We start from the raw sequence: 234283 nt of genomic DNA, 5'->3' as shown, positions 1-234283 counted from the left end.
AAAAAGATAACTATCCACAGCTGGACTTTAGTGGTGCTTGTCTTTAATCCCAGTACTCGGGAGGCAGAGGCAAGTGGATCTCTGTGAGTTCAAGCCAGGTGTACACAGAGAAGCCCTGTCTCCTGGTGGAAGTTGGGGATGGTACAAGGCCCACATTCGGAAGGACAGCTACCAGTCTTAGTACTGATAAAGACAAGAAAGACTAGCTAGTTCAGGCTGCCTTTCATTTGAGACTGAAATACACAGAGAAATTATCAGTTTTGAATTAACTTTCCCTGATGGAGGTTTACAAAGGCGACCCTGATATGGAAGAGCATTTGGATACTGTGGGGCTGGAAATAAGCTTCCCACTGGTGGTGTGGGTGTCACTGGGACATCTTCCCTCTGCCTCACAGGTGATGGGTAACTATATACCTGGTCTTTTCTCTGTCTCACGAGTGATGGGTAACTATATTCCTGTCTCAAAAAATGCCAACCAACCTTGGGGGTGGGTTACTGGCAAGAAAAAGGAATGTTAGGATGCTTCCTCACCCCTGCCTCTTCCCCAGTCCTCTGGTTAGATCCCATTGCTCTCTCTGTTGCCCTGGTAACCAGCTCAGCAAGAAGAAACTCAAGCTCAGCAAAGCCCTCAGGTTCTCCCTGCTTCTCTGTGGGCAGAAATAATGGGAATTTAAGGGGCAGATACATTACTGCCTTGGGCAGCCCTGTCCAATGCCTTTTTTAGAAGCTCATGGGTTGGTCAGGCTCAGTTAAGCTTGTCGGCCTCCATTTCCTCAGTTAAGTAATGGTATAGTACCCTACCTTCCTTTTTGGTTTCTCTCATGGTAATACGGATGCCCTATCTCTACCCCCACCCCGGGGGGGGGGTCAGTTCGTGGGCCTACCTTGTAGGTGACTCAAAACAGCAAGGGTTTGGCAATTGCCAGTTCATCTGACGCAGCCTACTAGGGCTGATCTAGAACAGTGATTTTTCAACGCTGGCTAGTTGAATCAACTGGGGAGTTTTCTAAGCTAACAGACACCTTGGGCCTGCCTGAAAGGATCTCATAATTGATCTATGGTGTGACCCAGGCATCAGCAATTTGAAAAGTTCCTCTGTGGTTCCAGTGTGTAGCCAGGGAGGAAACCACTGATGTTCTGGGAGGACCACAGCTTAATGCCTCCATTTTTTTTTCTGATTGAAGGGTCTGGAAACCAAGCCTTTAGTTTCTAGAAGTCGGTTAGTCCCCTTTATTTCCAGCCCCCACACGCTTTACTCTCCCCAATTTTTTACCCTTCCTAACCGACAATCCCAAATCCTGCCCAGAGAGGAGGTTACCAAGGCAACTGCTTAATCTGGTAACTGTGGCATGTGCAGAAGAGAAGCCCTCCCCTCTTCTTGCCTGGTTCCTAAAAGGTTAACTGGGAGCTTCAAGCCCTTCTAGCCAGCTTCTACTTTCAACCTTAGCTACTGAGTGTCCGGTGACGGGAGCCCAGAAAGCCAGCACTCGGACCAAGCTTCTTATTCAAAATCAGAGCTGTCTTTTTCTTTTTGTTCCCTCTCCAAATCCACAGATGGGTGTGCAGAGCTTTATTTCTGTGAACACATGCTCTAGCACACATGGAACTGGGGGTGCACAGACAGCAACGCAAGCGTAGTGCACACCCTGTCAGATGTACCACTCCCAGCTATAAGCATTCCTGTCCATCCATGCCTGACTGGTGCACAGTAAACAGGGTTGGGGCATTATCCGAGGAGCCCCACCCCACCAGGAACCTGGTGCCACTCCCTCACTGTACCTAGCCTGCATATGTTCACATCGTCTCTCTGTAGCCTCGTCTTCCAAGTGCAGTGTACCCTTGGAAACAGAATGCTCTGGCATGGCCATGAGGAGTAAGGGCAACATTTCTCCCGTTCCATGGCTAATACACTGAACTTTATGTGCTTGGTGACAATAGTGAGCAGTTTAGGGACCTACCACCCATCCCTTCGGTCTTGCTTCCTTTTGCTTTCACCGGGACTAAGGTGCCCTCGTGCTCTCTCGGTCTCCTCTTGCTGCCTACTATCTTCTTTTCACCCCAATTAGACCTGCCACAACCTGCTGGTCTCTGCCTGGCTCTTTCCTACCTGCCGGTACCTGCCTCCCAGGGCCGCCCTGCACCACTTACTATACCCTATCAGAGAAGGATGTGGGTACCGCCCCCAGTGCCAAAGCCAGTTCACCCAAGACGCGGGCCCAGCCCTTCTCACAGGTGGGAGATAAAGACCACATAATTGTGGGAAAGATGCAATGAGTTCAGCCTCACCTGTGTATAGGTGAGTGCATCAAGGTGTAGGTCAAAGATCTGCCCTGGTTATTTGAAATGATCGTTAAGAGACCAGGTAATGAAGAACTAGGGGTCTCTTCATTGATAAATCTCTCCTTTGCCTTTGCCCTTAGTTTCTGCGACTGTCAGACACCAAGTCCTCGCGGTCAGCACCAGCGCCTAAGTTCAAGCCTCGCGCGGCCGGATGGGGGCGGGCCTTGGCAGGGTAGGGGCGGGGACTGGATGAGGGGGCGCGGTCTCAATTCTGCCACCTTCCCCGGGGCCAGGAGCGCAGCCGCCGCCGCGTCCTCAGCCTTGCGCTCCGCCCGCTGCCTCTGCCTCTGCCTCCTCAGCCCGGCCCGGAGCGCTGAGCCGGGGACACCGGCCCCTCCGCCTGCCCGCCCTTCGGCCGCAGCCAGCATGGGGGGCCGCTGAGAGCGAGCTCCTCTTCCCTCTGGCACCTCCCCCGGCCACTGGTCACTGGACTCTGGCCAGCGAGCCTCGGCCACCTCTGGCTCGCAGTCCGGCGCCTGGCACGGCCCTCGGCTCTGCTCCTCCGGATCTGAGCATCGTGTCCCCGCCCCCCCCCGCCCGCGCCTGGGACACCTGGGTCCCCCGGCGGCCCCTAGGAGAGGGGCGGGGGGGGGGCATGAAGCCACTGGAGAAATTTTTGAAGAAGCAGACGTCGCAGCTGGCGGGGCGAGCGGTGGCAGGAGGTCCCGGCGGGGGTCCGGGTTGCTGCGGAGGGCCTGGAGGGGGTGGGGGCCCTGGCGGGAGCGGCGGTCCGGCGGGGGGACCGCGGCCGCTGCAGCGGCGTCAGAGCGTGTCGCGCCTGCTGCTCCCAGCTTTCCTCCGAGAGCCCTCAGCCGAGTCCGGGCTGGAGCCGCCCGCTGAGGAAGAAGGGGGTGAGCCATTAGGGGTCTCGGAGGAACCTGGCAGCGGGGGTCCCTGTTGGCTGCAGCTAGAGGAGGTGCCGGGGCCCGGACCGCTGGGGTGCGGGGTGCCCCTGCGCTCCCCTTCCTCGTACTCCTCAGATGAGCTATCCCCGGGGGAGCCCCTGGCTTCACCTCCCTGGGCCCCCCTGGGCGCCCCCGAGCGGCCAGAGCATCTTCTGAACCGGGTTCTGGAGCGCCTGGCTGGAGGGACTACCAGGGACAGCGGCGCTTCAGGTAAGCCTGCTCATCCCTCCCTGAGAAAGGGGGTGCCCTGGTTTCTTTTCTTGTCCTTAGCAACAGTGTAGGGACTGAGGAGAACCCTGCGGTAGTATAAGGGAAAGGGCATGTTAGTGCCCACCCTCCTTTCTCCTAACATTAGCCTCACCCTCGGGGAGGAAGCCAACCATCCTCTCCTCTCCTTCAGCCCCCTCCCTCTCCCTTGAACATTTAAGCCAATCTCTGGTGGCCCTTGAAATACTGCCTACCTCCTCCCATGCCTCCAAATTAGGGGCTGACACCCTAAGATGGACGCTTTCCAGCTGAGGTTATGCCACCCTTCAGACCGTATCCAAAGCTTGAAAGCCATGACAAGAGTCTCTGGCTGTAAAGAAGCCCCCAGAGGACAAGCTGGCTCACTTGGTGGGGGCAGTGTGGATAGGCAGAGGGTCTGGCTGCCTTTAGGGAAAGTGTCCTCCTTGAGGGTGAATTTGAACATTTCTAAGGGAAGACACCAGGAGACTGCAGCATCCAGAAGGATCTGGGCCTCAGCGGCTCCCACCCTCCCTATGTCATGCCTCAGTGTAAGGCTTTAAAAAATAATAACCACACCCTGAGAGGTTTATTCCCTAAACGATGATGCCATTTCCCCCCTCCCCACCAGCACCCTATTAAAGGGCTTATGAGACCCGCACATTACTGCTTAGAACTGAGGTAGAAGACATCAGGGATTTTAAATCTAAGTAGGCACTCCACGGAGCCCAGAAAGGGCTAGGTTTGGGAGCCCAAAGTTGAGCCCTGAAAGATGAGGGTGGTGCATGGTACTCCTCACCCTGTGCAGAGTGCTCTGGCTTTAACAGTAGGTGTCACTCCCCTCTGCTCCATTATTCTTTTTCTTTTCCTGAAGGTCTGGGTCCTCTCTTTTGGCTTGGGCTGCAGTTGCCCTGGGGAGCTGACACTTTTTGGATTTAATTAGAAAAATATCAGACACACAGCTCTCTTAACCATAACTTCCCACCTACACCACACACCCTGTGTCTCTATGACACATTCCCCAGGGAGGCTGTGCATTGGACCAGAGCCTGCTTTGGAAGGAACAGATGCCAAACTGTAGCCCCCGTTTCAGCATCTCCCCCACGCTGCCCATGTTCCTTTTCCTTTACTCTGGTTTTCAGCATTCACACTCCAGGGAGCTAAAGATGCTCAGAAGGACATCAGGCCTCCTTATGCCTCGTCCACATCCCTGGACTAGGTGTGAGGGCCAGGGGAGCATCTCGCTTACTTTCAGAACATAGCAGGGCAGCTGGGCAGAGGGAAAGAGAGGCTGGCTTTCCTCTTCTGCAGGGGCATGGTGCCACAGATTGTTTAGTGTCCCCTGGGCTGAGACTCCCGAAGTGTCACCCATATTATCTGGCTTGGCAGGCTGAATCCCCAGAGAAACTGGTTTGGGAAACCTACCAGCTTAACCTGCCTCTCCAATATCTCTAATATAAGCCACTTTCTCAAGCCATTTGGTTTCCTCCCAGGCTGTGTGGGAGGAGAAAACTGCTTATTGAGGGCTCTCCATACCTAGCCAGAGCCCTCAGAAGTCTAGGCAGCCCCTTGTAGCCCCTAGAGTCTACCCTGACACTCTGCTCACCTCTGATGTTGAGGAAAGAACAGAGACTCCGCCATCCAGGTTCTTTTTCTGACTTGGGGCAAGTGCCTCCTAGCTCTGGGCCTCTGTGTTCTCATCTGTGAAACAAAAAGGACTCAAGTAGGCAATCGTATGTTGCCTCCCCACCTCTGCCTTCATGACTGGCACTGGCAGCAGGGCACGACAATCAAGGGTTGTCAGGAGCCCTGGAGTAGTGCCTGGGGACCTGGCCCTAACCTGTCCTGGTGAGGACACCTGGCTCCCACCCTGTGCCCTGCCTGTCTGTGTGTGCCAAGCAGCCCTGCCCCACCCCAAGGCTGGCTGCAAGTCAGGGCGACCTTGTACCTGGTTGACTGGCTGAGCCAGGCCCAGATGGGTGTGGAGGGAGAAGGGTGGAGAGAGGAGCCCCTCCCCTCTCCTCTTCATCATTAACCCTTCTACCTCTGGGCACCCAGAGGACACAGGGGCTCTATTTAAGGAACTGAGAACAAGAGGTGGCAGTCTGTCTCCTCTCCTAATTTTAATGGGGCCGTCCCCACCTGCCCTGTCAAAACTCTGAGGTAATGAGTGGTTAGGGGAGGATGGACACATACCCCTACACACCTCCATCCATCCCTCTGACTGTAACCTCTGTGTCTGCTAGTTCTCTGTTTAGGGTCACTTCTGTGGACTCCTTTTTTTTTTTTTCTAGCAGATCTCAGGCATGGTGTATTATCTGACCAACTTCCCACACACTGAAGAGAAGTGTGCGTGGCCTTCAAAGGCACCCCCCCTTCCCCTCCAGCTGCCTTGGCAGCTGCCAGCCCCACCCCCGCAGCGGCTGCCCAGAACCCTCACACATGTGTGTGCGCGTGTGCAGAGCATGACAGGGCAGGTGGCCGGGGCTCCAGCCTTGCTAGAGCGGCAAGAAATGAGGGTGCAGAGTTTCCAGACAGTTCTAGAAGCTCCCACCTGACATCTGTGATGCTTGTTGATCTCCACAGATATTCTGCTTGATGACATTGTCCTCACCCATTCGCTCTTCCTGCCAACAGAAAAGTTTCTGCAAGAGTTGCACCAGTAATATCCTTTTATGGAGCTTATAAAAGGGCAGACCAGGAGGGAGTCATTCCTACCCACAAACTACAACCCAACCCAAGCTCTCCCGTAGAAGACATAACCAGCTTTTCATCTCACGAGCCTTGGGCAGCTCGCTCCACATCCAGGCGATTGGGTTTGCTTCAGTCAGTAGGATGGAGGGAGATACACAGCAGGAGATGCCCTGCTCTAGGATGCTGTGAGGATCAGCCTTGTCGCAGGTCTGGGAGTGCTCAGGAGACACCTGTACAAGTGTAAGGGCCAAGCAGGACGGTGGTGGCATGCACCTTTAATCTCAGTATTCGGGAGGCAGAGGCAGGTGGATCTCTGTGAGTTCAAGGCTAGCTTGGTCTACAGAGTGAGTTCTAGGAGAGCCAGGGCCACACAGAGAAACCTTGTCTTTTTATTTATTTATTTATTTATTTATTTATTTATTTATTTATTTATTATGTATGCAATATTCTGTCTGTGTGTATGCCTGCACGCCAGAAGAGGGCACCAGACCCCATTAGAGATGGTTGTGAGCCACCATGTAGTTGCTGGGAATCGAACTCAGAACCTTTGGAAGAGCAGGCAATGCTCTTAACCTCTGAGCCATCTCTCCAGCCCCGAGAAACCTTGTCTTGAAAAACAAAAGAAAACGAAAAAGATCTTGATCTAAACATAGGGTCTGATATCAGCATTAAGTCATGGTTGTGCTTCGGTAGGGTCAGCTAGAGATGAGCTACTGGCTCAGTCTGGAACCTTCTAATGTAGACCAGGTTATCATTAACCTGTGGTAGTCCTCCTGCCTCTGCCTCCTAGATGCTGGGATCACAGGAATGTACCACCATGCCTGGCTTCTTTGAATTACTTTAGAACCTAATTGTACATGTCAAGTCCTTGAGTCAAATGTCGTTAGGCTCCCTTAGAATAATCAGGCCTCACCATGAGGTAAAGTCAGCTTTGTGAGCTGGCTGGCGACTAGATGGGTCCTGGCAATAACCTTAAGTAACCTCTTTAACAGACAAGAACTGAATGTGGTCAGGTTGAAGTCCTCACTCTTTGTACTCTAAGCAAAACCATGGCTGGTATGAGAAAAGTCTTGGTTCCAGGGCCCTGGAAACCGTCTCTCCTCTGGTACCCAAGTGCAGAATATTTAGAGTCAATTTGCCTTCCCCGGTTTCCTTGGCTATTCAGAACTTTTACTTAACTTAGGGGTCAGCTTTGTTCAATCAAGGAATGTGGAGGGTCCAGAGGGGCTGGGCCGAAAGCAAGCCTGTCTGGCTCTACTCCTTCATTTCTTGGATACCTACCAAGGACTGCTGCAAGAGGAAGAAGGGGCTGGCCACATTATCAAGGTGGGCCCTGGAAGGAAAAGGCATGTGAGCTAGCTCTCAGCTCTGCTCTGGAAGGGGGCTCTTTGAAGGAGTCGCACTCCTCAAGTTGGGTATCTGGAAGCAAGAGATGCCGGTGGGCTTTGGTCTGTGTGATTCCTGAGTGTTTGAGCCCTTGCCGTGAGTGGTCCTTGGGATGAGACATGTACCTTCATCTCATCTGTCACCCTCTCCCTAGGAACTGTATTTACTAATTATGAAGGATGAGTCCCTTTACCAAGACCTCCGAGAGGACACGCTGAGGCTGCACCAGCTGGTGGAGACAGTGGAGCTAAAGTGAGGGGGAAGGGGTTCCCTGAGTTCCTCTATTACAAGGGCTGCCTCTGGTCTGGTGGCTTCACCGTCTCAGTCACTTGTTTGCTTGCTTGCTTTTTAAGACGCTTATTTATTGATTTATTCTTATTGCTTTGCCTGCATATACATCTGTGTATCACTGCATGCTTGGGTGTGCTGCAGTCAGAAGAGGGCTTTGGATACCCATGAACTTGAGTCACAGACAGCTGTGAGCCACCATGTGCCTGCTAGAACCAGAGATGGAGGGGTCCTCTGGGGCAGCAGCCAGTGCTCTAAGCCACTGAGCCATCTCTCCAGCCCCTTTACCCCTTCAGTATGGTTTCTTTCAGCTCCTTTTCCTTACTGGAGAGAAACATAGAACCGCAGAACACTGTTTTCAAACCCAATCACTTGTTCTTTGGGTGGGTGAGTGGGGGCTAAGCAACATGTCTTCCAGTATAGCTCAAGCGAACCCCCAACTTACTGCATGGCCCAAGATGGCTTCTACTGGTAATCCTCCTGTCTCAGGTTCCCAAGTGGGCCTGTGCCATCGACCTAGCTCCAGTCTTTTTTGGTTTTTGGTCCATTTTTTCCCATCAGTTTGTCTATTAATCTGGTAGTGTTCTGGCAGGTATTTGAGAAACATCCCTGGTTGGTAGCTCTGATTCTCAGTGTAAATTCTCTTACCATGGTTGATGTCAAGCGATCACCAGGCTGGCGGACACTGACTGTGGGGCTGGGAAGAGATCTGCGCTGCTGGTAACATAGTAAATCCGTCACATTGCCACCTACGCATACACAAGCTGGAGCATAGCAATACAAAACAGCAAAGAGAACTTAGAAAACCACCTTCCCTTTCTTTTCTCTTCTTATTTATTTTTGAGACAGAGTCCTTGAAACTTGCAGCAATCTTTCTGTGTTTGCCTCCATGGTAGGATTATGGGTTTGTGCCATGATGCCTAGCTTGAAACTGTCTCTTTTGAGAACAATTTATTTGGCCTCAGGCTTGCAAAATGTGTGTGTATGAATGAGCACACACATATTTCGTAGCTGTCCTTAAAAAAATCAGCATACTATGTATGGGGCAGTGGTGACTCATGTTTTTAATCTCAGCACCTGAGAGGCAGAGGCAGGTGGATCTCTGTGAGTTCAAGGCCAGCCTGGTCTACAGAGTTAGTTCCAGGACAGCCAGGGCTACATAGTGAGACCCTGTCTTGAAAAAAAAATCAGTTAGCAGGGACTGAAGAGGTAGCCTAATAGTTAAGAGCACCTGTTGTTCTTCCTAAGGACCCATGTTGGAGTCCCAGAACATACATGGCTGCTAGAAACCATCTGTAGCTCCAGTTCCAGAGGATCTGATGCCCTCTTCTGCACTCCAAATGTAGTGCTTGCTTGTGACGCATAAGATACATGCAGGCAAAACACACATACACATTAAAAACAAAAATAAATCTTTACAAATATTTATCAGTTATGCATGGTGGCACATCCCTGTAATCCTAGATATTCAGGAGGCTAAAGCAGAAAAATCATCAATTCAAGGCAAACTTAGACAACTTAGTGAGATCTGTCTCAAAATAATAATAATAATAATAATAATAATAATAATATAATGACTTGGGATATAGCTGGTAGGTACTTGTCTAACACATGTAAAGTCCTGGTTTAATCCTCACTATTATCTAAACAAACAGTTGGCAAAATTCCCCAAAATTGACCTCACTAGTTCAGGACAGGAGTACATCTTGGTTGTCCCCTCTCCGTTCCTGCTACCACAAGGTTCATTAACTGTCACCTAGACTGGTGTCACACAGGACCTCAGCTTCTGGCCGCGCGTCTTTCTCCCTCCTCTCTTCTCACACCAGAGACGATGCCTTCGCCCTCCTCTTCCCAAAGCATCTGTGTTCCCTAACATCTCCAAGTGAGATGGCCTAGTGCAGCTTCCGTACCCCTCCCTTCCTGCCGTCTGCTGAGCTTTCCCCATCTCCTCTTGTTCATCCCTCTTCACCTATTAATCTGGCAACCCTTGTGCGCTCCTACTTTTTCTTCCCATGATCCTTCAAGGCCCAGGTCAAATGCCATCGCTTCCATGGAAATAGCTCAGATTTCCGCCTCCAGGGAGAGTTTCCTTCCTCCCCCACAGCACTCTCCTGTACCTTTGTCATCTCACCAACACTTCTGGCTGGTGTTAGAAGTAGCTGCCTGCACGTCTGTCTCCTTCCCAGACTGTGAAGTCCTTGTCGGCAAAATTCAGACATCCGATGGCCTACTACCCCCACGTGCCAAGAAGTGTGCTAGGACCTAAAGGGTGAAAAACAGTAAAAACTGATCCCATTCCTCAAAAGCTGTCAGTCTTGTAGAAAAGATGGCATGAACATGAACAATATTGTTCCATTGTTTTGTAGCGTTTCCTCGTGGGTGGGTGGACCAGCAAAGAACCTCTGAAAGAGGTGGCATCTGATTTGGGTCACTTAGACAATTGTCCTATCCCTGCTTTATGGTCCTGCCTGCTGCTTCGTGTGCCTGGCAGGACTTGCTGATGCATGACTGTGTTCATGCCAGGATTCCAGAGGAGAGCCAGCCGCCCAGCAAGCAGGTCAAGCCACTCTTCCGCCACTTCCGCCGGATAGATTCCTGTCTGCAGACCCGAGTTGCTTTCCGGGGGTCAGATGAGAGTGAGTATGGCCCTTAGGAAGAGCAAAGTTTCTGGAGTGGCTCACGGAGTTGGGCGGGGCCTTCTTCACCTTCAATGGAGTTTCCTTTCCTGTCTTTATGCAGTCTTCTGTAGAGTCTACATGCCTGACCACTCTTACGTGACCATACGCAGCCGTCTCTCAGCATCAGTGCAGGACATTCTGGGCTCTGTGACAGAGAAGCTGCAGTACTCAGAAGAGCCTGCCGAGCGAGAGGATGCCCTCATCCTGGTAGCTGTTGCCTCCTCTGGAGGTGAGGATCAGCCCACTAGGCAGGGGCGAATGCTAAATTCTAGATCCTTGATACTCAAAGTGTCATCGTGGGTCCAGACTTGGTGAATGCATCACCTAGGAGACCCTACCCCAAACCTACAGGATTAGAACCAAATCCCTCTCCCACTCAGGGGATCCTATACACATTTAAATTTGGGGCACACCGGTTTAGAATCATTGGGTTCTGTCCTGGGTGTTACCTAGTACCCACCTGGACACTGTGTTCCAGTCCTTCCCACACACACCTCCCCCCATCTTATATGCTCCATTTCTTTTTTCCAGGCTGAGGACATAGGGTAGGCTCTAATCCTGTGGGGAGGAGGCAGAGAGCCAGCAACGTAGCATAGCTCCTGTGTGTGTGTGTGTGTGTGTGTAAAACCCCAGACTGGTCTAGAATTTGCAGTCTTTCCTGCTTTGGCCTCTCAAGTGGCAGGACAGGACTTCAGGCATGACTTATTTTCCATAAAGTAAAAGTATTCACCCTGTCCATAGAGATGAATGAGGGAATGAGAGGGACCTACATGTGGGGTAGAGTCTACAAATGCAAAAGAAAGCATTTGACCAATTATTTCTGATACCTGTAGTATAAGCTGGTGACGATAAGCGTCCCTCTAGTCCAGGGTATGTCAGCATAGGGTGATGGTGGCTCAGGTATATGAGGGATGTGGGTGGCCAAAGCTGAACAGCCTGTTCCTCTGCAGAGAAGGTCCTCCTGCAGCCGACAGAGGACTGTGTTTTCACTACGCTGGGCATCAACAGCCACCTATTTGCCTGTACCCGGGACAGCTATGAGGCCCTAGTAAGAATTCCTTCACCTGTCTTGGCTGGTAACAAGAGCTGACGGAGGGGTGGGGTAGGAGGGCTGAGAGCAAGTCTCTCACCACAGGCAGCCAAGTTCCTCTAACCCCACCTGCTGCCAGGTACCCCTTCCTGAGGAGATCCAGGTCTCCCCTGGAGACACAGAGATCCACCGGGTGGAGCCTGAAGATGTTGCCAACCATCTTACTGCCTTCCACTGGGAGCTGTTCCGCTGTGTGCACGAGGTGGGACTGAGGCTGGTGCTGGGCAGGGGTGCGGCTCGAAATCAGCCCCTGGGAGCACACACGGGGCCAGTGCACAGGGATAACCTTTGTTAGCCTTTGACCCCCTCATCTGGGGAACGGTAGAGAGCCTCTATAGTAGGGAGTTTCCTGTGCTGCTCGCATAGGCGCTGAACTGAAATTCTTATCTGGATTCATAAAAATGTTTACTATCAAGCAGAGGGTATAACTCAATTGGTAGAGTATCTGACCTGCCTGGCATGCATAACACTGGGCTGGATCCTCACCACTGAATAAATCAGCTGTGGTGGTGGATGCCTGTCATCTCAGCACTTGGGAAGTGGAGGGAGAGGGATCCAGATTATCCTGGGATACACGATGAGTTGGAGGCCAGCCTGAGATCAGAAAACTCCATATCAAAACAGAAAACAAGGGGACTGGAGAGATGGCTCAACAGTTAAGAGCACTGACTGTCTTCCAGAAGATCAGGGTTCAAATCTCAGCACTCACATGGCAGCTAACAACTGTCTGTAACTCCAAGATCTGACACCCTCACACAGACTTACTTGCAGGCAAAACACCAATGCACATGAAATAAATTAAAACAAACAAACAAAAAACAAAAAAATACATGAATTGGCTTAGAGGTTTAAAGTGTTTACTGCTCTTCCAGATGGCCAGAATTGATTCCCAGCTCCATAACCCACAGCTCACAACCACCTGCACCTCTAGCTCAGGAGCACTGATGCCCTCTTCTAGCCTTTGTGTGTGCATGCACACACACACACACACACACACACACACACACACACACAAATAAAAAGTTTCAATTTTTTAATTTTGTTTTTTGAAACAGTCTCAGTATGTAGCCCTGGCTGATCTGGAACTCACTATGTAGACCAAGCTGGCCTCAAATTCATAGAGATCTGCCTACCTCTGCCTCTTGAGTGCTGGGATTAAAGGCATGCACCATGACACCCAGCACTTTTAAGATTTATTTTATTTTTAACTGTGTCTGAGTGTGCAGTGTGCATGTGTGTACATGCATACATGCACACATGTGAGTGCAGGTGACCACGGGCCAGAAACATCAGGTCCCCCTGGAGCTAGAATTACAGACAGTTGTGAGCCATCTTTTATGGGTGCTGGGGGCCGAATTTAGGTTTCCTGGAAGATTAGTACACATTTTTATCGACTCAGCAATATCTCCAGCCCCCCCAATAAAATGTTTTCAAGAATAGTTCTATTATTATTTATTATTATATTATTTATTATACTTGTATATTTCTGTGTTCAAGGTCATAAAGGTGTCAGATTCCCTGGAGTAACTGCTGTCTGACATGGGTGCTGAGAATTGAACTCTGGTCCTCTGCAAGACCAATATGTGATCTTAACCACTGAGCCATCTCTCCAGACTCTAAGATAAATCTTTTTTCTTTCTTTTTTTTCCATTTATTAAGTAATAATAAATGGCCAGAAGAGGGTATCAGATCTCATTACAAGTGGTTGAGAACCACCATGTGGTTGCTGGAATTGAACTCAGGACCTTTGGAAGAGCAGGCAGTGCTCTTAACCTCTGAGCCATCTCTCCAGCCCTAAAATAAAATCTTAAAAAGAGAGATAGAAAGATAAAAGGCAGGGATGAGTATCTCCTAGAGGGAGAACCACACAGATCTTAGCAGGTGTCTGGTACCTCCGGCTCACTAGGTGAGAGATCAGCTGTCTCTGTGGCATCCTGTCCTGTCCCTGGTTTTCCGTTTCCATGCCAACTCACTCCTGCCTTTCCTTCTCTATGTGCTCTGTGCTGCCATTTTCCCCGCTCGCACCCTGGCCTCCCCTCTGCCGCCGTGGTTGCAGCTGGAGTTCGTGGACTATGTGTTCCACGGGGAGCGTGGTCGCCGGGAGACAGCCAACTTGGAGTTGCTGCTGCAGCGCTGCAGCGAGGTCACTCACTGGGTGGCCACTGAGGTGTTGCTCTGTGAGGCCCCGGGCAAGCGGGTGCAGCTGCTCAAGAAGTTCATCAAGATCGCCGCCATGTGAGTGCTTCTGGTGGAGCCGGGGAAGGTCACAGTTCCCCGAAGCCCCCTAACCTCGCCTCCCTCCCACACAGCTGCAAGCAGAACCAGGACCTCCTGTCCTTCTATGCTGTGGTCATGGGGTTGGACAATGCTGCCGTCAGCCGCCTGCGGCTCACCTGGGAGGTGAGGCGACCTCTCCCTTCTCTACCCACAGTGCCAGACCCGGTACCCCACCTCAGGATCTGCGTGCATCTCAGGCTTTCCCTAGTGCATCCTCCTGGTACTGCTGCTGCTGCTGCTCTGTGGGGCATCTTTGTGCTAATGGAAAGCAGGTGCCCTCTTCTGGCCTCTGCTACTCAGGACACAGAGCTTTGCTCATGTCTTTGCAAATTAGTAAAAAGCCAGAATCCTAGCTGAGGTGTCCTTGCTATGAGCATCCGCTGGGTTTTAGCGGCTCTCGCGGGAGCACTTTTGTGCGTGGCATCTGCCTAGGCAAAGGTCTCAGTTTGTCCAGAATAAATTCTTCCCCAGGCAGTTTCAAACTCCCTGATTTACCCTTAGGACTGATTCTGTGTCCTCACCTGCTAGCTGCTTCTCCCACCACAAGATGTGTAAATCCATAACCCTCTAAGGAAGACTAGTCACAGGCTCCCGTGAAACTCAAGAAGCTCCGCCCACCCTGACATTTCTTTTTTTCTTCCTTCGAACTTTCTGCAGAAGCTGCCAGGGAAATTCAAGAACCTGTTCCGCAAATTTGAGAACTTGACGGTGAGTGGGGTTGGCTTTCCTCGGCCCCGAGGGAAGGGGAGACATCTCTAGGGGTACACTGGGCCTATCTGTTTCTGCTCCTTCTGTGGAATGCTAGGACCCCTGCCGGAACCATAAAAGCTACAGAGAAATCATCTCCAAAATGAAGCCCCCTGTGATTCCCTTCGTGCCCCTGATCCTCAAAGGTCAGTCCCTCCCGCGCTGTGCTGCTCCCACCCACAGTCCCTTCTCCCACACCCCAGGCCTGCCTCTGAGCCCCCTCTCAATTCATTTGTGAGTACCTACTTTCAGAGAGCCCCCCGCCCCCAGACTGCACGTGTCTTGGAAGGTGGTATGGGTTCCTTCTGCCTATTTTATCCTCATGTTAGCTGTCTTCCTGTTCCCTAGATCTGACCTTCCTGCATGAGGGGAGCAAGACCCTCGTGGATGGTTTGGTGAACATTGAGAAGCTAGTGAGTGCTACTGCCAGCCCCTGCCCTAGGAGTGAGGGGTCGCATGCGTCCATCCTTCCCCTCTCTCCTGTCACTTCCCCCAAAATAGCAGCCTTCCTGTCTGGTGCCCAGCTTGCCTGACAGACTCCAGACTGTCTCCCTGGTGGCATCACTGTGGCAACCCACCCACAAGAGGCAAAGCCGACAGGCAGCTGGGGGCAATTCTTCCTCCCTCTCTTGGCACCTTGCTATTACCGGGCCTTTGGCCCTTCAGAGGCCCCATCACTGGAGAGTGGAGAACTCACTCAGTTGAGAATGAAGGGGGAAGGAAGCAGCTGCCTGTGCCCTTTTCGGGGCTAATTCCTTGTCATCTCCCAGCATTCCGTGGCTGAGAAAGTGAGGACAATCCGAAAATACCGGAGCCGGCCCCTCTGTGAGTACCCAAGACTCAGTGAGCTTCCCAGGAGAACTGTGGAAGAGGAGAGGGACTGGGAGAGCTCCATACTCCAGTGTCTGTTTCGTGACACTGGTCAGTTCTTCATCTTCCCATGGGCTTCCTGCCAATACCTGTTCCGGCTCACACCCCCTCACCCTGGCCCGCCTGGCTTGCTCGTAGGGGATAAAGGGAAGCTGAGAGCTGACACCTCTCCCTTTCTACCCCCCAGGCCTGGACATGGAGGCCTCCCCTCATCACCTGCAGACCAAGGCCTACGTGCGCCAGTTCCAGGTCATCGACAACCAGAATCTCCTCTTCGAGCTCTCCTACAAGCTGGAGGCTAATAGCCAGTGAGAGTGGAGGGCCCAGCTGCCCCACCTGGGTCCTTGGCACCTGGCACCCAAGCACTTTGCCTGATGCCCTCAGTAGCCCACATCCAGACATCTTTTCCCTGGAGCCGCTTCCTCTCCTACATAGAGGAGTTGTGTTGACCTACCAGAATGTGTAAGCCTGTCTGTCCATCCTGCTGAGGTCCTCTTACCTTGCTCCTTCACACTCCTGGTTTCTGACCTCTCTGGGCAAGAGACGAGTACCCCTGTGCCCTCCCAGTGCTGTCTGTTCCAGAGATGGAGTTTCTAGACTCTGCTTCCCAAGCAGGAAGGAAGCACCCCTCCCCCAGATCGCAGCTGTGGTACCGGGGCACTGGAAACACCCCCTCCCAGATCGCAGCTGTGGTGTGGGGGTACTGGAAATCTTCCTCCCTGACACCTGTTTCACTTCCCCTAATCAGGGCTGAGATCCCTGGATATACACCCCCAAGATTGTGTGTGTGTGTGTGATTTATGTATTCCCCTTAGGAAGCAAGAGTACATCTGATAGTGTAGGGGGAGTATCAGAGTGGGTTTTGTTTTGTTTGTTTGGTTGGTTTTTTTGAAAATCCCTTCTGTTTGGTGCTACCCTTGTTGACTATGTCTCCCTCACTCCCTGTCCAGCTCCACCTGCTGTCCTGCATGTGAAAACTGTGGGTCAATTTCCTGCAGGCAGGGCATATCAGAAGGCAGGAGAGTTACCCATCAGCCCTTGCAAATCCCCCTCCCTCCCAAGCTTCCCAGCGAGAGGCTAAAAGATGCTCAGGGAAACACAGGCTTAAGCTGCCTACAGGACCCTGCCTCTGCCTTACTGTGGGTGGAATGCAGTGGTTATCAGGAGTTAGGGGCGCCTGTTCTCCATTCTTGTCTGCTTTGGGGGGTGTCTCACTGCTAAAGAGGGAGTTGTCATCCTTCTGGCTCCGTGTCTGTCACCAACCACACGGTCTGTCCATCTGTCTTTACCACCCCCACACACACCTTGTCTCTAGAATCAGGGGTGGATCCCAGTACCTAGGGCAGCTAGCGCCTCCCTACGTGGGGAGGAGAGACTGCAGCAGCTGTAGAGGCGAAGCTGGGCTTTGGCAAGGCCTTCATTACCTCTCCAGCACCCTTCCCTCTCCCGTCATGGGCTCCAGGGCTGAGGGGTTGCAAGGGCTCCTGGCAGCTACTGGGCTGGGTTTCCTGGCACAGCCTCCCCCCTCCTTCCTGGCCCTTCTGAAGAGGCAGCGGTGACTGCGGCCGCGGTGAAATCAGCTGCAGCTTCTGCTCTGGGAGTGTATATAGATTTTTACCCAAAGCTCTGGAATTGTACATTTATTTTTTAAAACCCAAAGAGGGGAAGAACCTTGTATCATATGTAAATATTGTATTATAGGTTATATTGTATAGTCCCTTTTATACAGCAGCTCCTGTTGAAATATCCACAGACATGCCATACCACTCCCCCCAGCTCCTAGTGGTGATGGTGATCATGCCACCGCGCCCAGCCCATAATGGCGATGGTGACCATACCGCCCCATACTCTGCTTCTTCTGCACAGCTGCTGGCTGCTCCCCATGCATCCCAGGCTTCAGTAACCCCTCATCAGCCTTCTCTGGTTCCCTAGCCTCCAAGAACGCTGCCTCCCTCACCCCTTGGCTGCTGCTTGCCTCTGGTTGTGATGCTTGCCCCACTGTTTCTCAGGGGCCCTCATCCCCAAACCCTGTAGCTTTAACAGAGTGAACCTGAACCGTGTGCATTGTACAGGCCCTGTTGTCATGGAAGAAACCGCTGGATAGAGAAAATACACTAAAATCTATGAATCAACCTCCCGGTGTTTTCCATTGCTTCTCTGAAACTGGGGGGAAGGGCTGAGCTTGGGAGAGGGATCAGGGGACACCTTCCCAGCACTCAAGGCTCCTCAGCAGGGCTGTCTAGAGTGACCTGAAAAATGTGAGTGGGAGGAGAAGGTGCCAACCTCCCAAGATCTGTGTCTGGTGTCTGGAACTCAGGAGATGTTTCTGTTCTCACCTGTTCCGGGTCACGTTGCTATGTGATCGCACTTCTAACCCTGCGAGGAATGAGGTGGAGGCTGAGTAGGCCCAGCATGAAGTCCAAGTTATGGGGCTAGGTGAGGCAGGCCTACTATGCTAGCCCTGGTCTGTCTGCTGCAGGCAGTCCAAACTTTTCATGCAGCCGGTAGCTACCAGTCTTGCCAAGTCAGAGGCACACTGAGCCTGGGTTAACAACCCTCGTAGTAGCACAGTGTCTTCTGTTCAGGCTACCACGAGAGTTAACTCAGGCTCAGACCAGGGCACCTTCTCCCATTCACATAGCCTCGTGTGAGTTCTTAGCTTGTCTAACTCTCCCTGCATCTTGATATCAGAAAGCAGTCCTCTCTTCTCCCAGCTTTGCTTTGCTTTTGCTTGTGTTCCTATCCTAGAATTTAGGGGCCTGTGAATCAGCTGACAGAGCAAAGAGCTTGCCCTGTAAGCCTGCTGATGGCCTGTTTCCATACCTGCTGTATCAGGGGAAGGAGAGAAAGAACATCACAGATTGCCCCCTGACCTATGTGCACCTTCTGCGTGTATACACCCACGCAAGCACACTGATAAAGTCTAGTATTTACCTGGGTGTGGCAGTGCATGCCTGTAATCCCAGCACTTGGATGATGGTGGCAGGACAGAGAGGTCTAAGAGCTGCATAGCCGGACCCCATCTGATATAAATATCTAGACCTTACCCCACCTATCTCTCTTCACTTTTCCTCGCCCATCTTTTTGCTTGCTTGTTTTCGAGACAGGGTCTCACTGTACAGCCCTGGATGGCCTGGAACTCACTGTGTAGTCTCTCTCACCATGGTCCCCCTGCCTCTGTCTCCCAAGTGCCAAGATGAAAAGGGTGCACTGCGATGCTTAGCCTCCCTCTTCTTATTAGCCAGTACCAGCGTTCTTGGATGGCAAGGCTCACCTCCTGCCAGTCCGGTAGCAGCTTGTCTCCAGCTTATCCTTACTTGCCGCGAGTCAGGTCTCTACCCTGAGCCCACACAGTCTTTCTAAAACCATAGTGCCATTGCATACAGCTGAGATGAAAAAGACTGGCAGCACCTGTCCCAGTGAGAATGGGGAGCTTTTTCTTTCCTGAGACAAGGTCTCACTGTGTAGCTCAGGCTAGCCTATTCTCATCAGTCCTCTTCCTTCAGCCTCCCAAGTGCTGGGATTACGGGCGTGCGCCACTATGCCAGGGTACAACTGGAACTTCTATATGCTGCTGGTGGGCGTGTAAACAGGTACTACCACCTTGGAAAACTGGCAATATCTGCTAAAAGTAGGTTATGTAACTAATGCATACACATGACCGAGCATTTCCACTCAAGTGCACACACCCAAGAGAAACTAGTCCAGGACACATATAATCGTAATCATGGAAGGATTGCTTTTATTTTGTTTTATGGTTGTTTTTTCTTCTTTAGTGAGACAATCTCACTATCTGGTCTAGCCTTGAACCTTCAGTCGTCTACCCTCCCCTCCCAAATTCTGACATCACAGCCGTGGACCACCGCACTGAGGTGATGGCAGCAACTTTATGGTGACAAATTCAACAGCACTTGGGAGGCTGAGACAGGAAGATTGTGCAAAGTGAGGCTAGCTTCAGCTACACATTACATTCCAGAAGGGTTGGGGGTATAGCTTGATGGCAGAACACTTGTTCAGTTCCTCAGTGTTGGGGGTGGGGTAGAAAAGGAAAACAAAGAGAAGACAGGGTTAGAGAGATGGTCCAGCAGTTAAGAACACTGGTTGCTCTTCCAGAGGACCCTGGTTTAATTCTCAGAAGCCATGTGGCAGCTCACAACCATCTGTAACTCAGTCCTAGGGAATCCGATGCCCTCTTCCTTCTAGCCTCTACAGGTACCAGGCAAGTACATGGTGCACAGATGTACATGCAGACAAAACATCGATATTCATAAAGATAATAAAATAACTTGTTTTTTTAAAACCAACACATACTGCCCTCACAGAGGACTCCAGTTCAGTTCCCAGCACCCACATTAAGTGTCTTATTCCAGAGGACCTGAGGGTGAGCACGCACAATCAGAAATCTATCTCTTAGATGGCTCAGAGGTTAAGAACACTGATGAGGTCCTGAGTTCAATTCCCAGCAACCACAAGGTGGCTCACAGCCATCTGTAATGAGATCTGGCGCCCTCTTCTGGCCTGCAGACATACATGGAGGCAGAACACTTGTACATAATAAATAAATAAATCATTAAAAAAAGAGAAATCTCTCTTTTTTTTCCTTTGGTTTTTCTTTTCTTTTTGGTTTTTCGAGACAGGGTTTCCCTGTAGTTTCTAGAGCCTGTCCTGGAACTAGCTCTTGTAGACCAGGCTGGCCTCGAACTCAGAGATCCGCCTGCCTCTGCCTCCCGAGTGCTGGGATTAAAGGCATGCACCACCACTGCCTGGCTTTCTTTGGTTTTTCAAGACAAGGTTTCTCAGTGTAGCCCTAGCTGTCCTGGAATTAGCTCTTGTAGACCAGTCTGGCCTTAAACTTGCAGAAATCCACCTACCACTGCCTCCTGAGTGCTGGGACTAAAGGCATGTGCCACCACCGCCTGGCACAATTAGAAATCTTAAGGAAAAGGACAGCCAGGCTTGGTGACTCATACCTGTTATCAGGGTTCTTAGGAGATTGAGACAGGAGGATTTGTACAGGGGTGAGGCCAGCCTGAGCCCCAGAGTGAGTGCTCTTCTAGTCTAGGCCAAAGAGTGAACCCTATCTCAAAACAAAGACAAAAAGATAAGCGAGCAAGCAAGCTGTGTGTAGGGCTCAGGAAATGGCTCAGTGGGTTTGACCACTTGCTATGCAAGCATGAAGATCTGAATTTGATCCCCAACATCCACACAAAAGCTGCACATGGTGCCAGTGTTGGGGAGCAGAGACAGGCAGTTCTCAGGAGCTTTGTTGGCCAGTCAGCCTATCTGAAATGGTGAACTTCGGGCTCTGTGAGAGACCCTGTCTCAAGGAATAAGGTGGAGAGCAATCGAGGACACTTGACAGTCTCTTCTGTTCTCTGTATTCATGTGTATACAAATGCACCTGAACACACAGATGCACATCCACCACAGGAAAAGCTGGCCACGATGACACACCTGTAGAATTCCAGCACTCTAGGGAGTTGAGGCAAGAATGGTCATAAGTTAAGGTGAGCCTGAACTATGAAGAACTCATCCCAGAATGAAAATACACATACACACACACACACGTAACACACATACGTAACACAACACAGGGAAATACAAACCCACACAAAAATGTTTTTGGTGGTGGTGGCACATGCCTTTAATTCCAGAGGCAGGTAGAACTCTGAGTTTGGGACCAGCCTGGAGAGAAGTAAAAGAAGGTGCTGTTCAGTGAGGGGAACTGAGGATTCCTGTGGTCATGCTGGGGCCTGCTGGAGTAATAGAAACGTCCCAAATTGTGAACCTTCAACCACAAACGTGGGTTGTTTGTGTAAAAATGTGTATGTTTGGTATATCTTTAATCCCAGCGCTCTGGAGGTAGAGGAAGACTGATCTCTGCCAAAGCTTAAGGCCAGCCTGTTCTACACAGAAAATTCCAGGCTAGCCAAGGCTGCATAATGAGATCCTATCTCTACGCATATATCCCCTTCTCTTCCTCCTTGGTCACATCTCTTGTTCCTTTATTTGTCCTTCACTCTACTCTGGCCATCCTGGCCATTTTCTTGTCCTTGTAGCAATCATTGTTAGCAAAGAGAGCTCGCCTTTTCCATTCCCTACGCCAAACTGGATCACCCAGACAAAACCCGCCCTATACTCTGCTCTCCCAGTTGGCTCAAGGCACGCCTCGCTAATGACATCACATATGTTTCTTTGTCTATTTGCTTAGTGGTTACCTCCCACACCAGCGTGGATCATCCCTGGGAGTGGATCTTGCTCACTGGCCGTAACTGCAATAGTAGCTGGCATGGAGCAGACACTCGATACATATTTGTTGAATGAATAAATTAAATTGGTTGTAATAGGAACCAGAGGAGCAGGACACAATGCAAGATGATAAGTGCTCTAGGACCTAGGCCAAGGAGAATTACTGTTGGTCTGGGAATAAGGAGCAGAGAAAATAAAAAATTCCTTTAAAGAAATGAGCCTGCTAGGTGGTGGTGGCGCACGCCTTTAATCCCAGCACTCAGGAGGCAGAGGCAGGCGATCTCTGTGAGTTCAAGGCCAGCCTGGTCTACAGAGTGAGTTCCAGGACAGCTGTGGCTGTTACACAGAAAAACCCTGTCGAGAGAGAGAGAGAGAGAGAGAGAGAGAGAGAGAGAGAGAGAGAGAGAGAGAAGCCTAAAGCAAAACTAGGGTTGTTTTCTTCTTTGGTTTTTGGAAACAGGGTCTCTTAATGTAGCAAGGCTGGTCTCAAACTCTCCATCTTCCTGCCTCAGCCTCTGCGTGCTGGATTACATGCATCTACCACCATCGACAGCCAGAGAAGAGCCACTGGGAGTCACTCAGGAACTGGGCTTCGTTCAGTGTGGAGGGCTGGCCCTGTCCTATAGGACCAGGTAGGACTCAAGGAGAACGAGAGTATGGCTGGGGAGCAGTCTCTGCCCTTGCATGGAGGACGTTGGGTTTGTTGTGCTCCCTCCCACCTAGGGCGGGTAGTGACCTAGTTCGCCTCCTGCCCGTATCCTCATTTCAGCTGCTCTCAGAACCATCGGTCATTACTTACGAGGTGACATTCCAGGGCATGTCATTTGCCATTTCCTGTGCTCAGCTCTTTTTTTTTTTTTTCCTAGCCTGGCATCTAACTCTAAATCCTCCTGCCTCAGCCCTCCGAGTACTGACGTTGTAGGGTTTGCTCATGGTTTCTCATTTAATCTTTCCAGCAAACCCCACAGAGCTGGCTCTGTCAACTCTACTTTCTAGATGGAAATTTGAGAACTTGGGAGACTTTTGTTTTTACCTGGAATTCTCCATGAAGCTGAGGATGACCTTGAACTTCTGATCCAACTGCTTCCACTTCCCAAGTGTTGAAATTATAGGCATAAACCATCATTCTCTGGTAGAGGCAACTTTTCTTTTTTAAAATGGAGGCAATGAGAGGTCAAGTTGTCATCCTGGGTCTCAGATCCACCCTTTGGAACAGAAGCATCGGGTCTCCTGGGATGGTAAGATGACAAACAGAATCTGGAGTGGTCAAAGGACCAGCCTAACCAGAACCCTGTTTGGGAGCCTAAGAATGGAAGAGAAAGGAATTTAGGCAATGACATTTTCAACCACTAGGTGTCACCACAGAGAACACTTTTCAAAGTACCTAGGCGTGTGAATAATCTGACATTGAGTTTTTCTCCCACTTGAGACAGGGGCTCACTGTGTAGCTCTGGCTGGCCTGAAATGTACAGAGATCTGCCTGTTTCTGCCTCTGTAGGACCGGGGTTAAAGGTATGGGTCACCGCGCCCATCCTCAATCTTATATTTTGAGACGGAGCTCTTATTGAACTTGAAACTCACGGATTTGGGTAGACTAGCTGGCTACCCTGGGATCCACTTGTTTTTGTGTCCCCAGCTTTGGGGTTACAAGTGCAATCACACAGCTTTTACACAGGTGCTGCAGATCGAAACGTGGGTCCTCCTGCTTGGGCAACGAGTGCTTTACCCACTGAGCCATCTCCGTAACTCTATTATTATTGGTACTATTTATTATTTAAAAAATAGGGTCTCATAAGCTTGGGTGTGATGGTGCATGCCTTTAATTCTGGCACCGGGGAGGCAGAGGAAGGTAGATCTGTGTGAATTTGAGGCCAGCCTGGTCTACATAGTGAGTTCCCGGTCAGTCAGAGCTACACAGTGAGGCACTGTCTTCAAATAAATAAGCAAATAAGTAAATACATAAACAATTAATAAAAACTGCAATCATGAGGCTGGAGAGATGGCTCAGCAGCTTACTGCCCTTATAGAGGACACACGTTTGAGTCCCAGCACCCACATGGTGGCTTACAGATGCCTGCAACTCTAGTTCTAGGGGATCCAATGCCTTCTTCTGACCTCCAGCGGTACTGGAACCACAAGAGGTTCACATACATATATGTGCAGGCAAAACATTCATGCAGATAAAAACAACTCATTTACCAACAAAAGGAGAGCACAGAGTCACTGGTGTGAGCATTGAGAGGACAAAGTTTGAAGATGTGTCTACTACTTTGTAGGTAGGTGGCTTGAACATAGATGATGTTATGCTTTGTGAGGCTCATCCCCTCACCTGGAAAGTGGGAGTATGATCACTTCTTGAGAAAACTGGGGAGTAAATGGATTATGACGGCATGTGAGGTTATGACAACGACTGGTACATGGTGAATTACAGTACATGTCAAACCTTATGGTTTCTTTTTTTTTAAAAAATATTTATTTATTTATTTATTATACAACATTCCTTCCATATATGTTAGCATGCCAGAAGAGGACACCAGATCTCATTGTAGATGGCTGTGAGCCACCATGTGGTTGCTGGGAATTGAACTCAGGACCTCTGGAAGAGCAGTCAGTGCTCTTAACCTCTGAGCCATCTCTCCAGCCCCCTTACGGTTTCTTTTTGAAAATGTTTTGTTTTGTTTTACAATTTCATACATCTATGTAACACATTGACCAGAACCACCGCTTTCCCCTCTTTTGTTCCTGTCCACTCCCTCTGGAACCCTTCTGTCCAACATGCCCCCTCCTCCTTTCATGTCTTCAGACAGGGGTCTCATTGTTTATCCCTGGCTGGCCTGGAACTCACAATGTGCCCCAGGACTTGAAACTGACAGAGTCAGGCCTGCCTCTGCATCCCAAATGCTAGGCCACTTGTCCTGGCCCTCAGTTACTTTTTAAAACCTACTTTCTCCTTTAAGTTCTAGTTCTCTTCATCAAAATATTTGCTATGGAAAGGGGAGCCAGTGGGAGGACTCAGTGTAAAGGCTCAGGCTCACTTGCCACCAAGCCTGCCAACTTGAGTTTGATCCCAAGAATCCACATGATGGGAGAGGAACCAGTTCCTGAAAATTGTCCTTTGACCTCCACATGTGTTCTATGGTGTGCCCCCCCCCCCCATATACAATAAATAAAAAATTGGCTGGGTAGCACACAGCTTTAATCCTGGTAGAACACATGCCAGTAGGACCGGTGGGTGACTGGACGCACGCATGGGGCAGTGGATCTAGACTGCTTACCAGCCCTTCCTATCTCTTTGCCCACTGTTTCACCTGCCTCATCCTTAGCGGCTCGACAATCACGTGTATCTACTTTCAATTCCTGAAACACGCAATGAAGTTCCCACCTCGAGGCCTTGGAACAGATCGTCCTCATCCCATTGTCACTGTTCAAGGCTTTGCCTCAATGCTCCTCCAGAGAGAATTCTCTGTCCAGTACAGCTAAGTAAGCCCCTGCTCACCTATTACACCACTCTATGGCAAGGGGCAGCCACTAGGGTGAATACAGGGATATCTCATTTGGGGACATATCAATAATAAGCTTTATGAAGAAAGAAACCAAGAGGCTGTCTCTCATTTTCTACCTGAAGTCCTTAGAAATGGGCCAGGGTAGGAAGGAAAAGAAAGGCGTTCCAGGAAAAAGTTATTTGAAGCAAAGAAAACATGATTTCTTTTTCTGAGACAGGGTTTCTCTGTGTAACAGTCCAGGCTGGCCTCAAACTCAAGAGCTCCCCCTACCTCTGCTTCCTGAGTGCCACCACACCTGGCAAAACTAACTCGTCGTTCAAGGACTAGTTCAAACCATTAAAAAAAAAAAAATCTTGTCTCATTCTTCAGCAGGACTTAGTCACTCCTGTGACATCCCAGCCCATAGGTCACCACCACAACTCATCACGTGCTGACTGAGATCTCGGCTAGCTGTTTACATGCCACGCCGCGCACCAGCGTGGTGAGTTCGCAAAGGGCGGAAGCGCTGTCTTAGTCACCTCTAGAACCAGCTCCCCCTACCTAGCTTAGTGAATGGTCACAGCAGGTACTCAATGCGACCTTTAGTTGACTAGTGGGTGGTGCCCAACACTCAAGGCCGAACAGAGGGAAAACAAAAATAATAACAGCTTAGGCTTGTCACGTGCTTGCCAATTCATTACCCGAGGAGCCTTCAAGGGCTCTATTAAAAAGGACAAACACTGGGGGAGCTGAGGCCCAAGAGCACACAGTAAGTGGGGATTAAGCCCCAATACTGTTCTTTTACATGAGTTTCAGTCCTGGTCATTGGGTTGACCTAAGGAGCAGTGAGACATGGAAGCAGTGGGGTTGCCTGGAGTGGTGACAAGCTTTTGTGTACGAAGGAGAAGACCCTTAGTCATTTGCAAGAGTTAGCAAAGAAGTCAGCAGAGGACAAAGATTCCTCGCTCTCATCCAAGTATCTAGAGGAGCTCACAACCCCATCCCTCAGTCCAGTGAGTTGGGGGTCCCTCTCCTGAGGAGGATGTTCAGGTTCAGCGGTTAGAATGACCTAACCGATGATATGTAAGCAGAAGCGTGCCTCTCTGTTGCTATGACAACCGGAGCTCGGCTACCGGGCCCCTGCAAGGGTAGCGGAGTCCTGGTCTTCCTTAACTCCGACCATATAAGGGCTTATGGTGCGTGCGTGCGTGTGTACGTGTGTGTGTGCGCGCGCGCGCTCGCGCCTAGAGGAATAAACACGGAAAAAAACATATTTAAGAAACAGCGGTTAGCTCAGTGTTTCTCTCCGTCGGCCAGAAGTTAAAATCATCTGCGCAATTTTAAACGTCAGACTGAATTTGACCAATTAGATCTGGCACGGCTAGTCATTGAGAGCCTCGCAGGCGGTCCCAACTGCAGCCCAAGATGCAAACCCGGCTTTTCACTGCGGATCTCGTCCTGCGACCTTCTCAAGATGGTGGCGCTCCGCCCCCACGTGCGCCGGTAGAGGGCAGGCTTTCCCAGGCGCATGCGCCCCGCGTCTCCGGGCGCCCGGCTGCCTCCTCCTTTTTCCCCCGCCTCCATTTTGTTCGCGGACGCTGGGGACGGTGGGAGCAGATCCATTTCCGGGTTGGCAAAAGGGGCGGCGGCGAGAAAGAGAGCTTGCCGCGGGGCGAACGGGCAGGACTGAACCAGGACACAGGTGACGGAGGACTCGCTCCCGGAGCAGCCCCGGCCAGGTGGGGAGGACGCCGGGGCGGCCGAGCCCGCCGCTGAGGTGACCTGCGGACCTGAGTGGGAGGGAGGGAGAGAGAGCCGGGGAGGGGGCCTGGGGGGAGGGGACGCCGGGGGAGGGGCCTGAGGCGGAGTGGGGGCCTGGGGGCGGGGCCTGGAGACCCTGGCGAGGGGGCGTGGGCCGTCCGAGTGGAGGGCGGCGGTGAGCGGCCGGTGCGGACCGGGCAAATGGGCAGGAGAGACAGGAAATTAGAGATCCTGAAGGGTTGGGTGAGGTGAGTAAGACGGCCACTCTGGGTGAGGAAGGAGGGGAGCCGTGCGCAGAGGGGGAGATGGGGAAGGGAGGGAGGACCTGTTGGGAAAGGTAATTATTAGCAGGATGCTCCGAGTTGAGGAGAGCGGTGTGACATTTCGTGTTGATTTAGGTGAACAGGAATGGCTGGAGGAGATGTGGAGAGTGGTGGGTGAGAGGGAGTCGGGGAGATGTCTGAGATGCGGTTGCGAGCTCCTGGAGTTGGAGGTTCCTGTTGGAGGGGTGTGAAATGAGGGGCTGTGGAAATCTGAAGGCGCCGAACGTAGGCTGTGTGTGCGGTTGAGTTATTGATGAGGAGTGATTAGGAAGACATATTCTGGAAGGATAGTATTAGAACGAGAAGCTGGAGGAAGCTGCTGTGTGCTGGAATCTGCACCCATCCCTGCTGGGGATTGAATCCTGGTCCACTCGTGTGCTGGGCAAGGGCTCTTTCTACCTCTAAGCTGCACCCGAGCCCTGGAATGCTTTTTTTTTTTTTTCCTTTTGGTTTTTCGAGACAGGGTTTCTCTGTGTAGCCCTGGCTGTCTTGGAACTCACTCTGTAAACCAAGCTGGCCTCGAACTCCCGAATGCATGTGCCTATTGCCCAGCCGGAACTCATATTTTTAAAGCAACTTGAATAGTACTAGATTAATCTCTCCCCGGGCCCGTTCCATTTTTTCATGCTATTACTTTTGCTTTAGAGTTCTGTCTTCTGACTTGCTACATGATTTTGGCTACTCTTTTCTTTCTTTATGGACCAGAAGAGAACTTTAGTACTCTACCTCAAATATAGATTTACATGTAATTTTGAGACAGATCATTAGACTCTCATTCTCTTCCCCCTTTGTAATATAGCTCTGTCCCATCTGTTTCCCTAAAAGATTGTGTTAACCAATTAGATCTTTGAAGTCGCTGTAAAGAAAAACAGAAATGAGATATGCTATTAATTTTTTTTTTTTTTGTTTTTGAGACAGGGTTTCTTGTGTTGCCTTGTCTGTACTGGAATTTACTCTTTAAACCAGGCTGGCCTTGAATTCACAGAGGCTCCTGCCTCTGCCTCCCAAGTGCTGGGATTACAGAGGTGTGTCACCACTGCCCAGCATCTCTATGCATTTTAATATATAATTTTTTGTCTTTTAATATCCTTATATCTCTAAGGAAAAAAAATATTTTTAATAGTCAACATTTTATGTTACTGTGTTGGTGACCATCAGGAGGAAGATCTGGATGTTAGAGTCGGAAATGAACGAGTTCACTTGTTAGTGACGTTGAGAATGCAGGGTTTGATTTTCTGAGCCCCCGAGTATTTTGGAGAGGTGAGCCGTGTGCCTTGGTTCACTCAGTACCTGTGGCCTCGGCAGAGGAAAGACCGTCGACGGGATTAGATGCTTTACTGTCAATCTTTGGAAATTCTGCTCTAGCCTTTTCTTAAGCTCTAGTGCTTTGAACACTTCGCTGGTAAGGGAACTTGTTCCTCCTGGACATGCGTCTGAGAGTCGTGGCTTTTCTGAGGTCTGATGTGGATTTGCCAAAGACTGGGCAGTTTTACTTCTGCCTCACTCTTGATATCAGAAATGGTGTTTACATTAGTGGGTGCCGATTAGTGCTGTGGCCGCAAAGGTGAGATGCAGGGGAGGGAAGGGCATTGGAAGAGTGTAGTTTTTGAGTTTTATTATGGATTTTAGGAAAAGTAACCCTGTTCTCTGGAAGGGAATACCATCACATAGTCTTGCTCGACTTTAGCCCTGTGAACTGCTCCCCTGCATACTTGAGTGTGTTTTTCCTGTTGCCCTCAAGTAATTCTGAAGTTCATGGGCTGTTAGTTCAGGCTGTTCTAGCAAACCCTCGTCTTCATACCAGCTTCAGGAGGAGCTGCCGGCATGAAGTGTGCCCGCATATTTGGAGATAAAAACCTGTGTAATAGTGTGCTGCTGGGTTTTCGTTTTGTTTGTTTGTTTTCTTGAGATGCAATTTCCCTGTATAACTCTGGCTGCCCTGGAACTTGCTCTGTAGACCAGGCTGGCCTTGAATTCAGAGATCTCCCTGCCTCTGTCTCCTGAGGTGGGGTTAAAGGCACAAGCTAGGGGGCTGGGGAGATAGCTTACCGGTTAAGAGCACTGGCTGTTCTTCCAGAGAACCCGGGTTCAATTCCCAGCAACCACATGGCAGCTCACAACTGTTGGTAACTCCAATTCCAGGAGATCTGACATCTTCACACCAAAGCTGTTAATAAATAAATAAATTATGTTTTAAAAAAATAAAGGCATGCGCTACCACTGGCCGGCTTTTTCCTTTGTTCTTCAGAGGGTTTTGCTCTGACTTATAGAAGCTCAGAGCTGTTGCAGTGACCTGTTTCTTTAACACAACGATGTTCAGTTTTTCCTGTCCTGTCATATTTCCCATTGCTCTGCTTCAGCCAGGCCTAAGTCACCCTCCCCCTTCTAGTGGGCATCCTGTCCATGTCACAGCTTGATGCCACCAGGATGAAAGGATCCTTGACTGCTTCAGATGCGGAGGGTGACAGAAGCTGAGCTGGGTTTCTTAGCCAGAGAATGGCCTCTGTCAAAGCAGAGAATAGTTGGAGATACAAACTGGGACCTTGAAGCTGTGACTAACATTTTGGCGACATGAGTCCGTTTGCCAAATGACTTCTTAAGAGTGAGACTGTCGATCTCTTTCTCACAGTAAGCTCTTGTTAGCTGTTCTCCACACAGCTCCCAAGCAGAAGCTGGCAGAGTTCTGGTTGACTGGCTGTCTCTTGCAGGATATAGGCCTTGGATTAGAGTGCATGGGGCCTTCCACATCAAAGTGAAGTCCACTGGTAGATCTCAGGAACTGCTCTGCTAGGAAATAGAGGCAGAATTCTTCGCTGAATGTTTTGGCAATTCTTCATATATCTGGTGCATTTGTTTAACTTTGCAAGGCCAGGGCACTGAGGAAGCAGCATTTCAAGCTTTCTGTGTTCTCGCTCTCATATCTCTGAGCCGATGAACCTTACAGGCTGAAGTTAGGAATTTATCAACCTTTCCTTTGCCTTTTTTTTTTTTTTTTTTTAATCCATCAGTGTTTGGGATTGAATGTAGGACTTCATGCGTGCTAGGCAGGTGCTCTACCACTGAACTACACCACCAGTCCCAGTAAGTGTTTACTGGCCTTATATCTATGGCAAGGTAGTGAAAAATGTCGCTGGCCAGTGATGTTGCACGCCTTTCAATTCCAGGACTTGGGAGTCAGAGACAGGTGAATCTCTGAGTTCAACGCCAGCATGGTCTATGGAGTCCTGCTCCGGGACTGTTACACAGAGGAACCCCGTCTCGAAAAACCAATAAATAAATAATAATTTAAAAAAAGATATTGAAGCCCGGTGGTCGTGGCGCACGCCTTTAATCCCAGCACTCGGGAGGCAGAGGCAGGCAGATCTCTGTGAGTTCGAGATCAGCCTGGTCTACAAGAGCTAGTTCCAGGACAGGCTCCAAAGCTACAGAGAAACCCTGTCTCGGAAAAAACAAACAAACAAACAAACAAAGAAACAAAAAAGGATATTGAAAAAATCTTAAATATAAGGCAAATGTGGTAGTTCGGAACTTGGGAGACTGAGGATGACTGCAAATTCAAGGCCAGCCTGGGCTACAGAGCAAAAGCAAATTCCAGGACTGGTGCCAAAGCTACTGGAAAACCCTGTCTTGAAAAAATAACAACAACAACAAAAAAGATTTGAGATGAGGCCTCACTCTGTAGTACTTCAGAGTTCCAAGTTCCTAATACTTTGAGATGTGGCTCACAACTGACTAACTCCAGATCCAGGGGATCCAGCTGCACCTTTTGATACTATGGGTATTCACATGTGTAGCGTGCACTCACCTTTGGGTGACACACAATTTTTTGTTTTGTTTTGTTTTGAAACAGGGTTTCTCTGTGTAATAGCTCTGATTGCTGTAGAACTCACTCTGTAGACCAGGCTGTTTTCTTTCTTTTTTTTTTTTTTTAAAGATTTATTTATTATGTATACAACATTCTGCCTTGATGTATGCCCGCACACCAGAGGAGGGCGCCAGATCTCAGTACAGATGGTTGTGAGCCACCATGTGGTTGCTGGGAATTGAACTCAGGACCTCTGGAAGAGCAGCCAGTGCTCTTAACCTCTGAGCCATCTCTCCAGCCTCTTACCAGGCTGTTTTCAAACTCAGAGATCCACCTGCCTCTGCCTCCCAAATGCTGGGATTAAAGGCATGCACAACTTTTAAAAGAGAAATAAAGGTGAAAATGGTGTTTGCAAATTTTATATCTTAAATTGTGTTGAGGCTTGTTTATAATCCCAGTATTGAGGAGGTGGAAACAGATGAATCAGGAGTTCAAGTCCAAGGCCTTTGTTCAAAAAACAAATAAAATTTATATTTTAATTAAGTAATACAGGACTGGAGAGATGGCTCAGAGGTTAAGAGCACTGACCGCTCTTCCAGAGGACCTGGGTTCAATTCCCAACACCCACATGGCAGTTCACAACTGTATGTGACTCCAGTTCCAGGGGACCCGATACCCATGGCAAAATACAAATGCACATAAAATAAAATTAAATAAATAATGCAAATTCAAATGGCAACAAATAAATTAAGTGGCATGTTGGCTCATGCCTGCAATGTCAGCACTCCAGAGGCAAAGGCAGAAGGGTTGCATTTGAGGCTAGCATGGGTTGAAGGTTAGCTTGAACTGTACAGCAGGACCCACAGACTGTATGTAGCTCAGTTCTAGGACAGTTGCCTAACAAGTGCGAGGAGGAGACCCTGAGTCCCGTTCCCACCATTGGGTGGGGGTATATAATATGCTCTACCTTTGGCTTCCCTTCAGCTCAGGTCACTTGTTCCATCTTTACAGGGGTTGTGAACTGCCTGATGTAGGTGCTGGGAATCCAATTCAGGTCTTCTTGCAAGAACAGTGTGTGCTCTCAATGGCTAAGCCATCTCTGTAGCCCGAGGCCACAGTTTTTAAAGCCAGTGTAGCACACACTGTTAATACTACCTACATCTTTTGTTTGTCGTTTTTGTTCTTGTTTTTTAACACATGGACTACTTCACAAATTTGCATGTCATTTTTGTGCAGGGGCCATGCTAATCTTCTCTGTATTGCTCCAATTTTAGCATATGTGCTGCCAAATCAAGCATGCATCTTTTGTTTTTTAATCTGTTTTGGTCATTATTCCCCATTAGTGATAAATACATTTGCCCTGTCCTGATACAGATTCAGACTTTCTGTCTTTTATAAACTAAGGTCCCAAATATTACCACAACTTAAGAGGTTTTCTACCAACTGAACTATAGCGCAACCCTTAGCTCATTAAGAATAAATTGCATGTGTGTGCATGATTGCTCACACATGCCTGTGGAGGACTGAAGAGCTTGTCAGATTCCATCCAGCTGGAGCTACAGGTGGTTGTGAGCCGGCCAGTGGGGAAGCTGGAATTCAATTGGGTCGTGTAAAGACAGCAAGTACTCTTAACAGTGGAACCCTCTCTCTAGCCCCTTGTTTTGTTTTCTCAAGGCAGGGTCTTGTAGCTCAGGCTGACCTTCTGGTTTGGTCTTTTTGGTTTTTCAAGACAGGGTTTCACTGTTTAGTTCTGGCTGTCTTGGAACTCGCTTTGTAGGCCTCGAATTCACAGAAATCCTCCTGCCTCTGCCTCTGCCAGGATTAAAGGCATGTGCCACCACCGCCCGGCCAGGCTGGCCTTTAAGTGTGTGCTGCTATGCTCAGCTTTTTTTTTTTTAAACATGTTTTCCTTTGAAGTAATTTTGAAGCTCATGGAAAATAAGGAGTTTCCTTTAATGTGTGCCAGCGCTGTGCTGCATGGTAGAGATAGAGCCGAGAACAAACTGGCTGAGTCTCTCTGCCTTGCCACAGTTGTGGTCTAGTGGAAAGGACCTCCACTAAAGAACCGGTTAACGTTGCCGGTGGTCCTGTGCAGGCAGCTGTTGGGGAGCCCAGGCAGTTAGGGGGACCATGGAGGAAGTGAGGGAGGAAGAAAAGGCTGACTGAGGGGGCGGTCCTAAGGAAGGAGTGTGTTTTGAGGAAAGAAGGTCCTCAGAGCTGATGCCCATTGAGAAGTGGAGAGGCCAGAGGCAAGAGGATGTGGGCTTTCCTGGAAGATCAGGTAGGTACTCCAGTAAGCTCACTAGTTCATGTTCGTGATCCCGAAGACCACACTCAGGGCCTCAAGCAGGCTAGCCCAGTCTCTGCCTCTGAGCTGTACCTCAACTGCCGCTTCCCAGAATTTTGAATCAACGTCAGAATACTTCCAGGTAACCTTCTATGTGCTAGTTTGCTGCTGTGGATGCTGAAGTTGTCTGTATCATAATGTTTGGATCTCATTTTCCATCAAAATTTCCCTTAAGCCTGTCTCCCCTCCCCCACCTCCATCCCCCATCTTATAAATTAAGCCTGGTTGGCAGGGTTAGGTTAAGATTACTGGGGCAAGCCGGGCGGTGGTGGCGCACGCCTTTAATCCCAGCACTCGGGAGGCAGAGGCAGGAGGATCTCTGAGTTCGAGGCCAGCCTGGTCTACAAGAGCTAGTTCCAGGACAGGCTCTAGAAACTACAGGGAAACCCTGTCTCGAAAAACCAAAAAGAAAAGAAAAAAAAAAAAGATTACTGGGGCAAGCGAGCCGGGCGGTGGCTCATCGTGTAAGGCGCACGCGCGTGAGTGCGTGTGTTCTCGAGTTCGAATCCCGTGTGCTTTTTGATAGAGTATCGTGTCTATCCGTGTGCTGCTTGTGCGAACTGAGTCCCACACCTTATTGTGGGAAAAAAAAAGATTACTGGGGCACAGTCTTTAGGTTATGGGGGGATGATGGGATTGTTAGTTTGCTATTGAGGAGACAAAAGATCTGTACTTGTAGGGCATTATGACAGCTTTGGGAGTCTTCCTGGGGCCAAGGAGAGAATACAGATGTTCTTATGAACTGGTGTAAATAGTTTTCTGTCATTTGATCATTTGGGTCATATGTCTGCACAGGACACATAAGTTTTGCTGGGCCTGCAAGCGAATGAGTACCCTGAGGGGAGGCTGTCATGCCTAAACGTATGAAAGGATTTTTACCTGGGACATTGTGTCTGCTAGTGTGCTGACTTTTGCTCAGAAGTCCCAGCATTCAAAGCCCAGATGGTCCTGTTTGATTGAGCACTTTTCTTATGTAATTGGATCAGCTTGCCCTGCTTTCATAACTTCAAGTAGACTCTTGATTTAGCAGCCTATTGCTGGTGATCAAGGAATGACAATGTGCGAGTTTTTCTAGCATTTCAACGCAAAGCGTCTGCATTTCTGGTGGCTCAAGGGTATTAGAATGTGAGAGAAAAGACTTCAACAAGGAATGTCACAGTGCTGTTATTAGATTATTTGTGATGAGTTGAGACTATTCTGTTTGAAATGAGGCATGACACCTCTCTGTGAGTGGAGTCTGATCAGTGTTTCATGGAGCATCTGCTTAAGTTTCTTTCAGGCCTTTTTTTTTTTAATATTTATTTATTTATTATGTATACAATATTCTGTCTGTGTGTATGCCTGCAGGTCAGAAGAGGACACCAGACCCCATTACAGATGGTTGTCAGCCACCATGTGGTTGCTGGGAATTGAACTCAGGACCTTTGGAAGAGCAGGCAATGCTCTTAACCACTGAGCCATCTCTCCAGCCCTTTTCTTAGTGGAGTCTGTCATCGGGTTGTCTTCCTTTCTCTGTATGTGCTTTTCTGCTTTGTGTTTAGGATATGCACATGAAGGAAGCTCTGATGGAGATGGGCAGCTAGTTATGATATGGCTAGCTTACAGTGCCAGTACTGTTTTGCCGTCAGTGACTAGGTGTCTAACTTTCTTGTTTGTAATAGATTTTCCCCCCAAGTTTTGGCTGGCCTTGATCTCTGAATCTTGTTTTCAGTGTAATGTTACTGTTTAAAAAAAAAATTAAAAAAAAAAGCACCAGGCTGTGATGGCGCACGCCTTTAATCCCAGCACTTGGGAGGCAGAGGCAGGTGGATCTCTGTGAATTCGAGGCCAGCCTGCTCTTTAGAATGAGTCCTAGGATAGCCAGGGCTATACAATGAAACCCTGTCTTGAAAAACAAAAACAAACAAAAATTTATTTAAAAAAATAAGTCCTAATGTTATCTATGCTGGCTTCAAATTTCTAGGCCTAAGCCATTTCCTGTTTGAGCCTTCTGAATACTTGGGACTATGGTTGTGTGTCACTACACCCAGTTTGGTCATATTTCCTTTAGTGTGCTGGAGGTTGCTCACATATTTGGCCTCTGATAGAGTGAGTGCCGAGGTCACTGATTACCCTGTGGTTACACCCAGACTGTGGCACAGATCCAGGTCACCATTGGTAGCCTGACTCCATTAGAGAGTCACAGGAGACACAGGTGCTAACGTCCATTTAATTTTTCTTTCCTGTTGGTGAGCACTGCAGGTGATGAGCTGTGGCGCGTGTGTAGAGAGGGGTTGGAGGCCATCTTCACGGAGTGGTTTCTTCCACCATTCTTGGGCTCCAGGAATCAGAGTAGGTTGTTGGGGTTGAGGGGCAAGCACCTTTACCTGCGGAGGAGCCACTTTGCTGGCTTTCACAGGTTTGGACGGGAAGTTAACTTTTTTACTCTATTTATTTGGTTTGGTAACAGATCCAACATTGGCTTTCTCTGTGTAGCCCCGGCTGTCCCAGGACTTGCTCTGAAGATCAGGCTGACCTCAAACTCAGAGATCTGCCTGACTCTGCCTCACAAGTGCTGGGATTTTTGGCCATTATTCTTTTTCTTTTTTTAAAACTGAACTTCTTTATTGACTCTTTGGGAGTCAATAAATCATCATGCACCCTGATTCTGCTTACCTCAGGGTCCCCCCATATCCTCCCCTCACCCCTGCCATGTCCCATCATAAAACAAAACAAAGCAAGCAAGCAGACAAAAGCAAAAACAACTCCCCCAAACAAAACAAAACAGAAGTAACAACAACAAAAATCTCTTTGCTTCTCCTTCTTTCCCACCTCTCTGTCTCTTCATTGGTCCTGGTAGCATTGAGGCTTCGGTGTATCATGCAGTATACCTCTTTGTCCCATTAGCTTTACTTAATATTCAATGCAGTGAGCCACTGATCTGGTTCAAGGCCTCTGGTTTCTGGTACACCACCATCACTAGCTCCTCACCAGAACTCATCTGGGACATCTTGTGGCCGCCCCAAGTCTTGGAGATCCTGTGGGTATCGTTCCACAGGACCAGTCCCTTCACAAACTCCTGCAGGTCCTAGGTGAAGTAGATGCTAGGGTGGGCCTGGTTGGTAGCCGAGCTGATCAGTCCAGGCCCCAGGGACAGAGTCAGCTCCCCTACATGCATGCCCTCGTGGTTGGTTCAGCCTCCCCTGTGGTGAGGGGTGGGAGTGCAAGGGCCAGCTCTCTTGCTTAGTGTCCAGCGAGAGACAAGGCCAGCTTTCCCAGGGCCATCAAAGGGCCTGCTCAGCCTGGCCCACTGATTTCATTTCACATGGTTACTAAGGCCTCCTGAGGTGACACAGACCACAGAATCAACGCAGACCCGAGCTGCAGCTGGACCATGGACCCAGACATGGCCCTCAGCAGCATCTTGGGCCTGGATGGCATCCTGGCTCTGGGTGGAAGGAATGGCCACTCAGGTGGGAATGGTTCAGACTGTGGTTGGGCCTCTATGTGACCTTTGGTAGCAATACAGGACGTGGACTTCAGCACAGACCTCGGCTGCAGTAACATGGTCCTTGGTAACAGATGGCTCTGGATGTCACCCCACCCCAGCAGCAGTATGCTTTTAGCCATTATTCTTATGAAGTGGTTGTTTATACCCTTTCTTTTTAAAACAGGGTCACAAATACACACATAATTAAAAATAAAAAACAAAAACTAAACTAAAAATGCTGGGAGCAGTGACTGGTGAGCTGGTTCGGTGGGCAAAGGTACTTGCTGCCAAACCTGGCAGTCTGAGCTCAGTGCCCAGAGCCTGCACGGGGGAGAGCCCTGACTCCCCAAGTTATCCTCTGACCTCAGAGTGCAACTATGGCAAATACACATGTACCCCATTAAAAAAACAATTAGAACCTGGTGTGATGACTCCTAGGACACTTGCCACTCAAGCCTGGTGACCTGGGTTCAGTCCTGGAAACCACATAAAAGTGAACTAAACGAACCAACTCCACAAAGTTCTTGGACCCCTATACCTACACTGTGGAACACATATACAATGAATAAATGGGGTAACAGTTGCTATGTAACCCAGGCTGGGCTCAGTTTTTCTTTGTAGCTGAGGAAGACCTTGAACTTCTGCTCCGCCTGCCTTCACCTCCCAGGCAGCCATGCCCAGGTTGTTGTTGTCTGTCTTTGGTTTTTCTTTTTCTTTCTTTTTTTAAAAAAATATTTATTTATTTATTATGTATACAATATTCTGTTTGTGTGTATGCCTACTGGCCAGAAGAGAGCACCAGACCTCATTACAGATGGTTGTGAGCCACCATGCGGTTGTTGGGAATTGAACTCAGGACCTTTGGAAGAGCAGGCAATGCTCTTAACCTCTGAGCCATCTCTCCAGCCCTCTTTTTTTTTAAAGATTTATTTATTATGTATACAACATTCCTTCCCTGTACGCTTGCATGCCAGAAGAGGGCACCAGATCTCATTATAGATGGTTGTGAGCCACCATGTTGTTGCTGGGAATTGAACTCAGGACCTCTGGAAGAGCAGTCAGTGCTCTTAACCTCTGAGCCATCTCTCCAGCCCCCTGTCTTTGGTTTTTTGAGACAGGGTTTCTCTGTAGCTTTGGAGCCTGTCCTGGAACTAGTTCTTGTAGACCAGGCTGGCCTCGAACTCACAGAGATCCACCTGCCTCTGTTTCCTGAGTGCTGGAATTAAAGGCGTGCTCCACCATGCCCAGTTTGAGTTTCTTTATTAAACAGATATCCTAAATGTGATGTAGTACAGGTGAGCTCAGAAACCCCCGCTCCAGAAGAGCTCTCTGTAAACATTGGCACCCCTTACATCTCCAGGGAAAACTAGGGCTTTCCCTGGTATTTCCTTTATATTCAGACAGTTTTCAATCTGCCTAGTTTTGTACTTTTGTTCTTTTGGGCAGGATTTCTAAATTAGAATATGTGTCTTTTAGCTGACAAACTCCTTTCTTCCCAAGAGTGCTCCCCCCCCACTTGAGGAATTTATTCAGGTAATTCTTTAGTAAAGGAGCAAAGTCAGTCTCCTAAATCTAGACCCTCCCTAGTAGTAAAGCTGGCTGATGGTAATAAATTTTAGCTGTGTGACTCCATTTTTCTTGCCAATATATCTAAGCACCCTGGTTGCTGGGAGATGTGGGTGGGGAGGAAATATTAATTATGAACATTGAGCTACTCCATCATTTAACTGTCAAAATTCAGGACTGTGCTAATGTCTCTGGTGAAATGGAAAATGGATGCAGGCTTTGAGAACACATGTAAATCATCTGCCTTGGGTTTCCACATCTTTTTGGAGATGACAATGCACTGAGATTTTGAAGTTGGATTTTTTGTTTTTTAGAGACAGGGTCTCAAGTTCCCAGTCCTTCTGCCTCTACCTCCCAAGTGCTAGGATTGTAGACTTGTGCCACCAAGCCTGGCTTTGAGGTTTGTTTTTAACCATGACCATATGAAGGTCACATTTGCGTCTCCCATCTATATAATAGATTCATAGACTGAGAAAAGAACTGCTCTGTCCTTTACTGCTAGTCAGCAAATCAGCTGGAAATAGGTTTGCAGCTGGCTACTCCTTGGATGCTGTCAATTCCTGGAGGTCAGGAGCTGTGTAGTACTTGTAGTTAATGTTGTGGAGGCCGAGTGTACCACCATAGTGACCAGTTCTTGGACATCCCTGTGTCTGTTAGTTAGCCACGTTGACTCTGGCATTGGGTGCGTTTACATTTTCTGATGGGTAGCTTTATAGAAACAGCTCTGTGTTTTATGTATTTTATGTATTTTATTTGCTGCTGAGGAATAAACCCAAGGCTGTGTGCATACTCTGAACCACGCCCCTAGGCTCCATCTTTTCTAAAACTTTAATATTATGATTTGTGTGTGAGTGTGTGTGCAGTGTGTGCAAGTGCTGGCATACGTGTGGAGCCCAGAGGGCAACTTTTGGGAGTCAATTCCCTTTTCCCACCGTGGGTTCCAGGGTTTGAACTCAAGATTGTCAGGCTTTTGTGGCAAGTACTTTTACCTGCTGAGACATCTCCTGGGCCCATTCCATCCTAGACCCTTTCCAAAATGCTTTTACAAGTTATGTTTGGGGGGCTGGAGAGATGGCTCAGAGGTTAAGCGAACTGGCTGTTCTTCCAGAGGTCCTGAGTTCAATTCCCAGCAACTACATGGTGGCTCACAACCATCTATGATGAAATCTGATGTGCATGCATACATGCAGGCAGAATGCTGTGTACGTAATAAATAAATAAATCTTTTTTTAAAAAAGGTGTGTTTGGGGGCTGGAGAGATGGCTCAGTGGTTAAGAGCATTGCCTGCTCTTCCAAAGGTCCTGAGTTCAATTCCCAGCAACCACATGGTGGCTCACAACCATCTGTAATGAGGTCTGGTGCCCTCTTCTGGCCTGCAGACATACACACAGACAGAGTATTGTATACATAATAAATAAATAAATATTTTTAAAAAAAAAAGGTGTGTTTGAACAGTTTGGATAAACAAAGTTGAAAAACTACTATTGAACAAAAAGTGTGACTGTCTTGTGCTTCTCCACTGGCTGTCTTAACTACCACCGATTTACTGCAGTTAATATTGTATTTTGTGTTTATTGCAGAACTGGATTGTCTCTTTGCTTTGAGGAGCGGAGTGTGGTAGGTCTGGAGGGGTTTATTGAGGTCACTCCTGATGTGTTTGGGGTGCTGTTAAGACATTTAATTTACAGTTTCTCTTGCATTAGTTGTCTCTAGTCTTATCATGAAGCCATTCTTTGCACTGTGGTTGTTTAATTGAACGTGAGTATGCATGTCTCCTTGTTTATCATCCTTTTAGATAAGTCTTATCTTCTGGACTTTACTGTATCTAGAAATAACCTAATATTTAAACATAGAAAATAAGCAGACATCTGCATTTACATTTTGGAGCTCAAAAAATAATCCAGGGCAAGAAGAGAAAGCTCCTTATGGAAAAAAAAAAACTGGTTGATTGAGCCGGGCAGTGGTGGTGCACACCTTTAATCCCAGCACTTGGGAGGCAGAGGCAGGCGGATCTTTGTGAGTTCGAGGCCAACCTGGTCTACAAGAGCTACTTTCAGGAGAGGCTCCAAAGCTACAGAGAAACCCTGTCTTGAAAAACAAAGAAACAAACAAAAAAAACCCCAAAAACCAAAACTGGTTGATTGAGCTGTATCAGTTTTGTTTTGGTTTTAGGTAAGGTTTGCTATCATTCCCCCCAGCCATCTCCCTCTGTCTCCTACGTGCTGGGGTTACAGGTGTGCTGCATGCCCAGCTTTCGTTCTTCTTAGAACTCTGGAGAGCCACTGTCCTGGAGTAAAGGAGCCAGTTGTGATATGTACCTGTAATCTCAGCACTCGGGAGGCAAAGACAGGAGAAGTAAGGACTCAGGGTCATCATTGTCTACATAGAGTTCAGAGTCAGCCCCATATATTTGAGACTGCTTATCCATCATCCATCCATCCATCATCCATCCATCATCCATCCATCCATCCATCATCCATCCATCCATCATTCATCTATCCATCCATCATCCATCCATCCATCCATCCATCCATCCATCCATCCATCCATTGTTTTTTTGAGGCAGAGTCTTCACTGGATAGCACTGACTGGCCTAGAAGTTGTTGTCTACCTGCCTCTGTCTCTAAGCGCTGAGATCAAAGGCAGACACCAACACTCCTGGCTAGAACTTTGCTTTAAAAAATAAAACTGCCCATACATGTCTGTGTTAGATGACCTAAGGCTTTTAGTTTAAATATTTATGATAACTATTTGATTTTTAACTTCTTTCTGGGTCAATCAGGCTTGCTATACAGTTAAATTTTTATGATAAAAAATTGCCTATATTTGCGGGGGGAATTCCTTTCATGAAATCACCTTGGGATTTTTTTATTTTTTTTATTTTTCCTTTTGAGATGGGGTTTCTCTGTGTACCCTGGCTGTCCTGGAACTAGCTCTGTAGACCAGGCTGGCCTTGAATTTAGAGATCTCCTGTCTCTGCCTCCCGAGTGCTGGGATTAAAGGCGTGCACCACCACTGCCCGGCATTACCAGACATTTGACTGATCTGAGCTTCAGAAAAGAACTGGCACGCGCTCCGTTGAGAGAGGAGCGCTCTGCACTATATGACCATTTAGTGGAGTAGCGGTGGGAGGTGAGTGGCATGAAAGGCGCTCTGCCTGATTCGCTGTATTTAGAGACAGACAGTAGAGCTGCGTTAGTGGGTGCCGTCTCCAGTCTGACCTAGAACACAGGATGTGTGTGGTTGATTCTATGTGGACATCAGTTCTCAAGTAAGTCCGGGAACCAGTTTGGTTCCTGTTGTTGGGTAGTCTTCTGGAGGGGTAGGTGTGTCCATATGCTTGGGCCGCTCCTACTCTTCCTGTATTGAGGTTCTTCATCCTGGGGACTGGATGCCATTACACCACTGTGCTAAGGACTCCTGATTTCCCAACTTTATTGTTGTTGTGTTGTTGTTTTTTTGGGCTATTTTGTTGTTGTTTTTTGTGTGTGGCTTGTTTGTTTTTGAGATTTGGTTTCACTATACAGCCTTGGCTGGCTTAAATTTCCTGTGCAGGGCAGGCTGGCCTCAAACTTAGAAATCTATCTGACTCTACCGTGAGAGCTAAGCTTAAAGGCATGCACCACCATATCAGACCTTAATTGCTTTTTAGGAGCAATCTTAAAGGGCAGGTAGGCAGGCAGGCACATTCCATGTGGTGACTTTTAACCCTTAAAGTTATGTAAGTAGTGCCTGGTTATCCATTGTCCGTAAGGTAAGAAGTTGTGTTGTGTCTGTGGAATTGGTGAGCTGATTGTAATTCTGTTTGGCCTTGACGGGGGGGGGCGGGGGGGGGGGAAGCTGTTGCTTCCTTCAGCCTTCTTCAGCAGTATTGACATTGGCCAGAGAGGGACACTTCTGGATTTGGAGAATGACCCCTTCAATTTATTTTAAATTTATGCTTGTCCCTGGTAATAGGGTTTTGACTTGTGAAAATTTACTATTTTTGATTAATATTTTAGTGAAGCTGAGCATTTGTTCAGGGGCATTGAATGAGACAGGGTCCTCCTGTTTTGCCCAGGTTGGTCTTGACCTCCTGGGTTTAGGCAATTTTCCTCCCTCAACTTTTCAGGTGGCTGGGGCATCGCTCCTCTGAGCACATTTTGATAAAAATATGACTAAAGGGTTAGATCTCGAGTAAAGGAAGATTGTCGCTCTCAACTTTGAGACCAGAAATGAAATGGTATTTTCTTTGGAGAGGGGCTAAAACTCTGTGTGCGTGTGCACGTGTGTGTGTGTGTGTGTGTGTACATATGTGTATTTGTACTTGTGGAAGGACAATTTGAATGTCCTTTTTTAAAAAAAAATTATTTATTATGTATACAATATTCTGTCTACGTACATGCCTGAAGAGGGCACCAGACCTCATTACAGATGGTTGTGAGCCACCATGTGGTTGCTGGGAATTGAACTCAGGACCTTTGGAAGAGCAGGCTCTTAACCGCTGAGCCATCTCTCTAGCTCTGAATGTCCTTTCTTAAGAATGCTGTCCACCTTATGTAGAAACAGAGTCTCACTGGCCTAGAACTTGTCAATGCCTAGGCTGGCTCCTCTTGTCTTGTCTCCTTAGCACCAGACTTATAAGTGTGCCACCACACCAGCTCTGTCTGTCTGTCTGTCTGTCTGTCTTTCTATCATCTATCTATCTTCTATCATCTATCAATCTATCTTTCTATCTATCATCTATCTATCTATCTAATCTATCAATCATCTATCATCTATCTATCTAATCTATCTATCATCTATCTGTCATCTATCTATCATCTATTATCTATCATCTATCTACCTATCATCTATCTATCATTTATCTATCTATCTATCATCTATCTTTCATCTGTCTGTCTGTCTGTCTGTCTATCTATCTATCTATCTATCTATCTATCTATCTATCTATCTATCTATCTATCTATCTATTTTTTCGAGACAGGGTTTCTCTATGTTGCCCTGGCTGTCCTGGAACTTGTTCTGTAGACCAGGCTGGCCTCGAACTCAGAGAGCTGACTGCCTCTGCCTCCCAAGTGCTGAGATCAAAGGTGTGCACCACTACTGCCTGGATAATACCCAGCTTTTTAAATATTGGTTCTGGGCATTGAACTTGTCACATATTACCAGCTATCTCCAAAGCCCCTCCTGGGATGTGTGTGAGTCAGAAGACAAGTTGTTGGAACCTTTTTTTTTTTTTTTTTCCTAAGCTGTGTTGGCCCTAAGGATTGAACTCAGGTTGTCAGACTTGGAGGCAACCCCACCACTTGGTTTTGAAGTGAGTGTAGATGTCATCCTCCATGAGAACTAGTCCAGGCCTCTTTGTGAAGCAGATAGCTCTGTTGGACATCACACAGGCAGGAGTTGGGGTTGAAGATTTCCAGTCAACTTTCTGATCAGTTCTACTCTCCTGCAGCTGTTCCTGGTCTTTGGATATCTCCTCTTACCTTCCTTCACTCCAGGACATTGAAAGACTATTAAAATGACATCTCATTAACAGTGAATTATGAATATCCCTGTAAGGAGTTCAGAGCTAAGCCGTCCTGTGACTGGCTTGATACACATGGCCTCGCATCTGTACTGTGGGCTACTGAGAATCTCCTTGTGCCCTAATCACATTAGTTACTCTGTTTAGAGGCAGTTCCTCTGTGGACTGACAAATGGACTTTATTTTAATTTTTTTAAAGATTTAATTTTACTTTTGTTTCTGTATGTCTTTGTGCCACATGTGTGTGGTACCGGTGAGGTCAGAAGGAGGCATTAAATTTCCTGGAACTGGAGTTCCAGGCTGTTGTGAACAACCTGGGGTGGGAGCTGCAAGAGTCACAAGTGCCTCCAACTGCTGAGCCATCTCTCCAGCCTTTTATATTATATCTTTCCTATCTGGGAGTTTGCATTCATGGTGCCACTGCTATTTTGGCTTTCATTTTTAGAGATCAAGAAAGGAGATTTTTTTCGGGACCAAGCCTTGGAGGACTTGGTGTCCTTAAGCTCTGGTTGTATCTTCAGCCAGTTCAGTGTCCTCCGTCAGTCAGTTCCTTGCTTCAGTTCTGTGTCAAGTGAAGCAGACTGCAGTGGGCAGACAGCCGTAGGTTTCAAATGCTAGGTATTGTGTGACCAAGTCAGCAGGCAGTTTCTCATGTGGTATTTATTCTCTAATCAAGTCCCGTGGGTGTGACTATTGCCAGGTACAGGTGAACTGTGGCCTGTGAGTCAAGTCTAGTCTACAGTTTGTTTTTGAATGCCTCACAAACTGAGAATGATTTTATATTCTTAAAAGGCTGGAGGGGGGAGGGAGGGGAGGGAGAGAGAGAGGAGAGAGAGGGGAGGGGAGAGAGAGAGAGAGAGAGAGAGAGAGAGAGAGAGAGAGAGAGAGAGAGAGAGAGAGAGAGAGAGAGAGAGATTGAGAAGGCAGGCCAAAAACTGGAAGAAAATATTTCACTAGAGACAGAGTTCTTGAACCCAACAGTAAAATGAAAAGTCTAATTGGAAAAAAAAAGTAAGGCTAGGGTTATGAATGGCTTATTGGTAGAATGTGGACTTATCATACCTTAGCCCTGGGGAGCACCATCACCCCCAAAGTCAAAAGGACCTAAACAGACATCGAGTGGCCGAACTCCCAACTGACAGTACCAAGTGTGGTAGAGATGTGGAGCAACAGAAGTTCTTTGTTGCTGGTGCAAATCCTAAGTGGGTAGAGCAACTTTTGAAGAAGTTTGGCAGCTTCTTAAAGAGTCAGACATATTCTTAGTGCCTGATCCACCAATCACACTGTGGGGTAGTTGCATGCCTGACCTGTTAATCACACTTCAGCACAGTGAGATGCATGCATGGAAACTTGTAGTACTTCTTGCTCAGTTTTGCTGTGAACCTAGAACTTTTAAGATATAAAGTGTTTTTTGTTGTTTGTTTTTAGTTGGTGTGGGAGTAGAAATCAGTGATGAAGCCCATGCTTAGCACCTTTGAGGACCTGGGTTTGATTCCCACTTCCACCAAGAATAATGTATAAAGGAGACTGTAAACTGGTGTTTCACAGAGAGTATTTATGTAGGGATGAAGTGCTCAGGGTCTCTGTACCTGTCTAATTCTCTAGACCTCCTGGGCACGCAAAGCCTCTAGTTATAAAGCTGTTCTTTTGAATTTTGATTTTGTTTACAGGTATATGAATGACCTAAAGCTACAAATAAAGACGGAGAGAGAACGGTGCCAACTGGGAGCAGGGCAAGGATGCCAATTCCTCCTCCTCCCCCGCCCCCACCTGGTCCTCCCCCACCTCCCACTTTTAATCAGGTATGTAGTCTCTCCACTAGGTTGTCTTCAAACCTTTAAGTAAATTGGTAGACTTCTCATACTGTTTTGTTCTTTTTCTTTTCAGTCCTTTTTGTTTAAAACTTGTAAATTTTCTTACCTAACCACTCTTTCACTCTGACCTTGCTCTGTAGCTCTGTCTTTTTTAAAAAATTTCTTTTATATTTACTTTACATATATATATATATTTACATGTATTGCCTGCATGTATGTGCACCACATGCATGCCTCATGCCACAGGAGGCAGGATAGGGCTTTGGGATCCTCTGGAACTAGAGTTACAAGCAGCTGTATGGCCAGAACCATGCTGGGGACTGAGCCTGCATCCTCTGAAAGAGCAGTAAATGCTCTTGAGGATGGAGCCACCTTTCCAGCACCTACCCCCTTGTGGTTTGCTTGGTTTTGTTTGTAACAGGGTCTTGCTATGTAGTCCAGGCTGACCTTGCTGGCCTTAAACTTTAGGTCTTCTTGTCTCATTCCCCCAAGTTAACCATGTCCACTAATCATTTTTAATACCATCTATAACTTTAGTATATATTTGACCTTTAAAGACTTTTCCCTAGTATTTTGAGACAGGATCTTGCTGTGTGGCTGGCCAGTAGCTTGCTGTGTAGGTCAGACTGGCCTCTACCTTGCAGTGTGATCCTTTTTTCTTTGCCTTCTGCATGCCTTCCGGAGTGTAGGCCTGAGCAACTGCTCAGCTGCATCCTGGATTTTTTTTTTTTTTTCGAGACAGGGTTTCTTCTGTAGCTTTTTGGAGACTGTCCCGGAACTAGCTCTTGTAGCCCAGGTTGGCCTCGAACTCACAGAGATCCGCCTGCCTCTGCCTCCCCGAGTGCTGAGTGCTGGGATTAAAGGCGTGTGCCACCACCGCCCAGCTTGCATCCTGGATTCTTTTTTTTTTTAATTAATTTATTTATTTATAATGTATATAATATTCTGTCTGTGTATGCCTGCAGGCCAGAAGAGGGCACCAGACCTCATTACAGATGGTTGTGAGCCACCATGCGGTTGCTGGGAATTGAACTCAGGACCTTTGGAAGAGCAAGCAGTGCTCTTAACCTCTGAGCCATCTCTCCAGCCCGCATCCTGGATTCTTGAAGCTACTTAAGAGACACACTTAATAGCAGGCAGTGTAAGGAGATAGAGAACACACAAGCCTGTGTCTCAAGTAGGTTGGACTTCTGAGAGGTTCCCTGTCCTGCTTCATTCCAAATGGAGATTTGGACTCATGGAGTTGGAGCTAGTGTTTCTTCTTAAGCTACCTGTCTTACAAGTAGGTTAGTCTCATTTCTCTGACATCCTTGAGAAGGGTTGAGGATTTGAGTGGTAGTTTCCTGCTACCATTTCTTCTCCTCTCCTACTCCCAGGCTGTTAAGACTAATTAGGGTCGTGCTTCATCTGGTGTCCAATGTGGGGCGTGACCCTATTTAGTCTTAATAATAAAAACCTGGAGTCAGATATTGGGGTAACAGCTGAAAGAAGTAAAGGGCCAGCCACAGTTACCTCTTACCTCTCTGATTCCTCAGACAAAAAAGGGCCAAGCTACTGTCTGTGCCCCCACCTTATCACTTCCTCTGTCTGCCCAGCCATATCACTTCCTGATGCCTGTCTGTGCAGACCTCCAGACCTAACTGGTGGCTAGCTCTACCCTCTGATCTTCAGGCAAGCTTTATTTGTCAGAACACAAATAAAATATCACAACATTTCCCCTTTTTTGTCTAAAATAAAAAGAGACAGTTATAGTTAACATAGGAAAACTATATATAGTAAGTACAATAACTATATACAATATATACAGTCAAGAATTACATTAACAAGCCGGGCGGTGGTGGCGCATGCCTTTAATCCCAGCACTCGGGAGGCAGAGGCAGGTGGATCTCTGTGAGTTCGAGACAAGCCTGGTCTATAAGAGCTAGTTCCAGGACAGGCTCCAAAGCCACAGAGAAACCCTGTCTCCAGAGAAACCCTGTCTCGAAAAAAAAAAAAAAAAAAAATTACATTAACAGTGTCCAGTCCATTAGCATTTGACAAATTTAGAGAAAATACGTTAAAATTTTTATTGTTTTATATGTATGGGTGTTTTGCCTGCATGTATCTGTGTACCATGTGAGTGACTGGTGTCCTCAAAGGCCAGAAGAGGCCACCAGATCCCCTGAAACTGGAATTACCAACGATGATGAACTGCCATGTATAAGCTAAGAATTGAACCCAGGTCCTCTGTAATAGCAGCAAGTGTTCTTTTTCCAGCTCCAGGCCATTTTAATTAATTTTATTTTATGATCATTGGTGTTTTGCCATGGATGTCAGGTCCCTTAGAACTGGAGTTACAGATAGTTGTGAGCTGTCTTGTGGGTTCTGGGAATTGAACCCAGGTCTTTTGGAAGCGCAGTCAGTGCTCTTAACTGTTGAGCCATCTCTAACCCCTCCAGTCCATTTTAAATCCAAGTCTGTCGTGTCTTATTCTCTACCAAGAAAGGAAGAAAATTAGGCATACCACTTGGGAGGCAGAGACAGGCAGAACTCTTAATTTCCAGGCCAGCCTGGCTACACAGTGAGACCTCATCCAAAACAAAACAACAACAACAACAAAAAAAAAATTCAAGTTTTGGGTCTCAAAAGTTAAGAGCAACACTTTACTGCTCTTGCAGAGGACCTAGGTTCAGTTTCTAGCACCCATGTGGTGACTCATACCTACTTATAACCCTAGTTTCTGGGGATCTGATACTCTTTTTTTTACCTCCTTGAATACCAGACACACAAGTAATGTAATACGTATGTAAATATATACATACATACAGGCAAAACACTCATATACATAAAAATAAATGTTTTAAGAAAGGGTTTTATTTTTATTTTTAATTATGTGTTTATGTGTGGGTCTGTGCACATGAGTACAACTGCCTGTAAAGCCTGAGGCATTGAATCTCCTTGGAACTAGAATTATAGACAGTTGTAAGCTGCACGTGGGTGCTGGGGATCCCTCTGTAAGAGCAGTGCCGCTATTAACCACTGAGCCATTTTTCCAGCTCCAAATATAACTTTAATCTCAGCACTTGAGAGGCAGAGGCGGAGGCAGATCTCTGAGTTAGAGGCCAGCTTGGTCTACAGAGTGAGTTTTAGAACACACAGGGCTACACAGACTCTCGCTGTGCAAGCCTGACCACCTGAACTCAGTCTCCGGACCCCAAAGTGGAAGGAGAGAACCAGCTCAGGAAAGTTGTCCTCTGACCTCTGCACTTTGAGCATGGACACACACAGTAATGACAAATAACATTTTGAAGTTTAAAATATTGGTTCTGGTGTCTGCTAATCATGTGTCCTAAACTTTCTAGAACTGTTATTTCCTCAGTTTTAGAGTAGGACTATCAAGGTCTACTGTATAACATCATGTAGAAGACAAAGTAGCAAGAAGGTAGCAAGTTATGTTGGGATAATATTTTGCAGAGTCAGCATTGGGGTGTGAATTCTTGTTTGACCAATTACTAACTGCATAACCATCGGAAACTATTCAGCTTCTGATCCACACTTTTCAAATGTGGATATTGATAATCATATCTTTCTGTATGCGTATTTCAGGCTTTAAATGAGGTAATCTAAGTAATACTTACCACAATGCCTGAGGCATAGTGGCTGCCCAGAAAAAGCTGTGCTGGCGATGGTGCCACATTATTATGTCCAAGACAGAAATTCATGGCTAGCCTTGCCCTCCTCTCAGAAACTGTGAATTGGAGGGTGGTTTGTGTCTTTCACAGGAGAATGATGGCATAAGGTGATATTGCTACTTGGTGCATATATCTGAATGTGTTGTGGCATCTTACGGAATCCCTTGGCTTAAGTCATTTATGCCAAGCTTGTGATAAAAGGAGCTCTTGGGGTAAAGTTACACATTTCCTTCTTCCTCCAGGCAAACACAGAGCAGCCCAAACTCAGTAGAGATGAGCAGCGGAATCGAGGAGCCCTCTTACAAGACATTTGCAAAGGGACCAAACTGAAGAAGGTGACCAACATTAATGATCGGAGTGCTCCTGTCATCGAGAGTGAGTCGGGGTCCCAGGATTAGAAGACTTCTGGGCATCACACTTATTGTCGTCTCTCCAGTGGGAAAATGGTGTCCTGGATATCTTGACTTTCCTTCAGCTGTGGAGTTGAACATTATGAAAGTTCTCAGCTCTTCTCAGGGTTAAAGTCCTCCCCTGCTGATGATAGTTTTTGTTAGGGCCCATCTGTGGCTGTTCTCAGGAGACCACCACATTCCTAGAGGCTTCCTGGCTGAAACCAAGGATGGTGTTACAGTCGCTGTACAAGTCCATTCTTGTAGGCCTCAGGAACGCTTGTTCTCACTTCCTTGTCTCACCCGCCCCCAACATGGGGAAGAGGGCCCAGAGAACTCTGTCGAGCCTGTCTGTTTTAATCGAGTTGTTCTCCTTCCCCCTAAATAAAAATGGCTCCTCCTTCCCTTTGTCCTTTTAGTTTGCTTGTTTTTTGTAATAATCCTTGCATGAAGGTGTGCAGCTACAAGGCCTAGGTGCCCTTGGGTTTGTGTGTTTTAGTGGTAGTGCTGCTACTCTTGCTGCCGCTTCTTGATAGAGAGGCAAAAGTAAGATTGGTACGTTTGTAAATTAGAGCCTAGATAGAGGAATCGTTTCTTCTCAGGCTTGACTTGATCAGCAGCTCAGAGCATATGAAATGAAACCTCACCTCTGCCTTCCAGAGCCCAAAGGGAGTGGTGGTGGCTATGGCCCTGGAGCTGCTACTTTGCAACCCAAGGGAGGTCTCTTTCAAGGAGGAGTACCCAAGCTGCGACCTGTGGGAGCCAAGGATGCTTCAGGTATCTGAGAAGTTATCTCTTGGGCTATCTCCCAACATTGTTTGTTTTTTTGACTTGCTTCAAGTGTGCTATCTTAGGTTGAAAACGGGTTGAAGGTGGGAGGAAAAAGAGACAAGCATAGTTGCCCAGTAAAGCAAAGCTGAGAGTTAAATAAAAATGTGTTTAACTTAGGTAAAGAAAATGCGAGCTGCTGTTGTAGCATGTGACTGCAGTCCTACCTGCAGGGTTGAGGCAGGAAAATCACAAGTTTGAGTTCAGACTGAACCGCAAGAGTTGAGAGCCTGCCTTAAAGAAACAAAAAAGGTTTTAAGTACTGGGTTGTAGCTCAATGAGTTGAAGACTTGGCTAGTGTGTATGAAGACCTGAGTTTAGTTCCTAGCACTGCATAAACCAAGCTAGGTGGTATACGTGTAATCCCAGAACTTGGGAGGTAGAGGTAGGAGAACCTCAGACATTCAAGTTCATCCTTGACTACTTTCTGAGTCTGAGGCCAATCTAGTTTACATGAGACCTAATCTCTAAATACATAAATAACTACATTCAGAATATTCACACACACACACACACACACACATACACAGAATAGATTACTATTCGGCCCTGCAAAAGAAATTGTTATTTGTGACAACACGGACAGACCTAGAGGACATTGTGTTGAGTGAAATAAGCCAGAAACAGAACGACAAGCCAACATGGTGGTGCACACTCAGGAGGCAGAGACAGGTGAGTCTCTGTGAGTTTGAGGCTAGCCTGGTCTACAGAGCAAGTTCCAGGACAGCCAGGGGTACATAGATATGCCCCCTCTAAAAAAAGGGGGGGGGGGTAAAATAAATGAATGTAATTCAATTCAAATGTGTTCATTTTGTGTCAAGAGACTCTGAATCTGAAACCTGATTAAAACTCAGAGGCTAGGGGCTGGAGAGATGGCTCAGTGGTTAAGAGCATTGCCTGCTCTTCCAAAGGTCCTGAGTTCAATTCCCAGCAACCACATGGTGGCTCACAACCATCTCTAATAAGGTCTGGTGCCCTCTTCTGACCTGCAGACATACACACAGACAGAATATTGTATACATAATTAAATATTTAAAAAAAACCAAACTCAGAGCTAGGGTTAGTGATGTGGCTCAGCAGTAAGGCAAGTTCTTTGCATGCTTGAGGCTCTGAGCTTGAGCCTGGGCCACAGGAAAGCAAACAGACTCAAGAACTTTGCTGGTACTTTCTCAGCTGTTGTGCAAGGTGTACTGAGGAGGCTGGGTCAACCAGAGGCCTGACCGATGCACATGTAACTGTTAACACAGTGTTCTGTTGTTTGTAGATACTGTAGCTGCTAAGCCAGCCCTACAAGTCCCCAGTTCTCGAGCTGCTGCTCCGAGGCCTCCAGTGTCTACAGCCAGTGGGCGTCCTCAAGATGATACTGACAGCAGCCGAGCCTCCCTCCCAGAACTGCCCCGGACGCAGAGACCCTCTTTACCGGACCTCTCTCGTCCCAATACCACTAGCGGTACAGGCATGAAACACAGCTCATCTGCTCCTCCCCCACCACCTCCAGGGCGCCGTGCCAATGCGCCCCCTACTCCTCTGCCTGTGCACAACAGCAAAGCTCAGGCCTACAACAGGGAGAAACCCTTGCCTCCAACACCTGGACAAAGGCTGCACCCGAGTCGAGAAGGACATCCTACTCCACCCCCTGTAAAACCACCTCCTTCCCCTGTGAATATCAGAACCGGACCAAGTGGCCAGTCTCTGGCTCCTCCCCCACCGCCTTACCGCCAGCCTCCTGGGGTCCCCAATGGACCCTCAAGTCCCACTAATGAGTCAGCCCCTGAGCTGCCACAAAGACACAATTCTTTGCATAGGAAGACACCAGGGCCAGTCAGAGGCCTTGCACCTCCTCCACCCAACTCTGCCTCCCCCTTCTTGTTGAGTAACAGGCCACCTCCCCCAGCCCGAGACCCTCCTAGTAGGGGAGCAGGTAAGTGTTCAGAAGCCTTTTCTCTTTTCTCTTTGCTTTTTCTAAGAGCATCTCTTCAATCATTAGAGTAAGAGTTCATGTATTCACCTGGTTTATTGGGTGCCCTTTATGTGTTGGTAATTGTTAGGGAAGAGATTAAAAAACTTGTTGTGCACAACCTAGTGTGTATATATATATATATGTATATGTATATATGTATATATATATGAGTCAGGAGCCAGCAAGAAGGAAAGTGGGAAAGCTAGGTCTTCCGGGATAATGTGTAGGAGACTCTGGGAAGATTTGGAGCTGACCTTGTCCCATTCCAAGTGAGACCTTGTTTTCGAGACAAGGTCTCCGTGTGTACCTTTGATTGGCCTGGAACTTGGTATGTAGAACACTCTAGCCTTAAACTCTTAGCCATCTGCTTCTGCCTGCAGAATGCTGGGATCAAAGGTGTGCACTAGCACACTTGGCTCTAAATAAATCTTATATAAAATTAAAAAACAAAACAACAGCAACAAAACCACATGCTAGCTGGGCATAGTGTGGCACACCTTTAATCCTGCACTTGGGAGGCAGGTGGATCTCTGAGTTCAAAGTCAGCCTAGTCTACAAAGTGAGTCCACAACAACTAGGACTGTGTTACACAGAGAAACCCTGTTATGAAAAACAAAACAACAACAACAAAACCACATGCCTGGTGGCTGGAGAGATGGCTAATGGCTAAGAGCACTAACTGCTCTTTCAGAGCACCTGGGTTGGTTTCCTAGCACCCACACATTGGCTCACAACGGTCTGTAGTGTCAATTTCAAGAGATCTGATACTCTCTTATGGTCTCTGAGGGCATCAGGCACACATGGTGCACATATATGCATATAAGCAAAACACCCATACATATAAAATAATAAAAACTAAACACAAAAAACAAAACAGGAAAAATGAACTTGGTAGAGTGATGGAGAAGGAGCAGGATAAAGGAAGTGGTCCTCTGTGTGCAGTGCTGCAGAAAGGCCAGCTGGACACTGAGAACTGGCTGTGGACTGAACATCAAGGGACCCTCTGTGCAGCGTTGGTGGAGAAGTAGTAGGTGAAAAAGGAAGCAAATTGGGGTATGTTCACGAATTAGGAATGGATGCCAGCTGTGTTGGAGGCTGAAGCAGAGGCTGGTTTGAGCCACCGGAGTTTGAGGTCAGCCTGGGCAATGTAGGGAGACTGTGTGTGACCAAAACCAGAAAAGAACGTTTAAGAAAGCAATATATAGGAACCTTGGTAAAGGCCTGGTTGAGTGTGTCCGTATACAAATAGGACAGTTGCCAAAGCACTGCTGCTTTTCCTGTGGACCTGGACTTGGCTCCCAGCCAATATCACAGCAGCTCACAGCCTCCTGTAACTCCAGCTCCAGGGGATCTGATGTCCTCCTCTAGCCTCCATGGGCTCTTGTGCACACATGGCATACCTACAGACATGCAGGCGCACACATGCATAAATAAAAATAAATACAAATCATGTTGCCTGTAAACTTGTGCTCCCAGTAGCACTTTTTTGATTTTTTAAGACAGGGTTTGTAGGTGTAACAGCCCTGGCTGTCCTGAAACTCATTTTGTAAACCAAGCTGGCCCCAAACTCACAGAGATCCGCCTGCCTCTGCCTCTCAAGTGATGGGATTAAAGAGATACACCACCACAGCCGGCTTCAGTAAAAGTCTTTTAGAGGGCACCCCAGACAACAACCTGATAATATTGATGACATGGTATTTCCCTGCCTATAACCAGCCATAAGATAGCCCAGGATTCTGTAAAGTTCAGGTTTAAAGGGAAAAAAACGCACACATCAGGTGGGGGACAGCCGGAGAGACAATGGCTGCTCTGCCAGAGGACCCAGGTCACTTCCCTGCACCCAGTTCCAGGAGCACTCTGGAATACTCTTTTGCTGACCTCTGCTGGCATGAGGCATGCATATGGTTCATACACACATGCAGGCAAACACGGATGCACATAAATAAATCTAAAAAATTAAAAGTTTTTAACTTAAAGATTTTAAAAGACTTTTTTTTAAAGCCACATCTTTTTTAAATTTCTATTTCATGTGCATTGCTGTTTTGCCTGCATGTATATCTGTGTGAGGGTATCAGATCCCCCGGAACTAGAGTTATAGACAGTTGTGAGCTGCCATGTGGGTGCTGGGAATTGAACCCAGGTCCTCTGGAAGAACAGCCAGTGCTCTTTACCACTGAGCCATCTCTCTAGCCCCCTTAAAAGACTCTTAATGTGAACAATCCTCCGTCTTTCTAATCCCATTCTGTAATAAAAGCAGAGAAAATAAAACTGAGGAAAGTAGTGTCGAGTCTGCAGATTTCTTGCTTTTCATATACTGTGAGTTGTATTGTGTCTGGTAGCCATGAGCATGGGCCAAGGGGAGGCCTCAGCCTGCTGCCCGCTCAGTATCCAGAGCAGGAGTTCTGAGTAGCCCAGTCTTGAGGAGTGGCTGTATTTGTTGTATAACATGGGGCAGATTTCTCTGATTCTCTTGAGTTTGTTTGTTGTCTGTAAGCTAGAAGTGTGTGTAAAAGTGTAGTGTGCTGTTGAACTTGTTTTATGTAAATGGCATCTAAGTAATTCATGGACTTCTATTAAATCACATTATAACAATATTATATGTTAATACATGTTTGTTTCTGTGGAGGCTGAGCAGAAAGCAGCAAGTTCCAGACCAGCCTTGTCCACAGAGTAAGTTCTAGGACAGCTGAGGCTGCACACACAAGCCTTGTTTTGTTACAAAAACCAAAAACACCCAACAGACCAAAACTAAACAATGACAGGGAGGGAACAGAGTGGAGGAGCAGCAGCAGCCACCCCAAGGCTCCTTGTAGAGTCTGAATCTCTCTTCTATTTTCTATGATTTGTTTGCTTTATTTTGTTTTTCGAGACAGTGTTTCTCCGTCTAGTCCTGGCTCTCCTGGAAACTCTGTAGACCAGACTGGCCTCAAACTCAGAGTTCACCTGCCTCTGCCTCCTGAGTACGGTAAAGGTGTGCCACCATTACCTGGCATTCTATGGCTTTTATTTTATAGTTGGTGTATAAAACAATGAATTTCGTTATAGCATTTCTATACTTCTGTATCATTGTACATTTCTCACATTTGCTCCCTCACTAGTGGCTCCCTCCACTCTGCCACCCTCCCCAGCTGCTTTCTTAGCTTGTGTTTCTCAAGCTAAGTTCCAACACAAGCCAACTGCTTTGGATTTTAATTGCAGCTCCTCCACCCCCTCTACCCATGGTCCGAAATGGTGCCAGGGATGCTCCTCCTCCCCCACCACCTTATCGAATGCATGGGTCAGAGCCTCCGAGCAGAGGAAAGCCCCCACCTCCACCCTCAAGGACGCCAGCTGGGCCACCCCCTCCTCCACCACCACCCCTGAGGAATGGCCATAGAGACTCCATCACCACTGTCCGTTCCTTTTTGGGTAAGTTGTCAGTGATTTGTTTGTTTGTTGTGTCAAGATAGGGTTTCACTGTGTAGGCCTGGCTGTCCTGGAACTCACTTTGTAGACCAGGCAGGCCTCAAACTCACAGAGATCCGCCTGCCTCTACCTCCTAAATGCTGGGTGGTGTTCGCCACCACCGCCTAGCTAATAGTGACTTTGTCTCAGTTCTGGTGGTGACTTCACCGACTCATTGGTGCCTTAGCTGCCAGATGGCTCCCGTAGATGGAGAATAGGCCAGAGCAGCAGTCCTGTTCGCAGCAGGTCCCTCCTGACTTTTCATCTGACTTGTGCTTCTGATCCATTGACATTCCTTTCCTTACATGAACAGATTGAAATCAAGTCGTCAGGGTTTATACTGATTCTAAAGCTACTCTCAAGTCCCCACAAGAATCACTGATGGAGCTTCCCATTAGCGACTGTCCTTTTTATTTACATACATCCTAGAATTATGTGTTCAAAGAGGGGAGTTCCTTCCTGGTTACTTAAAAACTCAAGAGGCTTAGGGTGAAGCTCAGTGGTACAGCATTAGCCTAATGTGTACAAGGTCCTGCACTTAATCATTCCCACAGTACAGAAACAGCACGAAAAGCCAAACAAGCTTAGCTGACAGAGGCCCTTAGTTTGAACCCCAGCACTACAGAAACAAAACATACAGAGGCCACTGACAAACCAGCTGTATTTTTTTGAGGACGTCATTTTACTTATTTGGACCCCACTGTTACTATGTAGAGAAGCGGGAAGTTGACTAGAACAGGCGCATATTGGATCATGTTTTCCAGGCTTATAAATGTCGAAATCTCTACTTAAGAGAATTCACCTCATGGTCTAGAATAGAGCCATAAGTTGTACTCTTTTGAAGATGCATGGTGTAGATCATGATATCTCTTGAAAGCATTAACATGCTAAGTTCTTCAGGGTTGTTCCTCCATCACTATCTCTGACACAGTCCAGCCTGTTCTTAACAATTGCACGAGAGTTTTGCTTTGAGCATACATCTTTATTGCAGAAACCTCTGAATGTAGTGGGGCACGGTGGCATGTGTCTGTAGTCCCAGCACACAGGATTTAGCTGGTGCAGGAGAATCTTAAATTCAAAACCTGTCTGTAATACATAGTAAGACCCTATCTAAACAAAAAAAGCTTTGAATAGAAAAAGGACCTCTTGAGGTGTGATCATGCCATGTCCATAAGATGTAAGATGTTAGAATCTTATGAAGAGGTCATAGAGAGTAGGAGTGGAGCTAGACATGGCTGACTGAACTGTGTTGCAGAGCAATATAGGATAACCAAGGCTGAAAGAAAGTTTTCCATTAAAACTCTCGCTTGCTAGAGAGACATTTGAGGTTAATGACTACCACCCCTTAAATTTAATTCAGTTTGTTTCCCATAGCAATAGTCTTGTAAGCCCACCTTGTTTCTGGAGCTTCGTGTTTCTGCTCACACACACACACTTGTGCTCCTTTCCCAAAGTGTCCGAATTTTGGGGAAAGATGTAGAGTCGGCATTTGACTCCTTTACATTCAGAATTTTAGAAGGGTAGGTACTGGTTCTGGTCGTGTGGCATTCACCTTGATCCTAGCACTTCGAAGGCAGAGTCAAGCAGATCTCTGTGTGTTTGAGACCATGCTGGTCTCATAGTTCCAGGTTAGCCAAGGCTACATAGTGAGACCCTGTCTCAAAACAAACAAAAATAATAAAAGCTTGACAATGGTGGCGCACGCCTTTAATCCCAGCACTTGGGAGGCAGAGACGGGTGGATTTTTGTGAGTTTGAAGCCAGCCTGATTTACAGAGTTAGTTCCACGATAGCTAGGGCTATACAGAAAAACCATGTCTAATATAATAATAATAATAATAATAATAATAATAATAATAATAATAATTTGTTTTAGTTTGGGTTTCTATTGCTGTGATGAAACACCATGACCAGAAAGCAGATTGGGGAGGAAAGGGTTTATTTGGCTTATACTTTCATATTGCAACTCACCACTGGAGGAAGTCAGGACAGGAACAGGGCAGATACCTGGAGGCAGGAGCTGATGCAAAGGCCATGGAGAGGTACTCCCCATGACTTGCTCAGCCTGCTTTCTTATAGAACCCAGGACCACAGTCCAGGGATGGCACCACCCACAATGGGCCGAGCCATTCCCCATCAATCACCAATTAAGAAAATTCCCTATAGCCAGATTTTATGGAGACATTTTTTCAATTGAGGATCCCTCCTTTCAGATAACTCTACCTTGTGTTAAGTTGAATAAAACTATCAAGCACATAAATAAAGGGGCTGGAGAGATAGCTCAGTAGTTAAGAATATTGGGTACATTTTCAGAGGACCCGTGTTCAATTCCCAACACCAGTATGGAGCCTCCATAACAGTCTGTAACTCCTGTTTCCATTAGCATCTGTGGGTGCTGTGTGCACATGGTGCCCAAACATACATGTAGACAAAACACAGTTTAAAAGGATTAATTTTTTTCTCTGTATGTATATGTTCACATGTGTACCTTTATGTGTTTATATGTATGTGTACAGGTGGTTATGGAGGCCAGAGGTCAACATTAGGTGTCTTCCTTGATAATTCTCCACCATATTTGTCTTAGATAAGGTCTCTCACTAAATCTGGAGCTCTGCAGTTGGTCTGACTGGCTGGCCAGCAAGCCCCAGTGATACTCTGATTTCTGCCTCCACAGCCCTTGGTTACAGGCTCCTGCCACCATACCCAGCCCCAGATAAAGGGTCTTTGGGTATCCACTGTTCATCAGAGGTACCCAGGGTGATGCTTTTGTTGTCTCAGGAACTTTGGTTTGGTGTGTAGAGCAGGTTCTCCATACAGCAGAACCCAGAGGAGATTGGTAAATAGGAAAGGTCCTAAGAAGTCCCAAGTCTGTGGGAGGCATGACAGAATATTCTTCTCTTTTCACAGATGATTTTGAGTCCAAGTACTCCTTCCATCCAGTCGAGGACTTTCCTGCTCCAGAAGAGTATAAACATCTTCAGAGAGTATACCCCAGCAAAACAAACCGAGGTGCGAGGGGAGTGAGGAGAGCTTCCCTGTTTGCATGCAACATAGAGTTTGTGTGTTTTCTGAAATTAGAATGTGCTTTTGCACGTGTAGAGGTCAGGAGGAGTTGGTTTTTCTCCTTCCACCAAGTCCCCTGGATCCTGGGGACTAACTCGGGTCACCAGCCTTGGCATCAAGTGCTCACCTTCCAAGCCATCTCTTCAGCAATAGTCCCTGTTGTTAAAAATTGACTTAGAGAGCCCATCTCATTTCAGAAATGTTATTTAGGATCTGTAAGTGAGCTCAGTGTCTATGATTCTTGTTTCTCCAGCTGCCCGCGGAGCCCCACCTCTGCCACCCATTCTCAGGTGAAGCCTGGCTTGGTCCTGCTCCTCAGGAAAAGGATGGACCTCCTCTTCTCAGATGGTCCCCCAACCCGTAAAACCTGCATGAGAGCTCCTACAGTGTTTCTCCAGTGCAACCAACCCTAAGCATCCTCCTGGCCCAGTTCCATCTATGCATCTCATCTCTGGACTTGGTGATTGGATTCTTTCTGTTGGCAGTAGGCTCTTAAGCCCTGCTAAGCCAGAAGAGGAGAAAGCCTCCGTTTCTCCTGCTTTCTTCCAGGGAAAGGTGCCTTGTTATGGTGAATGGACGCACACTGGGCAGGGTGGAGAATGGTACCCCTGCCTGCTGTTATTCACCAAGGGGAAGTGTGCGTGTGCATTGTATTCCATAGTTGAGGAGGGTGGTGTGGCCAGGACAGTTGAGGAAAAGGTACTTTTTGTGAAGCAGTCAGGGGGTTTGCAGAAGTGACCTGTTTTAAAGGTCAGGTTACAGAAAGGACAAAGAAATGGGTCTTCTCCATTTTTAAGAGTGTTTTGTTCTCATCCCTCCTCTCCCCGTTCCAAGGGGTAAGTTGTACATACACTAAATACTAATCAGTGAACTAGACAATAAAAGAAGGGGACGAAGTAAACTGAGGATCATTCCAGAGCTAGTTGGCTCCTCTGCAGCTGAGGGCCAGGGCCATCTGGACCCCCTGCCTTTCCCCGGAGTGCTTCCTGTCCCTCAAGAGAAGAGTCGCTTTTTGTTGGGTGCATTATTCATATTCCCAATTCACAAACCCCAGAAACTTCCTGTAAGAGATGAAAAGAGGGGGTGAGGACCTTAACCTGAACCTCAAGTCGATCTCAGTTTTTTCTGATTAACCCTGAAATGGTCAGCAGCCCTTGGGGAATGCTCCAGGGAGACTAAGGGAAGGAGGAAGCACTTCACAGGAGGGTCTGGCTCTGGGGCTGCAAAGGTCTTGACAGCCTCCTCATACCCATCTCACACATCTGACAGCAAGGTCTTCCTGTTATCTCTGCCATGCTGCTTTCCCAAGACTGTGGGTGCTAAGCCCACAGAGTAGAAAAGGGCAAGGAAATACGTGGGGCCTTTGGGGACATATTCCGAGTCTTCTAAACCAAGAAGCACAAAGACTGAGGGAGATATGCTGCACTCCAGTCGGTGGGTCTTCCTTGGCAGCCAGCAATACATTGTGTCTGTCTTCCAGGTTGTAGGTGAACAGCACAGGAAAAGTGGATGTTCCAACTGGGGTTGGTCTGTTAGACAGTGAGCGTCTCTTCTCCAACAGCAGTGGGGCCCAGACTCCACACACTGGGTAGGTTGGTTTCCAACAGTCATAGCCATGGACAAAGGCTGCTCCAACCCTGCGTGACCATGGGGAAACCAGGTTGTCCAGGGGAAGCTAGTTAAAAACTTTCAGATCCGTCACAGGGTTAAATTGTCACAGGGACCTTTCTTTTACTTGTTATTATTATTTTTCAAGACAGGGTTTCTCCGTGAAAGCCCTGGCTGTCCTGGAACTCATTCTGTAGACCAGGCTGGCCTTGAACTCACAGAGATCCACCTGCCTCTGTCTCCCGGGTGCTGTGATTAATGTCATACACTATCACACCCGGCTCATAGGGACCTTTCTAATCTAATGGAACATAGGCTAAGGATCTGTGTTTAATACCAGGTGAAACCCAAATCTTCCATGTTGGTGAAGCTGGGCTTAACTTGGTTTATTTATTTATTGAGTGTTACCCTTTGCCATCTCCTGGACCACTTCGACTCTTGGGACAAGCAGTGGTTAGGTCTCCCAGACTTCTAGTTTGTTCACTACTTACTGTTCTTCTCACATACATTAGCAGTCCTCTCCCAGGGTCTTCCCAGCATCCTCAAGTGAACAGAGCTAGGAGAAGAGCTGGTACCACAGGAGTTCAGGGTAGACGCTAGTTACTGAACTTTGACTGTGAAGTCTTCCCATTTGTTTTTGAAATGGGAGTTGATGCCTTTTGTACAATGCTATCAAAGTGTATAGAGATGTCCCCTTACTGAAACGTAAATTATCAGAATATATGATATAGCAAATAAAGCCAAACCCCAGCTTTTCACTGGGCTGATCCTTCCTCCACATGACCTGCACTGTTCATATTCCCCAGATTTGGATGGTGTCATGTGGGTATTATTACATTTCCATTGTTTTTGCTCGATGGGACAACTACCAAAAAAAGGCCTGGGTTTAGATCTGAATAAATGGGTATTCTCCTCTAGAGAATGTTGATGACACAGCACCTAATTTAAATGTCTTTGCCTTATACATCATTTGGTCCTGCTGTTAGTAACAGATTTGTTATCAGTGTATGTTTGCTATTGAAGGTGGGAATGTGATCCTTAAAATTGTTGGTCTATTTTGTATGTTGTACAAAGCTTGTAATACAGGTTAAAGGTAGTGGGCTGCAAGAGCACTGAAAATCTCCCTTCTGAACTGTTTTTTTTTTTTTTAATCTGCTCATGGGATGTCGTCTCTTCAGTGGGAGATTGGGTGGTCTCACGTTGAGGCTGTTGCCTGATCCTTTTAGTTCCTTTGTTCCCTCCCAAAGGGAAGAGATATTGCCCAGCTAAGTAGCAAGAAGCTTTGCCAACAGCTCTCCTGTGGGTTTTGTAGTGGTTTTCCCTAATAGGAAACAGTAGCTGTTTCTTACTGCCCTATCTGAAGCTGGGCAGTGGCCTCTGATTTTCAAATGAGCTAGATGCCCTCTTTCCTAGTCTCAAGTCACCAAACCTGGACCAAAGTACTAGGACATTCCAGGTGTGGCTGTCTCTCTCTCCTGGGGGTTTGCTGCAGCTGTGGAGCCCTCCTGTTTTCACAGCCTCGGCCAATTGTGTGAGCAGCTAGGGCTGTCCTAGCTGGTGGATGTGAGGCTGTCGTCACCAGAAATTTGTCCCTGTCCCCTTTCCTGGCAAAGGCAAGGAAACTAGTCACTGGCATTGCACTGGGGGAATTAATCCCCTTACCCAGTGGCTTCCCAGCTTGAAACCCAGATTTACCTCCAGGGAGAGGCGAGGAGGAAAAAATAACTGTAAATAGATTTGCTCCAGAGCAACTCAGGGTTGGGGTGTGTTGTAATTCTCCTGATCACTTGAAATAATCTGTAGGCCGAGTGCTTAAGGGAGTGTGGGAGAAACGTGACTCCAGGGTCCTTCGTTCCGTGAAGCTCTGGAGGTGGAGTGTCGGGCATCAGAGGCCCTTCGATAGCACTGTGCTGCGCTGTCTGTCCTTCTGCAAACCCAGACCAGAGTCTTCACATTCCAGATGTAATTTTTCTTTCCCTGTGACTGACTCAGTCCCTAAGTTATGTGGTCAAGGCGACTCTGAAGCCACCCAGATTTAGGGAATGAGAGGGAAGAGAGGAGGCCATTATAATTCTGCCTTTAAGACTCATTTCTTGAAAATAAAATGAAGTAAAATGATAACCACCTTCAAAATCACATGCAGAAACAAAAACAAAAAACCCAACAGCCATTTAACTGAAGGAAGGGTTCTGTTTCACTCGACTCCACCACGTTCATTGTGCCTTCACTTGTGTTAGATTCCTGTGCTTTCTCCCCTCTATGAAGTAATTAAAATCTTCCTTGATAACTGCTGGTTCCTTTCTGCTCTTGATTCTTACAGCTTCCTGGGTTCCTTCTCCGATTGTCATGTCTTGCTCCCCCCGGTGGCAGAGGGACTTAGCACACCCTCTTTTTTCATGTCTGACTTTGGTCCTTTTCCCACAGTTTCCAGTCTGGAAGTTACGGTCAACACTAAATAAAAGACCAGAGTACGTGTGTGTGTGTGTGTGTGTGTGTGTGCCCATCATCTGCATGTGGATCAGTTTCTTTAAGAAATATTTATTGTGTGATTTATTTTGGAGTTTTTATTAAGGTTTCAGTGCTTCTCCACAATAGCGCTGATCTTTGCACCCCTTGTCCCCCGACAGAAAATGTATAGTCTGGTTTCAGGTTGAATTCCTTGGTACATTTCTTTCTTCTGGATGCTGTGCAGTTTAATTAATTAAATATTTTTTAAAAAAATGAAAAAAACTATTTTTGTCATGAGTAATACTCAAGGAAGTGTAACTCAAGAGTAATACTGATGGCAAGGAGAGGGGAGGAAATCCTCTTCTGGGTATTTCAGGTTCCCCCAAGGAAGGACGTGTGCTGGTGTGCATGGCAGAAGCACCTGCAGCTCTCAGAGGACTTTTCTGCCTGGGTGTCTTAAAAACTCACCATTTGTGGCCTCACTGACCAGTGATTCTGTCTTGTGTTTGCTGCTTACCTCCTGTTGCCTTGATCTCAAGGCGCCCCCCGAGGCTCACTGTCTTTGTGTTCCTTCCTTGTGACCCCTCAGATTCTGTTACCTATGCCTGATTCTGGTGGTGGGGGGTGGGCAGGGCCTTTGGGATCTTGAGAATCCATTTGTTCTCGAGTGTGTGGGTGCTGCTGTCTATTTCTCTTCACTGCTTGATTACTTAGGTTTGGTTTGGTTGATTGACTTTTTTCGAGACAGGGTTTCTCTTGTGTGTAGCCCTGGCTGTCCTGGAACTCACTCTACAGACCAGGCTGGCCTCGAACTGAGAGAGTGAGACTAGACTGTCTCTGCCTCCCGATTGCTGGGATTAAAGACGTGTGCCACCACCACCCAGCAGACATTTTCAGGTCTAGAAATAGTCATTACTGAGTGTGTCTTTTTTTGTTGTTGTTGTTGTTTCAAGACAAGGTTTCTCTGTGTAGCTCCTACTGTCCTGGAGCTCAATTTGTAGACCAGGCTTACTTTGAACTCACAGAGATCCGCCTGCCTCTGCCCCCAGGAGGGCTGGCTTCAAAGTTGCATAAGGTCCCATCTTCACTGCTTTTTAAGCTGAAATCTTAGTTGGTATTTTTGAACTTTGATGTTAGGTGTTAAAACTCAGCCAGGCTTCTTTGTTACTGACAGGAAGAATGAGTCCTCCGAGCTTGACTTGTACTCTCCCTGATTGCAGAGCTCCCTCCCCACTGACTGGTGGGTGTGCATGGGTGTGCGGATCAAGCTCACAGAATCCAGATAGCATAGCCTGTGGGGGCCCCAGAGTGCCTGAATTCCTGATTATTTGACCCATTCTTGTTATTAATATGATTAATAAACTATTTATTGATTTTATTGTTCTTCCTAACTTAATAGTCTCTTATGGACCTTGCTTAAACGACCCACAGCTTCCTTACTCTGTAAGTTCTCTCCCTGGGACAGGATTGCTGGTCTGTGTGTGTACCCTTACACACACTTAGAAAGCTGCCAGACAGGTCTTTCCAGTCTGCTGTGATTCCTGCTCTCTGACACTGAGTTAGGTGATAAGAACATTAGCTTGCTCACTGGTGATGACTGAGGCCCAGCTCTGCCTGCTTCAGGCCGTGCCTTTAAGTGTTTCCCGGCCCAGAAGTGGACTGCAACTTAGAGGAAGAAAGCTTCCCAGTACTCTGTCGATGGTAAGAGGATGAGCATATCAACCTCAGGATCCTAACCTTTGACACCACTGGCGCCCAGTTTGAACTGTTTTTACGCGTAATTAAATTTATTTTGCTACATTTATGGCCGTGAGATTTAAAGGACTATATATGTTACCCAACCATAAAAATCGTTCAGCTTGACAGAATGTCCTGTCCGTCCCTTCATCTGGCAAGCGTTTATCATGTACTTTATAGCAGAAATCTACACAGGAAGATAACTCAGACATGGTCTTTGCCTTCAAAGCCCGTGGTCTAGCAGATCCTAGTCATCAGGAGGAACCTATGCAGGCAGGGTACTGGAAGACTTTCATAGGAGCTGACCAGGAAGGAGAGAAACGCATTCTAGGACGGTACAAAGGTACAGAAATGAGCTGATGTATGTGAGAGGTTACTGGAGGAAAAGCCGGCAGCGGACAAACCTTTTACAGTTCATTCCTCACATTCTGCTTGCAGTGGTCATTTACTCTTGAGCTAGTGCTTTTATTTTTAACCTGGTGAGGCCGAATCATCTGAAAGCTTCCGTCCATGCTATTTCCCCATTGATGGCAGCTTGTTTTCTCTTGGAGTTCTTAGCTGCTAGAACAAAATGTATCTAAGAAAATGTCCCCTTCACCATCTTGCCCTGCTTAGAAACCTCGCCTCAGAGCTTGGTCTTCTGTCATTAGAAGGCAGATACCAGCTCCTCCAGTTACAGGACCTCGAGCAGGTTTCCATCAGCTTCCTAGGTGTTTGTAAAGACTAACATGACAAAGTCAAATGCTGAACCCAGTCCCTGCACACAAAGGACTCACGTCAGCTGTGCTAAGAGGTGGTAGCCATTTGAAAAAATTCACTATTTGAGCTAACCAGTGATTATGATATCGCTTTCCTATTCCTAGCTTTATGTCCATTTTTATTAGCTATGGAAGGATAAAAGTATATTTTACAATCAGGTATGGTAGCACACTGCTTTGATCCCAGCATTTGGGAGGCAGACGCAGGCATCTCTCTCCCTGTTCAAGCCCAGCCTGGTCTACAGAACTAGTTTCAGGACAGCCAGGGCTACACAGAGAAACCCTGCCTCTAATAAACAAGCATAAAATTTGCCATTACCTAGAGTTGGGCTCTGGCCTTTAAAGGACACTGAAGTAGGTTATTTACTTTGGAACCTGGTCTGCAAATGACAGTTCCGATTTACATTTTCATTAGATGCTCAGCTTGCTTCTTCTATTAAATGTCTTCCCTAGCCCCGAAACCCTAGTGTTTGGCCATAAAAAATGTTCAAATTAAAGGAACATAATTCTAATCCTTACGATGTGTAGATTAATGTTAAGAAGGCAGACGGAATATATTAACCTTGAACAAAACAGAATTGCGTATTTAGTGTCGGTTCTGTTTCTCATTTTTGAAGTACAAGTCAACAAATACTGAGATGATGTCAATCAAATATGCCCTGGTTCGTCAGCCCTTCCGCCACCGAGAATGCTGTGACCCTGTGCATTCATTTGCTTCATGCTATGCAGGACTGCCCCCCAAATAGCAAACCTATTGTAGTATCCCTCATAATGGAAATAGGTACACCGGGCGGTGGTGGCTCATAGCGTTAATCCCAGCACTTGGGAGAAGAGGCAGGCCAGCCTGGACGGTTATACAGAGAAAACCTGTCTCAGAAAACCAAGGTGGGGGAAAAAATACCCCAGTAGAAAAAAAAATGCGGAAGTAGGAAGAGTCTTGCTTGGGTTCAAAAACTACATTTCCCGCCAGGCTTGCGGCGTGGCGTGCTTACCTAATGAGTCGCAAGCGCGCCTTTCCCGCGGAGTGGGTGTGGCCTCAGGCTGGTCTCGGAGACCTGGGGCTGTCTTATTGGCTGTAGGCCGTCGCCGGCGAAGGCGTGAAGCTTAGAGACAACTAATCAGAAGCGTGGCTGGACTTTGGCGCGAGACGGGAACGCTGAGGCTGTGCGGATTTGGCGCGAGCTGACTCTGCTGCAGCTGTGCATCTCGTGGCGGGAGATCCTTGTGGTTGTGACCGACACGCCGGAACGTGCGCTGAAGCGACACAGCCCTGAAGAGTGTGAAGGGGCAGATTGCTCCGTGAGCCTGAGAGCTGGTCCGGGACCCAGGGAGTTGGAGCTGGTTCGAGCGTGGCCGGTGGAGAGCGGAGATCGCCTGAGGTCTGAGGCTGGGTCAGGGAGGGGGTTGTGCGCCTGCAAGGCGTTCGAGCCCGGAATGGTGGAAAGGAACTGAGAGCTGCTGGGAGGAAACGGTGTAGGGTGGGATTGAACTGTATGGCGTGCAGGCTAGTCCTGGGCAGAAAGAGGACGGAGCTGCCCTGCCTGCTTTGGGGAGAGCTTAAATGTTACGGTCTGGAATTAAGCTAGTTAGTGCTATGGATGTCTCGCGTGTCTGGAGTGAAGGAGCTAGAAGTATTACAGAAGTCGCCGGAGATAAACTTGGGCATCGCTCAAGAGGAAGAACTTAGGTTCTGGTTTCAGGATGCCTGGGGTAATAGCCGTGTTTTCTATGGCTGTCTCTTTAAGAGAGGGATAATAGTGGTAAGACTGAAGTGTATAATATGTGTAATCGCGGAGTGTTACACATATAAGGCAGACAGATGTCACCTGTTATTACATAGGCTTGAATAGGGAGCAGACCTATGTGTTGAAAATGCTATTAATGTAATTATGAAGTGAGTGTTAGGTCACCAATATAAATAAGTGACCTGTGTTTTCCTTTTTGCTTTTAAATTACAGGTTTCCTGGTTCTCTTTTGTGTCCAGTTGTTTGGTCGTCATGCCTCAAACACGATCCCAGACACAAGCCACCATCCGTTTTCCGAAAAAGAAGCTGGTTAAGACTCCGAGCAAAGCGAGTTCCAAGGACAGTAAAGTACAACTTAAAAAAGTCCAGGCTGTACCGGCTACTCCATGTGCGGACACAAAACTTCTGCCTCTCAGTCCCAGAAAACGTTTGGGTAAGCGGTCCACTCAGCATGCGCAACTCTGTGACTAACAGCCCTCAGGCCTTTCTTTTTATTTTTTGGTTTATCGAGATATGGTTTCTCTGTGACTTTGGAGCCTGCCCTGAAACTTGCTCTGTAGACCAGGCTGGCGTCGAACTCACAGAGATCCTTCTATCTCTGCCTCCTGGGTGCTGGGATTAAAGGCATATACCTCTGCCGCCCAGCAGCCTTTCTTCTCTTGATGATGAGATGCCTGGCAGTTAGAACTATACCAGTATCTATTTTTATAATGGCTGCTAAGTGCATGCTGAACGTCACAGTTAAGCCATTCACTAATAGAGATCATTTTCTGAGGGACTTGATAGCTTTGATCTTCACTTCCTTAGTTCTGTCCTTTAAAATTACCTTAACGTTACATATGGTATTATGAAATTTGCCTACATACTCGTGAAAATAAGAGAAACAAATAGATGGCATTCTTAATATTTTTGATTTTTGTTTCAAACTGGTACTTAACATTTCCATTGTTGATTTTTGCTTTTTTAGAGGAAAAATTCTCTAACTCAGGTTGGCCTGGAACTCACTTTGTGGCCCAGGATTGCCTCAAACTCAAGGTTTTTCTCCTGCTACCATACTTGGCTTTTTGTTTGTTTGTTTGTTCAAGACAGGGTTTCTCTGTGTAGCCCTGGCTGTCCCAGAACTCACTCTTTAGACCAGGCTGGCCTCGAACACTCAGGACCAGTGTGCGTCACCACCGCCAGACCATACTTGGTTTGTGTGTGTTGGTGGTGCTACTGGGTATTGGGGATTGAATGCAAGTCCTCGTTTGTGCCAGGAAGTGCCGTGCCGCTTAGGTAGACACGCCCAGTCTAAGAGCCTTGTGTTATTATTGGTAGATGCTCATTGTGTATGGTGGTGGGAGAGCACGTGTGGTCTTGACGTGCCTGAAGATTGGAGTCTGTTAGTTGGGGGGGGGGGGGTGGACTTCGAGCCGTGAGTGAAAGCCACAGTGCCACTGGAATGCGACAGTGCGCACAGCAACTTCCTCAGGGAAGTTATTCATCTCAAGATGTCCGTGGTGGCAAGGTTGACAAGTTTTGGTTTGTTTGTTTCTGAGACAACGGCTTTCCTGACTGCTGGGGTTAAAGGTGGTGGTGCACCACCACCAGCTGGCGATGGGTCCTATTTTAAAGCCACCCTTACAATTTCACGGAACTAGGACTTATCATTTGGTTTCTACCAAATGATCAAATGGTAAGATTCAGTGGTGCCATCTGGTGGCCGTGTTCGCTCTTCAGTGAGAAGTTTCTTTTGTGGTTCTAAGGCAGAAATTCACCTCTTGCCTTTTAATCCCAGAATTTGGGAGGCAGAGGCAGGCAGATCTCTGAGTTCAAGGCCTGATCTACAGAGTGAGTTCCAGGACAGCCAGGGCTACACAGAGAAATGCAGTGTTGAAGAACTGGAAAGAGAAAGAGAGATTCTCCTCTTTCTGGGTGTGGGGAAGTCTGCACGTCGACTGCCCTCCGCTGTGAAGGACTGCGTTCTGCGGGTTGTGTTTGGGGTGACTGAGAGCATTACTATGAGTGACCGTGTCCTGTTTTAACGTTTCAGGTGATGACAATCTGTGCAACACTCCTCATTTATCTCCCTGTTCCCCACCAAAGCTGGGCAAGAAAGAAAACGGCCCCCCTCGCTCACACACGTGGAAGGGCTGCAGATTAGTGTTCGATGATGAGCTAACAGTTAAGTCTTCGAGCCAAAAAGAACAAGACCAGGTTCACCAAAACCAAATACTTTCCTCAGCTCAAAAAGGTCAGGAGAGCGAATCAAATTCTGAGCAGAAATGTCCACCAGAGAAGGAATCGGGGCGTGTGAGGTTGTTCAAGCAAGAAGGTGGGTTCTTACATGGCAGCTGTCGGTGCCATCAGGACGGTGGTTCTGAGTGAAACCCAGAGAGTCTTTTCAGGCGTCTTCTGTTGGGTCTTAACTGCCCTTTTATGTCTGGCGCAGGCACTTGCTATCAGCAAGCAAAGCTTGTCCTAAACACAGCTGTCCCGGATCGGCTGCCTGCCAGGGAAAAGGAGATGGATGTCATCAGGGCCTTCCTGAAGAAACACATCTGTGGGAAAAAAGCTGGAAGTCTCTACCTCTCTGGTGCTCCTGGGACGGGAAAAACTGCCTGCTTGAGCCGGATTCTGCAAGACCTCAAGGTACCCTGAGAGTCTGAGCGACGGAGGTGCTTGCCAAAGTGATCTGATTGATTCTTAAGGGTTAAGAAAGAATGGACCGTTATGTGATTGAGTGCTTCCCAGAAGTAAGAATTCTTGTTTCAGGGTATAAATCTTTCCAGAAGAAAGTAGGGCCTCACCCTTGGATTCTCTTAGCTCTCAGAGACCAGATTAGGTTTCAGTAAATCTGTCTGAAGCCACTGAAGCCAACATAACTCCATGTTTGCATCTTTTTTTTTTTTTTTAAACACCTAGAAGGAAGTGGAAGGCTTTGAAACCATCATGCTGAATTGCATGTCTTTGAGGAGTGCCCAGGCTGTGTTCCCAGCTATTGCTCAGGAGATTGGTCAGGAGAAAATATGCAGACCAGCTGGGAAGGACTTGATGAGAAAATTGGAAAAGCAGCTGACTGCTGAGAAGGGCCCCATGATGTAAGTATTTTTTCTGCCGCATATTGCTCTGTAAAAATGCTACCCACAAAAAGAACTCGCCCTGAAAAGACCTTTGCTCTAGAAATATGTACGTACACTTGAAGAGAGGAAAGATAATGTACTTTCTAATTTTGAAAATATTGTACTAACTTATTTACTGATGATGCTGGGACTCAAAGCCAGGGCCTATGTGTGTTAGATAAGTACTTTATCACCGAGCCACACTCACAGCCCTTACACTTTCTGGGTTTTTTTAGTTTAGATTTTAACTATTTTTAAGCTAGTTCTCTGAAAACAATCGGATACTTGTTAGTGATGGGGGATGCCAGGGTTGACATCCTATGACATCCCAGACGGGCTACGGTCTGCGAGCTGGTCTCAGCTCCATGACTTTAACCTAAGGTTAGCTCAGATCACGCATGGGAAGACTGAAAGTGTGACCGGTACTAATTGTGTCTCTTTGCATGTAGCGTGTTGGTGTTGGACGAGATGGATCAGCTGGACAGCAAAGGGCAGGATGTCTTATACACGCTGTTTGAATGGCCGTGGCTAAGCAATTCCCGATTGGTGCTCATTGGTTAGTGTTGGGATGCTACTGTCATGTGGTGAATTTGAAAGTGTGTTAATCGTTTAAAGTGTGTTCAGTGTCTGTGTTCAGTGTGGGTGCACGAGTGTGTGCAGAGGCCAGGGGTTGACGTCAGATACGGTGCTCTCCTGCTCGCTCTCCCACTGTCAAGTTTTGTTTTTCTGTTTTATATGGTGCTCTATCTGCATGTACTTCTCCGTGCCAGAAGAGGGCATCAAATCCCACTAGAGATTTGAACTGAGGACCTCTGGAAGAGCAGCCAATGCTGTGGGTTTTTTATTTGCTGAGGCAGTCTCTTGCTGAACCCTGAAGCTGGCTGATTCAGTTTGTCTAACTAGCCAGCTTGCTCCTGGGATCTCTTCTCTGCCTCCCGAGTGCTGGGCTTGCAGATGGGCCACCCTGCCTTCCTGGCTTTGACACAGCTTCTGAAGAGCTAAAGCCGGCTCCTCACACTTGTGTGACAAATGTCCACTCCCCAGTCGCTATGCAAGTTATTTACCTACTTTTTTATTTTATGTGTGTGGGTGATTCGCCTGCATGCTCTACTACATGCCCAATACCCATGGAGGCCCAGAAGAGGGCATCTGGTTCCCTAAACTGGAGTCACAAATGTAGCTGACATGTGGGTTCTGGGAGTTGAACCTGGGTCCTCGATAGGAGAATCCAGTGCTCTTAATAGCTGAGCCATTCCTTCAGCCCCACCCATTATACTTAAGACAGCTTTCTGTCTTATTAAAATAAGAAAATTACTGTAGGGGGCTGGAGAGATGGCTCAGCGGTTGAGAGCATTGCCTGTTCTTCCAAAGGTCCTGAGTTCAATTCCCAGCAACCACATGGTGGCTTACAACCATCTGTAATGAGGTCTGGTGCCCTCTTCTGGCCTTCAAGCATACAGACAGAATATTGTATACATAATAAATAAATAAATGTTAAAAAAATTAAAAAAAAAAAGAAAATTACTGTGGTAGTAATTTTTTTAATATAATGCAGATTGATTTTGTGAGGTCTAAATAAAAATGACAGAGAAGCCAGACATGACATTGCATTCCTGTGGTCCCAGCTTTTGGGAGGATAAGTGCCACAATGCCTGACTCAATATATTTGGTGGTGGTGGTGGTGGTGACAACTCTGTTTTTGTTTGGCAGGGACGGGGTTCAAGACAGGGTTTCTCTGTAGCTTTAGAGCCTGTCCTGGAACTCGCTCTGTAGACCAGGCTGGCCTCGAACTCACAGAGATCTGCCTGCTTCTGCCTCCCACTTGCTGGGATGAAAGGCGGGAGCCGCTACTGCCTGGCACTTGTTTTTGTTTAAGATGTATTATGTATACAATGTTTTGCCTATATGTATGTCTGCAGGCCAGAAGAGGGCACCAGATTTCATTACGGATGGTTGTGAGCCACCATGTGGTTGCTGGGAGTTGAACTCAGGACCTCTGGAAGAGCAACCAGTGCTCTTAACCTCTGAGCCATCTCTCCAGCCCAGATTTGTTTTTGAGACACGGTCTCCCTGGAGCCCTGGCTGGTCTGAAATTCAACAGAAATCTACCTGCCTGTCCTCTTTTCACCCCCTTCTTCCTGGAGACAAGGTCTGTAGCTCAGGGTGGCCTAAACCCATGATCATCCTGTCTCACCCTTCCACGTGTTAAGACTAGAAACATGCAGCTGGAGGTGCTGGCGCAGGACATTAATCTCAGTGCTTGGGCGGCAGAGGCAGGCAGATCTCTGAGTTCGAGGCCAGCCTGGTCTACAGAGCAAGTTCCAGGACAGCCAGGGCTGTTACACAGAGAAACCCTGTCTTGAGGGGAAAGAAAAAGACTATAAACATGCTTCACTATACCTGCCTAACCACTGTATCTTACTAAGTAAGTCCATCTTACCTTTTAGTATGAGGTGAAGAGCAAGTGGACACAATAGTTGAAACACTGGCTTGTGATTGGGAGTTTTATCTTTGAGAGGGTTTAATTTCCTATCAAGATGATTTGCCTGCTGATGGTGATTGCTGCTTGTCTTCTCAGGTATTGCTAATACCCTAGACCTCACAGACAGAATTCTGCCGAGACTCGAAGCTCGAGAAAACTGTAAGCCACAGCTACTGAACTTCCCACCTTATACCAGAAACCAGATAGCTGCGATCTTGCAGGAAAGACTCAGTCAGGTGAGTGCCAGCCCTTGCGCCAAATTCTGTTGCAGGGATAACCTCTGTGATGGAAAGATAACAATAGCTTTAAAATATTTCGATTTGATTGCTTTATTAATGGTGTGGCAGCCTCCCGTAGACCGTAATGAGTGAGAGTATTTTCATGTGGATATTGACACGTGGTTTCATTTATTGGCTGCTTCACTGTTGAAATAAAAGTAGGAATTAAAGAACTCATGCTTCCTTAATGGCCTTTAAAAAGTAGAGCCTGAATCAGTGAGGTAGCTCAGCAGGTAAAGGCACTGGTTGCTGGTTCTAAGGACCTGAGTTCCATCTCTGAGCCCCACGCAGTGAGAGGAGAGACCTGGGTCCTGGAAGGTGTCCGCTGACCTCCACAAGTGTGCCACACATGCTTTGCCCCCCTCAACCCAAACAAAAATAAATGGGATACATTTTTAAAAGTAGGGCCTATGAGCCTGGCATGGTGGTGCACACCTTTAATCCCAGGACTTGGAAAGCAGAGAGAGGCAGTTCTCTGTGTTCAAAGCCAGCCAGGGCTACCCAGAGAGGCCTTATATACAGAATGTTAAGCTCAGAGTCCTGAGCATGCACCTCCAATCCCAGAGTTAGATTTAATTTGTGGAAATATTTATGTTTAGAACCTAAATTGCTAAGAGAAACTCTCAGAGTTCAAATTGTCTTTTTATTTTTGTTTATTTATTGGTTGATGGTACTGGAATTCACAAGGCCTCTACGCTGAGCGGTATCTATTTTATATTTATTATATATTTATCTGAGACAGCCTCGCTTGAGTGTAGATCCTCCTGCCTTAGTCTCCCAGGTAGCTAGGATTGCGGACGGCCTGTATTACTAAGGCTGACTGAGGTGTCTTCTGCGTCTTGTCTCGTGTGAAGGTGTCAAGAGACCAGGTTCTGGACAATGCCGCGATTCAGTTCTGTGCCCGCAAAGTGTCGGCCGTCTCAGGAGACATCCGGAAAGCGCTGGATGTTTGCAGGTGAATTATGGCCCTGGTGACTGCTTTTATTAAAACCAGGAAGAAATGCTGGCAGTTGTCTCATGTAACTCAAATGAATGTTGCTTAAGAGGCTTCATTCTGCTACTTTTTATGCTCAGAAAAGAGGACTTGCTTCTCAGTGGGGAGCTCTGGGTTTCCACCGTGTTAATGTCTGAAACATTATCAGTCCATTACCTACGGAGGGGGAAATAAATGAGATGTTGCTGGCGCCCCCTGTGGTGATTATAGATTGGTTAATTACATTTGTATTAAAAAGACTCCAGTTTGCTTTTCCATTCGCTGGGCTCAAGCAGGTTTATTTATGGACCTGAACCATCTTTGCCTTTAGACTTTCTTCTTCCTTTCCTTTTGTGGGCACCCCTTCCTCCCTCCAGTTGGTGGTCCCCCAAGTCCTACCCTAGACCTCTTTCTCTCTTCCATCCCCCGCCCCTCCTGCTGGGGAAAGCCTCGGTCCTGACTGATGAAAGTTCTTCCCTCCCAGTAGGGGCCCTGGGTCCATTAAAATGATCCTTGCTGTGCTGACCCGCTGGTCCAGCTTCCTCCTCTTGCCGCGCAGAAGATCCAGGTCTGCCTTATGGCTTCCCGTGGGCAAAACACTTTAGAGAGAGCAGTGGGAGAGGAAGCCCTTCCTGTTGCTAGATTGCACGATCTGGAATGTGAAAGTCCCCCAGTCAGCAAAGTACTTGAGTCAAGACTACAGCTATGAGTGATAGCCATGTAGGTCAGCAAGATTAGCCTACGTGTGTCCTGTGTCTCTCTGGGGACTCCCCTTCTGGGTCTGCTGTGTAGGAGGCTCTGAGTTCCCCTTAGGCTACCCCCACACTGCCTATCGTTCTCCCCAGGACTTTGTTCCTCATCTAAAATGTTGCTGGCTTCGTGCGCGACGACCTCCTTGACATCTGTTGGGGGGAGATGAGTGGTATTGCTTCTCAAATCCCCGGTCTTTTCATTTTAAAGGCAGTCAAGTCTTCCTAAAGCTGCAACATAACACAGTTTGTTTAGGGGCCTTCATTTGTCTTTCTCAGGCAGGGTCTCCCTTGGGGAACTGGCTCGCCTGGACCTCACTCACTGTGTAGACCAGACTGGCCTCTAAGATTGATTCACATTTTATCTTCATGTATGTGTGCCGGGTGTGATGCATGGTGCTCGTGGAGGCCGGAAGAGGGCGTCACATCCCTAGAGCTGGAGTTACAGGCGGTTGAGAGCTGCCTGGTACGGGTGCTGGGCGCCAAACTTGGAAAGGACCTTCATTTTTTAAAATCGTGTTTTTAGTTAATGTGCCTGCTTTGGGGCACGGTGACTTGGTGTGGTGTTTGGTTTGGCTGAGACTAGAAAGTTGTTTGTTTTGTTTTTTTTTTTTAACAGGCGAGCTATTGAAATTGTGGAGTCGGATGTCAAAAGCCAGACAGTCCTCAAACCGCTGTCTGGAGGTGAGTAGCTTACCTGCTTCCTGTCTCCCTTTGTAGATGGAGAGTTCAGTTTCCTGAGAAAGGGGAAAGATAAACAGACACAGTTAAATCCACCTACAAACACAAGGGAAATCGGCGGACACACAGACACGCGGGAGCACAGGGTAGTTTCGTCTGGCTTTTTTTAGTCTCGCCTGCCAGTATCAGTATGTGTGTTACTGGAAATGAATTCCCCAGGGTGTTCATAAATGATGAGCTCAGGTAGTGAGGTTTCTCCCGAGGCTCTCGGAATGAAAACGAGGTAACAAAGTTGAGTCACCTTCTTTCTGAGTACTTACGTTGAATGCCCTTTAGGTTCCTATGTAGGAGAAAGTAACGCCTGGTAGGTAAAGAGAAGAAAGTAAAATGGCAAAATGAACAAACAGATTGAGCTCATCTTGGGTTGTCATGAGGCCGTCTACAAGGGCCCAAGACAGATCTGTGGCTACAGGAAACCAAAGGCTGTCACAGATGAGGTTGAATTCCCCTTTTTTCTTCACTGGCGGATTTTCATCAGAGTTTACTTTATTTTTATTTATTTACTTAACTTTGGTTTTTCAAGACAGTTTTGTCTGTGTAACAATCTAGCCGTCCTAGGACTGGTCAATATTTTTTTTTAATATTTATTTATTATGTATACAGTATTCTGTCTGTGTGTATACCTGCAGGCCAGAAGAGGGCACCAGACCCCATTACAGATGGTTGTGAGCCACCATGTGGTTGCTGGGAATTGAACTCAGGACCTTTGGAAGAGCAGGCAATGCTCTTAACCGCTGAGCCATCTCCCCAGCCCCGGCTGGTCAATATTTATTAAAAGAAACAAATTAAGAAGTTTCAGAAGTAACCCAAATTAATATGTAGACTTAGATAGTTTCTCTGTCTTGGCTCTTTAGATTAGTCCTTCCTTGTCGGTGGACAAGAGAGCATCACTAGTACTCACTGCTAAAAGAGCTTCTCGCTCCTGGTGTAAATTATGGCACTAACCCAACCCCTGTCGTGACTTCTGATATCTGTGGGTCTAGTTTCAACGGCCTAGCTATATAGGAAACTATGGAGAACGTGACTTCAGCTAAATATAAGAAACTTTTTGTTGTGTTGTTTTTCAAGCAAGGTTTCTCTGTGTAAAGGAACTTTCTGATGCATAGAAATAACTAGGTTCCCCAGCACTGAAGATAGGCAAACCAAAATTAGCTAGATGCCAGGCATGCGGGGGCCATACCTGCGCTTCCAGCGCGCTCCGGAGGCCGAAGCACAGAATCACTACAAGTTCAAGGCCAACATAGGCTACTTAGAAAGGCGCTCTTAAATCAGGGAACAAGGACAACAAATGGGTCGCTGTCCTGTCGGCATTGTTTGAGGAGGGGCTGTGAACCGTCTGTCACCTGGTCTGTGAGCGCTGCTTTCTCTGTTAGCCCTTTGCAGCTTCCTGCTTGTGGCAAAGGAGCAGAAGCGGGTTGTCGCGGGTCTCCACGCAGCAAAACCGCAGTCCCAAGCAGATTCCCCGCAGTTCTCAGACTCCAGCTCTGGGAAGGGTGCTCGGCCGTCCAGTGACACTTCTTCAAGTGTTGCTGTCTTGCAGATCAGTTTGGACAAGTGACCAGACTTCAGAGTTCATTTGGAGAAGCCATGGGGGCGCGGGGACTGAAGTGGGATTGACTTTACTGTCTATACTTCCCCATTCCTTTGACTCACGTATTGAACACATTTTCCAGCTATTTCTTGTCCTTAGCTGTCCGGTAGTCATCCTGCTGCAGGGTTTGTGCTGAGGACCAAACCAGGTGTCTGCACAGACGAGTGCTATGTCCCAGCTTTGTCCCCAGCCAGCCTGCGGCAGTTAGCTGTGTTTAGTGGCTTCTGCTGGGCTCTTGCTCAATCAGGAGGTGGATTGTCTTCTCAACAGCAAGCTGTACCCTAAAGGACAAAATAGATCATGGTTCTTCTGAGAGAAAAGCAGCTTTCCAAGTCTCCTTCCGCCCTTGGTTTCCTGTCGCTAACACCAGTCTTACGTGGCTCTGCACACACAGTCTTAGAGACGGAATAAAGCTTGGCTTGCTTGCGTTTCAGGTCAGTCACCCTCCAAGGTGCCGGTTCCCAAGCGCGTCAGCCTTACTCACGTATCCCAGGTCATTTCGGAAATTGATGGGAACCGGGTGACTCTGAGCCAAGACAAGGCACAAGATTCCCTCCCTCTCCAGCAGAAGATCTTGGTTTGCTCTCTGCTGCTCCTGACCCGGCGGCTGAAACTCAAAGAGGTCACTCTGGGGAAGGTAAGCTGGGGTCTCAGCAGGCGGAGCTGAGGTTCAAATGCAGGTGTTTTCCAGAAGGCCTGGTTTTTGCAGGCAGCAGGGATTAAAAATGGGTTTTTATCTGTAGGAATACGGGTTATAGTGTCACTGCACTTGGGAGGCAGAAGCTTGTGGATCTTTGCAGGTTTGAACCAGCCTGGTCTGCATAGTTGTAGGCTGACCTCAAAAATACAGTAAGGCCAGGCAGTGGTAGAGCACCCTTTAATCCCGAAACTCTGGGAGCAGACACAGGTGAGTCTTTGTGAGCGCCAGGCCTGTCTAATCTACCGAGTTTCAGGACAGCCGGGGATATGTAAGAAGACCCCGTCTCACCACCACCCTCGCCTCCCCCCCCCCAAAAAAAAAATTAAGAAATTTAATTAACCATTAACCAGATAGAGTGGTTCAATAGATGTAATCCAAGTACTTGGGAGGCAGAGGAAGGAGGGTCCCCCTCCTGGCAGGGCTATAAGCAACCCTTTGTTTCTGTCTCCCTCTGAACTCACATAGAGCCTTGCTCCTACATTTTACATTAAAGAGGACTCAGCAGTCAAGAGCAGTTGCTTCTCACTTGCAGAGGACCCAGGTTTTGTCCCCAGCACCCATGTGGTTGGTGGCTTACAACCATGACTTTAGTTCCCAGGGTTCTGACACTCTTCCGCTCTGTGTAGCAGGCGTGAGCACAGTGCCCATACATAAATACATCGCAGTAAGACACGCGAAAGAACAGTAAATCTTTAAAAAAAAAAAAAAAAAAAAAAAAAAAAAAAAACCATAACGTATAGGAAGGTGGTGCGGAAGGCCTTTTGCCTGTTCGAGGCTTTGTTGAACAGGGGGACAATAGAGTATACAGGTAACTTAATCTGTGAGGTTATGGGATGTGGCTTTTAAGTGGCACTTGTTCTCCCTCATTTCCTCCCAGTTATACGAAGCCTACAGTAGCGTTTGTCGCAAACAGCAGGTGGCAGCTGTGGACCAGTCTGAGTGTTTGTCCCTTTCTGGACTCCTGGAGTCCAGAGGCATCTTAGGCCTGAAGAAGAACAAGGAAAGCCGCCTGACCAAGGTACAAGGCACGGCCTGGTGTGGCCCTCCCTGCTTTTAATTGTCCTGTTCTGGAGAGCGTGTCCTTTGCCAAAGGAAAGATTAGAGATGACTAGTGAACAGTTCGTTTCTCTGCTGGCTAGGGTTTCGGGGGTGTGTGTGTGGGAAGGGGGAGGTGTGATGTGATCTAGGCCGTTGAAAACAGCGGGGTTTGACTTGCCGGCCCGAGGAAAGCGGAACATGATAGGGAGTGTAACGGTGTGTGCAGGCGTGCGTTGTGTGTGTGAGTCTCATGTTCTTCCTCACAGAAAACCCCTTCCTCTTGCCAGGTGTCTCTGAAGATAGAAGAAAAAGAACTAGAGCATGTCCTGAAAGGCCAAACTTTCGTTGGTAACATCCTCGCCACGGGACTGCCCTGAGTCTGTCTTACCCCACCTGCGGCCGGCGGCCCTTGGCAGACCAGGGAGTCTCCGTGTTGGTAGGGCCATTTGGAAACAGTCGTGACCTTTCTTACTCGGCACCGGTACATTTTAGTGTGTTAATTCATGAGTGTTAGCACTAATACCTTTGGCTCTTACTGTTTTTACCCATGAAAATGACCGAGTAGCTGGGTGTGATGGCCTGTACCTGTGACCCCAGCACGCGGGAGACAGAGGCACAAGGATCAGGAGTTCAAGGCCATCCTTTGCTATGTGGTGAGATTGAAGCTGGCCTGGACTACGTAAGGCACCTTAAAAATGAAACCAATGACCCCTTTAAAAGTAATATTCAGTACCTTTCCCATACCTGCAAGTATACGCAGACCTGTGTTGAAGAGTTTGTATATTCACTTCTAAATACAAACAATGTATTTTGTAAAGAACTTTGAGGTTTAAAAGTGGAATGGAATGATCCAGAAAACTACATGAGCCTCCGTGGAAATCTGAAGGACATTTTGGCAAAATGACTCTTTGGTGTTTACTACATTCGCGGGACAGGTGCTGCTGCATTGGACTTCTTAAGGACTCAGGGGGGCGTTTCTCCGGTGTGCCCACGCAATATGGGGGAGGAGAATGTTACTACAGATTGTGAATATATTTATTTTATTTTCGTGTTTTATTTGTCAGGCTGTATGTGTTTTCTTTTTTTTAATACCCATCCTGTGCGGGCAAAGGGGTCCTTGCTCGCTTTCCACCGGGTGATTCCCAGGGACTAAGCTCAGTCCCTCAGGCCACCAAGCATGGCAGTGAGCGCCTTTACCTCTTGAGCCATGTCCTGGGCCTGTGTTTGTTGCCTCTTTAAGCAGTCACAGTCCACGAGAGCTTCAGCTTTCAGAGGTTAATATGAAAATACCTTCTTGACGGGTGGTGGTGGCACACTCCTTTAAACCCAACACTCGGAAGTCAGAGGCAGGTAGATCTCTGAGTTCGAGGCCAGCCTGGACAACAGAGTTCCGGGACAGCCACAGCTGTCTCAAACAAACAAACAGGACCATGCCTTCCCATCCTGTGCCAGTCTTCCCGCAGATGCAGCCATTGTTTCTGCATGCCTCAGGTCAGGCGTGGGTTTTCAGCAGAACACATTCCCAGCCTCCTTAGCTAAGTTTATCCACATGGACACTGAGACTTCTGGGTTTGGTTTCCAGTGGCTCTAAGTGGCAATTTGTGACAGGGACACCAGAGGGCACCATTATACCACTGCTTTGAAAGTGTGGGGTGGGGTGTGGGTAGTTTGGAGGGATGGGGCAGGAGTTTGACTCGTTTGGGGAAATTGCTATTCCTATATTACCTGAGCGAGTGGTTGGCTACAGACCGCGTGATATGAATAGTCTCTGAGCTGAGTTGAGGCTGCTGCTGCCTCCTTGTCTGATCTGGCCCTGAGTGTGGGAATTTGATCTGCCTACAGAGGATCTGTTGGCCACAGTTTCGTTCGTTCTGCCCACCGTATCCTTGTAAAGTGATCTGCCCCACAGCAGGTGGGATGGGATGGAGAGAAGGGCAGCGAGCTCTCTGAAATGCATACTGCCTGCTGGTGTGTGCAGCGGCAGAGTCTGGAAGTGGGAGTTTGAATGTCTCGCACACTGCTTCACCGGAGTCTTCCTCCCCTCCGGGGCAGTGTGCAAAGTGGAGTGGATGCTTCTCTACCCAGAAGTTTGGAGGCTGTCTGGGACTCTAAGGGTTAACGGGCGTAATTGTAAAGATTGTCCGGAGACTGATGGAAAGCAGAGCCTGAATGGGATTGAGAACAGATGTGAGGCTTGATTTAAATTACATTTTATTGGATGCTGCAGCCTTAAGAGACGTGACTGCTTTACAGTTTGTTTCCACTGTGGGCAGCTGCTGTCTGTTCTGTGTCCACAGTAGGATCCTGCCCAAAGAGGAGCGGCCTCCCCACCTCGTTGTATTTGAGGCTTGGCGCCTTCCTCTAACTGTAGGGGCTTGAGTCAGGAACATGGCTGGACTCTCAGCGGGGCTGTGCTGTCTCCTCCCTGGCTTCTAGCCAAGCTCGCATTTGCAGACTCAAAGGGGCCAAGTTCCTTCCCCTCTACCTTCTTTCTCTCGTGCCCCCCTCCTCTTTGGAAATAGGCCTTTCTGGGTACTGTTGTTAGCTTCCTTCAGCGCCCTCCCCCCCCACTGTCAATTTCTAGGTCATTGCCACTCTTAAGACCTCAGCAATTGGAACAGGGTTGCTTCTGCCAATGATGCGTGAAGCAGGCTGGAGTCCCTGCTTGGCTTCCGCTGCCCTTGTGGGAGCAGAGGCCGATGTATGTTTGTCAGTGAAGTCTTAAGTGTAATTCAGATGGCCGGGCAGAGAGGAAGAGAGTCCTTTCCTTGCTGGGTTTTCTCACTGAGGCTGAGAACTATGGGAAGGTGGTGGGAGTTTTAAGTAGGATGGGACGGGCCTGTGGTTACGAGGTTTTGCCAGGATCTTAGGCCACTCCACACGGAGTAGTGGCAAAGATGCTGACCTACATTTTTCCTTTTGAAGATGGTGGGGTGTATGTCTCTATCCCGGCCCGTCTTTTTTTTTTTTTTTTTTTTTAAGAACCAGATTAAGCTTCCATAGTGTTGGGTATTGTCATGGAAAGAACATCGACCCAATAAAGTTGGTATGAATTTCAACCCCAAACTGCCGCTGACATTTCTGGCTCAATGAAGACCTGCCTGTGGCTAGCTAACTGCAAGAGTGTGTGAGGTCCAGGCTAGTTACCCAGAAACCAGAAACCTTGGCCGCGCCTTTTCCTCCCCTCCCTTCCCATCGCTCCTTGCCCCCACCCCCAGTCTAGAAACTTTACCACTGAACTACTTCCCAGTTCTCCCTGCTAGACCTGGTGGTATAGGCCTGCAATCCCGGTTAAGCAGGAGGATCACACGTTCAAGGCTTGCCTGGACTATAGAGTGAGTTCAAGGCCGACCTGGAGAAGTCAATAAAACTATCTGAGAATAAAGTAAAAGAGGGCTAGCTCAGAGAGCACTGGCATGAACAACGCCCTGGGTTCAGTCCTCAGTGCAGGGGTGAAGGGGCGGTAGAAAAGAAAGACAATAAGGACTAATGAACCATTTTTGTAAAAAATGACTAGAGCCAGGGAGGTAGCTCGGTGAGCAGCGTGCTTACTGTGCAAGTGTGAGGCCCCAAGATCAGTCTCCAGGACACCCCAACACACATCCATACACTGGTATTCCAGCCCTGCAGAGACAGAGACCAGCTGGGGCTGACTGGCGAGATAAGAGCCACCACTGTAGTAAAAAAACAAATCTGGCAGCTCCGAGGAAAGACACCTACAACTGACCTTTGGCCTACACACGCACAAAAATATCTTGACTATAGGAGAGGTTGGTGGGGGAGCCAAAGTGACTTTTTGTTGTTTGTGGTGTAGGAGATTGAACCCAGAGCAAGATTTTATTTACATTTGTATCAATCTCCAGCCTTAACTCTGGTAGCTATTCATTAACTCCTATTCAGTGAACAATACAAGAAGATACTGCCTTTTCGACCAGTCTTGAACATTTCTCAGCTGGAGGTGAAGCTGGTGCAGGGGTCCAGCCGCACCTGAGGCCTTGGGTGCAAAAGGCCTCATTGCTGGGCCTAGGGAGTGGTTGATCAGACCTCAGCCCTTCAGGTAGATGTCCTAGTAATTGGCCGCAGGCAATCTCTGTCGCTTCAGGGAGGCTACGGGTTGGAGACTTGCCTATAGGCTAGAAAGAGGTGGTTCAGTACAGAAGTTACCTAGGGTCCCCAGAGGTCGCCCAGGAAACTGTCTCTAGTTGGTAAGGGACTGGGGAAGAACCCACCTTTGGTGTCCTACTTCTAGCTTTGTGGGGGAAGTTATCTCTGCTTCCTCCTGATGGCATCCCCTTCACAAGGAAGGAGCACAGGGCAGGAGTGTGCCCTCACTCCCTTATTCCGACTTCACCAGTCCAGATACTGCCGGTAGAAGCTAATTGGGTGCAAGGAGCCTGGTAAAGGCTGAAGACTGGCAGAAGGAGAGCCGGCTCCTGTGTTGGTTCCTTTTTTTTTTTTTTAATTTCTAATTGAGTTCTGAATCAGCCTCCTTCGCTTTGATCCCTCCTCTGTTTCCCACACTGCCAGAAAGAGCTACATCAGCACTTTGTAACAAGGGTGCGCCTGCTCCCCACACCCCCCTCCCCGACGCGCGCTCGCTCTCTCTCTCTCTCTCTCTCTCTCTCTCTCTCTGCCGCCATCCACTGCCTGTCTCCTTCAGTTAAGATAATGAAGATGCTGAGAGATAAAATGTGTATTTAATAAGGGTGGGGGCAGGGAGGCGGAAAGGGGCAGCCAGGGCCTTCCCTAGTTTGGGGCCTTGCCAAGACTCTAGCTGAGAAGCAAAGCTAGAGTAAGACTTGGCTTCAGGGTGTGGGGGTTTCTGGGCCCCAATCCAGCTGACTTCACGGCTTGCTGTTTGCCCTAAATTCCCCCACCTCCACCCTCTCACCCCCACACTCCTTTCCTCTCTGCTTGCTCCCAGTGGGAAGAAAAAGGAGTCTCTCTCGACTTTCTTTTCAGCTGGTTAGCTTGGCCTTTGCTGTGGTGCCCCCCACCCCAGTGTCAGCTGCAAGGTCAGGCTAGGGCAGCCCCCTGTAGCCTAGGCCTGTAGAAGCTGTGGGTTCACAGTGGGGGGCGAAAAAGCTGGAGTTAATGAAGGCCAGCTGCCCGGCTGGGTTCTGCCTACAGCTAGCTGGAGGCCAGGCTTCGGTGGTGGTTAGGTGGAGGGGGAGGGTGACCTCCATTCCTGGGTACAAGGATATCCTGTGGCAGCTGGGCCTGGGCTTCTCCGGGAGCCTAGTTTCATCCTCAGCTAGTTGGAGTCGTCTGCTCCCCTCTTGCCCTGTTCCTCCCCTCCCCAAATAACACTCTGCTCTTACGAGGGTTCTAACTGTAGTGGTGGCCCAGCTGAGATCTGAGGATCTCCAAGCCCTTTGGTAAACACTCATTAACTGCCTGGGAAGAATCCGGAGTCCTGTTTAACAGCTGGGAGAGCACTGAGGCACATTAGGGTGAGCGGCTTGACCTGAGCTCACCCCATAGACTCCACCCTGGGGCTTCCATCCTTGCTGTCTGGCTCCTTCCAGTTCTTCCTGCAAGACTGAGGTTGGAGGCGCTGCTATTGCCCTCTGCCCTTCTAGGAAGAGGCCAGTGCTCTCTCCCTTCCCTCAAGATGCCTGGTCTTCTCCTGGCCCTTCACCCCATGACATTTCACACACACACACACACACACACACACACACACACACACACCCACCGCCTCTGCTGTTGGAAACAGTACCCAGGCAACACTCCTTGCAAAATGTTCTCAGTCCAGCACCCTACAGACGCCTGCCTCAGCCACCTCTCCCTGGCCCACCTGACCCACCATGCCCGGGTTTTTCTTTCAGGGTGACCAGAGAAGGGGCAACTTTTGAGAAAGCTGGTTGTCCTGTACTACAGAGGCAATGACCTTGAAGTTGATCTAAGGTCTTAGGAGAGGCTCTTGCCCTAGAGTATAAAAGGGAAAACCCTTGAAGGTGTTCATTATAGTAATACTCAAGGTCCTGTGGAGGGTTGAGGGAGGACGCTGGATGACTTCTAGGTTCTGTCTTATGCGTCCCCCTGATTGCCATCTCTGGTACTGGATGTATCAAAAGACGTCCCCTCCTGTCCTGTCCCACCTGCTCAGACTCTCCATGGGCGAGCACCACAGCCTCCCTAGTACACCGTAGTCCAACAGGAACCCAAAGCCTCCTCTCCAGCTACCATTGAGACATCGGCCCTCTTGCAGAAGACCAAGGTTTTCTGCTGGGAGGGTCTCTGATGTACTTAGGGATAAGAAGGCAGTATGACTTCACCAACACAGCCCGAAAAAGAGAACAGAAGCGGGTGTCTGTCTGTCTAAAAGGACAGACACCTCCCACATTCCCATAGCTGATAGCTAAATAGCCCAATGGGAGTATAAGGTCCTCAACCCCATCCCCAGGGCCCAAGGGCAAGTCCACAGGCCCAGGAGAGGCAGAAAGAAATGTCTGTCGTGTGGTGTGTGTTGAGATCCGATACTGTCCTGGCCCCACCCATGGTTCAGACCCCCCATCTTTCTTCCAGTGGGTTAGTTTTCCTCCATCAGTCCTTAGTGCTGCACCCTTTCACCAAGTGGGGGGCGGGTAGTAAGAGGGCAGGGAGAGCCTACAAGCTGGAGAGTGGGCTTTAGGACCCAACGGGAACCGTGCCTCTTGCAGCAGCCTAACCCAGAAGCAGGGGGGAATCCTGAATCGAGCTGAGAGGGCTTCCCCGGTTCTCCTGGGAACCCCATCGCCCCCCTGCCGGCACACACCTGAGCAGGTAGGATCATGCACACACCCCCTCCCAATTCTCCCTCGGACCTCCTCTGGGGGAGTCTCCCTGCTCCCGATCGGGCCGCTTCCCTCTTCGCCAGTTCAGGCTTTCCCCACGCCTCCTCCCCCATTGCTCACAGTAGTCCAGGGAGGTGGGAGCCTGGGAACCCTGGGGCGTTGGAAAGCTCTGAGTCCCAGACCCCCGGAGCTCATCTCTGGCAATTCGCCCCCACCCCAGGCATTCTCCATTCTCTAGCTAAGAATGGAAAGTGGGGGAAGGTCTGCCCAGGCCCCACGCCCTTTCACCCTCCTTTGCAGTATTGCTTCAACCCCCCCCCCCCCCCCCCCCACCTCACCTAGACCGGAGAATGGGAAGTGATGGCTTGGCAGAAAAAGTGGAGAGGGGCGTGAAAGGGACCCTACTCTCCCTGAGGGATTGCGCCCTTGCTTTGCTTCTTCGTGGCTTCCCAGCCTGGAGCTCAAGACTTTACCTCCACTCCCACTCACGATGTGGGGAGCACAGGTCTCCTTCCAGGTGCAGGACACACTTGGTGCCCAAGGGCTTTGTAGAAGGATGGTGAGCTTTCCTGACCTTGTTCTCTAGGGGAAGTCCTTCCAGCCTAGAACTCTCCTTCCTGCCAACACCTCAGCACCTAGTGCAGAAGCCCCCTCCCTCGAGTGCCTGTGTGGAGACCATGTGGTTGGAAGACCTATAAATTTTGGATAAAGGTTCCCCGTATGCATCCAAGGAGAGAGATCCCAGCCAGGCCCAAGCCAGATCGGGCTCAGTCCAGATGGCTGGGGAAGGGGGTGTGGACCAGATCTGGAAGGCCTATCAGCCATGCCAGCTCCCTGCACGCCTTGGCTTACAGAGCCCCAGGCTCCTGGTGTTACTCTGGGTCTGGGAGGTCCCCAAGCTTCTGCCCTCCTGCAGGCTCTCTGGGAGGAAGCTAGATGGTACCTGCCTTTTACACTGACTGGTTTAACCCTCCTGCTTGCTGGAGGTCGGGGGCATCTCATTATGGTTGGTGGGCTTATATGAAGGGCAGCTGTCTGACTATCTAGTAGCCATGTGTGTATCTTGCCTGGTGGGCGGTAGCTGAATGGGGGTGGGGAGTGATAGAAAAGGCCCATCATAGAGTGGCTTTCAGAATGTTGTGAGGGTAGGTGACATGCACCTTTCTGGAAACTAGCTGTGTGCTCTATATTTCTCCCTCACCTTCCGGGGTCCCCTTGAGGGTTGGCTTTGGAGGAGAGGGTCTGTAATGGAATGGATTCCAAACTTAGTTCTGCTCCTGATACAAAAAGGGAAAGTGGGGATCCCCTGGGTGTGAACAACAGACTGGGAGTCAAAGGCTTGAATTGGAGACTCTTAACCATTTGCATGTATGATCTGCCTTCCAGCTAAACTGCAGTTTCTTTGTAAACAAAACTTCTGTCCATAGCTGTCTAGGCTTACCTGACAGTGACCCTTCTGTGAAAGGCCCAGGAGATAGTGAACAACCCCCCCCCCCCCGTAAACTCTAGTTAGGACTGCAGAGTTCTAGGATAGGAACCCTCTTTAAATCTGGGTCAGTCTCTCTGCCTGAAGTTTCCTTCCACCACTGTCCAGGGGACAGAGGAGCCCATTGCCTGAGGATGCAGGACTTCCTGAGAGCCAGTGGCTCACCCTGTCGCCAGGGCGCTTGCCAGACAGCACGGATCTATCTTTGCACCAGGCTTTTGTTCCCCCCCAGAGGCCACACAGCTTAGTCCAGGATCCTCTTCTCCACCTTCCTTTCCCCATCCCCGTCTGTGTCCTTGCCTGTCTCTTCCCTGCCCAGTGGCCTCCTTGTCCAGCTCACTGGGCAGGAGCCCTAATCGGATTGGACAGCTGAGGTATGTGTGGTGACTGAAAGCAAGCAGGCAGGCGGAGGGAAGCCCCTGGCATGCCCTGGCTCCCGAGAGAGAGAACACCACCTTGGGCTAGCTGACTCCTGGCTTGATCCCAGGGAAGGGGAGCCAGAGGAAGCCAGGGAAAGAACAGCTAGAACAGCTAGGGACTAGGGCCTGGAGGTCGGGAGTGGGTCCCACACCTGAGGCCTTAAAATGCAGGCACCTGGGGCTGCAGATGGGAGCTAGGCTGTCTCCCCCATTCCCATGGCTTCACCTTCTTCTCTCTTCCTTCCTGTTCATAGTAGGAAGGGCTGCTCCAATCCAGCCCTTCTCACCGGAACCTTCCTTCCTATGGGTCATATCTGGTGTGTGTGTGTGTGTGTGTGTGTGTGTGTATACGCGCGCGTGTGTGCACGTGCACGCCTTTTGAGCCTGTTTCTTTTCCTCTCCTCAGAAATATTTTTCTCATTCACTCTCTGGGCTGGAGGCCAGGACTTCTGGGTTTCCCACTTGCCTCACAGAACAGGACTACCTTGCTGGCCTCCAGAGAGTCTCTAAACTGGTTCCCTGTCTCCCGTATGGGGAGGGCCTTCCCTTAGAGCTGGGAGGTGCCAGAAATCCCAAATGGGATGGGTAGCAAGGTACCATAGCCTGTGGCACCCCTGAGAGCAAGCTTCTCCCTCATGACCTCCGATTCAGCTTCGGACAGTGCATGGCCAGCTTGGTGGACATAGCATGGTCTTAGCTTCAGGCTTTTCGCTCTACCTGTGGGTATCCAAGATATGCTGCCCTTTTGTCTGTGGTATGGGAGGGGTGCCTACTGAAACACCTATATCTGAACCATGTATATTTTGGGGAGCAAAAGGCTAGCATAATTGGGGCTGGGGTACTAGTTTGTCCTTCCTCTAGTTGGGCTTGGGTAAAGGAAACACAGAAACTTTACCAATGCTAATTCCCTCTGCCCTCAAAAGAGCAGTGGGTAGAGCCAAGCCTTCCCCTCTCAGTGCCCACAATGTGGTTGGCATTGATTTGTCAGAAATTGGGAAGGGTTCCCTCTAGACCAATTGCATCCTTTCTTCTCCCACAGTGCTGGGGCAACTCTGTGATTGTAGGCACTTATGAGCAGGCCTTCCCCCTCCACCACTCCAGGGAGGAGTGCGGGATGACCCAGAGATGGCCAAGTTGGCACTAGCCCCGGGCCAGAGTGCTGGACACTGTTCTGAGTTGAGAATTGGTGGGTGAGAGCAGGGCACGGGCCTCCCTGCCCCCCTCATTTCCTGCTCTTTGGGCAGCTGTGGGCGAGAGAGGCTGTGGGGACTATTTTTAGTTGGTCTGTCCCCTGGCAGGAGGGACGTGCAGAAAAGCACGGGGCAGGCAGAGGGGCTGGCCAAGGTGAGGGTAAGAAGGCAGGCATAGGAGTGAGGAAGGGCCAGGGGTGGCAGAAAGAACAAGGAAGTATGCTGGCCAGGGGAGTGACCTTGCAAAGAGGGGCTCAGCTCAGATCAGACCAACAGAAGAACTCTGGGGACCCCTCACGTTTCTCTGTCCAATTTCCCTCAGCTCTGAAAGGGGCTTTTGAGGCTCACACAAGCCCCTTCCCCTTACAGAGGGCAACCAGATCGGATATGCTTTGCCTAGGATTCCCGGCCAGTCTCTATTGCTAGTGGCTTGCACTGTTCTTCTGCTTCTGCTTCCTTCCCAGTTTGCAGCAAGGAGAACCTCAGGTCAGGGACAGCAAGGAGGGCTGTTTCCTGCCCTGCTGATTTGTGCAGGGTCTCTGTAAAACCCAGCTTGGTTTGTTTATATGTCCACCATGTGGAAAGAGTCTGTGTCCAGGCTGGAAGGAGGTTGGGGCTGGGGTTTGTTTGGGTGGCCTGTGGCTACTGGTGTGAATGGAGGCACTGGCCAGCTTCCAGCACATTCCCAGGCTGGCAAACTCTGGGGCTTGGAGCCACCTTTCGGAAGGGACATCCCGCCCAGCTGTTTCGTTTTAGAGACTTAGAGAGGCCCAGGGATTTGTCCACAGTTGCGGGATGACTTGAGAACAGATGGAGGACAAGAATACGGATCTTCAGACCCTTCGGAACCCTTTGTGAGCCCGTTCCTGCCATGCCCAGGACCCGTGCCATTGCCACCAGCACAGAAAGGGAACAGAGCAATCAGCAGATGTCCTCTGGCCTAGGAGCCAAGGACTGGGATGGGGAGATAGTTGGGTAGGGAGTCGCTGTCTCTTGGGAGTCTGTCCTTAAGGGATCCATGGTGTGTAGGTGCTGAGAAAGCCATTCTTTAGTTTTTGAGGTGAGTGACGCCCCCTAGAGTTGTTCCGGAACTATCAGTGTTGCCAGCTGGGGGGGGTATTGTGGCGATCTAACACCTACTTTTTGTCCCTACCTCCGGCCACTCAGCCTCTGCTGGTTTCTGGGTTTCTGGCTGGCCACCTCCTCACCCAGCAGCTCCAAGTGGGTCTTATGGTCAGGAGCCCCTCCCCCCTCTCCACTCAAGTCTCCCTGTCTCTGGGGTCCTGATTTATCACACCCCCCCATCAAGCCTGCTGCAGCGTGTGAGAAATCAATAGCGCAAATGGATTGAGACTGTTCAGCGGGTCGACTCCCTTTGGGCCCCTCCAACTCCCCTGGGACCCTGTAAGTCATTCTGTCCCTTTGTGGCTTAACATGGGCATAGACACACCTAGTGGTTGTAGCCCCAACACTGGGCACAGGCTCACTGGCCTCCATCTCTCATGTTCTCCCGCTCACATATACCGGGCTGGTCTTAGCTTGACAAATCCTCCTGAACACTTATTTCCTAGTTTGGGTGGAGTGGGGTGGAGGGGCTCAAAGGGCAGCGGGCTGCCAGCCAGAGGTAGGGCGGGAGGCAGGTGGGTGAGGGAGACTGGGGAAGGAGCTAGAGAAGGGATTGGGTGACAGCCCACCCCATTGGCTTTGGTAACTCAATCCCTGGCCCCACCCTCATGATTTCCCTCCTGCTCAACAACTTCAGCAGCTGCTGGCAGGAGTGTGTGTGTGTGTGTGTGTGTGTGTGTGTGTGCGCGCGCGCGCGTGTGCGTGTGCGTGTGTGTGTGTGTGTGTGTGTGTGTGTGATGTGGGGGTGGGGAGGGTGAGAGGGGCTGTGGGGGCAGGGGTGCTGCCAGGACATGTTTAAAGGAGACTCATAGCCTGGGTACAACTTGGGTGGCAGGAGGAGGTGGGGTAAGTCAGAGAGTGGGTGGTGAGTGATGGGCAGGGGGGCAGGCTGCAAGGGGGAGGGGCAGCCCTGCCCAAGGGTCTCACTAAACTTGTTGGCACCAGAGCAGAGCTGGTATCATGAGGCTGGGCAGTAGGGAGGAGGCGGGGGCCAGCAGAGCCACAGTTCAGTCCTGGATGCTGAGGCCTGCCTTCACCAGGGGGCGCATGTGACTAGAGAGGGACATAGCTGGCCCCCTTCCCTGATCTTTAGGCCATGCCTGCTGGGCAGCACAGCCCGGGTAGTGACTAAGTCGCTTCTGTCCCGGGGCTGGCAAAGTACCAGACTCAGCTCTTCTCGGTAGGTGAGTCACTGCCCTGGCATCTTACCCGGATGCGGCTGAGTCACCAGGCCATGCCCGCCTGGTAGGTGGGCATCATGCGAGGGCTAGGGTGGTGGTGGTATGTGTACCCTCAGTGTCTTCTCCGGGCTCTTTCATCTCCTGGCCCTACCCATAAGCCTGCAGAGCCAGGCAGGCATGCTGCTTCCCCCACAGGCTCTGTTGAGGAGGTAAAGGATGAAATAGCAGGCTTCAGGATAGAGTGGGATATGTTTGAGTTGAAGGGACAGGGGAGTGTGCTGGTGATGGCGGTGGCGGAAGCCTGGCGCAGACAGCTGCCTTGACAAACTGCATGACCTTGGCAAAGCAATTCATTTCTCTTTTGTTCTATTTGTTTGTGACAGGTTCTTACTCTGTAGCCCAGGCTGGCCTAGAACTTACCTAGGGTTGCCTAGAGTTCATGGCCATCCCCAGTCTCAGTCTCCCAAGGGCTGGGATGATAAGCATGAACGAGCACATTCAGTTGGTTGGCGATTTCTTTGTGAGCCTCAGTTTCCTATTCTGTACTATGGGTACAGGACCCATGTTGGACTGAAAAGTGGATCCAAGATAACCGTGAAGTACACCTTTTGGATACATACGCTGGGAGGCTGGGGAGGAGGAACGAGTTGAGGCTGGTTCTAGCAAGTACTTCTCACCTCGCCCACCTCCAGGTGGTCATTTTAAAAAAGTAATGCATTTATTTTTATTTTACGTACATTAGTGTTCTGCCTACGTGTATGTCTGTGTAAGGGTGTCGGATCCCCTGGAACAGGAGGTACAGACAGTTGCGAGCTACCCTGTGAGTGCTGCAAATTGAACCCAGATCCTCTGGAAAAGTAGCCAGCGAGTGCTCTAACCGCTGAGCCATCTCTCCAGCCCCCAGGTGGTCTTCAAGAGACCTTCTCTCCCCATACCCTCTTCAGATTCTGCTTAGTGCTTGCATGCATGTGCCAATGTTCTCCCGCTCCCTCTTTAGGCTGTCCTCAAACTCCTAATCCTCCTGCTTCTACCTCCCTAGAGCTGGGATGCTGAAGTCTCACACACACACACACACCACACACACGCAACGCACGCACGCACGCACGCACCCCCATGCCTGACTCCATACTGTACTGTACTTTGGTTGTTCTGTCTCTCACTCTGTAGCCATGGCTGGCCCAAACTGGCCTTCAGCTTCAGCAGTCCCTGCTGGAGGATTCCAAGTGCTGCTGGTACAGGTTACAGGTGTGTGCCACCACTCCTGGTTCAATGCTGCTCTTTAGGAGTCCCCCACAGGCTGCAACTCCTTTGATGATTAGGAGCTGTCCCCAACAGCTGTCCTTACCTGTCTGAGCCCTCTCTGGCCTCTGTTAGTCTGGAGAGGGACACTTGTCCTCGGAAAGTGTCTCCCTCACCCCACCCAGCCGGTCTCCTTTGTGCAGGGATAGTAGAGGCCCTAGGACACCTTCCTTCCTAGATTCTTGCTATATTCTAAGCACTCTGTTCTCCTGAGAGGCGCCCCGGCTCCTGGCCCCTCTACCTAGGGACTTCTAACTTCTGCAGTAGGAGGAGGGTAGGGCTGGACTTTGGACCTGTGGTATTGAGTGTCCTGGGCATGAAGGAGGCCTCCCAAAGGTGTGCAGGCCATGTGTGCAAACTTGTGTCTGACCTCCTTTAGGAAGTAGTTTGTGTGAGCATGGGTTTCCTCCATCATTTCCACATGGATCTGCAACCACGGCTGTTCAGAACCACGGTACATTCTCTGCTTCATGACCTTGTATACACACACACACACATACACACACACGCAGGCATGCACGCATGCACGTCTATTGTTGCTTTTTTGTGCTGGGTGTGCCTATCTTTCTTGGAGGTGTACACATTCACACCATGAACATGTGTGGGGTCATGCCTTTGTGCCAGGGTGTGTGTATAAGAGTGTACCTGAATCCATGTGCTGGCAGGTGTGCCTGAAGGCTACCCATGTGGGAGGTGGTGTAACTCTATGCATGCACACTTGAATTTTCCTGACCATAAACCTTCCCTTTTGGCCTCGTAGGATACAGGATGGGAGCAACCTGTGGGAGCTGGGAGCTAAAGGTGGACTGGCCTTAGCCCCCTCTTAGCCTGGTTCCTTGAATGGAGGCCCCTGAAGATGGTGGGGGCTCTGACTGGACGGCTTACGGGGGATGTGGGGAGGGGTGCGTGGAGGGGTGTGTGGAGGGGAAGGGGTTAAGCGTCGGCCTCCACATCTGGGAGCCATTGGCGCATTCTTGCCTGCTGAGCGCATGTTTGTGGATGGATCTGTACGGGACAGAACGGGATGGAACGGGGACGGAGCTGGAGGGAGGGGCTGGGCGGGTGGTTAGCACCGGCCGAAACCCAGACAGGAGCCGGAGGCGGCTTTCTGCTCTGGCTCAGCGGGCGGGAAGGGTCTGGGGAAGCACAGCTCCCCTTTGCCTAGGCTAGTTTTCCCTTGCGTCCGGCCTCTGGGCAGAGCGTCCCACCAACCTGGCCTGTGCTACCCTTTCCAGGCCGAGGAGCAGAGCCAGAGAGAGAGAGAGAGACAAGCAGATAACTCCAATTCTAAGCGGGTTCAGCAACCGATGCAACGGTGGACAAAATCCAATATGGGTCTCGGACCTCTTGTTTCTAGTCTGAAAATCGGGCCACCTGGTCAGACTGAGCGTCTCTTCTCTAGGGTGGAGGCCTGGGCGTGTGGTACTTCCCTTTCCAGTGGGATGTCCTGTGTCCTGTGGGGGCACTTGCTACTTCGCTGCCCAGGAACTCGGTGAGGGAGGCGCTCCATAGGGGACCCACCCTCCTCCGGTGGACTGCCAGCGGTGGGGACTTTAGCCTTCCAAATGTCTGGGAAGGGGCTTATGACAACCGGGGACTGAGGTCTGCAGATGGAGTATGATTCAGATCCTGTCCTCCTGGAACATGTATGAACTGCCCTGGCCACTCGAGTGGAGTCTTCTAGAATGGGCGGGGGCGGGGGTGGGGGTGGAGAGGGCTCCTGGCCAACCTAAGACCCGTCTTTTGGGGTGATACTTTAAGCTACTCGGATGAATTGAGTTGTTAGAAGTTTCCTCGAACCCACTCGAGCTGGAGAGGTGTTGGGGAAAGATATCCGGAAGACTCCACTCTTTGTGCTTCGGTTTTGCAGATGAGAACCTAAAAGGTCCAGAGAAGGGAAGTGGCTTGCTCAAGGTCAGATAGCTTTCAGTTTCAGCTGGCCTCAGAGGACTGTGATTAGGAGAGACAAAGACCTGACAGCTGGGGCAGGAGTCAGTGCGTTTTCTTCCATATTACACCACCTCCTCTCTTCCCAGGTTTAGTAGGTGTGTGCGATGTGTGTGTGTCCCTGTGAGTGTGGGCGTGTAGCTGGGGGAAGGGAGTGTGTAGGATACCGCACGCTGAGGTTCTTTCTCTGCCGAGTCTTATTTTTATTCTTTTCTCTGAACTTCACACACACACACACACACACACACACACACACACACACACACACACACACACCCTTCTCGCTCTGAATCTTTTTCCTGGCGTTTTGAAAGAGGGATTCTCCCAGATTCCCACGGTCTAACCGTGGGCTGGAAGCGTCTCCTTTAAGAATTGCCCTTCCCTGGGTCTATTAAGGAGAGAGGGGCGGGTGTGAGCCTGAGAACCCGCCCCCGGCTAGTGATTGGCCCGTGGCAGGCAGGGGCGGACCTGCGAGAGGGGGCGCCTCCCTCCCACCCCAGCTCCGTACCCTCCGCCCCCCCAGTCTGGGGCTCCGGGTAAAGTTTCAGCCTCCGCACGTGACTCGCCATGGCCGCTGCCGTCGCCCCGCGCCCCTGAGCCGCGGCCCCCCGGACGGCTCCTCTCCGAGGTCCTCACACCCCTGACTCCCGGCAGCGCCGAGGCGCCGACTTGGGGCAGACGCAGTGCTCACAGACACCCAGACGGGTTGCATCCCCTCGCTTCGAGGTAACCTCTCCCCTGGGATCCTGGGGAGCCCTCGGCGCTCTCACGTATCGGGGCCCGGTGGCCTGCTTTGGATGGGAGTCGCGGGCGGGGACAGGGTGCCGGGCGATTTCCACGGGAACCCGGGGTTCCCTGGGCTTCCCAGCCTACCGCTGGCATGTCCGGGGTTGGGGAGCCCCGTCTGCGCTGCATCTTCGCGCGCGCAGCCTTGAGGCTTCTGCGGCTGTCTGCCGCGCGTGTCCCCAGAGCTCCAGCCGTGGAGGATCCACCCGCCAGGGACTCTCTCTCTTCAAAACCAAACCAAACAAAAAGACGTCTGAAAACCTGTTTGGGGAGAGATCAGATGCCCAACGGACTAGCCCCCTCCTACTCTCTCTCCTGTTACCTGAGCCGCCCTGTGGTTTGGGGAGAATCAGCCAGGGGCCCACCCCCCACCAGAGGGATCTGGCTGGGGGGGCGGGGCCGCTCAGCTGGTGTCTCGGTTGGAGTGTGGGGGAGCCGTCAGAATTGGGTGCGGGACCCAGTGCGGTTGGGTGAGATGCGCCTGTGTCTTATGTTACTTGGAGGTTGTGGAAGCCTTTCGGGGTGAGGGAAGGACAGAATAGACCGGCCGACCTTGCTTTGCCGAGGATGTCTGGGATCTAGTGCCACCCACGAGGCTTGGAAGCTGCTAGCCAGATGTGTGTATGTTGAGGGGTGGTTGGCAAATCAGTTTAACTGTGTCCCCTTTCCTCTCTGGGCACTGCCCTGCTGTCACACTGCTCGTGGGAAAGGGGGACAGATCCCCCAGTGTGCTAGGCTGGGGGTGGGGGCCACCTCATATGGAAATAATTTCAAAAACAACAACAAACTCAGTCTTGAGAAGTTTTTTGGATTTGTGTGTGTTTTTTTCACTGCCCATTCTTTCTTGGATAGGATGCCCAATGTATTGGCATGGAAGGGAGGGTACCCCCTGCTCCTACCTAGTGCCAGCTTCCGATTTTGCACCCAGATTGCTACCTGCTGCCTGTGTGCACATGTGTGTGTGCTCTCCAACAGAATTTTTCCTCTGCCCTTTGCTCTTTTTTTTTTTTTTTTTTTTAACCAGCTTCCAGTCCCGCTCCTGATCACCCTACCAGCATGGGGACTCAGGAGTGCCAGACGTTTTCTGCAGCTGAACGCTTCCCAAGGCACAGTTTTGGGGGGGAGGAATTTTGGGGGACCTAGTAAGGATTCCTAGGTCCTGCTAGAAAATTAGGGTTCAGGTCCCCAAACTCCTCCAACTTCTACAGGGCTTTGTGTGAAGACATAGCTGGGGAAGACCCTAGGTTGGAGTGGGGGTGGCCTGGAGCCTTGGGGCCTCCTCTGGGAGGGGTGGAAATGGGTCTGGGGGCGGGAACAAGAAGAGGTTTTGGCAGTAGATGCATGGTTCTTCCTTGTGAGGAAAGGGGATGTGGAGTCACAGAATTTGTAGCTGTGAAAGATGGCACACAGGGAGGGGCTGGCACATCAGTACTGCCTGGGAGTCTGGTCCATGAAGCAGAGAGGTCAATAGGGTCAGACTCAAGTAGGCCCTTGGGAGCCTACAATGGTGGATTTGCAGGCACTTGGAGGGTGTGAGCCTGCAGTGTGTGCAGAAGGCCTTCACTGCAGGGGTTCCTCAGATCTAGTGGCAGACACTGGGCTGGGAATTAGCTTTGTCCTGCCACAGCCTTGAATCTCCCGTCTCTGTAGTCTGACCCTAAGTGCACCTGCTGGCACCCTGGAATACCTCCTAGTTCACCTCCTACTCCTAACCATGTGGCAGCCTGGCAGGAAGCTAGCTGTAGGCAGCCTGATCACCCCTGTGCCTCCCCCGATGGGCACAGTCACCCACACATGCCATGACGTTGTTCCTGCCAGCCTGTCTAGTGTGGGGGTGAGAACACTGAATGGCCTTCAGGTCTGTTTGGGGGACACAGACAGACTCACATGAACTGCTTTTCCATTAACTGGTTGGTCTCTGAAGCTAGCTCCGCCTTCTGGGATCTTTCTCACCAGGTCACTCTAGTTCAGACTCTGAGGTTGTAGGTAGATTGTCCTCAGAACCGTGTGACATGAAATAAACTTTAATACCCAGATCCCTGTCCCCTGGGATACCTCAGCAGGGCACCTTTTCTCCGTTGGAGGAGAAAGGAGTTGAGCCCAGCCTGCAATGGGGTCTTCTGGGGAGCCCTGCCTAGGATTTAGGGTGATGGACATGGAGGAAGGTAATCCTACCCCTTGACGAATAAGCACAATCATCCACTCCCAGCACCCCACACCCCTGTCTGGTGGCGGTGGTTTTAGGAGTGTGGGAAGCTGGCAGAGCCTCTGGCGAGATGACCAAGGTTGTCATGACTTACTGAGTCTTGAGAAAGAAGTGTAGCCAGTGATACCCCCAGCTCTCAAGGCTTTGGCTCCGCATCCTAGCTGACGCCTGTTGTCTTTCCTCCTGTTTCCCTCTCCACCCTCCTGCTGCTGTCTGGAGCCCACACGGTTTCTGTGGGATGTGGGGGCAGGGCAGCTCTGGATCTCCTTGTGTGTCCAGGAGGTGTCCTGGGAATTGGCAGGATTAGTTGAGGGTGTCTGGGTATCCCTACAGGGTGGGCGGCGTGCGGGGACCTGGCCCAGAGTGTGAGAACGTGTCAGCGTTGGTGTGTGTGTCCCTAGTCTGGTTTGGGTGTGGGTGTCTCTTCGTCTGGATCTTGTCTGGATCTTGCCTCCCTCTCTGGTCCTAACCCCCACTCCCCACTTACCCTCCCCCCCAAGCCAGGACCGCCTGCCTGCTCTCCCCTCACTGCAACTGGAACCTCCCTTGCCTGTTCCAGGAATTTGGTAAGGAGGAGGAAGAGGCAGGCAAGCAGACAGACCTCCCACACTCTGGTCCGCCCGCTGGCCTGGCATCATAGGGAAAATGAAATAGGTGCTGCCGTAGGTTTTGCCCGGCTACACTGGTCCCTCCATCACACAGGGGCTGCCTCCTGCAGAGGTCCTTCGTTGGCCCTGAGATACCTCCTTCCGTTTAGCATCCTGCCCCCAAAGCCCCCTGCTGGACCTCCAGGCTCCACACTCAGTCCCAGTAGCTGGTGGGGGATTAAGCTGCTGCCAGCCTGGCCAGCACCTGTTGCCAACTCCAGCCTTGTAACCGGAGCCGACCAGTGAGGGGCTGCAAAATGACAGGTGGAATTTCTCCAGCCAGCCCCCAGCCTCTTCTAGATTGGCCTTTCCTTTCTGATGGGAACTAGCAAAGCCCATCCCCCCCCCACCGTTGCAAGTGTCAGTCACCCTCATCTGAGCCTTGATGCTCCTATCCTGCCCAAGGACCCTGTTACCCCATCATCGGATGCTGTAGAGTAGACAAGAGTAGGCAGTCTTCCTTCAAGTTCTTAGAGCTCTCCTGCCTTGACAGGGCAGTGTGTGTGTGTGTGTGTGTGTGTGTGTGTGTGTGTGTGTGTGCATGTGCGGGTGCGTGTATGTGCACGCGCGCTTGTGCGCATGGGGGGGCGATGGGGTGGTTCTCTTAATGTTTTAATTGCATAAAAAATTGGGAGCTCAGCTCTCGGCCGGTGGGGAGTCTGGGGCTGGCTGGCCGCCCGGTTTGAGCTAAATATAGCCTGGGACATCTGCAGAGAAGGGGAGGGGAGTGGAGGGAGGTTCCATTCTCCTCACCTCAGCCAAGGTGCCCTCGTCTGGGCGGGCACCTTGGAACAGGGAGCGGGGATTCCTCAGCACAAAAGGCAGGGGAGAAGTGATAAGGGCTGGGTCTTTGGGAATTTGCCTACTTGGAGGCCACCGGAAAAACCAGAGTGAACCTGGAGGCTCAGGATAGGACCCAGGTGGAGTACGTGGGGTACTGGGTTAGGTCCTCTGGCCCTGGCTCCCTCTTCCTCAAAGCTGCCTAAGGTCAGGCAGCCTCAGTGTGTCACGGTGACCTCCTCGCTGTGTGCCCACGAGTACACACCTATTGGGTAGCCCCTCCCGGCCTCTTCCCCTGGAGCAGCTGTCCCTTGGGCTCTACTGCAGGTCCCCAGCCCTCCTGTCCCTTGCCCCACAGCAAAACCTTCAGCCCAGGAATCGAGACTTGAGAAGGGGAAGCTGTGGCATGGAGTTCTCTGATCTCCAGTCACGGCAGGAAGTGGAGGGGGGGGGGATGAGGGAGGGTAACCTTGAGTGGCAGGTGGAGGAGGGCACTGTGAGCCCTGTATGAACTGACCGTGCACAGAGTGGTGGGGAGTGGCCACCCTCCTAGCGGACCCCTCTTCTCTCCAGCTCTAGGAAGGGGAATGTTGGGGGACGACAGCTGATTCCCCAAGGGCTGCAAACTCTCCTGTCTGCACCCCCTAACAGTGAAGGGGGAAAAAGTCTTCCTGTCACGTGCTCATCACTTCCTGTCCCACTGTGGTTCCTGGGATGTTTGTTGTTGGTTGCCATGGTGATGGCCGCCGTAGGCACTACCCCTGGTTTTTGTGGGGAGGGACCTGCTCCTCCCCTCAAGGCCCACAATTGGGAGGGGGGTGCTTGAGAGGCCTGTCTAGGGGGCCCTTTCAAGCTGAGTCTGTGTGTGGTCTCTGACGACTCAGGTCCCTTAGGGCCCTCAGACTTCTGTCTGTGGGTAGGAGTCACAGCCACCTACTCAGACTGTGTTGGGAAGACTGACTTTGTGGCCATGACTGTGTGAGACTGATTTAGTGGCCGCATCCCCTCAGTCTGGGTCCTTCTGCCTCTTCAGACATCACTTCATAGACCCTACCTTCCTCTCTCCTCTCCTTCCTTCCTCCCTGGAGAGTTTGTGGCTTCTTGGGATCCACGCTGGAATATACAGGACTCTGGGGCACTGGGTCCCTGATGTTTTATGGGTGGGGAGACTGTAAGTGGCTCTGCAGCCAGCTGGCTCTCCCACACATGGCCACACCAGCTTCTCTCAACTTCAGCAAGCTCTGTTCTTGAAGGGAAGGCCCAAGAATTCAGTGACCAGATTTTCCCACCTAATGTGGCACTTCTCTGCTTGGCTAGGCATGGAGAAGGGAAGAGGTTCCCCCTGGTTCTTGCTGGACTAAGGGGCTCCCTGTGGAGTAGGAAGTTCCTGGGGGGTCCTAGGGTGTGGGGTTGTGGGGCAGGGCCCAGTCTGACTCAGGCCTGGTCTGGGGTCAGAGCCAAAAGGATATCCTGAGGTAGTGGGGGGGTGTTCCTGGCTTCCCTGCAGCTTGGGTCCCCAGGGAGGGATGACGGGAGGGGACTGGTAGCTTCTAGCTCTATTGGCAGTGTGCCCTAGGATTCAGAGTGCAGCAGGCTGGGGTTGGGGCTGAGCTGAGGCATGAGTGGGGACTGATGTAGCCCATCTCTACTTGGGACTGCTCGGTTTGCTTCTCTGATCATCCCCCCCTACACACACACACACACACACACACACACACACACACACCACACACCTTCCCCTAATTATGAGTGAATTGTGCTTCCTGCATGGTGGAGAGGGGGTGGAGAGGGGGCAGCTGCCAGGGTGAGGGTGGGGAAAGCCCCATGCCAGGCTGGGTATGCACATAGGTGGTTTCCAAGCTGGGGGGTCCCCTTTGTGCCCGTTTGGTCCCCCATAGGTAGAGTTGCTGTTGTACTGTCCACGTACTCCTGTGGTCTGGCTGTGGCCAGAGCAGGCTCATTTCTTCCTCTTCCTGTTTTCTTCCTTCCCCATGGGTTGGCCCCCTCTTCCTGTAGGCCTGGGCTGCCCCCTGCCCTTTCACCTACTATCTGCTTCCATGGAAGACCCAGTAACAGCCCTGGTTCTGGATGGGCCCCTCAGCCACCCTGGGCGTGGGAAGTCCTAAATGACTGTGTCCCTCAGGCCCTCTGGCGTATGGTCTCTGATGTATCGGGAAGAGCCCCCACTCTTTTTCTCTTGGGGCCCAACTTGCCCTGGCCTCATGGTCTCCGATTGATCCTCATGCTTGCAAGTCGTTCACAGCTGATACATGGCATCTGGGAGCTGGGGAGGAGGTTTGGTTTCGTGGAGTATAAATTGGAGATGGATGAGAACCATTCTCGTGGGACGAGGCTCCGTGTCTGAATGTGGGCAGCGTTGGCATCCAGCAGCAAGATTCTGTGTTCTTACCTCATTGACCCCCTAGAGAGGACACGCTCTGGGGCAGGTGGCCTGCCAGGCCTCGCTGAAGAGACACATGCTGCCAGTGTGCAAGGCTGGTGGGGAAGAACATGCCTTCCGCCTGGCCCTGCCTTTGGTAGTCTTTCCCCTTAGCGAGGCTGAGTGGGCCTGTGAGGAGGACCAGGGCTGTTAGTGGGAGGACCCTTGGAGAAAAAAGGGTAGTGCTCTCTACTGCTTCCCAGCCTGGTCGGTCTGCAGATGAAGCCGCATGGGGGAGGGGAGAGGTTGTGGCTTTGTGTGTACAAGGATTTTTCCTGGAGAGCTTATAAATAGCCCGAGCCCACTGTTCTGGTTTGAAATCGGTCCTGTCCTGCCCTGCCCCTGCCTGGCCAGCTCAACTAACTCCAGGAGGTGTTAGGGGTCCGGGGGGTAGGGCTCCCCTGTCTTGCCAAGGCTGGAGGCCCTCCCACCCAAGTTGAGTTTGAGCTCTGTGTCTCATTTGCATATGATTCATTAACTGTCTAGAATGTTTAGGAAACCCCCATCTCCCCTTGTTTTAAGCTCCCCAGTCTTAGCCCCTTCAGAGGAAACTGCTTGGGGCTGAGGGTGTAACTTGGTTGGTGAAGTGCTTGTCTGGCGTGCAGGAAGCCCTGGGTTCTGTCCCCAGCACCACGTAAACCTGTCACTGCAGCGTTGGTGCCCGCCTACCCCGGGAGGGTTAGGGAAGTGGAGGCTGGAGGGTCATCCACTAAAGGCTATCAGCTAGTTTGAGGCCAGCTTGGGCGGCAGGCTCTGTCTCAAAGCGTACAGATAAAACGGAACTGCTTGACTTCTGTCCCTGGGGACCCCTCGTTTTGAAGGAGCATAGGGTGGAGAGAATGCTTGAAGACGGGAGGCCTGGGAGGTGGCCTCGCTGGGTTTGGGGGCCCTCTAAGATCTCTCTCCCCAGGACACGGGAGGAAATGGTCTATTTCTCTTCCCTCCCCAAATCCAAAGATTTCCCTTTTTCGGTTTGTGAAATGCAAGAAGGGAATTTGGGAAAGGGTTGTGGTCAGGCCTCTGCCCACACCCCAGATATCCCTCTCCCCCGCAATCTTCCCCTCCGTCTGGGAGGAAGCAGATCCAGAAAAATGGGTAGTGTTCCCTGCTAGCCCTGTCCATAGATGCTGGCCCTGTCCACAGATGCTGGTCCTGTCCACAGATGCTGGCCCTGTCCACAGATGCTGGCCCTGTCCACAGATGCTGGCCCTGTCCACAGATGATGCTGGCCCTGTCCATAGATGCTGGCCCTGTCCACAGATGCTGGCCCTGGTTGGGACAAGGCCAGGGAGAGGAGGCAAAGAGCCCAGGGACCCCAGGTGATGGTGAGGGATGGGAGAAGCGGGAGACCTAAGTGCCTTCTCTGTGCCAGGCTGTGCTAGGTGCTTTCCAGGACCTCGTTCATCAAGGGAGACAGTTCACAGGCAAGCAAACGTACTCAGAGAGGTTAAGCTACTTGCCTAAGGTCACCCAGAGTGGCAGAGCTGAGATTGGACTCTTCAGACCTCTGGGTTGGTTTTGTTTCCCCCATCTTCTTGGCTGCCGCAGCTCTCACCTTTCCCCCGCCTAAAATGTGTGGCTTTGGAGTGATGTGTATGGTGTGTGTGTGTGTGTGTGTGTGTGTGGTTAACAACTGATCGTGATACCTTTTAGGGATTAGGTATTAAAGAGCCCAGTAAGAAAGGGTGCATGGCTGGTGGCAGCACCCTTGCCTCTTCTTTTTCTGCTGGGCTCATGGATTGGAGGGACAGGTCTGTGGTTTTCTCTCTCAGGCAGGGCGCCTATGAACAGTTGAGGTTGCTGGCAGAGGGTAGGGGTTACATGTGGGTTGCTTGTTTTCCCTCTTTGGTACTGGTTTAAATTCTCTGGCCAGGGCGCAGGCATCTCTGTGAGGGTCATGGCTCCCAAAGGACCTTGCTCCACCCCCTCATCATCTTTGCCCGTGCCTATCCCTGTTCCCTGGTCAGCCTGGCCCTTGGCCCATTTCTGTGACCTTTGTCCCACCCTCACTGGAGAGCCCTCCCTCTCCCCCAGGGAGCTGAAGAACGTTGCCTGTTGCCTTGAAGTGTGTAGGCCCAGCTGGGTTAGGATACTAGCGGTTCTGAGGCCTTCCAGACTCTCCCCAGAGTTGTGTGTTTGGGGCAGGCCAGTGACTCGAAGTCTGACAGTTTTAACCTCCTCAGGGGGAGACTTGAGGCATTCATTCTAAGGTAGATACCGTTAGTCTGTGTGGGCAAAGCTGCATTCTAGAATATAAAAGACTGGGCTTCAAAAGTCGGAGCCAGGTGTCACCCACCCCCACAAGCAAGGTCAGAATGCCTTTAGTTTGAAGTGAGCTTTCTGGCTTCAGTCATGGGTCTGGTGGCCTCTCTTTGGTCAGCTGTCTCCTAGGCCTACCTATCGGTAGGTAAGCCTCTGTGTAGACATGAATCCTCCTGAGGGCTGGGGGATCCTGGTACCATGCCGTTTCGGGACTGGCCCACAGGGAGGACCTCGGAGCATCTCCTAAGCTAGACTGTGCACCCTGAGAGACTGTAAGGCGACAGTTGTGTGTCTTCTGGGAGTGTATGCGGGAGCCCATGCGCATAAGTTCTGGACTGCACTCATTGTGTAGTTGGGGCCAGGTGTGGAGAGATGCTCCCTCCAGGCTGCCTCTGCTTCTATGCTGCCTACCCACAGGCGAGGGCAGCAGGCTTGCTCTCGCCCACCCAGGTGTTTTCTGTAGGCTCGCATGGGTGACTTTCCGCAAGTGTGTGGCATGTCCATAGGGGGTCCAAGTGCAGACACCTGTCCTCCTTAGCGTGGCTCTTGCAGCCCGTGTTCCTCTTGTATGGGATCCCGTAGGAGATGAGGGACAGAGCAGCTGCTAGCCCTGTAGGTGGAGTCCCCATTTTTCTCTGATACCAGTCATCTGTCTGTGAAGGGAAGGAGGCACCTCATTCAGGAGTGAGGCCCACCCAGTGGTTGGTGTGATGAGTCACTAACAAACACAGTGCGGATTTCACTCCAGCGGAGCTGTTGCTTCTGTGGCCACTACCTGCCCCCTCTCTCTCTGTCTTCCTCAGTTAACAGAAGACACAGGCTGGGACAGTCGGCAGAGGACACAGTGACCTTGGCAAGAACCCCCCCATTCTCATCCTGGTCCCCAGGCAAATGCTGGTTATATATGCATCCTCCAGTCTCCAGGTTTAGGCCTGGAGCCTGGAGCTTGGAACCCGGTATGTCCTGAGTGTGGGGAGTAGGGATGGAGGGGGAATGTTGGAAAGGTTGGAAAGGGATGATTCTTTTTTGTTGTTGTTTGGTTTTTCAAGACAGGCGCGCTCTCTCTCTGTGTAACAGCTCTGACTGTCTTGGGATTCGCTTCATTGACCAGGCCTGCCTCGAACTCACAGAGACCCGCCTTCCTCTGCCTTCTGAGTGCTGAGATTAAAGGTGTGCGCCACCACCACCCAGCTGACAATTCTTATTTTTAGGTCTCTGTAGCTCTATTTTTTTTCTTTTAAAGAGGTTTACTGTGATAGTAACTCACTTGCCACAAAATGCACCCATTAAAAGCATACAGTTTAAGCCCCGCGTGGGTGGCGTACACCTGTAATCTCAGCCCTCTGGAGGTTCAGACAGACAGATTGCAAGTTCAGTGCCAGCCTGAGTGATTTAGTGAGACCTTTTCAGAAAGACAAAGAGTTGCAACTCTGCACAGTTGCATAGCTCTCGCCTGTGTATAGAGTCACGCAGCTACCGCCACCGCCGCCGCCGCCACCACGGACGTTAAAACGTTTTCACCACCCCTGAAAGTTCCCATACCCACTAGCAACTACTTCTCCTTTCCCTGACATTCACACCCTAGTTCCTAGTAACCACAAATGTATGCACACAGATCTGCTCCTGCTGGACATTCTTAGAAGTCGAATCATACAACATAGCATCTTGGGCAACTGTATTGTTCTCAGGGCTTGGCCATGTTTGTATGTCAGTTCTTTGTTCTCTTTTTTTTTTTGGCACAGAAATACTCTAGCGCGTTGGGTGTCCACCATTTTAGACCTCTGGGTTGGTTTCACTGCTCACTTGGGATCTGTGATCCTGATCTGAGCGTGCACACACCAACCTTGTTGCGCATGGCTTCCATTGTCTTATTTCTTGGGTAGATACCCAGGAACGGACTTGCATGTACGCAAATGCCATGTTTAAGGTTTTGTTTTGTCCTTTTTTTTTTTTTTTTTGAGACAGGGTTTCTCTGTAGCTTTGGAGCCTGTCCTGGAACTCACAGAGATCCACCTGCCTCTGCCTCCCGAGTGCTGGGATTAAAGGCATGTGCCACCAAGCCTGACCGAGTGTTTTTTCTCAATAACTCTCTGTCATAGTTTTTGAGATAGTGTCTCTGAGTGAACCTGGAGCTCACTGCTTCAGTGAGGCTGGCTGGCCAGCAGACGTCAGGCATCCTTCTGGCTCTGCTTCTCCAGCTCCCAGGTTACAGGTGTATGACACTCTGCCTGGCTTTTTGCTGGGTATCTAAAATCAGGTCCTCATGCATGTATAGCAAAACATTTACCAACAGAGCCAAATCGCTGGGCCCTGTTAGCTGGTCACAGCCATCCTAGTGTGTAGACATTTAGGACTATTCTTGAATCAGTACATGACAGGGGGACAGACGGAAGTAAGACCTGGTTTTGTTTGGCTGTGATTGTTTTTGTGTCTCTTCTATCATATGTATATATGATACATTTATGTGCGTATATATTTGCAACACATGTCGCTATACAGGTGTATAGATTTGTATATAATCTACACTCAGAAAGACTCGAAGAGTCCTTAGCTCTGTTTCTCCCTAGCTGGCTGTGTATTGGAATGTGTAGGTCCCAGCTGTGTCTCTACCCCAAGGTGTTGTCTGTGTCTACCCTCTGGCCTCAGCTCTTCATATAGGGTGTGGATGGATCTGTGTACACACTGGCGAGGGTAGCATCTGGTCTTGCATGTCCTGTCCACTTACTCCCTCATCCCCTGGGTGTCGTTTTCCTGACTTAGGGCTTCCCGGGGCCACCTGTACTGCTCGGTATTGGGAATGTTGCCTAGGAGACCTGGAGATCCGGTCCCCTGCGTGGATATGGATTTGGGCCTCCTTCTCCTCAAGGGAGGGATGTACTGATCTGGGATGCTGGGCCTTAGGTTTAGGGGGGAAGTGGTGTGAGAGCCCTCCCTTCCCCACTTAGGAGTCATTTTTCTGAGAAGTGCCAGTGCTTTAGGGAAGCGGCTTCTCCCCCCTCCCTGCCAGCGCCTTCTCTGTATCTTGACCTCAGGTAACCCACACTGGGGGAAGGAGAGCCAGCTGCTTGCCTCAGCTGCACTGATCTTTGGGGTGGCACTGTGTGGACCCTTTCCCAAGCATTCTGGGTGAGAAGCCCTCCCATACTCTGGGCCCTGTCCCCATAATCCCAGCCTGGCTGTGCTATCCTGCCACCCCCCAGCAGTGTCTGGGCCCTGGTCCTAGGCTGGCCCTGCCAGCCAGGAATGGTGCCAGGTGTCTGCTCAGCTGGGTGCCACAGGAAAATCTCTGGCTGCCCAGGTTGGGGAGCGCCGTGGGGAATCCCATGCGCCTGCTCAGTACCCACTTACCTGCCTTTCCTCTTTCTGCAGCACCGCAGGACATGCCACCCCCCAGCCGCCTAGCTGGGGCCCTTCTGGGAGTGGCATCCTTTTTGACACCCTGAAGACCAGCTCTGGACCTTCCTACAGAAGTGTCTGCTCACAGAACTGCTTAACCAAAGGACCGACTCTTGGGACATCCCCCAGTCCACCTGGCCCCTGGCTAGGGAGGGGGCTCCAGAAGGCTGAAATTAACTCACTCCCTTTGGACTGCAACTCCAGGGACAGAACGGGGTGGGGGTGGGCTGACCACCCAAACCCCCTCTGGGCCCAGGCCCCATGCCCGGAGGAGGAGAGACTGCGTGAAGCATATCACAGCTGCCTGCCAGACTGTTTGCCTGCCGTTCTGACTGTGACCGCTTGGCATGGCCAGCAATAGCAGTTCCTGCCCAACACCTGGGGGCGGGCACCTCAATGGGTACCCGGTGCCCCCCTACGCCTTCTTCTTCCCCCCTATGTTGGGTGGACTCTCCCCTCCAGGCGCCCTCAGCAGTCTCCAGCACCAGCTTCCAGTTAGTGGATACAGCACACCGTCCCCAGCCAGTAAGTCTAGGTGGGGAGGCTTGGGGGAGGGAGTGTGGAGGGGGGCAGGCCCCAGGATTGGGGTTCCTGGACAAGTCTGTTCCACTGGAGGCACAGTGAGTGACAAGGTCTTTTCTAGACTAGGGGGACATGGTGTGTATGGGTGCGGGGTTGGGGGGGGGCTTGATGATGCTCCCACTGCTCTTAGCTTGTTTGATGTTGGGGGTGGTAGAGAAAAGATGAAACCATTTGGTTCCTTCCTACTGTTGTTGTCCCCCTTTGTCCCTTGTGTCCCTGGTGCTATGCTATTGAGGGCCTTATAAATAGCTCTGAGGAGGAATGGATGCAGAGGCTGAGGTGGATAAACAAACCTCTCAGCGTTCATTCGTTTTGGGGGGGGGAATGACAGCTCTACACTGTGAGAGTGAAACCCACCTCCACCCCACCCTCTTCCAGTACTCTGAGGGGAAGGGCTTCAAGAGACAGCCCAGGGCAGCCCAGCACAGCTGGAGCCCATGCAACACCCCAGCCTCCCCCAACTCCCCTGCCCCAGAAGGACAGGGAGGGACTCCGTGGGGGCTTTCTGCCTGGACTCTGACCTTGGACACATGCACAGACTTGGCAGGTCCTGTGTTTTCTGCCTCTACCCTCTCCCATGAGGGTCACAAGTTGGCTGGGCGAGGGTCTCAGTACCCTTCCCTAGCTGGCCAAGCCAGGTAGTGGGAGGTGGCAGTGGCTATAGCCAGCTGGCAAAGTCCAGGCTTGGGGCCTGCCAGGCCGCTTACAGTAACTCTGGCCCCCAGGGCCCTGCTGGGCTCCAGGCCAGAGCCTAGGAGGAGGGAGCTGGGCCTGGCCTGGGGCAGGAGGGGGTGGGAAGCAGCAGAGCAGGCCATGGCTGGCTGGCTGGCTGGCTGGCTGGTCAGCTGCTGACCTGAGAAACGTGTCCCACCTCTCCTGGTTGGCAGGGACCAAGCACCCTGCCTGGCACCCACTGCCCCTCCCACAGCCATTGGCAAGTTGCCTGGCACCACTGCCCTGTGTGCCTAGCTGGGCTGGGTCAGTGCCCCCTTCTTGGTGTGGGGGTAGCACTCTCTCCCTGGAGCCAGGGAGTCTCTTTGTCCCTGGGGCAGGCTCTGGCTGGGCGCCTCACTGCCCACAACTGGCTGTCTGCCCACAGCCACCACTGCTTCCTGGATCGCCGCCTCTGGCTCCTGGCTTTGTCGCAGCCCCCTCCCTTCCAGGCCCCACCAGCCTTCAGGAAGAGATAGGCTATGCCCACGTTCCTTTTCCTCTCCAATCCCTTGTGCAGTGGGGCTATGGAGCAGACAGGTACTACCTCATTCCTCATCCCCCCTCCCCCAACAACTCCTCAAGCCTTTACCTTTGATTTCTACCTCTTCTCCCCACCTTACGTAGGGGAGTCCAAGAACCCCATTCTGTTCTGGTTTTCTAGTCTGTGCTGCTGATGGGGAGACCAGAGTGTTGGGGATTGGGCAAATGCACCTATGTAAAAATAATCCCGGTAGCCTGGAGGCGGTGGTGCAAACCTTTCATCCCAGCCCTCTGGAGGCAGAGGCAGGTGGATCTCTGAGTTCAAGGCCAGCTTGGTCTGTAGAGCAAGTTCCAGGCTAGCTAGGACTACACAGAGATACCCTGTCTCAAAAAACCCAAAACAGATGCTCTCTGCATTTAAAGGGAAGGGAATGAGAGCTCATACCACCAGCAGCTGGGAGAATTATACTTCCTTCCAGGGTGGAATTTTTAAAAAGCAAAGGAGTTAGGGGTCCTGCAAGCTGGTACTAGTGACCCGCTTTTCCTTTTCCATGTGCTGGTAACAAGGGGCTGGACAGACAGACTCCTTGGAGGGGCTGCAAAGGGATTTGGGATCTGACCCCTGTGAGAGATAAAGTAAATTCTCTGCCTTCCTCTGAGTGTTGCAAACACCTTCCTCTTTCTTAGAGGTGGGTGGGGAGAGCCCCCACCCTGGTAACCTACTTCCAGGGTGGGGTGCCCATATACCGGGCAAATGGCAGCCTTCTTTGGCTTTCTCCACCCAGGTTAGGCAATGCCCTTTTCCTGCCCCCTCCTCTGTGGGCTTGTGGGTTTCCCACCCCTCCCCCTCTCTAGTAAACAACAACATCTCTTCCTCCCTACTCCCCAGCCTCTGAGCACCTTCTAGGAGGGGGTGGACAGAGGCCTGGCCTTGGGTCTGAGACAGCCAGGCATCCCAACCCCCTCCTGCTGTGCACTGGGTGCCTGGAAGCAGCTCAAAATGTTATATTATAGCTTTAGCCTCTCCTGGTACTAGCACAGGGGTCAGGCAGTTCCTGGAGGCGGGAAGCGGCGGCCTTTCCTTCCAGCATGAAGCGGTGATGTCCCCGGTGACCTCCCAGGCTCCCAGCTCCAGTCCCACAATCACATAGCTGTCTAGATGGCCTCCCCTACCTGGCCCTCTTGCAAGGTTGCACCTTAGGTGTCTTGCATGAACTCTGCAGAGAACAGGTGACCTGTGGGAGGACCAAAGGCCTCTCCAGGTCACTGTGGGAAGGCTAGGTGTTGTCCTGCTGCTAGTCTCCCAGGGAACCAGGGTGGAGGCCACAGAGATAGCACTAGACTCCTGTCCCTTTGTTGGTTGGTCCCTGAGGCCTGGTGTGTTTACTGTGGGAGGTCAGGGTTGTGTGGTTTGGGGGATGTTGGGGTCAAGGCTGAGTATGTTGAGAAGGAGGATTAATGGCTTGTGCATACTGCCTGAGAGTGTTCTAGAATTCAATGTGTTTGAAGAGAATCAAATCCTGAGCTGAAGAGGTTGAATGTCAGCCTATATGTTCCCTGGGACTGTGTGTTGGGGGGGGGGGGCATGATTTAGGGCAGAGGTGTCCTGGTTTAAGGGCCTAAGGGGGCGTGACTTTCCTTCAGCTTGTGTTTGGGAAAGGGAGCAGTATCTCTGATGTTCTTATTCTTGTGTTTCCCTGCCTGAGGACAACTAAGACAATTGTCATCTTAGGCACCCTTCGAATTCCCTGGGCTTCACTTAGATAGTGATCTCTTTGGCATGTTTCGTCCTCTGTACCACAGGGACATTACCAGATTCCTACGAGGGCCAGGTTAGGCTAGCATATCCGGGGAGCACACTTAGTGTGTGCTGGGCTTGTGACCCCGTAGAACGGGAGGCATCTACCGTGGGTCGGGACTTTATCTGTACCTTAAAAATCTTCTAGACCGTTCCAGTAGAGGCACCTTGCACTCGTTGACAAAGGAGGATAGAAGATGCCAGGTGGGGCTGGAGAGATGGCTCAGTGGTTAAGAGCACTGACTGCTCTTCCAGAGGTCCTGAGTTCAATTCTCAGCAATCACATGGTGGCTCACAACCATCCATGGAGGTATCAGATTCCTCCTGGTGCACATGAAGACGGAGCGCTCGCATACACAAATAAAGAAGTCATAAAAAAAGATGGGCGTTTACAATACAGTAGAACTACCCTGAAGACTGTTTCCCACCATCCAGACAGGCAGCTTTAGAGGGAGACTGTGGGGGGACATTTTGGGGCGTGGGAAGAGTTTTGGGGCCCTAGTGCCATTGTTCAATCTTGTCCAGGTTGCTGAAGACCCCGCCTCTGACTTCTCCCAGTAGGGGGCGCAGGGAAGGCCACTTCCATTCCTGCCTTCTCCTGTGTTTTGGATTTAGGGACTGGAGAGGAAGATAAGAGGCCCAGGGAAAATCTCCATCCTGCCCTGGAAGCTGTGGATACAATCTGTACACACCCCCACCCAACCCCACTCTGCCCTCTTGCAGTCCAGCAAGAACATGAGTTTGCAGAACACAGCGGCGGCCGCCTCCTCCCATCCCGGGACAGATTCTGAAGGAACAGAGTGTAAAAGCCATAGTTCCTATTCAGGTTTTGTTGCAGTTTGAGAGGTGGGGGGAGGGGGATGGGGGGCAGGGAAGATAGAAGCAATCAATAGAAGAATTGGGACAGGAACCTGAGAGGCGGCTACAGATTTTCCTTCCACGTGTTGGCTGGATACTTGTCTAGATACGGCGCTGTTGTCCTCCCTCCTCCTCCCTGTCTTCTCAGTGCCCAGGCCTCGGAAGGAGGGGGTGGTGAGCTCTTCTCCGCATCCCCCGTTCTGCTCTTTCCCCCTTCTCTCCACTCTTTCCAGTACAGTAAGAACCACAGCCTCAGGGACAGGGTGCTGCATAGCTATGCCTTTCTTGGGGTCCAAAGTGCAGTCAGTCAAAAGTCCTTTCACACAGGGTTTTCATTGAAAGTGGAGCACCTCACTCTTTATCTCCCGGGAGGGAAATGTACAGGCTGTCTTAGGGTAGGATCCCAGCATGGATTGGGAGAGGGAACCCAGGGAAGGAAGCCTGTCTTCCTCTCTTCCTCTTAGGCCAGTCATGGCCTCAGGCATTGTATCCACCTCTTGCCAAGTAGTGTGTGCCATGGGGGCTGTGCCAGTGCAGCCCAGGGCTGCCTTTGGATGTATGTTTGGGACTGTAGCATCTTCATGTTGTATGTGTTGGGGAGGGGACAATAGAATCAGTCAGTAAAAAGACGAAATGAGAACCTTTTCCAAATAATTAATGTTCGGACAGTGCCTTCTATAGTCAGGATAGTCTGGGGGGGGGGGGGCCCTTAGCCCTGGTAGCATTAGGAATCCAGGTCCTCCCCTGTACAGCTGAACCCCAAGCTGCTGAATATATCAGCCAGCTCAAAGGCTCATGCTGCTCCCCTACTTGCTCGCAGACAGAAGTCTTTCTAATGAGCAACCTTGGGCAGGTCACTCAACCTTTCTCTGAATCTTTTTGCCCTTCCCATCTGCCTCTGGCAGGCTGCTTGCTGCGAGGCCACGGTGACCTGCTTGCTGGGTATGGCCTCCAATAGCTTCAAGTACCTTGAAGAGCAGTGAGCACAAGGGGTGGAGTGGAGCTGGGTATTGTCTCGGGTCCTGTATTAGGACCCGATGTCTGATCTGGCACCGGGCCTTATGCTCTCCTGTTCATCGTCCCCTCCAGATGAGGGAGGGCAGAGGAGGCAGCCCTTCTCGGCACAGGCCGGGGCTGGAGGTGGTGGTAGAGAAGATTCAGCCCACACCTGCCAAGGGCTTGCTCAGCACAAAGCCCCAGGGGGAGCTGGGGATGGGACCTGAGGCTGAGCAGCAATGAGGCCACAGCCTACAGGCAGCTGCCACCCAGCATCCCAGCCCCTGCTGCCAGCCAGGGCCTTCCCTCCCTCGCTCCTGCTCCTTTCACTGCCTCAGGACACTGTGTTCCTCCTTGACCTGCTTCTTGACCTCGTGGCTGCAAGAGCATCTCACCCCAGCTTTTCTGTCTGCTTTGGAAATTCTGTTCATCCTTCAAGGGGCATTTTTTTTTTTAAAGCTGGGGATCTTGAATGTGGCCACTTCTCAGAATCCATCTCAGATGTCCCCTCCTCATCACATCCTCCTCCCTCCTTTGAATGCCCATGGCGTGTTCTCTCTCTCTCTCTCTCTCTCTCTCTCTCTCTCTCTCTCTCAGATCACTCATCTCTCTACCATGAAGTTACTTCCCTCTGGTTCCTATATTGGGTGCCAGCTCTTTGGGAGATCTTTGAGTGATCATGAGGGACAGTGTCCGGTCCCTTAGCACCATGCAGCTGTGAGGAGAGTGTCTACCCATATCACTGTGCCAGGCGCTACATCAGTGAACAGAAAATATGGAGGGCATCCATGCCAACACCTCACACTGGCCTTGGACCCCAGCACTCCATTGGCAAGCCCCTGCCCTCTCTTGGGAGTCCGGCAGCCTTCTGCTCTGCAGCAGGTAGCCTCTCTGCCATCTCTGGAACCTTGGTGGTGCAGGTGCACATCCCAGCTGGGTGTGGTGGAGGGGCCGTAATCCCAGCACTTAACAGACTGAAATGGGAATGGGTGGAGTTACAGGCCAGCTCCCATTACATAGGGAGGCCTTGTATTCCCTATAAAAACCCTAAAACTGCATACCAGATACGACTTCCAGCTCCCCCACATCGATTCTGCTTTCCACATTTCTTGTGAGGACCAGGAAGGCGGCTGAGTGGGCAAAGGCACTTACCACCAAGCTTGACAATCTGTGATCCTGGGGACCCACATGGTGAAAGAAAGCCAATTTCTGAAAGTTCTCTCCCTCTCAGAAAGATATGACTTTATGTGTCTGGTTATTTTGTATTCATGCATGTCTGTCTACCATGTGTGTGCCTGGAACCTACAGAGGACAGGGATGGTTTTAGATCACCTACAACTGGAATTGGGAATCATTGTGAGCCACCATGTGGGTGCTGGGAATGGACCAGGGTCCTCTGGAAGAAGAGCCACTAATTTTAACTGCTGAGCCATCTTTCCTGTGTGCCTCCTCACATACACACACACACACACACACCACACACACACACACACACCTCTTTTTGGGTCACACTGTATATCCCTGGCTAGCCCTGGAATTTACAGAGATCCATCAGCTTCTACCTCCTATGTGCTGGGATTAAAGGTACACACCGCTATACCCCCCTGAAAGTTGTCTTCTGACACCCATATACACACTGTAGTATACACATACACACAATACACCCATACACACACTGTAGTACACACACACAGTACACCCATACACACACTGTAGTATACACACACAGTACACCCGTACACACACTGTAGTATACACACACAGTATACCCATACACACACTGTAGTATACACACAGTACACCCATACACACACTGTAGTATATACACACACAGTACACCCATACACACACTGTAGTATACACACACAGTACATCCATACACACTGTAGTATACACACAGTACACCCATACACACACTGTAGTATACACACACAGTACACCCATACACACTGTAGTATACACACACAGTACACCCATACACACACTGTAGTATACACACAGTACACCCATACACACACTGTAGTATATACACACACAGTACACCCATACACACACTGTAGTATACACACACAGTACATCCATACACACTGTAGTATACACACAGTACACCCATACACACACTGTAGTATACACACACAGTACACCCATACACACACTGTAGTATACACACACAGTACACCAATACACACACTGTAGTATACACACAGTACACCCATACACACACTGTAGTATACACACACAGTACACCAATACACACACTGTAGTATACACACACAGTACACCAATACACACTGTAGTATACACACACAGTACACCCATACACACACTGTAGTATATATACACACACAGTAAATGGGATCATATTTGGAGATACCTGTGAGCTGACCATCCTCTGTCTATTACCACTGCTACTTAGGCTAAGCCAACCTTGTCTGCTGTCTGGATTACCATAGTGACTTCTAACTACATGTTCTTTTTGTTTTTTAAATCTTGTTTGGATTTTCTGTGTAGTCCTGGCTATCCTGGCTCTGTAGACATGGCTGGCCTTGAACTCAGAGATCCACCTGCCTCTCCCTCCAGAGTGCTGGGATCAAAGGCGTGCACTACCATGGCTGACCTCTAATTGTACACTCTTGCTATCTTGTAACTCAGTCTTCATAACCTGGAAAGGTCTTTTTTTTCTTTTTTTTTTTCTTTTTTTTGGTTTTTCGAGACAGGGTTTCTCTGCAGCTTTAGAGCCTGTCCTGGAGCTAGCTCTTGTAGACCAGGCCGGTCTGGAACTCACAGAGATCCGCCTGCCTCTGCCTCCCGAGTGCTGGGATTAAAGGCGTGCGCCACCACCGCCCGGCAGAAAGGTCTTTTTACACTGCATGAATGCCTCTCATTTCCTTAGAGCCTTCCTAGGGCCTCCCTAGTCAGCTTCAGGCTTACCAGCCCATCTGGTCTGAGCTGGCCTTAGTCTAGTCTACTCTCCAGCCTGGTTCTGTGTACCCTCTCCTGTGGGATTTTATCATCCATCATTTCTGGTCCTTTCTTCAGACCATATGAACTCACCAGTATCTGTGGCCTTGGCACGGCCACCACCCTCACTTGCCCTCTTAGCTCCACTCTGGACTTAAGCCTTCTTTAGTCTCTGCCTCGAGTTCTTCCCTGACCCTTGAACTTAATTGCCCCTCAGGACACACTATGTTTGTGTCATAATGGCATTTATCGGTTTGCAGTGCGGATATATGAACATGTGTGATGATGTAATTGCACTTCATAAAGTCACCAGGACAGTCATATGGAATGCGCTCGGAAAATACAGTTTATTTTGAGTTGGCCTGGTTTGGTGGGGGCATGAGCTTTAGTGGCATAGTTCCTTCCCTCTTTCCTTTTGTGTTGGAGGACCAACCTTCTTTTGCTGAGACCTCCATTCATAAAGCCTCCCCTCTTCCCACAGTTAGGATTAGGGATTGAACCCAGGGCTTGGGGCATGCCACGCAAACATGCTGTCTCTGAGCTTACCCCTTCAGTGTTCTTTATATCTGACAGGGTCTCATGTATCTTAAGGCTGGCCTCAAACTCGCTACAAGTAGCGAAAGATGACCCTAGAACGTCTTTTAAGAGACAGGGTCTCACTGTGTAGCTCTGACTGTCCTGGAACTCCTCAGACTCAGAGATCTGCCTTCCTCCGCCTCCCAAGTGCAGAGATTACTGTTAGGGTTGCGGGTTGGGGTTATAGCTGCTCTTGCTTCTACCTGCCCAGTGTTGTGATTATAGCAAGTATGCAAATGTGCCTTCTCAGCTCGGCTACATGGCCAGCTGAGTTCTTTCATTTTTTTTTAACTCTTTAAAAATTTGAGATACCATTTCACTGTGTGGTTTTGCAGGATGTTGATCCACTCTGTAGGTAGCCCAGGCTGGCCTTGAATCTGTGACCCTCTTTCTTCTGTCTGTAGCTTGTACCTCCAGACCTGTCAGTATAGATTCTTGGCGTTGTAAGCATTAAACGGCGGCATACTTGAAGACCCTGGCTTTGAGCTGGAAGATAGCTCATTTATTAAAGTCCTTGCTGTGCAAGCAATGAGGACCTCTGGGTATCACGTGTGGACAAAACCTGGCTTCTAGGTTAACCTGTATATTCTTATCCCTTCTTTTAAGAGAGCAGGATCATAGGATACCCTAGTCTTCCCTGGGTATCCCTTCTTTCTAGGGCCTACCTAACCTTGGCATTTCTTCCACAGAAACAGACCTCCTAGGAAGGAAGTGGGCAGCTGGAAGGAACCAGTCTCTCCTTTTATCTGTCCTGGGCTGGCCCATCCCAGTTCCCCGGGCTGGGAGACACCCTGGGCGGAGCTTTGCTCGCCGGAAGCACGCAGAGTGTAGGAGGAGAGCTCCCCGCTAGTGTTTGTGCTAACAGCTCAGATCTGCCGCGTCGGATTCCGGCGGGCGAGCCGGCAGCCGGAGTCTCACATGATGTCACGGACAGTGACACAAGCTGGGTGTCTCATTCCGACACAGCGCCCAAGCGGCACAATGTCATACCCGGGATACCCAGCATGCCCAGCATTGGTGGTTCTAATGCTGCGCTACCTGCATCTGGGCTCTGTGCCCATTGCCCGCGTGTTCCGAGTTTGGTGCCGGACCGAGCGGAGAAAGGGGCCGGTGGGCGAGCCTCGAGGGCGGGTTGGCAAGCGGGTGATGTCACGGGCAGCGGTGGGTGGGTCACCAGGAGGTGAGGCGCCGCCAGGCGAGTTCAGCGAGAGTTCAGCCGCATTGCATTAGGCAAATGAAGCCGTGGCTGGGTGAGGGGTGTGTTTTTAGGGGGAGGACACCGGGACCACCCCACCTCCCCGCCTCAGCATCTCCTGGCCCGGGATTGACCAAAAGTACTAGGGAGGCTGAGGGCCGGAACTGGGATGGGGAGGATTCCCTCCACTCTTCCGTCCTGCCTCCTGGAGCACACCGCTCTGCATACCCAGCCTAGCCCTGTGATCGGCGCATTTCCCGCCTCTGCTTCCACTCTGAGGCTCTCCCACTCGCGGTCCACATGCTGCCTTCTGGCTCTCGCTTCATCTCGTTCTCCGCAGTCCGACCAGCAAGGAAAGGGTTAAGCCAGGGGCGGCGCCTGGCCAGGGCGGGGCGAGGGGCTGGGATCCCAGAGAGGGGGCGCGCGGGCTGGGGGGGGGGGGCGGCGGCGTGCACACCGGAGACCCAGCGATCGGCCCGCCGCCGGGCCGGCGGAGGCGGGGCCGCACGGGGTTCCCCCACCCGTACCCGGAATCTCAGCCGCGGAGAAGCCCGGGAGCTCTGGCCGGCAGAAGGAAGTGCTCGGTGACCCCCGTCTCCGCCCCGATCCCGCCCCAGGCCAGCGGACTTGGGGAACCGCTGGACTCTGCCTGGGACACCGGAGCCTCCAGTTCTCGGGCCGCCGGGCGTTCCCTGCGAGCGAGCGCCGAGGGACCTCCTCCCAACCCGCGGAACTTCCCGCTTTTCACCTGGGACCGGCGGAGCGACCTGCGGACTTAGGCGCGGGCAATTCTGGGCAGGGCGCCCCACCGCGGGGCCGCCCGTTGGGGCAAGGGGACTTGTCCCTTTGCCCCCCAGCCGCTTGGCGGGGATGGCGCCTCCGGCTGAGTGAGGGGAGCCGCGTGCAGGACTTCCCCTCCTGGACCTCTGGCCTTCGTGGGGCAAGATGTACGAGAGTGTGGAAGTCGGGGGACTCGCCCCCGCCCCTAACCCCTTCCTAGTGGTGGACTTCTATAACCAGAACCGGGCCTGTTTGCTCCCGGAGAAGGGGCTCCCTGCCCCGGGTCCCTACTCCACCCCGCTCCGGACTCCGCTTTGGAATGGCTCAAACCACTGTACGTACCGGCCTCCACAGTGCTACTGTAGGAGCTGGGGTGAGGGTGGCGGTGGGGACCTCTCTACCCCTCACTTTCTTTCCGTCTGTCTCGCTGTAACTCGGCCGTCCTAGCTGGACAGTTGCCCTCCACCCAGTGACCCTGGCGCGCTACCATGGTGTAGGGCTCAGTAACTTTGAGTATTCCTTCTCCCGGAGACATGAAATTCCAGCCTCTGGCCCCCCATTTACATCTTCTTGGTTAGGAACCCATAGTTCATCAGCCTGCTGGAGGGTTGGGTAAAGGTCCTGGCTGTGGGCTTGTCTGTTCTGAAGAGGAGGGGCCACCTCCCCAGATCCCACCCCCCCTCACCCGTCAAAGCCTAGGGAGACGTCTTTCTCTCCCGTGCACGGCAACTGATGCCCCCAGCCCCTCTTGACTCGCTGTGGCCGGTGGTAGGGGACTGCTCCCTGTCTTTGGTGTTGATAGTGGGGTGTGGCAGAAAGGGACTTCGCCAGACAGTTGCTGTCCTGGCTACCCCTTAAAATTTGAGAGGCAACTAGTCCATCTTGGGGGAAGGTCTGGCACTAGGCACCTGGCTGGTGGGGCGCACGTTTGTGCTGGGAACGGGAAAAGAAGCTGGTGTGAAGAATCCTCTTTAATTTTCATCCCGGTTGTTCTCTAGGAAATACTCGGCTTTTAAGGGCGGGGTGGAGGGGTTCTCTGGCAGTGAGAATGTGTCTCCACTACTCTTGGGTCCTTTTGTTACCCTGTCTAGGGAAATGGGGCCAGGCTTTGTGCTGTTAAGAGGGACGACCGCTGGGAACCTTGATGTCCTGGCAGCTGAGCACCCTCGCCAGTCTGGTTCAATTGGGTTCAGGCTCTGCCGTAAGGGGAGGTTCTTTTCCCACCCAGGACCTGTGCGCATGCCCCAGGGTGCACACCTGGGCATGTTTGTGCCCGGCTGTGAGGTAGTGTGTTTTAGACGGTGGGGAGCTAGTGCTAAGGTGTTGTTAGGTGGCTCAGGTTTCATCTCCCACTCTGCTGTGGGATCGGTTCTTCCCAGGAGGCTCCCCCACCTTCCCATACCTGCTGCCGCCTTTCTGCCTGCCAGGGAGCAACGGAAGATTGGGTCTCTTAAGGACTACGACAGGTTTTCTCAGCCCGTGGGTTGTGACCCCTTGGAGGGGGGGTTGAAGGGCCCTTTCACGGGGATCACATATCAGTTATCATTTACGTTATCGTTTACATTACGATTCATAACAGTTGCAAAATTACAATTATGAAGTAGCAGCGAAAATAACTTTATGGTTGGGGGTCAGCACGAGGAATTGTATTGAAGGGTTGTGAATTAGGGAGGGTGAGAACCACTGGCCTAGCATATTGGGGAAGGCTGGAGTAGAAAAGGATTTGCCCACCCACAACCCTTCTTGCATCGGAAGGGAGACCCGAGAAGGACAGCCCACCCCCGCCCTTTTGGAGATACCTCCTTGGGCCTTTCCTATTGTCCTGCCCCCTGACCTTTGCCTCCAAGGCAGATCAGCTGTTAGGTTTTAGAACAGGAGGGGTGGGTGATCACTGACTTTGGGAAAAAGAGGTGAGAAATAGCATCCTGACTTTCCTCTTATCCCAGCTCTGTAAGGAGTCACCCCTGGGGTCGGGATAATTGGGCTGCGCCCCAGGTTCTCTCTGACTGCCTTCTCCATTGCACTGGGGGAAGGTGGGACCTCAGCCCCTGGGGTCTCTTCCCCAAGTCCTCTCTCTAGGACAGCTGAGCTCTTCTTGGCCGGGAACTTGAGGGAGGAGGCAAGTAGAGAGGGCCCATACAGGGAGCTTCCCCCACCCTCCTTTCTCCAACCACTGAACTTGGGGAAGTGGAGACCTGTCTGCACACAGAACCTGCTGTGGGATAACGGTGGTGACCTGAGTAGAACAGTGTTGGCTATGTTCAGCCTTCACCCCTCATGGAGGCTGTTCTGGGGTACTTGGTAAGCTGTAGTCCTGGTGACCACTGGACCTCTGCTAGTGGAACCTGTGTCACCACCTTGGAAAGAGCCTTTTGGTGCATGGAGACTAGTGCCTGGAGTCACCTCTAGATGTCTTGGAGAATCCTACCGCCTGGCCTGTACCAGCGGAGGGAAGAGAGCAGGTTGGCTGTGGGTGGAGACCTGCTGGGTACGGCAAGGCCTTGGGGACTCCGCTTCCCTCCCACAGCCCCCATTTCAGTACACTAGAGGACAAGGGGTGCACAGGATGTGGCTCCCCATCTGTCCCCCACCAGTCTCTGCAGCTCACGCCTCCGCCTGCTTCCAGACGTCCAAGAATGTGAAGCACGTGGATGCCCGTAGTGGGGTGGGGGGGGATGGGAGAGATGCTTATCATGGACCGATGGCTAAGTTCGGGCCTTGCGTTGAGCTTTCTGGCGATGCTGCACCCAGAACCGCCCTCGCCCTCTCCCCACGAGGAGAAAAGGCAATACAGAGGGCTCCGCGCCCCTTCCCCATCTCTCCCTAGAGGCTATGAAGGGAGCTGCAAAGGGCGCCAGCTGGATTGGGAGGGGAGCCGCTGGCCAGGGGCCCAGCTGATTTCCTGCTGATCTCCTTCAGGAAACTGGGCCCTTGCTCGAGCCTGCGAACGGCTTTGGGGCGTGGGGACCTGCGCCTTGTGTACGTCCGCCCAGGAGGGGAGCGGGGGAGGGGCGCCCTGGCAGCGGCGGTGAGAGGGGACGCCGGGCTTCCTGGGCTGTTTCCAGCCCTTGGCTGCTCGCTGGAACTTTGAGCTGAGGTCTGGTCCTTCTCCAGCCCCAGCCTTGCTGCAGGAAGTGGAGAGATTTGTGGGCTGGGGCCTCAAGGGAGGGTGGCTGATGGGTGGGGCAAGGCCAGGGTACTCCCCCCCCCCCAACACACACACACCTGCTCACAGCTACACTGTAACTTTGTCTTAGCAGAGGCTGAGAAGTCCTACACACTTCTGGCTTGGTCTTGACACTTAGCCTTCCTAGGCTGCAGACTGAAGGTCTGGAGAGGTGGGGGACCCTGCCTTGAGGATTTGAGTTAAAACCTAAGAGGTTGAGTTACCTGGGTGACAGGTGAAGTGGGGTGCAGACAAAGCTAGAGCCTCAGACCTAACTCGCCAGCCAGCTGCCTGGTGGCTTGAAAAGAGGCCTTACCCAGCCCCGACCCTCCTAGGGTTATGCCCACCATATCAATGGAAAACGATTTTGAAAAGCCCAGCTCTTCAGTCTCCATAAACAACTCTCTGGACTTTGCCTTAACTCTAGGCTTCTCTGAGCCTTTGCCCCTCTGGTCTGTCCTTGGCCTTTTGCTCTTCATCCTGGTTCTCCCCCTCCCTCCGTGCCATGCCTCCCGCCCTCCTTCAGCTCTGAACCCCAGATCTCCTTTAGTCCTCCTTTCCCTCCAATTTGGCTCAGTCTGGAGGTTGGGGGGGCAGGTCAATGCCTTCTTCCTGTGCTTGTTGGAATGCTGACCAGGATTGGAGGCCAGGCTCCCCGCTTGTCCTTGATGCCCCCCTAAGTCTGGATTGTCTATTGTTACTGCTTTTACGTCTTGGAAAAAGTTAGCACAACAAAGGGTTCCTTTGTCACTCGCCCCTTTGCCTCCTGGCCTCACCCAGGCCCCCCAACCCCGCCCCCCAGCAGCTGTTCTCAGGCCTCCCTGCCTGTTTGATTTGCTTGTCAGGCCTCCCGAGAAGGAAGTGGGGTGAGAAGGCAGGGCAGGGCATTCTGTGTAGGTATGAGGAGCAGATTGCTGCAGGTCAGCCCACACCTCACGGGTTTGTAGACAGAAAAGTCCTCCTTCAGGATGGTCTCTGGTTAGGGAAGGGGACATGGGTTACAGCCATGCTGGTTGGCTAGGCTGGTGTCCAGGCCCAAGCAGGAGCCAGGAGAAGCCCTGCCAAGGCCATTGGCCTAGTTCCCTGGTGTGTTTGCAGGTAACGAGGGTGGTAGTATGCAGCCAGGCTCCAGTGTCCCCGAGTGTCCTACCTCTCTGACTCTGTAGCCACAGGAGTCTCGGACAATGTGACAGACACGAGACGTTAGATGCTTAGGCACGGGACCCTGTCCATCTCTCCATGCACGCGGTGGAGTATGGACGGAGCTAGATGCGCAGGAAGCGGATTCCCACCCATCCTTGCCTCCGTAGAAATGGAAGGGACAAAGGAGGATGCTGGAGGGCCCTCTGGGAATCTGGGATCATCTCTGCTATAGTTATCTGTCATCTTGTGTCCCCAGCAGCCCAGGCTCTGGGCACAGCCAACTCTCACCCAAGTAGCCATGTTCTCTCTGGGGTGGTGGGCAGAGAGCCAGGCACAGAGCTTCTGCTTGGGTGGACTGCCCCTGCTGGCTAGGTCACCCCCTCCTGGCTGCCCTCTTGGAGCTGAATAACAGCGGAGGGGGTAGTAACCCGGACGTAGTCTTTAGACAGACAGACAGAGCATTGATGGGAACAGACCCCTTTTGTCTTCCCCACAGACATGGGGCATCCAGAGTGATGGGCTTCTAGGAGCTGTGGGGGCTCTTCTGTCTCTAGAAGGTCCCCCCTTCTATCTCAGGGCGTGCTCTCCTGTCTCGCCCCAACATCTGATTCTTCCTGTGTGCTGCCTCGGACCCCACCTTAGCCAGGGGATTGTTTGGGTGGGGGAGGGGCTCTGACTGCTGTTGGAGGGGGTGGAGGAGGGAGGACGGAAGCAGAAGGGGCCAGGGAGTGGCCGGCTTTGAATATCCTGTTGACCCCTGCTTCCTCTGCTTTTAGTCTATGTCCTTCCCTCCCTCTTCATTAAGCCTTAACTCCTTCTGAACTTGGGGGAGCCCTGCCTAAGGTGCTATTTGTATTAGGGCTTGGAAACCAAGCTCACTCCCCTCACCCTCCAATTATAGCGCTCTGTGTGTGTGTGTGTGTGTGTGTGTGTGTGTGTGTGTGTGTGTGTGTGAGAGAGAGAGAGAGAGAGAGAGAGAGAGAGAGAGAGAGAGAGAGCACGCTGGAATTGAAGGTGGGTCCTGGGGACATAGGAATCATGGGGGGTTTGGATATTTAACTGTCCTTCCCCTGGCCACAGAGACCATCACTGCGTAACTTTGAATGTTGGCCTCAGTGTCAAGGCCAGGTTACTGGGGCAGGGCGGACAGGGTGCTGAGGGTAGTGGCCCAGGTCTCTAACTCTCCTCCTTCTCTTCTAGCCATCGAGACCCAGAGCAGCAGTTCAGAAGAGATAGTGCCCAGCCCTCCCTCGCCACCACCTCTGCCCCGCATCTACAAGCCGTGCTTCGTCTGTCAGGACAAGTCATCGGGCTACCACTATGGGGTCAGCGCCTGTGAGGGTTGCAAGGTGAGTGCGGGCGTCGTGGAAGACAGTTTTGAGTAGATACATTGGATGCCCTCCTCTGTTGTGGCCTCAGTGAGCAGTTGGCAGGGTTGTTACCGAAGCTGCCTGCTTTTGCTTCTTCAGCAACTGAGGAGGAGGAAGAGGAAGAGGAGGAGGAGGGCCTCCGCCATAAATGAGCAGTGGTTCCCTCATGCCAGAAGCCCCCTCCTGCCATGCTCTCCTTGTCTCTATCCTCCGGCTGGCAGGGTATACACTGGCCCTGCCACTGTTGCCCAGGTTGCCATGGTGAGCTGGCTGCTGCCTGACTCTTGGCTGGGGACCCAGGAGGCCTGCCCCCAGTGGCCTTGCCTGAAGCTTTTCATGGCATCCTTGCAGGAGACAGCTAGTAGCAGACACCCGGCCTTGGCTCCCTTCAGGTGTCCAGGCTGTGGGCTCCCTAGTGGCCGCTGGGTTTCCTGCTTTCTTACTCGGGCTAGTTTCTAAGCACGTGTGTAGCTGAACCTTCCTGGCCTCTCTGGTCCTGGACATCTTCCCTACCAAATAGCAGGGCCTCTGCTTCGGTTTCTTCCCTCAAAGATAAGGGCCTAGAGGCCGGGCGGTGGTGGCGCACGCCTTTAGTCCCAGCACCCGGGAGGCAGAGGCAGGCGAATCTCTGTGAGTTCGAGACCAGCCTGGTCTACAAGAGCTAGTTCCAGGACAGGCTCTAAAGCTACAGAGAAACCCTGTCTCAAAACACACACACACACACACACACACACACACACACACACACACACGAAAGCCAAACCTAAAAAGGGTCTAGAATGTGTATATCTTCAGTACGTGGGACTCTTGGAATCTCAGCCTGGACTAGCCATCTCGAGGTGTGAGGTCAAAGTCAAGGGTAGTGTACAATGGTGCCCGTGTGCTAGTCCTGTCCGGCTTGTCCTGCCTAGTCACTCAGTTTCTGTGCTCACTTGTATTGCAGAACCCTGGACAGCCTGGCCTTTCTGTGACTGTCTGGTGTATATGTGTAGTTGGTGAATGTCTTGCCTTGCTCACAAGTTTGCGTGACTGTGCACAGGGTCCCTTCTCAGCTTCCTGCAGCTGTCTTCTTTTGGTCTTTGTTTTGTTTTGTGCTTCGAGACAGGGTTTCTGTGTATAGCCCTGGCTGTCCTGGAACTAGCTTTTTGGAGAAGATGCTGGCCTTGAACGCACAAAGATCCAAAGATCCACCTGCCTCTGCCTCCCTAATGCTGGAATTAAAAGGCATGCCACACCACCGCCCAGCCTTTTTTGGTCTTTTGTGACAGGGTCTCCCTATCACACAGCTCTGGCTATCCTGCAACTCTCTGTAGAACAGGCTGGACTCAAACTCTCAGAGATCCACCTGCTTCAGCCTACCAGGTGCTAGAATTAAAGGTGTGTTCCACCTTTCCCAGTTCCTCCTGCTGGTTACTGTGCTGTGTCCTGAGTCCCAGGCTCTAAGTCCCAGACACTTCTTTCTCCCATCTCCAGCCTTGTGTGTCCTACCCCAGATTCAACCCTGAGTCCCTTTCTTTGAAAGAGAGGAATCAGGTACAGAGATGGAGGTTGAGGGGGGCTCCAAGCCAGCCTGTGGGATCCAGACAGGCCTGGGTTCTCTCAGAGTGTCCTTTTGGGGGAGTCATTCCCTCCTTCTCCCGCCTTCTTAGACAGACCGTGGCAGAAGGCTTGGGGGGTAGCAGCCAGACTGTTCTCACTGTGGGTGTGGATAACCTGTCTCCTTTCCCTCTGTACCCAGGGCTTCTTCCGACGCAGCATCCAAAAGAACATGGTGTATACGTGTCACCGGGACAAGAATTGCATCATCAACAAGGTGACCCGGAACCGCTGCCAGTACTGCCGGCTGCAGAAATGCTTCGAAGTGGGCATGTCCAAGGAGTGTGAGTGTCACGGGGCTGGGGGCCAAGCCCCGCCCAAGGTGGGGCCTGCGGCGTTCCTGAAGGCTGGGGGTGGGGGTTCTGTGGGCCTGTGTGCACATGTGGGAACATGTGTGCTGTGGCAGGCAGGCTTCTAGTTAAGGTTACTTTGTGGACAACTACACGAACCTGTCTGTGAGTCTGGCGGGCTCTGTGTCCGCGTGTTGTTTAAGCACAGAATGCACAGAATCTTCCCATTAGCACATCTGCTTGCACGCTTGCATGTTTGTGCATGAGTACCTGCCCCCAGGTTAGCTTTCTCCTGGGCTTTGCTTGGCTTTGGGGTGTGGCTGAGTAACATACCCCTGTCCCCTGTGTATCTTAGGGGAAGGGCCTGAACTCCAGAGGGTGTTAGTTGGTATGTCTGTGTTAGGGGGCTGCCATGGGACCCCTGAAGCCATTGTCTGGATAAACCTGGAACTCACTCCTGAGCTGGAAGAGAATTGGCTTCTCAGATTCAGAAGGAACAGGGGTTTCCAGTTTGGGCCCAGCTGAGGCCCTGAAGGAGGGAGGGACAGAAAGAGGGCTGGACAGGGAGAGACCCTCTTGTGTTGAATCATGGGTGTTGCCGTGGTGACCAGTGATTGATGATGTCAGAGATAAATGACGCTGACAGACGCCTCCTTGTCTGCGTGGCCGTTGCCATGGAGCCCGAGCCTTGGGGGATGAGGTGGGGGAGGGGGCCGCAGGACCCCCTCCAGCCCTTTGTGGGGAGGGGTGCAGGGAAAGATGGTTCTGAGTAATACACCAAGAGCCCCAGCCAGGAATAGAGGGCTGGATATCCTGCCACCTCCTGTCACCAAAGACTGGGAGTGCTGGTCCCGCACTCAGGAAGTGGTGACTGTCCTCTGCAGTCTGTGACTACTTGGGATGGGCAGGACGGACCTTTCACTAAAAGGCTGTCACTTCCTTCTCCCTTTGGTCCACCTTCCTTCTTTCCACTGCAGAAGGACAGGACGAGGGTGGGGACCCCCTCTCCTTCCCACCAACAGCCCCCCCTCCTTCCCCTCTCCCTGGCTGCTCTGTGCCCCGGAGCTGAGCAGCTGCCATTTCAATAGAATTAAAGCTTCCGAATGATAAACGTCTTGTCACAGCTGCAATTTTCTCTTCCCAAATTATCCCCCCACTCTGCCTCTCCCTCTCCCTTCTCTCCCCTGCACTTTATTGAATTTGCAGAATCGACATGAGTGATCTCCAAATTATGCCAGCTCCCCCCCACACCCCCATCCCCTGCCTGGACCCCCACCCCCACCCTTCCTTCCTCCCGCGTCAGCAGCCGCCACCGAGGGCCTGTGAGTGATTGTGTGTCTGGGATAATCGGCTGGTAACGACCCCATTGCTTCTTTAAAGCCGAGTGGTGTGTGCGGCTCAGCGCCCCGGGCTAATGGGCCAAGAGGTTCTTCCGCCTGGGGGGCCCCCCATTCTGTGGTTGGGGAGCCCTATTCCCTGCCTGCCCAGGGAGCTGCTTTGAGCCAGTCTCAGGGAACCCCCAGGGAGACTGCTGCCAGGAGAGCTGGGACACTAAGGATTCCTGGCAGGCAGGCACAGAGCGAGGACTCAGTTAGCATGACTGCCACTCTGGGCTCATGTTCTTAGAGTGTGGGCTGGGGTAGATGGATGTCAGAGCGCTACACGCTGGCCAAGGGCATTGTGTGCACGTGTGGCCACAGCTGTGGTCATGGGCCTGGAGTAGGATTTAAGATGAGTCAGGTAGACACGGAGAGCCGGAATGTCACACTGCTTTGTGTGCATGTGTACGTGCGTGCGTCTGTCTGTCTGTCTGTCTGTGTGTCTGTCTGGTTGGTGGAGCATGGGCTGGGCCTGGCCCTGAGCCACGGCAGTTTCTCTCTGACCCATCCACGTCCCCCACAGCCGTGCGAAACGATCGAAACAAAAAGAAGAAAGAGGCGCCCAAAGCCGAGTGCTCGGAGAGCTACACGCTGACCCCGGAGGTGGGGGAGCTCATCGAGAAGGTGCGCAAGGCTCACCAGGAGACCTTCCCGGCCCTCTGCCAGCTGGGCAAGTACACTACGGTATGCTGGCCAGGAGGGGCGCCACACGTCCAGGGCTCCTTCTTCCGCCACCCCTAGCCGCCGTCTGGAAGCAAAGGCCGGGTGGAGGGCAGGCAGGGGACAGGCTGAAGAATGGGTGCGTAACTGAGGCCCTTACTCTCCTGGCCTCTCTCAGAACAACAGCTCAGAACAGCGCGTCTCTCTGGACATTGACCTCTGGGACAAGTTCAGTGAACTCTCCACCAAGTGCATCATTAAGACGGTGGAGTTCGCCAAGCAGCTTCCCGGCTTCACCACCCTCACCATTGCCGACCAGATCACCCTCCTCAAGGCAGCCTGCCTGGATATCTTGGTGAGCATTTACCCTGCCCTTCACCCGTGTCCCTGCCTATGGATCCATAGGATCTAGTCTTGGCCAAACAGTCACTTTCTAGAACCTTCCCCGGAACCCGAATGTCCATGTTCTCCCTCTCCCATGTCCATCTGTCCACTTAGCCGCCTCGCACTCAGGCTGCTCCTGTTCACCTGCTTATCCATGCAGCCTCTTGTCAGCTCACACCCCACCTGCCCATTCAGTCCGTAGAAAGATTGACCTAGACCTCTCTGAGCTGGGCGTCTAAAGCCCAGAGGCGGTCACACTGCCATCCTCTCTTCGAGGGGAGGAGGCCACAGACAATTAAATGAGCTCTGCCGATAGTGCCGGCTGACAGTAGGGTGAGAGCTGTCCTGTCCCCTCCCTCCCTGTGAAGAGAGACTCTGGAGAGGGGAAACCTCTAATGTTTGGTAGCGGGGCATCATGAGAAAGTGCTGTTTTCTGGGAGCAGGAAGTGGAAGGGCCTGCTACGGGGACTCGCGGAAGAGTTGGCGTGCGTAGCGCTCCATGGCCTGAGTTGTGAGTGGGATACCTGAAGTAGTGAGAGCTGCCCAAGCCAAGGCTGGCAGGAGGCTTCTACAGAATGCCTCACCAGAGAAGTTCTGTCCGCCTCTTCCTCAGACACATCCCGGGTAAAGACCTGGGAGGTATCGTGTGCCTGTTCCCGGTGCCATGCACAGATGTGGGAGGCACCATCGGGAGCAAACTGTTCAGGATGAATGGGACAGTCCTGGGGACGTCTCTGCCTTGTTTCTTGCTGGCTGGAAACGCCTTTCCCTCCTGATTTCTCTGCATGGCCTAGATCCGCCGCCCAATGTCTTGGTGATGGACACGTGCATCTGTTTAAGTTTAATTACGATTAGACTCAGTTCAGCCCCTTAGCTGCATTAGCCACATCTCAAGTGCTCAGGAGCCACATGGGGCCGGTGGCTACTGCGCTGGATGGTGCAGACAGAACCTTTCCATCACTGGAGAAAATTCTGTCAGCCAGCCAGCCATGCTCTGGCCGCGTGCCAGGGAGGGCCTCCGGGAATGCTGGAGCTGGCGTACCAGGGGTTGGGGCAGAAGCGGGGGTGGCGCCCTAGTCTCCGAACCTGCACATCCTCTGCACCCAGATTCTGCGAATCTGCACGCGGTACACACCTGAACAAGACACAATGACCTTCTCAGACGGGCTGACCCTGAACCGGACGCAGATGCACAATGCTGGCTTTGGCCCTCTCACCGACCTGGTTTTTGCCTTCGCCAACCAGCTGCTGCCCCTGGAGATGGACGATGCGGAGACCGGATTGCTCAGTGCCATCTGCCTCATCTGTGGAGGTGGGTGAGGTTCAGGTGGCTCTCTGGAGGCGGGCTGCGGCCTGGAGGGGCAGGTCTGGTCTCGGGGCACTTACTCTCTCTCAGGCAGCACTCTTTGACAGAGTCAAGAATGAGACCCAGCTAATATTGGTTGTTATTTTACTGTTCTTCTGTGTTACACGGCTATAGTCAGGTCACAGTAATGATGGCAGGGAGTGGAGAAGCTGCTGGGAAGTCCCTGCGTTGTGTAGGGAGAGCTCCCCGTGTTAGGGGTTGGGGTTCCCATCTCCACCAGCACAGCTACTGTGGAGAGCTTCGAACAGCCCACGCCCCACTTCCTTTTAGAGTTTAAAAGCCCTTTGCTGTCTGTCAGCCCAGAGATCCTCTCAGGCCTACCTTGCGGCCAGGCTTCCGCCCTCTGTGGCTTGGGCAGACCCGCCCCCAAGTGGCCATATCTGGGAATGCAGCTGTACGCCTGCTGGGTAGAGTGGGCTTGGTAGTGTGGGGTTGGGGGGTGAGGGTGCTCCTGCTCAGGGGCGGTTTTGTGCTCAGACCGGCAGGACCTGGAGCAGCCAGACAAGGTGGACATGCTGCAGGAGCCGCTGCTGGAGGCACTGAAGGTCTACGTCCGGAAACGGAGGCCCAGCCGTCCCCACATGTTCCCCAAGATGCTGATGAAGATCACGGATCTTCGGAGCATCAGCGCCAAGGGTAAGTCCTTCGCGTGGAAGAAGGCTCAGGACTGAGTCAGGCTGTGGATCTTTCTTATTTGAAGCTGGTCTGTCCCCGTCCGTGTCTAGGCTATGGTTCTTGCTGTCACTTTTCCATGGTAGTCCAAGGCCTGCCTCTGTAACAGGTCATATGGGTATAGACTGGTGAGCAGGCCACTTGCCAGCTCCGAACCTTAGCTTCCTATGAGGAAGGGGGTGGTGATGGTGTTTGGCAGTGCCTGCTGGGCAATTCATGTCTAAGGGACAACCCAGGGCCAAACCCAGACAAGCAGAAGTCTCACATTCAAAATGCTTTATCCAGTTGCCACACTGTAGGCTCGAGAGAGCTGGCTTTTGTATCAAGTCGCTGAGCCCTGGGTGCAGTGCATGGTAGATGCCCATGTGGGTGGCATTGGTCCCCTCACCCTGTGAATACCCCCTTCCGGGCAAGTCTCTGACCTCCTCCTTTGTCCCCACAGGAGCGGAGCGAGTGATCACCCTGAAGATGGAGATTCCCGGCTCCATGCCACCTCTTATCCAGGAGATGCTGGAGAACTCTGAGGGCTTGGACACTCTAAGCGGACAGTCGGGGGGCGGAACCCGAGATGGGGGTGGCCTGGCCCCCCCTCCGGGTAGCTGTAGCCCCAGCCTCAGCCCCAGCTCCCACAGAAGCAGCCCTGCCACCCAGTCCCCATGACCTCCACATGGACGATCCTCAGCCCTGCCCTGGCTTTCTCTGCCTTCCTACTGGCCACATGACCCATCAGCCCTGCCCCGCCTCTTCCTCCCAGACAGAACTGGGAACCTTCTGCGGGGACAGGAGGGAGGAGGCAGTGACTCTGTGGACAGAGGCCTGGACCCAAGATGGACTGCCCTCTTCAGGCAGCCTGGGCTGGCATCGGGGGCCAGGCGTTGATCCATGTGAGGACCTGGGCCTGAGCCCCAACGCACCTTGCCACGTCTTCATCACCAGCAAACGCCGAGACCTGGCTTCCTGTCCTCCGAACTCAAGCCATCGCTCCCCCGTTGGGGAACTTCCCCCTGCTTCCGATGGTGACAGAGGGGGGTGTCCAGGGTGGGGGAGACCCCCTGTACATATCCTGCGTACCAACCCCCCAGATATTAATTCTCGCTGGTTTCGTTTTTATTTTAATTTTTTTGTTTTGATTTTTTAATAAGAATTTTCATTTTAAGCACATTTATACTGAAGGAATTTGTGCTGTGTATTGGGGGAGCTGGATCTAGAGCTGAAAGGGTGGGTCCTTGGGATGGGCAGGGCTCTGAAGGGCTCCCCTCTCCTGGATGTGCCCCACCCCGCAGCCTGTCGTTCTCCGTTCTCTCTAATACTGTGAAATACTAACTTTCCAAGGCCGCCTTCTCCTGACCTGTGCGGGAAGCAGCTTCCCTTCTCCCTCTGCCCAGCACTGGGTGTGGGCGTCCCGGGCAGCTACCCCTGGGAGGAAGAGATCCTGGCTTTTGGCTTCTGCCTTTGACCACCAAGAAGTAGGGGGAGGGTAAAGCTAGGGCCCCTCGGATGAGTAGGATGCCACTCCTCACTGCCCATCAGAGCTCGCTTCATCCAAGCCTCAGCCCCACTGTGAAGGGGCTGGCTAAGGGGTCCAAGTTACCCCTGCCCCCAGCCTCATAGCCACCAGCACCCCATGGGGCCCTCCAACACACACACACACACACACACACAGCCTGAGTTCCTTCATTTCCCTGACCTACCCCCAATCCCTCTCTGCCCCTCATCTGTGCCCCCTCCTTGCCCCGCAGGACGGGACTCCAGGGGGTCCCCTCCCTCCCCTTACACCCCTGGGCTGGGGGAGCAGGCTTACTCTGCCCTCCTGCCTGGGTGGGGTCTCACCCCGGAGCCCACTGGTATACCTGTTACTGCTGGGTTTCCACTGAATTCTACTGGAGAAAGAATAAAGTTCTATTTATTCTACAACGCCTCTGCCTCTCTGCCTCCACCCTCTCCTCTCCATGTCCAGGCAGGGGCTTCGAGAAGGGGGCTTTCCTCAGGCTCCGGGCCCCAGGGACTAAGCACAGCGCTAAGTGCCAAGGGCTTAGCCAGTGTCAAAGATGCCCTGTGGCAGGGTTCAGGTCTCAGAGACCCTGAGATCCTAGATAGGTCCAATCTGGCAGTGCCCTCAAACTGGGGCCAGGGAGAATCTGTCATCCACAGCAGGGGACTCATCCTGGGAAGGAGGAGCAAGAGGACAAATGGCTCTTGCTACAGTCTGAGACAAGCCAGCCCTTGACCTCAGAGCCCCTAGACACTGAAGTTACCCAGCCACAGACAAGTGGGTACAAATGGATGCTCAGCAGTCACTGGAGCTGGGCTCCTGATGCCCTAACAACAGGAGAGTGGGGAACCGGTGTGAGCCGGAAAGGTGTGTCCTGCCACCTTTGAGGCCCTGTTGGGTAGCAGCAGAGCTTGGAGTGTGAGCTTTCCATGTCTTACTGTGGTACATCTTTGCTGAGGGGCCAGTGTCCTTGCCCAGGGTCAGACAGTGGCAGATTGGGGAGCGGGGTCAGCACTCAGGGCTCCTGCTCAACCCAGGGTTCTCTATTGGGTTCCGGAGACTCCAGAAGCTTCACACACCCCAAGGTGATGGTGTTTGGAGGTGGACTCCCATTTCCAACACACACTCACCTGCCTCACACTCATACCCCTGCCTCACACACACACACTCCCCTGCCCACTTCCACCACCACCCTTCATCCCCCCACACCTGCCACACACACACACACATGTACCCCTCTCTCCCTCCCTCTCTCTCTCTCTCTCTCGCTCTCTCTCTCTCTCTCTCTCTCTCTCTCTCCTCTCTCTCTCCTCTCTCTCTCTCTCTCTCTCTCTCTCTCTCTCTCTCTCTCTCTCTCTCACACACACACACACACACACACCCTTCCCCCCACACACACACCCTGCCTTAGCAAGGGAGAACCAAAGGGTTCTTTCCCTAGAGGCCCTAGCCATTTCTAGGTTAGCCACTAGGTGGCAGCAGCTGCCCACTTCAGTGTGTCAGAGGGGGCCTTGGACACTATCTCTTCCTAGTTAATTTTCTAACGTGGTTACTTAGCTGAAGTAAATGTAACATACTTCTACATAGGTTTCCAAGAACCAATACGCACTTGGGAAGCAGTAGGAGAATTACAACAAGTTCAAGGCCAGCCTAGCCTGCAACACAGCAAGTTCCAGGCTAGCCTGGCTATATAATAAAACTTTGCCCCCCCCCACCCCCGCCAAAGCTGCTAGGCAATGGTGGCACAGGCCTTTAATCCCAGTATTTGGGAGGCAGAGGCAGGCAGATCTCTGTGAGTTCAAGACCAACCTGGTCTACAGAGCAAGTTCCAGGACAGGCTCCAAAGCTACAACAGAGAAACCCTGTCTCAAAAAACAAAACAAAACAAAAAGTAGGTGGATTACCTATCCAGTGTCCCCCAAAAACAAACACATTTTACAGTTTGACTTTTATTTCCCTTGTGTGTCGGTGTGTCTGTGTGTATGTGTGTGTGCAGACATCTCCAAAACCTAGAAGAGGGTGCCAGATCCCCTGGAGATGGGGTTAGGTGCCATTGTGAGTTTCCTGACGTGGGTGTTGGGAACTGAACTTGAGTCCTGGAAGAACAGGGTGGATTCTAAACTCCCGAGCCATCTCTCCAGCCCCACAAAGTGACTTTCCACTATGTCAATGTCTAACGGAACATTCCCAAAGGTGTGTGTGGGCTGGCAAGACGGCTGAGCTAGCAAAGGAGCTTGCACGAGCCTCACAACCTGAGTCTGAGCCCCCATCTACCCAATCCACATGAAGGGAAGAGAGAACCGACTTCCACAAGTTGTTCTCTGACCGCTACATTTGTCACATGGACACGCTTACGCAAGCACACACGTGTGTAACAAGACATTTAAAAGTTTGTGTGACAGGTTTTTTTTGTGGTTTTTCAAGACAGGGTTTCTCTGTGGCTTTGGAGCCTGTCCTGGAACTAGCTCTTGTAGACCGGGCTGGCCTCGAACTCACAGAGATCCACCTGCCTCCGCCTCCCGAGTGCTGGGAATAAATGTGTGACCGTTTTATGTATATTTGAAGTCTCCAACTTCTTTCCACCTTTATTTTTTGTTTGAGAATTTTATACTTGCAGCCAGGCAGTGGTGGTGCACACCTTTAATCCCAGCCTTCTGCAGGTGGGTCTCTGTGAGTTTGAGGCCAGCCTGGTCTCCACAGTGAGTTCCAGGACAGCCAGGGCTACACAGAGAAACCTTGTCTCAGAAAACAAAATAAAACAAAACATGAAAACAAAAAAAGAGAATTTTGTACTTGAGTATAATGAATTTTGATCAAATCCACTCCCCATTCCCACCCCTTCAGTCCCTACCCGTACCACCCCCACATCCAACTTCATGTGCTCTTTAAAAACCCACCTAGTCTACTCTGTGCAGCCTGTGTGTACACACACCTACTGCAACATCCCTGAAGAAGACTCCCTACCTCTCCAAGGCGCTGCCAATCACCAATAGCTCCTCAGCTAGGGGTGGGACCTGGTGATCCCTTCCCAACCCATGCTGGGATTTTGTCTGACTTGACTTGAGTCCACCTATCTTTTAGGCTGGGTCTCTAACTGACCTTGAAACTCACAAACGTGGCTAAGCTGGCTGGCCAGCAAGCCACAGGAATCCCCCTGCCTCTTTACGCCAGCACTGGGATTGCAGGTGTGCACCAATGGGCCCAATGTTTTCAGGAGGATGCTGAGGATCTGATCCGGGTTCTTGTGCCCACGTACCAAAGGCTTTCCCACAGACCAGACAACCTCCCTAGGCCCCTGTGACATTATTTTTTTAAACTGCAGGAAGATATCTTGAGGTTCATAGTTCCTGTCCACAGAGTGCTAACAGGAAGTCACTTACAATTTAGAAGAGGCCCGTACGTTGACGAGGAGCTGCTGACAGGGTATCCTCCTGTGGTGAATTGTTGGGCAGGAGCAGTCTTCACGGACGCTCAGTTCATCGTTGTGAAGCAGTATCTCAAGCTCTAGCACTAATGACATTTTTTTTCTTTCTTTCTTTTTGAGTCGGGGTTTCACTACGTGGCCCTGACTGGTTTGGACTCTGTGCCTGGGGTACTCCTCACAGAACTCCACCTGCTGTGTCTCCCACATTGTTCTGGGACTAAAGGTGTGTGCATCACCACATCTGGCCTTAAAAATTTTAAGACATCGTCTCTCCATGTAATTTAGGTCTAGTAGTGACATTTTGGGTGGGGGATATAAATTGTATTTTTCCTTCTGTGAGAGTTCGTCCAGAGCATTTACAATGGTTACCAGCTATGCTCTAGTCTTTGTTGGTCTTGCTGTGTAGCCCGGGCAAGCATCAAATTTGAGATTCTCTTGCATTAACCTCCCAAATTCTGAGATTACAGTTGTGTGTTTCCACACCTAGCTCACTCCATCACACCCACCCCTCTGTTTTTGGACAGGGTCTCAGGTATCCCAGGAGGGCCTTAAGTTCACTATATAACCGAGGATGACCATGCCTCTCCACGCCCGCCACAATCTCTAACCTTAGAGGGCACCAGGAGTCAGAGATGTTGTGGGGTTCAATAAGGTAATGTCTGAGTATGAGGTTAGTAGGTATGGGATCCCTTCATCTGGGCGTAAAGGGGTGCCGAGGCGGGATTCCTCCGCACCCCCACCTGGGCCTGCTTGGCTAGACCCTGTGATCTCTCAGATTCTAGGTTGTTCTGCAGGGCCAGCCCCTGCCTAGCTCTTTGAGCCAGGATGATCTCAGGAATCAGTCCAGTGTCCCCCAAACAAACAAACAAACACATTTTACAGTTTGACTTTTTATTTCCTTTATGTGTCGGTGTGTCTGTGTGTATGTGTGTGTGTGCGGACATCTCCTTATGTGTTGGTGTGTCTGTGTGTATGTGTGTGTGCGGACATCTCCTTATGTGTCGGTGTGTCTGTGTGTATGTGTGTGTGCGGACATCTCCTTATGTGTCGGTGTGTCTGTGTGTATGTGTGTGTGTGCAGACATCTCCAGAACCTAGAAGAGGGTGCCAGATCCCCTGAAGATGGGGTTAGGTGCCATTGTGAGTTTCCTGACGTGGGTGTTGGGAACTGAACTTGAGTCCTGGAAGAACAGGGTGGATTCTAAACTCCTGAGCCATCTCTCCAGCCCCACAAAGTGATTTTCCACTATGTCAATGTCTAACGGAACATTCCCAAAGGTGTGTGTGGGCTGGCAAGACGGCATCCTCCTGCCTCCATCCTCCAAGTGCTGGGATCACAGCCTTTCACTACGCTAGGGGATCAAGCCCACAGTTTCCTACATGCTTGGCCAAACTGAACTCCCTCAGCTGCCTCTACTCTTTGAATGCTCATAGTGCCTCTTGGAGGACTGTGGCCATGTCCCCTGGGGTCAGGGGAGCTCCGTGCTGTTCCATGGTCTATCTTCCATAAGCAGAGGGACCCCAGTCAGAAGTGTCTCCCCATTGAGACTCGGGAGGGAATCTTTGTGGGCGAGCGCTTGCCCACCCCTGCAGGACCTTGGTGAGGTATGGGGATAATTAGGTGGCTAGGCATGATCAGAATTTATCAGCAACTCATGTCTGGTTGTGAGAGCCAATATGGAGACAGCAAGGCTGCAGCAGCCGGGACAGAGGCAGCGACAGCAGGATTGGACCCTGAAGGGAGGTTTAAGCCAGCAAGACAAATGGAGCTAGCAGGACCTCCTGAACAGAGGCTGTGAGGGAGCACTAGGCACAGCTGACCCTGTGCACTAGATCAGGAGGTGATGATGGCGTAGCAAAATGAGAGGTGTAGGTGACTGATGGCTCATAGGAGAGCTGAAGTTGGGGGGTAGAGCCACTGATAGAGGTGCCCCTGCTCATTGAAGATGGGGGAACAGCGCTGGTAGAGGTGCCCCTCCCCACATGGTGGAGCCAATAATGGAGAGGGACGACTAAGAAAGGCAGAACTGTTTCTAGGTTGGTTGGCCATTGCTCACTCAACTCCGGTCACCCTAATGTCTTTGTTGACTTTGGCACTTGCCACCTGCATGCTGTTCTTGGAAAGAGCTTCACGACTGGCCTCTGGGGTGTCACCTCCTCAGGGACATCACTCTCCCCTTATATATTTTTTTGATGTCTTTCCCACCAGAAGGCAGGCTCTGAGAGCAGAGATGCCGACCTGCAGCCCAACATCTGGATCTGTGCTGCAGTCCAACATCTGGATCAGTGCTGCATGTGGTAGCTACTAAGCCATGTGTGCTGCATGGGGCTGATATGACCTGGCGTGTACTTTATGTGTAAAGTTCACACAAGATTTCTGAGAAAGAATGGGAAATATCTCTGTAATACTTCTGAATATTGATAATGTTCTGGAATGGAAATGTTTTTGGGTAAAGCAGGTTAGAGAAAATAACACATCTGTCTCACCTGTTTCATTTTTTTTTTAATGTGGCTACAGAAAAATTTGAAATTACATTGCAAATTGGATGCAATGGCACAGGCTTTTAATTCCAGCGTTCAGGAGACAGAGATAGGCAGATCTTAGTGATTTTTGAGGCCGCCTGATCTACATAGTTCCAGGACAGCCTGAGCTATGTAGAGAGACCCTGTCTCAAAAACCAAAACCAACCAAACAAACAAAAATTACATTATGCCTCACGTACAATTCAATTGTACTGAAAGATGCTGACCTTGAACAGCATTTGTTGAGTGACTTGTTCTTTGGAAAACAGCTGGACAGCCATATCTGTGCTTGTGTGGAGGCGTCTAGGCTGTAGCCAGATGTGTCCACCAGGAGCATAGACACAAGCATACTGACGGTGTGGGTCCTGGTAACTCTTCATTTTCTCTCCCAAAATAGCGACCACATGCCAAGCCCAGGAGTCTGTGCGACCAGCCAGCAGAAGGGCTAGGACATGGGGTGCTGAGTCCAGCTGGGGGCAGGGAGAGCCCCTGCTGGAGGCATTTGTTTCCTTCAAGTGAGACCAAAGGGCAAAGGCAGGCAGCCTCGGGGCAGGGCTTCAGAAAGTGAGACCAGAGAGTGTGTCTAAAACTGGTGTCCGAAGTGGGTGTGGGCAAAGCTTCAGCCTGATGTGACAGTCGGCAAGATGGCCATGGGGGGGGGGGGGAGGGCGGCTAACCAAGGGAGCCCAGCGTGCAGGAAGCTTGAGGGAAAGAGCTGTTTGAGTCCCCATGACAGGGATCCCCCGGCGGCTAAGGTAGAAAGCCCTCAGGGGGATGCTGGCACATGAAGGGCAGAGGGAAAGCATTTGGGGTGTAGCGGCTAAAGGTACGACCTGGGCAACATGTCTAATGGAGCCTGAGGTACCGGGGAAGGGCAGCCCTGCTCTGTCGGGACTTCTCACTTGGTCCTGGTGTATTCAGAGTGGCCACGCGGGCGATGGAGTAAGGCAGGTGAGGAAGGTCAGAAGAGGGCGAGGTAGCCATGGGGCAACTCTCTCAAAGTCTGTGCTAGACCAAGGCTAGTTGCAAGGGAACGGGGACCCAGGAACAGAGCCCACAAGGACATCCATGTGCATGTCTGTGCACGCATGCGTGAACACAGGTCTGTACCTCCTGTTACCTGTGAGGTGTATACAAGTGTGCACATGCATGTGTGGACCCCTCAGAGGGTGTACACATGCAAGCACACACAACCCACGGAGGTTTAATGTGCACAAGCACCCAACCCATTGCAGCGTATCCAGATGTGCATGTATGTGTGCACAGTGAGCCCACAGGGAAGAGGACTTCTCTGACCAAGCAGGGGGCCAGGGAATGCTTCCATCGTTGCTGATTTTGCCCCCGGTAGAACAATCAGATCACTCATTGCCCTTGGCCTGTTTGCTTCCTCTCAAGGTCCCTGGCATCCTCCCTTTCCGCTGGGATCGCAACCTCCCTGATTCAAAGCAATCCCAGCACGCTGGTGCAACGGGAAAGTGCGACACTACCCCGACCCGAACCCCGGTGGTCCGCACTTCTGCTCCGGGGATGGGGGTGTCCCCTCTTCCCATCTTCAGCTCAGGCAGGGTCCTACGCAGCAGCGAGAAGCCACTTCTCCCTTCTGCCTCCAAGGACCCCAGTGCTGCTGAAGGTTCGGCCTTGGACCTCGCCGCTAGATGGCCAGGTCCTGACGCACGGTGGCCAGCGAAGCCTTGCTGTGGCCGCTGTCGCCCTCGCCCTCGCTGTCGCAGGCCGGTACGCGGTGCGCGTAGGCGGGCGGGCCGAAGGGGTCTGGGTCAGCTCGCTGAGAAGGCAGAGAGGGCGGTGGCGGCGGCGGGAGCAGCTTCGCGCGCTGGCGACCCTTCCAGAGCAGGTGGCCCAGCTCGGCTACGCTGAGCAGCGCCGAGAGCAGCCCGACGGCAAAGTAGAAGACCACGAAGACCGTCTTCTCGGTGGGCCGGCTCACGAAGCAGTCGACGATGTGCGGGCAAGGCGGACCGGCGCACGCGTAGTGCGGGGCCACGCGGAAGCCGTAGAGCAGCGCCTGGCCACCCAGGAAGGCCAGCTCGGCGAGCAGGCGCAGAGCCACGCTCAGCAGGTAGCAGCGACGCGCGCGGCGGGCGCGCAGGGAGCACGGGGCGCACGGAGCCTCGGGACGCCCGCGCGTGCACGGCGTGGCCGGCTGCGCACCACCCGCCTCCTTGCTGGCCTGGTGCATGGAGTAGATGACGAACAGCACCGGCGGCGCCGACAGCAGTAGGATATGGAAGAGCCAAAAGCGGTAGTGGGACACCGGGAAGGCGCGGTCGTAGCAGGTCTGGCGACAGCCGGGCTGTAACGTGTTACACACGAACTCCTCCTGCTCGTCCTCGAACACGGCACCTCCCACCGTGGCCAGCACCAGGATGCGGAAGATGAGCATGATCACCAGCCAGAGGCGACCCACGAGTGGCGACTGCAGCTGCACCGCGTCCAGCAGGGAGCCTAGGAACGCCCACTCCCCCATGACGCTGGGGACAAGGGAAGGGGGTAATCAGAGGCTGGGGTGGACCGGACCCCCGCCCCTCCACGCCCACCACAATTTCTAACCTTGGAGGGCACCAGGGGTCAGAGATGTTGTGGGCTTCAATGAGTTAATGTCTGAGTGTGAGGATAGTAGGTGAGTCCGTCCTCAGCTATGGGATCCCTTCATCTGGGCGTAAAGGGGTGCCGAGGCGGGATTCCTCCGCACCCCCGCCCGGGCCTGCTTGGCTAGACCCTATGATCTCTCAGATTCTAGGTTGTTCTGCAGGGCCAGCCCCTGCCTGGCTCTTTGTGCCAGGATGATCTCTAGGAGTCAGAGCGACTGCTGGAGTCGGGAATTCCTCATTCCGTTTGAGACTCCTGGGAGCAAGGGGAAGGCCAGGCCGGGTGAGCCCCCACTGTCTCCTTTCTTTTCTTCCTCACCGTTGGAGGCTGACTCAGAAGCCTGCTTTAGGAATTTCTCGCGGTGGATCTGCCCTTTCCTCGCTCCCCTACCTCGGGCCAAGGGGAATGGGAACAGCGCCACCCCTCTCCGCCCCCAAGCAGTTGCCAAGCATCTCCTGTAAGCCTCCTCTGACATATAGAACACACCATGTCCCCATAGACACTTGGTGGCCTCTGGATTCCTCCCGACTCTACTTACCTTGGGGCCTTGTGCTTAGAGCTGAGCGCAGGACCTTGGGAGACAGCTGGGACCTGTTCCTCTTGATCCCTCTTTCATTTTCCTTTCGGATTTGGCTGGGGTGGATGACAGGACAGGATGGCTGAGAGGGGCTAGCTCTCCCCCTTCTCTTAAAGGGACAGGGTGACCCTGCTGTCTGGCTCCACCCTGGGATCAGACCCGGGACCACACCCCTTGCTGGGTCCTCCCTTTCCATCCTTCACCCCCCATACCCCCGTCCCATAGCCATCTGGTGATGGACTGAGGTCAACTAGAGTCACATCTTTCGTTGAGGGAGCAGGGGACTCATGGAAACCCTCCCGACAGACTCCCCAAACTCAACAACATCCGCACAACTGACTGACCCCTTTTGAAAGAGTCAGAGAGAGATACCTCATGTTTTTAGGAGGCAATGAATATCTGATGGCTTTTGACTTCTGCTCTAGGGCACTCGACCTTGGATGAGCCATTTTGGTCGTGTGGGTCAGAACCTCTTGGTCTGTCACCTGAGACCGCAAAGTGCCAAGCAAGATGCATCTTACTTTGTTCTGAGACAGAATCTCAGTGTAGTTCCAGCTGGCCTGGGCTCGACTGACTGTATAGGCCAGGCTGCCCTGGAAGTATTGATCCTCCTGCCTCAGCCTCCTAAGTGCCAGGACATTAGGTATACACCACCACACTCAGCTTAGGTGCCCATCCAAGTTCAGAGCTTAGTGCCTGGAAGAACTCGGTGTGGGCAGCGTGAAGGTGCGGAGAGTGGCTGGCTAAACAAAGGCTCTGCTCTCTCCTTTCCAGTAACTTCTAGATTTCCTGTGAGGAGTGTGGCTCTTCAAAAAGCCGACAGCAGTCAGAGCTTCCACCAAGGTTTCTTCATTGAGTGTCTTCCAACATCTAGGAGCAGGGGTGTGCTCTCCCCAGGAGAAGAGTTAGGAAGATCTGAGTAGGCCAGGATAATACAGTTCAGGCTGATATGTTCTCTTTGCCCCTCCTCTCTAGCATAGTCTTCAGCAACCCAGGTGGGGGACACTGTTTACAGCTGGGGATCCTTAGTCATAGATGCTCAGTCAGGGAACAGCAGATCCTGGTCTGGCTGGGCCTGAGTAGCTTCCTGGAGCACATGCATAGCACACCAGGGGACTATCCTCACTCCCTAACCAGGCTGTGCTTCCCCATGGTCTTGTGTGGGGCTGAGGGTGCCGGCCGCCACTGGAGGTGGCTATGCTTATCCCTGCGAAGGAGAAGATCGTTAGTCACACTGTTCTCTGTGATATTGCTCCCCCAGTCAGGCACGATGGCCTGCATGGGTTTCTGTCTGTCAACAGGGGGTCCCCTGATGGGAAATGTGTTCTCTTCCCATTGGCTCAGGCAGGGGTCTAGCCCGATATGAAAAAAACCTTTGGTTTAACTCCAGCACGGGTGTGCCCTTGACCGTTTCCACCCTCCTGCAGGGTCCGATAGAAATAGGCCTGGATGTGGGGGTGCTGCCCTGGATAAAATCCAAGAAAATAGCACGTGCTAGAGCCCCACATTCGGCAAACAGGATGTGAGGTGGGGCACTCACGTTGACCTCTGCCGCTGGCTTCTGTCCTCAGCCGTGGAGGCTCAGGGTCACGTCTCATCTCTCCTAACTGTCCGGGAATGGTCCCAGCCCATCCCTGTCGCTCCTGCTTCATCAGCCTGGAAAAAGCCTACCAGACCCCACCCCGCCCCACTCAGTGTGCCTGCAGGGAGGGGAAACACGTGCTAGAGCGATGGCTAGGGTGGGGAGCCCATGGTCACCCTGCCCTGTCCTCCCACCCCCAAGCTCCTGATGCCAGAGGAGACTCTACAATCTCCAGGACCCAGGCCCCTGCCCAGATAGCACTGGGCAGGCTGGAAGGTGTTGCTGACAATACCCAGCCCTGGTGGCACTGGCCCTTCTCGGCCCTGCCCTACGAAGAGCTGAGCTGAGGAGCTCTGTGTCCCAGACACCTCAGTCTGGCTATCGGGCTGTGGTGCCAGAGCCCTGCATCAGCCACTCATGGTCATACGCAGGGGCACGCACGCGTCTGTAACTGGCAAGTTCACAGCACTACTGTAGCCATACATGGCAATATTTTGAAAATGAAACCAACAAGCCACAAGCGGCTGCGTAGAGTCGTTCCTGGACACAAGGCCTTCTCAGTGGCATTTGCTGTGTTCGAACTTAAGTCCTGTTTCCCATCCCTCCCTGCCGTTCTCCTCGGCACCGGTCCTCTGTTCAGCTAAACATGGAAGCCATGTTAGTGATGGGACTTGGGGTGCTTCCTTCCATGTCACCCCCAGCACCTAGAACACTTGGGGCCACGGTAGATGCTCTGAATAGCCATTGGGCGGCTAAGGGGCAGCGAGAGGGACGGTAGCAAGCTTGGAGCATCCCGGTTCCATGCCAGCTGCTCGCCCTGTTCTCCTGGGCTTCAGTCCAGCAAGCACCCTGTTCACTATCCAATTAGCTTGCAAAATGTATAGGCCCAGGCGGAGGGTTGGCACCCAAGTGGCGAAGGGGCTCGGGTGGGGAAGGGGCTCAGGTGGGGAAGAGGTGGGTGTTCTCCGGTCCTTCTGTATCCACCTTCCAACCCGCACAGCTCCTGAGCCTTCGAATCTTTTCCACAGCCTAACTTCTCCCTCCTCCCAAGGTCCCTCATGTTTGACCTTGGCTTCCACACTCTTGAGTGCTGAATGTAGTTCTTACAGAACCCATCCCCCTCCCCTGCTTGGTACATCCTTTGGCTCTGGAATTCTTTTTCCCCTCTCTCTCTCTCTCTCTCTCTCTCTCTCTCTCTCTCTCTGAGACAGGCTTTCTCTGTAGATTTGGAGCCTGTCCTGCAACTTGCTCTGTAGACCAGGCTGGCCTTGAACTCACAGAGATCTCCCTGCCTCTGCCTCTCAAGTGCTGAGATTAAACGTGTGCCCCACCACCTGGATCTGGAGTTCTTCACTATTTGGTTTTGTAGCAGCAAGAATACCAACCAATGGCTTTGTTAATCAAGAAGCTGGTATCTTCCTTCCTAAGCAGGGTAGAGGGCCGCGCTGCCATGCAGTAGACACCAAGTGGTCATCACCCAAACCCTGCTCCACACAGCGTCCACACAGCGTCTCAGGAGAGTCCAGGATGGACCTGTATCCATTCTTCTCGCACATCTTTAGCCAGAGTGGGCTCCTATGCCTATTCCCATGGGCAAATGGAGGATGGGAAGTGTAGTCTGTTCTAGGGGGCTGTACCCTCAGGAGGGGAGAATACAGTTCTCAGGATCATGGGGTCCACTTCTGGTGCTGGCTCTCCACACTGGAATGGGCGCTGGAGTCACCTGGTGTCCCTAGTCTTTTCCCTTACCAGCTGAGAAAGAAGAGAAGGCTTTCTGGATTGGCTTGTCATTTTATTCTAGACCCTTCCAAACCACTGTACTTCTAGGCCTTTCTTCAAGGGCAGCTGACAACCAAGCCCAACCCTTTTCCCTCATTACCTCACGTGAGGGCTCCACCCTCTCAGCCTTCCATCCCACTTTGGGAACACAACCTCTGTCCAGTGAGTAGAGCCTGGGCCATGCATGGGCTCGTCTGAGTGACCAGAGAGCTCGGGAATTGGAGGTAGAGCTCTGAGACTGAGGTGCGGAAGGACTCAAATGTTTCCTATGGTTAAAAAAAATGTGGTTTTTTTTTAGATTTATTTATTTATTATGTATACAGTATTCTCAGTATTCTGTCTGCGTGTATGCCTGCAGGCCAGAAGAGGGCACCAGACCCCATTACAGATGATTGTGAGCCACCATGTGGTTGCTGGGAATTGAACTCAGGACCTTTGGAAGAGCAGGCAATGCTCTCAACCGCTGAGCCATCTCTCCAGCCCCCGAAAAAATGTTTTAAGTCCAGGCGGTGGCACACACCTTTAATCTTGGGAGGCAGGGGCAGTCAGAGTTCTGAGTTTGAGGCCAGTTGTGTCTACAGAGAGAGTTCCAGGACAGCCAGGGCTACACAGAGAAACCCTATCTTGAAAAAAAACAAAAACAAAAACTAGAAAGTATGTATGTGTATGTGTGTGTGTGTGTATGCTTGTGTGGGTGGGTGCAGGTGTGCACATGTGTGCAGGTGCCTGCGGAAGCCAGCGGATCCCCCTGAAGCTGGAGTTACAGCGGTTTTAAGGCGCCCTGGGGGCAGGGTGGTTTGTGCTGGGAATAGACCTTGGTGACCTCTAGAGCAATATATGGCCCTAATCACCGAGCAATCTCTCCAGCCCCTTGAATCTTAAAAACATTATTATTACTGTGTATGTGTGTATCCTCCTACATATGTGCCATCACATATATGTGGAGGTCAGATGACAACTTTTGGGGGGCTGGGTCTCTTCTTCCTCCATGGATTCCAGGGTCCAAACTCAGGTGGTCATGCTGGCTTATGTAGCAAGTGCTTTTACCCCCTGAGCTACCTTGTTGCCTGAAGCTTTGAAATTTTTGGTTTTATACTTATAGATGTATGTTTACATGTGAGGGACTGAGTGTGTGTGTGTGTGTGTCTCTCTGTGTGTGTGTGTGTACATGTGCATGTACCATAGCATGCATGTTGAGGTCACAGGATAACTTTGGGGATTATTTCTCTCCTTGCAGCATGTGCGTCCCAGGAATTGAACTTGGGTCATCTCATTACCTGCGCTCCGTCTTTTTTTTAATATATAAATATTTATTTATTTATTATGTATACAATATTCTGTCTGTGTGTATTCCTGCAGGCCAGAAGAGGGCACCAGACCCCATTACAGATGGTTGTGAGCCACCATGTGATTGCTGGGAATTGAACTCAGGACCTTTGGAAGAGCAGGCAATGCTCTTAATGTCTGAGCCATCTCTCCAGCCCCATGCTCCATCTTTTTAAAGTTGTTTTCTTTTGTGTTTTGAAAGAAGGTATCTCTACATAGCCCTGACTGTCCTAGAACTCACTATGTAGACCAGGCTGGCTTTGAGTGCACAGAGAGCCACCTGCCTCTGCCTCCCAAGAGCTGGGAATAAAGGCATGCACCACCATGCCTGGCTCATTTTTTTTTAAGACAGGCTTACAGGTAGCCTGGGCTGGCCTTGAATTTATGACAATTCTCCTATAGGTTCAAGTGGCATTGGGGTGTGTCTATATTGTTATTAGGGATTGAATTTAGGTCCTCATGCAGACCAAGGAAGCACCCTACTAGTGAGCTATATCCAGCTTGGGGCTAGGGAGATGGCTCAGGGTTTAAGAGAACTTGCAGAAGACCCGGGTCTGGTTTCCAGCACCCACATGGCAACTTGAAACCATCTGTAACCCCAGTTCCAGGATCCAGTGCCTTCTGTCTTCCTGGGGCACCAGGCACACATGGGATGCACAGACGTGAGCCAGCAGAACACTCATACACGTAGACTTTACAGAAGAATAAACGAAAGAGAAGCGTCTTTCAAAGCCCTGCCCACAGGCTGGTCCGAGTCGCTGGTGTTTGGAAATGTCAAGGTATAGGCGCCCAGGTGGTATAGTACAAATGGGTAATTCCTGTACTGCAGATGTTGAGACAGGAGGATTGCAAGCTCTAGGCTGCCCTGGACTATAGAACAAGACTGTCTCAAAACAAAACACAAAAGTCTGTATCTCTGTATCTGTATGTACACAGCCACAATGGCAGCACACTGCCTGGTCCCGACTGTCATTACCACAGGCTTACTTTGTGGTTCTGTAGCTGGTGTGGTCATGAGAGCGCTCTGACGTCTTCTCCAGCATCTGGTGAGGAGGATGCAGGCAGAATTGCAATCTGGTCAACCCTAAACCAGTGACTGCCATACCCTCCCTGGAAACAGGTCTCCACCCAAAGGACTGAGCTTGAAACTGGTCCTGGAAAGTTATTGAGAGACACTGGAGTCAGAAGACGAAGCAGTAGCCTGAGCTTCCTTTCCTCCAGCTAAAATGACATTTACTGGTATATTTTTTTATTTGAATTGGGGCAACCTGAGGTAGGTGAGTGTAACATTTACAAAGAAACATGTCTGATTTTCGAGGAAAATGATAGGGTGGAGAATATATGAAACCCGCATTGGGAAAGACAGCTCCTCAGTTTGTAGAGTAAAACACAGTGATCCCACTGCCAGGAATCCCACCCACTGTGAAAAAAAGTGTGGAATGGATACATACTATACAATTCACAACAGCTTTACTTACAATAGGCCCCAACTGGAAACAATCCAAATGTCCATCAACAGGTGAATGGATCAACAAACCCACACAATGGAATAATACTCAACAATAATAAAAAAGAAGCTATTTTTGTCTGTTTTGAAAAAGAACTGCTGATACTTGAAAGGTGAGTACATTTTAAATTTTATTTAAATTTTAAAATTTCACTTCATTTTAAAGGCCATTTTTTTGAGACAGAATTTGTGTAGCCCTGGCTGTCCTCGAACTCACAGAGATCCGCCTGCCTCTGCCTCCTGAGTGCTGGGATTAAAGATTGCACCACCACTGCCTGGGTTGTTTTATAGTTTTAATTTTATGTATATGAGATTTTTGCCTACATGTATGTCTGTGCACATATGAGTTCTTGGTGGCTGAGGCGGTCAGAGAAGGTATTGGATCTCTGGGATCTGGAGTTACAGATGGATTTGAACTACCAAGTAGGTGCTGGGCATTGAACCCTAGTCCTTTACAATAGCAACAAATGTTAATCATTAAGTCATCTCTCTAGCCCCTAATATTTCTCCTTAAAAATCATTATTGTGGGGTACATGATTACCATCATCATCATCATTATTGAGGGTGTATGTGCCATGGCGAATATGTTGAGGTCAGGGAACAATTTTGTGGACTTGAGTCTCACTTCTATCTTTATTCGGGTTTTGGGGATCAAACTAGAATTTCAAGTTTGTGTGGCAAGCTCCCTTACCCACTGAGCCATTCCCCAGCCCCTAACAATACAAACACAATTTAAACATCATACCAAGTTTAAAAAGGTAACATAGACACTCTTATTCCATTCCTGGGAGGTTGTGGAACAGGAAAAGTGACCTGCAGCTGTGGAAAGCAGGCCCACGACTGGGCCCAGAGCTTGTTTGAAGAGGCACATTAGAAATTCAGAGGTGATGCAAAGGCTTTGTCCCAGCTGCTGTGGTGGCACATGCCTGAGCTAGGAAGATCAAGGCCACGCTGGGCTAAAAAGCAGAAACCCATCTCAGAAAACAAGAAAACCACCTTGTTCTCAGTTCCTAAGAATGTGGTCAGGTCCCAAATCATCTCTCCAGCCCCAGAGTGTTATGGAAAAGAAGTGCTTCTGAGCGGGGCGGTGGTGGCGCGCACCTTTAATCCCACCATGTGAGCTCGAGGCCGGGTGGTCTACAGAGCGAGTTCCAGGATAGGCTCCAAAGTTACACAATGTAGTGAAATCTTGTCTCAAAAAACCAAACAACCCCCCTACAAAGTGCTTCTGAGCACCACAGTTCTGGGGTGTGATCAACACTCTATTTTCTTTGTTTATGTGTATGGGTGTTCTGCCTGCATGTCTGTGCATCATGTTTGGACAGTAGTGGTGGAGGCCAGGAGGCAACAGATCTACTGGTAGTGGAGTTACAGACTCTCCTTAGCTGGGGATTGAACCTGGGTCCTGTGAAGAGAACACAGGGCCATCTCTCCAGTACCAACACTCTATTTCTAAGAGGCTCCTAGATGATGTGATTGCCGGTCTAAGGACCCCCCACTGAGAGGAAGGTTTCCACAAGTTAAATACATTGTGTTGGGTGTGGTGTTGCATGCTTGTGATGCCAGCATTTGGGGGGTAGAGCTCAGGTTCATCTCTGGCTATTGTGCTAGTTTAGTTGTCAATTTAACAGAAGCTAGGAAGGGGGAAATTCAACTGTCTGTGGGACGTTTTTGTTTTAATATTAATGACTTATACGGGAGGGTCCAGCCAATTATGGGTGGTGCCATCCCTGAGAAGGGGGTCCTTTCTTGTAGAAAAAGGGTAGCTGAATGTGGGTTGTCTCTGCTTCAGTTCCTGCCCTGTCTTCCTTCAATGATGGACTGTGTGTGATCAGGACCGAGAAGCCCAACAAACCCTTTCCTCTTCAAGTTGCTTTGGTCATTGGTGTTTCTCACAGCAATAGGAAGTAAACACCAACATGAGGATATTCTTTTGTTTCTTTTTTTGAGACAGTGTTTTTCTGTGTAGCTTTGGTTGTCCTGGAACTTGTTCTAATAGACCAGGTTGGCCTCAGGCTCACAGAGATCCACTTGCTTCTGCCTCCTGAGTGCTGGGATTAAAGGCGTTGCCACCACTGCCTGACTGAGGATGTTTGTGTTATTATTCAGGAAAAAAAGATGTTTACTGGCTCTATAATACCTTGCTAATGAGAAATGAAGATTTCTTTTTTTTTTTTTTCTGAGACACGGTCTTACTCTGTAGTTCAGACTGGACTTGCAGAGATTCTATCTCAGCAGTGCTAGGATTACAGGTATGAGACAAACCTGGCTCAATTTAACTAATTTTGCTGCTGGACATCAAGGCTGTTCCCAGTTTCCCACCTGTGTAAATTATGCTTTAATGGATACCTTTTAGTTAAGAGATGGAGGCTTCACTAATTGAACAGTCTGTTCTTGAACTTGAGTTACATGCCCATCTAGGTGGTCTGGGTAACATTTCTTAACGTTTTACTTTTATTACTTTTAATTATTTGTGTGTTGAGGTGAGCATATACATGAGTTCAGTATCCCAGGAGGCCAGAGGTGTTGATCTCCTGGGGCTGGGGTTATAGGTGTTTGTGAGCCTCCTGATGGAGGTGTTGGGTATTGAACAGGTTCTCAGTAAAAGCAATTTAAACTGCTGCGCCATCTCTAGCTCCACATTTGCATAGGGGCTCTTGGTGCTACAGACTAGGTGCACTACCACACCAGCTCTTGTTCAGACAAGCTACCCAAGTGGAATTCCTAAGAAAGTTTTAGATATTGGATAGGTCTGAATCACTGTTTTTGGTGTGTACGTTATATGCATGCGTTCATGTTTTTGGGTGGGTGCATCACCTATGTATAGAGGCCAGAGTCAACACTGGGTGTTTTCTACCATTTAGTTTTTGAGGCAGGGTCTCTACTGAACATGGAGCACAGCTGCAGCTTGACCGGATGGCCAGTAAGTCCCCCTGGTCAGTCATGTCTCTGCCGTACACACTGAGCTTTTGAGCCCCTTCTGTCAATCACTATTTGTAATAAACATTTATGAACAATGCTTCATATATACAGGAAGCATCCAATTTCTCTAAAGGGTCTAAATGCCTTTAACTACCAAACTTTTAGTGGTAGATTTCAAACAATTCCCTTGAATGTTAGTAACTTGAGTAGTCAGTGGTCAAGTCTCTAACTGCTCTACTGAGAAGCTTGTGACCAATCAATCAGAGCACCTATTTCCGATTTTTCTTATATGCATTTGGGTTCCACCTTTGCCTAGAAGCTGCCTCTTTCCACCCAGCAACATCACAATGTCAATAGGTAGAACTGCTTAGTGAGCACTCACCACGTCTAGTCCTATTGTTTGCTCCTATGTCCTTGACTGTTGGAAATTTAGGTAACTTTCCACTTTATTATTGAAACTTTACCAACTATCTCTTGGTAAAAATCCAACTTAGGCGGTCAGCTTTTGCTGGCCATCTCAGTCCACTGGAAACATTTTCTTATCTTTTGACACTAAATATTTAGTCTTGGGTGGGGTGGTAGCTTTGGTTTAATATCCAGAACACACAGCAGACTGTGGGCTTAACCCCTTAGCATAAAAAGTAAAACTCAGTGTACCTTGAGTGAATTTTGATGTAAGAGGTTAAAAAAAGGAATTGGATTTACCGTTTTTTTCTAAATGGATTAACCAGTCACTCCCAATAGAGTTTAATTGGCTAAAGTAGGCCTTTTTTTTTTAGATAGGGTATCTCTGTCTCCCAGCACTCAGGAAGCAGAGGCAGGTGAATTTCTGAGTTCAAGGCCAGCCTGGTCTACACACTGAGTTTCAGAACAGCCAGGGATACACAAAGAAACTGTCTTGAAAACCCAAAACCAAACCAAACTAAAAAAGCCCAAACTTAACAGAGTGGCCTTGAACTCTTGACCCCCTTGCCTCTACCTATCTTGTGCTAGGATTACTGGCAGAAGTTAGTATACTGTATTTACATAGTGATAGGGACTCTACAAATGAAGTTACATTCCTAGCATGACACCTACATACCCTGAGCGCAGAGGACATAGACCATTCAGCAGCCATGAAAAAGATTCTAAGTAAAACTGGACCAAGCTGGGCAGTGGTGGTGGCAGACAACTTTAATCCTAGCACTTAGAAGGCTGAAGGAGATCAGGAGCTCAAGGTCAGCTTCTGCAACATAGCTAGTCTGAGGGTCAGCCAGGGCTACATATGATCCTATCTCATAAAACCCAAATAACAAAACAAAATATGCATGTACTGGCCAGTTTTGTGTGTCAACTTAACACAAACTAGTCAGAGAGGAAGGACTCTCAGTTGAGAAAATGCCTCCATGAGATCCAGCTGTAAGGCATTTTCTCAATAGTGATAAATGGGAGAGGGTCCAGCTCATGGTGGGTGGTGCCATCCCCGGGCTAGTGGTTCTATAAGAAAGCAGGCTGAGCCGGGCAGTGGTGGTGCACACCTTTAATCCCAGCACTTGGGAGGCAGAGGCAGGTGGATCTCTGAGTTTGAGGCCAGGCTAGTCTACTAAGCAAGTACCAGGAATACCTAGAGAAACCCAGTTTTGTAAAACAAAAAACTCCAAAAAAAGCAAAACCAAAAAACCAACCAAAAAAAAAAAAAAAAAAAAAAAAAAAAATAACAACAAAGGTCACATTGCTTTAGTGTACTTCACCCAGCCAAAGGCTGTCAGTCTTAGCCGAATCTGGCTGTAACAGTCCTGAAAGGGAAGTGAAGAGGCTATATTTCAGACTGTGGAGAGGACGTAATGTAGGTTAAGATAAGAGGAATGAATGACTCACAATGTTTAGAACATTTATTAAAGTACAAAATTATTGGAATTAAGCTGAATAGAAAGACATATTAAATATTTACAAAAAACATTGATAACAGCACTTAGGTAACATGTACAACAGCACAGAAAGGTCTCACACTCACAAAGTGGAGCTACGTGTGGAGACTTAGACCACACTTCACGACTGAGCAGTTTTGCCTCCTCCCTGTAACCTCATGTTCGAAAGGCATCACAAGAAAGTCAGAACGCCATGTAACTGGCCTCCCTGCTGCCCGTGCTGAGGTCAAGAAGACACAGTCATAGTGACTTTCTACAGCCTCTGATGATGTTCAAAAGGGTATGAGTAATTTCTCATGGCTTAAACAAAAATGCAAAACATCATAGTTGAACACTGTATCTATAGTAGAATTAGAATTATCCAGTTCTATGTTGTGGAATTCTACCTACACAACTGAAAATAGAAACACCATGCTACTGCATATCTAGTGGAAATAGGAAAAGAGGCAGGGGGCACTTTTGAAAACATACTCATTTAGCTTAGTATATGATCAATAAGTTGTTATGCCGAAATGACCATATAATTATGTGGAATCCAAAAGAATTTCATTCAAGCAAGATTTTAGAGACCAAAGAAATAGACACAAAATGTAGACAAAGCAGAGAAGAAAACAGTATCATGTGAGGTCACCATTGGGACAGTCTGTAGAGTACAAAGGTGAAGGCCATGTGGGCTCCGCTCACTAGGATAGTCTTATAAAAGTCTTCCCCAAATTAAATTCAGAAGGGGTTAGGGAAGAACTTCAAGTAACTTTAAAATGAATCCAGCTCAGTAAAACCATTCCTAAAACAATCCCCTCCCACATCAGAAAAGATCGTCCTCATCTGACTCCTCCAGGTACTTAATCGGCTTCCTTGCTCGTCCAGATTTTGCTCGAGGAGCCACAGTCTCATCTAAGTCCACATGGAAGTCCTGATTCTCTCCCTTGGATTTCTAAAAAGAGAAAATCCAAATAATTTGATATTGTTAATGCAATAGGGTCATTCCAGACTTTACCACCACTTCCTACTAAGTAGTAAGAAAAGGTCCAAAGCAACTGTTGCACACTGACTGACAGATTTAACTTTCTTTCTTTCTGCAGCTTTGGAGCCTGACCTGGAGCTAGCTCTTGTAGACCAGGCTGGTCTCGAACTCACAGAGATCCGCCTGCCTCTGCCTCCCAAGTGCTTGGATTAGAGGCATGCGCCACCACCGCCCAGCCAGATTTAACTTTCTTATAGCTAAATTACACATAATATAATGAATTCTGAGGTTTAAATTTACTACTTTAAAAATATGCAAAATTTAGAGCAAGACCTAAGTTAGATGTTTCAAAGTCTCTAGAGTAAAAGGATTAAGCAGAAATAAATACCTTGCTCATGGAAGCTTTGGAAGTTAGTTTCTCAAAATCAGAGTCAGAATCGTCAGAAGAAGACTGCTTCCTTTTGCGGCTGCTCTTAGCTTTGGCAGGATCAGGCTTTTCAGGGCCATGAGCACTCAAGGCTAAATCTGATTTGGTTACCTTTGGTGCAGCTCTCTTTTTGGTACCAGCAGCAGTGGAGGTTGAAGACTGGGCTGTAAGTGAACATGAGTACTGGTCATAATCACCCTTTGGTGATTTCTCATTGTGAAATCTCTAGAATATTGCCTTCTTTTTTGAGACAAGGTCTCTCAATGGCCTATAGTTCCTAAGTAAGTTGGACTGGCCAGCAAGAAAGCCCTGGGGAGCATATATCACTACACCTGGTTTATGCTGTGCTGGGATCAATTCCAAGGCATTTTATATTGTAGACCAGCAGTCTACCAACTGAGCCATACCCCAGCCTTGATTTCTGAGTTATCTTACATGGATTACTTCCAACTGCTTATAAACTCCTTCCTTATGTCAGAGAATGCTAGATAATGTCTAGAATTTGAGTAATGCACTGATTTTAGGCTACTAAATTCATTCATTATTTTGTTTGAGACAAGGTATAGAGCCCTGACTGTCCTGGAACTTGCACTATAGACCAGACAGCCTAAAACTCATGAACACCTGCCTGCCTCTGCCTCTCAAGTGCTGGGATTTCTTGTAGAAATCCACCTACCTCTGCCTCCCAAGTGCTGGGATTAAAGGCATGCGCCATGACCACCCGGCTAGGATACTTTTTAATTTCATCATAGACATTTTCAGAATAAACAATTAAAATTGACTTGGAAAGGTCAGTTAGCCCTAGTAATTAACCTTCTGAGAGATCCAGGCTTACATTTGGCTGCTGTCTTCTTCACTGCTGCAGTCTGTTTGGAAGATGGCTTTAACTGCTCAGTTTCAGCTGGGACGTCAGCAGCAGCAGGGCCTGCAGAAGCTGGCACATTGTCCTTCACATCACCTTCAAGGTCAGCTATTTCAAACAGGAAGGCAAATGATCAAAAAGCATTTAAAACGTTCCATGTGCTGCTCTGTCCCTGACGTGCATTCTCATTTTAACCTTCTTGGAATATTTTCAATACTCTGAGAACTTTGCTGAACTTTAAATTTTTAGTTTTGGAGGGACAAAGCTTTGCTTTATAGCACAGGTTGGCTTTGAACTTGTAATCCTCCTGCCTCTAAGTTCTGAGTGCTTAGATTACAGGGGTACGCTTGTTCATGTGGATGCTGTGCACTGACTCAGGTCCTCACACTTGCTTAGCTGACTGAGACGTCTCCCAGCACCCAGGCATTTTACGGAGATACACACCAGACGTGGCGCTTCTCTGCGGCTTCAGTGCTTTTTTAGGATTTCTGAAAAAAGAAAACACAGAGAAGGCATCTTGACAATTCTATTCTATATGTGGCAAACAAAGATCAACAAACACACCAATGACTATTAAAATAGCCACAAATAAATTCTGTGTTAGATGAAATTCTTACTTTGGGGGAATTTTGGCCTTAGGTGGACTAGTATCTAATGGGAAAAAATCTTCATCTTCATCTTTTTCATCAAAACCTGAGAAATCTTCATCTGAATCCAAATCCTCTGTAAATTTGGCTTTTGCTGTAAGAAATCAAAAAGACATTTAAACATAGGCTGAATTGACATTTTACTTTTTAAATTTGTGTTTTGTGTCTATGTACTTGTGTGTTATCACAGCACTCATTTTCTTTTATGTGCATGAGTGTGCCTTGCCTGCATGTATGTTTGTAAGCTATGTGCATGCCCAATTCCCATGGATGCCAGAAGAGGGAGTCATATCCCCTGGAACAGGAGTTACAATCTATAGTGAGCTGCCATGTTGGGTGCTGGGAACTGAACTCATGTCTTCTGGAAGAGCAGCAAGTGCTCCTAACCACTGCACCATCTCTCCAGCCCCTGACTTAACATTTTATGAATATATATATATGCTTCAGTTTAACTTTTAAATTCTGGTTTCTTGAGACAGGTTTTCTCTCTGTGGCCCTGGCTATCCCAGAACTTGCTTCTGTAGATCAGGCTGGCCTAGAACTCACAGAGATCTGCCTGCCTCTGTCTTTCATGTGTTGGGATGAAAGCTGTGCACCACCACTGACCACCTAAGCTGCAGTTTATTAGCCTAAAAGATGCTTCAATTTTTCAAAATTTGATTTGCTGTTCTAACAGGCAGTAATCTTGAATTTAGTACCCTGAAGTTAATTGGCCATTCAAATCCTATAGCACAGCTGGCATGTTCTGTATTTTTCCTTACTTGTAGCTCTTCGTGGTTCTTTCTCTCGTGGAGGAACATCAAAATGACTTTCATTACTGCTCATATCTGATTCAGAATCGGACCAAGGGTTTCTCTTTTTCCCTTTTCTGATGGGCTTAAATGGCAATGTAGTTTGCTTCTTTGCCATGGTACCTATAAAGGAGATAGAGATTCACACTTAAAAAACAAAAGCTTTATATTATTTTATTTGTGTGTGCACGTGCGCTTGGGCAAAGGTATTTGACTGAAGGCTAGAGGACAACTTATGGGAGTTAGTTCTTTCCTTCTGCTATATGGGTCCTTGGGATCAAACTCAGGATGTCACTAGTGGTGGCAAGCTCCTGTACATGTTACACCATTTCCCTGGCTCAGAAATTAACTATATTAATATACTCTGGTTTCTTCATCATTATCTACATAATGTAATGGCACTGAGAGTACAATCGTGAGTAGAACAGACACATTTTCTATTCCTATAGAGTATAGAGTTTGGTCATTTAATCTCATAAGTAAATGATGTTTTTATAGTAAATAATGTGATACAAATGTCTAAACATCAAAGTTCCCTAAGAAACAGATCTAGAGATACAGAAGAGCTGACATCTCAGATCTGGAAGGTCACTAGGAGATAATTCTTGTATAGTCACCTCTTATTCTTTATGTCATCTGTGTTTGCTCACACAGATTGTAAGGGCAGACTAGGCTGTGATAATGCTTTTAATGCTTATGAATTTGCTCTCATATATCCCTTTTGTAGGCTGTTGAAGCCAAGGAAGAACAAGACAAGCAAGCAGGACTTCCTGGAAAAGGGAGGAGCTATTTTAGATTCCAACTAAGGAATTCAAGTCACTAGCTATAAGAGTCTTTCTAAAACAAATCAAAGACAACATAAGGCTCAAATGTAAGTCACGTACAGCCTTCCTTTACAATACTTAATCCAGTGCTACAAAAACATTGAATATCTATGTAGAATATATTAATAACACTTTAGAGTTTATACCACCTTGCTCAACATGTTGTATGTAATACCTGGCTCTCTCTTCTGCCGCTGCTTCTTCTCTAGTCTTTGTTTAAGGCCTCCTAGTTCCTGACCATCCTCAGTAGGCGTGCCCTCAACATTTTCACTCTAAAAAAAAAAAAAAAAAAAAACCAAAAACAAAACAAACAAAAAAAAAAACCAGCAACATGTAAGAAACAAATCCCAGCAAGACAAAAACACTCAACTTCTGTCTAATTATTTGGGATAATAAAGTCAAATATTCACATATATAGATAGACACAGACACAAATACAGTGAAAGAATATATTTTTCTTTGGGTTTTGGTTAAGATATCTAGAATAGTAGAGGACAGTAGTGGCGCACGCCTTTAATCCCAGCAGGCGGGGATCTCTGAGTTCAAGGCCAGCCTGGTCTACATAGTGAGCTCCACGACAGTTAGAGCAATATAGTGAGACTCTAACTGGAAAAAAAAAATCTAAAATCAAAAGCTGGAAATATGACTCAGTGGTTAAGAGCACTGGCTATTCTTCTATAGGACCAGGGTTCAATTTCCAGCACCAACATGGAGGGTCACACCATCTTTATCTCCAGTTCCAGGGGATCTAAGGTCTTCTGGTTTCTGTGGTAAGGTACTGCATGCATATGGTATAGACACAAATGTAGGCAAAACATCCATAGACATAAAATATTAAAGGAGATCCAAATAAAGATATAGTTATGATCTTTATACTTAAAGGAAAGGCATCAGAAACAGGATACATTCCAAACAATAGGTTTAGAAATTTAGATATAACTTGCTCCATTTAAAAAAAGTATTAGACTTACTTATATGTGGTCAGAGGTCAGCGCTCTTCTCCCACCATGTGGACTGAACTTGGATTTTTCAGACTTGGGGTCAAACATTAACCTGAGTCATCTCACTGGTCTTAATTTATTTCATTTCTAAAGAGAAATAAGTTTAAAGTATTACCTTAATTTTCTTCCTAATTTTCTTTTCTGCCTCTGCTTTCATCTCCATGGTCACTTGGGGAATTACTCTTTTTCCTTGAGGAGAAGGCAAGACTTCAGACGTTTGTGCTTTCTTCCCCTTCACCTTCCCTCCCTTTCCAGGAAGTCCTACTTGTTCATCTTGTTTTTCCTTGTTTTCAACAACCTATGAAAGGGAATTATAAGATCAAATTTGTAGGTGAAGAAAACATGATACCAAAAAACAACAGTTAAGAACTTGCCATTTTTACAATTTAAGATAAATCTGTGATCAGCCTTAGTGAAGGCACAATGTGGCTGACTTTGGAAGGCAAGAGACAGGAGATCTAATTTCATCATTTAATGTTTCTGAAGACAAAGAGAAAACCATGCTAAAGGACAAATACTACGTGAGTGTGTACACACACACACACACACACACACACACACAACATTAAGAAACTAAGTATTGCCGGGCGGTGGTGGCGCACGCCTTTAATCCCAGCACTTGGGAGGCAGAGGCAGGCGGATCTCTGTGAGTTCGAGACCAGCCTGGTCTACAAGAGCTAGCTCCAGGACAGGCTCTAAAGCTGCAGAGAAACCCTGTCTCGAAAAACAAAACAAAACAAAACAAAAAAAAGAAACTAAGTATTGTTAAGGAGATTTATGTAACAAAGAACATTCTGAAACTGAGGGGCCACCTCTAAAAGTGACTTAACTTTGGTTCTTTTCTGTAAAAATATTAATTTTAGTGTATTTCTTCCCATTATTTACTTTATGCTAACTAGTATTTAAATTTAATAATGTTTTTTTCCTTCTCCCTTTAAAAATATATTTTCATTACTGTATGTGTGTGCACATGCATGTCATAGCAAACATGTGGAAAGCAGAGGATTACTTTGTAGAGTCGGCTCTCTCCTTCCTCCTTATCTGAGCTCTGGGGTTTGAACTCAGGTTGCCAGGTTTGGGCAGCAAGTGCTTCACCTGTTGAGCCCTCTCTGCTTTTGCTTTCATGTTGTGCAGGATGGCATCCAAGTCCCCGTGTCTGAGGGTGACCTTCAACCCCTCATCTTCCTTGCAAATGCTAGAATTACAGTCATGTGTGCCACACTCTGCCTAATTTTTTTCCTTTATTTTACTATTTTTTGATGTGCTAAGCATAGAGGGCAAAAGTTTACACATGTATGGTAAGTATTCTACAATTGTATTCCTAGTGCTTGGATTTTGACAGGGTCTTATTACATATATAGTTAAGGCTGGCCTTGCACTCACTGGGTAGCCCATGCTGGCCTCAAATTTTGGTGTTCCTGCCTTAGTCTGAGATTACAGGTTTAACATCTAAGTGGCTACCGTATCTAGCCTTATTTTGGGACGTATTCTATCTTCTATATTTCTTCTTTTATCAAATGTGAAATTTCTTTTTTTGGTTTTTTTTTTTTTTTTTTTGGTTTTTCGAGACAGGGTTTCTCTGCAGCTTTTTTAGAGCCTGTCCTGGAACTAGCTCTTGTAGACCAGGCTGGCCTCGAACTCACAGAGATCCGCCTGCCTCTGCCTCCCGAGTGCTGGGATTAAAGGCGTGCGCCACCACCGCCCGGCTTTTTTTTGGTTTTTTGAGATAGGATTTTTCTCTATAGCTTTGGAGCCTGTCCTGGAACTAGCTCTTGTAGACCAGGTTGGCCTTGAACTCACAGAGATCTGTCTGTCTCTCCCTCCCAGTGCTGGGATTAAAGGCATGTGTCACCACCGCCCGGCTGAAGTTTCAGTGGTTAAGAGAACTCACTGCTCTTGCTGAAGATGAGTTCAGGTCTCAGCACCCACACTGTACCTGTGGCTCCAGGGGACTGGCCCCGTTGGCCTTTGTGAGCACCTGGACTTACCTCAACACACAAACACATAAGAAAAATAAATACTTAAGAATGAACATGCTGCTAGTCTATAAGTATTAATATAAGTTTTATAAACACATACCTCCAGTTCTTCAATAAAAACAGCCAGATCCTCCTTCCACAAATCTGATGGACTCTTTTTCTTTAATGTGTTGAGCTCTTGTTCCTTTATAAGATTACAAAAAATTGAGGTAGTAAATATGTGCAAATAGTATTTTTCCACAGAACAGTTTTTCCCATTAGAACAACATTAACTGCTGACCATACCATTCTTCTACAACTGACCTTTTCATTTCTTTGTTTGCACAGCTCGTCCTTCTTCTCCTTGGTTAGATACCAGAGGGGCATATCCAGAAGGTAGTTGAAGGTCGGCCCAGAGTCCGCCGTGGAGTCGCTGTTTTCGTTGTCGCTTTCCTCATTTTCCTCTTCATCTGGAACCTAAAGGACAAATTAAAATGTAGAACACGGGATGCAAACATATAGAGTCCTTGATTTTTTTTAACTTGTGACCTCTAGAAATGCAAAACAGACTTTACATTTTTTAATTAATAATTTCCCCATTTTATCTTTGTGTATGGTGCTCTGCCCGCATGTGTGCCGTGGCCATAGATAAACAGTGAAGAAATTACCTTTTGCTGAGCTTCTTTCCAGGCTTTCACAGGATCAGAATCATATCCTCTCTGAATTAGAACTTTAATTAACTCTTTTTTAGGTTTATTTTCTATTAAAAAAAAAAGAGGGAGAGATAGCTTTGAGCAAGATTTTAAAAAAGGATGAAGTGTTTCTACATCAAGTCACAAGATTAAACTGGAAAATTTGAGCCAGGTGGTTATGCACCTTAATTCCACACTCTGGAGACAAAGGCAGGCAGGTGTGAGTTCAAGGCCTAGTCTACAAAAGTTCCAGGAGAGCGGGGGATACATAGAGAAAGCCTGTCTTGAAAAACCAAACCCAAACAAACACAAACCCACAAAATGGGAAATTTCAGCTGTCTATGTTTTGCCTTAATTTCTGTCCAGATCAAATTTCTGTGAAGCAGGACAAAGGTGAATTACCAGGGGATATTTAGATCATAGATGAGGCTGAATCTATATAACTGTCAAAGACCACAAAAGAGTTAGAGCCCCACCTCTGAAGAGTCTGTGACTCAATTATGTATTCTGGTTTGTATTGTAATGTTTCATTGGTTTAAGCTCTAGCAGTCTCCTCAAAGCTTGATGCTCTTAATCACACCACACGACCTCTTTCAATGTCTGCTGTATTCAGTTGTGCTTTGAGGGACAGTCAAAGTCACTACCAATATAATTTTGGAGTACCACTCTTCCTTCAATTTAACTCGACATGAGTTATGTTGGTTTGGTTTTTTTTTTTCTTCCCCTTTTTGAGCTAGGGTCTCTCCATGTAGCCCTGGTTGTCCTGGAACTCCCTCTGTAGACCTGCCTGCCACTGCAGTGCTGGGATTAAAGGTGTGTGCCACCACTGCCCAACCTAGGCTTTACTTATTTATAAGGATTTTTACTTATTTACTATGTATACAGTGCATGCCTGCCTGGACACCTCAAGGGGACATCAGATCTCATTATAAATGGTTGTGAGCCACCATATGGTGGCTGGGAATGGAACTCAGGACCTGAGCCCATCCCTCCAGCACCCTTCTAGACTAGGTTTAAATGTTTTGCCTACATTTATGTATGTGTACCATGTGTGTGCCTGCATGATGCCTGTGCAGGACAGAAGAGGGCATCAGATCCATTGGGACTGGAGTTATGGATGGTAGCAAACTACCATGTGGGTGCTGGGAACTGAACCTGGGTTCTTTGTAAGAGCGACAAGTGTTGTAACCACTTAGCCATCTCTCCAACTCCTTAGATTACACATTTAAACCCGTCAATATTTACTCTGTAAGACTGGGCTATCCTAGTATTTCAGAATTCCAGTCAGCCAAGTAAACCCCCCTCCTTTTCTTTTTCCCATTCTAGTCATGTCCAGTATCATTCATTTTAGCCTTGCCTGAAACAACAGCATCTATCAAATAAGTTGGCTGATATGCTAAAGCTTTTAAGTAGATATGAAAACAAACATTATTAAGCTAAACACTTTTGTATACTATGAGAAAGTTAGTCTTATCACCAGTAACTGGTGCTATTATATTTTGGGACTTCCTATAACTTTTTAATATTGCTGGCTTTCATCAGGTGGTAATGATGTGTGCTGTTACACACACATCATTACGAAAATATTGCTGCCTTAAGAAAATATTGCTGGCTTTCTTAGTTGGTTATGCTAAAGTTGAGCTACATCTTCTAAGCTCCATTCTTATACCCAATTTAGTCAAGACTCCTTTCTTTCTTTAAACCCTGCTAATTGCTTATAGAATTTTCAATATAACAAAATGCAAAACAAGCCGGGCGGTGGTGGCGCACGCCTTTAATCCCAGCACTCGGGAGGCAGAGGCAGGCAGATCTCTGTGAGTTCGAGACCAGACTGGTCTACAAGAGCTAGTTCCAGGACAGGCTCCAAAGCCACAGAGAAACCCTGTCTCGAAAAACAAAAAACAAAAAACAAACAAACAAAAAAAGTAAAACAAACATCCCTAAGATTTGCCTCTTTTTCAGTCTTTTCTTTAAAAGGCATTTATAACCTCCTTCATTTTAAGATCAGACCAGTGTCTCTTCTTGTGATCTATAAGTAAAAACAAGGTCCTTTTCTCAGACAAGGTCCCATGTATGGGCTGGTTTAAAATCCACCACGTAGCTGAGGACAGCCTTGAGCCCCCTGCTCCCTGTCCCTAGTGCTGGGATAACAATGTGCTCCATCACAGAAAGTTGATGCAGTTGTTGTGGTCGGACCTAGGACCCTGTGGATGTCAGGAAGGCAGTATACCACTCTGAGCTATACCCCAGCCCCACACAAGGTCTTTTAGTTCTCTAGTCTTTCTATCTAAACATTCAGTCTTGATTTCTTTAGATGATCTGTCTGGGGTGCGGGGGTGAGGCTAATACAGAGTACATGCTTAGCAAGTACAAGGTTCTGAATGTGAGCCCCAGAACCACTAAAACCCTACAAACAACAATAAGCGATCTAGGAAAAGCTACCCCACACTGTAAATATTTAGTAGATGTTTACATACCAATGATTATTTTGCCGTCTATTTTCTCTAATATAAAACGAGCTTGATTATTCAGTTTAGCAGATTCTGCACCAAGCATTCCTAGAAGCCATTCTTTTCTTAATCCATAATATTTAAGCCTGAGCTCAAAGAAGTCTTTTAGAATATCCACCACAGTGTCATATTTCTTTAAGCAACCTACATGGTCAAAAAGCACCTGGAAAAGAATAGAAGATTCAATAAATTGGGTAACCTTTATATAAGTTACCTGATATACCTTTTTTTAAAAAAATGATTTATTTAACTTTATTTAATGGGCATTGGTGTGAAGGTGTCAGATCCCCTGGGACTGGACTCTCAGACAGCTGAGAGCTATCATGTGGGTGCTGGGAATTGAACCCGGGTCCTCTGGAAGAGCAGTTAGTGCTCCTAACCACTCAGCCGTCTCTCCAGCCCCCCCGATATACCTTTTAAAAATCAATTATTAATTTAAAAATATTTTACATAAATGGATGTTTGCCTTCATGTTTATATTACAACATGTGCTTGCAGCGCTATCCCATGGAGGCCAGAAGGGGACCCTGAATCATTCAGAACTGAGTTACATAGTTGTGAAGTGCAATGTGGTTGCTGAGAACTGAACCCAGGTCCAATGAACAAACACTAATTTCTCTTAACTCCTGAGCCATCTCTCCAGCCTTTCTTTCTGAGATAGGGTCTGACTATACAAGCCTAGGATAGCTCTGGAATTCATAGTGATCCTCCTGTCTCTGTCTTTGGAGTGCGAGGATTATCAAAGGGGACCAACATACCTAACAATATTAGTTTTGAAAGATGTATCTCTTACAAAATAAGACATACCATTGAGTTGCAAGTGAGGCTAGTCTGCAGTTTGAAGACTTTGTGTAGTCCCACTCTCTCTGCCTCTGCCAATTTCTCTTCCGTCATCTTTATGACGAACTTCACAGTGGTGTCTGTATGGTATTCCCTATAATCTGTTATAAGAGGGGGTGTCTTCTCAGTGCCATTCAACATGGGTTCTAGAACTTGTTCTTTGTAAGTCTAAAAACCAAAAACAAAACACAGTATTCCTTTTGTAAGGAGTCCCTTGTTAAGTAGTCAATACCAACTGTTGTTGGCATCTTTCGCCTGAAAAACCAAGAAATCAACAGTTACTTACCTGGGTCCACGTTCTGATGGGAAGCTCTGAGATTTCAATGGTTGTAGAATTCAGAATCGCTACTTCTCCACTAATCACATACTGATTTGAAGCTAGTTCTTCAATAGTACCTTTGAAATTCTTGTAACTTGGGAGCTAAATTAACAACAAAAAGTTTTCTAAATGGTATATCACAAATATGTTCAAACAAATCCAAAGTATAAAATAAATCTGGTATCTGTATAATCTTTACTGTAGAATTTACTCAACTATGCCTGAGTTTCTAGCTCAGAACACTTACCATGGGCAGAGGCTCTTCTCCATCCAACAGTCGTCTGATATTATTTACGACTTCACGGACATCAAAGTTGGGGATTTTGCAGGACCACCCGGTACCAATTCCTTCAGCGCCATTTATCAGCACCATAGGTATAATAGGAATGTACCATTCAGGCTCAACACGTTGGTTGTCATCGTATAAAAACTTCAATGTGTGATCATCTTTAGGTGGAAATAACAACCGAGCCAAAGGGCTAAAGAAAGCAAAGAATATCATTAGTAAAATGGCCTTGACACTTCTCACATTCAGTTGGGCATGGTGGCACAAAGCAGAGACAGGCAGGTCTATGTGAGTTCCAAGCCCATCAAGGAGCATAGAGAGACCTTGCTCCAAACCCAAACAAAAATCTGTCAAGGCTGGAGAGATGGCTCAGAGGTTAAGAGCACTGATTGCTCTTCCAGAGGTCCTGAGTTCAATTCCCAGCAGCCACATGGCGGCTCACAACCCTCTCTAACAAGATCTGGTGCCCTCTTCTGGCCAGCAAGCATACAGACAGAACATCGTATACATAATAAATAAATCATTAAAAAAAAATCTGTCAAGCCCATGATTTAGTACAGGTAGATAGATAATGAACACATATTCAGTAGGGCAGAATTCTAAGAAGGAAAATTAATAAAATGACTACTTGGGGCACAAAGAAATGAGTGCTGTAGCAACACATCTATAATCCTGGTACTTAAGGGATGCAGTGAGAGGAGATTTGTGTGAGGCTTATTTTGGATATATATGAAGACTGCTTCAAAGAATCCAAATCAAAACCAAACCAAATAAAAAAGAGTGCTGTGCTGTGCTGACAGCTCAATCTAGTACAAGGACCTGAGTTTTAAACCTAGAATAACCCAAATAAAAAGCCATTCAGTTATAACCTTAGTGCCTAGCAGGTAAGACAGGTGGACTCCTTGGGAAAGATGTTGTCTTAAAAACAAGAAATGGGGTGGATGGCACCCAAGTTCGCCCACACATGCATATATACGCACAAAAGAATGCTAAAGTGGGTAGGGTGTTAGAAAATGGCAACAGAAAGTGTTAAGATGCAAGACATTAGGCATATGCCTGTGGAAAGCTAACACAGAGGATTACTCAGGCCAGGAGCTAGCTCAACCTGGATGACACATTTTAAAAAGACCTGCTGGGTATAGTGGTGCCTTTATTTCCAGCACTCAAGAGGCAAAGGCAGGTGGATCTCTATAAGTTGAGTTAAAGGCCAGCCTGGTCTACATAGTGAGTTCCAGGATAAGATGGTGAGACTTGGTCTAAAAAAATATAAACAAACAAATAAAAGAACTATTGCTTTTTAAATTATCTTTTATGAGTAGGTATATATGTATGTGTATGCACTCATGTAAAAGTCAGAGGACAAATTCAGGTGCCATTTCTCAGGAACATCTACAAGTTTCTGTTTTTTTTTGAGATAGCATCTCTCACTAATTTGAAGCTCCACAATTAGGTCTAGGCTGGCTGGCTAGCAAATCCCCAGGAATCCAGTGTTGGGATTACAAATGTGTGCCATTACATCCCTTTTAGTAAAAATTAATTTTATGTGTACAGTTGTTTTATCTGCATGTACGTTTATACATCATGTGTGTGGCTCAAGGAGGCCAGCAGAAGCACTGGATCCCTCGGAACTGTAGTTACAGACATTCATGAGTCAACATGTGGATGCTGGAAATAGAACATCTTCTTGGAAGAGCAGCAAATGCTCTTAACTCCTGTGCCACCTCTTCAGTCCCTACACTTGACATCTCCCCCAACCCCCACCGGACCACTACCCCGCCAGACTTTCCCTGAGTAACCCTGGTGTCCTGGAATAGAGTTCGGTCTGCCTCTGCCTCCCAAGTGCTGGGATTAAAGGCGTGTGCCACTACTGTCCAGCTCTGACATTTTCTTAAAATTTTGAATTCTCGATTGAACTCAGATCTACATTTGTATAGCAGGCACTTTACTGAAGAAGCTAATCTCAGTCCAGGACTTGGTTTTGGAGGAAATGTGTGTGTGTGTGTGTGTATATATATATATATATATATACTTTTTTGGGTTGGAAGTGGCTTTTCTGAGATCGATGCTCACTCTGTAAATTGAGATTGGCAGCAAACCCATGATGTTCCTCCTTTTGCCTCCTGAGTACAGGGACTATAGGCTTGTATCACCATGACCAGATGGAATTGATCAGAACACTAATTAGTGAAAGGGCAGTCAGACATAATTTATTTGCTCATTTGAGAAAGTTACTGGGTCTGATGGAGTCCTTAGATAGACCAATATTTTTTTTTTTGGTTTTTTTGAGACAGGGTTTCTCTGCAGCTTTTAGAGCCTGTCCTGGAGCTAGCTCTTGTAGACCAGGCTGGTCTCGAAATCACAGAGATCCGCCTGCCTCTGCCTCCCGAGTGCTGGGATTAAAGGGGTGCGCCACCACCATCCGGCTTAGATAGACCAGTATTAGGGTGTGAAAGAGGATAATAACATAGAACCAAGAAAGTGAACAGAGAATCAGCATAGTTGTCCAAATATTTCCAGGACAACGATTAATAACTGCTGAGTACTGTTGCAAAGGTGGCTGGAAACTGACTAAACATTGAATGTTTAATACTTTGGTTTCATATTGCTTCAAAACTGGCAATGTCAAGACACTAAAAGCAAACTCACCTAAGCATAGTAAAGATGTATCGAGGACTAGCCGAATCCTTTCCACCATGCAGCCTGGTACCAAACTGACCAATGGGTTGCAAGAGGTTCAAATTATTACTACCCACAAAATTCTGAGCCAAATTGATAATGGTCATCATCAGTGACATCTGTGGAGGGAAAAGACGAATCAATCTAATCCAAAGGAAAATAAATGTGTGCCTGTGTTCACTATCACAACTAAGTCACACAATAATCCTCTCAGTTTTAAGATTTAAATGCTTACAATGATATTTTCAAGAGAAATAGATGGCAGAAATGTGTCCAAACATAAGACTTTTAGGTGTCTAAATTTCTTTATCATACAGTAATACTAAATCTTATTTTAAAATTTATGAATATAATTTTACAGACAAGTATTCCTAATAGGAATGTTATTTCTAGAAATAGAACTATTAGTCAAAAGGGTAATCATATTTTAGTTTTAAAATATTTAACAAATCATTCTCTATCATGGATATAACAGTTTACACTTACACAAAATATATTTATAGAGTAACTTTTAATTATTTCTGCATCAAGGCATTCTAGAAGTGTTAAAGATTGTGGGTTTACCTCACCATGGTGATAAGAGGACATTTCTGCCACTGACCCAGCTAACTGGGCAACCTTCACTTCTCGCTTGTCATTCCGTTTGAAACAAGTAAACAAAACCTTTCTCTGCCCTGGTTTCAAACCTTTAAAATGAAAGGACAATCAGTAGCATTTTTAATTTAGCAATTTCTGAGCACAAATCACCATTTTATGTTAAAAACAGACAAAGCATTGGTGCTTACCATCTACCATAGATGGAATAGATCTTTCATTATCAGAATTTGAGAACAGGATAAGTTCCTTGTTTATGAAGTCATTATAGGTCAGGTAAGTAGTGGTTTGTCCATACAAATAATCCTAAGGGGTCCAAGACAGTATTAGATGATCTGGTTGAAAATAAAGTACTAGACTTAACAATGCTTAATACAAAAATATAAACAATTAGAGCTATCATTTGTCTGATAATTCTTCGGTCCTTGAAAAAGGATAGGTGAGCCAGGCAGTGGAGGTGCATGCCTTTAATCCTAGCACTTGGGAATGTGAGGCAGATAGATCTTTGTGAGTTTAAGGCCAGCCTGGTCTATATAGTGCAAGTTCCGTGACAGGCAAGGCCACACAGAGAAACCCTGTCTTGAAAAATAAATAATCAAAAAGGAAAAACAACAGGTATATGAGGTTGCTGCTTAAATAACATTGTAGTGTATAAAATATTACACTTTCTTTGTTGGGGGAGGGGAGTAGTACAGAGAATTAAATTCCAGGCTTTCTATACACCAAGCAAACAATCTCAGCTCAATGTTGCGCCAGCCCTTCAAGTTTATTTTTTTTTTGGAGACTCATTGTGCAGCCCAGCCTAGCTGCTTGTCGTTTACTTCATACTACAAAGGCATATACTTGAAGATGACTGATCGCATAATAACTGTTTACGGCAGCATCAGCATAAACATATGAGAAATGCCTTGTCACATAACTTTAAGACTATATTGCTGGGTGGTAGTGGTGCAAGCTTCTAATCCCAGCACTAAGGAGAAGCTATGAGTTCCAGGACTATACAGAGAAACCCTGTCTTGAATAGCTCCCCCAAATACTATTAAGAATTTTTTCAGTGCTTTCATAATCTTATAGGACCACTGTTATATACTATAGTGATTACATCAAACTTTTTATTTAAAATACTATTTAATAATTTTGATTTGGTATAACATCAATTCCAAAGTTATTTAGTGGGATAGATTAAAAATTCTTACCTCAGGAAGGCCAAGTAATTTCCGCTGTCGTCTATCTTCCATGAAATGAGTTAACCATTCCTTTCGATCATCAACCTGTTTCTTACTAAAGGCCTATGGATTAGAAGGTGGAAAAGATGTCACTGGTGCTTATTGGTTCCAAATATCTTTTCCATACAAAGAAACATCAAAAGTCCTGGTTTTCAAATACCTAGTTCTTTCAGAAACATTTTATTTCATAAAACACTATTCGATGGAAATTTAACAGGTGTAATCAACCAGCCTAGCAGTAACTTCTGAAAGCAGAATATACATGTACAGCGTGACTCAAACTCACCAGACTGATTGCAGCATCATCTTCAGGCCCAGAGTATTTGAACTGAATACGATGTCTTTTCATATCTGCAAAATATTCCTTAGCTTCCTTTGACGTGCTGGTGCCCAAACCTATAGAAGTAAACAAAACAGGTAAGTTACCCCCATTTAGCCTCATATAACACATAACAAAACCGAGTATTTGTAGGCAGGCTTTATCACAAACCTTTGTAATATTTGACTTTCCATTTCTTATGATTTGGAGTAGAACTCTTCCATTCTTCAAACTCAGGAAGACTATAGAATGCCAATTCTTGCTTGTTTTTAGACACCTATGGTAAAAAACACATCGGTATGGCTTTACACATTGTAGGCTCCCTATATAACATATCCAGAATTACAGTTCCAGTCAGTGTTGAATGGGCCTTAAGAGTCTCGATGCATCCCAGAACGTGTATACCTTTACAATGGGAGTAATAAATTCCTCTAGAAAACGATGTCGCAGAAGAGAGGGCCAGTTGTGATGGATAAAATTGATCAGCAAGCCTTTGATATGGGAACCATCTTGGTCCTGTAAATATTTGAAAAGCCAAAGAACAAAGAACTGTTTAGAAATAAAATTATGACTGATTTGGCAATTTCTCAAAAATTCTTCTGTGCAAGTTTAAAAAAGCCTATTCAAAAGTAAATTTACTTATCTTGTACATGTAATTTATTATGTCAGTATATCTCCTCGGATGTTCATTAGAGATAATGAGTAAAGCTCTTTTTATGGCAGTAAAGTAATATAACATAAGATCTGCTTAGTGAGGTGCAGTGCTATATGCTTGTAGTTCCAGCCACTTTGTGGGGTAAGGAAGGTGGAGAGCTGAGCCCACACATTTGATATCAGTTTAAAAATCTGAAATAGCTGACCTGATCTGTCATAATCATTATCTTCCCATAACGAAGAGTTTTCAATGAATCTTCATCTTCATAGTTTTTCTTGTACTGAAGACCCACAATCTTGATGATATTGTTAATTTCAGCATTTTCCATGATCTGAAACACAATGGAAAAGAACAAAGAGATAATTATGTATGTTGCCTCAGCATTTAGAATTATTACTTACACTTTGAAAAATCAGGCCCGTTACGATAAAACTTCAAAGTATCTAAACTCCCATTTCTCATTCTATCTTTCTCTATGTGTGTATGTTATTAGGGATAGAGACCACGGATATGTACATCGCAAGCATGCTCAATTTGTTCAAATAACAGTCTAAAACATATTTTAAGATGCCCAGTGAGTGAGGACATGATATACAAGAATGGAGTCCTGTATTATAAACTAGATTTAGATCCCATTCCCTCCCCCACAGCACTTTTGCAGTGCTGGGATTAAACACTGGGCCTTATGCATACCAGACAAGTGCTGCACCACTGAGTTATACCTTATCGGCTCTACATTAGGATTACAAAAATAGCTTCACAGCCTACCTGTTTATGAGAAGCTTCTCGCACATTGAGTATTTTTCCTCTAAGAGGAAATACCCCATATTTGTCTCTTCCAACTACACCAAGACCTGAAACTGCCAGAGTTTTGGCTGAGTCTCCCTCAGTCAGGATAAGTGTACATTCAGTGGAATTTCGACTCCCTAAAATATAAATATACAAATTAACTTTAGTACATTTAAAAATATATTGACTTAAACATACTGTCAATAGCATGTATTAAAGCAAAATAATCTATAACAAATTATCTTAGGTGTAAAGTGGACTCAACAATTATGTGTGTATACATGTATGAATGTTTTGCCTGCATGTATGCATGTGTACCACAGATATGAGAATAAGGTATTGGAGCCCTGGAACTAGAGTTATGGATAATTATGAGCCACAATGTGGGTGCTGGGAACCTGAATCTAGGTCCTCTCCATTAGCAGTAAGTGCTTTTAAACGATGAACCAACTCTCCAACACTGCTCTCCCTAAAACATTTTTTTACAGTTAAGGTTCATAGTAAATTAATACAGTAGTCCACCTTATGTATGCTTCACTTGAAAAAAAATTATTTCTATTATTTTGAATTATGTGCCTGTTTGGGTTTATGTGTGTGAGTACAGGTACCTGCAGAAGAAGCCAGAGGCAGTGGCTTGCCCTGGAGCTAGAGTTACAGATAGTTGCGTGCCATCCATTATGAGCACTAGGAGCCTAACATGGGTCTCTACAAGAGCAGGACAGGAACTTCACTGCCAACTCTCTAGGCCCATGGTTTTACTTTTCACATTTTCAATTAACAATAGCCTGAGAATACTAAGTAGAAAATTCAAGCCTAATTATCACAGCTAACGCCTATAGTCCCAGCACTTTCTTTAGAAAATGAGATAAAGAGAATCATGAGTTCAAGACCAGTCTGGGTTATATAACACAATTATGTCTCGAATATAAACTAAAACAGGGCCAGCTAGATAGCCCTTGCCTCCAAACCTGACAATCTGGGGCCCACCTGGTAGAAAGAGAGAAACCATTATTTGTAAAATCATTCTCTGACCTCCACACCATGTGCGGAACCACATATACAAATTAAATTAATTTTTTTTTAGAGGTTCAAGAAACAAACAATTCACTGGTTTTGTCTGATGTTTTAAAACTTCATGCAATCCCACCTGGGACATCAATCATAACTTTGTTAAAAGTGCCCATACACTATTAGTCTGTTAGTCATTTAACAGCTTTCTCAGTTATCAGATCATTTGTCTTGAATGCAAACTCAAATAATCATTATGTAGTAAACAAATGCAGCATCACAATGCTTGTACCATTCATATCTCTCATTTAACCATGGCTGGCCTAAGACTCACTATATAGGCCAGGCTGCCCTTGAACATAGAGATTTGCCTGTCTGTCTGTGTTAGAGCTAAAGGCATGTCTGAACTTATTAAATCTTTTATGACATAACATTTCCAGAACCTTCATGGGATGAGTGTAGTACAATAAGACAGTTATTATAGTACACGTGGCTTTAACTGTTCTACCAGATACTCTATGTTTTTTTATCATCAGTATCATAATCATAAGAGAAACAAAACATAACAGGGTTTGAAATTATCCATGGTTCTGGTGTTCATTGAGGGGCTGGAAATATATCCCCTGCAGAGTACTATAACATCTCTCTTTTTTTTTTTGGTGGGGGGGTGTTTATCTAGACAGCATTTCATTGTGTAACAGCCCTGGCTGTCACAGAGCTTGCTCTGTAGACCAGGCTGGTCTCAAACTCACAGAGATCTACCTGCCTCTGCCTTCTGAATGCTAGGATTAAAGGTGTGTGACACTAATGCCTGGCCTAATATTTTAATTCCTCATAATATTGAAGTTGCTGTTGGATCTTCATTTGATATTATACTACAAATGCTTGTTAGGTAGATTACTGTACTTAAAATCATCTCAGTAGCATTTAAAATGCCCGAAATTAGAAATAACCTAAATATTCAACAAGAAACTGGTTAATTTTTTGATACAGGGTTTCTCTGTGTAACAGTTCTGGCTATCCTGGAACTCGCTTTGTAGACCAGGCTGGCCTCAAATTCACAGAATAACTTTGTAAATGCACCTGCTTCTGCCTCCCAAGTGCTGGGATTAAAGGCGTGTGCCACTACTGCCCAGCAGGAAACTGGTTAAACTTTTAAGAGAGCTATTTTGCTGCACATCCACAGTATGCTGCTGCTACTGAAGTAAAGTTAAATGTGTACCTGCATCGTTGGCGTCGTCAAGTTTGGGGATTCCCTTGATTCTGTTATGTTTTACAGCTGAACACTTCTTGTTTAACTGGATTTGGGCCTTAAACTTCACCCAGTTTAGTATGCTTTCAACAATACCACAGCCAATTGCCTTCAAAACAGAAACAATCACATTAGCAAAGATTCAAGACAAATATAGAATGTACAAACACCTAGAAAAATGAAATAAAAGAACTGGGTGTGGTGATCTAAATCTTTGATCCTAGCAATTGGGAGGCAGAGGCAGGTGGATTTCTAGGAGTTTAAGACCAGCCATGCTACCTAATAAGATCTTATCTCAAAAACAGCAAAAAAAAAAAAAACACAAAGCAAAAACAAAACAAAACAATAACAACAACAACAAAAAAAAAAAAACCTCAAAAATTACAACATTTCTAGACTGGGTAGGATGTGTGTGACTTAGTAACTCCTGATCTTTCCATGTTAGCTCCTTACTGTGAAGAATTTGGTTTCTCTAGGATCATTCATTCAATACTTTTTATGGACTTATGATATGCCAATCACTGAGCTACTTGTTGGAGACACAGTGGTTAAAATAAGTTAGGACTGGAGAGATGGCTTAGTGGTTATAGGCGACTGTTGTGCATTACCCAAGTAAACAGCAGATAGAAATAGCAGCTACATTCCAGCCTTGGGGGAGAAGACATGGAATGATCTCTGGAGCAAAACTAGAGTACTTTTGTCCTAGGTACTTATATATTCTATACATAAGTGAGACTGGCCTATTGCCCAGCTCTAAGTTTGACTGAAAGTCCCTGCCTCATTCAATAAAGTGGAAGAGGGATCCAGGCAGGATGATTCCTAAGATAAACCTCAGGTTCCACATCCATGCACACCCTTCACACAAGTGCCTACACTAACAAAACATGCATACCTCATACGCATGAAAATAGAAAAGAAAAAAGAAACTGAACATGTCATATCTGTGCCTTCATTTAGTTGAAGGTATTAATATGGAAGACAGAAATAAGAAATTACAAGTGGGGGCTGGAGAGATGGCTAAAGGTTAAGAGCAATGGCTGTTCTTCCAAAGGACCCAGCATGCACATGGCAGCTCACAACTGTCTGTAACTCTCAGTTCTAGGGTACCAGACACCCTCATACAGATAAACATGCAGGCAAAACACCAATGCACATAAATAAAAATTTAAAAAAAAAAGAAAGAAATTACAAATGTGGCTAGGTGGCGGGGTGCACACCTCTAATCCCAGCACTCCGGGAGGTAGAGGCAGCTGGATCTCAGGGAGTTTAAGGCCAGCCTGGTCTACAGAGCAAGTTCTAGGGCAGCCAGGGCTACTCAAACCCCACTCCCCACCAAAAAAAAAGTGTATAATTGAGAAGTTTGCTATGTAATAATAAAAGTTTAATATTAAACTGTAACCATCTTAGCTGAAAGAGAGTAGAATATAAAGGCTTTCAACAGGCAAGGGAATTTGCATTTTTCCTGAATGGAAGATATTAAAGGATTTCAAGAATGAAACCAGAAATGTCACTCATGAGCACTGTGGAAGGGAAACGTGGAAGGATCAGGAAGGTTAAAAACTTGTTACAGGGGGCTGGAGAGATGGCTCAGAGGTTAAGAGCGCTGCCTGCTCTTCCAAAGGTCCTGAGTTCAATTCCCAGCAACCACATGGTGGCTCACAACCATCTGTAATGGGGTCTGGTGCCCTCTTCTGGCCTGCAGACATACACACAAAAAGAATATTGTATGCATAATAAATAAATAAATATTTAAAAAAACACAACTTGTTACAGCCAGGCGGTGGTGGCACACGCCTTTAATCCCAGCAGTAAGAAGACAGAGGCAGGTGGATCTGTGAGTTCGAGGTCAGCCTGGTCTACAAGAGCTAGTTCAAGGTTAGGCTACAAAACTACAGAGAAACCCTGTTTCCAAAAACAAAAAACAAAACAGAAAAAAAAAAAAAAGAAAACAACCAACCAACCTTTACATTAATCTGAAGAGGCAGAGGCAGGCAGGACCTCTATGAGTTCAAGGTCAGACTGATCTACAGAGTGAGTTCCAGGACAGGTTCCAAAGCTACAGAGAAACCCTGACTGATGAAACTGTGTCGGGACAGGCATGCTGGTGCACTGCTTAACTCTAGCACTGGTGGGGTACAAGGCAGGAGGATCTTGAGTTAGAGGCCAGCCTGAGCTACAAAGCTAGACCCTCCTATAAAAACAACAAAACACAGACTAAAAAGGTCTGAGGAAGTGTAGTGCAGCAGGCAATCTTTGTTTTTGCAGAGCTGAGGACAATGAGAAATAAGATAAGACATTTCTCTTTTACTTTCCATGTAAGTACTCACAGCTTTGATGAATTTTTCACTTAATTGACATGTTGATCCAAAGCTCTTGGCTTGTAAAGTCATGTTTTCTTTTGTCTGAGAGTCAAAGGTTGGATTTTCAATCAAAGAATTTACAAAAATCCACATGTGATTTTTCACCTGTAATGAAAGTTGATATTGTCAACAAAATGTCTTATGCCCCACCCTATCTTAGTGCTAGGAATCGAGCCTGGGATCTTGTAAATCTAAGGGAAGAGAATGCTGTACCTGGTGTGCTTTCACGGCAACCCCACCCTTGTTCTTCTTCTTCACCACATCAACAAGTTTACTCACGATCTGATCAGCTACATAATCAACATGTCTGCCACCCTAGTTAAAAAAATAGCATTTCAAAATGCCTCAGAATTATAATAGTAACTGTAAACATACTTTTAGACAAACGTTTAAATTCATTTTATAATATTTGGTAAAAAAATTAATGAGAACTCTCAAAATTACCTTAGAAGTCGCAATGCTATTGACAAAGCTAATTTGCTGAAAGCCCTTCTCACTCATTGTTAAGCACACTTCCCACCGTGGGTTGACTTGTTCGTGTACTACTTTCAGTGCGTTCCCAGTTTCATCTACCTTATCCTTCAAATACATATCCACATAGCTGCGGAATCCTTTTACCTGCATAGGGATTAAAGAGAGGAGTGTCAAAATAACGGGAAATCCAAACAAACCACAATGATGGAAAATGGAATCAGTAACAGACTATGAGAGGACTGGAAAGATGGTTCAGTGATTAAGAGTATTGCTGCTCTTGCAGAGGACCAGTATTCAGGTCTCAGCACCCATAAAAGTTCACAACTATCTTTAACTCCAGTTCCAAGGGAGCTGATGACCTCCTCTGATCTTACATACCAGGCATACATAGGATGCACGCATACACATGCAAGCAAAACATTCACACATAAATAAATTTAATTTAAATAGAATATGAGGGTTCGAGCCGGGCGGTGGTGGCGCACGCCTTTAATCCCAGCACTCGGGAGGCAGAGGCAGACAGATCTCTGTGAGTTGGAGACGAGACTGGTCTACAAGAGTGAGTTCCAGGACAGGCTCCAAAGCCACAGAGAAACCCTGTCTCGAAAAACAAAACAACAACAACAAAAAAATGAGGGTTCAAATATTTTTTTTTTAAAAATATTTATTTATTTATTATGTGTACAATATTCTGTCTGTGTGTATGCCTGCAGGCCAGAAGAGGGCACCAGACCCCATTACAGATGGTTGTGAGCCACCATGTGGTTGCCAGGAATTGAACTCAGGACCTTTGGAAGAGCAGGCAGCGCTCTTAACCACTGAGCCATCTCTCCAGCCCCTGGGTTCAAATCTTTTTATTTTAAAACTTTAGCTTACGTGTATATGAGAAAGGGGCAGAGCAGGGAGAGAAAAATAGGGTATGCACATGGCTGAATTGTAGGAGTCAGTTCACTCCTATCAATATGGGTTCTAGAGGATGGAACTCAGGTGCTGAGAGGCTTGCCTGGCCAGCACCTGTATCTGTTGAGCCACCTTGCTGGCTTAAAAAAAAAAAAAAAAAAAAAAATCAAGCGGAGCAGTGTTAGCACAAGCTTTTAGTCCCAATACTCAGAAGGCAGAGACAGGTGAATCTCTGTGAGTTCAAGGCCAGCCTGGTTTACAGAGCAAGTTCTAGGACAGCCAGGGCTACACAGAAAAATCCTGTCTTGAAAAACAAAAACAAAAACCACCAACACCAAACCAATTCACCTGGTGTAGTGACGAATGCTTTTAATCCCAGCTTTTGGGAAGTAGAGGCAGGCAGACCCTTGTGAGTTTCAGGGCAGCCAGAACTACACAGTGAGACCCTGTTTCAAAATACAAAAAACAAACAAACAAAATCCCAAAACAAAACAAAAAATTGTGTGAGCCATCAAGATAACTCAGTAGGTAAGTGCACCTAAGTTAAGCTTCATAACCTGAGTTCCTGAATTCAATCCCTGGGACACATACGGTAGATGAAAACTATTTGTATAAATTGTCCCAACCTCAACACACTTGCTGTGGCGTGTGCTATGCACATACACACACAAATAAATGCAAAAAATCCTTTGTGTATATGTGTGTTTACTCATGAGGTAAACTGGAGGCAAGAGATTGACATCTGGATCATTTCTCCAACTCCAACATAGTTTTGAAATAGAATCTCCCTGAATCTGGAGCTCACCATTTTGGCCAGACCAGAGGGCCAGTGAACTCCTCGGACCCACCCATCACTGTGCAGTCCTGTGGCTCCACAACTGGCTTTGTTTATCTGTACTGGAGACCTCATGCAGGCACAGCAAACACTTTACATATTGAGCTATCTCCCAGCCTACGAAGATTTTTAAAAACTACTAAAATGATATCCACTGATAGGTTGAAAGAATGGTATTTAAGGAAGAGAACAAGCATATTAAGGGCGGAAGGGATGCCTCAGCAGTTCAGAGCACTGGCTGTTCTTCAGAGGACCTGGATTTGATTTCCAGGACTCGCATGATGGCTCACACCCTCTTCTGACATCCATAGGCACTTCATACATGTTGTACACATACATAGTCAAGGCAAAACACCCACATACATAAAAAGTTTGAAATCAATCTTTAGAAAAACTAAGTTTTTTTTCAAGAAAAATCTTTCCTTCCAAACCTACATAGAGAAACCTTGTCTTGAGTCCCCTCCCCCTCAAAAGAAAGTTCTTTTCTCTTTAGCATGGTGGTGCACGCTTTTAATCTTAACACTTGGGAAGCAGAGCTAGGAACCCTCTGTAGGTAGAAGGCCAGTCGTCTATATAGTGGAATTTTAGGGCAGTCAAGTTTACACAATGAGAGCCTGTCTCAAAAACAAAACAAAAAGGTTCCTTTACTAAGTTTAAAACAAGATGATTTACGTGCGTGTGTGTGTCTGTGAAGGCACTTCCTTTAGTCCCAGAACTTGGGAGGCAGAGGCAAGTGGATCTCTGTGAGTTCAAGGTCAGCCTGGAATACAGAGTGAGTTGCAGGACAGCCAAGGCTACACAGAGAAATCCTATTTTGGGAAAAAATAAAAAAAAAAAAAAATAAAATAAATATGAGATTGTTTTCGAAAATTGTGTTACTCAGGTTTCTTTTCAAGAACTTATCCAAGAAGTTTTAAGAAAAATGTAGGTGGAAAACAAATTGTGTACTTGACAATGATCAAATTCCTTTGTAGTCTTTTTTAAAAAATATTTATTTATTTATTATGTATACAATATTCTGTCTGTGTGTATGACTGCAGGCCAGAAGAGGGCACCAGACCTCATTACAGATGGTTGTGAGCCACCATGCGGTTGCTGGGAATTGAACTCAAGACCTTTGGAAGAGCAGGCAATGCTCTTAACCTCTGAGCCATCTCTCCAGCCCCCTTTGTAGTCTTATTACCCAGAAAAATACTTACCGGCAGCTTATTTCCATTAAGGAAGACTTTGACATCTTTAGTGGAACCAGCAATATCATAGGCTCTTCTAACCATCAGTGCAACAATATCTTTATCCAGACTTTGCATTTTAAACTTAGATAAATCAGGTTGAAAGGTAATACATGTATAATCTTCTCCATTAAAGGGCTTGAGTTCCATGTCACCAGCTCTCCCCATGTTATCCATCCATGTCTATGGCAGGGAAGAACAGGAAAGATGAAAACGTCAATTCATTCACAAACAAACTATAAGGAAATAATTTAAGCATACGTAAAATAACTTTATGTGCCTTACAAACTGTTAAATTTAGTCAAAATTAATGTTATTATAAATGACTGTTCGATAATTTAAAGATATGTTACAAGATACCTATCTACTTACCTGTTTGAACATTTTCTTGTATTCTTTACTGGCTGTTTCCACAGTAAATTTGGTGCTGAATATGTTACACAGTTTGGCTCCATAGCCATTTCGACCACCTGAGCAAGTAAATATAGAACACTACTTTATTATTCAACTGAGATTTTTTTCATTTTATTTACTTTTTGGGTGCTAGAATGGAACCTGGCCTTGCCCATGCCCAGGCCAGCAATCTACCAACCACTCAGTTTCTTTAGTATTTTTGACATTTTATTCATTTTGTATTTAGGGATTTTGCCTGCATTTGCATGCAGTGCCCACAGAGCTCAGAAAAGGTGTCTGACCTCCTCGGACTGGATAAGAGGCACGGACGGTTGTGAAACACCATCCATCCAGGATCCAGGAGCTGGGAATTAACCCTAGGTTCCTTTTTTTTTTTTTTTTGGTTTTTCGAGACAGGTTTCTCTGCAGCTTTAGAGCCTGTCCTGGAGCTAGCTCTTGTAGACCAGGCTGGTCTCGAACTCACAGAGATCCGCCTGCCTCTGCCTCCCGAGTGCTGGGATTAAAGGCGAGCGCCACCACCGCCCGGCTTAACCCTAGGTTCTTTGAAGAGCTGCAAAGCAGCAAGTTCTCTTAACAGAGTCTCTGCCTCCCAAGTGCTGGGATTAAAGATGTATACCACCACTGCCTAGCTCTCCTCAGTTTTCTTAGTTGCTGGCAGAACTATGAAAGATAGGGTTTATTTTATTTATGAATCAATTTCCTCCTATCTCTCTTAGTTTTTTCCCTTTGGTTTTGAGACAGGGTTTCTCTGTGTTGCCCTGGCAGTCCTAGAACTCGCTCAGTAGACCAGGCTGGTCTCAAACACTAAAATTTTTATTACACTTATGTGTATGAGTATCTTGTCACATGCATGCTTGGTTCCACAGAGGTTGGAAAAGGGCATCAGATCCCCTGGAATTGTAGGTGCTCACAACTGAACCTGGGTCTTCTGCAAGAGTAACCAACTCTCTTAATCACTGAGCCATACTTTTAATCCTCACACCGCACAGTTATTAAAAGATGTTTTTCCAGCAACAGACATTATTTTCTATCGATACTCTACCTGTTACTTTCTTTTCATCATCATCGTAGTTACTAGAGGTTAAGAGCTGTCCAAATATGAGAGCTGGGACATACATTTTCTCAACTTTGTGTTCAACAACAGGAATTCCTTTTCCATTATTCCATATACTAATTAAATTATTTTCTCTAAGAAAAGATAGAAAATTTTATTATACTATAAATTTTAAACTATGCTTAACATTTGTAAATAAAATACATAAATCTATAAGTTTCAATTTCATTGTGACTCTACATATATCCCCTTAGAAGCTAGCATAGTCAATCTTTTCCACTACGCTTAGTTCCTAATATTCCTGAAATGGCATCCAGGGATGGGAAACAGAAACCTTTTCCAACACCTGGGTAGACACTGATAATGCTGAAAAAACATGAAATTTAAAAATACTAGTATAAACAAAAGAAAATGAATTATTCTCATTTAAAAGGACAAAATCAGGAAATAGTGATACCACTTTCAAAAATATCATCTGTATATTTCTACTTCTCTTAGTTTTCCCACCCAATAAAAAACACTGAAAAACATTTAAAAGAAAAAATATTACCAATAATTAACTGTCTTATTTGCTAACAAAATGTTAAAGTCACTCAAGCGATGTTTTACAAAAGATTTTTACTTTAAATTATGTATATGTGTGTGTGCTTATTGCACATGAGTTCAAGTGCCCACATAGATCAGAGGCATTGGATCACCCCACCCCCAATGTGAGTACTGGCACCAAACTCAGGTCCTACGCAAGAGCACCAAGTTCTTTAAACTGTTGATCCAGCGCTCTGAATCAGTTACTAGGACTTTTGTCTTAGTTATTTTGGGTTCATTTCCAGAACACTATACACACAACACATGCATATATATAATTGCTAAAAATGGGACACAAATAATAATACTGGTTTAAAAGCATCTATAAAAATCAGTTAAAACTAGCTCAAAATCTTATTTATTTACTCATTTATTCATTCATTTGTTTATTTATTTATTTAGTATGTATACAATATTCTGACTGCATGTGTGCCTGCAGGCCAGATAAGGGCACCAGACCCCATTACAGATGGCTGTGAGTCACCATGTGGTTGCTGGGAATTGAACTCAGGAACTTTGGAAGAGCAAGCAATGCTCTTAACCACTGAGCCATCTCTCCAGCCCCCCTAGCTCAAAATCTTTAAAGGATCGTTATCAAGTCATTACCTGCAATCAAGTGCGCAGTTATCATTAACAAAGACCCCACAAGAACGTTAAGCATAGTTTATGTCAGCACTGATTAGGCTAATAAAAAAATGTTAAATAGGCATCCTGGCCATCCCACAAAGGAACATGAGCATTTAAAACCAGAAATGTAAACCCAAATTATTCTCTACTACCATCTGCTGGTTTGCTGTTTCAATAGCATCATCAGAAAAGGAAAAATAAAAAAGAAAAAAAAAAAACCCTTAAAACATTTTACATTTTTAGACAACTGTTTATTGCAAATGCTAGCTGAACCACTGCACATTTAGGGATTAAGCGTCATGTTTATAAATTACTTTGAAATGGTTCAGAGCAAATATGGAAATTTGTTTTGTTTTCTGACAGGGCCTCACTATGTAATTCTAATTGGCCTGGAACTCACAGAGATCTGTCTGGCTCTTCCTTCTTTTGGAATGAAGGGCGTAGGCTATCAACTGGCATTTGTTTTGTTTTTCTGTAGTACTGGGGCTCAAACCATGGATTGTACATGTGCTACCACCAAGCTACACTCTCAGCCTTTTTATTAATTTAAAACTTTTATTTTGGGACATGGTCTCATTATATGCCTCAGCCTCCCAAGGAGCGTGGATTACAGATCTATACCACCAGGCCCAGGTAGAAAACTCTTGATGACACTGGGTATGGTGGTGCTCACCTTTAATCCCAGACTAGGGAAGCAGAGGCAGGCGGATCTCTGCATTTGGCCTGCATATCGAGGTTACATAGCACATTCCACCTTAGCCAAGAGCTACACAGTGAGACCCTGTCTACAAACAAACAAAAGCCAACAGGAAGCAAAACAAAACTACTAATAATTGTTAGTTTTAACTGTTGAGTACCCACAGGCTGTTCATTTTAGAACTCTGTCTTTCTGAACTTTTGCAAATTTTATTTTATTGTTTTTTTTTTTTGAAGCAGGGTTTCTCTGTGTAGCCCTGGCTTTCCTGGAACTCACTTTGTAGTCAAGGTTAGCTTCCAACTCAGAGACTGGCCTGCCTCTGCCTCCCAAAAGTGCTGGGATTAAAGGTATAACAAGTCACCATGCCCAGCAGGAACCTTAATTTATAAAAAGCTATCTTCACTAGTGATCAAAGCAAATATAACAAATAATATGAGCTTTAGCAAACAGAAGGCTAGCACTTACGGATCAATTGTGACTCTAATACAAGACATTTTGGGGTCCCTTTGTTTGTTGTCTGCAGCATTAACTGTAAGAAAATGAAATATACACTTAGATGACAGTTAAGTGCTTTAAAAACCATATTAGCTCTATAATATAGAAAATAAATACACAGTAACAAGGAATAGCATTAACAAGGTGTTAGTCTACAGCAACTTTTCTGGAGACAGAATCACATGCATTTCATGCTGACTTTGAACTTGTTATATATATATATAGTTAATAGCCTTGAACTTTTGATTTTACTGCATCTACCTCCTCAGCAACAGAATTACCACCTCACTGTTTTATTATAGCAATTTTAAAAATAATTATTTTTATTTTCTGTGCATGTTTGTGTGAGAATATCAGATCTTAGAGATACAGACAGTTGTGAGCTGCCATGCAGATGCTGGGTATTGAACCTGGATCCTCTGAAAAAGCAGTCAGTTCTCTTAACTGCTAAGCCATCTCTATAGCCTTCTACTATAATAACTTTGTTCATATAATTCTTTCCAGAGAAAAACTTAATTTTCTGAACTTTATATGACTTTCACTTTTTTGAGGCAGGGTCTAGCTGCTCTAGAACTCACTGTGTAGACCAAGCTGACCTCAAATTCAGAGACCTGCCCACGTCTACCTCTAAGTGCTGGGATCAAAAGCGGGAGCTGCCATATCCAGCCTGGCTGTCCTACTTTTGACAACTAATTACTTAAAGTAAGAGGAGCAGTGTCTACAGAGGGTTTGGTAAGAATGCTACTTAGGAATTTGACTTGTAGATCTTTATATAAAAATCCTTACTTACCCAGAATCTCATCGAAGATTTTATACAAACCAGGAACAAAAGTTACTTCCCTATAGTTAATGCCAACATCTTCATCATAAACCCACATTTGCTAAAAAAGAAAAAAAAGTTATTTTTATTTATTTATTGTTTTGTCATTAATAGCCTAGTCTGTCTTTCCTTTTGAGATAGTATCCCACTATGTAGCACAGGGTGGCCAAAAACTGGCTACATATTCCAGGCTAGTCTCAAACTTAAAGATCTACCAGTTTATGCCCCCGAGTGCTGAATTAAAGGCATGCAGCAACACATCCAGGAATAAAGTCTTCTTAGATAAAGGTTGAAATATATGTGTATGTGTTTCTGGATGTGCATGAACAATAGGTCAGTTCCGTGATGGACCCTCAGTGAGTGAAGCACAAAACACTAGCCTGAGAAAACATGCCATCCAACAATAGCGTGGTTTTACCTGGGTAACTAATTCCACAGAGCCAATGTAGGTATCTGGGCGGAGCAATATATGTTCCAATTGTGTTTTTTTCTGATAGATTCTTTCAATCGACAGTCTCTTCTTGGCATCTTCATTTTTCTTTTTGTTCATCTGCATATTTTCGTTTACAGGCTAGTCATTAGGGGAAGAAAAAGAAAACTGATTGCTTAACCACAACTTTATCAGAAATGATCGACAAAATACGCTAATGATAAACTCAATACGCTGTATCACAATCTGTTTGTGGGTCCATAGTTTTGAACAAGCAATTCCATTACAATCCTTGTAACTAGGTTCTAAGGTGTGTGTGTGTGTGTGTGTGTGTGTGTGTGTGTGTGTGTGCAGCGAGGGAGATGGAACCCGCGACAGGCCAGGCAAAAGCTCTGACCTCTGAGTCAACCCCCCAGGTCTTTTTTGCCATCCTCCTGCCTCCGTCTCCGGAGCAGCTGCCATTACAAGCGTGTCCCGCTAGGTCTGGCTAGCAGGTGTCCGATTCCACAGGTATCTCATTTCTCAGATCGAATACGGGAATTTCTTCCTTGAACAGTCTTTTGACGTCAGAAATAAACTACACTCAGTTTCCTTTCAGCCAATGGGCAAATACCTACTGCGTGCCCGCAGAGTCCCGGGCAGACAACAGCCGGTGTTGTCGGCTAGCAAGGCCAGCCCTTGGCCGCACTCACACCCAGAAACGGGACGTTTCCCGAGCCACACGGCCGGCCGGCTCCAGGGCAACTGTCACGCTCTGCACCTTCCGAGGTGAGGGCGGAGGAGAAAAGAGGGCCACGGCACTCAATTCCATGCGGCTCGGAAGTCACACGAGGGCCGTGAGAACACAGGGCGGCGCCGCGAACGAGCAAAACGCACGGCCCCCTAGAAGTCCGTGCGGACCCTAGCATCTCGTGAGGGACTTCGCCCTGCCCACGGCCCCCCTCGGTCCTCCACGGTCGAGGCGACCGGGTGACGGGATGCCGCCAGGCCGATCGCAGGCCTGCCCTCCGCCCCGGAGCCACGGATGCAGAGGCGGCGCCAAGGCCCCATCACCCAGGCCCACCCGCGAGCCGTACCTGCAACGGAGATAACTCCATGGTGACGGTCCTGCAGGGGGGCTCGAGAGTCCCGAAAGCGACGAACTCAGGGGGGAACGCGAGGCGACCCGCGACCGGACGCTGCTCCACAGACCCGCGGCGGTTAGGATAGTGCTTTCCTACTTCATTTGAACCTCCGTCTAGCCCGCCCAAACCAGAGCAACCAGTCACCGAGCCGCTCTCATTAGCGCCATTTAGAGGAACCAATAGTAGACGGTCTTTCATTCATACCTATTGAAGAGGCGGCCTGTTCGAATGGACCAATTAGGTAAGGGAGGCGGGAGAACCTTCAAAATGAACCAATCGTAGTTGCAGCGCAGACTGACAGGAAATTTTACCAATGAGAAAGGTCTATGTGCTCTGGACCGAGTACTCTGATGAGAGAAAACGTTTCGGGAGTGCAAAGCTGTTTCCTCAGCTGTCCGCCTGAATGAAATGATGTAGAAACGGGTGTTCATTCTTTATCTCAGATTCGTTAAAATTACAGAAATTCTCCCTTAATCGTTATGTAGGCAGCGAGAGGAATGAGTGTCCTTTTTTTTTTTTTTCTTGAGAAAACAGCGCGAGTTCTCGGTCACTTTGGTTAGGGCAGCGGCTCTCAATCTGTGGGTCGAGACCTCCTAAGGGTTTCACAGCGCATCTTCACATGACGATTCATAACAGTCGTAAAATTACAGTTACGGAGTAGCAATGCAATCATTTTATAATTTTATGGTAGGGGGTCAGCACACATGAGGAACTGTGTTAGGAAGACTGAGAACCCTTGGGGTTCCGGTTGTCAGCCCACCTCCCCTCTCCAATTTATTTTCAATGATAAGAGAGTTCTTCCGTCGTGGTCTTAGGCTTCCATACATGCAAAATATCCAGGAGCATAAACAACCCCTTGTGGAAGACGGCAGGATCATGACGGATAAAAGATTCCTTCATGCTTCTTCAGGGGAATGAGGAGCCGTCGGAACCCCTCTCAGTCTGCAGGGAGGGAACCCACCAGGGCCGTGCACTCCGCCTTCCAGGGCACTGATCAATCTGATATGAGAGGTTGGATTTGGTGGCTTCTGCCTGTGACCTCACCACTTAGGAGGCTGAGGCAGAAGGATTACCATGAGTTCCAGAGTTGAGCCCCTGTCTGCCCCTGCCACCTCCAGCCCCCACCCCTGCTAATTAATTTTAAATAACAGACATGAAGTGCTAGGTTGAATTTTTTTTAATTTTTTTTATAATTTATTTATTATTGTTTTATGTGCATTGTTGTTTTGCCTGCAGGTATGTCCATTCAAGGAGGTCAGATCCCCTAGATTGGAGTCACAGTTGTGAGCTGCCAGGAGTCACAGACAGTTGTGAGCTGCCATGTGGTTGCTGGGAATTGAACTCAGGTCCTCTGGAAGAGCAGTCAGTGCTCTTAACTTCTAAGCCATCTCTCCAGCCCCCATGGGTTGAATTTTTTTTTTATCACAGTCGTGTATAAATTAATACAATCTCATTTTCAAAATAAGATCTTTCTGGGTACTCCTGGCTAGCCTGAAACTTGCTGTGTAGAACAGGCTGGCCTTGAAATTCTGGCGATCCTCCTGCCCGTGGCGAGTGCCAGGGCCTCAGGAACGCACCACCACCTTGGCATATCAATTTTGACTGTGTTTGTATTTTCCTTTTTGCTCACATGTTACACGATGCTAGACAAACATAGCAGCATAATTTGAATAACTACTAATTTGGCTGAACCAGTTCCTTCTCTCTGCTACTTGTTGATTTGAATTTCAAGCACAATTTGCCAGTTGTGTCACCCCGATGGAGAAAGCGTCTTCTATTTCCTGCGTGTGGGGGAAACAGAAATAATAATAGGCTGGTTGTGGTGTCCACACATTTTTTTTTTGTTTTTTGTTTTTTGTTTTTTGTTTTTCGAGACAGGGTTTCTCTGTAGCTTTGGAGCCTGTCCTGGAACTAGCTCTTGTAGACCAGGCTGGTCTGGAACTCACAGAGGTCCGCCTGCCTCTGCCTCTGCTGGGATTAAAGATGTGTACTGTTATTCCTGCGTCACGGGGCCCCCAAAGACTACCACAGAGCCAGCAGCCGATGCAAACACATTGGGGCTTATTGATTACAAGTTAGCTAACCTGGACCACAATCCAACACACCACTGCAGCGGGTGGGGGAGAATGACCCCGAGGCTTTAGGGTGGGGGGGGGGGCTTTAAAGGGAAAAATCGCAAGCAGGGTGGCACAAGCCTTGGCGTTTGGGGATTGGGTGCAAGTATACAACTTTTGAATTTGTTGGTTGGGTGTAGGGGAAATCTTAAAACAGTAAAGACAGTGGTTAATCTGGTACCTACAAGGACATTTGAAGCAAGCGGATGTAAACAGATGTTGTTTGGGTACCCTGCTGGGTGACTTTGACCAGGCAGGTGTGAGGACCTGACTTTGCAAACTCTATTTTAAAGAAGGGGCTTAATCTTAAACCATTTAATGAGCAGGGCCTGATCTCAGCTCCAGAAATGTGCCATGATAGCAGAATTTGAACAGATACCCTGAAAATGGCCAATAAAGGAGGTAGGGAGCAGGGCCAAAAAATTTAACGAGGTCCAGATGTTCCTTGTAGGCATCCTAGATACCTTGTCAGTTATTAATGGCTTTTTTTTTTTGGGTTAGGTTTTCGTGCCCAAAAACTGACCAATGGTTTCAGAAACTACCTTACCCTACGCCCTCCTTACCCAATCCCAAGACAACAGGACATGAACTCCCCTGATTACTGCATTTCCCCTTTAAAAGTTCTGCCCTCCCGGGGCTCCCTGCCACACCATCCCGGGTGCTGGAAAGATGCTGGTCCAAACTTGAGTTTGAATATTGAAAACCCTCATGTAATTTGCATTGGAAATCCGGCTCCGTGAATTCATTTGGAGGACCAGAAACTTGGACATAACAGGCACAGTTTCTTGGGAAATTTTATGACTTTCCTGGGCTGCACTCACCTCTCTAGTTAAACTCAAAATGGAGTTTGTTCCATCACTGCCTGGCCTCTATGGCTATCTAGTGGCTTAGCTCTGCACTCTGATCTTCAGGCAAGCTTTATTTGCTACATCACAAACAAAATACCACTACATGGCTCAGCAGTTAAGAGCACTGGCTACTCTTCCAAAGGACCTGGGTTCAATTCCCAGCACCCATAAGACAGCCTACAGCTGTCTGTAACGCCTCTTTCAGGGGATTGGATGCCCTGTACAGACATGCATGCAGGAAAAACACCAATGTACATAAAATAAAAATAAATAAATTATTTCTCTGGCAGTGGCAGTGCACACTTTTAATTCCAGAACTCGCGAGGCAGAGACCGTCGGATCTCTGTGAATTTGAGGACAGCCTGGTCTACAGAGCTAGTTCCAGGATAGCCAGAACTACGTGGAGAAACCTTATCTCAAAAAACAAAAACAAACAAATAAACAAAAAAGACAGGATACGAACCTAAATATAAGGATAATAAGGAGGAAAGAGTGATCCACAGGAAAAGGAGCCAGAGCAGGAGGGAAGCAGAGGTTTGTCTGGTCCCTGTGTCTTCAGGCTCCATTTCAAACTGGTTAGATTTGTTGGCATGAAGAAGTATTGGTCATGGAGAGCACAAATCCCATTCTTAGCAGCAACCAGAGCTAGTGGTTTTGTTTTTCTGTTTTTGTTTGTTTGTTTGGGGGGGGGGAATGTTAGCAGTCAAGGAGTTGAGTTGGTCCTGAAGGAATTTACACTGATTTGAGCTGACGAGACAGAGAGGTGAATTGCTGTGGAATCTTTGTACACTGTGGATATGTATTGCTCTCACTGTTAATAATAAGCTGATTGACTGATAGCTAGGCAGGAAGAGATAGAGCAAGATAGCCTGACACAGAGAAAACGCAGGGAAGAGGAAGGGCAGAGGCAGAGGAGTAGCCAGCCAGATGCACAGGGAGCAGGAGACCATGTGCTGGGTTGAAAGAAGGTATGGTGGAATGGGGCTGGAGAGAGGGCTCAGAGGTTAAGAGCACCTGCTCGTTTTCCAAAGGTCTTGAGTTCAGTTCTCAGCAACTACACATGGTGGCTCACAGCCATTTATCTGGTATCCCCTTCTGGTATACATGGAGGCAGAATGTTGTATACATAGTAAATAAATAAATCTTAAAATGCAGCTAGTAACAGAATGTGGTATACATAATAAATAAATCTTAAAATGTAGCTAGTAACAGAATGTGGTATACATAATAAATAAATAAATCTTAAAATGTAGCTAGTAACAGAATGTTGTATAGTTAATCATAAATAAATGTTAAAATGTAGCTAGTAACAGAATGTTGTATACATAATAATAAATAAATGTTAAAATGTAGCTAGTAACAAGCCTGAGCTAGGGCTGGAGAGATGGCAGAGTAGATAAGAGCACTGGCTGTTCTTCCAGAGGTCCTTAATTTAATTCCTAGTACCTACATGGGGGCTCACAAACATCTTTTTAAAAAATATTTACTTATTATGTATACAATATTCTGTCGGTGTATGTGCCTGCAGGCCAGAAGAGGGCACCAGACCTCATTACAGATGGTTGTGAACCACCATGCGGTTGTTGGGAATTGAACTCAGGACCTTTGGGAAAGCAGGAAATGCTCTTAACCGCTGAGTCATCTCTCCAGCCCCTAAATAAATAAATCTTAAAAAAGAAAAACAAGCCTGAGCTATTGACCGAGCATTTGGAATTTATATGAAGTTTCCGAGTCAATTATTTGGGAAATGGCTGCGGGTTATTTGGGAATAGGTGGTCAGGACGGGAAAACTCTGCCTACGGTGAGCTGATGCAAAGAAGGCTTCAGCCCAGCTGTTTTAGTTCTGAGTCCCCAAAAAATCAATGTCCAGAGTTGCAAGAAGAGGGAAGGATGAGTTGAATAGGCCGTGGCTCATTAGTCTTCCTTTTAGAGGTCCCCTGACCTGTTTTCTGTAGATGGATTTATCTTTTTGGGCCACCAGCTCACAAAAAAATGTCATGTAGATTTATTATTAATTATGAAAGCTAGGCCTTAGTTTAGGCTTGTTTCTAACTACCTCTTCTGATTTAAAGTAACCCATATTTTTAAATCCACTTTCTTCCAAGTGCTTGTTACCTCATCTCCGTTTTTCTGCTTCCTCTCTGTCTGGCTAGCTCCTCTGCTGTTCTTCCCAGAGCTCTCTTTGTCCTGCAGTGCCACCTACACCTCCTGCCTAGCTATTGGCCCTTTAGGTTTTTATTAAACCAATCACAATGACACTGAAGAGGCCTAACTTAACATCTGTGCAGCCATGACAGGCTGCAGACAGCAATACTGGACTAGGCTTCACCCTTACAACAACCAGGAAAAACCACAAACTCTACCCTGCAGGGGACCAATCTGAATTGAGACAGACAGTGCTAGATGCTCCAAAATATTAAGGGTAGTTTGCATAACTTGTAAATAGGTTGCCAATTTCCTTGCAGCAACGCCAGCCAATACAAACCCCTGTTTGACAAGACTCCTGTTGCTCCATTCCTGCCCAATCAGGAGTTCAATCCCCATCTGAATCCAAAATTCCCTATTCCTTAAAAACCCTGCCATAGCTGAGCTCAGGGCTTTCCCTGGTTCAACTGCTGTGTCAGAACAGAGAGCCCAAGCCGGGGCAGGATGAGGGGAAGCCCCCTTCTAACCCCCACTCACCCGAGGAAGGGCACAGTGGGAAAATCCCTGCGCCACCGACTCAGTCGCCTTTCCCTTGAGAATGATAAGACAGAGCTCAGATGGAGATGATATCTATCAATATTGGCGCTTTGCCACTAGTGACCTCTACAAATGAGCAAAACCGGAACCCCAGCTTTTTTGAGAGCCCTAGGACTCTCATTTAATCTTTTAGACTCTGTCATTTTCACTCACCAGCCTGCCTGGGATGACTGCCAACAACTCCTTCGGATTTTATTTACTACAGAAGAAAAAGAAAGAATCCTTGAGGCTTGAAAATTAATTGGTTCCTGGCCTCGATGGCAACCGACTACCGATCCTGCTCTGATTGACCAGGGCTTCCCATTGACATGTTCCTATTGGTACTACCAGCTGGAGAAGGCAAGGGGAGACTCAGAGTCAACTGCCGGATTCTAATGACGGGGGAGGTCTCCCTGCAGCTGCCAGACAGTCCACTAATTTGGCCAAAGTTACTAATATACAACAGGAAAAGAACAAGTCACCTTTCTTAAACCGCTGGAGGCAATAAGGGCCTATACTCCCATGGATTCAGAGGCACCTGCCAACAGACAGGCGGTGGCCATAGCATTTGCTAACCAGGCTGCACCTGACACAAGACACAAACTTCAGAAAATAGATGGAAGGGCAGATAAGAGTCTTCAGGATTTATTGGCAGTGGCCAAAGTTTTATAATAACAGAGAAACCCAAGAGGGGTCACAAAGGAGGTTTGCAGTGGCCGAGAATGACAAACAAACCAGAAAAATGGTGAGGATCGTCCTAGCAGTCACCTTGGGGTCACTAGAGGAAAAGAGAAGACAACTCAGCCGCATCACTTATGATCCTGACCTGGGGAAGGAACGCCCTGCCTCCAAAGAGATCATGTGCCTACTGCAGGGAAATAGAACACTGGGCCAAGAACTGACCCAGAAGGCCCAGAGAGAAGGGTGGCCAGCATGGTGACCCTCGTGGCATACTAATTACAGAAGAGACAGAACCTGGAAATAATAGCAATTGGGGAGATGGGGCTTGGGCCCCCTCCCTGAACCCAGGGTAACCCTCAAGGTGGAGGGGAAACTTACTGACTTTATAATAGACACTGGAGCTCAACATTCTGTCCTGACCCAACCCCAGGGAAAACTGTCCCAGAAAAAAATTTGGGGTACAGGGAGCTACAGGAATGAGCCAATACTCTTGGATAAACCCAAAGAATGGGGGCTCTTAGAAAGACTGGGTATCAGCCGGGCGGTGGTGGCGCACGCCTTTAATCCCAGCACTCGGGAGGCAAAGGCAGGCGGATCTCTGAGTTCGAGGCCAGCCTGGTCTACAAGAGCTAGCTCCAGGACAGGCTCTAGAAACTACAGGGAAACCCTGTCTCGAAAAACCAAAAAAAAAAAAAAAAAAAAAAAAAGAAAGACTGGGTATCATATTCGCTTTTGGTCATTCCAAATTGCCCCTACCCCCTACTGGGGAGGGACCTCTTCACCATGGTTGGTGCTCAGATAACATTTGACAAAGACAAGGTCACCCTCACTGATCAGATTGGGCAGCCTACCCAGGTCCTCACTTTACAATTAGAAAATGAATACTGAGCCGGGCGGTGGTGGCGCACGCCTTTAATCCCAGCACTCGGGAGGCAGAGGCAGGCGGATCTCTGTGAGTTCGAGACCAGCCTGGTCTACAAGAGCTAGTTCCAGGACAGGCTCCAAAGCCACAGAGAAACCCTGTCTCGAAAAACCAAAAAAAAAAACAAAAAACAAAAAAAGAAGATGAATACTGAATGCAGACTATATCTGAGACCGCCACCCACCCAGCCAGACATAAATTTGTGACTAAGACAGTACCCAGACTTTGCTGAGACAGGAGGCATGGGTTTGGCAGAACACAGGGCACCCATATTGGTGGAGCTCAAACCTGATGCCTCCCCCTCCCAAATAAGACAGTACCTATACCCAGGGAAGCCAAGGAAGGGATTACACCCCATATTAGGCCATTGCTGGACTTGGGGTTTCCGTGCAGTGGTGGTGCACGGCTTTAATCCCGGCACTCGGGAGGCAGAGGCAGGCGGATCTCTGTGAGTTCAAGGCCAACCTGGTCTACAAGAGCTAGTTCCAGGACAGGTTCCAAAACTACAGAGAAACCCTGTCTCGAAAAACCAAACCAAACCAAACCAAACCAAACCAAACCAAAACAACGCCCCCCCAAAAAAAAACCAAAAAAAAAAAAAAAAAGAAAGAAACCTAACTCTGATGATTACCACCTAGTACAGGACTTGAGGGAGATCAACAGGTGGGTTATGAATATACAGCCCCACTGTTCCTAACCCCTAAACCCTCCTGAGTTTGTTGACATTAAGAGCATTGCCTGCTCTTCCAAAGGTCCTGAGTTCAATTCCCAGCAATCACATGGTGGCTCACAACCATCTGTAATGAGGTCTGGTGTCCTCTTCTGGCCTGCAGGCATACACACAGACAGAATATTGTACACATAATAAATAAATAAGTATTTAAAAAGAAAAAGAATTCACCCACCGGAAGGAAGGGATTACACCCCATATTAGGCCATTGCTGGACTTGGGGTTTCAGTCTGCCTGGAACACCCCACTGCTTCCTGTCAAGAAACCTAACTCTTGCTGGGCAGTGGTGGCGCACGCCTTTAATCTCAGCACTCGGGAGGCAGAGGCAGGCGGATCTCTGAGTTTGAGGCCAGCCTGGTCTACAAGAGCTAGTTCCAGGACAGGCTCTAGAAACTACAGGGAAACCCTGTCTCGAAAAACACAACAACAACAAAAAATGAATAAAGCTTCTTTGGTCTATGGCAGGGCAGAATAGAGGTAGACGGGAAAACTAAACTGAATGCTGGGAGAAAAAAGGCGGAGTCAGGGAGATGCCATGTAGGTGCTGAAGGATAGAGACGCCATAGAAACTTACCAGTAAACCATGAGCCTTGTGGTGATACATAGATTAATAAAAATGGGCTAATTCAAGATGGAAGAGTTAGCTAGAAATATACATGAGCTAATTGGCCAAGGAGTGTTATAATTAATACAGCTTCTGTGTGATTATTTTGGGTCTGGGCGGCCAAGAAACAAAGAGCAGCCTCCGCCTACAATGACAGGCTACAGACTAACAATACTGGGACTAGGCCTCACCCTTACAATTACCATGAAAAACCACAAGCTGTACACAAATCAGAATTGAGACAAACAAGTACTAGATGCTCCAGAACATTAAGAATAGCTTATATAACTTGTATATAGGTTAGAAATGTCCTTGCAGCAATGCCAGTACCAATCCCTGATTGACAAGACTGTTACCCCATTCCTGCCCAATCAGGAGTTCAACCCCACCTAAATCCAGAATTCCCCTACCCCTCCACCCTTTATTCCTTAAAAACCCTGCCATAGCTGAGCTCAGGGCTCTCCCTGATCCAGTTGCTATGTCAGAACAGACAGAGAGCCCAAGCTTGAACTTGCAATAAGGCTTTTTGCTTTTGCATGTGAACTTGGACTCCTGGTGGTCTCTGGGGGCTCATGATGTGGGCATAACAACACATCTTCACATGGTGTAAAAGAATATGCCATGACAGTTTTCAGAGATTTGAGGTGTCAGTCTCTCAGTAACTTCTTCAAGACTGATGAAAAGGTAACAAGGGAAGGAACAATTAAGAGCATCTCAAAAGAGGGTCCATCCAAGAGGCCAAGTAAACCTAACACTAGGCTAAAATCCAGAATGCAAGTCAGGAGGTAATAACTACAACTTTGTAGAGAACTAATGTGGGTTGCCCCTCTGTATGCCCTGAATATATTTTATTACCATTGGTCAATAAAAAAAATCTGCCTTGGCCTATGGCAGGACAGAATATAGATAAGTGGGAAATCTAAACAGAGATATAGGGAGAAAAAAGGTGGAGTCTGGGAGATGCCAACAGCTGCTGGAGAAGCAAGATGTGAGGTAACAAGCCACAAGCCTCATGGTAAAATACTAATAGAAATGGGTTAATGTAAGATGTGACAGCTAGTTAATAATAAGCCTGAGCTAATAGGACAAACAGTATGTAATTAATATTAAGCCTCTGAGTGGTTATTTAAACATCAGCTGTGAGACCAGGCAGGATAAGAAACCTCTAGTTAGAGAACATCACAAGACAAAGTTACATGAGAAAAATTTTTATATCAACATTAGCATCAGGGGGCTGGAGAGATGGCTCAGTGGTTAAGAGCATTGCCTGCTTTTCCAAAGGTCCTGAGTTGTTCAATTCCCGGCAACCACATGGTGACTCACAACCATCTGTAATGAGGTCTGGTGCCCTCTTCTGGCCTGCAGACATACACACAGACAGAATATTGTATACATAAGAAATAAATAAATAAATAAATAAATAAATAAATAAAAACACATTAGCATCAGTCAATATAACATAAGGTTAAACATAAAATTAGTGTACAATCAAAAGCAATTGTACAACTGGCTGAACCATGACCAAAGTTCTGCAGAAAAATATGTTAACTGTAAATAGTTGTTTATGTCGAATCCTACATAAGGAACACACCTGGAATCTTTGTAAAAGAAATCTGTTGACAGGCACAGTAGCAGCAGCACGCCTTTAATTCTAGCACTCGGGAGGCAGAGGCAGGCGGATCTCTGTGAGTTTGATGCCAGCCTGGTTTGCAGAGCGAGTTCTAGGACAGCTAGGGCTGTTAGCACAGAGAAACCCCATCCTGAAAAAAAAATTAGAGTCATCATCTAAGGAATTATCTGAACAGAAAGTATTTAAATGGCATTACTTGCTTCCAAGTATGGTGAACTTTGTATATTTGTTACCAATAATCAGCAATACCAGCAATTATTTAATGAACAAAACCAGACAGAGTATTTTTTTAAAAAAACGCAATTTTTGGTTAGGAACAGTTTGATAGGGTGAAATGTTAAAAATTGGGATTATTGTCTTAAATGGCCACTTCTAGAATTTAAAAACATGACAATGTGTTTTTGTTAATATCGAATTGTTACACCCATATTCCCAGATTATATAGTAGATACATTTTATATTGTTAGGCAGTGGGAAGAGACATTTTAATTTTAAATTGTATTCCCTAAAAAAATAAATGACTTTCAATATCCAAATTAAAAATCTTCCCAGGCTTGCTTTCTTCTCAATAAGCACTTCTCTCGAACTTTCCAGAGCGTCCTGAGCTACTATCCAAGGCAGTGACTCAGGTCAAGAGCAAATGACTCATCTTACGAAGTGTGTCTTGACCAACCAGAGTGCTTTCCCAAAATTAACTCTATTAACAGAACCTTTTTAAAGATCTCTCTATTTCCATTCCATACACTCAACCAACAGACAAAAGATGAAAGCAGTCAGCCACGTCAAATCTGTAATGAATATTTTTAGCTGTGAGCCTAGCCTTTAGTAGCTGAGCCATCTCTTCAACCCTGTAACAAATATATATATATAATACTTTTGTTTTTGTTTGTTTGTTTGTTTGTTTGTTTGAGACAGGGCTTCTCTGTCAGCTTTGGAGTCTGTCCTGGAACTTGCTCTGTGACCAGGCTGGCCTCAAACTCACAGAGATCCGCCTGCCCCTGCCTCCTGATTGCTGGGATTAAAAGTGTGTGCCACCACCGCCTGGCACAAATATTACATGTAACATGGACTGAATTAATAAAGAAGGCTAAAGCCAATTCTTTGTCCTTTTTGTCGATGGACAAATCTCTAGGTCACCACATACTGACAGCAGTAGGCATATTCCTTAATATTCGATTTAAAGATAGATTGGTTGTTTAGAGGCATAACTTGTAAAGCAATATAACCAAATTAAATGATCCTCTGCCAGTGCTGAGATTAAAGGTGTGCACCTGCACATTCAGCCACTTTTATTATTGTTTAACAGAATACCATGGCGGTCAGGTCTGGCTTCGAACTGCTGAAGTAGTTGAGGATGACCCTGAAGTTCTGATTCTCCTACCTCCACCTCTGGGATGCTGTGTTTGCAGGGTAGCACCACCCCAGGCTTTTCCCTCTTGGTCCTGAAAGAAGGGAAGTCACAGGAGCTGAAAGATTGGGATGTTCCAGACACAGAGAAGGAGACCATAGAGAAGGAGAGTTCCCATTGGCTAGTGGATGTCAAGGAGGAGTAAGGACTGCTGTGGGTATAAAAACATGGCCAAAGGCATGAAGAGGAGAGGGTTTATTTCATTTTACACTTCTCAGGTCACACTCTGTCACGGAGAGAAGTCAAGGCAGGAACCACAGCGGGGGCTACAGGAGAATGCAGCTTTCTGGCTTGCTCCTCCTGGCTTGTTCATTTTACTTTCTTATATACCCAGGACCACTTGCCCAGGGATGGCACTGCCCACAGTGGGCTGATCCCTTTCCCAACAATCATCAGTGAAGAAAGTGTCCCCACAGCCTTGCTGATAGACCAGTCTTATGGAAGTATTTTCTCAAAGTTTCTCATCTCAGGTGAGCTGGAGAGATGGCTCAGCAGTTAAGAGCATTGCCTGCTCTTCCAAAGGTCCTGAGTTCAATTCCCAGCAACCACATGGTGGCTTACAACCATCTGTAATGAGATCTGGTGCCCTCTTCAGGCGTGCACGCAGACAGAATATTGTATACATAATAAATAAATAAATAAATAAATAAATAAATAAATAAATAAATATTTTTTTAAAAGTTCCTCTTCTCAGATGACCCTAGCTTGCTTTTGTCAAACTAACAAAACCAAAACCAAAACACCAGCCAGAACACAGGAAGACCAGCGTGGGGAGCTGGTCCTGTAGCTCAGACCTCAGACTCCAAATGTAAGGTCTTATTTGAGGAAGAGAGTGCCTGGAGCTACCGAGTCCCGCCCTCCTGTACATTGCCCTCAGTTGGTTCTTGGTACAGCTGGGAGGAGTCCTAGCTATGGCTTTGAGACCTGGCGTAGCTCTACAGCTATTACCTCATTCTATCCTCTGATGAGTGAAGGAAGAGAGAGGGAGTCTTGACTGGGATCTTTGACTTCATGCCTGTCTTCCATCTCTTCAAGTTTTTCCTTTCACGATGTCTCTCTGTCTTTCTGTGCCTTCCTATCTCTCTGTGATATTCTGTGATTTTCTTGTTTGTGTTGTATTTGTGGTATATTCATGTGAGTGTGTGTCGATATACATGTACCTGTGTGTATTCACACACAGAAGTCAGAGCAGGGTTTAAGGTGTCTTCCTTGTTGCTCTCTGACTTAAGACAGGAGTCTCTTACTGAACGGGAAGCTTATCATTCTGGTTATGGTGACTTGCCAGTGAGCTCTCTCTGCCCTTCAGTACTGGGATTATAGGCATAAGCAGCCACATCCAGCTTTTTACTGGGTGCTGGAGATCTGAACCCAGGTCCTCATGATAGCAGAGCAAGAACCCACTGAGCCATCTCCCCAGCCCGCTTAAACCCTCTGCCCCTCAGCTTCTTCCTTGCTAATCCCCTCTTCCCTTCTTCTCTCCTTCTACTCTACACCAGCATCCAATCTTTGAGTAAATCCACTCATTATAATGATGCTAACAGTTTATAAACCACTTTCTTCTATCTAGAGCACTAGTGTACAGAGATGCCTCTTTTAATCCTTCTTTTTTACTTAAAAACTTGAGGGCTGGAGAGATGGCTCAGCGGTTAAGAGCATTGCCTGCTCTTCCAAAGGTCCTGAGTTCAATTCCCAGCAACCACATGGTGGCTCACAACCACCTGTAATGAGGTCTGGTGCCTTCTTCCGGCCTGCAGGCATCTACATAGACAGAATATTGTATACATAATAAATAAATAAATATTTTTAAAAAACTTGAAAAAATCTCTCTCTCTCTCTCTCTCTCTCTCTCTCTCTCTCTCTCTCCCCTCTCTCTCTTTCTCTTTCTCTCTCTCTCCTCTTTCTTTCAGTTTTTTGAGACAGGGTCTCACTGTTTAGTCCTGGCTGTCCTGGAACTCACTTTGTAGATCAGGCTGGCCTCAGACTCACAGAGACCCACCTGGCTCTAACTCCAAAGTGCTGGGATTAAAGGCACACGCCGCCACTGCCTGGTGAAAATGTATTTATTTTTATGCTCATGAATATTTGTCAGCATGTGTGTATGCGTACCATGTGTGTGCAGTGCCTGAGGAGACCAGAAGAGGATGTTGGATTCTCTGGGACTGGAGTTACAAGCAGTTGTGAGCCATCATATGGGAGCTGGGAATCAAAGCTGGGCCCTCTGCAAGAGAGGCAGTGTTCTTAATGCTGAGTCGCATCTCCAGCTCCCACCTGGTCCTTCTCAGCAGCCTCACAGAGTGAATCAGGGCTGAGAATCACAGATGTCAAAGCTGAGGTCAGTCATAATGAAGAGGGAAGCTCACAGGGCACAGCTGCTAAAGACAGAGCTGGGCTTTCGGAACCCTCGGCTCTGACAGAAGGAAGCTGGGGCTCTCAATCTCACAGCTGCAGCGTACAAATCCGGGAACAGAGATCTTCTCCATTCTTGGTCTACTGGGTTCCGTCTAGTGTACGGCCCGGCTTTCCGATGCTCTTACATATCATAACTAGGTATAAGAATCTAACTGCACTGATCTGGAGAGTTGCTATCCCCAAATATCAAGTCTCTGGATATCGAGACAGGACAGGCTGAAGGAGTGAGGCCAGGCTTCAGCAGTAAAGATGGGGGCTATGTGATTAGGGGATTCAGGAGGTACTAGAGTCTCGTTTCTGGGGCCACATAGTCCTGCCCCTCTGCCCTTAACTCTCCGGTCCCCACCAGTCAGTCATCTTTCAGAGTATTCTTTCTTGGCCAAGGACAAGACCGTAGCAGAAGAGATTCCTGGAATGAAAAGATGGGAAGGTCCTGGGGCTTCCCCCTGAGAGTTAGAGCTTAGTTCCAGGGCTGTATCTTCAGCACCCTGACCGAGAATACAGCCGGAACCATCAGGTTGGCTCCACAGCTGGGTCATGGGAAAGACACATCAGCCTCAAACACAGAGACCTTGGCCACGGCAGCTAGAGGGACAGGGACTTAGTGCTAACAGCATTGCCCAGTGATGGGAAGAGTTTGAGGAAAACCCAAGGCTGTGGCACCTCTGTGTGTGTGTGTGTGTGTCTATGTGTGTGTATGTGTGTGCGCACATATGCAGGCATGTGTTGAAGGTTAGGTTGTCTCACAAATAGGTTTAAATCACATTTAGTTGCATATGACCTTAGGCCAATCTTTTAACTGCGTGGAACTCTATATCACGGTTTATAGGGTTACCATGGTAACTAATGACCACAGAGGCTAATGTACTGACACCATCCCTGCCAGACATAGTGTTAAGTGAGCATCATGACTGTAGTTTTTCCCAGTTCTCTCAGGCGGGGCTGACGTTATCCCTCAGTTACAACTGAGGGCATTTGAGGAGAAAGAGAGAGTTCACTTTGCCAAATCTCAGAGCTGGTTCCTGTAGTGTGGAGCTGCGGGCCGGCTTTTCGTCATGCCTGAATCCCACATGGTTAGCTTATGCCCCAAAATAACAACACACAAATTGTATTCTTTTAAACACTGCCTGGCCCTTAGTTTCAGCCTCTTACTCACATCTTGACTAACCCATATCTAATAATCTGTGTAGCACCACAAAGTGGTGCCTTACCAGGTAGATTCTAGCGTGCGTCCATCTTGGGCTGGAGCTTCATCGCATCTGGCATCTCTCTGAGGAGAGGCACGGTGGTCTGCCTAACTTAAGAGAGGCGTGGCATCTGACTGAGCCATCTACCTCACTTCCTTCTTCCTGTTCTGTCTACTCCACCTACCTAAGGGCCGGTCTATCAGATGGGCCAGGCAGTTTCTTTATTAATTATCCAATGAAATCATCGGATAGATAGAAGACACACCTACATCAGGTTCCCAGCAAATCCAGGAATCACTGTAGGCAATTTGGCTTCCAACTCACTTGGCCAGTCATGGTTCATAATACTCACTGGACACTTACTATGTGTTGGGTACCATTTTGAGCATTTTATAGAGAATCTTTTTTTTTTTAAACTTAATCATCATAGCGACTCCATGTAACATTCACTTCCTATGAAAGATGAGGACGCTGAGGAACAGGCTAACATCTAGACTTTGTTGACAGGAACACAGCCCAGGCAGACTGACTTAAAAGTTAGCACTACTGCTGAGCAGTGGTGGCCGCACGCCTTTAATCCCCTTACTTGGGAGGCAGAAAGCAGGTGGATCTCTGTGAGTTCAAGGCCACCCTGGTCTACAGAATTCCAGCACAGCCGTAGCTGTACAGAGAAACACTGTCTTGAAGATTTAATTTTCCAAAACACTTTATTTATTTGTTTGTTTTGTGTGTGTATGAGTGTGTGTGTGTGGTGTGTTGGATGTTAGTGTGTATGTGTGTGTGGGTATGGGTACTGTGTTGGATGTTACTGTGTGTGTGGGTGTGGGTGTGAGTACTGTGTTGGATGTTAGTGTGTATGTGTGTGTGTGGGTGTGGGTACTGTGTTGGATGTTAGTGTGTATGTGTGTGGGTGTGGGTACTGTGTTGGATGTTAGTGTGTGTATGTGTGTGTGTGTGGTGTGTTGGATGTTAGTGTGTATGTGTGTGGGTGTGGGTACTGTGTTGGATGTTAGTGTGTGTATGGGGGGGTACTGTGTTGGATGTTAGTGTGTATGTGTGTGTGGGTGTGGGTACTGTGTTGGATGTTAGTGTGTATGTGTGTGTGGGTGTGGGTACTGTGTTGGATGTTAGTGTGTGTGTGTGTGTGTACTGTGTTGGATGTTAGTGTGTGTGTGTGGGTGTGGGTACTGTGTTGGATGTTAGTGTGTATGTGTGTGTGGGTGTGGGTACCGTGTTGGATGTTACTGTGTATGTGTGTGGGTGTGGGTACTGTGTTGGATGTTAGTGTGTGTATATGTGTGTGGGTGTGGGTACTGTGTTGGATGTTACTGTGTATGTGTGTGGGTGTGGGTACTGTGTTGGATGTTAGTGTGTGTATGTGTGTGGGTGTGGGTACTGTGTTGGATGTTAGTGTGTGTATGTGTGTGGGTGTGGGTACTGTGTTGGATGTCAGAGGACAACTTTCAGTCATCTGTTCTCTCCCTTCCCCCAGGTGGGTTTTGGGTATTGAACTCAGGCCCTCATGCTTGGTAGCAAACACCTTCACCAGTTGAGCTGCTGCCTCATTAATCTCCTTTTTTGGAAATGAACTTTAGGGTTTCAGGAGATGGCTTAGTGAGCAGGGTACCTACAGAGAAATCCTGCCTCGAACCCCGCCCACAAAAGTTTTGGAGTGTTTTGCTTACATGTATGTTTTTTGTTTGTTTTGTTTTTCTTTTTTCCAGACGGGGTTTCTCTGTAGCTTTGGAACCTGTCATGGAACTTACTCGTCCAGGCTGTCCTCAAACTCACAGAGATCCGCCTGTCTCTGCCTCCCTAGTGCTGGGATTAAAGGTGTGCGCCACCACTGCCCGGTGCCTACATGTATGTCTGTGTACCACGTGTGTGCCTAGTTCCCTGGAAGCCAAAAGAGGATGTCGGACCCCCTAGAACTAGAGTTGCTAAGAGTTTTGAGCTACTGTATGGGGACTAGAGACTGAAACCAGGACCTCAGGAAGAGCAGCCAGTGTTCTTAACCCCTGAGCCATTTCTCCGGCACCAATAGTGACTATTTTAAGCAATGTCTCGTGAACACACTTGAACACTTTTTTACAACACACATTTGATTGGGAGTGGGCATCTGGGTGTGGAATTATGGGTTGCTTCCAGGTAGCTGTACATGTTTGCCTTTTTACTGACAATATGAAAGCCCCTTTACTCTACAACCTGGTATTGTCGGTATTTAGAGCTTTACCACTTTGGTGGCTCCATGGAAGAGGTCTGCAAGTAAGCAGAAGGCTATGTGCAAACTCCTAGTACTGGTGGGAAAGAGAAGACACAGATGCGAGATAAGGAAATATGGTTGTGGGTCTGGAGAGATGGCTCAGCGGGTAAGAGTACTGACTGCTCTTCCAGGGGTCCTGAGTTCAATTCCCAGCAACCACATGGTTCACAAGCACCCATAATGAGATCTGGTGCCCTCTTCTGGCCTGCAAGGACATATGCAGGCAGAATACTGTATACATATTAAATAAATAAAACCTTAAAAAAAAGAATATATGGGTGTGTATAGGCAGGTGTTGTTGGGGTCTTTCTGCATTTCAACCCTTCTCTAGGGTTTGCTGAGTCAAAAGATTTATAGAATCTTTAAGCTTGGAGCCCCTTTGGGGTTTTCTCTTGGCTCGGAGGTCCCTTGGTAGAGTTTCTTTAGTGGGTAGGAAGCCCTTTGTTCCCTAGAGTTGGGAGGTCAGGAGGCAGGCCCTGGAAGCCCTCTAGTGTATGGAGGAGAAAGAGCGGGTTTTCCACTTTATTTCTGGGCTTCTGACCTTTCTGGCAAGTGGCTGCCCTTCTCTTGACAGGACTGGTATCAGGGAAGACAAGACAAGCGCTTTCTCTACACTAGCCTGTGGCTCTGTCTGCTTAGAGTCTCCGTGTAGAATCCTCTGGGTGGCACTTCCCTCTCTCCCTTCCATCCCTGCCTTGAGACCTGAGCCTGTGGTGACAGGCCTGGCACAGAGGCAGGAGTGTGCACAGGACGTTGATATATTATGCACAGACATTGTTAGGTCGTGCTACCTGTGTGCCCTTGGGTGAGCCTTATCATTTCTCTGTGCAACAGAGTTCTCATGAAGTCCAACACTGTTCACTCACTTAGCTTGTCTTCTATACAGGCTTCAGCTAGTGAGGAAGAGATTTTATTGGTGCCTATTGGCCTGGAGACAATGCAGACTCTGAGGGTTGGAACCACGTCAGAAGCGTGTTTTGGAGAACTCTAGAATTCTGCCAGGTGGTGGTAATGGCACACACCTTTAATTTCAGCAACAAGAAGGGCAGAGGCAGGTGGATCTTTGAGTTCTAGGCCAGCCCTGTATAGAGTGAGTTCCAGAACAGCCAGGGCTCCACGGAAAAACCCTGTCTCAAAAAACAAAACAAACAGCCGGGCGGTGGTGGTGCACGCCTTTAATCCCAGCACTTGGGAGGCAGAGGCAGGCGGATCTCTGTGAGTTCGAGGCCAGCCTGGTCTACAAGAGCTAGTTCCAGGACAGGCTCTAAAGCTGCAGAGAAACCCTGTCTCGAAAAACCACAAAAAGAAAAAAGAAAAAAAAAAAAACAAAACACACACACACACTTTAAAATTCTAATATTCCAAGATTGCCAGAGACGGACAGGGCTTGACGGTGCAGTGAGTTCTCCCAGCCCACTGTACAAAGGATAAAACTAAGTGGGGCAAGGGAAGTGGTCACAGAGCAGCCTGGTCTGGGGCTAGGAAACAGGATGTTAGCCAACCCAAGTGCATATCATATGGACTCCCCTCTTCCCACTTCCTTCCCCGCCTGGAGCCTCTGCTTGTCTTGAGGGAAGAGCCAAGGCTCTAGAGAATGGCTGGACAAGAGTTCTCTTTGTATTGTGGGGTCTCTCTGACGATCCTGGCTCTCCTGATTAACTCTTGGTGAACATGGAGTCCTAATGGGCAGGAGGAAAGCTATCCTAATATGCTATTGCTTGGTCCACACGTGAGGTAGCTATGGGGATGCCCCATCCGTACTTAGATGTCAGCGGATGTGAAGGGGTTAGTGTAGGCACAGTAAAGTACAGGGCAGTCAGGAGTCAGCTGGAAAGCAAAGATCTAAGGAGGCCTGGAGCATAGTCTCCTACCAAAGCCACCGCTACCTGACCTGCATGCTCAGCTTGAACCCTGTGCCATAGCCATTTGCCTTTGATGTTCCGGTAGAATGTTTCTGACAGCTGATGGAGGCAGCGGTGGAGGAGAGCAGTTAATTGTGCAGATGGGAGCCAGACAGCTCAGGTTCACATCTTTGTCCCTCTACTTGCTGTGTGACTTTAAGTAAGTTACGTAATCCCTTCGTGCCTCACTTTTCCTCCTCCGTGAAGCTTTTGTGACACTGTCTGCGATAATTAAAGGCTAATTATATATCTTGCCCACTCCATCAGACAAGACGCCCCCCTAGGGCAAGTTTATCAGATTGGGTGTTCCCTGAGAACAGAGAACAGAACTTTTTTTTTTTTTTTGAGACAGGGTCTCACTATGTTGCCCTGGCATCCTAGAACTCACTTTATAGACCAGGCTGGCCTTAAACTCACAAAGAATCTCCTGTCTCTGTCTCCCAAGTGCTGGAATTCAAGGCGTGCACCAGTGCACCACCATAGCCAGCCAGAGCTCTGTCTTTATTGGAGTTGAGGTCCCCCTCCCCCACATCTGTTCTCTGAGGAGTGTTTTCTCTAAGGTCTGCAGAAGTCTGGGATTGTCCCAGTAAGGCGGCTAATAAGACCTTCTGATCAACAAGCTAGTGAGAAGGGGGTGGGAAGGACTGAAAGGTGGTGGAGTCTTGTCTGTGCTCCAGGTGGATTGTCTTCTCCGCTCTCCGGAAGCAGGGACTGACAAGGGTGTGCAGGCTCTGGCAATAACAGAAAAGCAGGATTGAGTTTTAAATAGGATTGCATTTTGCTTCCCAGAGGCTCGAGGCTCATTATGAAGCGTCCAGTCCACAAGGAGGCAGCAGCCAGGTGGGAGAACCCGCAACGAGGGTCTGTGCCCTTAGCTCTGCTCATGGATTTCAGGCTCCTTTCTTGAGAATGGTCATGGTCAGAGTCTTACTGTATAACTCAGGCTGGCCTATCCTCGGTGCTGGGAGGAATCAGGATGGACAATCATGTTTTCTTCTAACCATTCTCTGTGGCTGAGCCCAAGTATTTTGCCCCTCTGTTCACCCCTCCCCCTCCCTTCATTTCTTCAGAGATGAAAATTACCCCATTTAAATGTTAAGTGGGGACCTGGAAAGAGATGGCTCAGCTTCCAGGGAACTCCAGTTTAGGTCCCACAACCAGTTCTCAGGTGGCTTATGACACCAGTAACTCCAGCTCTAAGATATCTGACACCTCTGGCCTCTGCCTGTGAAGGTACCCACCCACATACATACACACACACACACACACACACCCCACACAGACTGTAATGGTCTGTCGTGTCCCATTAAGAGACAAGCCCTGCTCCCCATCCCCCCCCCCCATCTGCAGAGGCAAGTGGATCTAAGTGGATCTTTCTTCCCCTCCCTCCTCCCCCCCCCCCTCTCTCTCTCTCTCTCTCTCTCTCTCTCTCTCTCTCTCCCTCTCCTTCTCTCTCTTTCTCTCTCTCCCAGTCTCTTTCCATGTCTCTCCGTCTCTCTCCGTCTCTGTCTCTCTGTCTCTCTCTCTCTCTCTGCCTCTCTCTTCCCCCTCTCCCTCCCTCTCCCCTTTCCTCTTCCCTTCCATAACTCTCTAAATACATACCCAACCTCACTCTGCTTGGTGTGCCTGTCTTTCTTTGTCTCTCACCCTCTGCTGCTCCTGGTGGCATTGGTTGACCCGCTGAGGTCTCTCACCCTCAGCACAGCTCCCTGCCTGGGACCCGCTGCCCCTCATGGCCCACTGCTTGCTGCTGCCCCTTGGGGAATGGTGCCATTTTATTTTTACCATTACACATACACTCATACACATAATCAAAAATAAAAAAATACCTGGGCTTGGGGGCACATGCCTTCAATGCTAGCACTCAAGTGGCAGAGGTAGGTAGAGCTCTATGAATTTAAGGCTAGCCTGGTCTATGTAATGACTTCCAGGCTAGCAAAGGCTACAGAAGATCCCACCTCAAAATAAATAAATACCGATAACTCTTTTATATTTTTGATTTTTTTAGAGACAGGGTTTCTTTGTGTAGCCCGGGCTGTCCTGGAACTCACTCTGTAGACCAGGTTGGCCTTGAACTGAGAGATCTGCCTGCCTCTGCCTCCCAAGTGGTGGGATTAAAGGTGTGTGCCACCACTGCCTGGCTCGCTCTTCCTTCCTTCCTTCCTTCCTTCCTTCCTTCCTTCCTTCCTTCCTTCCTTCGTTTCTTTCTTCCCTTCTTTCCTTTCTTTCTTTCTTTTTAGGCCAATAAATCTTTTTTGAAAAGATGTTAAGTGGCAGATTCAGGATCGTATAACGTTAATGGGCTCTGCTACAGTTTACACTGGGGGGGGGGGGGGGGGGTTGGCTCTGAGTCTTCCACTTCTCCTTACTCCCTGACCACATTCCACCCTGAGAATCTCCAGTTCCGTAGGGGGTGGGGGGTGGGGGACGACAAGGGCACAGTCCTGTCATCAGGAGAGCTCCTGGTGTCTGGAATGAGTTCCTTGCAGGGGAGGTCTAGGAAGTACAAAATTCATGGTGTCTATTTCATTCCAGGCCTTTCCCCAAAAGGGGCTCTTATTGCAGAGTCCCCTTTACTAGACAAGCCCAAAAGCTCAAAGAGTTTCAGGGTCCCTAGTGAGGACCAAGTGACAATCCTGGAACTGATAATCTAGCCCGACCATGCCGATACCAGTTTTAGTCTTGAGCACAGAAGGCGTGGTCTCAGGTCACCTCTTCAGTGAACACTTCTCATACCCCAGAGATAGAACTGATAGCTAGTGCCTCTGAGTCCTGTGCACGTCTTAGAAAACTTATTTCCACTGCACACTCATCTTCACTCTCCTTGAGGCAGAGTGGTTTTGGTCATCTCTTTATTCTCAAGACAAAGCACAAAGTCCTGAAAGCCATAGGTGCTTCGTGAACACGCCATATGTGGACAGCAGGGCTTGGTCTCTGGCTTCCTGGGAACGAGTCTAAGGCAGCGACGGGGAGGACACCAGAAGATGAGTTGGGGGCAGTCGCTCGGGTTGAGACAGAGTGGAGACATCTGTGTCATCTAGAAACCTGTACAGAATGCCCGCCCTCCACAGCACCTGTACTTCATCCCAGGGTTTCTACCCATCTTGGGCTTGCTGTCTGGACGGCAAGTAGGGCATTGGGCTTCGAAACTGTTCTTATCGGTCCATTTATTCCCACAGGGGTTCCAAGAGGTGGAAGAGGCAGGTGATAATCAGCCTTCCTTTTAGCTAGAAATAAACATCAAGTTTATCCGTTAAGTAGGAGGCCGACTGGATTTAAGGAAGAGAGTGGGGGCAGGGACTGGTTTTTGAATTAGAAAAATGCTGGCTTCCTCCCAGGAGCTTGAAGAACCTGTTCTGTTTACCTTGAGATGTGACTGAGAGTCCCTGTCTCCGGCCCTAACACGCCAGCCCTCCTGCAGTCCTAAGGGTTGCCAGTAGGTGCCGTCAGTTCGCAACTTTTTGGTCTGTCCTTCAGGTCCAGCTCTTGGCGCCTTTCTTCCTCCAACCGCGCCAATATTTTACATTTGCCGAAAGTGGGAGGTGGCCTAATCCCGAGGCTGAAAGACCCTTGCCCAGGGACAAAGAGCAAGAAGCTATAGCAGGGAGCTATACTTTACTTTGGCTTCTCCTTAGATGTTTAGGCAAGACCCTCCCATCCCATCTACCCCCCAAATCCACCGGGCCTCCGACGATGCCCGGACAGACAGAAAGAAAAGTTGGGGAGGATGAAGAGGCGTAGGGAGAAATGAGAAAGAAGGTAGGAGGTGGGTCTCTAGATCTATTCCCACTTCCAGAAGGATTGCTGCGAGGGGTAGGGGATAGATATGCTTATCAATAGGATGTCACCCAGGGGCGAAGTGGCGTCGGGAAAATTAAGAGGCTTCCCTTTCTGGAAATCTTTGACTGCCACCTACTGGGAAATGGTCACAATAACCATACAATTACACAATGAGTACAAAGAGCGGTGCCCCCTGGGGTTGTTCAACGTACGTCTTGGTATATGGCCAATGTCAGTCTTGTAGGCCAGTCTCCTTCCAGAGTATAAACGAGGCAGTAGAGGTGAAAACATCTAAGAAAGAGGAAGAGGCTTGGTTGGCTCTTTGTCCTGGAGTTCTGGAAACAGGGTGCAGCAAGACTCAAATGGAACCTGGGGCGCGGGGGGGGGGGTCAAGCGGCAGAGGTTCTGGGTGCAAGTGAAAAGACAGCTGCCTGTCGGCGCCTCAAGCCCGGAGCTCTCCTGAACCCCTTATAAGAGTGCTTGCCCCACCTCACACAGTGTGGTCTCCAGAGCTTGAGACTGAACGTGCCAGGGAGTGAGGTAGGGTGGCCGCCTCCGGCCAAGGAAGGTGACTGAACGTAAGGACCTTGAGTCGGCTAAGAGGTCAGGTTCTCAAGGGTAGCTTAGGTGTCTGGAAAGGAATCCTTCGAGGTCGAGGAAGGGAACCAAGCAGCACCCCCTCTTCGCCTCCCTTTTCCCTGCCTCCCCCAACCCTCCGAGGGCTCTGGTTCAGAGGCTCAGAGGCGTTTTGCACGCTGGCCACCGCTTCCAAACTGAGCTGTTTTTTTTTTTTTTTTTCCTGCGGAGCAAAGGACTTTCAGATATTATAGCGGTGGCTGTGACTCAGGCCAGCGCCCCCTCCCCCTAACGGCCTCTTCTCCCGCTCCAGTTCCCCCTCACCCGCCTCTGCTCTCCCACCTCAGGGACGGCGCTGGGGGTGTGGCCAGGGGGCCGGTATAAAGTCCCGGGAGCCGGTCCCGGGCAGCCGCTCAGCCCCCTGCCCCCGCCGCCTGCTGGGCCGGGCCGAGGATGCAGCGCAGCGCCTGGGTGGCCAGGCTCGCTCCGCTCTAGCGTGCTTGCTAACTTCCCTAGCTCCGTCCTTGCCTGCCGGGGCCGCCCCGTGTCCGTCCCCACGCCCTCTGGGTCTGGTCCACTTAGCGCCCTGGGCGCTGCCTCCGGGTCCCTTGCAGCCCGCTCGCGAGTCCGCGCTCCCCTTCTGTGCCCAATCTTCGTCCTCACCATGCTGCCCTTCGGCCTCGTGGCCGCCCTGCTGCTGGCCGCAGGGCCTCTGCCGAGCCTGGGCGACGAAGCCATCCACTGCCCCCCCTGTTCCGAGGAGAAACTGGCGCGCTGCCGCCCCCCTGTGGGTTGCGAGGAGCTGGTGCGGGAGCCTGGCTGCGGTTGTTGCGCCACTTGTGCCCTGGGCTTGGGGATGCCCTGCGGGGTGTACACCCCACGCTGTGGCTCAGGCATGCGCTGCTACCCGCCCCGGGGAGTGGAGAAGCCCCTGCGCACACTGATGCACGGGCAGGGCGTGTGCACGGAGCTGTCGGAGATCGAGGCCATCCAGGAAAGCCTGCAGTCCTCTGGTAAGGCATACCTACCATTCCTTTGTCACCTTTCCCAAGAGCCCTCTTCCTTGCCACTTGGCTCCCATTCGGGTTGGCCTGGGAGGCCCGTAAAAGCTCCCAGTGAGTTGAGGAGAAGGGAGGTACGTGGCAGAGCCTGAAAACTGGCACCGAATCCCAGTGCCAATTGCCACTGGTCAAGGGGAACCTGGTACCATCCCTTCAGCTCAAACCTCTCTTCTTTGGGAAGCGGGGCCTCGGTCTCAATGGTAAGCCTGGCTCCTGAGGCGATTATGGTAAGTTAAATGACCTGGTTCAGTTACATTTGCCAGAAAACTGCGATAAGGATGGTGTGTGTGTGTGTGTGTGTGTGTGTGTGTGTGTGTGTGTGTAGCGTGTTGGGGGGCGTCCCTTTCTGTTCCTGATCCAGGGCCTGCTCCACACCCATTTTCCGGTGACACCCAAAGGTGTGAGGAACCAGGGCCTGGACTTTTCAATTGTCACCCTATAGTGAAGTGGGTCATACAAATCCGAGGGTCCGATAGTAAAGAATGAGATTTGTGCTTCCCCGAAGGCCCCAGAAGCAGTGGAAGGCAGGGCCCTTTCTGCCAGGCTGGCACATCCAGGTTTCTTGTTCCTTCCTCCCGGCAGGTGCCATCTGAGGGGACTAGAGGGAAGTACTGGCTGGCAGCCCAGAGCTGCAGAAATCTTGGGATTGTATGGGCTGAGAGGAGAGGAGGGACAGATGGACAAGTAGACGGGTTTTCAGAATCTTCCTTGCGCTGATCTTGTATTTACTTTTCCCTGTTTCTATTTCTCAGTTTCTTCTAAGAATCCTTCTCTTGCTCTTTTATTATTTCCTGCTGGGTCACCCAACTTCTAGTTTCACCAAACAATCCCGCGTTCTCTTTCCTCTCGCACTCCTGAGTTCTATAGGTTTCCTTCTCTCGCTCTGCTTTAGTTTGTTTTTCTGCTGGCCTCTCTCTTTTATCTCAGACTCAGGTGCTCTTTTGATGTCTCTCTTGGTGACTGTTCTGCCTGTCTGTATCCCCCCCCCCCCCCCACTCTGGTGATTGTCCCTTCTCGGACAGCCTTGCTGCCGCTGAGCCGCTGAGCTGCAGACTGTGCTTCTCTCTTTTCCTGCTGCTCACTCTTCCTTTGTTGCAGTCCGGATGCTGGGACTTCGGCCCCAAGCTTCCTGCTCTGGGATCCACTTCCTCAACCCTCAGCAACTTATTAGTCTGAGGAAAGCAGGATGCAGGGAAAACAGGAAGGAGGTGGACCCCAGGGGTGCTTCTCTGCCCTTCCTGCCCCTGAGCAAGGAGAGTCAGGTCAGCAGAAATAGTCTGGGAGAGGTGCCAGACTGGCACCCAGCATTGCCGGAGGGGGGAGGGTCCTGCCTTGATCTTGGGGGCAGCGAGAGAGAGCAGGAGACAGGGCTGCATGTTTAGGGTGCCCACTTGAGTCTTTGCTGTCTACCAGCTTAGTGGGGATCTAGCAGCGGGTGAGGGTGGCTGGTAGTCTCCTCTCTTCCCAACCTGAGCACGAGCCAGAAGAGATCTACAAGAGCCTTCTCTTCTGGTTGAATAGAAGCATCCCTACATTGTGGAGGAAAACTGGATCTCCTCGGGGGTTAGGAACGCCTGGTACAGTTTCTGATCTGTAGATGTGAGGCAAGTCCACTTCTAGAGGAGTCTGGAAATGGGGTGCCTTTAGGTCTGTTTTGGAATTTGGGTCTCAAGTCGCTAATTCTCCTCCCACTTCCTGACCTTGTCTTCTGCCCACACATGGATGCAGCTATCTGAAGAGGGAAGATCAGAAACCAGAAGGACCCTGGCTGTCCTTGAACTCTCTCTGCTGACCAGGCTGGCCTCAAACTCACAGAGATCTGCCTGCCTCTACCTCCTCACTGCCGGGGTTAAAGGTGTGCACCACCACCACCTGGCTAACATTAGACACTCAATTGGCAAGCTATGGCCAATGCTTCCTAGTACTTCCTTGTCATGGCCTGACACCTTTGCATCGTGGGAGGAGTACCCATAGAACCAAAGGCCATGCAGGGTCTCTTGTGAAAGACGGAGCAAGGCGCAGTCCCTACCTCACACCTTACTTTGTCAATAGACCATTGTCCTTTGCAGTCTCCAGGTTTGGGATCCATGTCCTGAAATACCTTGGTGAAGGGTGTTAGTCTATTTTTTCTGCTCTTTGCTCGTGGGTCCTTTGGCCCAAGCTCTCCTTTTTATTTTTTATAGTGGCAGGTTGTCCCTTCTGTTTCCAGCCTGCCCTGCTCTCCTTTCTAAAAGGTTGGGGATCAGCACTACCAAGGCTACCAGAGATGGGGTCGGGTGCATGCGTCATAAGTCTACAATTTCATATCATGATATTGACCCTTGACTCTTGAAATTCAAGAGAATGTTCAATGGGGAGGTCAAGCTTGGGACAGGGAGTTCCCAAACCAGGCACTAGGTCCCTCCGGGACAGGGTTAGGGAACAGGCAGGCTGGGTTAATTTTTAGTCAACACAGCAAATATTGTCCCACTTTGGTACTGGGAATCTAGTCATGTCATGGAAACTGGGCCTTCCCAAATATCCTGTGCTTTAGAGGAGAGGGGAGGGAGAACATGGCTGCCTAGTGTTTTTCCTTAATACCGACGAAGCCCAAATTATTGATGCTTAAAGCGGCCAAAGACGAGTCTCCCTTCCTCTTTTCTACCTCAGTTTCCCTCTTGGTCAAATGACTCGTCGTTTTGAGGTGTCTGACACAGAGTGTAAGGTCAATTCAGAGTGGCCGTGAGGGTGTGATTGAAGACGCTAAGAGACTTGCAGAGCCTAGGGTGAGGGAGAGTCACGGGGGGGGGGGTGGAGAAGGGTTGGTTGTTTTTGCAGGGTCTCTTGTCTCCTTAGAGGCCAGCTACAGGAAGCAACAGTGAAAGGCACCCCTTGATCAAAATCTCATAGAAACCTGGGGCGGTCTTCGATTCTTCAGCTAAGGTCTAGGGGATGAAGGAAGAGAAAAGCATTTTTGGTGGGCAGGTGGGTCCTCCAGAGCATGGCTGAAACATTCTCAGTCTGGGTGGCAGGACCCACTCAGTTCTTAGCCTGCCTGACTTGGAGGGGTCAGGGGCTGGTCCTGAGGAGAAATCATGGAGGTCAAGTTAGGCAGCGGGGAATTTTTGCCTCTACCGGGGCCAGAGCCGTACCCAGCTTCTCCCTGGAGGCTTGCCCCTTGCCCCGCTCTGCTGTGGAGCGAGGAGCAAGACTTGTGCCATGGCTGGCTGGCAGTCTGCCCAGCTCCACATGCTCCATACAGGAGCTAGAGGAAGAGACCTGCTCCGCTTTGGCAGCTCCACTTTCTAGACAAGCTTCTTGGAGCCCCCAAAACAGGAGGGGTCTGCCTCCAGCTCCTGCTCAGGAGTATTGGGAGTCTGATAGAAGGCATTAGAAGCTAACAGTGCTAGCAAGTTAATGTTTTTGAGAGGCTCAGCACTACCCCCCATCCTCTGGCCTGCTCAAGCTCCATACCTAAAGGTGGACTCTCCAGGTACGCATGGATGAACAAAGAAAAGTTACAGATTAAATGGAGAGTCAACAAACCGTGGCCAGAGAGACTGGGGTGTTAGTGTGTCCTGGCCTGGTCTGTGTTTTTGGCCAGAGTAGGGTCAGAGGACTTGAGTGGGTGGAGGTGTGTACACCTGGAAGAGCACGTGCCTGGACATGTGGTTGTTCATAAACGTTTGTGGTTCTGTGTGGGGGGTGGATGTGGACTTAAACTGTGTTATGCCCCAAGATTAGAAGCTACTCTCCTAAAATGGTGGGTTTTACTCTAAGTGTAGATTTGAACCAGGGGTCACTGGGCTGGGTCACTGGGCTAGGCCATGGAGACAGCCATGCTCAGCTATGACCAGTTAAGTCCCTCTATGACATGGGACCATTTAATTCTGACATCAGCATGAGCTATGCTTCTAGGCTCACTCTATGCCACATGTAGTTCTAGGCTTCAACGAGCTATTCAATTGCTCTCATTAATGGTGAACATCTCAGATGCCCATGGATCAGCCCCCAAGGACTCATTATTGGCTTCTACTCACAGAAGCGCCACACTGGGAAGCGGAAGTGTTGTCAAGTCTCGGGCCATCTTTTTCTGGACTCTTGAAGGCCCATCATATCAAAGCTCATCATATCTCGCTCTCAAGCTGCTGAGGCAACTCCTTTCTTTAAAAGCTCCTAAAAACTGAAAAATGGTATCAGGGCTGGGAGCCAGATTATAGCAGCGCCTGCCGATAACCCAATATTTGGGCAGGGAAGGTAGGAAAGGGGGAATTCAAGGCCAGCTTTGGCTACACAGCAAGTTTGAGTGAGGCCTCTCTGGGCTATATGAGACCCCGTCTCATAACAAAAGAAAAAGAGATAGTAGGGGCTGGGATTGTAGTTTGGGGGTAGAATCCTTGCCTCTCCCTCCCACCCGCCATCCCTGCCTCAAATTCTTCTTTAATCCCTGAACTCTGATCCTAAAAACCATCTCATGTTTACCAAAAAGAACCAGAGAGTCTGTGCAAAGGCATGTGAAAAGACAGCCAATCAGAGAGAATAAACAGACTGGTTATGTCATGTGACCCTCAGGACTGCCCTCCCTCCTCTTCGGCTGACTCTCCCAAGCTTGATGTAGGGCCAGGGGCCCCCTTAGGACTATCTTTCTGTCACATCTGCAGGAGGATGTATCTATCTGCTTTACCTATTTCTGTCCTTTAATTCTACACTAGCACATAAAAATCTCCAATCCCTGGTGAGTCAGTTTTATTCTGGTATGGAATCTTAACAGTGTATATATAAATGGTATAGATCCCTCCTTGCCTGGTGTCCCTTCGTCGGCATGCTTCCCTTCCCTTGTCTCGCAAACCAGAAGAATAAAACAAAAACCAACTTCCCGGTTTTGGCTAGGCAGAAAAATACCATTTGACCCAGAGGCAGCTCTGGGACTGTTGCCATGTATGGAGGAACCTGCTAACTACTCAGGAAAAAAAAAGTCCTGAGGCAAACCAGATGTAACCTCCTGTCGGCCTGCCAACATCTGGAATGCTGGCAGGGGCTCTGCTCTTGGGCCTGCATTGAGCTGCCAAGTCTAAGCATTTCAGAGGTGGCTCTGATGTGCTGAGAAGTTTTTCCAACCTCCTTCCCCTGCTCAGCCTTGCATTCTGGCCCTGGCTGTCAGGAGGGAGCAGCATGGTCACAATGAGGGACCTGCTGGATGGAGCAGCTCACATAGAACCTTTAGGAGGGGCCATGGAGACAGGGTCCAACTTCATGATTCGAATCTCCAGATAGTCCTTTTCCTGTTTCTGGGTGATTCACATGGACATTGAATGGTGCCCCACGTTTAAAGATGTGAGACTTAGGGGTCGAGGCTGGAGAATGTGTGTGACTGTTTTCTTTGCTCCAGGGCCAGAGTCTCTGCCCTCCCCTCCCCTCCCCTCCCCTCTCCTCCCCTCCTCTCCTCTCCTTCCCCCCTCATGCAGACACACACACTAACAGATCCAGACAGTGGGAGAACCTTTGGGGCCAGACTCCTCGCTCATGGAAAATATGATTTTGGCCCTAGGGATCCCTGGGAGGCTCAGCCAGATGCTGAAAGAGCAGGGAAGGAGACCGGAAGAGTGAGCAGATGGAGAGGGGGCTGGTGGGAGGAGCTGAACAGAGCGGGTAGAAGATCCAGTAGTTCCCTCCCTCCCACTGCCTGCCTCAGACCTCCCTGCCGGGCCCAAGGGATCCCCCTGCCATCTGGGCTACTGCAGCTGGTGACTTATCTGAATCCTGAACTGGGTGGGGTGAGGAACAAGTCAAGGACTCCAAGAGGAATATTCTTCCAAAGAGGAGTGGGGTGGAGCTGGAGGCTGCTCCTATTTCTTCCGAACAGAGGCTCTGTGATGCTATGGAGACTCCTGATGCAGGAGGAAGCAGGTGGGAGGTTGGGGGAGTGTAAACCTTTGTTCTTTTCTGATGCTGACCTCTGCCTTTCCCCCCATGGCCTACAGACAAGGATGAGAGCGACCATCCCAACAACAGCTTCAACCCCTGCAGTGCCCATGATCATAGGTGCCTGCAGAAGCATATGGCCAAAATGCGAGACCGGAGCAAGATGAAAGTCGTGGGAACACCCCGGGAGGAACCCCGTCCTGTGGTGAGCACCTCGGACCCACAGATGTTTGCTTACAGAAATCCCATTACTAGATCTGGGCTATGTCCACCCAGCAAACCCCAGCGCCTTCTGTGTATACAAGAGCCCAGGGAGAAGCCTCATTTTTCTCTTCGTGATTCCTCTTCCGCTCTGCACATAAATATGGCATAGCTGAGTTGATTGATAAAAGCAGGATCTAGGCTCCCTAGTGTTTCTTTTTTTTCTTCTTTTTTTGATTTTTCGAAGACAGGATTTCTCTGTGTTGCTCTGGTTATCCTCATACTCACTATGTAGACCTGGCCTTGAACCTAGAGCCTGCCTCTGCCTCCCAAGCACTGGAATTAAAGGCATGTGCCACTACCACCTAACTCTTGGTCCTTTTCTTGGATTCTCTGCCCAAATCTTAGAAACAAAAGGGTTTAATAAGCTAGCCACAGCAAGAGGATTTGGGATCCTACTCTAGGGTCTGGCTAATTGTTCCAGTGGGCTCAAACCTAGATGTTACTTTGTTTATTCCTTTTGCTTAGGCCTATAAATCCCCAAGGCCTCTTTCCTTACCACTCCCTCTTTAACCTCTGCCCCCTTTTTCCTGATTATTTCTTGTGAGATGGGGGTCTCACTTTGTATCCCAGGCTGGCCTAGAACTTCCTATTTATACCAGGCTAGCCTTGAACTTGCAATATAGTCCTCCTGCCTCTGCTTCCAGAGTGCTGGGGCTGCAGATACGTGCCACCTCTGCCTGCTTTTTGAGGCATGCTTTAGTGTCCATCCTTGTTAGTTGAATTGAAGCTTCTGCTTTCACTTCTTGTGTCCCTGCCCAGTACCCAGGCCTTGACTCTTTGCACAGGGCCTCTTGTTTCTCTCCCAACCCTTTTTTTTTTCCCGAGACAGGGTTTCTCTGTAGCTTTGGACCTGTCCTGGAACCAGCTCTGTAGACAAGTCTGGAGCCCCAGCTTGGTCTCCCCGTCTTTCTCTACTGAGCAGTTTTGTTGTTCACTCTCCAGCCCCAGGGCTCCTGCCAGAGCGAGCTGCACCGGGCCCTGGAGCGACTGGCTGCCTCGCAGAGCCGGACCCATGAAGACCTCTTCATCATCCCCATTCCCAACTGTGACCGCAATGGCAACTTCCACCCCAAACAGGTGGGTCTCCTCTCCTGCTGCGAGGTGCTGGCCTCATCCCGGGGAATTCCTGGCTCTCCGCAGGATAGAAAGAGAAGCTCCCCAAATCCAACCCAGACGTTTGGGTCTCCCTCAACCCTACTCGAGCCTAAGACTTTTAGCATGTTCTGTCCATCTTATTTTTTTGAAGATGAGAGACAGACTCAGAAAGGAGTAGAGGGGCCCTGGGGAGCCCACACCACCGTGTGAGTTCATGGCGAAACTTGCCTTCCTTCCAGAGCTGTTTGGAGCTCTTGAGAATTCCCCATCTGTGCCCACCTCCTTCTTCGAAGTAGTGCTCCTTGTGTCTGAATGTCTGCAGCTTCATCTGGGCTTAGGGACAGACCCCAAGTTATGAGAAGTCATGGAGGAAAGAGCCCACACTTCCACAGCTGAGCTCAGATTCTCGGGTGTAGAGCCGGGTCTAGTGACCCGAGACAGTCGTGGGGTGGTGGTGGAAGCTGACGAAAGAGGGATCAGGAGAGAAGGCAGCGGGTAGCGGCCTCACATTCACTTACTCCTTCAGAACGCCCCGCGTGCTGGTGTGTGTGTATATAGCAGGAGCAGCCCGCTCCATCTCATTCTGGCCCATCAGGAGGGTGGTATATCTTGGCAGGGTACTGGAGTGCCTTGTGCTCAGTGTGGTCTGGGAAGCTTTGGCCTGCTTCTCTGGGTTGTATGAGTGTAGGGACATAGGTCACGCCCCCCTACTAGGGAAACAACCCCAGTGTGGGCTGCTACTCAACCAGCAGAGGCCTCACTAGGAGGATGACACTCCTATCCTGGGTCCTTCCCAACGCAGGAAGATAAGGGTGTGATGGGCCAGAGATGGCGCCTCAGAACCCGTGCTTGGCCTATCTTCAGCCTTCATCCCAACACAAATTCCATGTCTCAGTTCTTAACAGCACTGCTCCCCCCCCCCCCCATTAAACAAACCAAACCAAAAACACCTGGCCATTTCTAAGAACAGTTTTGGGTTTTGTTGAAAAACAAGGAGAAAGTGCAGAATTATGAGTCTCGTGTTGTGTCGTCCCCCGTCCCCTGTCCCTTCCCCAGGACTGTATAACAGTCCTGGCTGTCCTGGAACTCATGTTGTAGACCAGGCTGGCCTTGAACTCACAGAGCTCTGCCTGTCTCTGCCTCCTGAGTACTGGGGTTACAATCATTAGCCGCCACCACCCAACTGCAGAATTACCTTATACTGGGCCCTCATCACAGCTGATTTCATTACTCGTATCGAACAGTAGTGGGGTGCACTGATGTAAGTATTAACAGAAGTCCAACGTACCGGGATTATACCGGGATTTGTTTTTCGTGTTATATAATGCTGCTTGTATTTTTACCTCTAATTTCTGTTGCGGCAAAAAAGCTGTGACGCTTGGTTCTTTATCCCCACACCAGTTCTGAGACTTGAGCCAATCTGCATTCCAGCTTTGAGTCTGGCTTTGAAATAAGCTTCTGGGCATATTTCCCACCCCCACCCCTGGGCTAATTCTGACCTGAAGTTTAGCCTGACCTCTGTTCTTCTGACCTTGACTTCTGTCTTTATTCTGATTTAAGTTTCTTGCAACAGTCCTCCTGCCTCTGCTTCCTAAGGACTGGGGTCACAGGCATTGTGCTAGCCTAACTGCTTCTGACTTAGGCTGCCCACTTTACCTGGCTCACATTTTAGCGTTTTAACCATAATCCCTAACCCAGCTTCAGCTGTGGTCCAGATGCTACCTTTACCCCAACTTGGATCCTGCTCCCAGCTTTAATTCCACGTTTCAAGTCCCAGCCCAGTCACAACCCACCTGAAACATCTTCAAAGAATCCAGCCTTTACAATCCTTCTAAGTCTTCAAGTCTAAGGACTTTCTTAGGTCCCTGACCAGAAAGAAGCTCTCTAGAATGTTTCCTTGGACAAGTCTCACTCCTGCAGTGAGCTCTAGGGACTGGTACTCAAAAAGAGCCCCTGCCTTCAGCTGTCCTTTTGATCTGGGGGGCCGGGCTGGAAGTGGTGGGGTCTTCCTGGGAACTGACTTCTCCTTTTCATGCCCTTTCTTGGCAGTGCCACCCCGCCCTGGATGGACAGCGTGGCAAGTGCTGGTGTGTGGACCGGAAGACAGGGGTGAAGCTTCCAGGGGGCTTGGAACCCAAGGGGGAACTGGACTGCCACCAGCTGGCTGACAGCTTCCAAGAGTGAGGCCTGCCAGCAGGTGGGGGACTCAGTGCCCCCCTACTAGGCCCCTGTGCTCTGGGGGCTGTAGAGTTGACCTGGCGTGGAGTTTTGGTCTGAGTCCTGGCTCTTTGCCTCCTGCCCTGCCCAAAGTTTCCCTTGGTGGGTGTGTGTGTGTGTGTGTGTGTGTGCGCGTGCATGTGTGTGTGCGTTTGTGTGTGTGTTTATGGGGCACAAGTGTGGCCCATGGGGTAAGCCTGAGCCTAGAGTACCCACTATGGGCTTAGATAGCCCAAGAGGTCTGAGTGTAGCAACAGGAAGCCCCAGTGTGTTTTTCAGATCAATCTTGAATTCATTCATTCATTCATTCATTCAGCCATCCAAAAACATGTATTGACAACATACTACATGCCAGCTTTAGTGTTCAGCCCTGGGAGGCCTCATTCTGATTTCCTCTGATTGTGGCATGCTAGGTGTTCCTTTAAGGTGACCGGAAGCCTAAGGAGAAAAGAAACCTCATTCTTGGAGTCAGAGAGAAAGAAAGTCATGAACATTGACCACTCTCCCTCTCCTCAAGCTAGTCAGTGTGGGAAGGTGTGGAGTGGAAGGGGGCTTAAGGCTCATGAGACCCTCCCCCCACGCTCAAGCTAAACTTCATTGCTGTTCCCTGTTTTCCTTCCTCAGATTCTCCAGAGGGAAGCAATTGAGGGACAGGGCCCATCTTTGGGTCTGGTCTGGGTGTTGGGTCCTCTGATTAATTGCCTTGCAGATGAAGCTCTGCTGTGGGAGATGAAGGCCTGAGGACAGGGGGTGGAGGGGTCGTCTCTTTGAGCAGTTAAGAGCGAAGAAAGGATGTAGGATTGGATTGTGTGTGTGGAGGACTGGATTGGATGGAGAGGATGCTTGGGGATGAGGAGCTGCCGAGGTCCTGGCCTGAGCCCTAATTGTGGTTACTGGTCACAAAGTCACCAGGAGACCCTGTCTTTCCAGCTGCCCGCTGCCTATGGCCCCACCTCCCTCCCTATATCACCCTTCCCTAACACCTCCTGTCCCACCTCTCTCTCCTCCTGGGCATTTTCTGGCTCACCTGGATAGACTTAGAGACCTGCTTGTTGGCCGTGATGTCTTTTCATTCATTTTTTTCTTTTTTTTTTTTTAAAAAAACAAAACAGAACAAAACCAAAAAACGTCCAGATAATTGTGTTTGGCTTATTTTTTTTTTTTTTTAAACCGTTAAAGACAGGGATGAATCCGGGGTGGAGGGAAGTGGGCCCTGCGTGGTCACCAGACCTTGTCCTGCTGCAAATCAAAAGCCTTCTCGCCAGGGGTCTCCCAAGGTACTCTCAATGGAGGTAGGATCCTGTGGCTTTGGAGGAGTGGCCCAGGAAGCCTTATGGGGCCACATCCCAGTGGAGCTGGGGCGTTTCCTAGAGTTCGCACAGGGTGGGTTCACAGCTAACTGATGGTGGGTGGAGAGGGCACTCTGCACTTGAGGGACAGGATGGTGGTGGTAAATCTCAGCACATTCCACAGCCTTGGTGCCTTTTTTCTTGACTGGGGATAGACATGCTCCAACGTTCAGTTCTCAAAGACTGGGAGAGTGGGAACCCATGACTTTAGACTCTCTGCCTCAGCCTTTGCTTCAGAACACGCTCCCACATGGATTCATAGCCGTCTTCCCATAGCTTCTGCTCCCACATGGATTCATAGCCGTCTTCCCATAGCTTCTGCTTCCACAGGTGTGTGTGTGTGTGTGTGTGTGTGTGTGTGTGTGTATCCATCCGCTGATTTCTGATGACTGTTTCTTCCCTGGAGGTAAAAAGCACCCTGGAGACTGTTGAGTTTCTTGCCTTCTGGGGGATGGTGTCCTCTCTGTGTCCTTGCCCTCTGGTTCCCTTCCTGATCTAGAGACTTCTAGGCTTCAAACATCATTGGCTCCCAACTCCCCCCCCCCCCCATGCATATACAGGGTTTTTCTGTGTAGCCCTGACTGGCCTGGAACTCTCTTAGTAGATCAGCTGACCTCAAATTCATAGAGATCTACCTGCCTCTGTCTCTTAAGAGCTGGGATTAAAGGCATGCACCACCATGCCTGGCTCCTAAATTCTTTATTATCTGGGCTTTCTTCTGAGACTGTAGTCTCCCTAGGTCTCCCTAGATCTCTAACCTGACCTCTGAACTTGACCTCCGCAGGACAGCCTGCAGCTGTCTGGTTGCCCTGAGGCACCCATCCGCTGCCAGCAGCAGGAGATAAAGAATATAATCCTGTTGAGAATGTTCCCCCAGTCCCTGGCCTCCTCCTTGTGGGGTCCAGGCTAAGGCATGTTGAGGTAGTGGGGTGGTGTAGCCTGGAGATTAAGTTTTGGGTCCCTTAGCCAAGCACAGGCAAGCATTTCCTCAAGGCACAGCTTCCTTAGCCCCTCTCGCTGAACTCTGACCTTGCACCCTTCGAGATGGGCTCTAAGAGATCACTTTTCTCTCAGAAACCTCCGAAAGAAGGCAGAGCCTAGCTTAGTAACTTAGTAACACAGTGGCCCGTGTCTGTGTGTGTACCGTATGTGTGCATGCATACATGTTTGAGTGTGGTTTAGTGATTCCCGAACTGGGTGAGTATGGGCTTTTGCAGGTACATATAACATATTATCTGTGTGATGAATGTAGCCGAGACACACACCTGTATAACTGGTATCTGGGCTCTATGAATCTGTCCAATGGAGGCTCTCCTGAGTGACAGGAGAGACAGTGTGACATCCACAGAGTATGTTTCCCTGTGGAGCTTGGGGGGGGGGTGTCTAGCACCAGATGACAGAGGCTGTGTGCTTTGGAGTGGTTCCACATTTCACACAAACACCCCTCCTTTCCTGGATAACTCGTCCCATGGTCTTGGGGCCAGGTCCCAAGTGTCAAAGCAAATAAAAGCAACACTATGTTTGCACACCACTGCCAGATTCCGAGGCGCCCTCCTGCCCTAGCCTCTGCATGTCCTTGAATGGTCCCTCTAGTCCCAGAGCTAGCAGCTTAGGAGAGAGGAGGCAGGGATCAAACTTTTGTGTCCTTGTTGGGTCACTCCATCTTGTGAACTGAGGTCCTGTCTGTGGCTCTCCTCCGACTAGCAAGGTGACTCCATGGGCAAAGGCACTTGCCTCCAAGCCTGAATACCTGAGTTCGGTTCCTGGGACTCACGTGGTAGAAGGAGAGGATCAACTCCTGCAAGTCTTCTGACCTCCATAAGCGACAACATCTGTGCAATGACACTCGCATGCTTACACGCTCACACATTACAAACTCATTCTGTCTTTCTCTTACACACACACACACACACACAGAGAAATATGAAAAAAAAATGTTTTTTCCTTCTCTTGGCTTGGCACAAGGGTCTGGGTGGGGGTCCCTTAGCTCTCCCATGCCCTGGCATTCAGTTTCTATTTCCCATCTCTTAATGAAGATCAAACCCTGATCTGCTGAGGGCAGGTCAGCCCTCCGTCCTGTCATCATCTGGAAGGGTCCTGAGCCTTAGCCTCTGCCATTCCCTAGCTCCTTCCAAGAAAAGTCTATCATCCCAGCCCTTTGGCCCGCTGCCACCAAGCTGCTCCAGGAATGTCTTGAGGTATGCACCTCCAGAGTTCCCCTTCCTGGAAGGCACATGGTTGCTTGGCAAAATGACCCCCAAACATTCCTAGCTAAAGAAATTCCCACTGTGTAGGGATGGAGTGGGTTGAAGGAGTTGGGAGGCCAGCAGCAGCTGAGAGACTGAGTCCTCACAGAGAGTTGGGAGGGAAGGGGCAGTTTGGGAGGACCACAAGTGGAGGGGAGACAAAGAAACCAGCCTCTGGGCACATCGCTAATGGGGGGCCAGACAGCACCTCAGTAAACCAAGGGTCTAATTCGATCCTGCCCACTCTGTGTCTGAGGCCCCAGGGGCTGGGGAGGGTTGAGGTCAGAGGGTAGAAGTGGGGGATATGCAGATAATTAGAAACATACTCTTCTGAGTGGCAGGCGCCAGGAGGACCACCATCCCCCCACTGTGCCTTCTTTCCTGGGGTCCTCAGGTCATCTCCCCACCCCCACCTAGACAATCCCAGGCCGACTGACAGGAGCCTGGGAGTTTCAACTCCCAGGGACTGGCTTCCCAGGCCCCTTACACAGTCTCTAAAGTGCAAACAACATATTTTCACCATGCAATGGTATTTAATTACACATAAAAACAGAGCCATTAAACTGAAATTAAACCCTTGTTGGAATCACTTAATTCAGGGCATGACAAATTGCTTTCAGCGGAGGCGGCTGTGTAGTCCCTTGGGGTGGAGTTGGGGGGGGGGGGAGAAGAATGGAGATTAGTGGCTTCCATGGCTGGCTCGGTCCCCTCATTCTCTTGGTCCCCTTGCCAACTCTAAATTCTGAAACTGGGGCCAGAACCCTCTTCCTAAGGACCACCCAGGCCAAGGGGGAAGGCTCTAGATACACTTGGGATGACAGGGACAGGAGGTTGGGAAATCACTGTATTTAACCCAGTTATAGACAGCCTGTGCTATATGGATGGGGAAGCTGAGGCCCAGATAGGACAGGAATCCAGAGCCAGTATTAGGCCCTTGGCATCCAGCCATGACCACGGATGCTGGTTTTTTGTTTTGTGTTTTCTCCCCAGACTGATATCATTGGATCTTGGACCTGGATAGAAGCTGCGGCTGTGCAGTGAGAGTTAGAGACCAGAATTGACCTTGGGTGACTTTCTGGGGATCGCTTTGGAGTCAGCCTCTGGGGTCAGGCAGACTAGGTTACTCTCTCAGTGAAAGGCAGGTCAGCTGAGGTCTTTTGTAGCAGGCAGAAATGAAGGCATTCTAAAGAGACACTTGTGGCTCTCAGTTGGACTATTGGATATGATGGACCCCAGAGAAATGGGAGATTCTTCCAGAATATGCGGAGAGGGAAAAGGTGCGATTCAGAGGGGGTTCTTGGCAGAAGAGACTTCACACATTGCCTTGTCAGAACACCTTACAGAATGAGACAGAAGCCCAGCCGAGGGTGGCTCGCTGGTGGGTAGAACCACATCTCGGCCAGGACTTCTTTCAGGTGCCTAGCTTTGCTCTCTGCCAAAACTGTAATCTCACTTAAGGCCCCTGGAAGACAGACTTGGGGGCGCTCTCTGTACCTCTTTGTCCCCTCTTCCTGGCTTATTGAGGACAGGCAGTCAGAGCATAAGTTGTGGCCCCCAAGTTTGGCAACCACAAAGGGACATCAGAGACACAGTTTTGGGGTATCTACCACTGGAAGTGGGCTGACCCTGGGTGGAGAAGAAAGAAGGGAGCTTCCATCCCGAGCCGTTTTGCTTCAGGGACATTTTTTTCCTCTTTCCACGTCAGCTGCTTTTTCACCTGTTTCCTCTGACAAACGAGCATTTTGTTAATGCGTGTGTGACGTGTGTGTAAGGTATGCTTGTCCAGAGTCTGCTTACAATAACCAGCAGTGTTCCCTAAGTTTGGAAGGGACTTCAGAGTTTTGATTGTTGGCTCTTGGACCTGTTGGTTTCAAGCTAGAGACATCAGAGTGGAGGGAAGCCTGCCTCCACTAAGAAAACACCTCTATAAGATCTGGCTGCAGGCAGGCCCGTAGGGCATTTTTTTAAATTTATTTTATTTTTTTTTTTGTTTTTTCGAGACAGGGTTTCTTTGTAGCTTTGAGCCTGTCCTGGAACTAGCTCTTGTAGACCAGGCTGGCCTCGAACTCACTAATATCCACTTGCTTCTGCATCCCAAGTGCTGGGATTAAAGGCGTGCAGTCACCAATGCTCAGTTTGCCTGTAGGCCATTTTTTTTTTTAAATTAGTGGTTGATGGGAGAGGACCCAGTCTGTTATGGGTAGGGCCGTTTCTGGGCTGAGGTCCTGGGTTCTATAAGAAAACAGGTTGAGCAAGCCAGTAAGCAATATTCCTCCATGGCTTCTGCATCAGCTCCTGCCTCCAGGTTCCTGCTCTGACTTCCTTTAATGATGAACTGTTATGTGGAAACCTAAGCTGGAGAAACCCTTTCCCAGCTAAGTTGCTTTGGTCCTGGTGTTTCACACAATAATAGTAACTCTAACCAAGACAGAACTATAGATTTATTCTTCGAAGTCAAACATTCCAAATTTTGCTTTAGAAATAGCTTCTGGCCAGGTGTGGTGGTGCACACATTAAATCCCAGCACTCAGAAGCAGGGGCAGGCAGATTTCTGTGAGTTCAAGGCCAGCCTGGTCTATGAACGAGTTCCAGGACTCTTAGTGAGACCCTCCAAAAGAAGTAGCTTCTATATCTTTTCTGTGCCATGAAGCTAATTGTTGCTGGACCCGCCACTATATATAGATGTCTCTGTTGTGCTCAGATTACGATCCCCAGAGAGACCACCAGAGAGGCCCAGACTGTAATAAGCAAGGTTTATTTAGTGTAACACAAACTAGTTCGGAACCCATCTCGGACCCCCACTGCAGTGAGGTAGAGAGGAGTTAGTGCTCCTCTGTGGGCTAGGCTTTTAAAGGTGCAACTACAAAGAGGCCTTTTGAAGCTGCTTTGGCAGGGGTGCCAGATCTTTTGCTCTCTCCCATCCCTGCTAAATCAGCTTTATCACCAGGTGCTTGGCTGGGCTGAGCTGAATGTCCTTGTGCTTGGAATCTCCCGGGTGGGAGGGGGGAAGGAAAGTGCCGTCTTTCTGGGAACGTGAGGCTAGTCTATGTTTTTAATTTTAAAACATTCTGCTAGGAAATTCCTTCTCGTCCCTTTGCGAATAGGGGTGTGTGTGTGTGTGGGGGGGGGGTCTCACAGCCTCTTAAACTATGTAAGCCTTCAAAAGATTGATAGATATTAGACATTAGTAAATCTGCATAGTTATTTATTTTTCAAAAATAGCTTTGCTCTCTCTCTCTTTTTAAAAAATGTATTTTACATGTATGGCCATCTTGCCTGCATGTATGTTTGAACACTACTTGAGTACCTGGTACCTACAGAGACCTGGAACAAGGGTTCCAAGCAGTTGTGAGCTACTTTTTAATGGCTGCTGGGAATTGAACCTAGACCACCTTGTGGGTGCTGAGAATTGAACCCGATCCTTTGGAAGAACAGCCAGTGCTCTGAACCGCTGAGCCATCTCTCCAGCCCCCTGTCCGTTGTGTTTTTGAAAACACTTGTAGCTAACTATTGGCATTGTAAAAACATGTAACCAAACTGTCTGTAACATTCTACAGACATGGCTTCTGGCAAAGAAGCACGAACATTTTTGAGATGGTAGAACAGTACCCAGAAGACAAGAGGAAGGTCTGACCTATGTGTCATTTCTATTCCAGTTGCTTAAGTTGATCCTAAAGGGTTTACTAGCACCAACTCCTTGACTCTTACCATCATTTACCCATCCCCCAGTCTGGGATCCTATCGGACCAACCAGGATGAATCCTTTCCTGACAGCATGGGACAAAGAGATAACAAACCGGATGGTTAATCAGCAATGCCTTCAGAGAATGTTGTTCAGAGACTCGGGAGGACGTTGTCAGAACTGAAATAAAGTCACACTGGGCATGGAAGCCCTGCCCTTTAATCCTGGGGAAGCTGAGACAGGAGGATCGGAAATTTGAGGCCACTTTAGCGCTAGCTCATGCTGAGACCCGTCTCAAGCCAACGCGAGGTAGAATGAGTCCTTTAGTGAGACACTGCGCATGTCCTTCCCAGAAAGCCCGCCCCAGTGCCGCGATTGTCGGCAGCGCGCTGCAGCTATGTGCTCTCTCAAGTCGGCCTGCTTTTTGAGTAACTTCTTTTCTTCATTGTCTCCTTTCTAAGCTTGCTTTCCTTTAACTCTTTGGGTTTCTACCGTAAGTCTGGGCTTCTTTACTCTTTCTCTGAAGTCTCCTTTCCCATCACGGGTCTGCTTGTCTGTCTTGTGGCCGACCTCCATGCTGGGTTAAATGGCAAGACTTTTTTCCTTCTCTCCTCCATTATCTGGGCGGCAGTTTTCTTTGAAATTAATAAAATTGTCCTTGCGCTTTTATTTGAGTCCATTCTTAATTCCCCTCCCCCCCCCCCCTTAAGCTTCCCAGCTCCAACCTCTGTACTTGTGTTCCTCTGTGACATGAGACCCTGTTCTCTCTAACAGAATCAGAAGTCACTTGTGACTGGGATTGGAGACCTGTCTAAAAAGTCAGTACTCCCAACCCAGGAAAGGTAGGGGACACCTAAGGGAAGCAGGGGCATAGTACTTCCCTCTCCCTGGTGGCCTGGAATGGACAGGGTTAAGGGGTGGGCAGTGGTGATGGAGGAGGGGGTGCAGCTATAAACATCTACTCTTGGCTTGGGTGAGCAGTCCCTACCCTATGGGAGCAGCATTCTTTGTCCCACATCTGAGGCAGAGCTCAGCTGCGGGTTGCTAAGCAGGGACTGACCACTCCTGTCCCCTGGTTCCCTGGCGTGACTTCAATGTCAATCTCCTCACCTTTGGCCCCCTTGGCTCTGGCAGAGAGGTTCTTATACAGGGCGCTAGGGCTAGAGATCTGGAGCCTGGTGGCTTCCCCCACTTCAGAGGTTCTCTCAGAAGCCTGGCAGCCACGCTAACATTTCAGAGTTGTGGCTCCGTCTGTCTGCGTGCCCATGGGACCTTGAGTCTGAGGTGACCCAGCTGGGTGTGGACAAGCTAAGCCAAGCTGCTCAGTGCACTCAGGTTGCTGAGAGAATGAGATGAAGTTGTAAAACAGCTGGCTGGGCCCACAGCAGCTGCAGGGGACTGCCCAAGGCAAGCTTAGGTGCTAGCTAGGGGAACTTTGGGTTGCTTCTGCCTCTTCCTCCTGGTGTTTGAGCTAGAATTTCCAAGCCAGAGGAACTCAGAGGGAGGGGAGAACGAGCCTTTCTCCACCCAGGGGAAATTAGACCAGACTGTTCAGGAAATCAGTGCAATTTTCCAGCATCGTCGAAGGTTAGTTGGACAATAGGGTTGTTTTTTGTTGTTTTTTAAATTGTTTTTGTTTTCTTTTTTTCTGTTTTGTTTTTAATAAAGAGAGAGAAGTTCAATCGCTTTCGCCGAGTTGTTTTCCGACTTCATTTCTCAGCCGTAGCTGAAGGTTTCTCATTCAATGTGACATGTGACTGCTTAGTGACCCTGGTCTGTGGCTGTGCCAGGGGTCAGGCCAGGCCAACTGGAACCCATGCTCCCTGGGTCTGTGACCCCCTTTTTCTCGAGTCCTACAGTGGGGTCTACAGGAGCCTCTGCAGGCTGCCCCAGCTGCTTGTCCCCAGAAGAAAGAATAAGTTTAGAAGCTGGTGAATGCTAAATGCCAGGCACAGAGGGGTTTATATAGTGGTGCACGCCTTTAGTCCCAGGACTCAGGAGGCAGAGGCAGGTGGATCTCTGTGAGTTCAAGGCCAGCCTGGTTTACATAGTAGGTTCCAGGATAGCCAGAGCTACATAGTGAGATCCTAGCTGGAAAAACAAAAACAAATAAAAGTCTCTATAAATTAGGGCCTTGAAAATACTGAAAATGTTTCCCCTCCCACCCCCACAGTGAACCGGAAGGCAAGACTGCTCCCAGAATGCAAAGGGCCCTTGTAGAAAAACATGGAGTTTGTTCTTGGGGCTCTAAGAAGGAAAAAGACCATGCAGGCGGAGACAGGGTTACTTCTAATCCTAATCTGTACAGATGATGAATTTGTGGGGGGGACACAGGCAACTTTGGGGAGGACAGGGAAGTGTCACATCTGAGAAGAGAGAGCCAAGTATGGGCAGACAGAGCAGGGCCAGCTCTGTCTAACTTGGTAGCCAAAAAGATCAGGACTGGAAGCAGCAGCCTGTATGAGCAGTCTTGTTTGATAGCTAAACTGAGCCAATATGAAGATGGGTGGGGGTGGGGCAGAGACAGGCATAGACACCTGCTTGTCTGAGCCACAGACAAGCTGGTGGCAGAAGCAGTGAGGGCAGATGGTGGCTGGAGAGGGGATCTTTGGGCACCTGAATAGACAGGGACACTCACATCTGGAAGGCAGTGCTGTCAGGAGGAGTCACGTGGGGAGATGGAAGGAAAGGCATGTCACTGCTGAAGAGGAGCCATGACCCATGTGAAAGGCATGGATATATGAGCACCTGTGAGGTGTCTGGGGTCACAAACCTAGGGGTTGATCTGGCTCTGGTACACTGGGCTTGGGGGCAGGGGAGGGCAGTGGAAAGGACCCTGTTTTACAGCCTCAGGAGCCTCCTACTGGGTGCACTAGGCTTCTCATACACTGTTCCCCAGCCTCTTTACTATCACCCACACCAGCCTCAGGACCTTTGCACATGCTGTTCCCTCAGTCTGGATCCCTTCTTTATAAGGTTGACTTTTCAACCTTCAGCCCAATGTTACCTCCTTTGGCAGCTCCTCTGCCGTCCTATTTATAGCCTCCCCACCCACCTTTTCTTTATATTTATTTATTCAGTACAGTGTTCTGCCTGCATGCATACCTACACCTCAGAAGAGAGCACCAGATCTCATTAGAGATGGTAGTGAGCCACCATGTTGTTGCTGGGAATTGAACTCAGGACCTCTGGAAGAACAGTCAGTGCTCTTAAGCACTGAGCCATCTCTCTAGCACCCCACCTTTTCTTTCATTCCTTTTCTCTTTATTTTGTTCCTTCCTTCTTTTTCCTTCCTTTCCTCCTTTGACAAGGTCTCACTCTGTAGCTCAGGCTGGTCTGGAACTTCCTAGGTAGCTCAGGCTGGCCCTGAACTAGTGATACTCCTCTTCCTTTGGACTCCTGAGTGCTTGTTCTCGGCATCAGCCACTGTGCCCGCACGGCTCTTCCACCTTCCTATTTAATGTGTGCGTGTTTTGTTCACCGGGCTTTTCGGGAACATTCGCTTCTCTGGTTATCTAAAACACGCATGTTCTTATTTGTTTCCCTTTGGCTCTCCTGAGCCTGGCACACCGTGGATGCTCAATGAGTGTTTGCTGAGTGAATAAATGAACAACAAAGGAGACAGCTGAGCAAAAGCAGACAGGTGGGGGCAAAGACAGTGGGACCAGGGGATTCTTGTTCTCCCATCTCCTGTCCTGGCCCCACTGGGTCTCAAGGACAGTTGCAGCGGTGGCGGTGGGAGTGTGCTTCTCTAGGGAGTCAGAGTGAAAGGGACTCCCGATGTCTGAAGGGTCCCTGGAGTGGCTGAGGGGGAGAGGTACCAGTTTCCAAGTAGAAGTGGTGGGCTTTTGGATGTCCCCAGCTGCTTGGGACTGGAGACAGACAGGGGCTGTCCCCAGGGTCCCCATGTCTTCACTCCTTACACTACAGCTCAGCACACGGTGGTTTTTATCTTTTGCTTGGCGAGACAGGGCCTCACTCTGTAGCCCCGGCAGGCTAGCTGGCTGTGAGCTGGCACTGATCCTCCTGCTTCTGCTTCCCCCAATGTTTTACCCACTGAGCTGTCTCCCCATCTCTGTGTGCCCTACCCGGCGGGATTAATGCTTTCTAAGAAATGTGAATTCTTTCCCCTCCCTGTAATGACCTATGTGAGCACCCGGTGAGGAGGTGGTCATCAGGGAGGCAGGGTAATGGGGCGTCCGGCGGAGCCTGGCCATCCTGTACCCTGACTTCTACATCTTGCTTCCAGGGTTACAGAAGTCAGTATCTAAAGGCTGAGGCCTCTCAACGTGGTTATTTGTCCTAGTAACCTGCACTGAAGGTGACAGGGCCCCCAGTCTGGCTTTTCCCACATGGTCCTCCTAAATTCACGGAGAACCAGGAACCTACGCCCAGACCAAGCAAGGTCAGAGCGTTTCTTCTTGGCATTTCTTTGTCCTGCTCTGAACTCCAAGTTCACACAGATCCATTACCAGCTCACGCTCCTCCCAGCCCCGGCCTCAGATCCTGTCTCCTGCCCCACAGCCATGCTTCTAAAGCACAGAACACAGTAAATCTTAAAAAACAAAAAAAAAAAAAAAAAAAAAATGAGGTTGCTGGTCAAGGTTGTGCAATGTCCAGGTATCACAGCCACGCTCTTGGACTTCACCCCAGGTAATGGAGAGACATTAAAAGGTTTTTCCATCAAGGGTAATTACTTTTTTTTTTTTTTTGGCCTGCGTGTATAAGTGTACTGTATGCATGCCTGGTGCCTATGGAGGCCTGAAGAGGGTGTCAGATGCCCTGGGACTGGAGTTATTTGTGGTTGAAAGCTGCTGACTTGGGTCTTCTGTAAGTACCCAATGTTCTTAATCGCCGAGTCATTCTTTAAAAGGGGGAAAAATAATTTTCTAGATTTTTTTTTTTTTTTTGATCACACGCTGAAAGTTCTGGTGGCCCTGACATCTCTTTCATCTGCTCCTTGGGGAACTTTATAGGCAGACACACAGAATATAACACATCTTTCCACACTTCTGTGCTTCATACATACGTTTGTTCACCTGCCCAACAAGTGACCTCCAAGCCTCGGTTTCCTAATCTGAAGAATGGGATTAAACATAAAACTCACTCCTCATGGCAACGAGCACGTAGGAGCCCTTCAGTAAAAGGTGATTTCTTGAAGGGTGGTGGTGGCACACGCCTTTAATCCCAGCTCTTCAGCTCTCCAGAGGCAGAGGCAGGTGGATCTCTATGAGTTTGAGGCCAGCCTGTTCTACAGAGTTCCAGGACAGACAGGGTCACACAGAAAAAACTTGTCTTGAAAAAGTGGTTTCTCGCAGCTGGGTGTGATGGCTCATGCCCTTCCATCCCAGCACAAGAAAGCTGAGGCGGGAGGACTGCCATGAGTTTCAGACCATCCTGGACAATAGAGTGAGACCCTCTCTCCAAAACAAAATAAAATTAAAACAATAACGGGGCTTGGGTGATGGCTTAGTGGGTAAAGCCCTCATTATGTAACACTGAAGACTAGAATCTGATTCCCAGAATCCACATAAAGCCAGACACAGTGGTAGTACATATCTGGAATCCCAGCATGCCTTGGGGAGATGGGAAAGCAAAGACTAGGGGATCTCTGGAAGCTCCAGGACAGTTAGCCTGGTGTGCACAATCATGAACAACAGATCCTGTCTCAAACAAGGTAGGAGGTGGGGATGGGCATCTAAGACTGTCCTCTGACCTCCATACATACACAATTGTATGCATGTGCCCTTACATGCCTGAGTTCACACACCCACACACGCTAACAATGTCCACAAAAACAGAAAAAAAAAAATCCACTACCCTGGGGGCTGGAGAGACGACTCAGTGATTAGGAGCATCAGCTGCTCTTCAAGAGGACCTGGGTTCAATTCCCAGCACTACACAGTGGCTCACAACTATCTAATTCCAGGGGAGTTTCAACACCCTCTTCTGGCCTCGGTGGGCAAGGCAGACATGTGATGTGTTCAGGTAGATCATAGTCCTTCTCTGCTCAGCACTCAGGAGATAGCTCTGGATGTCCAGGACAAGCTACTGTACAAAGAAACTTTATTTTCCACGAACTACACAGGACGTATGGAGGACTCTTCCCACTAAGCCTAGAATGGGTGGAACGGAGCCCGATCTAATGCTAGGAGGGCCAGTTTTAGCCTGCAATGCGAACCTAGCACCCTCCCCACTTCACCCCCACACTCCCCATCTGATTTGCTTTTCCTGAGTTGATATCATAATCCCTCAGGTCTGACATTGGCCAAGGACAATGGTGCTCTGTAGGCTGACGGCAGGAGGAGATAGACACTTGCTCCACATTGAGTTACAGCGGGCTTCTGTGAGCGTCCCCTTGCATGCCATGGCATAGTCCCCTAAGGAGGCAGGCAGGCTGGAAGAGCAACAGTTTTTGCAGGGCCGTCTTGAATGCGGGAGGGAAAGAGCCCAACTTCTCCAACCAGCTCGAGAAGCTGCCTCTTTGTATTCTTGACTCTCTGCTGCCCCCTTGTGTTTATAAGGCTGGTGATGCCACATAGTGTGTGTTGGAACTGGAGGACCCAGCAAGAATGGAGTTGGGGCAGGGTCTCTCTTTCCCATCCACCAGATGTAGGTTATGAGAGCAATGCCAGGCAGCTGTGATACCTGTTCTAGGGCATGTGCTTATCAAGAAATTGAAAGCAAAGATGGGGGTGATATATTTGTAATATATTGGGAAGGACGGATTAGACATTAAGAATATGAGCACTGCTGAGACTTTTCTGACCATGGGGACAAGGGTCTTCTACTAAGCTAGCCCCACAGCCACAGCCAAGCTAGCCTTCAGAATCCTGGGCCAACATCACAGAGCAGTTGACCAACTAGACAATAGCCTAAGTTTGTAACTGCAGAGGCCAGGGACTTTCCTAGCATGCTCTTGGAAAAAAGATCCCAAAGTGTTGGCAAATTACACCTAACATCAGAGGAATCCAGAAAGTTCCACCAGATGGCTAGGAGTTGATCAGACTGCAACACCCAGACCTCCAGATGTGAGAACATTTTAAATACTGCATTAGAGAGGGCCACACTGACAGAACCTTGATTGCAAAGCAGAAGCGAGGGGTACGAAAACTCACTCCCGTTCTGTGCTCAGACTCGACTCTGACAGCATCTGATGGGTCCCCCAAAGCAAGCTAAGCAAGCTGAAATGAGTTGCGCTATAGGGTACACGCACTGTGGCTGACAGGTCTGCTCTGGCTGAGGCCCTTGACCCTGTCTCCTCTCCATCATAGATTTTGGACCTTTCAGGCACCTGCCCTTTTGAAACCCTCTTCCCACAGCAGCTCCTTCTTGGAGTGGTACCCCCAGACCCAAATTGGGAGTGTGGTCTCTGCAGGTGAAGGCTGTGACACTCATTGGGTGAAATCTATGACAACTTTTTTTAAAAAATATTTATTTATTTATTCATTATGTATAGAATATTCTGTCTGTGTGTATGCCTGCAGGCCAGAAGAAGGCACCAGACCCCATTACAGATGGTTGTGAGCCACCATGTGGTTGCTGGGAGTTGAACTCAGGACCTTTGGAAGAGCAGGCAGTGCTCTTAACCGCTAAGCCATCTCTCCAGCCCCAATCTATGAAAACTTTAAACTTTCTCTCTCTCTCTCTCTCTCTCTCTCTCTCTCTCTCTCTCTCTCTCTCTCTCTCTCTCTCTCTCTCTCTCTCTCTCTGCTTCTTTCTCTTTCCCTCAACAAGGTCTCATGTAGCATAGACTGACCTAAACTCATTATGTAGCTAAGAATGACCCTGAACTTCTGATCTTCCTGCCTCTTCAAGCGCTGGGATTTTCAGCACCCACCACTGCCCTTGTCCTTGTCAGGCAAACCCTCTAGCAACTGAGTTACGTTCATAGCCCCCAAACCTTTCCATCTCTTGAAAACAAAAGAATCCTGGGCCAGCAGAGAAGGGACAGGTGTGTGGGAAATCGAACCTGTCCCCAAACTGCACACACCATCACCGGCTTCCAGCCAGGGAGCCTATGAGTTCTGACCCGGCACCTGTTGTTTACGGTTTGCAGGGGTCATAGGTCTCTGGCTCAATCTGCCACGTAGAGAGAGTTCAAGCTGATGAAGCCAGAGCAACGTTGCAGGCAATTTTTACACAGGGAGTCTTGGATGTGGGTGGGCTTCAGCAGCATGGAGGAATACACTGAAGATTCCCAGCTGAGTCTCCAAGGGACCGTTTTCTTTTTTTTTTTCTCTCTTTTTTTTTTTTCAAGACAGGGTTTCCCTGTAGTTTCTAGAGCCTGTCTTGGAACTAGCTCTTGTAGACCAGGCTGGCCTCGA

The 234283-nt window shown here is 48.7% G+C and overlaps 7 protein-coding genes, 1 long non-coding RNA gene and 1 other non-coding gene across 15 annotated transcripts; 5 read left to right on the top strand and 4 right to left on the bottom strand.

The window, feature by feature from the left end:
- The first annotated feature begins 2935 nt into the window (after nucleotides 1-2935).
- On the top strand, nucleotides 2936-16254 carry Rapgefl1 (Rap guanine nucleotide exchange factor like 1). Its single transcript, XM_038328216.1, has 15 exons — nucleotides 2936-3455; nucleotides 6057-6135; nucleotides 7355-7490; nucleotides 7705-7802; nucleotides 10362-10474; nucleotides 10578-10745; nucleotides 11467-11564; nucleotides 11686-11808; nucleotides 13663-13841; nucleotides 13916-14006; nucleotides 14541-14591; nucleotides 14689-14776; nucleotides 14979-15043; nucleotides 15401-15455; nucleotides 15688-16254. Exons 1-15 carry the CDS (start codon nucleotides 2936-2938, stop codon nucleotides 15810-15812), a joined length of 1989 nt encoding a protein of 662 aa, XP_038184144.1. The 3' UTR covers nucleotides 15813-16254.
- Nucleotides 16255-26810: 10556 nt separating this feature from the next.
- On the top strand, nucleotides 26811-60080 carry Wipf2 (WAS/WASL interacting protein family member 2). 2 transcript variants are annotated; one of them, XM_038326219.1, is made up of 8 exons: nucleotides 26811-27008; nucleotides 45682-45813; nucleotides 49739-49871; nucleotides 50546-50662; nucleotides 51978-52634; nucleotides 55872-56081; nucleotides 59024-59125; nucleotides 59433-60080. In XM_038326219.1, exons 2-8 carry the CDS (start codon nucleotides 45751-45753, stop codon nucleotides 59471-59473), a joined length of 1323 nt encoding a protein of 440 aa, XP_038182147.1. In that variant the 5' UTR covers nucleotides 26811-27008; nucleotides 45682-45750; the 3' UTR covers nucleotides 59474-60080. The 2 variants fall into 2 exon arrangements, with proteins under 2 accessions (XP_038182147.1, XP_038182148.1); XM_038326220.1 differs by having other exon boundaries at nucleotides 26814-26970.
- On the bottom strand, nucleotides 32312-32418 carry LOC119813771. Its single transcript, XR_005285231.1, has one exon. It is a non-coding gene; the product is annotated as a U6 spliceosomal RNA (small nuclear RNA).
- A 6759-nt stretch (nucleotides 60081-66839) lies between the features above and the next one.
- On the top strand, nucleotides 66840-80184 carry Cdc6 (cell division cycle 6). Its single transcript, XM_038327940.1, has 12 exons — nucleotides 66840-67109; nucleotides 67689-67908; nucleotides 69508-69789; nucleotides 69907-70106; nucleotides 70380-70555; nucleotides 71026-71132; nucleotides 73155-73294; nucleotides 74191-74291; nucleotides 75678-75742; nucleotides 77825-78027; nucleotides 78968-79108; nucleotides 79416-80184. Exons 2-12 carry the CDS (start codon nucleotides 67728-67730, stop codon nucleotides 79503-79505), a joined length of 1686 nt encoding a protein of 561 aa, XP_038183868.1. The 5' UTR covers nucleotides 66840-67109; nucleotides 67689-67727; the 3' UTR covers nucleotides 79506-80184.
- A 14881-nt stretch (nucleotides 80185-95065) lies between these two features.
- Rara (retinoic acid receptor alpha) lies at nucleotides 95066-131951 on the top strand. Of its 3 annotated transcripts, XM_038327038.2 has the most exons (10): nucleotides 95066-95280; nucleotides 104479-104631; nucleotides 107045-107596; nucleotides 123521-123669; nucleotides 125429-125570; nucleotides 127479-127639; nucleotides 127794-127970; nucleotides 129107-129311; nucleotides 129843-130001; nucleotides 130480-131951. In XM_038327038.2, exons 3-10 carry the CDS (start codon nucleotides 107419-107421, stop codon nucleotides 130695-130697), a joined length of 1389 nt encoding a protein of 462 aa, XP_038182966.1. In that variant the 5' UTR covers nucleotides 95066-95280; nucleotides 104479-104631; nucleotides 107045-107418; the 3' UTR covers nucleotides 130698-131951. The 3 variants fall into 3 exon arrangements, with proteins under 3 accessions (XP_038182966.1, XP_038182967.1, XP_038182968.1); XM_038327039.2 differs by lacking the exon at nucleotides 104479-104631; XM_038327040.2 differs by lacking the exons at nucleotides 95066-95280; nucleotides 104479-104631; nucleotides 107045-107596 and adding an exon at nucleotides 117695-118345.
- A 7175-nt stretch (nucleotides 131952-139126) lies between these two features.
- Nucleotides 139127-139960, bottom strand: Gjd3 (gap junction protein delta 3). The gene has a single exon (XM_038324720.1). The coding sequence runs from the start codon at nucleotides 139958-139960 to the stop codon at nucleotides 139127-139129; it is 834 nt and encodes a 277-aa protein (XP_038180648.1).
- Nucleotides 139961-151800: 11840 nt separating this feature from the next.
- Top2a (DNA topoisomerase II alpha) lies at nucleotides 151801-184451 on the bottom strand. Its single transcript, XM_038326418.1, has 35 exons — nucleotides 184320-184451; nucleotides 183232-183384; nucleotides 182784-182874; nucleotides 181964-182027; nucleotides 179578-179723; nucleotides 178494-178591; nucleotides 178092-178304; nucleotides 175128-175301; nucleotides 174897-174998; nucleotides 174651-174788; nucleotides 172294-172432; nucleotides 170043-170200; nucleotides 169480-169605; nucleotides 169025-169135; nucleotides 168791-168896; nucleotides 168587-168696; nucleotides 168271-168363; nucleotides 167266-167380; nucleotides 167045-167166; nucleotides 166451-166599; nucleotides 163766-163997; nucleotides 163486-163620; nucleotides 163167-163367; nucleotides 162327-162522; nucleotides 159826-159917; nucleotides 159482-159634; nucleotides 159279-159362; nucleotides 157315-157497; nucleotides 156374-156470; nucleotides 155345-155497; nucleotides 154554-154677; nucleotides 154381-154424; nucleotides 153910-154044; nucleotides 153036-153238; nucleotides 151801-152617 (listed from the first exon to the last, which is right to left on the bottom strand). The coding sequence occupies exons 1-35, from the start codon at nucleotides 184338-184340 to the stop codon at nucleotides 152489-152491; spliced, it is 4590 nt and encodes a 1529-aa protein (XP_038182346.1). The 5' UTR covers nucleotides 184341-184451; the 3' UTR covers nucleotides 151801-152488.
- Nucleotides 184452-206620: 22169 nt separating this feature from the next.
- On the bottom strand, nucleotides 206621-209608 carry LOC119811292. Of its 4 annotated transcripts, none has more exons than XR_005284966.2 (4): nucleotides 209170-209607; nucleotides 207778-207856; nucleotides 207150-207700; nucleotides 206621-207012 (listed from the first exon to the last, which is right to left on the bottom strand). It is a non-coding gene; the product is annotated as an uncharacterized LOC119811292 (long non-coding RNA). The 4 variants fall into 4 exon arrangements; XR_005284968.2 differs by having other exon boundaries at nucleotides 207150-207697; XR_005284967.2 differs by having other exon boundaries at nucleotides 207150-207354; nucleotides 209170-209590.
- On the top strand, nucleotides 208541-219773 carry Igfbp4 (insulin like growth factor binding protein 4). The gene is made up of 4 exons (XM_038325062.2): nucleotides 208541-209154; nucleotides 215163-215308; nucleotides 216310-216444; nucleotides 218512-219773. Exons 1-4 carry the CDS (start codon nucleotides 208806-208808, stop codon nucleotides 218644-218646), a joined length of 765 nt encoding a protein of 254 aa, XP_038180990.1. The 5' UTR covers nucleotides 208541-208805; the 3' UTR covers nucleotides 218647-219773.
- The last annotated feature ends 14510 nt before the right edge of the window (nucleotides 219774-234283 follow it).

The sequence above is a fragment of the Arvicola amphibius genome, chromosome 4 (assembly GCF_903992535.2).
Source record: "Arvicola amphibius chromosome 4, mArvAmp1.2, whole genome shotgun sequence".
Classification (NCBI taxonomy): Eukaryota; Metazoa; Chordata; class Mammalia; order Rodentia; family Cricetidae; genus Arvicola; species Arvicola amphibius.
Note: the sequence above shows the minus strand (reverse complement) of the source record. Positions and strands in the feature narration are given on the sequence as shown.

Bases quoted from the DNA above. Each gene is read 5' to 3' on its own strand.
- Top2a (XM_038326418.1), bottom strand. From the start codon at position 184,340: ATGGAGTTATCTCCGTTGCAG. The intron at 178,305-178,493 runs GTAAGTAGATAG...TCCCTGCCATAG, and splicing joins ACAAGAAAATGTTCAAACAG to ACATGGATGGATAACATGGG. The intron at 172,433-174,650 runs GTGAGTACTTAC...TCTGTTTTGAAG, and splicing joins GTGAAAAATTCATCAAAGCT to GCAATTGGCTGTGGTATTGT.
- Rapgefl1 (XM_038328216.1), top strand. From the start codon at position 2,936: ATGAAGCCACTGGAGAAATTTTTGAAGAAGCAGACGTCGCAGCTGGCG. The intron at 7,803-10,361 runs GTGAGGGGGAAG...TGTTCATGCCAG, and splicing joins GTGGAGACAGTGGAGCTAAA to GATTCCAGAGGAGAGCCAGC. The intron at 11,565-11,685 runs GTAAGAATTCCT...ACCTGCTGCCAG, and splicing joins GGGACAGCTATGAGGCCCTA to GTACCCCTTCCTGAGGAGAT.
- Igfbp4 (XM_038325062.2), top strand. From the start codon at position 208,806: ATGCTGCCCTTCGGCCTCGTGGCCGCCCTGCTGCTGGCCGCAGGGCCT. The intron at 209,155-215,162 runs GTAAGGCATACC...CATGGCCTACAG, and splicing joins GGAAAGCCTGCAGTCCTCTG to ACAAGGATGAGAGCGACCAT. The intron at 216,445-218,511 runs GTGGGTCTCCTC...CTTTCTTGGCAG, and splicing joins GCAACTTCCACCCCAAACAG to TGCCACCCCGCCCTGGATGG.
- Wipf2 (XM_038326219.1), top strand. From the start codon at position 45,751: ATGCCAATTCCTCCTCCTCCCCCGCCCCCACCTGGTCCTCCCCCACCT. The intron at 49,872-50,545 runs GTGAGTCGGGGT...TCTGCCTTCCAG, and splicing joins GAGTGCTCCTGTCATCGAGA to AGCCCAAAGGGAGTGGTGGT. The intron at 50,663-51,977 runs GTATCTGAGAAG...TGTTGTTTGTAG, and splicing joins GGGAGCCAAGGATGCTTCAG to ATACTGTAGCTGCTAAGCCA.
- Cdc6 (XM_038327940.1), top strand. From the start codon at position 67,728: ATGCCTCAAACACGATCCCAGACACAAGCCACCATCCGTTTTCCGAAA. The intron at 71,133-73,154 runs GTTAGTGTTGGG...TTGTCTTCTCAG, and splicing joins TTCCCGATTGGTGCTCATTG to GTATTGCTAATACCCTAGAC. The intron at 74,292-75,677 runs GTGAATTATGGC...TTTTTTTAACAG, and splicing joins AAAGCGCTGGATGTTTGCAG to GCGAGCTATTGAAATTGTGG.
- Rara (XM_038327039.2), top strand. From the start codon at position 107,419: ATGGCCAGCAATAGCAGTTCCTGCCCAACACCTGGGGGCGGGCACCTC. The intron at 127,640-127,793 runs GTATGCTGGCCA...GGCCTCTCTCAG, and splicing joins AGCTGGGCAAGTACACTACG to AACAACAGCTCAGAACAGCG. The intron at 127,971-129,106 runs GTGAGCATTTAC...CTCTGCACCCAG, and splicing joins CAGCCTGCCTGGATATCTTG to ATTCTGCGAATCTGCACGCG.
- Gjd3 (XM_038324720.1), bottom strand. From the start codon at position 139,960: ATGGGGGAGTGGGCGTTCCTAGGCTCCCTGCTGGACGCGGTGCAGCTG.